Below are 245,646 nucleotides of genomic sequence, written 5' to 3'. Positions count from 1 at the left end.
GGCCCAGGATGACTGTGGTGTGGGAGGCGGTAGCCCAGATCAAGCTCCCGGCTTGAGGGCTGAGGGGGCAGATGCAGTGAGCGCGGGTGGCTCTGTGCTGGGCATCAGCTGTCCCTGTGGCTTCGTGTCGCCGACGGTCCCCAGAAGGCTCCAGGGGGTGAGACACGGGGAACCCGTTTCCGGGCCTGCTCCTGCCAGACGCGGACATTGGACTTGCTCTGGCCTGTGCAACCGGACGGGGCAGACGGGATGCAGGCCACTCCTGGGTCAGGCCATTGAAATGTGGGTGTGGGACCCTCCACGCAGGCCCCGGAGCCGATGGCAGAAGGATGTGTAGGGCGAGGAAGGAACAGAGTTCGCCACTTGTGAGCCACTGATGTTCTGGGCTTGACACCAGCGGGTTGTGCTGATAGAGCAATTTGACAGGTAAGCAAGCAGCCCCGAGGCACGAGGCCACCTGCTCAAGGTCAAGCTGCCTGGAGGTGGGGGAGCCAGGGTGGGACGCAGCCCCCCCCCCCCCCCGTGGGCTCCTTTCTATCCCCAGGGAAAACCGATTTTTCAAAAGACAATTCTGTCAACTGGTCCTGTCCAGCCACATCCTAAGCCTTTCTCCAAGCTCGGTCAAGACCTCCGGGCTCCCGGGCAGCTGCCCTGGTCTCACTGGGGCTCCTCCTCCCTCTTCTGCTCCTTGCAAACCCGGTCTCCAAACAAGGGCCCGGTCATCCTATCAGACGCCGTTTGAAGCCCATCGTGGGTTCCCCAGGGCCCAAGGACAAGGTCAGGGTGCCACGGGCCTCTGGTGACTTTGGCTTCTCCAAATGGCTTCTCCATTTGGGCCACTCCCTTAGCCACACCAGCTCCTCTCTGAACACAGTGACTCCTACTGCCGGCCTTTGCAAAGGCTGTTCCCGCCACCTGGAACACTTTTCCCTGTTTAGCCTGGCTCACTCCCACGAGGGGGACTCCTGAGCCCAGAGCTGGAACCCAGGAACTCACAGCGTGTGCACGTGAGTGTGTGCGTGTATGTGTGTGCATGTGAGAGCCCCACCTTCACTCTTACCCCTGCCCTCCTGTACCGGCCGTGTTGTATTTCCTGTTCACTGCCCTCCCCTACTGGAACAAAAGCTCCTTCCAGACGGGGTTGGCCTTGCTACTGTGTGTCCTTAGAGTCTCGCCCTGTGTCTGGGGCGAAGGAGGCATTTAGTCGACAGTCACCGACTGAGTGGAGGGATGAACGGACGCTCTCATCGGTTGACACTCAGAGTGGCCACAAATTTGTGAAGATGTATTTGAATTTCTCTGCCCCTCCCAGCTGGGACACAGACCGAGCTGCCCCTCTCCTGGGACCCACGCCCGGGCCAGGACCCACCCACTCTGGACAAGCCGCCGCCCTTCAGAAAGTAACACCTTTTGTGAACTCATCCATCCCAGGTCTGCGCTCTAGGTCTGGGTTCTCCGAGGTTCACATAGACTCTCTTGCCCTCTTCCAGCAGTCAAGCCTGGAGCCAGTAAGGATGTGCCCCACTCAGGTTGTGGGTGGTAAAGACCTTGGGCTTAGGAGCCGAAGAGACCTCCCTTCCAGTCACTCCTGCTAGCGGTGTGACCTTGGACAAGTCACTGGACAACTTGCGGGAGACCTCAAGCATCTCTTCTGTAAATGGGTATAAAACAGCACCTTCTTCCAGGGCCGGTCAGGAGGATTTGGGGAGCTGACACGTAGACCCTAGGGTTACTACTGTTACGGCCTCAGCCTCTCAGCCCTGCCCTTTGGACCTGCGCCCCCAGGTGGGGACTGTTGACCTCAAAAGATTGACAGGGTGAATCCTCCTGGGAGCCGAGACAGGCCGGGAGGACCTTGGGCCTCTCGACAGTGACAACAGTGCCACTCAGGTCAAGGCTGTGTGGCCCTCAGGAAGTCCCGCAGAGGCAGGTTCTCCCGCAATAAGATCTGGAGGACTTTTCACTCTGACAGGTGCCCAGTTGGGGCCAGTGGAGGTGGGGACACGGTGTTATCAGGGTGCACGCAGGGGTAACTCTGGCCACCGCTGGAGCAGAGGGACAGGCAGGCCTTGCCCCGTGCTCTGATGGGAAGCTCAGGCGGGCGCTAGGCCATTAAGGAAGACAAGTTAAGGGCTAGTGGAGTTGGCCACTGGTAATGGGCAGGGGGCAGAGGACGGGCAGCCTGGGCAAAGGCTCAGAGGAAGGAAAAGATGTGGAGTGTTTGTGTGCAGGGGAGGCTGGTGGCTGGTTCCGAGGGGCTGGCCGGGGCGGGGGGGATGGGTGACATGGGGCTGGACAGGTGGACACGGCAGTCCCCCAGGAGCAAGCCTGGGCTTGGGGACGTGGTGGAGGGTGAGCCAGGGAAGGAGGGAGGAGGTCACTTTTGTGCCCCTGTCTGGCCCAGGGGGTGGTGGGTTCTCCTGGCCACAGCTACTCCCCACCTCCAGGCACGCCGGAGGGACTGCCCTTTAAACAGCTCCGGGTTGCTCAGGAGATGGAGGCTGGTGAGGACAGGAAAATCCCATGGGGGTGGGTCCCCATGCTGTGTGCCACAGCCGCCACGGACCTGATGCTCTGGTGCCTCAGTTGACCCCCTGGGTGCCCACACGACGGGGTTAGTCTTCTTCCCCGGGTGTGCTGTGAGGGGGTTTGGATCTGGGCGAACTGCAGAGGATCCTGGCCATAGGGGTGGGACTGTGGGGTCACCCTGCACATGACATCATGTCACAGAGACACTTCCCAGCCAGAGGGCTGGGGTCGCTGGGCCTGGCCCCGGCTGTGGCTGTCACAGGCAGCAGCTGCCCTGCAGCCTGGGAGCGGCCAGGGCCGGCGGAGACCTTGTGAAGGCAGGTCTGGCGGCTGCACAAATGGGGAGTGGGCTGTGGACCCGGCTGCCCCTGTGGCTGGGTCCCCAGCAGGCCGCGTGGCCTGGGCAGCCCGAGGCGCTGGCTGCCACCCCGGGCCATCTGCTGGAATTTCAAAGGCAAATGTTCTGAGAAATAATGGGGCTTAATAAGCCAGGCCGATCGATCGTCCATGGAAGGGAAAGGAGAAGGAGAGGGAGAGAAGGAACAGCAGGGAGAGCGGGAGCGGGGGGCGGGACTGACCCCGAGAGCCAGCGAGCGAGACCTAAGAGACCCAGGACGTCACAGAGAGCGAGAGAGACTCCTGTGCAGAGAGACACAGAGGAATACACAGAAAGAGGAAAGGAGAGAGGCAGGCACCGAGACAGGTAATGACACGGCTGAACGACACAGAGGGAGACCCACCAGAGGGAGAAGGAGACACAGGGTCCGCTGCCTCCCCCACCCCCCGCCCGACCGCATGCGCAGAAACAGAGATAGAGACAGCGGCGGCAGGGGGGGGAGCGGAGACACCCAGAAGATGGACACAGGGATGTAAGAGGCCCGGAGGAGGGCTGGGGGGGTCGGAGCTGCCTGAGGGCTTCGGCCCAGCCAGGGGGGTCTTGTCCTTGAACCTCATGCCCTCGGGCAGGGGAACGTGTGGTCACCCACCTCCCGCTAGTGCTCAGGCCACCGAATGGCGAGCCTGGCCCGCAGCAGCCTGGCCCGCAGCAGCGCCTACAGTCATAGCGACGGGGAGGGGCCCGAGTGACAGGCCTGCCACCTGGACCTGTGCCACCACCCCCACCTCGGGCAAGACACCACAACTCTGGCTTCAGTCCCAACATCTGCAAAGTGGCAGGGGTGGGCACCGATTCCTGCCTCCCACGGTGATCGTGAGGGTTGAATGAGCAGCCTCTAGTTCAGCAGCAGCTACCCTTTCTGGAAACTTCCAACGTGCCAGGTGCATGTGGGGACCTAACAACCACCAGTGGGTCGGGCACAGAAATGGCCATTTGCAGGTGAGAACACAGGTGGACCCCAGGGTGACCTGCCCAAGGTCCTGTAACTTCCTCCAAGGAAGAAGCAGGCAGCCCCGGGGGCCCATTCCCAGGTGAAGGTCGGGCTAGGGGCTCAGGTAGGGCAGATGCCCACCTCTGGGGCAGAGAGCCCGTCACTCGCCCACCCGCTCCCTCCCTGCCTCATTCACTTCTGGAACATGTGAGAGTTGCCCGGCTGTACTGGATTATGGATAAGGAAACATCTACAAACTAGTCGGCAGCCCGCAGAAGCGTCTTGCGAGAGTTCTCAGAGAGAGAGAACATGAGAGTTCTCAGCTCCCACAGACTGCTGGGCGGCGGGCCTCCTTCTCCAAGCCCAGAGACCACCGCGGCCTCTCCTCGGCACACGTTCCCCTGGCTGATGGGTCCCACAAGGGGTGCCGGCCGAGGGGCGCCTGGAGGCCCGGGGTGTCCGTTCCCCTGGAGGGGCCCTGTCTGGTGTGGCTGGATCACACCGTGCCGAGACAAGCACCGGGCTGTTTGCCACTCCAGCCACCATCGGGTGACATTTCCTGGAGGCTCACCCCACGCCAGGCACAGGCACTGCCTCCTTTCAGCTCTGCTACCCCAGCTCTGCCACTTTGCAGATGTTGGGACTGAAGCCTGTAGTTTTTGTCTTTTTTTTTTTTTTTTTTAAGATTTTATTTATTTATTTGAGAGAGAGAGAGAGAGAGAGAGAGCACAGGCAAGCAGTGGGAGCAGTAGGGGGAGAAGGAGAAGCAGGCTCCCCGCTGAACAGGGAGTCCAATGTGGGGCTCAATCCCAGCACCCTAGGATCATGACCTAAGTTAAAGGCAAACGCTCAAGCAACTGAGCCACCCAGGCACCCCAAGGGGAGAAAATGTGTTTTAATGGCTTCTTTTCTGTTTGTTGGTTTAAGTAGGCTCCACACCCAGTGCGGAGTCCAGCGCAGGACTCGATCTCATGACGCCAAGATCAAGACCTGAGCTGAGATCAAGAGTCAGATGCCTCACCGACTGAGCCACTCCCATGCCCCTTAATGGCTTCATTTTAACAGCCGGAGGTGTCAGATCTGAAATCCTCCTGTGCTCTCGGCCACCTGCCCATCAGGCCAGGACACCTCACCCAGTTCCAGCTCCCATTCCTGTGTCCTCAGTCATGGCCCGGCATAGGTGTGGCCACTCCGGGCACATCTCCAGAGCTTGGTGCCAGGGTCCTGCCTCTGCATTGAGCCGAAGGTCTTCTCCACCTATGTCTACAGGTTGTCACCGTGCCTCTGTCTAAGCCGGGACTCCACTCGCCTGCCCTTTCTCTGCAGAGCCCTGGACTCTTAATGGCACCGCCCTCCTGTCCCAGGGGCAGCGTCCGTACTGCCGGGGGCCCCTCAGCTCTAGAACTTTCCTGCATGGCCCCTGGGGCTCAAGAGAGCAGAGGTTTCGCTTAGGCAAAACCGTCCCTCATCTGATCCTCCTGTTCTACCTTACGTGTCCTGGAGTCCGCTCCCGTAGGTGGCTGTTGCTGGACCTTGGATGTCCATCAGGGAGTCTGAAAAATCTAGACTCCTGGGTCTCACACAGCAGATTCCAAAAGTGCCACCAGCCTGGACATCCCTGTAGCATGTGTTCAGCGTGGTAAAATACATATTACACAAAATTTACCGTTTTAATCATGGTCAGTTTCGATGGAAATAAATACAGCCACAGTGTCGTACAAGCAGTCCCACTACCTCAGTTCCAGAACTTTCCTCCACTCCAAGTGGAAACCCTACACGCATTAGGCAGTCAGCCGCCATTCTCTCCTGCCCTCCCCCGGCCCCTGCAAACCGCTCGGCTGCTTTCTGTCTCTACGGATTTGCCTAATCTGAATATTTCATACAAATGGAATCATTCTGTATGTGGGCTTCTGCAACTGGTTTCTTTTATTTACCATAATGTCCTCGAGGTCCATCCATGTAGCAGGTGTCAAAGCCGCCTTCCTTCGGGCAGCGCCGTATTTCTCCGTGGACCTATCGCGTCTCGTTCACCCGTTCACCTGCTGATGGACACGGGCATCGCTTCTATCGGTCTATTGTGAATAACACGGCGACCCAACCGGGTGTACAAATAGCTCTTTGAGACCCCGCTCAAAATTATTTTGGGGTCCCGCGAGAACTCTACGTTTAATTTAGGGGGGAGCCTCCGTGCTGTTTCCCACAGTGGCTGTGCCATATGGCACGCCCACCGACAGGGGTCAAGGGCTCCACTATCTCCCCGTCTTGCGATCATCATTTTGTCTTGTTTTTAAAAGACAGCACCATCCTCACGGTGTGCGGCAGTACGCCCCGGGTTTGATTTTCATTTCCCTAATGGGGGCCGCCCATTTCCTTCCCTTGCCTACCTGCTCTGGCTGGCACGGTGGATGCTCCTGGTGGGTTTTCGGATTTTCTCGGGGCTCCGACGGGCCGCCCGTGGGGTAGCTCCTGGCTTGCCGCGGTCAGTGCTTCCGCACCTCGTTTCATTCCATTCTCACGATCGCGATTTATTTACTGGAGAGACAGAGAGGCAGAAGCAGACCCCCCACTGAGCAGGGAGGCCCGTGCAGGGCTCGATCCCACGACGCTGATCTGAATGGCCCGAGCTGAAGGCAGCCGCGTGACCGACTGAGCCACCCAGGCACCCTCTCATGATAGTGTCCTGAGGCCCTGTTTGCATGTTTGCTTTATAGACAGCAGATGCCCGGAGAAGTGTTCTCCAAGAGGCAGGGAGCCCGCGGGGCCCCAGGTAGGGTAACGGGACCTCATGCACTGTTTGTGGCTGATTGGAGCCAAGGTGCGCAGGTCGGTGAGTGTTTGAAAGGCCCCCACCCTGGCCAGGTGTGCCTGATTGCAAAGTCCTCCCCTCCTCCCTCCCAGGCACAGGCTCCCGGGGTGGGGGTGGGGCGGGGGTTGGCAAACTATGGCCCACAGGCCAAATCCAGAACTAAGGGTGGGGTGTTCCCATGTTTCAAGGATTGAAAAAAGAAATCCGAGGTGAATATACAAACCCTGAAACATTTACTGTCAGGCCCTTCACAGGAAGAGATTGCTGACCCCAGCTTTGCCCTGACATACATGGCTGGGGCCCTCGGGTCCTGGGGAGGCCGGAGTGCCCTGGGGAGAGGGGGATGGGCCTCCCGGCAGTGGCTTGTCGAAACCCAGGTGTGGGCGGAGGGCCAAGGGGTAGCAGCACAGCCAGGCTCCCCTGGGCCGCAGCAGCCCGGGCCCTGTCCCTGGTGCCAGCCATCAGCTCTGGGCAGCTCAGCCCTCCCCCATCCCAGGAGGAGGTGAAAAATGTGACACCGCAAAGTGGGACATTAAAGTTTAACGGGGGCGATGCATATTTAATGGGGCTTAACAAAGCATCCTTAAAGACATCCCAGACAGCCCCCCGGGGGCGGGGGCAGCCTGCTCGCTCCCTCATCTGTCTGTGGTGCTGTCCCTGGGACAAGCCGGCCTTCTGCGCTCCTGCCAGAGCCAAGTGCGGGCCTGTGCGGTGGGCTCGCCGGGGTGGGCTCGCCGGGAGCGGCCCTCTCATTGTTAACAGTAGGAAGGTGTCTGAGGAGCCGCGTGAGCAGGGACGCCGCTCAGGCTGCCGGGCCCCATTCCAAGAAGCACCCCTACCTACGTCCCTCATTAGGGGCCACTGCTGGAGCTGGGAGGTCATCCCTAGGAGGGGGCACAGGGTTGGTCCCCCAGAGGCTTCGGTGTAAGAGGGGCCCCAGTCGCGGACTCTGATGTCCCTGCCTGAGAACCAGAGATCGCAGATTCTCAGATTCATGGTGTCTCGGAAGGGCCGCCCCAGACCCTCTTGCTTTTTGACCAAGTCAGAGCACAGAACTCACTTTGCCCCCCGCATCCATATGACTTTGGGGTCACAGCCTCCTCTCAGAGCCACCTGAAAATTCTTGGGGGTCTCTGGGGGCCTCTCACAAAGAGCCCCCCAGCCCTTCCTGATGGCCTGTCTTCCCAGTCACGCGACAGGCACCCTGCCCAGGATGGTGGCCTGGAAGGGTCAGGCTGAGTCCCTGAGACGCCCCGCCGCGTTCAGCCGCATCTCCTTCAGGGAACCCGCACCCTCCGTGCCCTGCCGCGGAGAGGCCCCCGCCGTCCAGGGCTCTGGCAGCCCACAGCTGGGCCTCCGACACCTTGACCTCCCCTGTGGCGTGTTTCAAGAGCTGCCCCCGGCCCCGTATGTCCAGCAGGGAGCTTGGGATCTACACCCGCAAGACGGGTCCCGGCCCCGGGGTCCCCCGTTGACGTGATGGGGCCCCGTCACGGAATGGCCTGGACCCGATACCAGTGGGGCTGGGAGCGGGAGCACTGTTGACACCCGCCTCTCCTTCGCCCGTTGCTGGCGCTGCCCCTCCTCCTGGCCCCCTCTCCCCCTGCCCAGCCTGGTTCAAGCGGCCCCTGGTCAGCCCCCCGCTGTCTCCTGTCTCCATGGGGGTGAACTTCCACCGGATCGCATCCAGCCCCTGTTTAGAGCTGTGGGTCTCCTGGGGCGCCGGGGTGGCGCCGCCGGCCGAGCGTCTGACTCTTCACCTCGGCTCAGGTCATGATCTCAGGGTCTTGAGATCGAGCCCCACATCAGGCTCTGCGCTCAGCCCAGAGTCCTCTTCAGCTCCTCTCCCCCTCCTCGGCCCCGCCCGACCAGCTCCTGCGTGCTCTCTCGCTCTCGCTTTAAAATAAAGAAAGATATAAAATCTTAAAAACAAACAAACAAACACCAAAAACCTACGAGAGTCCCTGTTCTCTCTCCACCAGGGGAGTGAGGGGGAGTGTCTCCGCCATGGGAGTGTGTCCCATGCAGGGGACAGACGGTCTTGTCTCCAACTGCCCCCCTACACACACCCCTTCCTGCTCATCCCTTCCCCCTCTCCTCGCCTCCCCCCTTCAGAGCTGCCCATCATCCTCTGGTGCCTGTGTCTTCACCCTGCTCGCCTGTCACAGGACCCTGTCCCTCTGTCTTGTCACCTGTCACACCGGCTACCCTCCCCCTCCCCTCTGCTCCTTGTCACTTCTTCAGGGGACCCTTCCTGACCAAGTCAGACCCCAGAGGGAGCTCCTGCTCAGCCTGGGGTTACCGTCCCTTAGGGTGCACAGCATCAAGGCCACCTGGCACCTCCCCAAACGTGAGCCCAAATGACCCATCTGGCACCCAAGGGCACTGGCTTTGCTATAAAACTCCCCACACCACCCCGACCCTGGGTTCAGGTGGGGGCACCCCAGCCTGCCCTTTACTCAACTCTTACTTGTTGAGCCGCTGCTCGGGGCCAGGCCTGGTCCCCTGGGCCCTAAAGTGGCACTTTGGAGGGGGTAGCCTAAGTGTCCCGAGGTCCGCCCACAGAGGGGCCCTTCCTTAGAGCAGACATGCCCCACCCGTCCTCTTCCAGTGGCCTCCGCAAGCTGACTTCGGGGCCACTCATAGACCTGAGCAGGCCTGCCGGCCAGGGGCACAGGGGATCAGATCCACCTGGAATCGGGGAGCTCAGCTCCTTGAATCAGAATCAGTGATTTTTCTGTGCTAAAGTTTGGGTGCTCTGACAGAGCACGCGCCCAGGCCGGGGTGAAAGACAGGGTCACGAATGCAGGAATCTGCAGAACGACTTTGGTGGGGGTGGGGGAGGCTGGAGAGGCCGTAGGAGGCCAGGGGGAGGCCAGGGGGAGCCAGGGGCCCTTAAGCACCCCACCCCACCCCAGAATAGCCCTGATGTGAGACGGGGGGCTTCTGTGAAAGAGCTCGGGCAAGCCGCGAGTTGTAGCTAAAGCAGAAGAGCACCCCTCGTTTGCAGACTCTGCAAGTGCGGCTGGGTGGGGGTTGGGGGCTGCCTCCGGGTCACTCACGGCTGAGTCCCAGGCTAGCAGGGCCCAGCTGTGGGGACGGGAGTGAGCTGGAAAAGGCAGAGGGGGGCCCAGCGACATCTGGAGTGGTGGGTCACGTCTCTGCGTTCTTGCGCAAGAGGAAGCAGGTGTCCTGGCAGCTTCTCGATGTCTCTCCGGCCCCCTCGGTGTTCTACCCCCTACCAGACGCCCCACACCCACCCTCCAAGATGGCACGAACGAATCAGCCGTCCTCACATTTGGGAAGCAGTTTCAAATTCTTTTGCCGTGACTGATTTCTCTTTTTTAGAAAAAAAAAAAAAATTCTCTTAAACATCCTGGGATGCCCACGGTTTCATGATCCGAAGATTCTCTGGTTTGCGGACTCTGTGGTTGGAAGATTCTGGGAGTTGGAGAGTCCCATTTGGCATCTAGGGGGCGGGCAGCTGACTGGTCCGAGGCCCCCCAACACGGGCGGCAGATCCCTCCCTGGCCTCCGTTCTTTCTGGCCTTTGTCCTTCTAACCAGTCACGTCGGCTAAGGGATGAGTCCACGGCCAGTGCCCAGCTGCTGACCTCTGGACAGAGGTGTTCAAAGACCCTCACCTCCTCTCTCTCCATCAAGGGCACAGGAAGCCTGTCCTTCTGGGCCACCCTGCTGGGGGGCAGGGTCCTTGTGTTGGACTGTCGGACCACACGGGCACAGCTCCCTCCTGGTTTTCTTCTTGGGGTCTGAGGGCCCCTTATCCCCCTACACGCCTGGGTGGGCAGTCCAGGTGCTGGCCAGGAAGGGACCCCGGGTCCCACCCCACCCAGCTGACTTTCCACCGGCCTCCTCACCACGTCCGCCTGTCCCATCTGTTACCCCTTTGCCAAGGGACTTCGTAACCCCTGTCTTCCTTGACCTTCACGGTGCCCTGGGAGGCAGACTCGATTAGCAGATGGGGACACTGAGGCCAGGGACGGGGTGTGACTCGACCGAGTTCACATTCACAGGGCATGACGGAAGAGGCGACTGGCTGACCACACCGGGGACCCAGGGAACCTGACTCAGCCCTGGCTCTACCCCTTGCCCACACTGGTCACAGTGGGCACCCCAACACCCATGAGGGCACTTCCTGGAGTGTAACCTCAGGGGAGTGTCTCGGCCTCTGTGAGCCTTTGTTGGGGCACGCACAGGCTGGGAGGAAATTCTGGTCCAAAGGAGGGCAGGAGAGAGAGAGCTTGGGCTAGACAGGAATTGTGGGGGTCCAGAACCTTGGGATCAAGGCAGGAGACCACCGCAGCCGCCCCTTGCCCAGGATGGACTGTCCTAGTACATCCTATTGGACTAAAGTCCCGCGGCCGACAGCCCGAAGCCCCCGTCCTGCGGGTCTCCGACAAGGACCCGCAGAGCTGAAGGGCCTTCCTAGGCTTTACATCGCTGAATTGCCAAACCGCAGCCGGCCGTCCCACAGGAGCCCGGCACCCTAGGGCTTTGCCTGGCTGCTCGGAGGAGGAGGCCACGCACCGGCCCCCCTGCCCCCCGTCACTGTCACCATGGCGGCAAGGCCTCTTGGCAGCGGGGACACCCAGGCTGGGCTGCAGCCCCCATCACAGCACCCAAGCTGTTGATGATGGGGGAAATTTTTAAAAAAACAACAAAAAACCAGATGCTCCTTTGAACATTTCTGGCATTCCCAAGGCTAGGAGTTGCTTCCCAAATGCCACTAACTTCCTCTCCCATGATGCCTGCTGTCTCTGCTCTGAGCGCCACCCCCCCCCCCCCGGCCGGCATCAGGATGACAGGAGGGCCTGCGCCCCCTCCCCCTTCCTCCCTGCCTCGCCTCCCCTCCTTCTTCTCCAGCCCCTGAGCCTTCCATCTCCCTGCCTGCGCCCCCACCCCACTGCCGGCCTCCCCCGGGAGCCACATTTCTGGCCTCTCCATCTGGCCCTGTGCCCAGCCCGACACGGATGGCCCCTCACCTGCCCCCTCCCCGACTCCGGAGAGGCCATGGCCTTTGCCACCCCCAGGGGCCTCCTGCAGAGGAAATGGAGCCCTAGCTGTGCTCCAGAGAGGAGAGACGTGATTCCTCACAGGGGCTCTGCTGTCGTCCTCCCTCCGGGGCTCCGCAGAGCAGCGGGGAAGGGGCTGGACCTCTCAGGGGCTTCAGGTGGCTGGCCACCTGCCTGCTAGCAGGACGGGCCAAGACCCAGGCCCCGGGCCTTTCCTGGACACCTGCCCCAGGGTCTGGTCAGGGAAAGAATCCAGGAAGTCGGCGTCGGGGGTGGGGGCGGGGGGCTTTGCTGGGCGTCCTGGGTCCCCTTTGGGCCTTGGCTCCCTAGCTGGACATGGAGGGGATTTAGGCCGAATGGCCTCTCCTGGCCCTTCCGACTCTGATATCGTAGGATTCTAGAACGACCGCCCCACTTCCACCAGCCCATCTCCACCACTAAGGGAAAATAAAAGGGAAAAAATAACACCCACCCCATCTAATCCTTTCCCGGCTTATACCACGCAGCTCAGCTCTCTTGCGGGTCCTCTGGGGGATGATGGAAATCTGAATTTAAATAGAGTTATGTCAAAAGAACATTACGCGGCACGGTCCCAGCAGGGAGAAGGCCTGCCGCGTCGCAGAGGCAGGCCTGCGGTCGGCACGTTCACAAGGGAGGCCAGCACCTTCGGACAATTACAATCAGGAGGCTTGATTAGCCCTCCTCCCCGCCTCCCCTTCCCATGCATCTCCTTAATAGCTAGCTGCCTTCTCTCGGGGCGCCGGGGCCGGCCGCGGGGGACCAGCCGGGTGTGGATAATCTGCCGGTAGCACCATGATGCCATCCACGACTAATGGGGACTCCGAACCAGCTTTCCGGGTGGCTCGCTTTCTCCTCCTGGCTGGGGGCAGCCACCAGCCCGGGCCGGGATTAGAGCATGGCTGTCGGCTCTGAGCTGCTGGCTCAGGCGTGCGGCTCTGGGCGGAACGGAGCTGGGGCCGTCTCCCTTGCACAGTCCTGAGCCCATCTCCCCGGGGCCCCCACACTCCCTGCTCTTTCCCATTGCCTGGGTGCCTTGGAGGGAACTCTGCCTTGCCGACCGCCAGGCACGGAGCAGGGACTCGGGGCAGGGCCCTCCTTCCCCTGCTCCCCAAAGCTAGGGTTTAGGTAACACTCAGCAAGGTCCGCTGTGGGAGGTGGGCAGGCCCAGCAGCACGGGCTTGTCTCAGAGGGGGCCCTTGCTGGCCCTCAAACACACTCTTGTGCCCAGAGCCTCACAGTCTTGCCTGGAAATTTCTGCTGCCTTGGAACATTCTGGGTGAGCTCAGATCATGCCACCCCCAGTTCTCCTCTTCCGGCCATGTGCCAGCTCTTCTGCGTGGGGCCCCACGATCCCATTTGGTACCTCTGAGTAAATTTTTAAAAGGTGCCTTTCTCAGACCCTGCAACCTTTCTCAGCCTTGTGCAGGGCACAGCCTGGACAACTATCCCAGGCGACCCTGCCTCATTTCTCTGCCTGAACTCTTAGAGCAAAAACTCCTTTTGCGTTAACTGCAAGTCAGCTGGATACCCCAGGTGCACCAGCCTTGCTGGGCTACAAACAAAGCCGGGCTGGGTCTCGGTTTGGGCTCGGCTGGCCCGCCCCCCACGTCCAGGAGCGGCTGCTTTACAAGGAGCTGTTCTACAACTTGGAGTCAGCCCAGGCGGTCTAGGAGTCTTGTTGGCTTGTTTCCTCGCTCCTTCCTTCCGTCTTTCATCCTAACCAAGCCCCTACTCTGTGACAGGAGCAGCCGCAGTTCCTCTAGTAAGAGCTTCCTCCCCTGTCCTTTCTGGAAGAATGCTGCCCTCACCTCTGCAGGCTCTCAGGAGGTCAGGCGGCGGGTCAGGTGCAGCAGACTCGGGCAGCTGGGGGCTAGGCAGAGGGAGGCCAAGCCCGATGCTTTCCAACGATGCTGGGCTCCAGACAGTGTGGGAAAAAAGGCGAGAGATTCCAAAAGCAAGGCCAGAGCGGGGCCACAGGGATGAGGAGTCTTAAAGATGGTCCTGCCCTCCGACCCCATAATTCTGTTCCTGGGAATCCACCCTAAGGAAGTAATTAGCGAGGCCCAGGGCAAGGGAGGGCGAGGTGTGGGGTTCGCAGCAACTAGAACATAGAAATAAATGTCTAAAGATAAGGGGGAGGGACCTCCAAACACCACGACTTCCCACCCCGACTCTGGAGTCTGAAGACCCAGCTGTCAATCTCCAGTCTACCGCTGTAGGACTGGCCCGTGCCTCAGCTTCCTCTTCCGTAAATGGGGAGAGCAATAGGGCTTCACTGCTGGTCCCTATAAGGGTTAGGTGCCTTAGCACATGCAGCACGCCGAGTTCTGTGCCCGGCGCACAGACCAGCCTCCGTAGGTATTAGCTAAGATCATCATTAATAGGCTAACTATCAGGGTGAGCTTTGAATTTTCAAGAAATGGGAAATTTTCACTATCAGGTTAAGAAATGTGTGTATAAAACCTCTGTCTGGTACAGCATGGCTTTAGCCTGAAGAAGCCCTTCTCTGGGTCAAGGGCAAGACCTGGTCACTGGGGCACAGACACCATTGTTGTAGCCGCCAGCAGCCCACCTGCCGTGGCCAGTGCCGGGGGCATCAAAGCAGGAGGGGCTACAAACCTAATGGGTCACATGGGAATTTGCAGAGTGGTCTCGAGAATGGATGGGACCTGCAGGCACAGGGTCTGGCCCCGAGCAGTGGCTCCCTGAGAAGCAGAGAGGGGCTTCTCAGGATCCCAGCCAGCGCCGCGAGGGGCGAGGGAGGGCGAGACGGGGAAGGAAGGCAGCCGGCAGGGGTGAGGGAGCAGCGACACTTATCCTCCATCCTTCCAGCTCCCAGCCCCCTGGCCGAGGGATGCCCCCAGGGAAGAGGCTGCGGTTACAGGTCTGGCGCATTCTGGAACGGTGAGTGCTGAGTGCCCCTGAGCGTAGGGATCCTGATATTTTCCCATCTTGAGCCCAAGGGCCTGCCCACAAAACACCGCCAAGCCCCTTTCCCTGCCCGTGTTGCATATTTGTACATTCAAACGGGTCCCCCCAACTCTGCTGTCCCATATGGGTCTGCTTCTTTCTGCCACTAACAGCCCCCTCTGAGCTGCCTCCACCCCTCACCAGAGGTGAGAACAAGCAAGGTCCCCCGGGTCCCTGCCCACCCCCCCCAGACCCCCTCGGAGCCTGTCCTTGACACGGCAGCTAAAATGCACTCGTGAAAACATTGTGCTCCCACCTCACCATTAGTGTAAAACCCAAACTCATTCTCTGCCCTGTATCATCCCTCCCTCCCCTCTCTGACCTCACCTCGGCCCTCCTTGTTCACTGTGCTTCTACCACAAGGCCCGTTGTCATGGCTTACCATGCCAGTCTGTTTCCTACCTCAGGACCTTTGCATCTGCTGGCCCATCGCCCTGGAGAGCTCTCCCTCCCAGCCTTCTATGATAGGTTCCTTCAAACACCAGCTCCTCCCAGTCTTCTCACCCTCCACCAGCCCCTCTGTAGGACAGCCCCCTGTTTTGAAACTATCTCTGAAATTTGGGACGAAGTTTTCCCAGGAGGCGTCCCGGCGGAGTGCTACCCGAGGTCTGTCTGCCGGCTGGGCCCTCTCTCCCCAGCCTCCCCTGCCCTCCAGCCAAGACCTGAAGCATGAGAGGGGGGCACCTGGAGCCACACATGCCAGGGCCTTGGGCTCCAGGAAACCCGGGACCCAGGGCGCAGCACAGAGCCAGGGCACACCCCCCCGGGACCCAGAGGACGGAACCCACCTGGTTGCCAAGTTAGGTGATGCGGAAGCCAGGAGGGTGACAGGGAGATGCCTCCCCATGGATGGGTGACCACGGGCCTGTTCTCATGGAGTCCGGGCTGTGCCTTCATTCTCTCTGCACGCTGCCAGCCGGCCTTGGCCACGGCACAGCCACGTTGAAATAAATTTGGCTATGTTTTTTCCTAAGGGCCCCATCCCTTTGCTCCTGGGTGGCGGCGGGGGCCAGGCCATGCAGTTGGACCAGGGGTGGGGGGAGCTAGAGCAGTGATTGACACGCTGACACAAACACGAGGACGAGGTTTGACCAAGATGCCAGTGTCCTCAGCGACGCAAATGACAGCCCAGCTGCTCTCCTGCCACTGCCTGAAGACGGGCCCAATGGGGATGGGGGACACCCGTCTGGGGCAGAGCCGCGCCTGCAGACCAAATGCTATGCATGTCCCGAGGGCCCATGAACTTGGGCGGTGGGGTCAGGAGCTAGGGGGAGGGCGGGGGGCTGCAGTCAGTGTTTGTTGAATGACCCAGTTAGCGAAGGAAGGGTGGGAGTGATTGAGAGACGGGGTTCCGCAGACATAGTAGAGCCACCGTGATGCACCGAGGATCTCAGACAAGCCGTGGGAGAAAAGCAGGTGAGATACGTGGCACCCGTGCCCCGGGCACTGCTCGTGGGGTGTCACCTTGGAAAGCTGTTTCTTTTCAAGTTCACCTTTCTCCTGATCTATCATCCCGCCGTTCTGTTCCTGGGTATACGCCCAAGGAGCGTGTGCTCATGGGTACCAGGACATGCGTCCCAACGGGCATAGCCACCCTGTTCTTAACAGCCTCATGTGGACACAGCCTGAATGTGCGGCCACCTTTACGCGGACGGCGGCCGAGCCATAAAGGGAACACCACTGGCAACAGAAAGGAGCACGTCGCTGGTAGACGTGGCAGCCCGGATGCTTCCGTCTGAGAAGTCAGACCCAAGAGAGTCCATACCACATGAGTCCGTGACATAAAGTTTCAGAAAAGACAAAACGAAGATCTGGCCATAGAAATCAAAACTGGGGGACGCCTGGGTGGCTCAGCTGGTTAAGCCGCTGCCTTTGGCTCAGGTCATGATCCCGGAGTCCTGGGATCGAGTCCCACATCGGGCTCCTTGCTTGGCGGGGAGCCTGCTTCTCCCTCTGCCTCTGCCTGCCACTCTGTCTGCCTGTGCTTTCTCTCGCTTCTCTCTCTATGACAAATAAATAAATAAAATCTTTAAAAAAAAAAAAAAGAGAAATCAGAACTGGGTGGGACGGGGGGGGGGTGGTGGAGGGGAGAGGGGTGGCATTTGTGACTGGGAAAGGGGCATGCGGAACTTTGCAGAACAATAAACGTGACCGGCACAGTAGTCCAAACCAAACCTTACCCTTACGATCTGTGTGTTTTAGTATATGGATATTAGACTTTATTTTATTTTTATTATTGAGAGAGAAAGAGCGTGTGGCGGAGGGGGAGCTGCAGAGGGAGAGGAAGAGAGAGAATCTCAAACAGGATCCACGCCCAGCACGGAGCCCAACACGGGGCCTGATGTCACGACCCTGAGATCGTGACCTGAGCTGAAACCAAGAGTCGGATGCTTAGCCCACTGCGCCAACCAGGCACCCCTAGACTTCATTTATTTAAAGTTAAGAAAAGAAAAACAGGCACCAGAGAAGAGACGTTTGTGGTCAGTGATACAGTAGACTAGACACAGACCACCAAAAGCCTACAAACGCCAAGTATGATGTAACAAACATCCTGTCCAGTGTTTAGCGAAAACGCGAATGAGAGACATGAACAGAGACCAGAAACAGCAGGAGGCAGGGCCCCCGCGTGGAGATGCCCATCCGATAGGGAAAGAGTTTCTGCTCCAGGTAAACACCTGCAGGCCTGTTCTCGTGAAAATTTGGTTTGAATTTATTCTATGCGCAAGATGAGCACTGAAAATGGCCCTCAGTTCGGGGTGTCTTCAGACGCCTCCCTGAACCAAAAGCAAACCCAGGGTAGATGAACTCACAGCCCAGGACACACCAGATTCCCGCCAATAAAGTTCTGACAAAGATAGCACGCACAATCCAAAATTACAAAACACACTGGGAAACACGCCACCATGAGTGAGTTGGAAGAAATAAAGGCCTATAATTACCCTGGGGTTAGCACTCTAGGGACCTTGGTGTATACAGTACCTTACAGCGTGTATGGTCCAGAAAAGAGGTTTGGGGTGCCAATGTGGCTCAGTTGTTAAACATCTGCCTTCGGCTCAGGTCATGATCCCAGGATCCTCAGATCGAGGCCCACATCGGGCTCTCTGCTTGGCGAGGAGCCTGCTTCCCCCCCTCCCTCTGCTCAGCTCCACCTCAAGTTGTGATGTTCACGAAATGCCTAACCTTGAGCAACATCTTTGACCTTCATGTACACCAGTTGTTTCTTTTATCTGTGAAATGGGGAAAATAAATCACAGCAGCTGCCTCTTAGGTTCCAGGGAGATCTCCTGGTGGAAATCCCGGCGGCCGGCACGGCACCGGGCTTTCGGTAACATGGTAGCTGTTGAGAGTGCTCTAGAACGAAAATTGAAATGACTCAAGCTCAGGTCACTCGCTGGGCGGATTTTCTACTTGGGCTGAATTCTGGACCTCCTGCCCTCCCCTCCTGTAGCTGGACCCTTCATTCTGTCTGGTGCTGACCTTGGCGTGGGGTGGGGTTCTCCCCTTCCATTTTTTGAAGCACCAAAGACAGAAGGCATCCTTCTACAGCACATTCCTGAAAACCACTCTCTGCGAGCGCACACACCCCTGCACCAGCTCTGAGGGTCCCAGGCCAGTCTACCCCCCACCCCTGGGCCCCGCATGGCCTCTCTTCCCTCTTCCTCTCCGGCTGCCTTTGCTGAAACCATGCTTCTCCGAGGTTTCTGGCTTCCCTCCGGTGTCCCGCCCTCCCCTCCTGGGCCAGCCTTAAGCCTCAGCTTTTCACACCTAAATGGTCTATCAGGATTTTCTGCTGCATAGAAAACTAGACCTCTGCTTCTAGCTTTTCAAATAACATTGTCCTTGACGGCTCTGCGTTTATTGAGGATGGACTATGTGTCAGAGGGTCTCGGGGAAGGGCTGGAGGCACCGAGACAAACAGGCAGGTGCCCTCTTGCCCATAATGACGGAACTGCTCTCGAACTCCAGTCCTAGCCCCGGAGGACCTGGCCTCGGCTCACTTGTCTCTGGTTACACCTGCCCGACGGACCTCAGGACACGCCACACGGCACCCCCGTGGACTCGGGGCACAGCCCCACCGCCCCTGCACGGCACATCAACACTCACACACTCACACACACACGTCCGCTCCATGCTAATTTTCGCCTTTGATGGCGGCCTCTAGACTGTCATCACCACTCAGTGTTGACAAAGCAAAATAAAAAATAAAAAGAAAGAAAGAAATCCACCCTGTCACTTGGGCTCCCCCCATCCTCCAACCCACCCCCCCGCCAGCCTTGGCAGCCCCCACCCCCGCCCCCGTCTTTGTATTATAGGTTTATGTCAAGGTATGTTGGATTCTAAATTAAATGTCAGCCCACTGTACATTTCTGGCTCCAGCCGCAGAAAATGAGGAGCCGGCGCTGGAGACCATCCAGTTGTTCAGCTCCCCGTGCCTAACCGTGAGGGGTGACAAGCCCATTGAATCACTGCACAGTAGCTTTCCATGCCACAGGAAGCCAAGATAAATTTATTTTTAATGATAAATGTGACTGTCAGAGTTAAGTTGAAACAGCTTTACAGCAAGAGCCCAGTGCCCTTGGCAGTGCGGGGCAGAGGCTGCCTGGATGAGGGCCAGGGGTCCCGAACTCCTGGCCGGGTGGACCCCCAGGCCCCACGAGCCAAGCACCGTTGACATTCGGCCCACGTTTGCGGAGCCGCTGCCGAGACATCGCTGCATGTCTCGGGACAGCTCTAGATGACGAAGAGGACAAGAGCCAGTGTCAGAGAGAGGGGTGGCCGTGTAGAGACCTGAGTTCCAGTTCTGGCCCCAACCCTTGCTGAGGGATCTCGACTAAGGGACTTAACCTCTCTGACCTTCAGTTGCCTCATCTATAAAATGGGAATGCAAACTGGTCCCACCTAGAGGATTCGGGTGAGGATTACATGATATAAAATATATCCCTAATGAATGTATTTGGCCTATGGAAAATGCGGAATGGCAAGCTGCTCATTATACCAGTTTATGTAACGTTCCCGACTCAGTTTTCCCATCCATGAAATGGGGATTACGGTAGCTCCCACTTAGGAGGGAGAGTGCAGGGTGCTTAGTAGGGACCTGAGGGTGGGGGAGGTGCTTAACAGATTGTAGCCCTTGAACAACCAGAACCCTGAATGCTGTCATCCGATGCCCCTGGCCATCTCTTCTTTCCTTCATTGCTTCTCTTCTCCAACCCTCCAGTGCCAGCGTGACTCACTGCCCTGCACCACTTCCTGCTAACAGAGGTGTCCTGCATCAGGAGGACCCCCACGACCATGCCCTCCATCAGACTATGGTGGGCACCTCCATCAGACTATGGTGGGCACCAGCTGTCCCTGGCCTGCTAAGGGTCTACAATTGACATTTTGGCCCCAAACGACAAGCAGGACGGATCAGTCTTTTTGGAATTTGCACTGAAATCCCAGACAGTTTTTTCTGTTGGTGGGACCAACATCGTGTCTAGGCAGACACGGGCAGGGAAAGTAGGGACGTGTGGAATTGGCGAGCCAGAGGGAGGAGGGTGAGTGGATGCCCAGGGACTGTGCTGGGGTGCCAGGACAGCCTCAGGCCTATGCCATGCAACCTGGGGTCCTGAGTCCTGGTTCCCCCAGGTCCTGGCTGGTCCCCAGATAGCCTGGATCCTGCCCTGGCCAGTTGAGTACACCTGGGCTCCTCCTGAGCTCTGGGGACGCTAGCTCTGTCACAAGGGAAAGGAGAGAGGACTGTTCCCTCTGTGAGGTCAGCTTTGATTTTTCTTACACAGATCACGAGGTCAGCGAGCTGAGGGTGGTCGTCCCCTCTCCCTGACACTCCACCCCAAGCGGGTCAGGTGAATACGGTGTGTAAAGCACTGAGAAAAGGCCTGCAGGCTCATTGCCAGAGCCGCACCAGGACTGATTCTTGTCTTGGGGTGCCGAGGGGTGACAGGTGGAGATCCTCCTTGGCACAGGTACTCACTGCACGCCCTCAAGGGCGGAGAAAGTGCGGGGTCTGCCCCGGAGCAGGTGAGACACCCCGCAGCAAGCAGTGCCTGGAGGAGCCGCTAGGTGGCCCCCGCTTACCTGTCCAACCGTCCTTAGGCAGGCCTGGGCGCAGAGCCCCCGGCCGCAGCCTCCTGCTTGCACCTGCCCACGCGGCCAACCCGCCCTCACTCTCCACGCCCTGCCTTTGCTGTAACGCCTTCTCGCCCAGCGGCCAGACATCCCGCCTTCAAGGCCTGGCTCACGCCCCTGCTTCTTCAGGATGCTTCCCCTGCCCATTCAGAGCACATGCCCCGAACCTCTGTTCTCCACCCTCGGCATCACCGCGCCCTCAGATTCTCAGTTCAGGGCTCCGCCCCAGGGTGAGCTTCTGTCTTTTCAGAGACACATCTGGAGTTCACATCCTCTCCCCGTATCAGAGTCACAGACTTGCAGTCCCTTGCCTATAAAGACTTGCAGACTTGCCAGTAAATGTCACACTTTCCCATCATGAAGGGGGAGGTCCTGATTTCTTCAGTGAGGAAACTGAGGCTAGAGGAGACAGGAAATCTGCCCAAGGTCATAGCAGGAGAGTTTGAAATGTGCTCAAGTTCTTCAATGCACCGTCTCTCAGAGCGCCACAAGAGCTCTTCCGAAGAGGGTGCTGTTAACCTGTTGGCACACATGGGGAAACTAAGGCTCAGAGAGGAGCAATAGCTTGCCCCAGGCCTCACAGCCAGGGCCCTGTGCTTTCCGCCACAACCCTCTGCCCAAGCCAGATGCCCCACCTTCCCACCCCAGGTTACCTGCCAATCCCTGGAACCCTTAGGAAAGGGGCCCGGGGGAAAGGGTGCCATCCTGAAAGAGCCTGGACTCCACGCTGGTCCCCCGCCTCTCAGCCAGTGCTGTGGGATCCTGTCCAGCAACCTAGACAGCCTCCCTCTGGGATGCAGACGGAGTGGGTCTGCAGGTTGGGCAGCCCTTAAAAGAAGAGGAAGGTAGGGACAAACAGCTGGCCTGTTGTGAACCCAGCTGCGGGTGGGTGAGTGACAGCTGCTCAGATGGCTCAGGGCATGGGGTCTCCCGGCTTTCCCCGCTCAGGGCGCCGCGACCTCGCAGGCTGGGCTGGGCCCCCACCTCCGGGCCGCCTGCGTCGCTTGTCTGGGGCTTGGAGAGGGGCCGGGAGAGGGACGAAGATGGGGCGACAGACTGGCAGCCGGTGGGGAAGAGACGAAGATGGTGCCAGGGAACAGCGTGGCGGGCCAAGGCTCCCCAGGAGCCGGAAAACAGCTTTGGGGAGAAGCGGGGGGCGGGAATGGGGGTGTCTATTCTGAAGCTGGGGGGAGCAGAAGGGATAGGAGAAAGGGGTGGGGGAGGGGCAGTCGTCCGGGCTCCTGCGGCGGCCTGGAGAGGGGGCGGCCCGCCGAGAACGCGGCGTCGGGCCGTGTGGGCGCCTCCCGGTCAGAAGCCACAATAGCAGCTCGTTAACGGCGCAGATTAAGGACTTTGTCGATTACCTCCGAAGGCTGCGCCGGGCGGATTAAATGCTTTTAAAAGTGCTGCTGGTGGGAGGGGGCCACTAAGAAGCCCCCTCCCGGCACAGATCCCTCCCCTCCCGGGCAGAGGAGGCGGGGGCTGAGACGGTGCGGGGCGCGCCTGGGGAACGCGGGCGGTCGGCCGCGAGCGCGGGCAGAGCGCGGAGCCGCTCGTACTTGGGACCGCGGCGCCGGTGGCTGTCGCGGTGGCGGCGGGGACCCCTGGACCGCCTGCACAGCGAGGCGTCCGGCCAGCTGTTGGCCCGCGAGCGCCAGGATCCAGGGTCGCGGACTCCGGCCGGGCCGGGTCGGGGTCGGGATCCGGAGGGGAAGGTCCCAGCAGCTCGAGACTCCAGAACGGACGCACTTGCCCCGGAGCCCGGACCGAGGCCTCAGAGACTCGGGGGGGCGCACTCCGGCGGGCCCGCACCCCCTGCCCCGCCCCGGTCTCGGGGTGAGCCCTGCGCCCCAAGGAAGCGGGAGGAGCGCGGCGCGGCTGCCGGGAGGCGCCCGACGGCCCGGCCCGGCAGGGGCACCCCTGGGCCCGCCCGGCGCCGCGCCCCCCGCGCACGGTGAGTTGGGACGCGTCCGGCCCGGGAGGAAGTTTGCGAGGCGGCTTCGCTCGGGTTTCCCTGGCCCCCCCGGGAGCCGGCAGGAGGCGGGCTGCCCGCGGCGTTTTGCCACCTCCCGGCTGGCCCCCGGGGCCTGGGGCGGGTTCTGCCCCTTTATCTGGGGTTTCTTGGAGGTGGAGTTGAACTATGGTTGGCCGCGGTGTATGCGTGTATGTGTGTATGAGAGAGAGAGAGAGAGGCCGGGGGGAGCAATAAAAGGCAAAGAGAGTCCGAGACAAAAAAGACACGGAGATTGAGAAGCGAGGAGGGAGGAGGGAGGAGGGAGAGGAGCGCGCAGGGGGAGGCGCGGGAGCGGGGACGGCGCGCAGCGCGAGCGGCGGGCGGGCTGGCGGGCTGGCTGCTCTCGCGCTCCCGCTCCCGCTCTCACCCGCGCACACCCGCGCACCCCGTCCTCACCCGCGCATCCCCGGACACGCACGCCCGCCGGCCCGGGCCAGCCGGCGCGGGGCCTCCAGGCGGGGATCTGGAGGGCGGAACGCGCCCCGCGCCCGAGCCCGCGCCCACCCCGGCGTCTTTGCGCTCCGCAGCGGCGCGCCCGGCCGGGCGCCCCCGCCAGTCCTGCCGGAAGATGGTCAACGACCGGTGGAAGACCATGGGCGGCGCTTCCCAACTTGAGGACCGGCCGCGCGACAAGCCGCAGGTACGCGCGGGTCCGGGGCGTGGGGACACGGAGCCCGCGCGGTTGGCGAGGTGGTGGCCGCTCCGGCCGGCGGGGTGGGCGCCCAGCTGAAGGCTGGAGTTTGGGGTGCACCCCGCGAGGCGAGGGAGGCCTGGGGCGAGGCGGCGCCCTCCTCTCCTCCTCCTCCAGAAGAGGCTTGAACTTGGGGTTCGGGGTGCGGATGGGGCAGCACCCCTGCAGGACGCGGGCGCTGTGGCAGAGGGCCCTCTTGTGCCTCCAACAGCCTCCCCGTGCCCGCCTGAGCAGAGGGAGTAGGGGACCTCTCGTTCACAGGCTGACCAGCCCTTTAGCAAACTGTGGGTGCACACGAATCACACCCCTCTCTGAGTGTCTGTCTCCTCACCTCTACAATGGGCACCTTAATCCTTTGCTAGGGGTCCACTGTGGGCACCACCCTGTGCCAGGTGGCTGGTAGGGTAACCCCAGCTTTTGGACCAGGGTGCCCATCCCCTGCATCTCCCATCAATGCTCACACTTTAAACAGCCACCCCTCCCGCTCTACAGTAAAGGATCAATACATTTTTGTCTCATGCGAGAAGCCCTGGGTATGATGATTCTCCAGCTTTAAGACAAGAAAAGCAGGTCTCAGAGAGGGTGGCTCCTGCCAGAGGCCACGAGGCTCTGCTGGGATTTGAACCTGGGTCTGTGGTGCTGGGTATGTTCATTCCACCCTTCCCGCTGCCTCTTCTGGGGCAGTGGAGTGGGCGGGCTTGGAGGGTGCCCAGGGCGGTGCACTGGAAAGGGAAGTGGTGAGGGCAGAGCTCCTGGGCCGGTCAGAGAGGGGCTGGAGATGCGAAGTGGAGTGGAGGGACAGCCCTGGGGCTGCCCCAGGCCGCGCTGCCAAGGGACTGGGGCAGGCAGGCAAGACGAGGAGGCCCGCTCACCACGGAGAGCAAATAATGGGACTGCCCGTTTTAAATTTCAAATTTCTCCCAGACAGATGTCATTGGGGAAAGAGCTGTTTGTGTTTGCAGTGACAGGAGGGGGGGTGGCAGGGATGCGCCTTGATGGGCCCTCGCTCTACAGGGCTGCCACTCTCATTCTGTCTGGAGGGACAGTGCCGCGGTGTGGGGGCCCAGCCCTCTACAGGGTGCAAAGCTCCTTCCCAAGTATCAGCAGAACCTCCCTTCCTGCAGCAGCCTGGGGGCTCGGCAGGGATGCACAGTCCCACATCCCAGGGTGATGGGACTCAGAGAGGTTGAGGCATGTGCTCAGAGTCACACAGCGTGTTGCAGGCGAGTAAGGATTCGAACTCAGGTCTGAGCCCAGCAGCTCCCAGCGCCTCCCAGGTGGTCTGTTCCTTTGTTTTCCCTTTTTACCCTCTTAGCACTGTACCCATTCTCCTTTCCCACTAGCCCCCTTCCCGGGACTGACTGCTTGTCATTTGTCAAGCCCCAGGCCTACTACACTAGGCTGCCCCTTTCCAGACCTTTGCAGTGTCATCTTGTTGGCTCTACCAACATCCCCAATGTGTGTACACACACGCGTGTGCACACACACACACACATTCTTTTGCTTTGGCTCAGGGAAGTCCTACATGTACTTCAAAACCTATTCAGATGCCGCTTCCTCCAGGAAGTCTTCCCTGATGTTCCCTGGCTATGTATCAAAGTCCTGGTAGCATTTAGCCTGTGCTGCCCAACTACTGCCTTGTTCCCCTGTCCCAGGTCCCTCCCCTACCCGGAGCCCCCTTTGGACACATGCTTCTTCTGGACTCCCATCTCTAGTTCCTCCCCCAGAGGCCCAGGCTCCTTCCTGCCCTTCCACGCAGCTCGGGGTGGGAGCTTAGGGCTATGTGCTGAATTGAACTCATGAAGCCTCAGCCAGGCGCTGTGGGTGAGGAGCCAGCCAGTGCTGCTGTGTCTCAGGGGGAGGTGGCTTCTGGGGGATCTATTTGAATTGTGGCTTCAGGGCCTCCCTCTGTTGCTGCCTGGGGACACGTATTCCAGCTGCCACCAGCCAGAGCCCAGCTGTCTGCCCCCTTGGCATCAGAGGCAGCTAAGGGCTTGTGGCCCTAGGGGCTCAGGGCCAATATCTAACACCACCTCCCCTTCACACTCCTTTGGTGACCCAGCATGTAGATAGGCTGTCCCCTGCGTCCCCCTCAGGCTCATTGGAAGCTTCAATAAGAGGCAAGGCCTTTCCTGTGCTCAGTGTAGAAGGAGAGAGCCTTGCTGTTCTGGGTCCCTCTAGACTTCCTCCCTTAGGTCTGGCCTTCTCTCCTCCCTCGTTCCTAGTTTTGCCTTGGCATCCGCATGCTGTGTGACTCTGGGGACGTTACTCCCCCTCTCTGGGTCTAGGCTTTTCCACCTGCAAAATGAGAACAGCGGTTCCTGCTTCCTCCTGGATTCACAAGGGCTCCTCGGAGGGTCAAGTGAGGAGGGCAGGCCTTACTGCAGCCTGTTCCCTTCTGCAGGCTGTCAGTGTCCCGAACTTCCCTCTGCCCATCAGGGAGAGTGACCTGACCACCCAGTTCCCACCAGAAGGGCCTCCTTTGGGAGAACAGAGGCCCTTTGCCATACTTGGAGCAGCAGCCGGGCTCATCTCTCTCTCTAGGCCTCTCATTTCTTAGCTGTAACTGCCCTGGGAGGTTGGCAGTGGGGATCATCAACCCATTTGACAGATGAGGAAACTGAGCGTAAAGGAGCTAGAGCCAGGACCTGAACCCCGGGCCTCCCAGGTGTTGGAGGAGCCTTGGCGGGCAGAGGAAGGCAGGAGCGGCTGGCTGTCCTTCCCTCGTTCGGTCTGCTCAGCTGTGTGATGTAATTCCAGGGGGAGAGTCCTGGTGGGCAGGCCTCGGCGTTCCCCGGGACCCTCACGGCTCCTGCTGCCCATGAAGTGTCCCATGTTGCTGTTTCTGGGGACCATCTCAGGCCGCTCTGCCCTTGACCCCTCCGCACTCAGCTCCTCTCTCTCTGGGTGACCTTGGACAAGCTCCCTACTCCCCTCTCTGCCTGCAGAACGAAGGTGCTCTCTCACCCCTGGGGCAGGAGATGATGGTGGAAAAGTTGCCAGAGTTTGGAGTCGCTCAGATGAAAAGATCTAGAAATAGACATGATTCTTCTCTCCTGGAGTGTAGGGGCAGAAAGTCACCCTGTAACCGGCTCCTCCTGGGCGGGGGCTCGTTCCTGAGTCACGGCACCCCCCAGGGAGGTCAACCTTGGCAATCCCAAGCAGTGCCTCTTGGTCCTTTCGAAGCTTCTAGAAACGTTGCAGAAGGAAAACGAAATCCTCATTGGGAAGTTCTTCCCGACGTCTAACCTAAACCCCGCTGCATTGCATTCACCCGGGGACTGTTTTCAGAGTCACCGCCTCAGCTGGGATGCACAGCTGGGAACCTGGGAGCAGGGAGCTCGGAGTCTCATGAGGGGGACAAAGAAACCCACAAGTCAGGTAGTATTTAGCGTCTGTCCTCTTGCTCCCTGGGGTTCCGGTGGAGGTCACCGGGTTGGGGGGGGGCTGGGAAAGAAGGAGAGGAGAAGAGGCCCCCAGGGACGACTGGCCAAGGACTCCCTTCTGTCACTTTTCTGTGCCCTCCTCCTGGCCTGGCCCTGCCCCACGGAGCTCGCTATCCAGTCTGGCGGGGTGGCTGGGACATACGGCAGGGTGGGAGTGTGGAGGGACGACTTCCCGGAGGAGGTGAGGTTGAAGCTGGACGGTATTTGCCAGATCCGTCCGGGAGGGAGACCGAAGTGTGCTGGGGGACAGGGAAGGAGCCAGGCAGGTGGGAAGAACAGGGTGGGGTTTGGGGGGTGGAGCCTGCAGGGGCCCCCACCTGAGGGGCCCAGTGGGACCTGCTCTGGAGGGCAGGAGGCCTCCGTCGCTCTAGAGGGGTCTCAGCGGGGCCTTCGGGAGGGGTCCTTTGCGGCTTCATGGGGCATGAGTTGGTGGGGCTGGGAGGTGGCCAGGAGGCCGGTGGGGAGACCGTCACAGTAATTTAGAGGCAGGCGAGGGGGCTTAGACCAGGGCAGGCCTGGGGGCACGGGGACAGAGCCGGGAGGCTGGCTGGGTGTCGGTGGGGGGGAAGGGGGGGAGCTCAGCAACGCTCCGGCTTTTGGGGGGGTGGTGGTGTTGGTGTCGTCCCCAGGTGGGACTCTCCGGGGGGCTCGGGTCAGGGGATGGACAGAACCTGGTGTGGTGCTGGCGGGCTGGGGGGACATCCAGGAGGCCAGGAGCTGGGGGGGGGCCGGGAGAAAGACCCTCCCAAGAAACATGGAGACCCGCCCCCCCAAAATAGACCCAGAGCTGCGTGCTTCCTGATGAGTGCCAGAGCGTGGGGAGCTTGGAGCCCCCAGGTGGACTTGGGCAGCTCTCCAGGTCCTGTCCCTTTGTCCCCTTCAGCCACTCCCCCAGGACCTTCCCTGTGGCCCGAGGCTTCAATGCCCCTCAGCGTGGGATGCCCTGGAGAGAGCCTAGCAGGACAGGGTGTTCTCCTCGGCGCTCATAGAACAAGCTAGTAGGTCCTCTTCCTGTCTTTGGGACCCCAGAATTTTGAGCCGAACAACCAGCCCCTCACTTTAGGAGATCTCTGGGACCCCCCACCCTGAGTCCGGCCAGAACCAGGAGCTCCGAGTTAGCCAGTGGGAGGGGGAGATGTGGGCTTTAGGGTGGAGGTGGGGAGGTCGCCCCCAGGGGCCCCGGGCCGCCCCCTGCAGCTCCGTGCCTGAGAGCCCCTCCCTGCCGCGCCCCTGCCCATACATCACCCACCCCTGGTCTTCCCAGCCCACAGCCTCACCAGGCTGTTCTGTCATGATGAACGGCCTCCCTGCCTCCGGATGGGGTGCTCCTACGAGACGGGGGGCGGGGGGGACTCGGAGCCGCTTGCGTTTGGATCTGACTTTGCCTGGCCTCCCCCTAGAGGGACGCTTTCTTCTTCCTGCTGTGCTATAAGGAGTAGAATCCCGTCCGCCCCAGGCTACTGCCCCCCAGGCTCGCCTAGCAGACAAGGAAGGAGCAGGCCAGGCTGGCCTGTTTGGCTAACAAAGCATCAATGTGGTGCGTCCCTCCCTCCTGAGTGCTCCTGTCCCCCGCAGGACCCCAGGGGTTCTTCTGAGGCTGGGGACACAGAGAGGCAGCCTGGAAAGCCCCCCCTCCCCCTTCCCTGGGGCATCTTTGTGGCTTCCTCCCTCCTGCGTCTCCGGGCACGAGCCCCCCCTCTGGTCCTCCCCTGGTCTGGGCTTCCTGAGAAGCCACCAGCCCTGGGCCAGCACTGGGGGGGGGTCACACAGGGGATGAGGGCACGTCCCTCTAGCTGGGGGTTCACACAAGCAGTTAAGGGCAGAGTGGACCTCGAACCTGGGGCTCCTAGCTCCACGCGTGCCCACTGCCTGGGACAGCTTCCCAGAGTCCCCACTCCTTGCCCCGCGCTCTTTTGTGGCGTCCTGCGGACCCCAGGGCGTGCGCCCTGCTCGGCCAGGGCCGGCCCGGGGCTCATTAATGAGCTCCAGCCCCGCGGCATGGTTGGGGCTGCTCGACCCCCAGAGGCCACCCCTTATTATCTCAGGCAGATTCCTTTGCCAGACACGTAAACAGCGGCCTGTAAAAGTAAGCAGGACTTCATGCTTAAGGTGATCTCAGAAGACTAATTCTCCTCTGCTGAGTGGCCTGTTTCCATCCAACTCCATCATCCCCAGCCCCTCAGGGGACCCCCTGCAGCTTTCTCAAGCCTCTCCCTCCCGGCCACCCTCTCTGCCTTACCTCCAGGGACCTGGAGCTTGGGTGGAAGCAGGCGCCCGAGAGGGTGAGGGTCCTGGGGACGCGGGGGGACGGGGCTGGCCGCTCTGGCTTGCCAGCTGGGGACTTTAATGTTCTTCGGTTGGAGGACGGCGCTCAGAGCTGCTCGGGGCAAGGTGTCTCCCGACGGGCTCCGGGAGGGGCCTGACAGGGACTTACTTGCTGACACAGAGCTTTGTCTCGCAAGCCCCACTCACGCTCCAGACAGAGGGAAGAACGTGGTGGGAGGCAAGCAGATTCCGGCCACCCGCCCCGGCTGGCCCTCCCGTGTGCCTCCCGTGTGACCTTGGGAAGAGGTCTCCGGCTCTCCGAGCTTCAGTTTTCCCATCTGCCAAGTGAATCTAACTGGAGCCAGGGGTCGTTCAGAGGTTTCAGGGTTGGGGACAAGGAATGGCGGCGATAATCTGGAAGTTTCTGACCTGCAGGTGACTGGGGAATTGGGGCAGACCTGGAGGCTGCCTTCATTCTGGGCGAGGCCATCAGAGGGGGTGCGGGGTTAGAGGTGGCCTTGCGTCGGGGGTCCAGGGCTCAGCGCGGAGGTCATGAGTCTTTGCCCTGCTGCACACGGTTGTCGGAAGAGCTTTGCCCTGCCCCTCCGTGTGAGCGCAGTCACCGGGACGTGACCCGGTCCATCTGCTTTCCTTCCATCCATCCAACAAGCAGCTGCTCCGTGCCAGGCAAGCGGCCCTGCCCTTGGGGGCTCCCGTGGCCCAGGGTAAGTCTCCCGGGCCTGGGGCTTGCCAACTGAGCCGTCCTTGTGTGCACACATTTCAGAGGTTCCCAAAGCGATCCACGCCCCACACAGGCGGAGAATCGCCATCCAGGGGACATGGGCTCCCCCAGGGCAGGGCTAGGACAACTGCCACCCCAATCCTCAGGGACTGGCCTGGAGCCAGGCTCCAGGGGACATCCAGTGAACGTGGAATGGGTGTCTGAGCAAGTAGGCGAATGAAGTCAAAGAGAATGACGGTCTTGTGTCTGGATGAGTGCCACCACGGGGGAGGAGGGAGCGAGGGGTAGGAGCCTCTCCATAACTAGCTTGGGGCGGGGAGGGCTGGGGAGACAGTCTTGGAAGGCTTCCTGGAAGAGGTGGCATCTAGCTGGGCCCTGAAGGAAGAGAGGGAATTAGGAAGGGGAGCAGGGACAGCAGATGCCTCGGGCTCAGGGAGCAGCCGGTGCGGAGCTGATGTGGGGAGCTCACGTGTCCAGGTCTGGCAGGAGCAAACCTTGGAGATGTGTGGAGCCTGGGATGGATGGGCCGCCTGGGGAGGGTGTGGAGAGAGGAGGGCGAAGCGCTGAGTCCTGGGGCATCATCCCTGCAGGGCCCGGCTAAGGACGTCTCTCCCTCATCTCGCCAGCAGCACGGCCCCCTTCCTGGAGGAGGGGGGCTTCTGTCCTGCAACTCGGCCCCGGCCCCACCTTCCTCTGATGCCAATTAGGAGACTCAGGACTTACTTGTAGAATCTGAATTTGTGCAGAACAGGCTGCTTGCTCGATGGTGCTTTCTCGTAGTAAGCGGCGTTGTGTAAGAGGATACACTATTCCATGTGTCGCTGGGAAAGCAGGGGTTGATTTCAGCTGTAGGAGCCCCCACCGTCGGAGACGGTACAATGTGGAAATATGGGAAGGTGCCTCCCAGCATCGCTGACATACAGAAGTAACACTTTGGGTGGAAAACAAAGAACAAACACCTCCGGGTGCTCTGTGCGCATCGATCACCGTAGTAAAAGCTGCTAATGTTTACCGCACACGCACAGCGGGCCAGGCGCGGCTCCAAATGCGTCCTGTACCGACTCCCGCCAAGACGCATCTCCAGTTCCTAAAGTTGTAAATGTGGGGGAAAGCCAGCTGGAGAAGGGGCTTGGCCCCGAGAGGAGGCAGGGGGCTGGGGGTCGAGTCGGAGCTCATGTCTCGTCTGCTATGCGACTCTGGGCAAGCCCTGGGCTCTCCTGGGCCTCCTGTCCTCCACGTGGCACCCGCTCTGTGGCCGCGCTGCGGGCTCCCTCAGGGCTGTGAACAATCTGGTACAGCGAGCACGGGGTGCGCCTCCTTTAAGGATAAGCTGCCCCACCCCTGGTTCTAGCGGATAGACCCCAAGGAACTCAGTTTTTACCTCCCCCCCTTTTCTTGCTCTGGGGGGCACAGCTGCCCGGCGGCCCAGCCCCCACCTCCTTCAAGGGAGGGAGGCACCTTTTTCCAGGGTGCCTGGCATTAGCCTGCTCCGCGGAGAGGGGAGGAAAGAGGAGAGGAGGGGCGGGGCGGCCCCCTGTGCCCCGGGGACTCATGCCTGGCAGCCTCGCAGGCCTGCCCAGGCTTCGGGACTTGGGCTCTGGGTGCTGCAGGTGGAAAACTTAGTGACGGGCGCTCATTCTGCTATGACAGTGTGACAATTCTGAGCGTGGTTGCTGTCACCGTTACAGCTCTCTCTTCCTGAGTCTGCGCGGCGGGCACCCACGTGTGGGGCAGGGCGCGCCGTTATCGCCTCCATTTTACAGGTGAGAACACCGAGGCTCAGTGAGGTGAGGTCCCTCACCCAAGGTCACCCCCACCCTTGGAAGTGGCAGCGCAGGGGCCCGAGGCTGTGGGAGCCCTCACCTGCAGCCGTGACCCACCCAGGAGGGCTGCATGGGGGAGGTGTGCCTGCCTCGTGCAGGCCACGTGGATCAGGGCAGGGGCAGTGAGGGGAGGGCGGCCGGCCCTCCAAAGGTCTCTCTGCCTTTCTGCCTCAGTTTCTCTTTTCGTCCTCTCCATCTCCAGCTGCCTGCATCTCTCACTCCCTTGCACTTGCTGTATCATTGGTCCTGGGCTCTCTGACTCCCCTCTGGGCTTCTGTCTCTTATCTCTGCTTCTCTGTAGGACTCCCTTGCCCTTGTCCCCATGAAGAGGGCCCTCTGAGTCTCGCCCAGGCCTCCCAAAGGCCAGAGGCCCCGTCCTGAGGCTGCCTGGACCCTCCTCCCCAGGCAGAGCTAGAAGCCCCTTTCCGCCCCTGATGCCGCCCCTTCTCTCTCCTGTCCGTCTGTCTGTCTGTCTCTGTGTCTGTGTGTGCGGGGCCTGCCCACAGTGGCCCAGCTGCGGCTACGTGCTGTGCACGGTGCTGCTCTCCCTGGCGGTGCTGCTGGCCGTGGCCGTCACCGGCGCTGTGCTCTTCCTGAACCACACCCACGCGCCAGGCACGGCACCCCCGCCCGTCGTCAGCACCGGGCCGGCAGGTGCCAACAGTGCCCTGGTCACCGTGGAGAGGGCCGATAGCTCGCGTCTCAGCATCCTCATCGACCCGCGCTGCCCCGACCTCACCGACGGCTTCACCCGCCTGGAGGGCGCCCAGGCGTCCGTGCTGCAGGCGCTGGCCGAGCACCGGGCGGAGCCGAAGCTGGCCGGCGAGCAGGAGCGGGAGCTGCTGGACACCCTGGCGGACCAGCTGCCCCGGCTGCTGGCCCGGGCCTCAGAGCTGCAGGCGGAGTGCACCGGGCTGCGGAAGGGCCTCGGCACCCTGGGCCAGGGGCTCAGCGCCCTGCAGAGCGAGCAGGGCCGCCTCATCCAGGTGAGGGGCTGGGGCTGCGCCTGGGGTCTTGGTGGGGGCTGGGGTTGCCACCAGCGGGTCCGGCCCGGTGCTGGGCGCCTGATGGCCACGGCGTCTCTTAGTCCCCAAGGGTCCTAGGACCGGGGAATGTTGCTCTTCCCATCTACCTTTGAGCAAGTGAGCCTCAGAGAAGCGAGTCTCATCCAAGGCCACCCAGAAAGGGATACCATTTCCTGCCCACTATCCTGGGGATCCTGGGTATTTGTGGGACACCGCATGGCACCCCACAGTCAGGCCAAGTCCAGGGCTCCAGAGGCTTCCCAGATGCATCTGTACAGGTGAGGCCAGACCTGGCCTCCATCAGTGGTGACTTGAGGTTCACGGTCACGCGGCAGGTCAGGGGCAGACCCTCTCCCCAGCTGTGCCACATGTCCAGAAAGAGCCGTACCCCTTCCCAGCTCTCTCCCCCTTTCTCTGCCATTTGGTGCTCCCAGCTTTCTAGGGAAGGACAAACCAGCTGAGAGAGCTCAACCAGATCCTTAGGCCGCCCCAAAACACCTCTGCCCCAACTCCCCTGATCCTCTTCCCTCCCCGGAGCCAAGGCAGGTCCTAGCAAGCACCTGGTAGATCTGGGAAGAGTTTGCAATGTTAGCCCCTCCTGGAGCACCAGCAAGAACCCCCGCCCCCAACACATGATCAGGGATTTGGTTTTTCACCATTTTCCAGAAGAGACAACTGAGACCCAGAAAGAGACAATGGCCAAGAGACAGGGTCCAGTGGCCTCTGACATCTGGCCTTCCAGCGCCCTGCCCAGCCTCTGGCTTCGTACCCTGTCTTCCCAGTGACTCAGGTCCTTGGGGACACCCTGCCCTTGATTCCAGCTCCTTCCGGACACTGGTGATGACCAGGCACTCGGTCACCCAGCAGCTCATGAGCAGTGGGTCTTTTCCCTCCTCGGAAGGCTGCAGCTGGAGAAATTATAGCCCTCGTCCTCCTGTCTGGGTGACTGATCCCGGGGAGGGGTGGTCAACCACTCCCTCTATCAGCAGGGCTTGGGGACACCTCCAGATTCTCTGGGTGACCTGCGCCCCCCCCCCCCGTCCTGCTCTCCACATGGTTCAGCCCCTGGCCATCCAGGCCCTTAGTGCAGGGGTGGGGATTCGCAGGGAGAGACCTCAGGGTCTCCCACCTACCCACCTACGCAGAGGCCTAGAGCTATTCCTACAAGACTGATAGCTTTTGGGGGATCCGGTAGTGCCTTGGCTCCCCTAATGTATTTACTTCTCAAAAGAATGTTTAATTTGACTCATTTCCCACAGACTCAGGGCGATTTCAGAGACCACATGTCTTGCAGAGCTAATGGCCCTGTGGCTCCTGGTTCCTCCAAGCTCCGCAGACCCCTAGGTGATCAGCCCAGACTGGGTTTCCCAAAGCACTGCCCACAGGCACCCTCTGTCAGAAGTGCCAGAGCTGCTTGCTAAAAGGCATCTCCCTGACCCTCATGGCAAACCTCTGGGCCCCGCAGCAAACAGGCCTTGGGGCGGCTCTTGTGAGCACAGATGTCTCTGGCCCCTGGCCCGGGAGCAGTGGAAGGGAGCGGTTCTGCCTTTGGGGCTCAGGAGCTGGGGTCCAGTCCAGCCTCCAGCAGGTAGCTGCTGTGGGACTTGGGCCCATCAGTCGCCCTCCCTGGGCTCAGTCTCCTCACCTGCAAAATGGGGACCGCGTAGTCCATACCCACGAGGGTGTGGGAGCTCCTGGCTGGGCTGGGCTCAGCTGGCATCCGGCACACACAGAGATGGGCCTTCCTTTCGTTATGATGGAAATAAAATCATTTGTAAACTAAAGTTTTGGCCAGTGGGGAGCCACCACGGAAAAATCTCTTTTGCAGGAGGGAGTAATGATAGGAACCCTTGGGGGTTATTAGGTGTGTAGCACCCACCCCAGGAGGTGCCCATTCTACGGAGGGGCAGACGGAGGCTCGGAGTGGCCGAGTGCCCTGCGGAAGCCCAGGACCCCGAGCAAGAAACAGAAGCAGCCTGGACTTCACGGCCGCTAACGGCTGCCAGTCCTCTTTAACGCGCGCGCAGCTCGGCGAGCGGGGACTGACTCTCCCTATTAATTCGGAGCATGTTTATGTGTACATTTCAACTTTAATCATTTGCTGGTTTAAACTGAGGTCTCCCCTGCCCGCCAGCAAGAGCGGGCTGTGCCTGGGTTTCTCGAGTGTGTCTGCCTGTGGCAGAAGGATGGGCCGTACCCTGGAGACGTAGCCAACGAGCCTGGTGATCTCTGCCGCCCACACCCAGCAGGTGCCTGCTGCCCTCTGCCCCCACTCTGGGGGCTGCCTGCACCCATGTGGTCCACGGGGCTCCCCCGAGGGGGCCTGTCTAGGGGACGCTGCTGTGATGGCCCAGGGAGGGGTCCACCGCCTTGCCCCCGTGGCCCCTCTGCCCACCCCTGTGCCCTCCCCCACCCACCGCCCTGGGCCTCAGCCCTCCCTGCAGAGGCAAAGCTGACAGGGAAACTAAAGGCTTTTGCAGGGCCCTTGCTTCTGGACAAGCCAAGAATCATATTTTGTAAGCTGCTGGCACTGTGTATTTCTATTTTCCTTCCTCGAACGAGCTATTATCTGGCAAGTGACAGGTTTGGGGTGTGAAGCCCCAGCAGGTTCCGCGTTCCCCCCCCCCCCCGCCTCCCCCCTCATGGTCCCGCAGCCTCCCAGATTGAGGGGTGGGGGAGGTGACCCCAAACCATTCAGGCAGCAGGCACAGCCCAGAGGCCCCTCAGGATGGGGGGAGGCGGACAGTGCGACGCTGGCTACGAACCCCCAGACCCAGCCGAGTGGTCGGAATGACACAGGGAACCCGGACTGAGCCCTCGTGCTCTGAACATGTGCTCCCGTGAACGCCCCCCACCCCCCTTCAGAGACAGGTGCCGTTACGCTGGTTCAGAAAGGGGGTTCCGTGACTCCTCCAGGGTCACTGGCCCCGTGAATGGAGGAGGGGCGGAGTCAAAACCCAGAACTGACACCAGAGTTTGGGGCCAGACCACTGCCCCCCACTTGTACTGCCCCCACCCCCAGGTTCCTTTCCTGCTAGTCAGCCCTGGGGAAGCAGCCCGAGGTCGTTCTCCCTTAGGGATTTCTCCTTCTGGGCCTCAGTTTTCTCATCTGTACCAAGGGGACAGCGAGCCAAGCCCTCCCTCCCGGCAATACGGTGGGGGAGAGGTGAGGTGGTGGACATCGGAGCCGTGGCTCATGAATGTGGAGTGGGGATGGGGGCTAAGTGGGGGGAGGGGTATCCCAGGGCCCCCAGTTTGCACGCAGCACTGCCACCCCTGCCTTCGCAGCCTCACTGGACATCAGGAGAGACTGTTGCGGGTGAGGGTGTTTTGTAATCTGCAAGGTGCCTTTTGCATCCGAGTAACAATGTGGGCCAAGTCCTTTGTGCCCTCCTGGGGTCCCCACCCTGTCACTGGGCTCCGTGGCGGTTGCGACAGGGAGCCCTGGCAGCCCAGCCTTGAGGCTTGGTGACATCACTCACCGCCCCCCCGACGTGTACCTGGTAAATGGGCAGGTTGGGATTGAACCCAGCTTTGCCCGGTGCCGCCTCCCCCTGCACGGTAGAACTTTCTCTAGTCCTCTCACCTGGGCTGGGGCACAGAGACGGAGGAGGACGGGGCCCGGGTGCGGCAGGACACAGCTCTCTGCTGGAGCCTCCGTCTCCCCTCCCACACGAGCCCCGGTCCTCTGAACACACAGACACTGAGCTCCTCAGATCGGGCCCCAGCGGGGCGCACAGGAGGGGTCGGCCATACCGGCAGGGGCTGGCTGGCGGGAGTCCCTGCCCCTTCCACTCACCCCTGTGCCCCACAGCTTCTCTCCGAGAGTCAAGGCCACATGGCTCACCTGGTGAACTCGGTCAGCGATGTCCTAGATGGCCTGCAGAGGGACCCAGGGGTGGGCCGGCCCCGCATCAAAGCTGACCTCCAGAGGCCACCTGCCAGGGGATTGTGGCCCCGCGGCTGCCCCAACGGTGAGTGCGGTGCGGGAGGCTGCCTTTCTTGGGTGACCTGGGTGCCCAGCTGTGTACCCCCATCGCCCCTTGCCCACACACTGCTGCTGTTCACTGAAAGCTTCCTGCTGCCGGGCAGCCCCGAGCACCCAACCTGCACCCTTCTGTTGAGTCCTTTCCCAGCCCCTTGTGCCCATCTTCCAGATGGGGACAGCAAGGCCTTCAGAGAGGCGGCGCGGCTCACTCACCCAGGGTCTGCCCCCAAGGCTGGTCCCTTGGAGCCCATGGGACACTGCAGGGCAGACCGACAAGCCAGGGAGACCCAGGGACAGAGGCGGACGGGTGGGGACACAGGTGCCCTGCGCAGCCCTGACAGCAGGCCCTGTCTCAGGGTCTCCGCCCCGTGACTGTCTGGACGTGCTCCTGAGCGGGCAGCAGGAGGATGGCATTTACTCGGTCTTCCCCACACACTACCCAGCCGGCTTCCAGGTCTACTGTGACATGCGCACCGACGGCGGCGGCTGGACGGTGAGTGTCCCCGGGGGGCACAGTCCGCTTCCTCTGGGCCCTGCAGAGGTCCAGGTGGGCTGGGCTGACCCACAGGGTGGCGTCCGCGAACTGGGGTGCTCTGAGCAGCCCCTCACCCAGCCTTCTGCCTCTGGCCAGGCTTGCCGCTGGCCCCCACAAGCCTGCCCCTCATCTCACCCCCAAGAACCCCACACCTCCAGAAAGCGGCACAGGGCAGGCAGAGGCTGTGGGTGGAAACCTGGGCCCCCATGGGAGCAGATGTTAGACCCCGTCTCCTGCCCATGGAGCCCCCTCCTGCTCCCCGAGCCTCGAGTCTCCGGGAACACAGGGGTTCCCCTTGAGCACTGAGCAAGTCGGGGATGGGCTTTGGCATGGAACGCGGCACCAGGAGCCTCTTGCTGTCCAGAGCTCAAGGGCCAGCTTGTGTAGACGCTGTCCTTCAGGTTGTCCGATATATGGCACGTGTGCAGGCGATCAAAGGAGGAAAGGAGGGGAGGCACCTACGGGGACCAGAGATCCCAGGGGCTTCCCGGCAAGGAGCTGGTGTGACTTACTGCCTGGGTGGGAAGTAGGGACAACGAAATGTCCCCACGGCCATGGGAGGGTGGGGTGGGGTGGCCGTGGGTGACCCTGATATCTCCCCTGAGCTAGGAGAAGGGGGTGGAGCAACGGGGAGTCTCTGGGTCTGCTAGTGGGGAAGCCCCTTCTGGGAGTGGGGTCTGCGTGCGTCGCCTCCCACAGCCTCTGGGGCGACTGCTGGCTTCTGCCTTCGTGCGAATGCCGGAGCCACCGGCCAAGGGAAACGCATGGGCCTGGCAGCATTTTAGTAACATGCGTGAACGCCGAAATGGGAATTTCATAAAATGTTTGTGCATTCTTCAAATATTATCACAAAGATATTTTTAAATATTTTTTTCTTTTGCTTTTTAAAAAAACTTTAAAAACGTTCCCGACCATTCTTGGCTCACAAGCCATTTAAAAAACAGGCAGTGGGCAGGAGTCCTTCTGTGGGCTGTGGTTTGCTGACCACCATTCTAGAGCTGGGAGATGAAGTGAGCTTGCTGTCCCTCCCTCTCGAATCAGTGGCCTTCCAACCCTCACCTGAAGCTCAGCCCTGGAGCCAGGCTTCAGCAGGGCTGCCACTGGCTCTTGAGTGACTTCGTGTGAATTAAAAATGCCTGTCCTTTCCTTTTGGCCTCCCTGGGACACTGGGCTTGGTGAGGAGAATAAATGTGGGCCAGGTGCCCTGGAGCAGTGAACAACCTGTACCACTGTCCCTGGACATCTGCCTCCACCCTGAAAGCTGCTCAGCCTCCCCAAGTTGGCCATGGTTGGGATGCCCAGTGACATGGAAAGCGGGGCTCGTACAACCGACACTTTAAGGGTTCCTGGCTTCACATTTGGTTTCATAAATGGGCAAACAATCTTGAGCACCTACTGTGTCCCAGGGATGCACAGAGATGGGGAAGTCCCTACTGCAGTCCTCCTGGAGAACTTGGAGTCTGTGAGGGTTTTGGGTGGAAGAGGTCACGGTAAGCAGAGGTAGGGGAGGCTCTGTGCCAGCTTCCTGCACAAGGGGGGCTTTGCAGATACGCTGTAAGAAGTGGGTGAGAGCAGTAAGGGGGCAGGACAGAGAAGGTACCCCAGGCAGAGGGACCAACCTAACCAGGGTCTGGGATGCAGGAAGCACGTAGGCTCTTCAGGGAACGGAGCGACCTGGGGTGGATGGCGCGTGAAGAAGTGAGACCAGAGACCAGCGTCAGTGTCCCAGGCTGTGGGGTTGTGGTGGGCACTGGGGAGCTACTGAGGGTGCCGGAGAGAGGAAGATGGCTTAAGGAGGCTTCAGGATCTGTAACCTAACCGTGCATCCTAGAGCAGAGCTGGGAGAGGGGAGAGGAGGAGGCCGCTGGCTCACGCTGCGGACAGGCCTGTGATCGAGGTTTTGCCAATGCAGTGGGGAGCTTGGGCTCCAATATCCACAGACAGATGTCGGGGTAGCTCCCAGTCCTGCTGTTTGCTCTTGGGGAAGTTACTTAATTCCTCTGAGCCTCAGTTTCCTCAGCTGTAAATGGGGATACCCACTTGCCTCACTGTGAGATTTTAACTGCAAGCAACAGAAAGTCTCTGATTTAAGCAGAAAAGGAAACGTCCTGGAGGGAGGCTGGGAGGCCCGAGAAACCAACTCAGGGCCATGCCGCCAGGAACGGAGCCCCCCAGATCTGGCCACGGGTGACGAGGTGGGAACCCCACTGCCCCCGGGCTGCTGGCGTTAGGGCCCCCGGGGCACAGCTACCCCTGGGCACAGGCACCCCCAAGATGGGTGCTGGCCCGGGGTGCAGTCTGAGGTTGTTTGAAAGAGATCCCTGTGTCCTCGCCTCTGCTTCCCCAGCCGTTGGGCCAGGGGCTATGCTGATGGGTGGGGCCTGGGCCACAGGCCTGTGACCCTCCCCAAATCTCAGAAGATGGGGAAAGACAGTCAGGTTGACCAAGGCTTCCGGCAAATGCTTGTGGGGCATTTGGCACAGGCCCATGGGTGGCACGATCACTATTTAGGATGATGGGCCACACCATGTGCAAGGCCCCGGCCGTCCAACGGGACCAGGACGTGCTTGACCCCTTTTGCTGAGCTTTTTGCCAGGAGGTCACTGACCATCGTGCAGGGGACAGTCATGGGGGCCTGAAGCAGGGTATCGGGTCGGCTGGAGCCTAGGCAGCCCCCCAGGTCTCTGCCCTTGGCACTTGGGGCATGAGGAGAGGTTGGCATTATCCTTCCATTTCTCACCAAGGAGCGTGGTAACGATTTCTGGTGCGCCCATGGCCAGGCAGAGGGCAGAGGGAAGCTTCTCCGGGGGAAGGCGTGGTGGGATATGGAGGTGTGGGCAGCCAGCATCGGTTTTGAGAGGGGTCGGCCTCCTGAGCGGGGGTGGGGGGGTGGGGGCAGAGACAGGGGAGGCCAGAGTGAGGCAGGTGGGCCGTGGGGGGGTGGCGAGTGCATTTGTAGGGCAGAGTCGGCAGCTGAGAATCCCCCAAAGGCCCAGGGACAGACAAACGTGCAGACATGTCTTCAAGCTCCAGAGGAGAGCACTTAAGTGTACTGCGTCCGGTCTGGGGCCCAAAAGCTCTTTTGTTTTCCTAACTCAGAACATCTGAGTTATGGCGTCTGCCTCTGGGAGCCCCTCAGCAGGCAGAGCTGCACCTACGTAGGAGCCAAAGCCCAGAAATCAGAGTTAAGGGTTAGGACAGGCTTAATGAAAGACCCAGGTGCAAGCCCAGGCTTCGCATCTCCCAAGCCCGTCTCCCCGGAAGTGGATGAGGATCTGGGCCGGGAGGCGGGTAATACGCAGGGCCCGGGCTTCAGGGCCCATTACCGGGGAGCCGATGAGGAACAGCGGACCCCCTACCCCACCTGCCCTCCTGCTCAGACACCTGGATCAGGGGCCGTGGAAGGAAGGCCGCTCTTGGCTGAGAAGTGTTTGCGAGGCCGATAGACGTTAATATCCATTTGGGCTTCCGTCAAAAGCAATCTTTGCCCAGATACCTCTGGGCATCTGTCAGGATCACCTCCCTGCCACACGGAATCTCTCGGAAACTCAATCGTTGTTTGGGAAGGAGCCCGCGGCTGCCTCTCCGAACCCTGGTACCATCCATCCTCGTTAGACCCCGTGTCTGAGCTGCCAGGCCCCGCGTGCCGACGCCGGATGGCTCTCCCTGGCGGCCAGGGCATCTGGGGCTGGACGCGGCAGCCAGGGCCTGCTTCCCGGTGAGGCCGGACCGGGCAAGGCTGGGCACCTGCAGGTGCTTCACGGCTTAAAGACCACAGGCCCTCGCGCGTGTCTGTGCAGCCGGCCGTCACACGGGGACCCTGAACCCTTCAACCACCGAGTGCCAACCGCAGGCTGGGGGGGCCAAGAGCAAAGCTCCCGGCCTGGTGGGGAGCTGGTGGATGAGCTTACCTGTGTGAGGGCTGTAGGGCTGGGGTGGGGGCGGCGGACCCCAGAGGAGAGCCCCTAACCCAGCCTGGGGCGGCGCAGGGAAGATTCTAGAGATTCTGGACAGGGAGGTCCTGGCCCCGGGGGGCGGGGCGAGACCAGGTTCCAGGCAAAGGGAACAGCCGGGCAGAGGTCTGTGGGGACGGGGTAGCGCTGGGTCTGGGCCCGTGTGGGCTCTGTCCGCTGGTGTTCGGAGCTCGAGGGGGCAGGGGCCGGAGGAGGGAGGCGGCCAGGGGCTGGGTCGTGTGCGGCTGCGGGCACGTTCCGAGGGCTGACCGGGCTTCCCCAGGTGGGGAGTGGCCCAGAGACTCGGGGCCAAGGGCACGGCGGCTGTGGGGGAGTAGTTTGGGGCGTGTGAATTCTGTGGGCCCTGGACTGTGGCTGTGGTGAGCAGGAACTGCCGGGTGGGAAAGAGGCCACGTGTGGTTCCTTGGGTGGGGAGGCCCCCGAGGCCGGTGGGCACACACACAAGGTGGCCTTTTGGCTGATGTGGCCACCGGCCTCGGCTGCATCGCGACCTTCTCTCCACAGGCCCCAAAGCCCACAGCGATCCGGGCCACACGGGGTCGCGCCGATTGTCAGGGTCACTCCTGAACTTGACACGGGCACTCACCCCGGCCCCAGAAAAGGAGGAGGGAGGCAGGAAGGAAGGACCCCGTCCTGCCGACCTGTGACTCGGGGTGAGGGGCCTCCTTTGGGAAGCCTCTGCCCACCGGGGCCCGGCCACCAGGGGCCTTCTCGGTACAGGTGTGACCAAGCGGTTTCCTGTCCAGCTGCTGCCCCTCGTCACACACGTGACCACCGACACTTAGCAAGGACAGTTCACCTCACTGAGCCCCGTTCATGTGGGGGGAGAGTCAGAAGCCTCCGCGGGCTCTTCCCCGGTGAGCGGGGCGCAGGGGAGCCGGCGTCCAGGCTGAGCCTCGGGACTCCCGCGAACAGAGGAACCCGGTTCCCTCCTGCAGGATCCTCACAGGCCCGGTGTTTAAAGGCAAGTCTCGTCAAAACAGAAGCAGATTTCCTCATTCGGAAGGCGATGCGTGGGATGGAGCTGGCTGTTTCCGGCTCACCTCACCTCCCAGCGGGCCGCGTGAGGCTGGAAGGTCACATCCCCTCTTGGGGCGCCCCCTTCCGCATTCAGCCTCCAATGTGGCCCTTGTGGCTTGTGCGGACGCCTTGCAGGGGATGGTGTGGGTTTCACGTGGTCAGAGGAGGGTTCTGCTGGGCTTCTGCAGACGGCCACCCCCCGCCCCAACTTCTCTGCCTCTCTGCCCCGAGGCACAGCCTTGCCCCCCGCCGACATCTGCTCACAGCACTTCTGTCACCAGGCCTGATTGCTGGTCCCCTCCCTCGCCTTTGCATAATTACCTCTGGGGTCACGGAAATCAGGTCCAGGTCAGCATCTCAGCGGCAGGAACCCGCCGTGGGATCGATCTGGCTCTGCGCCCCCACTGGGATTCACGGCGCCCGTCGCCTGCTCCCAGCACCGCGAGCGGAGCGGCCCACGCCCCGTTCTGCACGGTGGCCGCACGCTCTGCCAGGCGCGTTACTGTCGCGAGGTCAGCGGCTCAGATATGCTGCTAATTGGCTTCGCTGTGAGAGAAACGGTCCCTCCCCGCCTGGCTCCCCAGGCAAGGAGGAGAATCCCTCCCTCACTTGCAAAACATCAAAGGAGCCACCGCCAGCCTGGCGGTGGGATCAGGCTCTGGGAGAGATGAAAAGCTTCCCGGGCCGCCCAGCCGGGGAGGCTGGACAGCCGGGCGGTGGGTGGGACCCTCGTCCCTACACGGGCTAAAGCTTCAGCCTGTCCTTGCTGCCGACATCAGCGGGCCATGGTGTCCCCAAGCCGCGGCGCGGCTCGGCACCGGCTCCCCGCTGCCCTGGGGGGTCTTTGGGGCTATATGCCCTCATGCATGAGCAAGACGACAGCCCCACGTCCCCTCGACCGGTGTGCTCGGAGAGAGCTTGCCTCCGCCCAGAGCAGTTTGGATTTTGTAAACTTTTAACGTAAAACAGGGCAGCACGCGCGGGACTCGCCGGGGAGCTCAGCATCTGATAAATGGCAGCTCCGAGCACCGTTTGCCAGGAGCCGGCAGGCACCGACTGCCAAGCCGGGAAGCATGGCGGGGCGCCAAGCCCGGGGGTACCATTTTCAGTCAAAAACAAGGAGGAGGACCGCTTCCTTCTGGGCTTGGCAGCTGGCTCTGAAGGGGAGGGAGGGGCCGTTGGTTAGACCTACTGTGTGCGCCCTGTTGACGCTGCTTCTTCACGGCGCGTTTTCCCTGCAGCCCGGCAGGGGTGGCGAGGGGACTGCTGCTGGCTCCTCTTTACAGAGAGGGAAACTGAGGCTTGGAAGGGGGGCTGTGACTCGTCTGAGGTCACACGGCCCGCGAGAGGCAGAGCTGAGATTCGAAATCCGGGGCCTTCTGCACCTGTGCTCCTGCCAGCAAGCCCGGGGAGCACCCTGGGGGCATGGCCCAGAGGTGCCCAGAAAGGATTCGAGGAACCACGGCCGCCTGGGAAAGTGGGCAGAGCCTCCGCAGCGGCCGCCTTTGAAGGACTACATGGCCCGTCCAAGTTCTTTGTTCCTTAGAAACAAGAATCCGCCTCGGCCTCAACGCCCTGCCCCTGCCCGGCCCAGACTCGCCTGCCCAGGAGGTCTGGGGGCTGGTGGACCCCGAAGCTGCACAACCCACTAGATCTGCCTGGCAAGGGATTTCGTCAGCAGCTTCACCCGAGTATTGGGAAGGTCCCAGATGCTGCCTCCTGGGGGCTCTTGAAGAGGCAGAGACACTCCCTTCCCATCTCATAGGGTTTGGACCCACCCAGCGAGCGCCCATCTCTTGGCCTCTCTGACCACCTGCCAAGGCCCTGCTCAATAAGCAGTTCAGTTGATTGTCTCCTACTCCAGGCAGCCCCCCTGGAGCCCACCCCAGCAGAGGCCCCAACCCCCTCTGAGCTCCCAGCAAATGTACCAACAATTGTCACCATGTTGGACTAATGTGCATCCCCTCAGCGCTGGTAACCATGACCGAGTCTTTGTGGGTCGGAGCTCGTATGACCCGTTTGATAGTAAGAGAACAGGCATAGGCACAGAAGGAGCAGGCCACGTTAGGAGCTGCCCAGCCCTGTGACTGCTGGCTTCTGTGTCCTCCTCTCCCGAGGCTGTGAGCTTTCTGAGGGCCTGAGTCAGCCTGGGAGCCCAGGCTTGGCACACAGGGCCTGGAGCAGCAAGCTTTTCGTTCTGCAGAAGAGAGAAGCCCAGACTTAGGAGGACACGTGGCCTGTTGCTGGAAATCCCCATGAGACTTGGTCTCCCAGGGGCCACCCAAGGGCACTTCCTGGGGCTGGCCCAGCTCAGCTGCGCTGAGGGCCGAGTGGGCTTACAGGCCTGGGGATGCAAGGCACACCCCCTCAGCACTGAGGGTGTCCCCGCTCTGCAGTGGTCACCCCACCTCGAGCACTTGGCCTGCTCATTCGCCAAACGGGAGCACAGAGCCCTCTGGGCTGGGGAGACCACGGAGCCAGGCCGGGGCGTCCACGATGTGCCTCTGGCTCTTAGCCCCACGGCAGACAAGGAGCCAGTCCAACAGGGCCCATCCGAGGAGGGGGTCCCGGCAGAGACGTGACCCAGAGACGTGGAGCACAAGACGGGCCCCTGGAGCCCGGCGGACAAACGCGGGACCATCGGCCACTCTGCTCCCCCACCCCCCGGCTTGCCACCGCCCAAAATGCTGCCGCTCCTTCCTTTGGAACCGCCCGGCACCATCTGCGGGACCATGTGGGCCCAGCCCTCCCTTGGCAGAGCCCCCAAGCAGTACTTGGAAGACACGCCGGGCGACAGGCACTGGCTTTTGAGAAGCCGCATCAAGAAAACACGCTCTGTCTGTCTTCCTACGTGCCACCTGCTCGAGCGGCCGGCCGGTGGCTGGCATCCTGCCTCGGTCACTTGGCTGCTGAAACCCAAGGGAGACGCCCGGGAGCCGGACCCGTGAAGATTTGAGCCTCCAAAGGCATTCTTTTGTTTCCCTACCTCTTTCTGCCCACCCCCCTGATTTTTCTGGCCTAAGTGGGATTCATGTTCTTTTGGGACAGGTGGCCGGGAAGTGGCTCCCTCCGTCCTGTGCTCGCTCCCTCTTCCGCCTTCCTGTCTGGCTGACCCTTGCTCTGTAATTGAAGGCCTTCTGCTTGGTGACATCCGTCCAGCCAGCGTCCCGGAGGTCCAGCTGTGGCCCAGCCTGGGCCTCTGAGTCAGAGAGAGCCGACTCCTGCAAACATTGGAGAACTGGCAGCCGGTCTGTGGCTTCGAGGGCTCTTGGACACCGTGGGCCACACTGAGCAGGGACTGGCTTGTGGGCGGGCCCGGGTGCCTTGCCCGAGATCCCGGCCAGGCCGGCTCCCGCTGTCACTCAGCCCAGGAGGCAGGAAGGCCCACGTCGAGGGCCGGCAGCATCCAGAGAGCCATATCTCAAAGGGCAAGTGTCAGTGCAGGAAGATTTGTCTCCAATACGAACATCTGTGAGTGTGTGTGCCATGATGTCACCTGCCTCTCCCGGGGTCCTGGGCATCAAGTCTAAGTGCCGCTTCTGCAAAGCGTCTTCATGGAGGTATCTGGGCCATTCCCGGGGTGGCTCACGGGTCACGGGTGAACACGCTCACGTGGGCGCACAGTCGTGGTGGCTTCTCAGCGGGTGTAGACTCAAATCATCTCATTGGGAGCGTCTCCCCTCGTGGTTGCTTGAGGGGTACTGTCCCTGGGGCGAGAGAGAGGCGGGGGGGGGCGCCCGGGTAGCCCCTAAATCCTGAGCTCTCACCCGCTGATCACGCACCCAGGCTGAGCCCCAGTCGGGCCCCGGCCTGTACCTGGCAGGGGAGAGAGGGGCGGACAGAAGTCAGAGGTCGACTTAAAAGCCCTGGCGGGGGGACAAGGAGGCACCTCCTGGGGCTGGTCAGTGGCAAATGAGAATGACGTTGAGGGGGGACATTGGCTGCTGGTGTCCAGCCTGGCCTTCGGCTGCGGGCGTGAGGGGTGGGTCCGACCCCCCCATGCTCACTGCCCCCCCGACTTCCGGCTGGTGTCCAAGCTTCTGTCTACTCTGAGGATGAGGGGGTGGAGAACAGGGTTGGGGTATGGATTCCGTGAGTAAGAACGTGAGAGGGACTCAGTGAGAGGGCCTCGGCCCCGGCATCAGCCATGGCCAGCTGTGCGCGGCAGCCCACCTTGAGCACTCGGTCCGTCTGTCTCATCTTCCAGGGCTTACACCCTGCCTGTGCCCAAAGCCCAGCAGACCACCCCCCTAACAGCAGTGACAGGAAAAATACGACGGTGGGGATAACAGGACCAGGGTCCTGCCATTTATCCTTCCCTGGGGCCCTGGGGGGACAGGCCTGGCTTGTTAGCGAGTGAGGACCAACGAGGCCCAGAGGGGAGGAGTGATGTCCCCAGGCCACACGGCCACACTTGTGGTCAGGACCCTGCCCCCCTCCAGGCCCACCCTGGGCTCCCCTCCCGCAGCCGGCCGTGCCGGTCATATCCACTGTCCCCCCGTCGTAGAGCGGTCCTGCTTCCCATCTGGTTGGGGTGGGGGGGTCCCCTGTGTCCCTCTGCCCTAAGGGAGAGGATCTCTGGCGCATCTGAATGGATGATGGAGGCACCCGGTGGGCTCCCAGGCGGCTCAGGGTGGATGTGCGTAAGGCCCGAGTCTGGAAGGAAGAGCAGGGTGTTCCTGGGACGGGGGCTGACAGGGAGGGGTGGAGGGGAGACCCCCGGCCTGGCCTGGGGCTCGGTGCTGTCGTTCTCCTGCAGCCGGCACGCGCTGAGCACCAGCTGTGTGCCTGGCCCTGAGTGTCTTCTCCGTGGACCGCCAGGGCCCACAGGGGAGGTGCCGCTGTGACCCCCCAAGGACAGAGAGGTGGACCAGTGGCCGGCGCTCTAAGCGGCAGGGCCCAGGTCCTGACTGTCGCCCCCCCACCCTCCCCGGCCCCCCCGCCTCTCTCCCCCTCCGGCAGAAACAGGCTCCTGCCGCCTGCTGCCTTCTCGAGACTTCTCCCGGGAGCGCCTGCGCTTCTGCCAGGATTAAGCCTTTCAAAGGGCACGTGCTCAGGGTCCCAATCGGGCCGTCAATACCTCGGCCCAGCACCTCTCAGATCTCTCGGAGCCCGATCGAACTTCCTTCCCCAGCCAGTCCCTTCGGAGCACTTGCACCCATCGGGGACTGGCCAGGTCTGCGACGTGGGACAGGAGGGACGGGAGGCCGGCCACTCCCTGACGTCACAGCTGAGCAAAGGCTGTGACCGAGATCGGGGTCCCCGGGGACCCGTGCTGAGCAGGAGGACGGTTCCGGGCGACTGAAATCAGGCTGCTTCGTCAGGAAAGCGGCAGCTCGCAGCCCGATCTCTACCGCCTGGCTCGTGGGCACAGATGGAGGGGGCCGGGTGGGGGCGCCGGTGCTGCCGCGGCACATGAGCGAGGAAAAGGCTTGTTACACAGAACGAGCTGGAACGGGGCAGCCGGGAACAGGACTGTCAGCGGATCCTGTAAACACTCGCGGCAGCTCGGGCCTGGCCCAGCGTGGCACTTATTTCAAAGCAATTTAACCGATGGGATTCCTGACTCCCAACTCGCGGATGTTATTAACATGAGTTACAGACGCAGCGCGGCTGCTCGTTGGTCCGGAGTCAGATCCCTGCGGGCTGTGGACTCCCGTGCCCACCCCCGGAAGCGGCTGGGGCTCCGGTCCCCCAGGCCCCCACTGGTCCCCCCCCCCCCCCCCCGCCGGGGCCGCTTCTCTGGGGAGGCCGTGCGTGACTCCACCAGCCTTGTTTCGGGAGATGGAGCTCCGGAGGCCGGGCCTGGGCGCGCGTTGTGTTTTCGGTTCTTCAAAACTCGAGAATGGATTTTTGCCCAGTTTTGTTTCGACCTGGGAAGAGGTATTAGGGCCCTTCCCCACCCTTCTTATTTGGCCTGTAGGGAAAGTGAGGCCGAAGCCGGGGTTGGGACCAGTCCCAGGTCCCACCGTGAGGCAGCCGAGGTGAGCCTAGAAGCTGCGTTTACTCCAGCCCCGTCCACCGTGATTCCTTCCTGGGGGGACGTTTTGGGGAGGTCTGGGGGCATTTAGTCAGTCCTGCCTGGGGCCATCGTGAGGTCCTTGAGTCCCTGCTCTGCTCCAGGCCCCACGACCGCCCCAAGCAGGCAGGCGGCCGAAAGGAGCGAGTGGAGCAGGGGACACGTGTTGGGGTTGGGGTCCCGGGAGGGCAGACACCAGCTCTCCGTCCTTCGCAGGTGTTCCAGCGCCGGGAGGACGGCTCCGTGAACTTCTTCCGAGGCTGGGAAGCGTACCGGGACGGCTTCGGCAAGCTCACGGGGGAGCACTGGCTAGGTGAGAGCCGGGACACCAGCAGGGCAGGCTGCTGTGTGTCCGTGCACCGCAGCCCGCGGGAACGCGCCCTCCCCACCTGGTCTGGGTTTTTTTAGTCTGTCTATAGCATTCACCGTCTTAAAGCACAATTCAGGGGTTTGTAGTACATTCACAGAGTTGGGTGACCCTCGCCCTTACCTAATTCCAGAACATCTCCACCCCTAAAAGAAGCCCTGTGCCCCCATTGGCAGTCACCCCATTGATATTTTTAATACGTTAAAATCGGGGCATCTGGCTGGCTCAGTCGGAGCAGCGTGGGTCTCTTGATCTCGGGGTCCTGAGTTCGAGCCTCAGCTTGGGTGTAGAGAGGATGTAAATAAATACACTTTATGAAATAAAGTAAAACCCACAGCCTTGGACCCACCCCACGTTAATGGGCTCATCCACCCCACAGCACAGGGCCCCACTTTGACGTCCCCGCAGCCGGGTATCTGGGAGCGCTCCCCCGCAGGGCTGAGGCAGGAGGTAGAGGAGGTGGGAACGAAGGTGTGAGGCCTGTGGTTGGTGGGGAGCCCCGTCTGGAGGGCTGGGCTCCCAGGTGGGGGTCAGGAAGGTCCTAGGCCTGTAGGAGTTTCAGGGGAATTTCTGGGGGAAAGACGGGGTCAGTCCCAGGGGTGGGACCAGGCCCGTGACCACTTGCCCCCCTGGCCAGAGGTACCTGGGTGGTGATCTACAGTGTCATTGGCCTAATGTCCTTCTCCCCGAGGGACCCACGAGGGCAGGACCCTCTCTGTCCTGGCCACCCCCCTGCCCTGCCCGCCAGTGTCCCGTTACCAGGCAGGGACCAGCTACAGAACTTTATTACCTCGAGTCTCTATTTAGCGGGCACCTCCTGTATGCCAAGCCCATTCTGTAGACTTCGACCCTGACACCTCGCACCTACCCTAAGACGGTGGATGGGCCTGCATTGTCCTCCCCTTTTATGGGGGAGCAAAGCGAGACCCGGAACGAGAGGTGTGTATGTGAGTCTTGGGATGGAGGGAACCTGAGCAGGATTCAGAAGCTTTAAACTACACCCTGAACTGCACCAGTGAGAGCAGGGGCAGGGGAGGGGCTGCGGGACAGGACCTTCTGGGTGGGAAGACCCCTCCCCTGCCGCCCACCTGGGTGGGTGTGTCAGATGGGGAGAGGGTGGCCCGGTGGGGGCCCTGTTTCCGCATCACCACCCACCTCCTTGGACCAGTGTTGGTGACTCCGCCACTCACCGCATCTTAATTGAAATCTATCAGCGGCCACGGAAGGTGCGGGAGGAAGCATTTAAGCGGGGCCTTGATTAGCTCCCGGCAGACGGGGAGCCCTGAGGAGAATGTCAACTCAAGCCTCAACTCCCCTGGCCCTTCCCTCCCTCTGCCTTTCCATGCTCCCCTCTCACCTTCCCACCTAGTGTTTTGTCTTTTCCTATTGAGTTATGGGAGCTCTTTATATATTAAGGTTATTGATTCTTTGTCAGGTGCCCATGATATGTATTTACTTCTGGTCACCTGTCTTTCAGTCTCTCTCTCTTTTTTTTTTTTTGTAAAAGTATTGCTTATTTCCTAGACATTTAAAATTTGATGTAGCCGAGGCTTGCCGGTCTTTTCCTTCATGTCCTCTGGGTTTTAGGCCCTGCTTTTCCCTCCCAGTTTTACAAAGATGTCTCCTTTTTATTTTTTTAATGTTTTTGAGTGTTTGTGTTAGGTTCAGATCTTTAATCCATCTGGGAGTTTGTCGGGGGGGAGGGGGAGAGGTCTGGGGGTCTAAGTATTTTTCCTCTCCATTTTAACCCACCAGTTCCCTCTCCCTCTAGCTCTGATGGGGGTGGGGTCCGATCTCAGCTCAGCATCCAGGAGCCCAGCAAAGCAGGGGGGTTGGAGAGACGCAAGAAGTGAAGAGAGAGGGAGAGCAGGAGGTGGCCTTTGTGGGAAGAAGGGTGAAGACAGCAGAGGACCCTCGGGGCTCCACCCTGCCCCTCCTTCAGGGCACCCTGCTAGGGGCCCCTCCTGGGCACGGGGAGGAGCACGGCTTGGCCCGGAGGAACGGCGTGCTAATGGTGGGCCTTTGGGCACCAGCAACCACTCAGTGGGGGAAAGGAATCTGGAATCTTCAAGTGTTCCTGCTGGGCTGGTGTCCCTCTTGCCCTCTCCCTGGATCGGATTGTTTGTCTTGGACGAGAACTGAGTAAGAGCAAGGAGTCCAGGCAGGTCTGCCTGGGTTGAAATCCCAGCTCTGCCACTCCCCAGCTGTGTGACCCGGGCCTGTCCCTTAACCTCCCTGTGCCCCAGGCTCAGCCGTCAGGCAGCGACAACAGGGCCCCTGCCTCGCTGATCCCAACAGCAGCAGCAAACACCTGGATAATGTGTGCAGTGGGCCAGGCCCTGTTCTAAGAGCTGTACAGGGATTCTTTAATTAAATTGGACTCATTCTAATTCCACTGGATTCATTACGCCGCGTGAAGCGCTCGGAATGGTGGCTGGCATTTGCGAGGGCCGTCCAGCGGGTGGGCAGTTGTCATCACTGTCCCCGGCCTGCCCTTTACAGCATGTGGAGCCCTCGTGGCCCCTCACCTCGGCCCCGGAAGGCCGGGGGCACAGGTGCCCAAGCTGGGGTGCACGCTGGTGCCCCCCGAGGGGGAGCCCAAGGATGAGCAGAGAGAGGCAGGGGGATGAGACCCTTCTGCTCTCAAATCCCGGTCCTGGGAAAGTAGGACGGGGCGGGGGTTGGGGATGCTGCCTGGAGAGCCGGGGTGGGGTCTGCCTCGGACAAGGCCATTCACTGCTCAGGGTGGCTCTCCTTCGCGCTGGCCCTGGACCGTGGGCCTGAGGCTTCCCTCTGGCCTGGATGGGGAAGGGGCCACACGGTCTTCTCGCCCCCTTAGCTTGCACTATTATACCCTGACCCTCCTGCGGGGTGTCTGGAGCTCAGGAGGGAGAGGCTGATGAAATGTCACTAGATGCTGATAACTTGTAATTTTAATTAAACGCCCTCTTAATCAAGAGGTAATCAAAGTGGCAGGGAAGCACCTTGAACGTGAGTGTGTGAGGGAGGGAGAGAGGGCGAGGGACGCTGGGGCGCGGGGGCCAGGCCCTGGAGCCAGCAGGGGACTCAGACCCCGCCTTCCGCTGCTCAGCCGCTAAGCCAGCATTTGTTGAGTGCCTACTGTGTACCGAGCCGCACTCCGATGCTGGGAGTTAGTCGTGAGCTTCCACGCTGTGTATGGGGCGGGGGGAGCAGACAAGGAAACAGGCAGTGGGGACACAGAATGAGAAACACGAGAGGGGGAGCTCCCGGCGGGCAGAGGTCCTCAATCCAGGCAGGAGGCCAGGCAGCCTTCCTGAGCTGAGTCCTGAACACGAACAAAACCCAACCGGGATGAGTAGGGAAAAGTGTCCTGGGCAGAGGGAACAGCATGTGCAAAGACTCAGAGGCCAGGTTCAGGGCAGTGCATACAAGCACCAGATCCCTTCCGGCTGGAGCCCAGAGCGGGAGTGAGGGTAAGAGGTGCTGTCACCCTCAACCCAGATTTTCCAGGTTCCTTCGGACTCCTGCCGTCTTTCTACTAACCTTCCACTCAAACATTTGGAAATGACTTAAAGCAAACAGAGAAACGGTGAGTCCTCAGTTTCTTGCCAAACACAGGCCGGCCGGAGGAGAGACACAGCCCGGGGCTGACGGCGCAAACCTTCCTGTCGCCAGCCGCGTGAACTGGGCTCTTGGGTCTCCTCAGTTCCCTCTGTGGGGGTCCCCTTGTAAGCCCCCCGACTTCAGCCATTTTCCCCTCACTCTAGGGCTCAGGAGGATCCACGCCCTGACCACGCAGGCCACGTACGAGCTCCACGTGGACCTGGAGGACTTCGACAACGGCACAGCCTATGCCCGCTATGGGAGCTTTGCTGTGGGCTTGTTCTCCGTGGACCCCGAGGAAGACGGGTACCCGCTCACCGTGGCCGACTACTCGGGCACGGCAGGTAGGATCCCAGGCCACAGGGGTCTGGCACTTCTGGCTTCCTCCTTCAAGTCCCGCCTGGCCCTCACCCCAACAGCATGAAACGGCAGGACCCGAGTCGTTCACCCATTCTGCAGATGAGCAAAGTGAGCCCCGAGCCGGGAATCAGGGTGCCAGGGGCTTGGGTTCTGCTGGACCTGTCAAGTGGGGTGGCCGCACCCCTCTGGGCTGGGTTTCTCTTCTCAAGGGGAGGCATGGCCAGGACAGGGAGTGTATGAAAGGCGGGGAGGGGGAACAGAGACCGCCAGGACCCAGGGATAGACCGTGGACCCTCAAGGTGGCCCTATGTGGACCCGCGAGCCACACAGACACCATGGGTGTGTCGGGACAGACGTGCGTGCACATGCCCGGGTGAGGGTCTGCATGTCTGGGAGTCCCCGGGACACACGCCTGCACGTATGCGCCTCCACGCAGGGGACTCCCTCCTGAAACACGGCGGCATGAGGTTCACCACCAAGGACCGCGACAGCGACCACTCGGAGAACAACTGCGCCGCCTTCTACCGCGGCGCCTGGTGGTACCGCAACTGCCACACGTCCAACCTCAACGGGCAGTACCTGCGCGGCGCACACGCCTCCTACGCCGACGGCATCGAGTGGTCCTCCTGGACGGGCTGGCAGTACTCGCTCAAGTTCTCGGAGATGAAGATCCGGCCGGTCCGTGAGGACCGCTAGATGGGCGCGGCGCCCGCCCTCCACCCGCGCCACCCCTGCCCACTCGCCCCTCATCCCCCACCCAACCCTACCCTGCGCCACTCCCCACCCCTCACCCCTCCCCATCCCCTGCCCGACCCTACCCTACCTCTCCTCTGACCTGCTGTGTCACATTGGAGGGGCTGCACCTTACCTTTGCCCTGTCCCCGCCCCCCAGCTGACCTCTGCTGACCTGGGGCAGGGCCCACTTAACAGCCCCAAATCTTGCCTGCCCAGACTTTGGCTCCTGGGGTAAGAGTCTTGATTTCCCTCGGCCAGCAGTCCTCCGGGCACTCCGGCCGGCCCCTCTGCTTGGCTGGTCCAAACCCCTGGTGCTTGGGGGGCACAGAGAAGGGGCAGGTGGCACCCCTGCAGCCCTTTTAGTGGACAGAGGGACTGTTTGGATCTTTCTGAGTCAGGTCCGAGGCCGGCCTTCTCTGCCCTCCCGGCCCTCCAGGCTTCCCTCCTTCAGTTCCATGGTGCCCGGGGTTCCCACCTCTCCCCAAGGCCCGTGGGGAGTGGTGGCGGCGAGGGCTGCCCGGGGTGTGGGGCTGGCCGCCGTAGCCCACCATTCCAGGCCAGGCTGGGGCACAGCTGTCTGTGGGGACTCCTAGCCCCAGGGGGCCAGGGCCAGTTCCCCGGGGCTCCCCCCAGCCTTCTACCCGCAGGCCTGGGAGGTCCTCAGTCCCTTGGGCTGCTGTGTCCAGCCTCCTGCCCTCCTGGGCAGCCGGAGCCCCACCCCACCCTGTCCTCTTGCCTGTGGGACGCTGGGGCAGGTCCTGCTCCCTCCCGGCCTGGCCCGTCAGGACCTCTCTATTTCCTGGGCTGCCGTGGGGCTTGAATCACCCCCCCCACACACACACACTCCCCAATTTCCAGGGTCTTAGGGTCTCCTGGCATCAGGCCTGCAAGGTGGAGGCTGGACCAGGAGGGGGGTCTGGGAGCGCTTTCCGGGTCCGCCCGGAGACTGCTGTCTCAGTGGGGAGGCCGCCCCCTACTGGGGACTATGGGTGCTGCCGTCTCAGGTCGGGGAAAGGGAGGGACTCACTGGGCAAACAGGGGGACTGGACACACGCTTCCGTCGAATCTTCCCAATGTCCTATCATCCCCCGCAACATTGCACCTACCCAACTGCGGGTCCTGAGGTCAGCAGCCAAAAAGAGCAGCCCTAACCCCCCTCCTGGATAGTGCCGGGCCCCTGATGCCCTCGCCATCAGAACCAAGCACGGGGCTGTTCTTCCAAGCTCCCACCTGGGGGGATTTGATGGGCCGCTTCGAGGTTCTGGGATGGGGTGGGCCGCACCAGGGACCCCCCTCAGGCAGGAGGGCGGGCTGTTTCCTTGTAGGACGCCTGGAGTCAGGTGAACACGGGCAAATAGGGAAGCACGGGGGCTCCTTTCTCCCCCTCCCACCAGAGTTTGTGCTGCAGGAATCACGAGTCAGAGTCAGCCAGGGGCAGCAGGAGGGGTCGGAGTGTGGCTGACCCGCTGTGCCAGCCGGCCCGTCCCCTGGAGCTCCGCCTGGTCATGGCATTCAGCCAAGATTCGCTGGACATCTGCTGTGGGCCAAGGCCTGCCCAGGTGCCGGACGGCACCGAGTCCCTGCCCTGTAGGCGCCGTACTTGAAACAGATGCGGCCAAGAGACAGGCGGCGCAGCCCAGTGTGACCCGTGCTGGGGGAGGAGCCCAGCTGCAGGGGTGGCCGGGGCAGTGTGGAGGGCTCCATATGACATGAAGGGAAGGGCCCCTGCCAGCCCCCTTCTCCGTCCTCTAGAAGGGGAGCCAGCCCACCCAAGCTGCTGGGGGCCCCCAGCCATAGTGCAGAGGCCGGGTGGGACCCCAACTCCTCATCCCAGGGGAGCCCCCTTCTCCCCCATCAGCCCCAGGCTAGAGCCCGCTTCCGCTGCCAGCCTCACGGTGCCAGCCACTGTTTGGAAAGTGTCAGGCGTTTTCTGATCTGTCATCAAACAAACTCCTGGTGAGCGTGATGTAAATGGATTCACAGATGTGCGTGTGCGCCAGGAAGCTCGGGGCGCTCCTGCCAGGGCTTGGCTGCACAACAGACGTGCCGGGGCTTGGGCCGGGCGGGAGGGAGGCCGAGGGTGGCTTCCAGGAGCATCCGCCGACATGCAGACACCTGTTCCTTCCTACCCGAAAGCCCCAGCCCCACGCCCAGCCCAGCAGTGGCACCGTCATGGGACCTGGGCCAGATCCAGTGCTGGCTGCTTGGGCATAGAGCCCTCTGGTGGGGACAGCCAAGGCCGGCACACCCCACTTCCTAAAGGGCACAGATAGCCCCGCGCACATGTTCCCTCGGGGCTTGGTGAGCAAGGCAGGCTCTGGGCTCCAGGAGCCCCCGCTCTGATGTCCCCGGGAATGGCTGCCTCGTGAGCGGCAGCGACCACAGGAAGAGGGGCTGTGAGGACAGCAAGTAGCATAAGGCAGCTCCACCAAGGCCAGACGGACGACGAATGTGTGAGAGGGGCCCGAGCTGATGGCTTGGCGGTGGGGGCCTGTGGCCCCACTATCCCATGTGAACTGACTGAAGTCCCTGTCCCTTTCCTTTGTCCTCTGATGAGGAGAGCGAGCCAAGCAGAAGAGGGGGTCTTTACACAGGACCCCGGGACAGTGCATGTGGCCCCACGAAGCTTCTGAAGGTTCCTTTCCGCCAGCACAAGCAGGTCCTGCGGAACCGGCCAGTGACCGCACTCGCTCTGTGGCCCCCACACTTCGGACACGAAGCTTGCTGGGTCTGGAGGACGGATGGCTCCTGGGCCTCCACCCTGATGGCCTCAGCACCAGCCACCAGGAGACCAGGACGGCGCTAAGAGCAGCTCCCAGACTGCATCCCCCCCACCCGCCCCGCAGCCACATGTGAATTGGTTTCATAAATATTTGTCTTGGGGCAGAAGTCATGTCGCAGGCCTGTCTCTTCCTTGTCCCCCTGCGCCCACTGTTAGCCACCCTCGTTCACACCGGCCTCTGACCGGCCTGGCTGGGCCCTGAGCCCTGTCACCCAGGAGTCGGAGGATACTTCAACAGGGACTGCCAGGCGACACCGGGAGGGCAGGGAGGCTGTGTCTGCAGGCATGGGGGTGCCGGGGGGCCTGAGCTAGGCCTGTGGTCAGTCACACATCTCTGTCCTGTGCAGGTGGCGACACATGCTCGACCTCAGCCAAAGGACATGAGGCTTTGGTCCCAGGGGCCGTGCCTCCTCAGGGCCGGTGTCTCCACCTGCTTGCAGGGAGAGAGCTGTTCCCAAGCCCCCAGGGGCCAAGCGGCTGACGGGACCATGGCTGGGGCTGGCCGTGGTGGGACCGTGTGGAGACAGAGCCAGTGGGGACCGGCCTCTGGCTGTGTAGATGGGCAGGCCTGACAGTCCACACAAAGCTGGCTGGGGGGGCGGGGGCTCAGAGTGGCTGTGGGGCCAGCACGGTTCGGGACAGAAGCTGGTCTGGGCAGTGTCCTGTGTGCTCCTGTCCCTAATAAAATCTCGTGGTGACTCGGCTGGGGCCTCCGCCTCTGACCTCTCTCGGTGCCCCACATCCAGCGCAGGTGGGCTCCGCGACGGCCTCCCGCACCATTTCCCAGGACTGCCTTGCTGCTCCCGTCTTGATTTCTATCGCAGAAACAGTGTTTCCCGGAGAACTCCGTGCCCTGCAGAGGCTGCGGTAGGTCCTTCGCAGCAGCATCGGCACAGCCGGTCAGCGGCTGGGGAGGTGAGGCCTGGCCCGGCCCCTAGCTGCACCCAGTGGGGACATCCCTCCTCAACCAGGATCTCTCCTGGGGCTGGAGTCCTGAGGAGCTGAGACTTTATTAAAAACAGCCCCTGGGGTGCCTGGGTGGCTCAGTGGGTTAAAGCCTCTGCCTTCGGCTCAGGTCATGATCCCGGGGTCCTGGGATCGAGCCCCGCATCGAGCTCTCTGCTCGGCAGGGAGCCTGCTTCCCCCTCTCTCTGCCTGCCTCTCTGCCTACTTGTGATCTCTGTCAAATAAATAAATTAAAAAACAAACAAAAAACAACAGCCCCCAATGGCTATTCATTCACAAAACCACTGAGAAGCTTGACAAAACCACCCCTGGGTTTATTTCACCAAAGCCCCCATCAGAGGGCCAGTGGGGGGCCCCTGGGGTACGGCTGTGCCAGAGTCCCCCTCAGGCCCACCGAGGAGGCAGCTGGAGGGTGTCTGCGCTCCCAGCCATGCGGTAGACAGAGGGTTCTGTCCCAGCGGCTGGAAGTTTCCAGACTGTTCACAGAGCACGACGCCCTGCCCCAGTGTTCCTGGCTGACAGGCATGAGGTCCTGCCAGCTCCCTGGCAGGTCCGTGGGACGTCACTGCAGTGATGGTGGCCACCACGGGCCACACCTGCTCCAGGGGTCCAGCCAGGCCCCTCAGACACCAAACCTGCCGGGGGACCCTCAGGGGGAAGCTGCTCTGCTTCAGCTCATGGGACCAGTTGGAAAGATTCCGTGAACTCAGCCCCACAGGTTTTCACAGCTGACGAGGGTGGTTGTGTTTCAGCCATAAACAGCACGTCCTATGGCATGGGAAGAGGCTGCCTGAGGCTTTGGGGGTGGCGGGGGGGGGTTCAGCTGGCAGCTCGGGGAGTCTGGCAGGGAACAACAGACCCTGGGCCCACGCATATGAAGAGGGCACTGCCTGGGCTCTCTGGAACACCGGGAGCAGCCAGCACTGGTGGAGTGAGTACTGCACTGGACCCAGCTTTTACCCAGTAGCTCGCAGCACCCGCTGTGATGTGGGCACCCCTGCCATCCCCAGGCCTGTGGAGAAACGGAGGCTCTAGAGTGACTGGCCCCAAGACCGCTGGTGTGTAACCAGAGATGGTACCCAGTTCTGGGTCCTCACGTGTGGTTAAAAGGTAGTAGGAGAGGAGGGGGGGGTCCAAGAGCCCCGTGAGGGGCGTGGGCTTTCCACAGCCGCGCTGTGTCACCCCAACAGGTTCCACTCTTGCAAAGTCACAGCCCCACACAGAGAAGCAAGGGCGGTGGGGGCTGCTAGTCTGGTTGGACATCCTGGGACTCCGCCCTGACGTTTAGGGCAGTTTCCCAGGGAATCTCTCTCTGGTGTCGGAAAGCAGGACCTTGCGGCAACCCCCACCCCATTTATTCTGCCCCTGAGAAAAGCCTCTGCTGTGGGAAGCGGAGCCCTCTCACCGGCACGACCTGAGCCGTCCATGACCTTCCCACAGCCCAGAGCCCGCCCAGCCACTGCTCTAGGGGCCCAGACTTGTCCCCTCTCCCACTTCTAGTTCCCTAGAGGGAGCCCAGGAAGTACACTTAAAAACGATCTTTCGGGGGTGCCTGGGTGACTCAGTCGGTTGAGCGTCCGTCTCTTGGTTTCGGCTCAGGTCATGATCCAGGGTCCTGGGATCGAGCCCCCGAGCTGGGTGTGGTGTCCGCTTGAGATTCTCTCTCTGTCCCCCACCCCTTACGCACCTGCTCTAAATAAATAAATAAATAAATAACTCTTAAAACAAACCAACCAACAATCTTTTGGGCCAGCTGTTCTGGGGACACCTGGCGAGGCCCAGGAGTTGGGAAGTTTGGCACCAAATCCAACATCAGACTTGACTCCGGGCACTGCTGCCTGAGGACAGGATGGCTCGGGGCTGAGGAATCTGTGGGCTACTCGCCCCCAACCTTGCCCCCACGCCCAGCCCAGGCTCCAACACTCGGGACTTTCTGTGGCCTCCAGTTCTGAACGGGCCCTGGGGCAGTGGTAGTTCTCACAGCAGAACCTCGGAGCTCGGTGTGTCAAACCCCCAAGTGGAGCTTCTCTCCCGGGGGGGTCTGGGGTGGCCCTCAGGGCTTGACCCCACGCCTGCCCTTCCCACTCGCCACAGCTGTCCCCAAGAAATTTCACAGAGCACAGCTCAGGAACCAGAACCTCTCATTTGACACCCAAGGGGACTGAGGCACATCCCATCACCCAGAGTCACCCCAGACCTGCACTGGCTGGGAGATAAAGTGACCCCGCGCCCCCCGTCTCACACACACACACACACACACACCAGCCCCTCAGAGGCACCCCTGCCCTGGGGATGGAGGCGGCTCTGCACCTACTCTGGTCGGCACAGGGGTGCCCCTTCCCCCCACACCTGCCTGGGGAGAGGGGACAGGTCCAAAGCTGAGCCATGTTCCTGCTGCAGATGGGCCTGGAGAGGGTTCAGGATGGGGGCTGGGCCTGCTCCTGCACAGCCAAGGGCTCTGACCCACTGGGCCCCAGTCCTGCCCCTCCCCCTGCAGGGGGATAGCCTCTCGCCCTTCTCGGGTCTACGGGGGAGAAGTAGTGCCCATGAGACCATCTCCATTCGCATGTGATGGTGGGGTGACTCTCTGCACCCCCAGCACTGCACAGGCCGAGGTGATAGTCCGCTGGGCGAGGGCCCCCCGGGACTAGGGGAACCCTCTATGCTTCGTCCCCAGCCTCACCTGGCACCTGCACCCCTCACTGCCCTGCTCGCTCTCAGGAGAGGGGAAATCGAGGCCAAGCGAGTAGTAGAGTCTGGGGGCCTGGCTGGGCTGGTCTCCCCGTGGGTGCCCATCCCAGGCACAGGCAGTGGGGTGGGAGGACAGGACGGGGAGGGGCTCCTGGGGCTGCTGCCGGACCAGCCAGGGCGCTGGGACCCAGGCAGATGCGTCCCCCTGCGATGGGCGCCTGCCTCCTACCTCCGCCCGGGCTGGGAGCGTACTCCGCAGGGCACTCACCCCTACTGGGCACCTCGCCCTGGCTCAGCCATGCAGATCCTCGTACCGAGAGCAGACCCCGGGGTCGCTCCATGAGGCAGGCAGAGTAACCATGGGGTGAGCACCTGAGATCACTGCGGGCAGGCCGTGCAGGTGGCACCGCGTGACGCTCCCCACTGCGGCGGAAGTTGTCCTGGGGAGAAATGCCCGGGGCGTGATGGATGCTGGCGGCCTCCATCGTGGCTCCAGCTGTGGGAAGAGCCGGAGCCATGACCATGACAGTCCTCCCCCAACCCTTGCCAAATCCCACTCTGGGTGGACAGCTTCCTCTCCACCGCCCGTCCCCACGGCACAAAGCCCTCGCAACATTAGTTCCGAAAGCGAGGCGCGGTCACCCACCCAGCGGAGGGTCAGCGAGTTTTGGAAACATTTTGCAGGTGTGTCCTTCCTTTCCCAAAGGGGTGTCAGGCACCCGGGCAGGCACTGGGGTTGCGGTGGGAAAGCCCAGCCTTCCCTTCGAAGGAACACATCGACTGTGGTCCAGGGGGCGTGGGCTTGAGAGGGGATCGGCCGGGCCAGGGGCTCCGAACCCCTCCCATGTCCATGAGTGGGGCAGCAGGGTGAAGCCGCCGTCCTGCTGCCCCCCTCAGCCCCCGGCCAGGCTCCAGAGCTGGCGAAACACGGCGCCTGACACAACTTCCCGCAGAGCGGAGTGAGGGAGTGAGAGGCAGCTGCCGGCTGCCCAGGTGTCTGACTTCCCGAGCCCACGGGAACGGCTGTGCTGGCGGGGCAGGGCTGGGTGAGCCGTGGACACGGCCCCCACTTCTCCAAAGAGTGAGGCTGACTCGAGAAAGGCAGCGCTGCTAGGACTGGGGGGGTCGTGCCATGCACAACTCTTCCAAAGGACTTAAGGGTCTGTGCCCGCGATTTAATGATGCTACCCGCTCTCCTCCAAGTGAGGCGGCCTCTGGGTAAAGGGCAGCCCCCTCTGCTCCACTCATCAGACCACATCCTGTCTGTGTTGGGTCTTTTATCAACACAGTCCGCACCGCCCCGTCCTTCACCACCGGCGTCCCCAATGGAATCCCAGGGTCAGGAATGTGCAGCAATCAGAGGGCAGCGGCAATCCACCCAGGGCCCTATATAAAGCCGGGAGAAGCCAGGAACCACACCGCCCAGCCAAGACACCTCCCAGAGGACCCTGCCCAGCAGCCTTCCCGGGGAGCAGGTGCGCAGCACGGTGAGTCCAGCCGCTCCATCCCCAGCAGGAACCCTCGAGGGTTCCGCCCTGGTCTTCCCTTGTGTGCCTCTCCTGCCATGTCCTGAATGCTGGGGCCTGACCTGCCAACTTATGCTGGGGTCCAATTTTTGGTGGTGAGTGTCCCAAGCTTCCCCCATGTTCTTGAAGGGTCCATGAACCCCCAAAAGGGGACAGGAGCCACTTCCTCTACGCGTCAGTACACCTTTTCTCATGCCCCAGAGGCCATCCGCAGGTGGAGTCGCCCACCAGGTGGAAAGTGCCCCGTTTCCCCCGGGCCCTGATGGAGTCTTCCCCGCCTTGGGCCAGACTTGGCTCCAGCCCCGGGGGATGAGGTGATGGAAGTTAGGAGGCTGGATTTAGGTAGGGAGGAGGGCGGCTTTTATGATTTTTTTAAAGCCTTCTGGCTGGGTTCACTTTGAAATGTCTTCAAGGGAGCCATTTCTGGAAAGAGCTCTGGGGATCCCAGGCTTCTTCTCCAGAACCAGCTTTCTTTCAGGCTCAGAGCTGCTCCTCAGAACAGCCGGCTCCGACTCACCGTGGTCATTACCAAAAAGGCTTCCTTTCAGAGGGAATGAGCAGTTTTTGTCAAAGCCGGGGCATTTGGGGAAGCTCTATTTCTGTTCCGAATCCCCCCGGACCGCCATCTGTGGGGTAGCGGAGCGATTCTGAGTCACTTAGACCCGGGCATATACCCCAGCTGTCTCTTGTAACGCTCGCTGTGAGACGCTGGGCAAGTCCCCTGTTCGCGGACGGCCTCCCCCGCAGAAGAGGGGAAGACCGCCCTGCACCAGGGCTGTGAGGACAGTGCGGGAGGGGGCCAGGAAGCTCTGCCCACGGGCCTGGCACACCAAGATGCTGTCTGGCCGTTAGAATCCCGAATCTCAGGCCTCCATTGCCCGCTGTGTGGCCCAGGCACCACCTCTTAGCCTTCCTGACAGTCTTCATGCCTGAAGACCTGGGATGAACAGGGCCTAAAAACAAAGCTTATTGTAAAGAGGACTCGCAGCCGCGCACATAGACGGAGCTCGTAGGGAACCTCGGCAGCCCCGCCACGTCCACATGCTCGTTCCCCAGTGGGTGTCTGAGTTAGGCCTGGATGCAACTCCTTTCCATGTTAGAGGGACACGAGCGGAGTGTCCCGGCAGCACAGTTTAGCCAGACCCATTTATGATCAAGTTGGAAACCAAGATTGATGCTATGAATTTTCTGCCCTGTGGCTCTGAAACGATATGGCCCAAGAGTCAACAGTTAAAAAAAGAGAACGAGCTGCAATCTGCATGGCATGGCCCTCGGGGGCCGCCGGCGCACGGTGCACGGCCGTCCGCCGTCCCAGCAGCGGGGGTATTTGAATGCTAAGCTGCCAAGGCCCTCAGATGCAGGGACTGCAGGAGAGGAGAATCAGCCTAATTGGTGCAATCACTCCTGAGCCTGCTAAGAAAATAAAGGCCTGACCCCCAGCATAGTGACACTTCCTCAAGCTGCTTGCTCTGCGGAGCTACCAGCCTTTGATGGCTGCCCAGGCCCCGGGAAACACTGTTGACAAGTTGTCACGCAAGGCCCACGCGTGCAGCCGGTAACTTCCTCTCTTCTTCCTCCGGCCCAGATGATAAGCCCGCGCGCCCTGCCGTGCCTCCTCCTCCTGCCGCTGGGTGCCTGCCTTCCTCTCTTGGACAGAGAAGAGCCCGCTGCCACCGTGGGAGGTGTCAGAGGCGGAATGAGCTGGGCCGACCTGCCCGGGGGACACCGCATGCTCCCCCCACGGGGCTCCCCTGGCTGGCCGGGGGCCCCACAGCCACACGGCCTGCTGGTCACGGCCAAGGAGCTGCAGGTGTCGGGCCAACGGCGCCCTGGCTTCACGTTCCGGTTCGGGAGGCAGGATCATGGCAGCAAGGCTACTGGCTTCCTCCCCGCAGACGGCGAGAAGGCCAGCGGCCCTTTAGGGACCCTGGCCGAGGAGCTCAGCAGTTACAGCAGGAAAAAAGGCGGCTTCAGCTTCCGCTTCGGCCGGCGGTGAGGGGGCCGGGGCGTCCGTGGACCCTCCCGGCTACCACTCCCCCTCCTGTCTTCTCCTTGAGCCCGAAAGATCAGGATACTAAGAAGGCAAGGGGATGCCTGTCATGAGTTCTTAGCAGTAGGATCACTTAGTGGGCACCGAGGAAAAGACCGGATGGGATCCAAAAGGAGGTGGCCCACAGCAAGCTGCACCCCTGGGAAGAAGGAAGCGAGGCCCTGGGGTAGCCGTCCCCGCCCCCTTCCCAGGGCCGTGAATGTGGACAGGCAGGGCCAGCGGTGTGGGCTCCAGGCTGAAGGCAGGGGCTGCTGATGGCAGTGGGTAATCCAAGTTTTGACAGCCTCCACGGGGACGCCTGCCGCTGACATCCACAGTGCAACTCGGAGTGAACGCGTCCCACCGGGTAGAGAGGATGGTTCTGAAAGTTAAAGGAAAAAAAAAAATCTTGTTCCCCATCCCGTTGACACAAGATCCCTCTGGCAAGAAAACCCCACCGCGGTGTCCAGATGTCATTCGGAACCGGCTGCCCGTTCCCTTCTGGTAACTGTCCTCGGTGGCGCCGTGTGTGCGGAGCCTGCAGTCTAGCGGGAGACGAGCAAGGAAGGGATTCATTTTGCTGGAGCAAGGTTGCCTTTCAAATGTTCGGAATATGAATGTGTTGTGTGTATCTTTTGAAATAAAAGTTGTAACTGCAAAACCACAATGGAAGGCCCACCTGGCTCTTGCCTACAGGTCCTCTGGGCCCCAGCAGTTCTGTTTTCCTGAGCTGCCACTGCCTCCGCTCCGGGGAGATGGAGCTCGTGCTGCCTGTATCCACACCTGTCCCGGCAGCCCCTTAATTGGCAGTTGGTAAAGTACCCACGGTGAAGGGTAGAGGGAGACACAATGCGGGGTGCATTTTCCTCCTGCACTCGATGGCTCCTTCCCTGGTTTTCTGAAAGCAAAGAGCATTCTGAAAACAACTTCCCTACCCCAGGGGAGGCCAGCGCTCAGCCTGGAGTGGCTGCAAGCCCGGGGCAAGGAAGAGCATCTCTTTCGGGCGCTGCTCTGCCGTGTCCCACATCCCGCCCCGTGTCGGCTACGGCGGCCGGATGCTGCTCACTCCCAGGCTGGCTCCCACCGCTGAGATGAGAACCTGGATTGATGTTACTATAGCAACGTCTCCCCTCCTTCCTTCAAGCTGCTGCTTGGCCCTGTTCACAATTGAATAATTTTCCATTGAGCTGTCACAATTAATTGGTGGATTTTTATTAGCCTTTTAGAACCACACTGGGTTGGGCCCAGCTTGGCACCTTGGAGCATTTCACAGTGTTTTCCATTCTATTAGTGACTTACCTTCCCCGGTAGCAGCTCTCAATCCCCGGCAGCCAGAAAGCCACTTTATTAAGGGGTGACAGATCGGAGCTACAAAAGAGCCAAGCTGACTGGGAGTGCGGAAATTGGGTGGTAGAACGGGCCGGGAAGACAGGAATCAGAACATCACCTCATGTTAAAGCGGGCTGCCTTCTCCAGGAGCTCCTCACTGCTTCTGCCCCACGCCTGGGCACACGGGCCCCACCGGGAGAGGGGCCAGACAGCGACCCCGAGCCCGGGAGGCATGTCATCATACTCTTTGGCCTCCATCTCCGTCCAGGGAAGGGATGGGCCAGGACGCCTCCTGCTATTGTGACAGTCTGATGGGGACAGAACACATCCCGGGGTCTTCGTCTGTTGATAAAAGAGGCAGACACTCAGCCCTGAAGCCACAGAGGGCAAACCTCAAGAAAATGAGTCCCAGCGTGTCCATAAAGGGCAGCTCCAGCTGTGAAGAAAGTGGCCAAGTGAAGGAAGTGCGATCCTAGCCCAGGCTCTCACCCGGCTGTGCTCACCTCCACTTTGTTGGGAGGGGGGCCGGGCATTGGGGGTGGGGACCGCAAGCTCGATCACTCCGCCCTCTGCTCATTCATATAGAGAGAAGCCAGAGAACGGGCTCGTGGAAAGACCAGGCGAGACAGGACACACCAAAGGCCAAGGGCAGAGGGACGCTCTGCAGCAGGGTCCCCGGGTGAGCCTCACCTGCCCATTTCTCCTCTTAGAACAAAAGGAGCCGCCTCTGTGGTCACCGATTACAAGAACTTGGAGGTCACCGAGGCTGAGATGCTCCCGCACGTGTTTACACACACTTTGGGGACATACTGGCTAGTTTCTAATTTTGTAGGATGAGATTAACCTCAGAGAAATCAGAGATAAAGGAGGGGGTTGGGCCTTCAGGAGAGTGGCTATCCTGTCATTAGACTTTCATCATTCAGCAGCAATCAACGACTAAGTTATTCCTTCCAGTTGCTTGTACATTCGAGCTCAATAACCCTGAAAATCCAAACGATCGAACTGTTAAGGGCATTGCTCTGTTAAGTCCTTCCTGCTGTACCTGGCTACCTCGCCTCTTTAACCCTCCCTCGACCCCAGCGAGGCTTGCTCGAGGTTTGGGGGCCTGTCATGCCATCCCCGCACCCTCCTTGGTGGGTAAGATCACCTTCTAGATTAGGGAAGGTGAGTCTCCTCGGAAAACCTTGACTTGGCCAGCACAGATTAAGCTCCCCTGGGCAGTCTGGGTTCACCCCACCTGGCGTGGCAATGCTGTCTCCCCCAGTCCAGGCGCCGGAGAGCTGTCTGCACCCTTTCACTGTTGACACAAGACACACACAAAAGCCTTCCTCTTGGGGTGCAGATCTAAAAGCTATTTAGCTATTAAACTGCCGGGGGAATGTTTTTGCTTGAATTTTCCCATGTGTTTGAAATATTCCTAAAAACGTGTAAGAAAGAAAGAGGCTCATGGGGCAGCAAGTCACCCAGCAGCTGTCCTAGTAAACAAGCCACCAGCTCGTCCCTTGTCCCGGGGCTGGAGACACTGGATGACCGAGTCCACTCAAGACCCCAACCCAGAAAAGATGCTGTCACCCTCCAAGCAGGGGGCTGGGGTCCCGCCCAAGAGGGTGGGACAGTCACAACGGTTGCTCAGTCTTGTCCCACCGGGTGCCTCTTGTGCCAAGAACATTTAAAAATCGATCCCTCAATCTGGGATCTCTTGCAGCAAATCCTGACACCGGCGAAGCTGGGCTGTCTCTAAGTCTTGACTTCTTCTACTCCATGATAGAGGGAGGAGCCGGACTCTGGAGCAAGCTCTGCTGGTCATGCTGGGGCCATCTGCACTGCCGACAAGTTGGTCCGGCACAGCCGGTGTATGGTGGCACGTGTGACCTCGGGCAAGCTGCCTCACATCTCTGAGTCTCAGCTTCCTGGCATGTTAAATGAGGACAGGGACAGAACCTCCCTCATTAAAGAAACAGAGGGTTTCAGGTGGTCACACAAAGCACATCTGTAGTGCACAGCTTCTGCATACGAGCTGTAATTTTAAGAAAACGCTCACTGAGGGGTGCCTGGATGGCTCTGTCGGTTAAGCATCTGCCTTCGGCTCAGGTCATGATCTTGGGGTCCCGGAGTCAAGTCCTGCGTCAGGCTCTGTGCACAGCAGGGAGTCTGCTTCTCCTTTTGTCCCTCCCTCTCCTTGCTCATGCTCTCGCTCGCTCTCTAACGAATACAAGCAAACACCTCTCATTGAAATCTGACACACATGGAGAATGTGCTCCAGTTCTGAGTGTCCAGTTCAGTAAACTGTCCCCAAGTGATACACCCGTCAGTCAGTGTGACCGAGACTAGGAAACGGAGCACCATCTGCTCCCCCGAGCTCCCCTGCGCCCCAACCAGGCATGACCCTACGTCCTGACTTCCAACACCAAACCACAGACCAGTGTGCTGCTTTAAATAGATGGAAGCTTCTGGCAGCACTACCAACTGTCTGGCTGCTCCTGCTCATGTTGCACTGGCGAGGCTTATGGACACCGGGCTGTGACGAGTTCGTCTGTCTCCACTGCTCGCCCTACCCCACCCTAGAGGCACCCGCCACGCGGCGCTCCTCCCGGCTGTTTGCGCTCCGCGCTCTGTTGGTGCTTGCTCACTCCCATTCGGACATTTCGGCTTGTGTTTCATTCTGACGACAGTGACAGCAGCTGCTAGCCCAGATGGCAGGCCTGACCCCGCTCCCCGGCTCTGGACCTCGAGGGCAGGCCTCACAAGGCTCGGAAGGCCACGTACGCACCTCTGTGCTCTCTCCTGGGGCCGCAGCCAGGTGCGCCAAGTTCTCCAGGGCTTCTGTGGCCTACCCAAGTGACGAACCGCTGTTCCAGAACAGCCAGACCCAAGAAAGTTTCAGAAGCATGGGCGGCACACGCAAAATTCCTAACTGAGAGAAGACGCGTATTTCCCATGGGCACAGCTGCCACGGTGACTGGCACATGACACCATGCCCAAGCCATGACAACCCGTAACCTCACGGCTGGGTGTCAAGAAAATGGGGTAACACGCTCTGCCCAGGAGGTGCCGTGAAGTCTCCGGGACCGGCCTATGTCTGGCATGGAGGGAGCAGCCATCGGTGGTGGCTGTCATCGTAGTCACTCTGCGTCTTCTTTCCAACTCAAGAGTTGTCCCTTGAGGTGACGCCCCTGACCCGGTTACCAGGGAGAAGGCCTTGCAGCCCCTCGGCGCGCGTGCTCCGCGAGGTCCCAGCACCCAGCCCGGGCTGCGACCTCACCTCCCCTGCCTCACGGGCTGCGCCGCCGCGCTGAGCTCCCACTGAGCGGTGCTCCTCACCATGCTTTGCTGAGCAGATCTGGATCCTCTGACAAGTCTGCCGCCTAATAAGTATCATTATCACACAGCGCGACTTACTTCCCTGACTTCCACTTTCCAAGCTGTCAGCTGGCGCTAAATGCAGGCCCCGATGGGGAAATGGCCTCACGGGCCCCCCTCAGTCCCCTCGGTGGGGGGCTGGGAGAGGACACGGCCCGCCGGGTGGCATTTCCATCACCCTGAGGCCAGCATCCCCGCCCCTCCTCCTGTACACAGAGAAATAAGACCCGGGGAGCGTGGACCACAGCGAGCAAGGGGTGCTGCGGGGCCGGGGTGGGGGGTGGGGAGTGGGGAGCGCAGGGGCGGGCTCGCAGGCGGAGGAGGAAAGCACACCTGTGGAGGGACTAAGGCTTCCGGCCCAGCGGAGTCCGGGATGCCGCCTCCCCACTTCAGTGATGCTGTGACAGCCTGACAGCGGGCACAGCCCTTGGACTCTTCCTTTCCCACATCAGTCAGATGTGCCCCCCCCCCCCCCCCCCCGGTGGCAGAGCCCACTCCCAGGGCTGCCGGCAGAATCGGTGTCAAGGGCACAAGAAGGGCCTGAGACCAGGACCAGGAGACTGCTCTCGGGAGGCGGAGGAAGATGCGAGATTCGTGCTGCGGCCCCGCCGCCCAGCCTCCGGTCCCCCTGCAGGGAAACAGGGACCCCCGCCCCCCCCCCCACACCACGGCTCAGAACAACAAGGAGAAAGTACAGACCAGAGCAATCTGCCCGAGTTCTAATGTTGTAAACATTTATTTAAAAAATACTACAGAAAGATGTGGATTCAAAAACCACAGAATCATATACAGAAACAAAATGTACGCGACAAAAAAAAAAAAAAAAAAGACAACTAGAAGCATTTGAGAAGAGAGAATAGTGGAAAACTATTTACATGTCATTTATAAAAGAGTGTAATATCAACGTATAAATGTAAAATATAGTGGCAAATCATGTGAACAAAGAGGCCAGTACCTCATGGAAACACGCAGTTGAGGGAACCCGGGGGGTCCGTTCTGCTTTGTCCGAAAGGCCGCTGGTGGTGTTCGAGCGCCTCCCCCAGTGTGTGCAACACGGGAGGCTGGGGGGGCGAAGAGGTGACGCGCTGTGAGGACAGCGGAAGTTGATCCAAACGAAACAGTCTCTACCAGGGAAATAAAATACAAGTCTAGGTGAGGAGCATAAAAATGGGGCCCGTGTGCGGTCACAGTGCGAGGAGGTGCGCACCCCTGGGGGTGCGAGGTGGTTCCTCCTGGGCCTGCTGAGAGGCCCAGGCAGGTGCCTGCCCACTCTTCAGTAGCTGCTCCAGGTCAAGCTCAAGACGGCCCGGGCTTTTGCCCCACGAGCCTGGTCCGGGGCCGCCTGGGGAGAGTAGACAAAGGCCTGTTCTTCGAGACACATTCTGGGGCTTCATTTGTTTGCGGTCTTCATCCCTGATAACCCCAGCAGAAATGGGGGGCTACGTGTTGCTCATGGCGATTCAACGGGACGTCTGCCCCTTCGTGCACGGCCAAAAGGGGCTTTTGGCTCCACAGTCTTTTCCTCCCAGGTGCTGGTGGCCGACGGCAGGTCCTGCTGTACCACAGGGGGCTGGGCTGAGGGTGGAGCCACAAAATCCTTCCAGAACTCCAGACAACTAAGGACTGGCTTGTCGCACAGGAAAAGAGCTCTGCATGCATCTACTCTGTCTCAGAGGAGTAGAAGGGAGCAGGACGACACTGGTCAGAAATCAAGACCCAGTGCTGCTTCTGGGCACCTGGAAACCTGAAAGGAAGGTGTCCTGGGCCCAAAGCAGCCCTCCCTAGGCCCAGCCCCAGGCCACCTGGGCACCAGCTGTTTACCCCGATGGCCATCCGTCCTGCCTCCCGTACGCTGGTACTCTGGACTGAGACCCTGCTACTAAGACTCAAGCTTTCCGTCCTGGGTGAGCAGTGCCTGTCACAAGACAGCCAGGCACCGAGAATGGATGTCAAGGACGGTCTCCCGCACCATGGGCCCCTCCCTCAGCTTCCCCACCTGTCCCGGGACCCAAAGGCCGGTTGGTTAGCACCCTGTTTTACGCCGCCCCCCCCCAAATCAAGAGGTGACCTTCACACGAGGAGACGTGAGGGCCCCAGCGCCTGGCAGCAGCGGAGGACAGAGTGACCAGCCAGCAGCACTTTCCAGGATGGAGTTCTGGAAACGCGTCTTCAGGGCAGGAGGCACAGTAAGAGGCATGCATAGGCTCCCTCCACGGGGTAAGTGGAGGGGACAGTTCCTAGGCCTTGGTGACAAGATTCCTGTTCAGGGTACTCGTTCTTGGGGTAAATGGAGGAGAAGGCAGAGCCAGAGGAGAAAAAAAGAAATACTCATCTGCTTTCCCACCTGGCCCAAAGAGCTCAGTTTAAGTCCACAGAGCAGGAACTCCACAGATAGAACTCGGCACAGAGGAGGCTGAGGAGCCCGGGCGGGGGAGGGGGAAAGTGCAGGAGGACAGCTGGCGCAAAACATAGGTAGTAGGGCTGTGTTCCACTGTGACCTTTGGCTCCGTCCAGCACGGCACTCCTGGGCCAACGTCCCAACTCACGGGTCTCGTGTCAGCCACCATGGCAGGCGTGGGGAAGCCCTTAGGCACGGCCGGTGGCTCCGGGTGCCCTGACGCCTGGCTCCTGCTACCTCTGTACGATGTCACTGATCTCTTTCACGGAGCTGAGGAGTTTGCTGAAGTCCTGAGTGGCCGCCGGGCCGCTGCCTGCTGTCGCCGGGCAGATCTGAAGCTCCCGGAGATTATTCTCCAGTTTGTTGATGGCCTCACGGAAGGCAAACTTGTTCCTCATTTGCTGGATGGAATCCACATAGCTCACGCAAAACGTGTAGAGGTTCTTGCCGGCTTCGAGCACGGCGCTATGGCTGGCCATCTGCTCAGAGTTCTTGGAGATGGCCAGGCACAGAGCCTCCGTGCCGTCCAGGACCACGCCCTTGGTGATGGTGCCACTGGCGATCCGCTCTGGAGGCTGGCGGGTTTTCCGAAGAGACACACGGGTCGATATGAGCGGGATGAAGGCAGTGGAGGCTGGCTGGTCTCCGGCCAGGGCAGAAGATGCTGATGGCGAGGCGGAGGGGGCGGGAGCTGGGCTGGCTGGGGTCCCTGCCGGCTTGCTGGACGACTGTGGCTTTGGCATGGACGGAAGCCCAGGCTTTTTGACGCCTTCTCCCAGTGGCCCGGGCTTGACGGTGTCACTGTTCACAGCATCCACAGCCATGGCCGCGGCTTTGGCTTTCCCACCAGCGCCGGCCTCCCCCGTTGCTTCCTGGCTCTGGCTCTGAGAGGGCTTCCCGGCTTTCCCAGCGGAGGCCGGTGGCGGGGGCGGCGGGACGGGCTTGAGCTTGGACAGCTTCCCCTTGTCTCTCCCTGGGGACTCGGAAGAGGGCTTGTGCCTCCTCGCTCTGGGCTCCTCAGTGGGGGCTTTGCCGGCCCCCCCAGATGCTCCTGGCCCTGCTCGGCTGGTGGCAGGCACCGGCTCAGCTGCGACAACGGTCCCCAAGGCACCGGACTTCCCGACCTCGTCCTTGTGAGGAAGGCCAGAGGAAGGGGCCCCCGCGACCTGCCTGCGGAGGAGTTTTGGAGTCAAACTGGGCGGGCTGGAGCCCGGGCTGGCCTCCCCGGCGTCTCGGAAGACCTCATCCGCTGCGTCCTCGGTCTTCTTCACCAGCCTGGGTGGGGGAGTCACCGTGCCTCTGGTCACCTGGTCAGACCTGTTCTCACTTGCCCGCTTCCGAGGCAGAGCTGGCTTCTCGCTTTTGTGCCCTCCAAATGTGGACGAGTCGAACTGCCTCCCCGTGGACTGCAGATCGCGTGGCAGTGTGACAGACCTCCACTCTGTGTCCTTGGCCCCGTGGGGCACGCAGGAGGCAGAGCAGGACCTGAGGAAGCGCTTGCTGGCGCTGCTGCCGCTCTCCTCCTCGCTGGCTGCCAGGCGGCCGCTCGTCAGTGTACTGGACTTTTTCCACAGGTGGGGAGACCGGAAGCCTGCACCTCCTGACTCCCGGAAGGCTCCGTTGGGGACGCCAGCCCTGCTGCTGGGTTTTGGGGACTTGGCTGGCTCGGCGGCGTCCGAGGGTGTGAGGACTGGCGCCCCATTGCTGGTTTCTCGGCCCTCTTCCTCGCTGGGCGCCTTGCGCTCGGGCTGGCCGTCCATCTCCCGGAAGGAGCTGCTGCGTTTCGGGGGGGTTGGGGCTGTTTTCTTCTTCTTCTTGATCAAGGCACTGAACAAGTTGGTCTTTTTGTCTTTGGGGAGAAGGCGCTCATCTTCATTGAGGCCACCATCCTGGGGACCTCGTTCTTTTCGAGGGAGCAGTGGAGACACAGGAGGCTCGTGGTCCAGAGGCTCTGAAACACAGCGGGGAGAGTTTGAATGCCTCCAGACCAGAGGCTTCTTTGTCGAGGGGAACCTGGTGCTGGACCCTGTTCTCTACAGAGCAGCCGCCAAGGATCTGGGCTCTGGTAGGCCTGCACGTGAGCGCCGGCTCTGCCATTCCCCAGCCTTGGCCCGGGCCAGGGACACGTCTGCGTGTACCCTCAGCTCTCTCACATATGAAATGGAGAACAGAACGCACCCGCAGTGTCGCGGAGCGAACGTAACTCAGTGAGCGTAAAGCGTTCATCCCAGCTACTGGCATGCAGCCTCTCACTGACTGCTGTCACCACTGTTAATGTCTTCAGGAAAAGCGTCTCTTTTCCCTAAGGACAGCAGCACAGAAAACTGGGCCCCTCATCCCTGCCCCGGGGCTTCCTTGACAGCATAGAGTCCCCCAGTACCATTCCCTAGCACATAAAAACCGTGACAGGGCTGAGCAAAGGGTCAAGCCCCGGGCCTCTCGGACCTGCCATTTGAGGTCCTAGGAGGTGAGGTCCGAAGGGAAGGGGCCGTGCACCACGGTGACAATGGGCTACTATGCTTGGCGAAGAAGAAGGAGTGACCTTTACACATTTTAAAATGGGCATTCTTTATACGTGAATAACAGCTCCCAAGAAATCTTTCTGGTGTTGCCAAGCTCCCGGCTGGTGAATGACAGACTTCTCCCTCTGAGGGCAGCTGGGAGGAGCAGCTTTGTGTCAGTGCCCAGAGCAGCACAGAGGACGTCTACAACTGGAGCAGAGGTACAAGGGGGCGCCTGTCAGAACACCAGGGGGCACGCAGGACACCTGACTCAGAGGACGCTGCGGACCTCCAAAACTTTAATCCAGCGGAAGAAGTTGAAGAACGTGAAATCCTAATGAATTATGCACCGCTCTAGTTCAATGCTGAACAGCTAATTGACACTCTCGGCTCACCACGAGATTACATATCAAAACACCCCTCAGATGAATACTGATGGGCATAAATGAACATGATTGCTTATCACTGGGCTTTTAATAAGCCTGAAGTTCCCACAGCGGCCTCTCCCCATCCCCACTGCTCAGCTACCTGAAATCCTGACAACTAACAGAAGGACACAGGCCCGAGCTTCTGGAGAGTCTATAGGCCACAGACTTCAAAAGTGGGTGAGCAAGACAATCGGGGGTGTGGAAAGAAAACTCTGTAATTTGGATTTTTTAACATAAACCTTCTAAGTGTACATTTCTGCTGTATTTTATAAAATACATGTCTGGGCATAGTACGCGTACACACCTAGACTCATGTGTGACCTTTTTTTTTTTTTTTTTTAACTAATATGGGTACACGAGAAGAAGTATTTGGGAATCGTGCTATGGCTAAACATCTCGTTGTTCTGGCTTTGTCCTGCCCCTCCCCACTCACTCATCAGTGGACCATGAGAGCTTCCCCCAGGAGCCTCCACAAACCCGGCTTCCGGGATTCTGCTGGGAGAGCAGCAGCTGCTGCACCAGAGCAGCCGAACTCAAAGGACAGCAGGGCGCGGGCGGCTGCGGGAGCACTGGTTGGTGCCGGCGGGGGTTACTTCTCCCGACACCCGGAGACTCCTGGGTACCGCTGCCACCTCCCACAAGCAGCTAGGGAACGGGGGCCGCCAGTCTTTTCTCAGAGACCATGTGTGGACACTGGCGCTGCGCTGCGGGTGTCCCCTGGCTCCGTCAGTTCTAGGGAGCTTTCATTCCACACTTCGCAACGAGCTGCTCTTCGTTTGGTTCAATATTTATTATTGTTCCGGCGCCCGCAAGAGCAACCACCAATGCCGTGAATAATACATGAAAAGGCGGGTTTGTTCTCAGTCGGCTTCATAAGCACCTGTGCCCACCTGACCAGAGTAACTGCTGAAGCCGACGGTTCCTAAGGACTCCCAGAAGGAGGGGCACGACGCTGTGTGGAGAGGAGAGCCTTCCACTTTTCAAAGCTGGATCACTAACGAGGAATTTGCCTGCCCTTCTGTGCAGGCTCCCTTACTGCTTCCCATCTGCCTGTACTGGCCCTGAGGCGGTGGACGCCCCTGGGTGTCTGCTGGGGGCAGGGGACGTACCGGTCTCTCCCGGGCCCTTGGAGTGGGGCGTCTCAGGCACCTCAGTGGGGTCTTTGTGTTCCGCAGCTCTCCTGGAGGTTCTGGTCTTGGTGGGCAGCTCCGGGGCCTGCAGCAAAGTACTCGCAACCCCTCGCACACCTTTCTTCCCCAGTTCCTTTTCCACTTCTATGAACAAAACCCAAACCAAAAATCAGCAGCCATCAGTAATGGTGTCAGTAACAAAACCCAAACCAAAAATCAGCAGCCATCAGCAATGGTGTCAGTTTGGTATGCTGGTGTTTTCCGTCTTTTTCTCCCCCTCGGGTAAGAGAGCTCATTCATGCAGTTACAGAAGAGATACAGATGCTGAGAAAATCACCCTCGGTACTTCTCAGAGTCCGGCATGGCTGCAAGACAGCTCCACGCCCAACACCTCTGCCCAGCCCTCTGGTCTCAGAGAACTCGCTGTCCCCTTCCATTCCAACCTCTCACCCCACTGCAGGCACCCCCAGGAATGGGCACTTTACCATCTGATATGCTGGATTCCTGGAACATCGTCTCAAAGGCTTGGTGGATTTCAGCAAAGGAAGGCCGGTCGGAGGGATTCCACTGCCAACCTGGACAGACGAAAAACAGTCAGACCATGCATGAGGCCCTGCTAATAAGCGGGGGTCTAGCAGTTCTTAAGGAAAGTCTGGTAATGAAAGAAGCACCCCAGGGATGCCCGGGTGGCTCAGATACGGGTCTGCCTTTGGCTCAGGTCATGATCTCAGGGTCCCGGGATTGAGCCCCACGGCAGGCTCTCTGCTCAGCAGGGAGTCTGCTTCTCCTTCTCCCTCTGCCCCTCCCACTCGTGCTCTCTCAAATCTTAAAAAAAAAAACCCGAAAAACACAAAAAAACCTCCAATCCTGCTAACCATGTTTTGCTGTGACAAGTTAAAGTGACAAATGTCACTGTGTCCTATTACAGACGTTAAGAATTCAAAAAGACTTTAGATATTGGCAGGAATATGGATTGTAAAGCCCCAGAGAGATGTGACAGCAAGAACTACATTTATAAGTCTTTTCCCCAGCCCCACTCTAACAAGTGCAGAGAATCACTAAGTCAAACAGCTTGCTTTCTAGTTCACCCTTACTTCTGGGTTATCAAAGTCTGAACTCCTTATCAGTAAAGAAATGTTAATTAAGACAAGATTAACACAGGATTTTTTTTTTTTTTTTTAAAGTAGGCTCCACGCCCAGTGTGGAACCCAATGTGAGACTTAAACTCAGGACCCTGACATCACGACCTGAGCTGAGATCAAGAGTTGGATGCTTAACCACCTGAGCCACTCAGGTGCCCCAAGATTAATGTGAGGATTAGGGACTGATAAAGCCCCATGTTGGTGAGAACAGTTACTCTCCTACACTTCTGGTGGGAGAAGTGGTACCTTTTTTTGGGGGGGGGGGGTACCTTCCATGGAAAACAATTTGGTAAAACCTATCAAAATTTAAAATGCAAATAGCCCTCTGAACCAATGGTTTAACTTTGGTTTTATTTGCTTTATTTTAGAAATACCAGCATAATGCACAGAGGTATACATATAAGGGGGTTCATCCTTGCTTTCCTAGTAATGGCAAAAGCCAAACAAATATGTGAAACAACCAAATGTCTACCAAAATGGTTTTAGATGAATGAATAAGTCATTTAATGGGAAGCTAAATAACTATATAAAAATAAGGGGTGGGGAGAGGGAGAGATACCTTTGAAATGCGGACTAAAAGATAATGCCTGTCATACAGCTACGTGCAAAAAAAAGTTGAGGGAATGATCTTATATAAATATATACATAATAAAACCAACTAGCTAGACGTCAGCGGAGCATGTGCCTACTACAGCAGGATATTCGAAGGCAGGGCCCAGGAATTTGTATTTATTAATAAGAAATCCAAGCTTGGAAGCCATCAATCCCATTTTTGCATTAAAAAGAAACCAAAACCCCCCTCCCACGTAATCGCTACGTGTAAACAGTGGGTACAGAAGCGCGGAGGACAGTCTGGGTGAGTGTGGACCTAACCGCCACACTGGCTGCTTCTGGAGAAAGTGGATCGAGAGAGGCAGGGAAGGAAGGGGAGCACTCGCACGGGGCGCACACACTCTCGCGCGGCCCCTCGCACGGAGCCCACACGGCGCCCACACGGCCCCCACACGGCCCCCACACGGCCCTCTGGCACCACTGGGCAAGGCTCACACGCTCGCATGAGTCCGTGGACCTTCTCCGGGCAGCCTTCCGGGCGCTCCATGCGGTAGTCCTTCTCCAGCAGCTCATACACCTGGGACAGGTCAATTCCTGGGTAAGGTGACATGCCGTAGGTGGCAATTTCCCAAAGTAATACTCCAAAAGCTACGAGAAAAAAGAAAGACAGAGCTTGTTGAAGGTGTATGAAATGGAACTCTCCTGCACTTAAAACTGGCTAAACCTAGGTAGCGCACATGAGAATTCCGCCCTCAGAAGCAGCCCAGGGACATCCTGCCAGGCTCTTAATGACCAACAGCCCAGAACAGAAGGAGACGTTCAGTTAACACCCTCCCCACTCCACAACGAGCTGAATGGGGGGAAGAAACTGGGTTGATCAGCCCCGCCAGTGTCTCTGATGTAATGAGACCACCGTGCTGGGATTTACGGTGGAGGACCCCGACGGCTGGAAGTCAAGAGGCTATTTCTACTCCTAGCTCTGAGATCGGCTAGCTAAGTGTCTAAGACAAGCCTCCTCTCCTCTCTCGTGTACAGTATCCTCTCCAAGGCCCCTTCTAACTCCAAACAGTTCATAAAAATCATGTAAAACTGGGGCGCCTGGGTGGCTCAGTGGGTTGAGCCGCTGCCTTCAGCTCGGGTCATGATCTGAGGGTCCTGGGATCGAGTCCCGCATCGGGCTCTCTGCTCGGCGGGGAGCCTGCTTCCCTCTCTCTCTCTCTGCCTGCCTCTCCATCTACTTGTGATTTCTCTCTGTCAAATAAATAAATAAAATCTTTAAAAAAAAAAAAATCATGTAAAACTGGGACACCTGGGGGGCTTAGGTGGTTAAACATAGGACTCTTGACTTCAGTCCAGATTAGGATCGCAGGGTCATGAGATCGAGCCCTGTGTGGGCCTCCATGCTCAGTATGTAGTCTGCGTGGGATTCTCTCCCTCTTGCCCCTTCCCCCACTGGTGCACAGGACTCCTTGGAGAAATGGGTGATTCAGGTCCAGGACATGGAATGGACCGGGAATATCTTTTTGGCCCCAGCCGGACACTGTTAATGACTACAAGGGTTTTGTCAAAAGGACCAGGAGCAATCTGCAGTTTCCACTGGCCATATAAGAGACAAAGTATCAAGAAGAAAAAGAACTGCAGTGGGTTAAAACATAGTCAACCATGTCACATCTATATTTTATATACACCTATATCATAATAGTGTCACAAAAGAAAAACCCCCCAAATCTACTTGGTCATCACTGGAAGGCATTAAAACACCAACTCGTCTGTGTGAACACGGGTGAACAACAGCAAGGAAGCCAACAACGATGCTGCTTTTTCTAAACGAACTGTACCCCCGAGTAACCAAACAGCAGAGGAGGGTTTCTTCTTACAGAAGCGCCGAGCTAACGGGTGAATGAGGAGTGGCAGAATTAGAGCAGCACCACTCCGCAACCCCTAACAGATCAGCAGATCTAGGCACTGGGTATCAGGAGCTGTAAAATCACACGGGAGGGATAATGGAGCCCAGCACTGGCTTGATTAAACAGCACACGATGGCGCATGACGCTGTCCTGCTGAAAAGAAGTCAGACCCGAGGATGACCCGGTGGACCAGCCACAGCTGCGCACATACCAGGAGTGCGGAAGACAGAGGAACACACTGAATTACAGCGCGGGGTGCGGTGTGGGAGACGTGGAAGGACCCAGGAGGTGGTTTCTTTAACAAACAGACAGCAAAGGCCGTGGCAAGACGGGGTGGGAGCTTAGACCGGACAGCACAGAGGGCGTACCGCCCGCCTGCCTGGTGTGAACAGTGCTCAGATCTCAGCTCAAGCAGCCGGGAGAAGTAGGACTTTTACGGCTCAGCTGGAAATGCAAACGCTGACTGCATCGTGATACTCAGGAATTACTGTCAATACGGGGAGGAGGGGCACCGTGGCTACAAGAATAAAGAGCCATCTTTGAGAGACTCCTACTGAAATATTTATGAACAAAATCATACGCTATCTGGGATCTGCTTCAAAACCGTTGGGGCGGGGGCGGGGTCAAGGCTGCAGGAGAACCACGACTGACGGCCAGGAAGGGGGGGGATGTGTGCACGGGGCCCACGGTGCAACTCCGCCTCCTTCAGTGGATGCTTACGACCTGCCACAATAGGAAGTTCTTGAACAAAACATCTAAGTACTGGCAGGTGAAGCTTCCAAGGGCAATAATCTATTTAAAGCCCAAACCAAACGACACGGCCTTCCCTGCTCAGAGGACCCTGTGTGCCTGCAGGGCTGGCTAACTGCCCCTGCAAACCCAAGGAGCACGCTTCGGATGAAGGCGGTGAGTTAGTGGGCGAGAAAAAAAGTTAAGCTGAATTATTTTGGAAGAAAACACTGGCTTTTACTTCACCTTGGAGAGAAAACAGGAGTAAAGACTATCGAGTGAGAAAAAAATAAAAAATTCAGGAATAAAGGAAAAGAAGTGAAGGAGCAAGAAAGAGGCAGAGAAAAGGCAAGAGGAGTGAGGACAAGAGGAGACGGAGCCCGCCCCGGCAGGGAGGTCGACTGCGAGCAGCAGCAGCCCTTACCCCAGACGTCGGACTTGATGGAGAACTTGTTGTAGGCCAGGCTTTCTGGCGCTGTCCACTTGATCGGGAACTTGGCCCCGGCATGGGCGGTATAGGTATCCCCGGTCATTAACCTGCTCAGGCCGAAGTCAGCCACCTTCACCAAGTGGTTCTCCCCTACCAGGCAGTTTCGGGCAGCAAGATCTCTGGGGAAAGAAAGCGTTTATCCGGGAGTGTGGCCAGCTTTCCCGGCCTCACCAACCCATCACCAGTGATCAAAGGCATGCTCCTGACGGCAGGGTCCAGTCCCCTGGGGAACACGTGTGAGCACCCCACCGGGAGCACGGCTCATCCCTCACATCCGCCTGAGCTCCCACCAAGGTGAGAGGTGCAAGTTCATTACCCTGGGCCACCGTTACCCTCATCCTCAAATGAAGCTGATCACGGCAGCGCCTACTTCTTAGGGCTGTGGTGAGTGGTTGTGAGTTAATATGTAAAGTGCCCTGGGCCCATCCAGACTTGATAAAGGACAAAATAAAATAAAGCCCACAATTTGTGGAGCCCTAAGAAATAACATGGAGGACATGGGGAGATGAAGAGGAGAAGGGAGTTGAGGGAAACTGGAAGGGGAGGTGAACCATGAGAGACTATGGACTCTGAAAAACAATCTGAGGGTTTTGAAGGGGAGGGGTAAGCCTGGTGGTGGGTATTAGGGAGGGCACGTATTGCATGGAGCACTGGGTGTGGTGCATAAACAATGAATTCTCATACACTGAAAAGAAATTTAAAAAATTAAAAATTAAAAAAAAAAAGCCCACAGCATTTCCTCCCAAATTGTGTTTCACACTCTCCTATTTCCTCCTGATGCTTATCCGGACGTATCCTACAAATTCTCTCCCGTATAATCAGCTTCTTCTCGCCTCCTGATTGTCCCAGGGAGGTGGGAGTCTGGTATCTGGTCCGTGGATGCTAACCATGAAATCACAAGGCAAAACGGCACGGAGGAATGAGAAGAGGCAGCACCTTCAGGCGATGTCTGCCTAAGATAGCCCGATCACCAGCAATCAGAGGGAAATTAAATGCAGAAGACTTGTGCCTAATAGGATTTTGGTAAAGCATTTTAAGTTCATGAAATGAAAAAGGAGCGGACCTAGCCATGCAAAGCAAACCAGAAGTCAAGAAATCTCAATTTGCAGCCTCAGAGGGTTCACCTTCTTGAGTGACAGGAGCACGTGAATCAGGCTCTCGCGCAGCCCCGGAACGCTGTCTTACAAGAAGCGGCCGGCCTTTCACACGTGCTGCTCTTATTCCCCACTACGGAATCTCATGTACGGGCTCCACAGTTGAGGTAATTGGGTAGGAAAGTTCACAGCGGTGGCGTGGAGAACATCGTGTATAAAAGTCACCAGCAAAGCCCGTCAGGCCCTGTCCTGCTCAGGCCGTCATTCTGCTAGGAAGCCATCTCCACCAGCAAGGAATGCGAACACCAAGATAATTGTGGCACGCTTGAAGGTCAAAACACTCCAGGATTCAAAACAGCAAAGCCGCTTAATTTAGAACTACACATACACAGCTCTGACAATCATGGAAACACCCCTGAGCCGGAGGACAGCAAGTTAAGTGGAGAATGAAATGATAATAAAGAGAAAGGAGAGAAACCGCGAAACACAAAGAGCCCGTGCGCCGGCTGTGACCGCGAGCCCGTGTGGGAGCCACGCCGGCCCCCCCGCCGACCCCGGGGGAGGAGGGCATCTCTGACGAGCGCCCACCGCACTCCGCTTCCCGGGGCCTGCTGATTATCAGGAAGGATGCCTGTGATGAACTTCATTTAGCATTCCACGTCGTCCAAAACGGTGCTGCGGGAAATAGTTCTTAGTGCGGGGATCCACTGCTCAGCGGGCCCAGGGTCCAGGCCTGCTGAGTTGGGTCCTGGACACGTGCGTGAAGCTGGCGAGGCTAGGAACCCAGCGCCTGCCTGTGGTCCACGGCCCACTGTGTCGCCTGCACTAAGGTGAGAGGCTGAGCCCAAAGACCTCGTAAGCCGGAGCTCTCTGTAAAAGGTGGCCGGCCCCATGGCCACTCCGTGGCTCTGCGGGGAGGGCTGCCCCGCCAGGCGCCTACCTGTGGATAAAGTTCTTCTTCTCCAGGTACTCCATGGCTGACGAGATCTGGGTGGCCATGTAGAGCAGCACCACGGCATTCACCTCCTGCCGGTTACACTCCCTCAGGTAATCCAGCAGGTTCCCGTAGGTCATGAACTCAGTGATTATGTAGAATGGGGGCTCCCGGGTACAGACCCCTGCCAACAAGAGAAACATCGAGGGCTTTGGTGTGCTGCTCCGTGGCCGAGTACACCAACCCCGGAAAGGACCACGCAACAGAAAAGGACTACTGAAATGGGTTCTGTCTCTGCCCCTAAATCTGGACCCAACCTCTGCCACAGTTGCAAGCACTCGTGGCTTGTGCTCACGTTCCTATGGGAGGGACGCGGCCGCGCTCTTCTCTTCCTCTGGGGCCCCTGACCTCCAACAGAAGAGGCTGCCAATAAGCTCAGAGGCAAAGGTCGGGCACACGCCAAACAGCTACAGCACTGTCAGTTCACCCCCACCACGGGCATGTCTGCTTACAGAGTAACTGCAGTGAAACGACTGGAAATTCTGGTCTCTGAAGCCATTGGAGATTTGCATACGTCTGCTTTTAGGTATCGAATTAAAGTAGTAACGTTGCCCCCTTAAGAAAAAAAACAGGGGGCACCTGCATGGCTCAGGTCACGATCTCAGGGTCCTGAGATCGAGCCCCTCACTGGGCCCCATGCTGGGTGTGGAACCCTCCCTCTCCCCTGCCACGCCGTCCCACAACGGCCTCCTTTTTGCCACGGGCTGCGTGCTGGCAGAGGACAGATGCCGCAGCAGAAATCCTCGCGCTGCCGGCCGCTCACCTCCTTCGCGGCACCTGCGGCACCCGGGGGGTTCAGCGAAGAGGCCCTCTCGCCAGAGCCCCGTGCACTCACCGAGCAACTGCACCAGATTGGGGTGCTTGATCTCTTTCATCACTGCAGCTTCTTTCAAGAACTCCTCTACCTCCATGGTGTCCTCCTGTGGGAAAAAAGGGGGGGAAGCTGTCTCAGCAAGGACAGTGTTGAAGCGGGAAGCTACAGCTTGAATGGTCAGTACAATCCGGAGCTTCGGCCGCCACCACCCTGACCCACCAACGCCAACGGCCACCGGGCGCGCAGACGGCTCTCCCTTCGGTGCTGACCTTGTGACTTCTTGCCCAGGCCAATAAACAGATGCTGGCCACTGGCTTCTAGGGGCTGCAATGGAGAGGCTGGTTCTACTTCCCTAACGAATAACTGGTTTCCAAGCAGTCCTAAGACACTTCACATTAACAAAAAAACCCCGATGACACAAAAAGATACTGTCCAACCAAAGAAGACCCGCACGTCAAAACATGACAGAGGACACTGCACGGCACAGGATTCTGAGCACGTGGCGGCCCGGGGACCTTGATGAAGCCATCGCCACCACCCACGAGGCAGATTTCCTCAGGTTCTGAAATAAACCTCCACAGCCCCCGATGATGGCTTCATGAGATCAGGTTCTAGCAAGTTCACCGGATCGAAATGCCATGCGGAGACAGAGGTATCCGCAAATGCCCAGATCATACCGGAGGCCCTGTCCGCACTTCCTCAGGTGCTCTGGGTCGGGCTCAACTCTGGAGGGCTGCGTGCCCTGCCCCGCACACACCCTGCCCCGCACACACCCTGCCCAGCACACGGCGTTGGCCCTACCATGCAGGAGCCTTCTGCGGCCTGCGTCAGGTGAACCTCTTCTGACTTAAAGAACCGATGCCCTCTGGCCACCACAGCGACAAGCAGGTGGGGGCAAATGACCTGGTGTGTCTGTTGCGAGACACAGTCTAGCAGGAGAAGCAGGGCGCCTCCCTCCAAGTTTCAACATGGAGTCTATGTCTGTCTGGAGAGGAAGGCTCCATGGTGGATGGGAAGTGATCTGGAAAACTAGACTCGCCTGAGAGGAACCCCCTTTTTTTAAAGAGATTTATTTGAGAGTAAGTGAGCGAGAACGCATGTACACACACACGCGCACACACACACGTACACAGGGAGGGGCAGATGGAGAGAGAAACCTTAGCAGACTCTCTGCTGAGTGCAGAGCCCACGTGGGGCTCGATCCTGTGACCCTGGGAACATGACCCGAGCTGGAAAAAAGCCGGCAACTTAACCAACTGAGCCACCCAGGTGCCCCTTTATCCACCGTACTTTCAATGTGGCACCTTACACATTGTACCTGTGCCTTGGGAGACCATGAGCTCACGCCCTCACCGCAGCATCACCGTGGCTGCGCCATTCCTGCCGCCCCCGCACGTGCAAAGACTTGCAGAGCACAGGCCATCCTCTGCCTAGCGTGTCCTGGCTGCGGTCACTCATGGTTAAAGCCCAGGCATGACCACTGAGGACACAGGTCAGCCCATTACCACTCAGCTTAGGGTTCCAGGAGGGTGAGACTCAGAAACAATTTATCGCTCCTTAACAACGGTCAGCTACTCTAATGTCAATAAACCACTGCTGTAGTCTCCGCATCAAGCTCTACGGGGGACAAGAACTCGTCCCTGCCACGGCCCCATTGGCTGTTCAATTCTTCCGAGTCCTCTCTGCTCCTTAACATGCTCTGCAGGCTGTGCCGTTGGTGCGTGGAAGGCTCTGATCCGCCGGGTGACACGCTAATGCCGAGGCTGGAGAGCACACGCCTGCCGGAGTCGGAGAGCCGATGCTGCTCACGTGAGGACCCGGGGCTTTAAGAACCTTGCCTGGCCAGCAACACCTTCAAAACACAGCTGTCAAATAAAGCTTTCTAGACAAGTGGAGTTTTCCTTTTAAAGTGCCACATAATAAACCACCCACAGTGAAATCATTTCACACGTGCCCTTATAGCTACGGACTCTTTTCAGAAAGAACCATGTCTGGTCTGGATCTTGAGAGGCGTGGACATGCAGAAGGAACAAGAGGGCTTTCAAAGGCACCGCGTCCTCTTTTTGTCTGTCTTGCTCTCCCCTCATTCATACACACGCACGTACATGTGTGGTATAAATAATTCCTTGTTTTTTTCTTACAGGACAATTGGCGTGAACGTGTCTCCCCCTGCTGGAATCAGGCCTGGTTCAATTTATATAACAGACACTACCAGCAGCCTCAGACTTCTGTAGCTGTATTAAACTGGAAACAACGGGCGCCTGGGTGGCTCAGTGGGTTAAGCCACTGCCTTCGGCTCAGGTCATGATCTCAGGGTCCTGGGATCGAGTCCCACATCGGGCTCTCTGCTCAGCAGGGAGCCTGCTTCCCTCTCTCTCTCTGCCTGCCTCTCCATCTACTTGTGATTTCTCTCTGTCAAATAAATAAATAAAATCTTTAAAAAAAAAAATAAATAAATAAACTGGAAACAACACCGCCCCCCCCCCCCGTGCTATCCTGTTCTATTCCTTGACTTAAATTTAAAAATCTTCCATCTTTTTTTTGGAAAGGTCTTCCATTTACAGAGTAAAATAAAATGAACTCTGATCAATGAGGGCAAAGCAACAGCGAGTAAAGACTGAGTTCCGGCCTTGTCTATTGGGAGGGCAATGGGCCAGCCAAGCTCTCCTCACGGGGACTGACCGGCCTGGCCCAGATGCACACCAGGGCCTGGCCGGTACAGGTGGTGGTTAAGAGGGTGGCTTCTGAGTTACACAGACCAAGCCCTGCCATGGCGTGGCCATGCTTAGTCACTCACAAGCCAGGTAAGGGAGGTTTCTCGGCATGTCCCCTTCCAGTCCACAAACAGGGAGAAAAGCTGCACCCGCCTCGTGGGCAGGACTCGGCAAGCGGGACCCACTACTGTAATGAAGACAGTCATCTCTGTCCCTGCGATCAGGCTAAATACAGTGCTTATATGAGAGACAGGCTGGGTCTTTAGTTAACACTGCTTTTTGGTTTGTGTCTCACAGACACACATTCTCTGGACCCAAGATGTCACGGGTGTTTTCCATCCAGCTTCAGCCTTTCTGCTCACTGGCCTCCCCACCAGCAGAGGCATTTCACAGCATTAACCAAGAACAGCGTTCGTGTCACTGGTGCTACACAGCCCTGCGTGCCCTTCATGGCTCCCCGAGTCCCAGCAGGGACCACAGTCCTGGAGCAGGGTCCACAGAGAGCTCAGTTTCCACACCTGCCCCTGGTTCTCAACCAAATGTGAGGTGAGCAAGGTCACCACCACAGTGAAGGGCCATCCCACAGCCCGCAGAGATGGGGCTGCAGAGATGGGGTGGAGCTCCTGAGCCAGGCCGAGGAAGGGGGTTCACCAACCAGGTGCATAAGAAACCACCTCCCACAGAACCCCCGAATGCTGGTCCTCACACACACAGGTGTACCTAGCTCACAGCCAGAACAAGCGAGCAACATGGTGACAGTGCGTTCTGAGATGTGCCGCCTCTCTCCCTGTGCACAGCCCCCTCGGGGAGCCAGAGAGCCAGAGCACGTGACTGTCCAGTGCTGCCGTGGAGCCCTTCCTTCTCTGCTCGTTTCTGGAGCTCTCTAACAGGACCAGCTTCCTGGGGGAAATACAGCAAACAAAAGCCAAACCCAAACAGGCCGTGTAGGCAAGGGCAGGGTCACCAGTGCCGGTCGAGTGCAAACTGGTACCTGCTCCTCGATCTAGCGTACCCTGGGGAGCTGACCACTAGGACAGTCCCCACATATCCAGCAAGAAGAATCCCCGTGGCACGGTCTGTAATAGCAAAGGGTGGGGAAGAACACCAACGCGCGCGGAAGGCTGGTTTATGTTAGACACATCCATGCACGAACAAGAGCGCCTTACGCATACTGACGAGGAACGACTGCACGTATGCGGGCACCAGAAGGCACGGGGCCGTGTCGACAGCATGCTGCCACATGGTTCAGAAAGATACCCCCCACAGACTTTTCTGGAAAGTCACACAAATCAAGGCAGAAGACACTATGTGCGTATATTAACCTATTTGAAAAAGAGGTAAAGAACCAAGTACAACTTTAAGTCTTAACATTTTTCAACAATGTCACTTCCCACGACTTTAATGGTAAATCTGTCAGTAGCTTAAGAGTCAATCCTAATGCCACTAGATCAACAGTAGTCTTCCCCAAATTCTATGACTTCCAGAACCGTTTCATGGGGGGGAAAGGGACTTATAAACAGACTTTTGGAATACAGCTCATCTGAAATGTGGGGCTTTCTTTACTGGACAGCTGGTTCTCTTAGGCACGTCCTGCCTGTGATACCTATAATACACAGGTAAAGGTAAGCCTAGGACCTGTTGAATTATGTCAGAACTCAAACCAGCAGTTCCCTTCAGGAGGCTTTTGGTTTAATTCCAGTTTCCCACCCATAGAGGGCAGCCTTGTTCACTCCTGTTTCCCAGTCTCTTCTGGTCTCGGGCCCAGGCGGTACAGGACCCAGTGCAGCCTGGTGGATCACTATGGAGCCCGGGTTAAAGCACAGTTTTGCTGCCTCCTGGGCCGCCTCAAGACGGGTCAGCAACACAAAATAGGTGGCAGAGGGGGAAGGAGACAACGGAGACTCAGGTGCCCAGCTGGGTCCTGGAGAGAAGGGAAGATCCAGCTGCAGCCGAAGGGCAAGTGAGTGTGGGCAGGGAAGGGGATCTCTAGGACTCGGAACTGTGGTTTGTGTGTTTTTCATGGTGTGTGAGGAATAAGCAGCAGAGTGACAATTAAGGAAAGAGGAAAGGAGCTGGGCTTGGAGGCAGGATGCCTGGGTCAGTTCCCCTGCCTCCCTCCAGTGCAGTTTCCTCAAGCCTGAAGCAGTGACCACAGGAGGACCCTTCCCTTATGGTGGTTGAAAGGATTAAAGGAGAGGCTACAGATGGAGTGTCCCACCCTTCCGGGCACATAGCAAGAGCTCAATAAGGATGAGCCATTACTGTCATTGAGAACCCAAAGTTCTCAACGTCTCCAGTGGAAACAAATGCCCCGAACAGTGACACTGACCTCATCCGACAAGTGGGAAACCTACCGTGACACTGACCTCATCCGAAAAGTGGGAAACCTACCGTGACACTGATCTCATCTGACAAGTGGGAAACCTACCGTAGAGATGTGCTTTGTGCAGGGGAGGCGAAAAAAGGGGTAATTTATTTAGCATTTGCTTCGTACGGTATGTTGGGTTGACAAACATCTCTAGAATATGATGCATTTCCTTTTTCCTAATTAGCTATCAGCAGAGGTGACGACTCCCAGAAATCCATGCAATTAGATTCTGTAATTTTTCCCCCCAACTGTGGGACCATAAAGTTAATAAAGCTCTTGGGGAAAACCATTAAAAGTATAATAAAAGTTTAATAATACAACATTAGAGAAATATATTCTAACATGCACACAACTTCCAAATAATTGGGATTCACTGGTATAAGAAAGCCACCACTGCCAGTGACCTCCAGGAGGGGTCCCTCCTCTGGAATGGCCATCTTCAGTTGCTCAGGAAACAATACCACAGTATCCACTGCTGGGCTGTGTTTCCCCCACATTTCAAGCTGTGCAAACTCTCACTCTTTCTAAAGCTTTCAGACACACCTTCCCTGGATGGAAACCTAGTGTATTTTGTGCTTCTGTTCTTTCTTGTTTCATTTTTGCAAATACTGACAAATGTGTGGGTATTGCCTGGGCCTTTAACAGTTTCTCAAGCTGGTCAAGACCCAGAGCCGGGGCTGCTCTTCAGTCCAGTGCCAAAGTGATGCTGGAGCATGAGCACATGCCTTTCTCCCCAGCCTCACCTGGTCTGGTGGAGGTGGGACAACGGCTGTTTCGTGTTTTCTATGGCTCGCCAACGTAGCCACCTTTGTGAAGTGCAAATCCAATCATCTGTGCACCCAGTGCACCCCACTGTCTCCCGGATAAAATCCCAGTTCCTCAGGCAGTTCAAACCCTCTGTGACTGCACAGGCTCTTCACCCTCCGCCTCTGTCCAGGCCTCCGTTCCCCCGGCCAACTCCTGTTCCTCCCCTATGGCACCAACTTATGGTCTCCTTCGTGCTCTCTCCCTGACAAGTAGAGCTCACCAGTAACTCCCCCCGCCAAAACCTTATTCCCAGGCGGTGTGACAGCACCCCGCTCCTGCCTCTAACCTGGCACCTACCACACCACACCGCGGTTCCTGTCATAGTGCCCATTTCTCCTCCTAGCTACACTGTTCCACTACCTCGACTAGCCTGAAGGAAAGAAGTCTATTTTCACAATCTCAGGGTTAAGCCCAAGGTCAGGCAAACAGAAGGAAGGGACTCGATAAATGCTTATTGTGTTTTTAAAAAATCATGCCTGGAAAGTATCCAGGAGTCCTCAAGGTGATCCCAAACCATGTTACCCCCACTCCGCAACCTACAAGTGTCGGTCCTGCCCAAAGGACTGATCTAAGGGGACACAATCAATAAGAGTGCCAGGAAGCAAGCCACCCTTGGTTTCTAGAACTAAAGAACACAATCCTTTCTCTGAAGAGTCACTTTACGTCAACCAGAACCCGTAATTTCCACTTTACTGTGCCTCTGAGTAAAGGCAGCAGGGAAATAACAGAAGCCCTAAAAGGTGATCCGGCTCCAGGGGTCTCCAAGTGTGCAGCCCGCAGACCCCACAGAAGTGTGTGCGCTTGGATCCCTTCCTCCCAGTCATGGATGTTTCCATTCTTTTTCTTGTCCAGTGGCTACAGGACTGCCTCCTCTCTCAATCCCTGTGCACGTTGTCAGTGTAATTGTTCCTTTAAAGCAAGTGAAAATAGCGTAGGTCAACACTAGGGGATGCTCTGGCCACGGGTAAAAGCTCAGCTCACATGTGGAAGGCAAAGACAGTCGCAAGCAAAACCTGTGCTTGAGCCTCAAGATTTTAAAGGACATCAAATCCGCCAGAAAACTACAAACCCCACGCTTGAGCGGAAAGGGCGAAAAGTCCTAGTTAACAAGAATGACCCTCTGGTACCTGAGTCAGTAGGGAGCCCTGACGCTTCCTTCAGGCCTTTCTACACCTCCATTTCCAGAGGCCTGCACTCACACCACACAGAACTGAAACCTGCTAGAACACCCAATGCTCCTGCCGACAAAAATCCACAGAACAGTCAAATGCGTTGTGGTTAAATCCCCTTCTTTCAAAACTTAGTTTTTTTTCCTCCTTTTAACTCTCATAGGAAGTGATCCAAATGCCACACAGAGAGAACGGAAACCCACGGCTTTAAAAGAATCTTGCCATATAATGAAAACACTTCTCCAAATGACTCATCTTTTTACACCAAAAACCACAGCCCTTCTTGGCTCTCACTGTATGGAGGCACACGGATGAAGTCGGGGAGAGGGGCTGAACCCGTCTGAAGAAAGGCCCACAGAGGCACTTCCTGGGCACTGGTTACCCCCCTCAGACCTGAGCACAGGGGCAGGCCACCGAGAGAGCCGCAAGCAGGCAAGGGTGGGCTGGATCTAGCCGCGGCAGGCCCAGGCCTACCTTCAAGGTCTTCACGGCCACCGTCAGGCTGTATTTCTTCCACACGCCTTCGTACACCTCCCCGTACTGGCCTCCACCCAGCTTGTGCTTCATGGTGATGTCCGTGCGCTCCATCTCCCACTTGTCGTAGTTGGGGGACACGCCGTAGATGGTGGGCTTATTGCGCTTGGGGGCCGGGTAATGGAGAGTGGTGATGAGCCCGTCGGCCACAGTCGAGTGATGATGAACCAACTCAGCCAAAGCGTTGAAGCGGCTCTCTGAGGAGACGTAGAGCTGAGGGAAACAGGACAGCTTTCAGCCCGCAGAGTGCACACAAACCCGAACAACTCTGATAAACCAGCTCTGCTGAGCCTGTCAGTGCACAGCAACCCCTCAGACAGACAGCTCTCCACGCAGGACGCAGTGTGCAGAAAACCACCCAGGTTGTGTTTCTCTACACATGCTGTAATTTACTTGCTAAAGCAGAAGGTGTAACAAAATGCCTCAGGGCCTTTGCATCTGCTGCTCCCTCTGCCTGAAATCCTCCAGCCACCTAATCACCACATTCCTGGTTCTCTCTTACCATCCTGAGCCTGGCATAAATGTCAGTGTCACTGCAGTCCCCTGACCTGGTCATCACCTAGCACTAGTCATCATATCGCCTCTCTTACTTCTCTGCATTGTACTTATCCTGCTTATTTGGTCGATTACTTACTGTCAACACCTCCTAGAATGTCAGCTTCATGAGAGCAGAGCCCTAAGTTGTTTTAATAAGAATAAGAAATACATAGCACGTGATATGTACTCAATAAACAGTCGGTGACTAAATTAGTGAAGAACACAACTTAGTACCTATTTGCTGATTAAAAAAGAAAGCAAATTTTTAAAAAATCATTATGCTTATTACCTAAAACCTCTAATTATTATTTATAATTATATAATTATCCAGAACTACATAGTCATCAGAGATGGAAATCACTAAACAAAACATAAATCTTCTTCTCATTCTCACATCCTCAATTTGGGCTAAAAAGCTTCGGCAGCCCAGACTCGGCGACCCCAGCCGGATGCCCCTGTGGGATGCCCTGTCTGTCAGCACGCTGCAGGGATGAGTGTGGGGGGCGGGGGACTGGAGGGCCACACTAGGGCCGCACAGCCTCCTCTACTGTGGGGGAGGCAGGAAAGGGGCTTTCAGACACCAGCGCAAGCGAGCCTCCCTCTGAGATCTACAGTGGGCGTGATCCCATGCACAGAGCTCATGCACCTGTCATTCTCATTGGATGCACCAGGGAAGGAGGGAGGGACAGGAGCAGGCTGACAGGCAGACAGAAAGCAAGTGTGGATGGGGACAGCTATTTTTTTTCTTTTTTGGTTTGTTTCAGTGAGGTGGTGCTTCCTTTGCAAAAAAACAATTCCACATTAAAATCTAAACAGGACATCAGGCTCCAGGGGGACAGCAAGTAACCAAACCTACTAACTCAAGAAGGGCAGCCAGCGACTGCGGAAGGTGGGGGGCGACATTAAAAATGACAGCTCCACGAATAATACATTGTATGTTAATAAAAAAATTTTTTAAAAAAATGATGACTCCAGGGACTCAGTGGGTCACGCCTCTGCCTTTATGCTCAGGTCATTATCTCAGGGTCCTAGGACCGAGCCCTGCATTGGGCTCTCTGCTCAGCGGGGAGCCTGCCTCCCCACTTCCCCGCCCCCCGACCCTGCCTGCCTTTCTACCTACTTGTGATGTGTCAAATAAATAAATAAAATCTTAAAAAAAATAAATGACGACTTGGGCGCCTGGGTGGCTCAGTCATTAAGTGTCTGCCTTTGGTCAGATCATGATCCCAGCATCCCGGAACCAAGCCCCGACTGGGTTCCTGCTGGGTGGGAAGCCTGCTTCTCCTTCTCCCACTCCCTCTGCTTGTGTTTCCTCTCTCTCTGTGTTTCTCTCTGTCAAATAAATGCACAAAATCCTTAAAAAAAAAAAAAAGTTAAAAATCACAACTTGCCCTGACTACTGAGATAGAGGAGGAACTGGGTTTGGAATAGCGGTGATGTGTGGGGCAGGAGGGAGAAAAAGGAACAGGATCAGTTGTACTAGAGCTGTAGCTACAGTATCTCCATTACTGAAAAACAGAAAAAGGAAGAAAAAGCCTGAGAAACATGGCACGGTTGGTTATGGAAGGCTCCATCAATTCCTGTATGTTTGTAATAATAGATAATTAAAATATTTTAAAAGAAGAAAATATTAACAAATACATGAGTCGATCCCATTTATAACCCTCAAGAAAGTAAACAGAATTCTTTCTTCCTTTTTTAATTTTTTGCTTGGGGAGATAACATAAACAGATTTTTAAAACTCAGGCAAGGGAAGAGCAAACTCTGACTTAGAGTTTTGTAATTTACAATCTTTTTTTTCCTTTAAATTATTTATTTGAGAGAGCACATGCGTGCACACGAGCACGGGGAGTGGCCGAGGGAGAGGGGAAAGCAGGACCCTGAGATCATGACTTGAGCTCAAGGCAGACGCTTAACCAACTGAGCCACCCAGGTGCCCCTGTAATTTACAATCTTCTGGTTGCAATCCTACTAAAATAAAATTCTGAGCAACCCAAGAATTGTCCAGAAGGATCCCGCAGCTCTGGGGACGTGTCCCTCTGCAAGATGGTGCCCTTCAGTGGCAGGACCTTCCAGAGTGAGCGGAGGGCCCACTCGGAGGCCTCACTCACACCTCGGAGCACCTTAGTCTAAGTGACCTGCTCTAGGACAGCTGATCAGTTTCACTTACGGCCCAGAAGAGCGCAGAGAGGTGCTGGGGGAGGCGGGGAGCAGAAGTCAGTGCCACTAAGCCTGCGCTTTGCCTGATGTCCATACACTGATGTATAGGGCACTCCTGTAGGTGGGCATTGCTGACACAAGTGCAGTTCACGGAGAAGACCAAGTAGGATGTGGGGACAGCCCCTGATCCCACCCCTCTTTGGAAAAGTCTGTCAGTCATCCAGTGACTTCACTGTGGATGCCAAGTGTTCCATGCCCTCTTCTTTTGGGGGGAGTTCAGCTGCCACTGTTTTTGCTGCCATGAAGCGCAGAGAAGAGCGTGGAGCCTCTCCCAAAAGGCACTCCCTGGGATTAGAGCACCCCTTGCCCCTCGGACATCACTGGCGCAGTGTGGGGCTCCTGGGGCTGGTCACCGGGAGCAAGGCTCATTACCTACTTCTCCCCGTCAGCGTGAAAGGAGTGCTCCCCAACCCGAGGACCAAGCTCCTTCCGTCACACATAATAATGACGGCTCCGCCTGGCCCTAGTGTATGCAGAACTTGTTCTTGGTCTCGTCCGACTCCCGCACGGGCTCTCCTGTTAAGAGGTTTCAGAGTTGTGGGAGGTTTCACTGAGCAGACCTACTTTATCCTTCTCAATAATTAGATTTATAGACCCCGTGACTTAGTTTATCTTTCAACATAAAATTTACATTCCAACACTTGTTAAATATTAAAACTCCTCTCCCTTCTCAATGCACCGCACGGCCACCTTCTAACAGTCAGGTCTGCTGGCTTCCTTCTGATTAGTTCTGAGTTTTGAGCATTTTGCTAGTGAACTGGGGAATCCGCATCAGGAATTCCTGGCATGTTCCGAGAATAAAGTATAAATTAGCGTTATGAACGGCATGTCATTGTGCGCACCTGGTTATATAGACACTCTGGGTGCTCAGCCAGGACTGGGTCATGCAGGAACCCTAAAGATAGGACTTATTGAAGAAACGCACCAGAAACAGTGTTCTTCTTGACAGCCAGACTTACCAGCTTATCAGTGCTTGGGAATGGTGCCCCTTTTAGCTGCCTCAGACCACCCTGGATGTACTACTGGTTACAGGCTGCTGGGCCAGGAAGCAACATTATTACCCTGACAGTGTAGGCGCAGTGCAGGAGGGCAGGGCTTAATAATGAATAATTAAGCAGTACTTAATAATGCTCAAAGTCTCCTCGACAAGGGAAGGTCAGCCATGTTTCAGCAGACTTTTCACTGGGACGCCTGTACCTGCCAAGCCACTGTCAGGGTGGGTAATTTTTAAAAATTCAAGAGGTTATACAGTTGGCCTATCCTGCCACTTCTGCTAAAGCTGAAGCCCAAATTCCTCTCCTGTCAACCCGACCCTGTCACTTCAGCAGACCGTGAAAATGAATGTCACCCGGGAACCTCTTTGAAGAAAAGCAAAGACTCTATCACGGGGTATAAGGAACTGTGGAACTTGACAGTGGCCTCCCACAAAAGTAAATAAAGTGTAGACACAAATAACCAGAAGAACTAAAAATGATTCAGGCAGCGGATGGTGGAGGAAAATCAGCCTTTAATTCCACTGCGCTGGCAGGAGACAGTGAACTCAGAGAGCACGGAGAATGACAATCACATCCCAGGGGATGGGGAGGTTTTCCAGACTGTGGAGACTCCTCAGAGCAGCAACGGCTCAGTTTGGTATGGCCCCTGTGACAGTCCAGCTCGAAGCTCCCGGAGCCCTGGGCCGACTGAGTGGCCGCAATGGCTGCAGAAGCTCAGGGGCACAACAGAAGTACATCAGGGCCGGGAGGGTGGAGGCAAAAAGAAATCTTTCGGGGCCTTAGAGAAGAATCTTCTAAATTCAGTTGTTTTCTAAAGATTAGCTATTTAAAAAATAAGCATTAAGCTTATGCAACCCCAGCCTGTCCCTCCTACCAACCTTAAGTTTTCCCCTTAGAAATCCAAAAAGGATTGCATCAAGGCTCTGCTATGCAAGCCTTTCTCAGCGCCGAGCCACACTGTCTCATGCGTTGCTGTAGTACCTCCCCCAATACCTCGGATACTGCTCCGCTCATTCCAGGAATACGATCCCACCCAGCACAGCCCCTCGAGTGCAGCCCTCACAGAGAGGCGCCTCTGCAGATGGCCGGAACTGATAACCCCGCGGGCTGAGGCGTCTCCAGGTGCTCGGACAGCTGACGGGCGAGTCTGCCAGGGTGGGTGGGTGAGGAGGAGGCAGCAGGCCTAGGACACTTGGATGAGTTGCCCAGTGGTGGATACTGCCTGATTAAATGAGCTCCCTGTGCTCCCCTGGCACATACCAGCTTTTCTCGAATTCTGTGAATCATGCATCCCACATGCAGGCCTTGCTCTCTCCCTCTGAGCGCTATTCTGGACCGACCCCCGGCTAATGAGTTGTCAAACTAGATCATGCCTGCCTGAATCTGTTCCTAGGATGCTGGTTAAACAACTCCAGGGAAAAGAAACCATTACCCTGTTCAGTACAAACCTCAACTGATTACCGCGAGGCGGCATGGTTTGCCTTGGATAAACAGCACAGATGGGAAGCAAGCTGTCAGCTCCAGGAAATCACCTCCCTCATGGGCGGTGTGCTCTGGTGTTCTAATTCACGAGAGAGGAACCCTTGTGGGCTGAAGGCAAGGTTTCAAAGGGCCCCCCACCTGGAGTATGTCCTGCAGAATGGAATGACCTAGCTCCACATCTGGGAGAAGAATGAGGACCCGAAAGGCAAGGTGGTAAGGCTGATCTCTAGTCACACATCAGCAAGTGGCCATGCTGGGTACAAAGACCTCTGCCATCATGGAAAGCACTAGATATCAGCAATAAGGGCTTTGGCCAGAAGACTTTGAGACATGCGGAAAAACAAGAGAAGAACATTAAAAAGAGAGAGATATGTGCATTTGTGTGGTACAAATGAATGTTTGAGGATAGCCATAAAAATATTAAGAGGACTGCAAGGAGGGGAACTAGCTCTATCACACATTAAAACATATACAACTGTAACAAGTAAAAGTCTAATATTGGAAGAGAACAGAGGGTACATCAACAGATCTCAGTGTATAAGTAAATTTGGTGTATTTAGATCTGCACGAAAATGTAATTTAGCAAATGGCACGGGGATCCCTCAAAACACGAAGCATGTACATTAAACATAATGAGACCATCTTTACCAATCAGTGACAGATGTTTCCACAAGCCTGACAGCACTGTTGAGGTGGAGGGAAGATGCACTCCTGTTTCTCCTGGAAGCTCCGTTTCTCACCAGCAACAGGGTGAGTAAACACATCTGCACAATTTCTACAGAAGGTAATCTGACGACATCTACACAAATTCTAAATGCACAAAACCTCCCGTCAGTTCTAGCACCTTATCTTGCATACACTGACACTGTACACAAAGGGTGTACAACACGTTCCCAGTGCAGGTCATGACCCACACATGTACATGACCCGCCCTATGCCAATTTGGTATATTTCAAATACAGAGGAAAAGATAAATTTAGTAAATGGCACAGAGACCCCTCAAAACATGACACATGTACATTCAACATGATGGAAATTTGTACACATATACATATGTCTCTGAAATATGTACATGTACGTGTGTCTAGAGACTTAAACTTAGTGGATTCTGACCACAACTTTTTTAAAAAACGAGACAGAACAGGGGCGCCTGGGTGGCTCAGTGGGTTAAGCCGCTGCCTTCGGCTCGGGTCATGATCTCAGGGTCCTGGGATCGAGTCCCGCATCGGGCTCTCTGCTCGGCAGGGAGCCTGCTTCCTCCTCCTCTCTCTCTCTGCCTGCCTCTCTGCCTACTTGTGATCTCTGTCAAATAAATAAATAAAATCTTTAAAAAAAAAAAAACAAAACAAAAACGAGACAGAACAGAAGGGAATACGAAATATCAGAGTGCATTACATACAGTGAGGGTGAGGAAGGCTTCCAGAACCTTTTGTTACTAGTTTGAGTACTAGGTGCTGATGTAAATGCTTTTATACAGCGTGCCAAGATATTTTTTTTAATGGTTTGAAAGCCACCTCAGAGCAGTGTTATTTGTAACAGCAAAAGACTGGAAAGAACCTAAAAGTCGACCCGTAGGGCACTGCTTCAATAAAGGATAGTCCATCCACACAAGCAGTCATTAATAAGAATGAGGCAGCTCTACACGTGCTACTGTAAAGCGATCTTCAGTGAATGTTGGTGGGAAAAGTAAGATCCAAACAGTGTGAAGTCTGCATCATTTGTGTTTTTTAAAAAAATGTAAGTACAGGGATGCCCAGGTGGCTCCGTCGGTTAAGCATCTTGGACCCGCTGGGTTGTGGGATGGAGTCCTGCATCGGGCTCCTTGCTCAGTGGGGAGCCTGCTTCTTCCTCTGCCTGCAGCCCTTCCTGCTTATACATTCTCTTGCTCTGACAAGTAAATAAATAAAATCTTAAAAAAAAAAAAATAATATATATATATATAAAAGCATATACATACAGTGGGGTACTCTGAAAGAAACTGGTTACAGGGGTTGCCTCTGGGAAGGGGAGTGGAATTAGGAGACAGATTCTCACTGTAATCTATTTCGTCTTTTTTTTTTAACCATGTGCACACATTACATATTAATTAAAAAAACACATCCACCATCTCGACGTTGCCCAGTAACCCACCCGTCTGCACCCCGGATGACGGCACGGTACCTCAGGGAGGACAGCGGGTCCAAGCCGCACTCCCCAGTCGCACTTGAGGTGATTCTGGGCAAAATACCTCCTCCCATTTAAGTCCCCAACTCCTTAATGCAAAAACGCAGATAACAGTGACCTCCACCCTGAGGACCGAAGTGAGGTTTAAATGAGCGGATGCCTAAAAAATGTGCCCGTCACCAGGAGGAACCTGAAAAATGTGTCCATCACTAGGAAGAACCTGAAAAATGTTAAACCCTCCTTTTCCTTCATGGACTCTTGAGCATTGTTCATATAAAGGTCACAATAAAACTGTATATTCGGGGTGCCTGGGTGCCTCAGTCGTTAAGTGTCTGCCTTTAGCTCAGGTCATGATCCCAGGGTCCTGGGATCGAGCCTCCCATCAGGCTTCCTGCTCGGCGGGAAGCCTGCTTCTCCCTCTCCCTCTCCCTCTGTCAAATAAATAAATAAAATCTTTAAAAATAAAAAATTTAAAAATTTAGAAAACTGTACATTCAACGCATCTACAAAACTACGGTTTGGGTTTGGAAATCTACAACGGGTACAATGGGACCTCGTTCGTGATTAACAACTCTGTGTGTGTGTGTGTGTAATCGCGCGCAGGTACACACAGATTTACGGGAAGAACGGCAGGTACCATGCTTATTTGGGAAGTGCTATTAAGGTGGGTCTTTTACTTTAAAAATATCCATTTATTAACCCACTGAGCCACCCAGGCGCCCCTTAAAATATCCATTTATTATTGCAATTTTTTTATTATTGCATAGAAGATGAATTACGAGCACAATAAGTGATTTTTTAAAAGGAAGAATCCTAATTTAAGAAGTATGTCCCAAACCTAGCAGGAATTCCTATCTTACAAAACAGCTAGCAACAAAACTCCAGCAGGACAGGCAGAGAGCCACACCAGGCCCCTGGACTTGTAACATCACGTGACTGGTCCTCAACGAGTGTCTTTCCTAGGCTAACAGAGCGATGCCTGCGGCATCTACCTGAAGATGCTGCCTTCACGCATCTTCCCGTTTGGGATTTGTGTTAGCTTCTCAACCGCAGCATCAGGAGCCCTGGGTCCTCCTGGCCAAAGCTGAACACCCGCAGTCCAGCAGCTCCCCCGGCTTAGGCCCCGTACCTTGCCATCGGAAGCAGTGTTGATTCTGTAGTGGTACACCCTCCCTTCGTATCTCAGCGAGATGGACCTCTGGCCAGGACTGCTCTCGCTCTCCCGGACCAAGAAGCTGCCGTTGATCCCGCTGCTCAGCAGGTACTCAGCTGCGTTGCGGGACACGGGCCCGTGGTACCAGGAATGTTTCTCCAGACTGTTGACTGGTGTGATGTAGTTGCTTGGGACCCACCCTTGGCCATTTTTGGTTTGGGCTTCACACCACTCCCCATTGTGATTGTAGCCTAAAACCCGGAGCTTCTCACCTTAGAAGAAGAGAATCAAATCAGACATCAGCTTTATAAAAGCTGGCTTCGTTCATTCCCATTTATTCATACAGGATTACCAAAAATCTCCAAATCCCTAAATTCCTACTTCTCTTTAACAAATCCACATAAACAAATGCATTTATAAGTGTACAGAAGAGTACACTTTATAGATGAAGCTTCCTGTTGGCACTGAATAAAAAACACAGAGCCTCAGTTTTCATAAATCTATTAGGTTTAGTCAAGTGTTCTGTTCCTAGCATAATGAAATTTCTTAGGGAAAAAAGTACTTTTTCTTAAAAAAGAAAGAAAAAAGAAGGCATTTTCAGTGCTCGGTCCAGGCATTCTTTTCACTATGATGCTCTGTTTTTCTAAGACTATTGTACAGGGACTCTTCTTTTTAAGGAAAAGCGGCTCTCTTATAAAGATGCTAGGTGTTTCTTTTCTTTTCTTTTCTTTGATGTCTCTGCATTCTGATCTTTAAAGCTACTCTTTCGCTAGGCAAAGGGGTAGCTAGTCAAGCCACAGTTTCCTCTGATTTCTGTCTCTTGCAAGCACCAGCAGTGGTCCATAGCCCTTTTACCTTTAGTTATACTTAGGGTGTTGTCCCCACTGGCCACAAAATCATACAGTGCAACGAAAAGGTTTGGGTCATTTTCACTGGGGCCAGCAAGAAGGTTTTCCTTGGAGTTCCAACGAGCTGCTTCGCTGAGACCTTGGGGCTCAAAGTCAGATGCTACTGGCCTCTGAAGGGCTTCTGGAAGACAAAGGGGAAACAGAAGAAACAGGAAGAATTGGGGGGAAAAGTTAGTTTTATTCTGAGAAACAAAAAAAGTCTGTTTCCATCATTATACATTTCTAATCTATTTCATTTCTCAACATCTACGTGTAATAATAAGAAAGGCGGAAAAGTAAAAATGGACTCTTCCTTTCCCAAATCTTCTGAAAAATATTATTTTCATTCCAAGGTGGGAATCACTGTTCCCAAATAGGTTCAGCTTGTTAAATTCATTAATTCAAAATGAACTCAGTTAAAATTGGAAATAGTCTGTCCTCATACGTCTTTGCCACTGCTTCCATGTAACACAAGTTTCTTTAAAAACATTTAAAAACATGTCAAAGTTAATATGTGCACATAATTTAAAAAACCAAATAAGACGGAAAGGCTTATAATGAAGGACAAACACCTTCTACGCCCATCTCCCCTACACCCAGAGGCCAACAGCTGTGCTGTCCCGCGCCAGCCAGCCTCTCTACCAGTTACCTTCGTATTTTCACTAACAGACTTGCATAGACTTTATTTCTTGTTCTTCAGCTATAGACAGTGTCTCTCAGCGGTTTCCTTCCCAAGGTTAGAGTAGTCTCATCCTACCCTTCCTTCCAGCTCGCTCTCCACTCTCAAAAACGACCTTTGTTACATGTCTTTTACTTTGTGAAAACTAGTAAGTTCCTCCCACTCTGTAATAACAAAGTCCTTCATGTTTCGCATATAGGTAAGTGGTAAAAGCTGAACACCAATCAACATTTCTTGTATTAAGAACATGTGGCTAATGTTCACTACTGGGTCAAACAGTTCATTATCTTTTCCTGAAGTTTCTTCTTCCTTTTTTTTCTTGAACTACGCTCAACCTTACTAGAATTTCTGTGATATACACGTGAGCTTTTTTTAGCCAGCAAATGTAATCCAAGTAGGCTTTTTAAAAAAAGATTTTATTTATTTATCTGAGCCAGAGAGAGCGAGTGAGGAGGTGCACAAGAGCAGAGTGGGGGAAAGAAGGAGAGGGACAAGCAGACTCGATGCTGAGCACGACCCAGGATCATGACCTGAGCCACAATCAAGAGTGGGCCACTCAACCGAATGAGTCACCCAGTTGCCCTTAGACAGAGTCTTAGAAAGTGATAAGTAGGTCTTTATAGTCACAGGATATTATGGGTTGAAATCTAAATACTCATTTAAGGAAACTACAATAAGCAATCAAACTTTATTTATAAAAGGAGGAAAGGGGGAAATTCTAATCTTCCCAAATGATAAGAAACTTATTGAGGGGTGCCTGGGTGACTCAGTTGAGTGTCCAACTCGGTTACAGCCCAGGTCATGATCTCAGGGTGTGGGATCAAGGCCCGCATTAGACTGCGCACAGCAGACTCTCCCTCTCCTGTTGCCCCTCCCCCGCTGCACTCAATCTTTCTAAAATGAATGAATCTTAAAAAAAAAAAAGAAAAATTTAAAAATTACTTAAATGTTCCCTCTTTATGGATTTAGAGAACTCCCAAACATCTTTTCTTGGGCAATGACACCTGTCTCAGGGATGGGCCTGATTCTGCAGTATTCACTTCTCAAAAAAACAAAAACAAAAACAAAAAACAAATAAACCAAACCACTGGAGACACCTAAGACATCTGAGGAATGAGGCTAACCTCCAGAAACACACCTAGAGAACTTACAGAAATCGGCATTCTTTAAAATATCTCTTTGGGGGGCACCTGGGTGGCTCAGTGGGTTAGGCCTCTGCCTTGGGCTCAGGTCATGACCCCAGGGTCCTGGGATCGAGCCCCACATCGGGCTCTCTGCTCTGCAGGGAGCCTGCTTCCTCCTTTCTCTCTGCCTGCCTCTCTGCCTACTTATGATCTCTGTCAGATAAATAAAGAAAAAATCTAAAAAAAAAAAAAAATCTCTTTGGAATAAACTAATACAACATAACTAATGAGGGTCCTTTTTTTTTTTAAGATTTTTTTAAATTTATTTTTTAAAAGATTTTATCTATTTATTTGAGAGACTGACAGTGAGAGAGAGCATGAGAGGGGAGAAAGTCAGAGGGAGAAGCAGATTCCTCACAGAGCTGGGAGACCTATGCAGGACTTGATCTGGGATTAAGTTCCGAACCGAACATAGTTGCCCAATGAACTGAGCCACCCAGGCACTCTTTAAAGATTTTTAAGAAAATTTATTTGAGATAGAACTTGGATTTTTAAGCTCTGTGACCCCACCACAGTCCCTTCCAAATATTCACAGCTGGCTCACTCACACCTGGTCCCGCAGCAATGTTAAAATCACCTGTCTAAGGCATCCATCTGAATATGAACCTTAACCTGGGGGGTGGGGGCACGTGTGGAGCAGAGGCAGAGGGGGAAAGGCAGTCTCCTCACTGAGCAGGGAGCCCAATGGGGGGGTTCTATCCCAGGACCCTGAGATCATGACCGGAGCCGAAGGCAGACGCTTAACCAACTGAGCCACCCAGGCGCCCTAACAAGGGTCTTTCAATTCTAGCTTTCATACTACTGACTGAAGTAAACCTTCAGGAATTGTTTTTGCTAAAAGAGTAAATCCCAAATTACGTCATGACTATGTCTGGTAATCTCACTGTATGAATCATAAGGGCAAAGCGAAATTCAAGGGAGAGGACCTGTAACACTGCCACTTCCTAGAGTGTGAGCCTTCGTGATGGCTTAGGGCTCGCTCTTCCGAGTATCTTACATGGGATCTAAAAACACACCTAGCACCATCATGATCAGGGACTGATCAGTTAACTAAGTAAAGCCAGTTAAGGCAGAGAACTATTTTTTTTTTTTTTAATATAAAAAAAAAAAAAAGTGTGATCTACCATCCCCACCTGAATGGGTGTTGGTTGCTGGCCCTGACTGCAGGGATGAGGCCTGCCCTTTCAGGGGTGGGTGTGTGTTGAGTGTCAGAGCTTGTCCCCACCACTGGCTTCCAGCTTTGGTTTCCTGCAGGCCAAGCAAGGGAAGACTTGGATTTTTAAGCTCTGTGACCCCACCACAGTCCCTTCCAAATATTCACAGCTGGCTCACTCACACCTGGTCCTGCAGCAATGTTAAAATCACCTGTCTAAGGCATCCATCTGAATATGATAGAAACCGTCCTCTTTTTACGCCTGCATTTCACTGGTTTCATACTAAGTAAATAAAACAACAAGTGTTACTGAAGATCCGGAGAGAAATGTAACTGGCCCTGGGAGTGGCTGCAGCAGTGAGTGCCAGAGGATGGTGGTGGGCCCTGGGCACCGGAGAGGCAGGTTTTACAGGAAGCGGAGCTCACTGGTGGGTCAAGTCTTCTACTGCCATTATATTAAGTAACACCATTAGACTGAGGATTCTTAACATAAAAGAACTCTTGCATATCAACACAAAAAGACAAATCCCTCCACTATGGAAAAAGGAACCAAAACCATGAATAAGCAATTCACAGAAAATTTAAATTATCCCCAAACTTAGAAAGCATGTTAGCCCTGGCTAGTAATCAAAGAAATGCAAATTCTTCATCAAATTGGCAGGTACATTTTCTTGAGGCTATGTCAGTGTAAGACTTCAGTGAAACGTAACTTTCTCTGGCAGTGGTTCCCGGAGAAATCTCCACAACACTTTAGGAGGGCAACCGGAAATACAAACTGAATCTTTAGTTAATTCCACAACCTTTTATCACCTGTAGGAATTATCCTGAGATCTATATCTACTATTTACACTGATTTTTAAATAGCACAGAATTAGAAAAGTACAAAATATCAACAGAAGGTAAGTCAGCTTGTGGTCCATCCATAATACAAAATATATTCATAAGCCATTCAAAATATTTTTCTAAAGATTTCATTTATTGGGGCGCCTGGGTGGCTCAGTGGGTTAAAGCCTCTGCCTTCGGCTCAGGTCGTGATCCCAGGATCCTGGGATCGAGCCCTGCATCGGGCTCTCTGCTCATTTATTTATTTGAAAGAGAGAGAAAGAGATCACAAGTAGGCAGGCAGGCAGAGAAAGGGAAGCAGGTTCCCCACTGAGCAGAGAGCCCAACATGGGGCTTGATCCCAGATCCCTGAGCCAAAGGCTGAACCCTACCCACTGAGCCACCCAGGCGCCCTCATTCAAAATATTTTTAGAAACGACAGCTATTGGCTTGGGAATATACACATAATAATGCATTGTTTAAGTGCTCATATTACAACCTGTTATATACAGTATGATCCCAATTTTGTAAAAAAAAAAAAAAAAAAAAAAAAAAGCCCCTCAAAACAAAAAACTGAGGGGTACCTGGGTGGCTCAGTAGGTTAAGCCTCTGCCTTCGGCTCAGGTCATGATCTCAGGGTCCTGGGATCGAGCCCCACATGGGGCTCTCTGCTCGGCGGGAAGCCTACCCCCCACCCTACCCCACCCCCCACTCTCTGCCTGCCTCTCTGCCTACTTGTGATCTCTGCCTGTCAAACAAATAAAATCTTAAAAACAAAACAAACTGAAAACAGTACAGAAGGAACTGCACCAAAATGTGAACAGTACTTATTAACATGGGGTGGTAGGACCATAAACATGAAAAAACCTCCTTTATTCTCTTCTATATTCTGGCCTACTTCTCACAATATATGGGGACTGTTTTTATAATTCAGAAAACAATTACAAAAATAGAGAAACTGCCGTCACAAATAGGAACCGGCGGACACTTCCCTAGTTGAGAGTCTAATGTGAAAAAGAAGCCTGGGGGAGTAGGAGCCTCGAGCTGTCCTGAAAAAACATTTGCGCGCTTCCCTCTGGAGTCCCGACCTCGTGGCCATGAGCACACAACTCTGGCAGACCCGGCCCACACAGGAAATTAAACCAAAGTCATGAATACAGAAATGCTTTTCTTCTCCAGTGCCATTTGACCTCTTCTATCAAACATTCTGCAGCATCTGGATTTGATCAAAGTTACATAATCAGGGGAAGTGGCCTGGAAAACACCTGGACTAGGCAGAAGGCCGATCCTGGCCCAGGGGTGCCTGCGGATTTGAAGTCTGGGACGAGGAGGGACTGTCCCTAACATGGAGACCGCTGCTGGGAATTTCATGAGAGGGGATGAGCCCTTTGTCAGGAAGGAAAGGGCCTCCCACTGCTTTTTTGATTCAACAGGACGTCAGGAAATCCAAGGCAGTCTCTCGATTTTCCTCTCCAGTTCTTGCTCCATTCCACAAATTAATGGCCAAAGCCCAAAGGGAAGTATTGCTCATGCATACCTCTGGATCGAGACGCTGAAGTGTGGCCACAGCCCAACACCAAAACCTTCCAGTCAAGTCCCAGTCCAGGCTGATGTCAAAATTGACTCACAATGTATAAATGCCAAGTTCCTTGCTTCATTTCATATTGAACTACGCTCGTCAACCTTAAAAATGATCACAGCTTACAAGGCCAACACTGCAGAATGTTCTTCAGCCTTCCGGCTTCATGAGGGGACTTTCTGCCAGGCCTGAGGTCAGGAAGTTAGACCCCTGAAGAAGGCCCGAGGCTTCATTCAAAAGAGAGGCCCCGAACAGCTCCCCTCTTCTGTGCCTTCCAGTGGATCTTTTGGTTACTGTTAAGTCTTGGGAGAGAAATTTCAGCATCTGCTATTATTCTTCCTTTTTTTAGTGAACATTTTCTGCCTCATCCTTTCTGAGTCATACTTTAAGTCTTACTTAAGATTTGTATTTTCGAAAGTGCCTCTTGCCCCTTTTAAGACCCCTTTGTTATTATTTTACCATACCGTTCATCAGAAGGCTTCCATTCACCCATAAAACTCAGGCAAAGTTATTATTAATTAGCCAGTTGAGTACCAAGGATGGGGATAGCTTTAACACACACACACACACACACACACACACACAGCCTCCAGGGACGCCTGGGTGGCTCAGTCTGTTAAGCACCTGGCTTAGGCTCAGTCAGGATCTCAGGATGGAGCCCCTCTTCAGCCTCATGTTGGGAATCTCTGCTCAGTAGGGAGTTTGCTTCTCCCTCTCAAATAAATAAATAAAATCTAAAAAAATTAAATTAAATTTAAAAGCCTCCAAAAAGCTATGGCTTGGGGCGCCTGGGTGGCTCAGTGGGTTAAGCCGCTGCCTTTGGCTGAGGTCATGATCCCAAGGTCCTGGGATCGAGCCCCGCATGGGGCTCTCTGCTCAGCCGGGAACCTGCTTCCTTCTCTCTCTCTCTGCCTGCTTGTAATCTCTCTCTGTCAAATAAATAAATAAATCTTTAAAAAAAAAAAAAAAAAAAAAGCTACGGCTTTAACCAGGAGAATATCAAACTGTTTAAAAATCCAATAAAAATAATGCCACCAAATTCAGTGGGCCCATGTGTGTCGAACCTACTTCAATGGTACTCTAAAATGGCCTGGGTCTTTAAGGTACAATTTAAAGACAGTTTTACATGAAAGTAATCCTTTCTTAATTTAAAGTTGTGTGTCACTGATCAGAAATGTTCACGAAAGATTCTCTGACATGGCCTGTCTGATCTAGACTTCCAGGGGCTACCCCTGAGCCCCTTCCGTGGGCCAACAGAAAGAGAGTTATAACATCAGTGAACTGCCGGGCCCTGTGGCCACTTCATAGTCCCGAGGGGAGGGGAGATTTCACCTCCGGGAAAAACAGCCCTGGGAAGCTTCCCCCCTTCGGCAGGTGCTCCTGCCCCCATGCCCTCCGAGGACAGAGCAGCCCACACTGTATGGCTGGGACGGCCCTTCCCGGTCAGGGAGGGGGGAGGGCAGGGCGCGTTGGGAATGATAAATATTCCCCTCACTTTAGCTAGATTTCAATTACTTAACCCTTGTTGCTTTATTCTTATTTCCTTTGTGGGCCTTTCACTATTACCCTCCAGTTCCAGGCATCTCTGTAATTCAGAAATCTATAAAACAGATCCCTCAAAACAGAGGGAAGGCTTCATGTTTTATTTCAGACTCGGTTCCAACGGATGAGATCATGCTCAGACTATTCTCAAGTCAGTACACAACAGTCTCACACAACTTCTTATAAGATGAGCTTAGAGGAAAAGTATTATTTCCCACAATCTGAACTCGGTGAAAATCATTTTATCTACATTCTACATGGTCCTTTATTTAATAATTTACACCCTCACCCAGAGCGGTTAAAATTGTTTAAGAAACGAGCCTAGCTGAATACAGCCTTGGCCTTAACCTCACACTCAACAAATTTCGCCAGCACCTCAAACGCTGTGTTACCTGCTGGGGAGCAGGGGTAGGCGAGGTGGTACTGATGCCAAGGATCACCACATGGCCTCTGCTCCTTGTGGGAAGAACACAGCTAAGGAAAACGAACATGGCCTCGACAGTGGAAGTCAAACAGAAGACAGGCGCTGCCCTGTGGATTAATTTATAGGAACACAGACACTGAGGGTGAGGAGCTGTGAAGGGACCAGCTCACTGGCATCAGGAAGGATGTGGATCCTGAACAAGATCCTTAGCAAGGACAGCAGGACTGTGACAGGCATCCAAGGCCAGCTGGCATACTGAGGCTACTAAGGGAGGGGTCTTCATCTGTGCTGGGCTGTGGCCCCTCTGGTGAGGTCTGGTATGCCTGAGAAGTCTGCAAATGCCCAGAATATAGAGGACTGCAAAGGAGAACAACTGGACTGAACTAGTCCTCAAAATCTTTCCAAAAAATTATTTGTGACACACCACTTCCTTATTAATGCATTAAATATATGGTTCTTTAAAAAAAAAAAAAAGATTTTATTTATTTGGCAGAGAGAGACACACAGTGAGAGAGGGAACACAAGCAGGGGGAGTGGGAGAGGGAGAAGCAGGCTTCCCGCCGAGCAGGGAGCCCGATGCGAGGCTCTATCCCAGGACCCTAGGATCATGACCTGCACTGAAGGCAGATGCTTAATGACTGAGCCACCCAGGTGCCCTAAATATATGCTTCTGTATTAACACATTAAATAACAAGAACCAGGGGTAACTACTGTCATTTCAAAGTAGTGATATGTGTAAGCAAGAATCACAACTGTTAGATGACATAGAAATATCTGAGTTCTACCAGTGACAAAGTCACAAGTACCTCTAATATGACTGAGCTTTGTTGCCTACATTTTTAAAAAAATGAAACGCTAATTTTCCGTTAGAGGTCGGTGAAATAAAGTTCTAGTATTTCCCCATCCAAGGACACGGAGCCCCTGTATTCTATCCCAAACCCCAAGAGCCTTTCAGGTTCACAACTCCTACACTACAGATGTGGTTCAGTAGAAACCCCAGTGATCTGACAGGGAGAGGGGCCTAGAAAAGAGGCTGCTATAAATCAGTGAGAAGTACGAATTATGCAGCTTTCTTTTTAAATAAATGCAGTTTTATCACACTTCCCACTAATGGGCATTATAAGCAGTAAGTTAAATAGGTTTCCAGAGAAACCCCCTTTATAAAATTGAAGAGTAAAAAGTAAAGTTATTTAAATTAGCCCAAGGTTTAACTATTTCCCCTGGAATCTGTTTACATTATAATGTCCCAAGCCAGTCAGGTTTAGAAAACAGAATTCTCCATGCTAACCTCTGTCTCTATCAGCAGTCCAAGTACTAAGCCTTTCTGAAGGTACACAGTCCATTCCTTCTATCAAAAAGTAAAAAACTAAAAAAAAAAAATTCTCTATCACTTTCTAAGACTCTGTTCAAAGAAGCCTACAGTTCCTGGAGATGGAGCACAACAGAGACCCCAATGAAAGAACACCCCACCATCCTCAAAGCACTCTGAACATGATGGTCACCCCTCCCGACCCGACCCCCACCTCGTCCCAGCTAAGGTTACGCCCACACTGTGGCCACTTTTCCTGCGAAATCTCCCTGGGCAGTCCCATCCTATCGCTGCCCACCACACCCCCGGCTGGTCTCCCCTCTTCAACCCTGCCCTGCTCCATTCCCCCTCCACACCGCTACCAGAGGGGTCTTTCTAAAGCGCAGGCCTGACCAAGCAGCTCTCCGGTTAAAATCCCACAGGGATGGCGGCTGGCAGAAGCAGAAGAGGAAGCCCAGGACGGCTCTGCCTGTCACTGGGTGGCCACTACTGGCCAACAGGGTCGCCTGTGGCAATACAAGAAGAGAGAGGTCAGGTGCCTTGCAGGGTCTCTGGCGGTCTGCAGAGAACACGGAAGACACGGCTCCTGGCAGGTAACAGGCTCTCCAAAGATGGCTGGGGTTCTCCTTCCTCCCACTGCTGCACAAGCCTGAGCTCCTGAGTGGGCACAGAAAGCCCTTCCCACTTCCTACCGCCTCGCCCCGGGGGGATAAGTGCCACCCACCTCATGGGTGAGGAATCTGTACGCCTGGGCTCCAGGGCAGACAAGCATTGTTTAAACCTTGGTCCACCAGGTCTTGGAGTCATTACATCAGCAGCCTCCGGGTCCCCGCTGCACCACAGGGCAACAATGGCATCTACCTAGCCGGGCTGTCAGGAGGACTCCATGCACATTGGATGCACAAAATTTCTGCACCAATGTCAAGTGTGGTACCTGATCGCAGGGCCCTGCACTGCGGGGCAGGTACTCCCTCATTTATTACTGTCCCCACAAAACTGTGGACTCTGGGCCAGAGCCCGGCTTTCCTACCACAGTCTTCACCGCCTGCCTCGTGCAAGGCAGCGTGCACGGCACTGGTGGGTGTTTCTTCCAGGCAGCCGCTGTGTAGGACAGGCGGTACTTGTGTTTAGCAACAAGGTAAAAAATTAAGTCATGAAGGAAGAGTGCACCTCAACGATCTGTTCACCTGCAGCCAGAACGGCAGAAAGACAGAAGGATGCAAACTAAAGGCGCATCACCAGGGAAGCTTTTGTGAAGCTCTGGGAAATGCAGCGATTTTTTAAAATGGATTGTAAACCATTGTTAAGATCCTAAAACGAGGTGCAACATAAAAGTCCATTTCTCTGCGCTTTCAAAAGAAACAGAATTTGTTATAGTCCCGGCACAGGCAGACAGCACCTCCACGCACGTTCTGTCTGTGAGGGAGGAACGGTTCCCCGAGTCCCTGTACTGGCCCAGATTCAAACTGTCTGCAGTGAGCCCGCTAACCGTACAAGCATTTTTATTCTGTCACAGGCCATTTGCAGCAGACTGAAAGCCTCCGCCTCTGCCTGCCAGGCCTGGGATGGTTTGCAAGCATTCATTTCACATTTCCTGTCCTCCCTGAAAGGGTCATCAAGGACTCCTGGATCATTTTAGACCAGACTCACTGAAGAAAAAGGGCCACCCGACGGCAGGTAATATCCCCAGAAGGTCTTGTTAGCCATTATTATTCCTATTGCTAATCTCAGTGATAGAATGTGATCAAAAAAAGGTATGCGTTCCAAAAATCAATGACTAATTCTATCCATGGCCCACTTTTAAAATCAATTTTAAGATGTATGGTGTACAGTGCTGTTAATGACATTTGAGGACTGGTAAGATTGATAAGAATTAGGTCTTTAAAGAGAATTTAAGAGCAAAGAGTTTCAAGTTTATGTAACCAAGTGTGAAAGAAGAGTGGATGGTACGGATTGGTGGCTTCCCGAGGGCCAGGACTGTGCCAAGCACCGTGTCTGCACTGAACCCCAGGAGCCTACTAAGCAGGCGCTCTCATGACCGCTGGAGAGGCCAGGCGGCGGGAGCGGAGGTGAGGCTACTCCTCCCACCTCTCCCTCAGCTCCCCGTGCCCCAGCCCGGCCACCAGTCTGCATGGCTCCCACTCAGTCTCTCATTCTACTTTCGGTCTCAGAATCTGGCTTTCTTCCTTGCTCCCCTCGGGGTCTCTCCCTCTGCTGACCTCTGGTCATCCTCCCTCAGGCCCCTGTCCCCCCCAGCCTTTCTCATCTGGGTTCACTCCTTCTGGTCTCAGCCTTTCTCTGCCTCCCTCTCCTCCGTAATCCCCAAATGTCTCCCAGTCTCATTCATCGGACTTCCCTGTCACCACCACCCGATACAGACAGCAGAATCAAGTACGTATGGTGTGGGTTAAGAAAGGAGGATCTGAAAGCCAACTTCAGAGAATAACAACTCTCATCTCAAGGGCAAAGTTAGCCTCTCAAATGTCAGTAATTAGCTTTGGAACTGTAACTTCACTAGGCAAGAAAACAAGATCGACCATAGTGTGCTTTGTGTTTTTTTGTTTTGTTTTGTTTTAACAAATGTAACTTTGAGCCCCAGTGACTATGAGAAGTGACTTAATCTGCCCTCTCTGGGGCTTGAACTCAAGACGTTCAGATCGAGAGTGACTCTGTCAGTTGCACTGAGGGCAATTTAAGATTGAGCACAATTTGGTCATTGTTCCAGCTGAGTATGGGTACAAGGAGCTTAATGGGCTATCTGCTTTTCTTACAGACTTAGAATTTTCCATTTAAAAAAGTAAAAAAAAAAAAAAAAAAAGAAAGAAAGATTTATTTTATCAATCTTTTAGTGTTTAATTATGATCCACTATTACACAGGAAAAGCTAAATTCTTCCAATAACCCATTTCATCTTTAGTTTTTGTTGTATATATTTTTTATTTCATCTTTTCTAGTTTTATAGAGATACGACTGGCATAAAACAATGTATAAATTTCAGGTGTACAACATAATAATTTGATACAGGTCAATAATGTGAAATGATCAGTCACCATAGTAAGTGAACATCCATCACCACAAGGCTGCAAATCTTCCCTATGAGGACAACTTTGAAGATCTCATCTCTTAGCAACTTTCAAATCTACAATACAGTACTATCAACTAGTCATCATGTTGTACAATGTTGTCATATATTTTCAAGCTTATCTGTGGACAATTTTCCCTGTTTCTACTGTAGATCAGTGATTACAATAGCAAAATTATGATGATTTTAGAACAAAGTAACGAGTAGTATGAGATGTTCAGTTTTCACTATTTGGAGCTGCAAAAATACTGCCTCTGGAGGGAGTAAGATGCCAATCTTGAACCAATGGGATTTCTTCTTCCACAATTAAAACATTCGCCATGGGCATAAGAAAGGATCAGAGAGGGAGGCATGCCTTGCTGGCTCAGTCAGAAGAGCATATGTGACTCTTGATCTCACCGTTGTGAGTTCAAGCTCCATGTTGGGTGTAGACATGATGTAAATAAATAAAACCAAAACGGGGTGGGGGGCAGGATTAGAGAAAGGGAAGGTATCTTTCCTTAAAACCAATGACAGGAAGTATTAATTCTATGCACCAAAGCAAACTTGAAACAAATGGTTTTATTAACAAGAAAAACCATGGGCAAGGTTCAGCTTATTTCTATCATGACTTCAAGCAATGGAGAAACAGGCAAAGCCACATTTTAGCTAAATATTTGTTTAAAATAACAGTTAATGTGCTATAATATCTTGCTCTTTGCGAGGCTCTATATTGAACAATTTAAACAAAATCTCTCGTGCAAATCTCCCAACTCAACAACACAGGGACTCCCGCGAGTTGAATTTGAGAGATGAGAACACCGAGGCTCCGAAAGCGGCGTGCCCTAGACCAGCAGGCACGGCCGGCTGGCAACCAGGCCCAGGCTGCCGGCTCTGCGGCCACGTGCCCCACATGAGACCAGGACTTCCACAATGCCCTTACCATAGAACAACCTGGACTCAGGGACATCTCAAAGAAACTGCATGTCAGTATAAATACAAATAGTTAGCATTTTATTGGTTTCAAAAGCTTACTGGAATCTTCTCCCAGATCCTCAAAACAATCCTCTAAGGTGGGCTGGACGGAGGATGTTCGGTCTTTCTGTGTTAGAGGTAAGTAAGGAAGCAGAAAAGCTGAGAGTTCAGACAAAAATCGGGATCTCCCAACTCTGGATTCACAAGCAGTCCCAGCCAGAGTGAACTGGGGCTTTTCTCCTCTTCTCTAGAAACCTCGCAGCGCTGGTGGGAGAGCAAAGTGAGGATGTGTGTGAAGTGCTCAGGGCCGCGGCCCAGCACATCAGAAGCGCCCAAAAGTGTGAATGTACCCTCCAACAGAGGGCTGGCTGGCGCTCTATTAGGCTCCTAAAAAAGCCTCACATTTTCTTTGTTACTAAACAAGGGAAGCCTGTGATGACCTCAGGAGAGAGTATTTAGAAAAAGAGCATGAGCTTCTCTGAAGCAGAAGTTCTGAACAGTTTATCTGTGTGGCTGGCACCACATAAAGCATTCGCCAGAAAGTTAACTGCTGAAAAGAAGCATTTAAAAGCAGGCCCTTAAAATAAATTTACAAAGTTCAAAAAGAGTTCATTTCACAAGACATTAAATTTCGATTCCAAACATTACAGAACTAGCATATCCATGTACAAAAGTCATGCACAACGTACACAAATACAAACACGAACAAAGAAAACTGGGAAAAAAGCAGATTCAAATGGCTGGTGTTCGTGTTTTCTTCCACATATCTATGGGAAAGAAATAACCAGAAAATTCAGTGTTTGAAGTAGACCTAAGGTTGTAAAATTAAATGTGGTCATGGTGAAAGATGCCGCTATAAACATACCTTTTCAGAGGTGGAACACAAAACTCAAATGCTATATAAATACTTATTATATGCATAGGCTATTCCCAGAAGGATACACGAGAAACTGAGTGATTGTCTCTGGATATATGGAAACTGGATAGGAGACACAATTACTTTTCACAAAATACCCTTTTAGAATTTATCATGTACAGCTATTTCAAAATACATTTAAAATTTTTATTTCTATTGGTAAAGATAATCATTTTTAGCAATATTAATTTTCTAGGAAAGAAAGAATAACCTATTTCAGGCATTCGAGTGTTTCTTAAAGACACTATTTTAACATCCATGGAGAGTGCCAAAGGTCACAGTCACAGTTAGTAAAGCACAGAAGAGCTAAAACTGGGCTTTTTGGAGTCAGACAGAATGGGTTCAAATCCCGACACCACCACTTGCTAGCTCTGGGACCTCAGGCAAGTTTCCTAATCTGGTAAATTAGATTCTTTCTTCATCTATAAAGAAGAAATAACCACAAGGCCATCATGAGAAATAAGCACACTAAATCCAAGACAGAATGCCTAAACACAGATTGGCATACAATAAGCATTTAATTGTTTCTTTGACAGCCAGGCCTGGGTAGCAAGTAGATGAGTGATCCAAGTTGCGTTTAGGGCTGAACCCTCTTTGACATAATGGAAAACTTGACCATATTCAATTCGCTGTGACCTGAGCTGCCTGAGCCCTGAGTGGGTGTCAATAAACACTGATTGATTGATTTAGGATGTCAGTAAAAACGGAAAGGCTGGATTACTTATCCAGATGTTGGCAATTGTTCTTCCCGAGAGACTAACAGCACGTCCAGTCTTCAAGAAACCATCACTGAGGTTAAATTCTCTCCACTTAAAAAACAGTAATTCCATTGACTTTCTCCAATTAAATATACCAGCAAAGTAAGGGAAACTCAGTAAGGAGGGAGAATTCCCACAGTGATTCCTTCCTAGATGCCACCTTAACCCAAGGCAGTCTGTGGTTTTTCTGAGACTTGGGAGGCTGCATTATTTCAAGACAGGACGGCATAAGACATTTAGGATTAGATAACCCTCCCCAAACCCCAATAATTACAACAGCCAGGTACACACTAAATCTCCAGTTAACCCCCAAACACAAAACAGTATCACAGCTCTGCTGTGACCTAAACTTTCCTCCAGCTCTGCAACTACAAAAGTCCGTTCTTCTACTCCCCGACAGGCGGTCCATCTGCAAAATGGAGATGATAATGCCTAACACTAACTCGATACAGATGTAAATGAGAATGTGTTCAGAATTTTGAGCAACTTGGAAAATAAGTGACGGATTACTGAAGATGATTTTGGCTGCCTCGGATGCCAACTTTTAGGGACAAATAAACCATCTCCTCCCTCCAAATGCTGGATTTTGTGAGCCTGCTCCAAAGCTCCAAATCCCAAACAGGGAAGGGGACGGATGGGTGTGTACACATACTGTGCAGCAAGGGCAAAGAGGTTTCACCTACCTCAACCGTGCTTAAGGTTTAAGTTGCTTATGTGATTCCAGGCAGGCCCTCAAGTCAGGGGGGAAAAAAAAAGGTGCCCAGTGAGGGTTGTCGGGTATATATATTAGGAAAAAAAGTTGTAAAAGGGAGGTTCGACCATTTATAAGGCCTTCCTTTATTTCTCTTTCATTTTAAAAAGTAAAACATTACAACTTCATGGCACTATAGCAAAAATTCTACTTGTTCTAAAATGAGTTTTACGTTTCTATTCCTATTTTAAGTCCTAAGTGAAAAGGACAGAAAAAGGACAGCAAGATTATATCTGGGATGATCAGTCCCTAAGTCAGATCGATTTCGTCCACTGGAAGCAACAAAATGAAAACAACCGAGCACCATCCGCACTTCATTCCCCCCCACCCGTTGTAAGGGGTACAGAGAAGGGAAGTCAACAGGAAAGAAGAACACAGGGGTGAGAGAAGCCAAGTAGAATGCAAAGAAGGCAAAAGTAAGTTGCCTGGCTCTGCGCTTCACGGAGGGAACCTAACATGAGCTTCCCCTCCCCCGCCAAGGACTCTGGACTCATTCACAACGCCTTCCTAAAATCTGCAATTTCGCTTCCTCCCCGCCAACCCGAAAAGGGAGAATTCCTAAGACCTCTTCGTGGTCTGCAGATAACACTGGGTTGGGGTTGTGAGCGTGGGGTGTGGGGTAGAAAGATCGCTTGAAATTTTGTATCCATAAATGGTAGAGCCGTGTTCCTTTGTACACGATCCTTAATGAAAATCACATGTTTCACAAACACGGGTAGACCTTTTTTGACACATAATTCCCAATTAACGGTAGAAATTCCACAGCGAGGGCTCACAAGGCCGTTCGGGCCTCTAGAGTTCGCTTTCTCCAACTTTCTCGGGGAGAGCCGCGCGGCTGGCGGCCCGGCGACGTCGCCATCCCGGTCCCGGCGCGGGCTCTCCCGGGGTTAGGGCGCGAGGACGGGAGCCCCGCGCCCTCCCGCTCGGCCCGCAGCGCCCAGGCGCGGTCGCAGGAAAGAGAGAAAGAGCGAGAGAGGGAGGGAGAGAAAGGGAAAGGGAAGGGAGGGCCGAGGAGGGAGAGGAGGGAGCGCGCGCGGGCGGGTGCGGCCCGGGAGGGCCCGGCCGGTGCCCCGCGGCCGCCCTGACCCGCTCGGCGCCGGCCGGCGCTTACCTTCCAGGTAACAGCTGGAGGACGACGAGAGACCCTTCTTGGATTTGCAGCCCACCAACTTCAAGCAGATCTCCAACATTTTCGCGTGCCGGCGGCCTAGCGGCCGGCCCCGCCCGGCTCGCTGCGCCGCGCGCTCAGGCCCGGCGCGCCCGGCTGGCCCCGCGCGCCCTCCCGCGCCCCGGCGGCCCCGCCACGCCGCCTCGCCAACGCCCCGCGCGCCCGCCCATGGCCGCGGCGGCTGCGTCTCGGTCTCCGCTCCGGACGCTCCCGTTAACAAAGGGCCCGGAGTCCGGCCCGCGAGGCCCGCCCCCGCCGCTGCCGCCGCCGCCTTAACCCTCTCCGCGCCGCGCCGGCCAGGCGGCCGCCCCGCTCTTCCCGGCGATCGCAGGCCCACCCCGGCCCTGGCCCTCTGCGGGGTTCCCAAACCAACCCGGGGCCGGCTTCTAAGTCAATAGGGGGGCTGTTTTGAGGTGCAGCGTCTAGTGGTTCTCAACGTGGCTAAGTCCTAACGACCCAAGAAAGACCCGGGCTACTGGGGCTGCCAGGAGCGCAGGCCTGCTCAGCACCACCTTTGGAACCTCGAGTATCCCTCTGGCGAGATGCCCCCAACCTGCACTGCTTACAGTGGAACAACGCTGGTGCGCAGGGGCTCTGGTAAGCCCTGCGTCCCCAAAATTTTGGTGAATAATGCAAATTCCTTTGCAGTTAACAATACTGGTTTCATTTAAGTTCACTGAGTTTACAATGATTAAGGCTAACTCAGTGGTGGTGTAAAAGAATGAATAATCAGAGAGCTAGAACCCACATGACAACCCCCGAAGGTATGCAAGACCTTTGTCAAATCATACATTCATACAAGGAGGTGGCTGGAAACGGAAGAAGTTCAGTTCAAATTCAAACATAATTTCTGATTATAAGTAAAGGCAATCCAGCTTTCCCAGCAAGTACCCGTCAGAGGCAGGGCCCACTTCCCTGCTTTGCCTCATTTTCTTCACGAGGAAACTTTCGTCCTTGTTTGGTAAATGCCATGGGTACTATTATTTAAAACCCATTTCATTGCTGTATAGGGCTGAAATCTTTAGAACTCTGGTTAGGACTGACAATTTACATTATTATATATAAAATTACAATAATCACAATAGTGTATTACTTGGCATAAAGCCAGAAATCTAGATCGGTGGGAAATAACAGGGAACCCAATCACACCAAATCATTTAATAAAAATCAGATATATTTCAGTAACAATAAGAAAAGGAATTTATTTAATAAATATTTATTTAACAAAGAGTGTCAGATAACCACAGCAGAAAAATTACTGTAGCTCACATCTTAGAACACACTTATAACGAGAGAGAATAGGTACTGAGACCTTACTGTGTGTCAGACACTTATGAGAAACCTGTTCCATTCACTGCAACACCGCATTTGCACAATGATCCTGCGAGGAAAAGAGAATCAGTATCCCAATTCTTCAGGTTAAAACCTGACAGAGAAGTCACGCGACCTGCCCAAGGCACCTTAGTTGGAAACCAACCCTGCTTTGCCCAGTTCCAAGGATCAGGCTCCTGACCAGTGCATGACACAGCCTCTCCCATCAATAGTAAGTTCCAAGTAGATTAAAACCTTGGATTTCTGGGGATGCCCGGGTGGCTCAGTTGTTAAGCGTCTGCCTTCAGCTCAGGTCATGATCCCAGGGTCCTGTGATGGAGCCCTGCATCAGGCTCCCTGCTTCTCCCACTCCCCCTGCTTGTGTTCCCTCTCTTGCTGTCTCTGTCTCTCTGTCAAATAAATAAATAAAATCTTTATAAATAAATAAATAAAACCTTGGATTTCCGTATCTTCAGTTAAATAGCTAACATCGTGTATTTCAGAGGAAGGGCTGGTTAAGAGACCCTGTCTGCGAGTGGTCACCCCCGGAAGGCAAAGCTGGACTCGTGTGTATACCTCCCAGCCTGTCCTATAACAACAGAAATCTGGGTACCTTGGAGTGGCTAAGTAACAAGATCTTCATATAGGTCTGCCAAATACAGCACATAAAAATTCACAATTGGACTGGATGGGACCAGTGTACATCACAGGGGCTCTCAGCCACGGCATCCTCAGCTCTTCGAGGGTGTCCTACCAAATTCTGATCAATGTACAAAATGTGTCTGTCCTGCAGCTGAGTGGCCCTAGGTCTGGCTAGGGCTGTGGTACCAGCTCAGGGCTCATGAGCCCCTAAGAACGTGCGGTCCAGGAAGTAGGGACGCAGTGCGGTCCAGGAAGTAGGGACGCAGTTCCCACCACGTGGAGACACAAAGTGACAAGTGCACCAACTTTGGATGCTGTCTAGGTTCTGGGAGGCATTGTCGTTCTGCTAGAGAGCCCACAGGTAGAGACTGCTGACTTGTTTAGTGTTGTCTTAAAAACTTTCAAACTCCATGTATAAAGCCAAAAATAAAATTCAAAGGGTGCCACCAGTACAAACTGAAAAATACAGTATATCTGTTTTAGTGCCATTCTGGAAAGTTCAAGGGCTTTGGACCAAGCTACAATAAAGTCCATCATTGATACAGCAATACAGATGTAAAGAACTATATCTAAATTGGCAGTTTAATGCTAAGAATTATATACTAATAGGGATTTTTCTGGTTCTAACCATATTCTTGAATACTATCAGTTAATACAGGCCCAGATATTTGTTTGCATGTCTTGTATTCTATTGGATGTAAGTTTATTTTAAAAAGCTAATGACTATTACTAATATTCTCTTCTTGAGTCTACAATGACTTTATCCTCTTAAGTCCTCTTAAAATGAGTAATGCTTATAAACTGTGTCCAAATCTTTTAAATTTTAGTTATAAAACCATGCATCAACAGGCCTGGCAAAACATGGAATTAGCAACAACAAATACTGAAAATTTTGCCAAACTGTACAGTACCATATCAAACTGTTCTTTCCAGATCCAGCTTTTGATGGTTTTGAAACTCATTTGCAAGATACAAAAAGCACTGTTACAAGTAAATAAAGGAGAGCCTCCATCTTTTTGCTAGAATGAAAAAAGGCCCAAGAAAGCTGCCCCTTAAGCAACCTTAAACCCATAGGCATTAACTTAAACAAGCAAAGAAATGAAAAAGACTGTGAACTAACTTGTTTGTTCTGTTGCATTCAGTTTGGGAAAGAAGCAGGTGTTTAATATGCGCCTGATATGTGCCAGGCACAAGGTCACAACAATTCCATTTCACGGGTACGAAAACTTGAGAGGGCGGGGAGAGAGTTCTAAGTTCACACAGCCTGAAAGCAGTATGGTCCAAAGCCCCTGACCTTTCCAAAATGGCACATAATTTTCAATTTAAGTGGAAAGATACTATGAGCAAAGCTAGAGGATGAAATAAAAATCATTAACTGTTGGGAAAAATGTTTTAAGAGAAAACAATTCAGAGAATTAGAACTATTTAAAAAAATATTTTAAAATGTATTCAAAAAGAATGAATTTAGGGCCTTAATTAAAGTATGTGATCTGAGCCATAGTTCTGAAAGTATAGTTCATGGACTTTTTAGAAAAATTTTATCTACTTGTTTGAGGGGAGGGGGGCGAGAGAGCAAGCGCACACGCGAGAGAGCAAGGGGCAGAGGGAGAGAGAGAACTCCAAGCAGAGCGCGGAGCCAGAGGTGAGGCTGGACCTCCCAGGTGCGCCTGTGGATAACCTATTTGGAATCACCTGGGACACTCTCTTAAAAGGCACACTCGTGGGGGTGCCTGGGTGGCTTAGTCAGTTAAGTGTCTGACTCTTGGTTTCAGCTCAGTCATGATTTCAGGGTCACGGAATTGAGCCCCCGCTTCATGCTCCCCACTGGGCTGGAGCCTGCTTGGGATTCTCTCCCTCTCCCTTCCACTCTGCCCCTCCCCGAGCGCACACAGGCATGAGCGCCCGCTCTCTCTCTCTCTCTCCCTCTCAAATAAATAAATACATAAATCTTTACCCAGAAATAAATAAATAAAATAAAATGCAGACTCCTGGTTTCTACTCTAGCCTTTAGAATCAGAATACACGGAATGGGCTCCATCTTAACAAGTTCCCCAGAGGATCTGTGTGTATACCTAAGGTTGAAAACCACACGTTTTGGGGGCGCCTGGGTGGCTCAGTGGATTAAGCCGCTGCCTTCGGCTCAGGTCATGATCTCAGGGTCCTGGGATCGGGTCCCGCATCGAGCTCTCTGCTCGGCAGGGAGCCTGCTTCCCTCTCTCTCTCTCTGGCTGCCTCTCTGTCTACTTGTGATTTCTCTCTGTCAAATAAATAAATCTTAAAAAAAAAAAAAAAAGAAAACCACACGTTTTTGAGAAGCGTTGCTTCTTATTTTCACCAGGAATAGGACAAACAGGAATGGGTATTTCTAAAATTTTTTCCCTTTAAAGGCAATTTTTTCTTTATATCTTTTTAAAGATTTTATTTATTTGAGAGAGAGAGTGAGCAAGCACGAGCAGGGAAAGGGCAGAGGGAGAGGGTGAAGCAGACTCCCCACAGAGCAGGGAGCCGCACAATGGGCTCGATCCCAGGACCCTGGGATCCTGACCTAAACTGAAAGCTTAACTGAGCCACCCAGGTGTGCCCCTAAAGGCAGTATGTTTAATTCTAGAACAAATTACCAAAAGAGGATGCTTCTCTTATGATTTTAGGCTAAAGGCAATTTTTTTTTAAAGTTTGGAGTTCAGTCCTATTTAAAAGGGGGAGCTGAAGTGGGTTAAGGGAGAGAGGCAGGAAGCCTGCCACGTGGCCTGGTTTGGGACCCCCCCAGGACCAAATGATCCCAAATGTGACTGACCCCTCCACTATTTCCACCCCAGCCAATAACTCTGGGGTGGAGGGTGTGGAGAGCAAACATCTTGAGGCACGTACACGCTGTTTCACGTGCACCTGCCAAAAACCCCACTTGCTCTGACTCTGCAAACACTCTCCAGTGACAGCCCACTGGCTTCTCTGGCTCTGCGTGTCCAGCGTGTGTCCAAATGAAGGGAAGGAGGCTCAGAACAGCCTATCAGTCACATCCATTCTGGCCACTGTATAAGGACACTCATGTATCTCTTTGTCTCGTAACTTTTCGGGAAGATTGAACGACCTGGGGGTTGAGTGTCACAAAGGCCTGCTGACTCTGGACTGGGGAGGCCCCGCCGCGGAGGCTGGGTGAGCTATGTCTCGCAGCCTGGCTCTCAACAGCACCTCTGCCACCCGCTGCGGTGGCCTGGGCAAGTGACTTCACCTCCCAGAGCCTCCGCTGTCTCAGCTGTCACACTGGGGGGAGGCACTCTCTCACAGGGTTATGAAGATTAGGAACAACACATGGAAGGGGCTCCACAAACAGTAGCTATGGTTATTTCCAAAAGAGCCCTCTTACCAGGTCAGATGATGACCTGGGTTCCTGCCTAAGTCTTACTGGGACTAAGTCAAGAGCTAAAATTAACAAATGTGATATGTGAAAATGATTCCAGAAAGCACAGTCTGAGGGAGTGAAAGCAGTCTGGAGGTTTTCCAAGGGACAAGGAATCCATTTATTTTATTAGGGGAAAGAAACCCTAGCTATGGAGTAGGTCTAGCAACGACGATCGCAATGTCACGGAGTCCCACCTTTCGTCGGGCAGCCGGGGACTGCAACCACAGCTTGGTGGCAAATCACAGATTCCACACCCCACATCTTTAATGGGGGCCTGTTTCAGGCCCAGGACCTGACAAGCTAGCAGCACAGAGGACTGTCTTTCAGGTAACACTGACTGTTTTGTTAGTTCCCTTGGTACTTCCAGAGACACAGTTCTCAGCTGGAGGCCAAACCTGAACTGTCTTCCAGTAAAACTACTTTCTAGAAAAATCTCATTATCGTAAGACTCCACTACATGTTTATAATTAACAAGTCAAATGTAACTATTAAACTAACTTTTCTCTAAGAGGAAGCTGATTTATTATTGGTATGCCCATTTTGTTCTTTATTAATTTTAATTTTTGTCTTATACCAAGGTTAAAAATCAAATAGTACTCGAGTTGTGTAATAAACACAGCAGTCCCTGACGCCATTCCCGAGCCTCCAGCTCGAGGCAGGCAGCCTCCTTCAGATTTCTAATTAATATTCTCATGTTGTTGTTTCTGGATTCGTCAGCTTTCCACATTATGTATTAACTTATTACAATAGTATCCCAACATCCCTAAACAGTAAAATCATAATTTTGGGTTAAGTCAATGGTCAGTGTTTACATTGCTGTGATTATGTAAATATTGTTCACTGTTCTGTCAATAATATACTATGCATCTTTCCTTTATTTATCTTGGAGATACTAATTGCCTTGATTTTTTTCATTTGGTTAATCTTCTACACATCTATTATTATTACCCCCCAAATATTTCAAAGATCCATCAAACACCTAGTAGTATTTTTTCCAAATACTAAAACACTTAAAATATTCCCAGTTCTATTTATTTTTATTTTTTAAAACATTTTATTTATTCATTTATTTGGGAGAGAGAGTGTGTGTGCAAGGGGGGGAGAAGGAGAGGAAGAGGGACAAGCAGACTATGTGCTAAGCATGGAGCCCAATGTGGGGTTCGATCCTATGACCCCGACATCATGACCTGAACTGAAACCAAGAGTCATATGCTCCACCAGCTGAGCCACCCAGGTGCCCCCTCAGTTCTATTTACTGACTTCCATCCTCGTTTTGCTGGAATACATTGTCCAGTGGCTTCCTGAAAAAAAGAGGGGAGGGAGGGTACGTTCCAGAAGATGCCTTTCTTTTATCCTACTCTGACAGTTTGGGTGGGTATATAGAATTCTAGGTTAAAATTAATTTTTCCCAGTTAATTTTGAAGATGTTTTTTCACTAGCTTCTATTTTCTAGTATTGTTTAGAAATGCAATTCCACTCTGATTCTTGATCCTTTATATATGAAGCTCTTTTTCTCTTTGGAAGCTTTGGAGTATCTTCTAATACCCTTGGTGTTCTGAAATTTCACAATGACACAGCTGGGAATGAGTCTTTTATCATGTTGGCACTCAGGCGCTAAAACAATTCAAAGATTTAAGTCATTTAGCTCTGGAGAACACTCTGAGGTTTTCCCTGATGCTATCTCCTCAGTTTTCCTCTTATTTTCTTTTGGCTCTCTCCTTCCAGAATTCCTATCGGATGGATACTGAAGCCCTGGGACTGAGCTTCCAATTTTCTTATCCAATCTCTCTCACTGTCCACGTCTTTTCTTTATGTACTGCTTCCTGCAATAAGGTGTATTCTGAGTCTTCTGCTGAATTTTAAAATTTGGCTATAGTGTTCTCAATATTAAAGAGCTCATTATTATTCTGATGTTCTTGTTATTCTATTATTGTGATTATTTTTATTAACACTTGCTTGATGTTTGCAATATGTGTCTATGAGCACAGCAAAGGCTAATTCTTCTGGACTTTTCTTCTGTTTTCTGTATTGTTTTTATTTCAACCTTTTATCTGCTAGAGACTCTTCTCTAATATTTAGAGAAATCTCCTTGTCCATTCATCATAAATAAATGAGGGACTACATGGAGAGGCACAACAACTGGTGGACTTCAGTCAGGAAAGGCGGTGAGCTCACTTTTCCATCAAGAGAATCCCCAAATGTTGGTCTCTGTAGGGCTTTTTCTAGGGCCATTCACTTTTGTTTGTTTGTTTTTCCCAGAAAAGAAATTTTGCATCTCCTCTGTTAGGGCCCTGGCTGACAATTATTAGAAGAGTGTGGAGAATCTCACTATTCAGTAGGCAGTCTTTAAAAAAAAATCTGCTCAGGGCACCTGGCTGGCTCAGTAGGTAGAGCACACTTGACTCTTGATCTTGGGGTGAGTTCAAGCCCTCTGCTGAGTGCAGAGCTTACTTTAAAACAAAACAACTCAGGGCGCCTGGGTGGCTCAGTTGGTTAATGTCTGCCTTTGGCTCAGGTCGAACCCCCCCCCCTCATCAGGCTTCCAGCTCAGCAAGGACTCTATTTCTTTCTCTCCCTCGGAGTCTGCTTCTCCTTCTCTCCCTCTGACTCCTCCTACCGTTCATTCTCTCTCTGTCAAATAAACAAATAAAATCTTAAAAGAAAAAAACTCTTCTTTTGCTCATTCCACTGCTTTCAGCCCCTCGGCTTCTTTGTATCCATGGTGGGGGGAACACCCCTGAGTGGAGCCTCCACAGACCACTTACTTTGTCACTGTGCCCCTTCCAGCCTGGACCAGGAGGGAAGGGGAGGTGCTCATCTGCTGGACGGAGTTGGGGAGCAGCGTGAACCTAAACACTCCTTTTGCCGGCTTTCAATCGACCCCCTCGATTCAGTTACAGGCCTCACCACCCCCTGCTTCTGTAGTACTAACGCCTCTAACGTCCCTTTTCTTCTCAGGACCTTACAAGCACACACTAGCTCACGTCTAGTGTCTCCCTCAGAAGAGGTTAGGCTTCAACTTGCTTTTGACTGCCTTCCATTTTCAAAGATGTGTTCACCTTTCTTATCCTCTTATCCTTTTGCCTTTATGAATTTTCACTTAGGAAAAAATATCTTTATTATCATTTCAGTACCGCTTTGGGAGCAAATGGAGATAAAAAGAGGTCTTCCATGTTTAATCATCTTTCATCAGAATCTATTTCGCCTGTTTTAGAGACGAGACAACTGAGGCACCGACAGATTAAATAACTTGCACGGGGTCTCAGAGCAAGGTATGGCAGAGCCAGGAAAAGAACCCGGATCTCCAAACTCCCTTGTTAGATTTTTTTCCATTACATCACCCCCGCTAGGTAGGTACCCATAATCAAGAACTGACAGACCAGTTTCAGGACACCAGGCTGCAAAACTATTTTAAAATTTGTGGCACACTATAGGTCTCAAATCATAATACTGCTGCTGGTGAAGATACAACCAAATCCTGAATTCTTAAACCCAGTTAAGTTAGAAACAGATATACAATTAAACAAAAAATAGTTTGGGATAATTCATATTAAACACTAAATGCTTGAATTCAACTCAAAGAAGTTTCAAACATTTTTGTGAATTGTCTCTGTCCCTTTACTTTGGTTAACTTACAAAAGGAATGCCAAAGAATTTTATTTTAAATCCGTAAAACTCTTGTTTGTTTGCCTTTAACCTTAATATTGAATAAAGATTATAATATCTATAAAACAAATAAAACAATAGCAATGTTGCAACAATGAAAATGCTTCAGACTATCATCTGGAGAGTAAGGTACCCTGAAGGGCACTTAGGCAGAAACATTGATAAAGGAGCAAATAAGGAACAAAAACACCCAGCACTGGTTATTTATAAGCAAGACAGCTTTTACTTCCAGATGCTGCTTTTGGCTTTGATAGCTTTGCTCACTTTGACCTGGGAAACCAGTGGTTAATTTCCCCCTCTCTTTCTCTAAGACTGAAAGAATCTGGCCAGCAGTGAGCAGGCCTGGGAGATCACGTTACTTGGGGGTGGGGGAGGCAGGCAGCTGGAGGGAGTGTAGAGAGAAAGGCCAGTAGGGAAGGAAAACACGTCGTCTGAACCTCCCCACAGGGCAAGGCCCTGCAGGGATCAGGAGGTTTGCAGAAGGGCCGGTGTTTATCCAGGTTATCTCTGGGGTAGCTGACATGGGCTATGCAAGTATGGGCTCCTTCAGCATTAAGACCCTCTCAGCAGCCTAGAGCTGCGCCTGGGAAAGGCGAATTTCTCGATAATTGTTAGTGAGGATGAAAAACTGGAAATGAAACACTGGAGGAGTTTTATGTTTGTTTCTTCAAAACATTCAGCAGCAATTTGTTTTGTTGTCAAGGTTTTTGAACGCACATAAAGGACTAATGGGTCCAGAAGCTTTCCCCCCACACTTGTTAGAAATCACTGTTGTCCTTCGAAGAAGCAATGGCATCTCCAAATGAAATGGTACTGCTTCTTCCTCCTACAGCGTCAGATTCCGTGTATGAATCCAAAGCTACATATTAACCAGAGAAGAACAGCTACAGATAACACTGGAGAAATGACTCGACTCGTTAAGTGGCCCTGTGGTGATGTCAGGAGGAAAGAGTCACTTGAAAAAGAAAATGACAAAGAGTTCTGCTTCCAAAGTCCATAAACCGCCTGTCTGCCACCCTATTGACCAGCCGGTGCACAAGCTCTACATTCAATAAAGCAACTCCAAAATCGGATTTAACCACTAAGTTAATTTTCACAGTTTCTAAGCAATAATAATTCATCTTTTTTACTCTTTCAGCAGGAAGAGCATTCTGATGCTATTATAAAACAATAGTAAAAGTTAACTCCTGAAATAAGGTTTAGGCCAATAACTATACATATCAGCTAGACTTTCTCTGAGGAAAAACGAATGGGAATCCCACACAGACTAGTTACAGGAAGCCCCAGGCCAACAATGGTCCCTAACTTCTGTTCTCCTCTCTTTCCCTCTCCCCTTAAGTTTTAGACCTTAACCTTAGTTGTAGATGGACACATGGCTCCATAGTAAAGACTACATTTCCTAGTCTCTCTTGTACCTCAGCATTACCATGTCACTAAGTTTTAACCAAAGGTACGTGAGCAGAAATAATACACGCCTCTTTCTCTCTTTCTTTTTTTTCTTTAATTTATTTATTTGGCAGACAGAGATCACAAGTTGGCAGAGAGGCAGGCAGAGAGGAGGAGGAAGCAGGCTCCCCACTAAGCAGAGAGCCCGATGAGGAGCTCGCTCCCAGGACCCTGAGATCATGACCCGAGCCGAAGGCAGAGGCTTAACCCACTGAGTCACCCAGGTGCCCCTACATGCCTCTTTCTTAAAAGGAATGGGCAGCCCCCTTTCTACCAATCCCTGCACAAGAACAGGACAGCTGGCGTGGCCATTTGGAACTGAGGGAGAATCCACATTTTAAAGAGTAACAAGATGAAGGTATCTGACCCATATAGCCGGACTAGTAGTAGTAGTAGACCAGTAGCCAGGGCTGCTGCCAGCCTGCTGCAGCGGACGGAGATAAACACCAGCTTTGCCTAAAGCTGCCGGCATTCCGCATCTGTTAGAACAGCCACCTAGTCTTTGTCGTAATATTAAAATACCAGTTTTAACTCATAGAGATTAAGCATTTCTAAATCAATTATTTCTTTTCTTTATCTATCAAAAACTGTTAACTGGAAAGCAAGCATTAGAAACAGTCTCACAACCTTCAGAAAACGAGAACGTGTCTTACTTAAATAATCGACATAAAACACACAGCTCCATGTCCAACTCGTAATAAGCACTCAAATATCACATGTTAATTATTAGTACAGTTAGCGGCCCCCCACCCTTCCATAATCTCTGGTAAGGAAGATTAAAAAACTCCTCCGTTCTACCATATAGCTAATAAAGACCTTGTATCCAGAATACAGAGACTCTATCACTCAATAATAAGACAGTGTACCAACCAAATAAAAAAGAGGTAAAGGATTTTTAATTGATGTCAAGGAAGAAGAAATACAAATGGCCAATAAGCACATAAAAAGAAGCTCGGAATTGGGGCACCTGGGTGGCTCAATGGGTTAATAAGCCTCTGCCTTCGGCTGAGGTCGTGATCTCCAGGTCCTGGGATCGAGCTCCGCATCAGGCTCTCTGCTTGATGGGGAGTCTGCTCATCCCTCTCTCTCTCTGCCTGCCTCTCTGCCTACTTGTGATCTCTGTGTGTCAAATAAATAAATAAAATCTTAAAAAAAAAAAACGATGCTTGGTATCCCTGGTTCATTCAAGAAATGGAAATTAAAACCACAAAGAGGTACACTAAAATCAGACAGACAAAACCAAGTATTGGTGAGGATGTGGAGAAACCAGAGCCCTTGTACACTGTGGGTGGGAATGTAGAACCAAGGGCTGCTCTAGGGAAGAGCTTGGCAGTTTCTTAAGAAGTTCAACACAAACTTACAAGACCCAGCAGTTCTACTCCTAAGAATCTCCCCCAGAGAACTGAAGACACATATACACACAAAAACCTGTCCCTGAGTGTTCACAGCATCATTAGTCTTCATGGCCGAGAACTGGAAACCACGCAAATGTCCTTCAGTTGGTGGATGGATGAACAAAATGTGTGTCCAAAGACTAGAGGAATACGCAACAGTAAAAAGGAATGATGTGCTGTTACGTGTTGCAATATACTGCCTCAAAAACGTGCTGTGAAGTGGAAGAACCCCACCACAAAGACCATATAGCACATGATCCCATTTATAGGACATGTGCATATAGGACAATCTATGGAGATGGAGAGTCTTCGGCTCAGGTCATGATCTCAGGGTCCTCGAATTGAGCCCCGCATCGGGCTCTCTGCTCGGCGGGGAGCCTGCTTCCCTCTCTCTCTCTGCCTTCTTCTCTGCTTGCCTCTCTGCGTACTTGTGATCTCTCTGTCAAATAAATGAATAAAATCTTAAAAAAAAAAAAAAAAAAAAAAGAATATGGACAATGAGCTCTGGCTGCCTGGGATCAATTCCTAGTTTAACACCTCCAGAGCAAGCAAACCAGAAAGCCTTATTTAAAAAAAAAAAAAAAAAGGGGGCGCCTGGGTGGCTCAGTGGGTTAAAGCCTCTGCCTTCAGCTCAGGTCATGATCCCAGGGTCCTGGGATCGAGCCCCGCATCAGGCTCTCTGCTCAGCAGGGAGCCTGCTTCCCTTCCTCTCTCTCTGCCTGCTTCTCGGCCTACTTGTGATCTCTGTCCATCGAATAAATAAATAAAACCTTAAAAAAAAAAAAAAAAAAAAAAAAAAAAAAAACGAGTCCAGAGACCTGGTATTCAACTTCCTGCCAGTGAGCTGTATAAAGACAAGAAGAGTGGGGCTTATCAGTCTCTTGTACATGATCTCCTAAGAACTGAAGGTACCACTTAATTCCTCAGCTTCCCACTATATAGGTGACAAAACTGTCTTTAACTTTGTTCTATAGTTACACATCATGAAGAGAATGCTAGCTCTTAACTCTATCTAGAATTCGCATATCTGATTCCCAGTTCTCAAAAAGTCCCAGAGAGGAAATTCGACAATATTCAGTATCTATCGAAATTGCAAATATATTTATCAGCAATTCTATTTTGGGGATTTAACTCTACAGACTTACCTACACATACATACACAACTGAGAACGAGTTCACGCACACAAACACATCTTCACTGAAGCAAATGTCTATCACTAAGTTAAATAAACTCTAATCTTCATCTTCAAAATAGGGTACATTTGCATCTGGACAGGAGTACATGAAGCTGTCCAAGAAGCATGACAGTATTTTTAAAAGGGATCAAATTTCAGATCCTCGATTTCATATATAACCTATTCCTAAAACTGATCAGCCCGAGAACTCCTCTGCCAGTTCTCCTTCCTAATGCTGCTTTCACAATTACTCCTTCCTTCCTTATAATGAAGAAGAACACCTCTCTTAAGTCTCCATAGGTTTAAAAATTCCTGGTCACAAACTATGGGACAACCTGAAAATACATGACTTTACAGGGGAAGTTTTCTTTCAAAGCAAAGCAAAGCAAAGCAAAGGGAGCATCATTAAGAGATAGAACATTAAACATTCTGCAGATGTTTACTGAGTATCTACCAAGAGCTAGGTATTGTCCTAAGCTCTAGGGTTACAATGGGTAAAACACAGGAAAAAAAAAAATCCCTCCCTCCAGCAGTTCATATTCTAGTAGGGGTAGACAGACAGCAAAATCAATTAGTAAATTACAAAATATGTAAGAAGGTAAAACTGCTTGGGAGAAAAAGCACGTGAGTAGGACAGGGATGCTGAGGTCAGGGAGTGGAGACTGAACTGTAACTTATTTTTATTTTTTAATTTTTTTTGAAAGGTTTTATTTATTCATTTAATAGAGAGAGACGGTGAAACAGAACACAAGCAGGGGGAGTGGGAGAGAGAGAAGCAGGCTTCCCATTGAGCAAGGAGCATGATGCAGGGCTCAATCCCAGGACCCTGGGATCATGACCTGAGCTGAAGGCAGATCTTAGTGACTGAGCCACCCAGGCACCCCTACTTTGTAATTTTAAATAAAGTGATCAGAAAAAACACTGCTGAAAATTAAAAAAAAAAAAAAAAATTGAGCAAAGACCCAGAAGACGGAGAGTAAACTATGGGATTCAGTTGGTTAAGTTCTGTCTTTGGCTCAGGTCATGATCTTGGGGTCCTGGGATTGAGCCTTGGATTGGGCTCCTTGCTCAGTGGGGAACCTGCTTCTCCCTCTCCCTCTGCCACACCCCCTGCGGGTATGCTCTCAATCAATCAATCAATAGATGTTGCTCCATTGTCGCCTGGCTTACACTGTTTCCAACAACAACCTGCAGACATTAATCCTCAGTCTAATGTACACAATGTATACTCTGGCTGCTTTTAACAGTTTTCTCTATCACAAGATTTTTTTTTTTTAAGATTTTATTTATTTATTTGACAGACAGAGAGAGCTCACAAGTGGGCAGAGAGAGAGGGAGAAGCAGGCTCCCCACTGAGCAGAGAGCTCAACGTGGGGCTCGATCCCAGGACCCTGAGACTATGACCTGAGCCGAAGGCAGAGGCTTAACCCACTGAGCCACCCAGGCACCCCTATCACGAGTTTTAAGCAACCTATGATGCCATTTTTCTTCATGTTTCTTGTGGTTAGAGTTCCCTGAGATTCTTGGATCTGCGGATTTATTGATTTCCTCACTCCGGCGATTTGCCAGACGTGTTTCTTCTATTATTCCTTCGGTTCCTCACACTTCTCCTTCAGGTGCTCTAATCACATACACTTGGCCACCTGATACTGCCCCACACTTTACTGGTGCTCTGTTAATTTATTTTTTTCAGTTCTTTTTTTTTCTTTCTGGGTTTACACTGCTGTCTTCAAAGTCAATCATCTTTATTTCTACCATATTTATACTGACATCAATTTCATCCAGTGTAGCCTTCATCTCAGCCACTGGTTTTCCTCTCTGGAAGTTCATCCTCCATGTCTCTATTTAGTACAGTCATTCATTCTGCTAGCTTCTTAAACATATGAAATACAATTGTAATTATTATTTAATGTCCATATTTACTAATTTCATCTTTTATGTCATTTCTGGTCAGTTACTGGTTGTACTTCCCACTTCTTCACATACCTAGTCATTTTTTATTGGATGGTACATGTGAATTTTACCATGCTGCATCCTAGATATTTTTGTATTGCTAAAAATAGTCTTTATTTTGTTCTAAGATAGTTTGGAGAGTGTGATCCTTTTGGGTCTTGCTCTTCAATGCTGTTAGATGAGACCAGAGAAGCATTCATTCTACACTTAATGGAGACCAGAGAATTGTGATGGCCAATTTTATGTGTCAACTTGACTAGGCTACAGGGCACCCAGATATTTGGTCAAGCATCATTCTGAGTGTTTCTGTAAGGGTGTTTTTGGATAAGAATGTTCTCCCTAATGCGGGTGGGCACTGTCCAATCAGATGAAGGCCTGACCATGAAAAGAAAAGGGATGATCCTATCCCAAGTAAGAATTCCTTCTGCCAGACAGCCTTTAAACTGGAAAGCTAGCTTTTGTGTAAGAATGGGATTAAAAATATATGTTTATATTTGTACAAAGAAATAACAGAAAAAGGGATGCCTGGGTGGCTCAGTCTGTTAAGCATCTGCTTTCAGCTCAAGTCATAAACCCCAGGGTCCTGGACTCAAGTGCCACATCGGGCTCCTTGCTCAGGGGGAGCCTGCTTCTCCCTTTGCCTGCTTGCCTCTCTGCCTACTGCTCCCCCTGCGTGTGCTCTCTCTGACAAATAAATAAATTTTTAAAAATCTTAAAAAAAAAAAAAAAAGAAAGAAAGAAAGAATGGAAAAAGATACAAGAAACTACTTACAGTGTTAATTTGGAAGAAATGAGCATGGGATAACCAAGTAGAAAAGTTCATGGACCAGAGTAAAACTTCTCAACCTACTAATTTTCATATATATATATATTACTTTTTAAACTAGCAAATACATTATTTTATTTTTTAAACAGTCATGATAGAAAAGAGGTCTGGCCTGGCTAATATCCTGCAAAGAGCTGGAATCTAAAATGGGGTTCTTTGGAATTCAAGCCTTATTACTGCAACTATTTTATGGTCATCAAAACACTTTGGATTGATTCCAGGGCAGATTTATCCCACCAGGAAGACAATTTAAGAAGTATTTTGCTAAAAAAAAAAAAAAAAAAAAAAAAAAGCTAAGCTGTGAGCTCCTTGTGGGCTAAAACTATGTCTTATGTCTGATCCATCTTTGTACACCTAGGGCCAAGTCCTGTATACAGCCATTCAATATGGACTGGTTGGGTTGGCTGAACTAATAACTTAATTCTACCGTCAAGCAAATGTTGTTATAGGGAAGTTCCATAAGCCCATTCTCTAAGGATACTAACAGACAGCTGTTGTTGAAGGGTCACTGGGACTCCACTCCACTTTGACCAGATTCTGGCGATACCAGACATATATAAGTACCAGCCTCACTGACCTCATTCTTGTGAGGTCTTCTTAGTCTGGCCTTCTGAGCCAAACACCTGCTCTCTTCATATTTTCATCTATATACATTTCTAAACTGCAGTTGTCACTTTGAAAATTTTGTTATGAAGGGGCACCTGGCTGGCTCAGTCAGTTAATCATTTGCCTTGGGCTCAGGTGGTGACCCTGGGATCAAGCCCTGAGCTGGGAGCCTGGTTCTCCCTCTCCCTCTGTCCCCACTCCTGCTTGCCTCTCTCTCTCTCTAGTGCTCTCTAATAAATAAAATCTTTTTAAAAAGGAAATTTTGTTATGAAAAAGACTGTTCATCTAAGAGACATCATAAATTCAGAACAAAAAGGGAAGGAACCTCATGATGAGGTTGCTTGTCTAAATTCACAACCCCAAGATCAAGAGCTTGCCTGTCTAAAAGGGATACCACTTTGGGACGCCTGGGTGGCTCAGTTGGTTAAGTGTCTGTCTTTGGCTCAGGTCATGATCCCAGGGTCCTGGTATGGAGACCCGCATTGGGCTCCTTGTTCAGTGTTGAGCCTGCTTCTCCCTCTGCCTATTGCTTCACCTGCTTGTGTGTGTGTGTATGCTTTCTCTCTTAAAAAAAAAAAAAAAAAATCTTAAAAATTATAATACAAATAAAAAATAAAAGACATATCACTTTGTTTACAAAGGAGACCATCCTTTTCCCCCCTTATTTACTCATAAATCCTGGCTTTTTAAAGACATGGCTTAATAGGACTGTCAAGGACCTGAATTACTATGTGATGCAGATATAATGACTTAGTTCTTGGTGGGTTTGAGTGGGCCTGTCAGATTTTCCTGCGTCTAAGTCCCTTCCCTTCCTTATAGGAGAAGATAACCAGTCATTTGTGCCTGCGTGAACCAGCTTCCTCTCACTTCTTCCTTCCTTCCCCACTTTTCCTCTTTCCTTGGGAAAGTTTGAAGATCAATTAGTCTTAAATTATTATTCTGTCATCATGTGCATTCCCAAGAAATACCTAGTAGAGATAAACAGTCCAGAATTTCCATAAGAAAGCAAAAAAAAAATTAAACTATTGGTGCTTCTACTTTTCCCTTGTTGAACTAAATCAAAAGAAAAAGTTTGAATGTGAGTTTGGGTAACAGTCTTGGTTCCTATACTTAGAGCTTGGTATATCCAAGAGTCGTAAAAATCTTTTTGGATATATGACCATAATAGCTCTATTTATATTGAAACTTTATGTTATATTCCCGACAACTAGTTGATTCTTTGGACTATAAGTAAGAGTTAAGTTTAAATTAGCTTAAAAATAACTTCATGCTTCCTTCCATGATTTTATTATGATATAAAAATGTTACTGCAATAATTAACGCAAGACTTAGGTTTAATTTCTCATGATTTAAACCTTCGAAATTAATAATAGTAGTTCTAAGGGTTCAGTAAGATCTCACTATTCCCACAAATTGTTTAAAATTACAAAACCACAGAACTGTATTTAAGTAAAAGAACTTATATTTTAAAAATTATTTAATCTCATAAATTCTTTTTTTTTAAGATTTTATTTATTTGACAGACAGAGATCACAAGTAGGCAGAGAGGCAGGCAGAGAGAGAGGGGGAAGCAGGCTCCTTGCTGAGTAGAGAGCCCGATGTGATGTGGGGCTCCATCCCAGGACCCTGGGAACATGACCTGAGCCGAAGGCAGAGGCTTTAACCCACTGAGCCACCCAGGCACCCCTAATCTCATAAATTCTTATGTTACAAATTATAAATATCTGATGCACTGATCTAAATTTTAATTTGCAAATATTTAGGTCAATTAAAGATCTCTTAAAATAATAAACTGAGTTAACTAATAATCCTTGGAAACATGGATAATTTCTAATTAAAGGAAAAGATCCAAACACTGGGTACCACATACAGTTTTAAATTACCTTTCCTCCTTATTTTTTTTAAGATTTTATTTTTAAGTAATCTCTACATGCAAGATGGGGCTTGAATTCACAATCCCAAGATCAAGAGTCATCTGTGCCCCCAACAGAGCCAGTCGGTGGCCCTTCTCACCCCCCGCCTTTTTTTTTTAAGAGGGAGAGAGACAAGGGTGGGGATGTGGGGGAGAGGGACAAAGGGAGAAGGAGAGAAAGAATCTTAAGCAGGCTCCATGCCCAGTGCGGAGCCCAATGAGGGGCTTGATCCCACAACCCCAAGATCATGACTTGAGCTGAAATGAAAGCACCAGTTGGGTGCTTAACTGACTGAGCCACCCAGCCGCCCCCTCCTCCTTACTTTTATATATAAAATATCTGCAGATTAACTGGATGTGTAAATTTCTCTAAATGATGCTAGATCCATACTTACTTTGCCATCTTAAAATTTGTTAAAGTGACATAAAATGTATGCTTGTGGAAAAAAATTGCTAGGCAGTTCCTCATTTCCTGTCTTCCAGCTTTCTCTTCAGTCTAAAAACTTTTAACTTTAAAGTTGGCACTTAATATAAATGGTAACAAAGAAACAAGAATATGTGTGTAATATAATAAATGTTTATCTAATTTTTTAATTAAGGGAAATGTTAGTTTATTAAGATGGTAAATCAATAAAATCTATACATTATTTTATTTAATGTGCTAATACAATTAATTATATTTTACTCTTATCATCTTTCACAGAATTATCTACTTCTAAATATCTAAATATATACCTAAGAAAGTACATTAATTAAATCAAAAGTTAATAAATGATAAGAGATAACAAAAGAGAAATCTGAGGGTAAACTATTAGTGAGAAATATAAAGGGTCTGAGGAAAACAAACTCTGCCTATAGATGGTGAACTTAAAGGAAATAATGAGTTGTATTTAAAAATCATGGCAATGTCGGGGCACCTGGGTGACTCAGTGGGTTAAGCCTCTGCCTTCGGCTCAGGTTATGATCTCGGGGTCCTGGGATCGAGCCCCGCATCGGGCTCTCTGCTTGGCAGGGAGCCTGCTTCCTCCTCTCTCTCTGCCTGCCTCTCTGCCTACTTGTGATTCTCTCTGTCAAATAAATAAATAAAACCTTTAAAAAAATAAATAAAATTTTAAAATTTGAAAAAAAAATCATGGCAATGTTGGCTCAATGTTAACAGATTTATTCATAAAAGAAAAGCACTTATAAATCTCTTATTGTAAATACTTAGATGGATAACAGGCAAAAAAGAAAATGCAAATTTGGGTTATCTTTCTGTAAAGTGACCAAGTTATTCCACAGCCAGATAAAAGATTCCTTTCCTTTTTATCATCAAAATATTGTGTTGACTATCTGAAATTTCTGACACACTCAGGAATCATTTTGAAAAAAAGTCCTTTTAAAAGTTCCTGTAATCATTTTATTTACCGTTGTGTGTTTCCAAAATGTTGCCTTTAGCAATTTCTTGTTTTGGGATACTATGAGTCATATATACAGAGAGAGTAGGAACATGCATTAAAAAACTCACAGCATTTTTGACTGGGTAAATCAGAAAAGTGAACCCAGAAAACGGAATACTAAACAGAGTGCGTAATCCTAGGAGAGAGAGAGAGATGGGGTGATCTCCAAGCTCCCTACATATATATTTCTGACCGAACTTTGAACTACTCACACTCATGCATGGCCTGGACCCAAAACAGCTCAGCTAAAGACCAAACATCTAAGACATGGGAGCTGCCCTCTGAGAAACAAGTTTGTAGTTCAAACTCAGCCAAGAAAATTACCTAATAAAAAAAAGAAACGACGATTATTAGAGAGAAATAACAAAATCTAGGATTTCTACAAGTTGACATTCATAATATCCAGGATACAATTCAAAATTACTCAACATACAAAGACTCAAGAAAACAGAACACATTTTAGTTCAACCCCAAGCCTACCTTGTTGATGAACCAACAACAGATAAATCTGTGTTTATCTGGAATAAACACAGATTTTTTTAAAAGCTATTATAAAGAATTCAGTGAAGTACAATAAAACATGTTTTTAATGAATCAAGCTCAGTGAGGAAATAAAAAATCTGGATAGAGAAACCAAATACAAATTCTAGAACTGAAGAAATACAATTGCTGGAATAAAAAAAATCCACTGGATGACTTAACAGCTGTATGTGAATTTCAAGAAAGATGAACAGAAATTATCCAAGGTGAGGGTGCCAAGCTGGCTCTGTCAGTACATGAAACTCTTGATCTCGGGGTTGTGAATTTGGGCCCCACGTTGAGTATAGAGATTACTTAAAAATAAAATCTTTACTTAAAAAAAGAAAGAAAGAAAGAAAGAAATTATCCAAGGTGGAAAACAGAAAAGATTGGGGGGAAGAAAGAACAGAGACCTGGAAACTTGTCAGAGGACATCAAATGGTCTACCATGTGTAAGTGGGATACCAGAAGGATAGAAGATAGAGAATGGGGTAGGGAAAAAACCTGAAGAAATAAAGGCCCCAAACTGCATAAATGTGATGAATTACAGAAATCTGAAGATGCAAGATACTAAATGAACACCAAGGAGAAACAAAGTGGCCAGAAAGTCACTTAAATAAAACACTTGAAACCAAAAATAAAGAGCAAAAATGCATGAAGCCAAACTGACACAATTAAGGGAAGAAAGATAATTCTACATTAGCAATTGGAGATTTTAATACCTCGACTAATGGAACTAGACAAAAAACAAAAACAAAAAACAAAAAAAACCCCAAAACCAAACCAAAACAAACACACATAGAATATATGAATCACTTTGACTTAATAACCAAGAAAAAAGGATATACATTCTTTTCAAGGGGTATTTTATATGGCATATTTACTAAGACAGATCTATCTTGATAAACAGAACAAGATTAATACATACATATTTTTAAAAACTTTTATTTATTTATTTGAGAGAGCGGGAGCAGAGGGAGCATGAGCAGGGGGAGGGAGAGGAAGAAGCAGGCTCCCCTGTTGAGGAAGGAGCCGATGCAGGGCTCGATCCCAAGACCCTGGGCTCATGACCTGAGCTGAAGGCAGATGTTCAAGCAACTGAGCCACCCAGGTGCGCCAAGATCAATATATATATAAAGATTAAAATTACATAGGGCATGTTCTTTGACTACAATGTAATTAAACTAGAAATCAGTATCATCAAGATAACCAAAACCCCCCAGTATTTGGAAGTTAAACAACATGCTTCTAAATAATCATTGGTTCAAAGAAGGAACCACAAGAAAAATTAGAAAATATTTTGAACTGAATAATAATGAAAATACAACTTATCAAAACTTATGAGACACAGGAAAAAGCAGTGTTTAGAGGGAAATTTATAGCTTTAAGTATCTATACATACATAAATAGCTATATATACGACAACCTATGAAATGAACAAACCCCTTGAAAGATGCATATTACCAAAACTACTAAGAACAAGACTTAAACAGCCCAATATCTACGAAAGAGAACATATTCTTAAAAACCTCCCCACAAAGAAATCTCCAGGCCCAGGTGGTTTCACTGGTAACTGAAACATTTTAGAAAGAAATAATATCAAGGGGCGCCTGGATGGCTCAGTCATTAGGCATCTGCCTTTGGCTCAGGTTGTGATCCTGAGGTCCTGGGATCTAGCCCCATGTCCAGCTCCCTGTTCAGTGTGAGGTCTGCTTCTCCCTCTCCGACTCCCCTGCTTGTGTTCCCTCTCTCCCTGTTTCTTTCTCTCTCTCTCTCTCTGTAAAATAAATAAATAAAAATCCTAAAAACAAATAAAAAAGAAAGAATACCAATCTTTCAGAAAATTGTAGAGGAATCACCTCCAAACTCATTTCATGAAGTTAGTATTATCCTGATGCCAAACCAGACGAAGATGTAACAAGAAAAATGAACTACAGACCAATATCCCTCATAAACATAGGTGTGAAAATTCTGAACAGAATGTTATATAGTAAATCTAATAATACACAAAAATATGTATCAAGTGGTGTTTATCTTGTGAATGCAAAGTTGGTTTAACATATGAAAAATCAATGTAATTTATCATATTAGAAGAATAAGCAGAAAATCATATGATCATTTAAGTAGATGCAGAAAAAGCCTCTGACCAAATTTGTTACCACTTTCATGATGAAAACTATCAGTCTGACTCTTGATTTCAGCTCAGGTCATGACTTCAGGGTCATGAGATCACACCCTGCACTGGGCTCCATGCTCAGCAGGGAGTCTCCCTGCGATTCTCTCTCTACCTCTCCCTGTACCCCTTTTGCACACACATATGCGCACTCTCTCCCTGAAATAAATCAAACTTTAAAAAAGAAGAGAAAAAAGAAACTACAGAGGCCAGAGGGAATGGAGCAATTTTCACGTGCTGAAAGAAGAAAACAGGCAACCCAGAATCCTATATCCATCAAAAGTATCCTTAAGGAATAAAAAGAAAACCGAAATATTATCAGATGAAGGAAACCAAGAGACACAGTGGACAACAGACCTACACCGTAAGTACATCTAGGGGCACCTCGGTGGCTCAGTCGGTTAAGTGTCTGCCTTTGGCTTAGATCATGATCCCAAGGTCCTGGAATCAACCCCACATCAGGTTCCCTGCTTAGCAAGGGGTCTATTTCTCCCTCTCCCTCTGCCTCTCCACCTACTCGTGCATGCTCTCTCTCTCTCTTCAAATAAATAAAAAAAAATTTAAAGATTTTATTTATTTATTTGTCAGAGACAGAGAATGAGAGCTCACAACCAGGGGGAGCAGCAGGCAGAAGGAGAAGCAGGCTCCCTGCCAAGCAAGGAGCTCAAGGTGGGACTGGGTCCCAGGACTCTAGGATCATGACCTGAGGCAAAGGCAGCTGCTTAACTGACTGAGCCACCAAGGCATTCCTAAAATTTGTTTAAAAAAGAAATGAAGGCTATGTGCACACAGTGATGAGGACAGAAATGTTCATGGCCGCACTACACCTAACAGTCTCCAAACTACAAGCAACATGTTAGTCACTGGTAAACTGGTAAGCAAATTGTGCTTTATCCACACCGTGAACATTACTTAGCAAAGAAATAGAAGAAAATATTAGTACATATGACAACATGATTGAATCTTGGAAAGATTATGCTAAGTAGACACAAAAGTCTATGGCTTCCATATGATTCGATATATATGAGTTTCTTGAAAAGGTGAAACTACAGAGACAGAAGGCCTATGGGTGGTTGTCTGGAGTAAGTGGTTGAAAGGAATCAACTGGAAAAGGGCACAAGAAAACCTTCAGTGATGAGGAAACGATTCTATAATCTCAACTATAATGAAGGTTACATGATTACATACCAAAATTAATCAAAATGCACACTTAAAAATAGGCAGATTTTATTACATATAATACCTTAATTTTAAAATAATTACTTTTTTTAAAAATCACCCAACCCAAGCCCTAATATTCCATAAACATCCTCTCCTGGCTCTGTCAAGTTAGTGTCCAGTGTTCTCCACTACATGCTTTCCTTCCTTGACAAGTTGTTGGACATGGACCACATTAAGAAAATAAACTGCCAAACCAATCCTCCCTATGTACATTTCCCCATGCCTAACCTGCTCAAGATGATGCACTGTAGCCTTCCCAATAATTCTCTCCCCAACCCTTCCGTGGTCAACCTCCACGTACTTTGCAAAAGCAAACCTTATGCTCACTTACCCCAGACCGCACTATGGAGCACTGCTTATGGGTACGGACACCTCTGGAGGACAAACACAGCCATGAATACTGGCAACAGTGAAACCTTCCTTCCTCGCAGCACCTTAAGCCCACGGTTTTATGACTCTCCAGTTTTATCTGTATTTCTATTAACAGTGAAGCATGGGGTTCAAAGAGGGGTCCTTGGGGTCACTCTGAATTCATGTATATCACAGACTGGAGTGTAAAGACAATTTCTCACCCCCTTTATAATCTTAAAAAGCTCATTGCTCCTGTGCGAAGATGCCTGGAGAACAAAATCAAGCAAGAGTTAGTAGGGAACACTGAAGGGACAGGTGCTTTCTTTCATCCAGATAACGAGCCATGGCAAAGTGCTGTGGAATGTCCAAGAAACAGAAAAAGAATGCTGGCCAATAGCAATCAATCTCATAGCACGCCTCCTGCATACTTTCACTGTTCTCAGTAGTGAGGAACTTGGCAAACACTCCCATTTGCCAGAGGATTCTTAGATATTGGAAATCCGTATTTATTTTTTACCTGGGCATAAGTCTCCCTCTCCTTGTTACTTATCTACATTTTCTGATGATTGGAATAATATACTTAGCAGTTTTAAATTAACTTAATAGGAAAATGTTACAGATTCCATTGCAAGCAATGACTTAGTAACAGTCATTTACCTTTTGTAAGCCCAGCACTTAACATTGGGTTCAATGTCTTCTCTGCCTTTTCTAAATGATGCCTACAAAGGAAATTAAATTGTACTCTCAGAAGCAGAACATCCACTATGATATACAGATGTAGGATAAAATGTTTTCAAAACTGCAACCTAGAAAGAGATTCCTTAAAATATTCAAGAACCCAGGAGAAAAAGGTCTGGTAAGATATTCAGAAAAGAGCAGTGGTTACTCGTGAAGGGACGATCAAGAGAAAAAGACGTTTACTTATTTTAAAATAAAGAGAAAATCCTACCTTTGTAATAAAACCAACTACAACCAAAAGGTATTCATCAGAATAAGAATTAAAAACTAATCATTTGGGTGCCTGGGTGGCTCAGTGGGTTAAAGCCTCTGCCTTCGGCTCAGGTTCTGATCCCAGGGTCCTGGGATTGAGCCCCACATCGGGCTCTGTGCTCGGTTGGGAGCCTGCTTCCCCCTCTCTCTCTGCCTGCCTCCCTGCCTACTTGTGATCTCTGTCTGCCAAATAAAATCTTTAAAAAAAAAAAAAAAAAAGCTAATCATTTGTTTACTGGAAGCTATATTAGTTTTGTCCTGCTAAAGAAATTAAAATCAAACATGGGGGGAAAAGGAACAGGCACTAATCTCCTGATGCAGTGTCTGGGCTTGAGAACAGGCCCCTGGTTCCTGGCAACAGACATCTGCACCTGGAATCACAAACACATCAGTTCTGGGAGCGGAAGAATATCCTGTGTTCTTTTATTGCCAAAATATTCCTATATGGAAAATGCCTGGAATAACTGTCGAAGGCTAACAATAAAGAACCGGGCAACCAAGAGTTAAATGTTAACCAGCCTGTTGTTGAACATTTTGTATGCAGTCACCACCTAGTACTTAATAAATATGGACTTTACGTATGTAAAGCACTGAGATCAGTGCCTGATACAGTTAAGACTAAAGCAAGTTTGCTATTATCATCACTATACTGCACTCTAAGTGAAAAGTGTCTCTCTGATTCATCCATTCATTGAGTTTCTACTAAACACTTACTATGTGCACAGTAATCTGATGTGTGCTACGACTTTGATAAAGCATAACATGGGCAAGGTCTCTATGCTTAGGGAGCTTGCAGTCCAGGAGGGGAAGGGCACTGAACACAGTTTCACATTAATTAATGTATAACTATAAACTGAGATACATTCTCCAAAGAAAAAATCCTATAGGAGAATATAACAAAAATGAATGTTTATATATAAAAAGTTCCTAATAAGCAGGGGTGCCTGGGTGGCTCAGTCGGTTAAGCTTCTGCCTTCGGCCCAGGTCGTGAGCTCATCAGGGAGATATTTCATTTATAGCTGATACTTAACAAGCAGCATGTTTTATAAATTCCTATTTCTATTTTTTTTTAAAGATTATTTATTTATTTGACAGAGATCACAAGTAGGCAGAGAGGCAGGCACCCATAAATTCCTATTTTTAAAAGGTTCCTTCATTAAAAATCTTTTTAATAACATAATACAGGGGCACCTGGGTGGCTCAGTGGGTTAAGCTTCTGCCTTCGGCCCAGGTCATGAGCTCAGGGTCTTAGGATCCAGCCCCGCGCTGGGCTCTCTGCTCCGCGGGGAGCCTGCTTCCTCCTTTCTCTCCCTCTGTCTGCCTCTCTGCCTACCTGTGATCTCTGTCTGTCAAATAAATAAATAAAATCTTTTAAAAAAGTAAATAAAAAATACAAATAAATAAATAAATCTTTAAAAAAAAGAAATTTATATCCTACTTAAAAATACACTGATTACTTAATATACTGATTAATTAGTCCAGGTCTGGCTTCTTGTTAAGAATTTTTCATGCTTACAAAGTGAAAAACACTTATTCCCTAATTTATCTGGTCTTGTAAGTTGAGATTTCTAGACATCAGAGTCCCTTAAAGGAGAATATACTTAAACCACAAAGGAATCTGGTCAGTTTTACAAAATGAAGAAGGTACCGGATTTAATCCCAAAGCTACTGAATACAGTAATCAATGCAGCATGTCTGAACACAACTCTATCTTAAGTGCAGTAACTTTAAGCAGAATGTTCTAATCTGTCATGCTCTTGCACTTATGATATCGTTGAGAAAACATTTTTAAAAATAAGAGCAAAGGAACAGCTACAAGGAACAGACTATTCTGAAACCATTTCCAGGAACAGGGTTTGTTTAAACAAAACGTATTAAGTGAAACCAGCTGCATTAAGGGTCGATGCCATCTGAAGGGGAATTCTAGAACCATCTACTACATAGCATCAGGGTCATTATTCCTTCCTGTTGCTACAAATGAAATATCTGGTGGCCAACTAGCTCTAGGGTGGCCTGGCAAAGAGCAGGTCGTCACTGAACAAAAGGCCCAGGCCGTGCAGGTGGGTGCTCACAGAAACCCTGGGTCCCACTCGCTGGCACACAGCTATCTGCTTCCACACCACTCATGGGACACAGTACTGAGGAAATGGGAAGGCAGCCCCTGTTCTGGGGGTGCCAGCAGAGAAGGGCCTACTGTCAGGGGGAATCGGCATGTTCTGCTAGAGGGTCAGTTGATGCTTTCCCACAACCTGACAACTACAACAACAAAAATTCCACTAATTAAGTATAGGTTCTGGGAAGCTCTAAAATGCACGTTTTCCTACCTGAAAACCAAACCAGATCTCAAGGAAAATGGAGCCTGAATAATAATAGCCAAGGTTTCAGGACTTGAAATCATCTTCCTTAGCTCATAACGAAAAGCATAAGAAAGAGCTTGCTCCTTTGAAGACTTTCTAGTGGCAACAAAGCAGAGAACCCTCCCAGAAGTCATGTGACCCAGCAAGCAAGGATCACCAGTTTGGTTTCCCAATGCACCACCAGCACAGCCAGTAGGACTGTAATCAAAACAATGCAGTTGAGAAACGTGGCCCTTAATCATTTTATTTTGGAAACCAATTAGGGGATGATGAAGGAAGAAAAAACAGTGATTCATTTGTTTTGATGAAATCTGGCCTTCAAGAGACAGAACAGGCCAGGAAATAGGCATATTTGTATGGTCTAAGGTATCTTAAACTTGGCCTTTAAAAAAAAGTTTTTTCACAAGTTTAATAAATGAACAAAATAAATCAGGTAGTTCATCTATGGCATATTCTGCTAACTTTATGGATGTAAGCTCACAGGTTAAAAACAAAAAGGTCGGGGTGCCTGGGTGGCTCAGTGAGTTAAAGTTTCTTCCTTTCGGCTCAGGTCATGATTTCTGGGTCCTGGGATCAAGCCCGGCATCGGGGAAGGGAGCCTGCTTCTCCCTCCTCCCCTCTCTCTGCCTGCCTCTCTGCCTACTTGTAATCTCTGTATGTCAAATAAATAATCTTTATATAAAAAAAAAAAAGCCTATATATATGACCTAAGGGCAGTCACAAACTTTGCAGTCTGAAGCACTTCACTTAAATCAACAACACAGCCGCATTCCATGACCTCCCATGTCATCTGTAGGCTAATGGTATAGTTTGAAACTGCCCTCATTCACTGAGCTCATCTGCCTCTTTAAAAAGCAGGCAACGCTTACTACTAAAATCCAAGCCAAAGTATGCCTTCACAGCACAGCTTGTATGGACTTGAGCTGTTTCTCAGAATAGTCGGAAACTTCTAGAGTGAGTGGAGAGGGTAATATCAACAATGTCTTGAAAAGTAGAAAAGAACCTTCCAATGACAGAAATCCTGATGAGCATCGAAACCGCTAGTTAGAAATTCATGATTATCTGGGCCCAGGTTAGGCGTCACAATAATTATGGCGAAGAAAGGGGGTAGAGGCCGAGTAACTGGAGGAGTTAAGGAAACACACAATAAAAGAAATCTGTGAAAAATGCTTTTGAAGAAACTCATCAGTATGGACAGGGACACTAAAAACAAGCAAATTTCATGTGATTCTTGGTGGCTGATTAAAAAGTGGTGTTCCTTATGTCAGTTACAACTAAAAAACAGTGCTGTTCCTTAGCACCCTTTGGAAGCCATTACCACGGAGAGGAAAGATGGTATTAGTGGAGAGCATAAGACAAGTAAGCAGAGAGAAGCCATGAGGTCTAATTCCAGGGCCCTGCCACCTCCCACCTTCAGATCAGAGGCAAGTCACTCAGCCCCTCCATGTCCTACAGCCTATCCACACACCTGGACAGTACCTGCCATCTCAGAGGATATCAAAGGAGATGCTGTGACAGCACCATGGTTGCTGAGGACAACCATGTAAGCAGAAGGTACAATATTATTTGAACTATCTGATAAAATATCCTACTCAACATTGCTCACACACCTTAAACCCTCCCCGAGCTGAGTACTCCATGTGCCATCCTGCGCCGCCACATGAGAAACCAGCTTTTTTTTTTTTTTTAGATTTTATTTATTTATTTGATAGAGATTACAAGTAGTCAGAGAGGCAGGCAGAGAGAGAGAGAGAGAGAGGAGGAAGCAGGCTCCCCGGTGAGCAGAGAGCCTGATGCGGGGCTTTATCCCAGGTCCCTGCGACCATGACCTGAGCCGAAGGCAGAGGCTTTAACCCACTGAGCCGCCCAGGCACCCCAAGAAACTGTATTTCCCGGGGCGGCTGTTTGTTACAGAGAACGAGGGAAAACTGGAGGACAGGGAAGATGAAGAAACTCTTGGGAGAACCAACAGGGGCAGGAAGGAGCTGATGCAAAGTGGAAAGGAAAAAAGAGAGAGAGAGAGAATTAAGAGAACAAGCAGAGAAATGGAAGTTGTCACATCCCAGGCAAGGGGGAGAGGCTTCTGGTACTTTGGCCTTAAGCTACCACGTGGCCTCCAGAAAGTCAGAAACCGAAGTTCTCAGCCTGAGCAACCAACTCAGTCTCAGCAGAAAGGAACAATGACGCTTTAGCAATGGAGAACTTAGAACAAATTCCCGGAGGCCATGAAGACTCAGCTTCAGTAGGGCTTATCTCAGAAGAGAACCCTCAGGCACCCTCTATTTACTTCCTAAATAGAAATGCTGTTCTGTTTTCAACCTTTTTACACCCATTCTATCTGGCTCAAAGATGATCTGGGCTGAAGTCCAAGCTCAATCCTGAACCAACTGGGATCTTCAGGCAAGTTAACCTACCTCTCTGGGTCTATTCAATGTCCTCATAAATTTTAAACCTTTCTTTGGGTGACATTCCTTCTTGAAATACAAACTTTTTTTTTTTTTAAGGTTTATTTATTTATTTGACAGAGAGGCACAGTGAGAGAGGGAACACAAGCAGGGCGAGTGGGAGAGGGAGAAGCAGGCTTCCCACCAAGCAGGGAGCCCGATGCGGGACTCTATCCCAGTACCCTGGGATCATGACCTGAGCTAAGGGCAGAGGCTTAAATGACTGAGCCACCCAGGTGCCCTTGATATATATCCCTGAGAAAGCTCCTTAGTGATGGGTTCTCAGTGGCAAATTCCTTTTGTTTTTATTTATCTGAAAGTGTCTTTTTTTTTTCAAGATTTTATTTATTTGACAGAGGGAGAGAGAGAGAACAAGGAGGGGGAAGCAGCAGGGTGAGAGAGAGAAGCAGACTCCCCACTGAGCAGAGAGCCTGATGTAGGTAGGGCTCAAGCTCAGGACCCTGGATCATGACCTGAGCAGAAAGGAGATGCTTAATTGACTGAGCCCCCAGGCGCCTCATGAAAATCTCTTTACTCTTAAGAGACAGTTTCATAACTATGTAATTCTGGGTTCTTTTCTCTGCCTACTCCAGAAATAATATTATAGTGCTGAAGGACCTTTATTCTTGCTCTAAAAAGCCAGCTGTCACTCCAAATGTTGTACCTTTACCAGCAATCTTTTCTCTCTAGTTATTTTTATTAAGAATCTTTTCTGTCTTTGATTTTCTATACACTCACAATTTCTTTGCTTTCCTTTTTAATTGCTTTGGAATTTGATGGGCTTCTAGAACCTGAGAATTTTTGTCTCTCTACCACCCTTAAAACCTGGGTCAAGAGGCCTCTGTCCGATTCCACAGTTTAAAAGACTCCAGCTCTCCCCACAGGCTACGGGGTCAAAAGTCTCGGGAATGTGTCCACCCAGAGCTGACTACCAAAATTCTAGGACCCTGGAATTCCCTACCTTATCACCTCCAAGCCCAGACTCAGGACCTGCCTGGTTCTCTTCCCCATTCTATTCTGAAAGCAGAATGTACCTGGTGGCATGTTTGGGAGAGGTGTCAACAGAGGTTAGATATGCAGGTGGAAATATCTATGCACGTTCGCATGATACCCCTCATAGTACAAAATAAAGCTGGGGGAAGAAGGGGAGAGGGCTGGGCTACAGGCCAGGGTCTGGCTCAGTCCATGCTGCTACACACCTGTGCTAATCTCTGTGGAGTTCAAGAACTATAAAGTTAAACCTGGCTTTCTTGGTTATTATGAAAGCATATTTGTCAAGGCAGATATAGAGAACATATTTAACAGTTTGTTACACTGGTAACTCTTTGTACATACCTAGACATTTGGTTTCTAGGCCTCCTATATATACTGCAGCAATAACCCCCACAGATGGAAGGGGGAGGCACGATGCTAATCCATTATTAAAATTCTCACCCATTACCTCTTTCCGGGCTGCTCTCTGCCATTTCCCATAGCAACTTCTTCTGGAACTCCAATTAAACACAAGTTGGAACTGCTCACTATATACTCTCTCCTGTAACCTCTCATATTTCCCATCTCTTTGTCTCCCCATGCTACAGCTTATGTTACATCTTTAGATTTGTCTTCCAGTTCACTAATTCTCTCTTCAGCTCTAGCTATTCTGGTATTCAACCCTTCCTTAAATGTTTTACTTCAATAATTATGCTTTTATTTCTGGACATTACATTTTGTGTTTTAAAGTAAGTTTGCTTAAGCTTTTCTTTTTTTAATTCAGACTTTTCTTTGTCCTGTGTTGATTTTTTTTTTAAAGATTTTATTTATTTATTTGACAGAGAGAAATCACAAGCAGCAGAGAGGCAGGCAGAGAGAGAGAGAGGAGGAAGCAGGCTCCCCGCTGAGCAGAGAGCCCGATGCGGGACTCGATCCCAGGACCCTGAGATCATGACCTGAGCCGAAGGCAGCGGCTTAACCCACTGAGCCACCCAGGCGCCCCCTGTGTTGATATTTTTAAAATTTAAATTCAATTAATTAGCATAGTGTATTAGTAGTTTCAGAGGTAGAGTTCAGTGATTTATCAGCTGTATATAACACAGTGCTCATTATATCATGTGCTATCCTTAATGTCCATCACCGTGCTTAGTTGTTTTTAATGGTATCTTTTTCTTTACTCATATTTTCAATTCCTTCTTTCATTTGCTCAAAGTATTAAATGAGTTTATTTTATATTCTATATCCAATACTTCTAATATCTGAAATCTTCAAAAGTCAGGGTTTACTATTATTTCTACTGACTCTTGCTCATGATATCTTGTTTCTGCTGTGTGTGTGTGTGTGTGTGTGTGTGTGTGTGTCCATGCGCCTGTCTGTCTATCTGCTTTTTTGGTGTGTTCATATTGGTTAAAATGATCTATGGAACTCTCTGAATCCAGAGAAGACTTCAATTTTCTTTTGTCAAGTGCCAGGGTGACTAAAAACCTTTCCACTTTAAATCAAGATTTCCAACTTGCCTTTACCGGAGGTCAAACAAATAGTATAAAATCAGTTTCCCAACCCATGTGGGAGCTGGTCAGTAGCCACAAGTTCTTATGTCACTTGTTTTTTCTTTGCCTTCACCCAAAACCACGGATAAAACAATTTTCCTTCCTGCTAGTCACCAATCCACCTCTGCTCTGAGAGTGTTACCCCTCTGAAGTCTTGGCTTTACAAGAAATGGTCTTGGATTGCTGACCCTTTTTTCTACCGTAAGAGGAGGCTAAGGCTTGTCACAGGTATGCTCTTGCCCTCCCTCACCCCCAACAAGGCTCTAGGTCATTAGGATCTATACATCCAAGCTATCATCAATGGAAGGTTTTACAGGGAGTGGATTATTTACATGGCCACAGAATGTTTTCCCCCCACAGGTTGCTTTTGTGTTGCCAGAGGACAACTAGCAACTATCCAATGAAGGAACCAGACCATACCTTGACTAGATAATCAAAATTAATATCACTAATTTCAGACAGAAGGACACTGTGTGTACCTGAATGTAATACCATGAGAAAGACACAACATTACTTCCATAGATTTCTAACCAGGAGTGTGTAACTTGAACCTAACAGTAAGGAAACACCAAACAAACCGAAATTGAAAAACATTCTATAAAATAACTGGCCTATATTCTTTACAAATGTCAATGTTAAGCCAGACAGAAATATTAAAGAACTGTTCCAGATTACAGGAGATTAAGGAACATAACAAATTAATGCAATCCATGACCCTGGACTGAATCCTAAATTCATGGGGGGTGGGGAGGATGCTACAAAGGTCATTATTCAGACAACCAAGAAAACTGGAATATGGACTACAGATTAAATAAGAATATTAGGTGGTTCAGTTGGTTAAGTGGCCGGCTCTTGATTTTGGCTCTTGATCTCAGGGCCCTGGGATCAAGTCCTGCGTCAGGCTCCACAATCAGTGGGGGGTCTGTTTCAAGATTCTCTCTCTCTCTCCTTCTGCCCCTCCCCCCAACACACATTCTCTCTAAAATAAAGAACATTGTTATTTAACTTAAATTTCCTAAAATTGATCATTATACTCTAGCTAACTAAATAAGAGAATATCCTTGTTCTAAGTAAACACACCTGAAGCACTAAGGGAAAAAGGGACAAATGTTACAACCTAATCTCAGCTGACTCAGAATAATGAACTTTACATCCGTACACAATTCAGAGAGTGAGAGAAAGAGAAAAGCAGAGACAAAGAGATGGAGGGAGGGAGGGAGGGAACAGGAGAGGGGAGAGTGATAAAGCAAATGTCATATGGCAAAATGTTAAAAATTGATAAACCCAAAGGGCAGGTGGGAATTCTCTATACTAGTCTTGTAAATTTTCTGTAAGCTTTGACATTAATACAAAGTGGAAAAAAAGGGGGTGGTCAAACTTGAGCCAACGGGAGACACGGAAAACAGAAGAGACCCATACACAGTACTCGCATTAGCAAACTATACTGATCTGTGAGGCACCTAAAACTCTATTTTACCCATATACTCCTGCTAAGGGACTAGCAAAGAAACAGCAGAATTCCATTTCTGCTGGAGACACAGAAAGCCATAGAGAACACCACTCCCTCCTTACAACAAAAAAACTAGATAATCTATAAAATCATAATTTTCCTCGAGCTAGTCGGAGAGCCAAGGTCACAAGGTAACCAGCTGAACTGAATTCTAAAGAGTCACGAGTCCCTCCGAGGAGAGACAGACACATAAATTGTGTGACCTTTCCCAAAGCACAAGAGGAAAAGGTAGCTGCCATAAAGTTAGGGAAGAGGAGAACAGCTTAAATTATACTGAATTCTTATAAAGCCAAGTGTGGCCTAATGTAATATATCAAACCCCTGGGATTTCCAAACACAAGGGCAATCCAAACTCATTTGCAAGCTCTGTTCCATCGGGGCCTCTACCAAATGCTCTTGAGAAAGACTGGGAACGGAGCAGGAGATTGGAGAAAACACCCCTCGGTACTAGACAGGGATAAAATCTTGCCCATTTCTTAGACGCTTCTCTCATCCAATGTAGACGCCCTAGTCTATAGAGGGAAGGCAGGGACCTCCCCCGCCAACCCCCGCCAGCCCCTGGGATCTACTGCTTCTGGAGGTGGGGGAGAGGTAGAGCTTCATGGGCTGGATCCTGCATTAACACAAAGCAGAAGTCTGCTACCACTGGGGAGGAGGGCACATGGAAAGTTCTATCCCACCCAAGATCCTCCCTGGCCACATACACACAGACACTAGAAGGTAAAGTCTGGGTGCCACAGAGGACAAAAGTGCTAGAATGCTTAGAAAGCCCCACCTCCAGAGGCAGCTGGTGGCTCCATCAGTTAAATATCTGCTTTCAGCTCAGGTCATGATCTCAGGGTCCTGGGATTGAGCCCTACATTAAGCCCCACATTGGGCTCCCTCCTCAGCGGGGAGTCTGCTTGCCCCTCTCCCTCTGCTTGCCAGAGGGAGTGATCCAGCCTCTTCACGTCCTCAGTTGCTGTGTGGTAAGAAAGGAACTCAAGTTCTTTTTCACCTTATGGAGCGGGAATATACAGGAGGGCAGACAAGGACAGCCCCTGGACATGATGGAGACAGAAGAATAAAACACAAGGTCCTGATCATACTCCAGCAAACATCCACACAATGGTCCCAGGGACAAGACCCAACCAGATCAATAAAGCATGGCCAAGGGGCCCCCCCTCACCACCACAGATCTCTTCATCCCCAGATGTCATTTTTTAATGGGGATGAGCAAGGGATGGTAGGAAATGTAAGACTCTTCTAAGAATTTACCCAAAAGATAATGTTTAATCTATAAAGAACTTATCAAACGCTACATCCAAAGAACAAATAATCCAATCAAGAAATGGGCAGAGAATATGAACAGACATTTCTGCAAAGAAGACACCCAGATGGCCAACAGACACATGAAAAAGCGCTCCATAACACTCGGCATCAGGGAAATATAAATCAAAACCACAGTGAGATACCACCTCATGCCAGTCAGAATGGCTAAAATTAAGTCAGGAAACGACAGATGTTGGCAAGGATGCAGAGAAAGGGGAACCCTCCCACACTGTTGGTGGGAATGCAAGTTGGTGCAGCCACTCTGGAAAACACCATGGAGGTTCCTCAAAAAGTTGAAAATTGAGCTGCCCTATGACCCAGCAATCACACTACTGGGTGTTTACCCCAAAGATATAAACGTAGTGATACAAAGGGGCACGTGCACCTGAATGTTTATAGCAGCAATGTGCACAATAGCCACACTATGGAAAGAACCTAGATGTCCACCAACAGATGAATGGATAAAGAAGATGTGGTATATATGTACAATGGAATACTATGCAGCCATCAAAAGAAATGAAATCTTGCCATTTGCGACGACGTGGATGGAACTAGAAGGTATTATGCTGAGTGAAATAAGTCAACCAGAGAAAGACAATTATCACATGATCTCCCTGATATGAGGAAGTTGAGAGGCAAAGTAGGGGGTTTGGAGGGTAGGGAAGGAAGAAAATAAAACAAGATGGGATCGGGAGGGAGACAAACCCTAAAAAGACTCTCAACCTCACAAAACAAACTGAGGGTTGCTCAGGGGAGAGGGGTAGGGAGAGGGTGGTTGGGTTATGGACATTGGGGAGGCTATGTCCTATGGTGAATGCTGTGAAGTGTGTAAACCTGGCGATTCACAGACCTGTACCCCTGGGCTAATAATAGATTATATGTTAATAAAAAAGAATAAAGAAAAAAGAATCCCCCCCAAAAAAAGAATTAAAGCAGCTCTGAAAAAATATAGAAGAAACTGGCAGGTAAGACGTTTAACTGAATGTCTTGTTTTGCTGATTTAATTTTCTACTGTTCATATGTGTACTTTAAACATACATGTCAGGGATGCCTGGGTGGCTCAGTTGGTTGAGTGCCTGCCTTCGGCTCAGACCGTGATCCCGGTGTCCTGGAATCGAGTCCCGCATCTGGCTCCTTGCTCAGCGGGGAGCCTGCTTCTCCCTCTGCCTCTGCCTGCCATTCTGTCTGCCTATGCTCACTTGCACTCACTCGCTCTCTCACTCTCTCTCTGACAAATAAATAAATAAAATCTTAAACATACATGTCAAACATCCATACTGTTCATCTAAATTCTCTCCTTACAAGACAACCTTATCATTCTCAACTGGAGGAAAGAACTTAAATTCCTACCTAGACACTTTGTAGTTCCAGCCAATACTTCCGATTCACAGTCACTGAAATTTAGATGTAACTTCCTACTCTAGCCCTTTGCATTTCAGGGTGTTTATTTTCGATCCTCCCTCCCCGTTTTCTTATCAGAGCTCAGGGAAGGGATGCAATCGCTAAAGTCGGTGTGATGACTGCCAGGCTCACTGTTCCTCACGGGGGACGTGACCACCACCTACAGCAGGTCTTGGGAGTTCACACAAAGGAGGCCAGAAAGAGGCACGGTCAAGTTCATATTCCATGTGAGAGTGCCTCATGGGTGGTCATTTTTAACTTCACAGGAGTCTTCACATCCATCACCATTTTTTAAAAATTTATTTATTTGAGAGAGAGAGAGAGAAAGTGCGAGCTAGCACAAGCCAGGGATTGGGGGGGGGGAGGCAGAGGGAGAGGGAGGAGCAGGCTTCTTGCTAAGCAGGGAGCCCAACTCAGGGCTCGACCCCAGGACCCCAAGATCCCACAACTTGAGCTGAAGGCAGACACTTAACTAACTGAGCCACCGAGGTATCCCTCCATCAGGCATTCCTTAGACCATCTGGTTCATCTGAAATTCTTTGAGTGGTTCATCAATAAAGTTATTGAGGGGGGCGCCTGGGGGGCTCAGTGAGTTAGGCGTCCAACTCTTGGTTTCACCTCAGGTCATGATCTGAGGGTCTTGAGATCAAGCGCCGCCCTGGCCCCGCACTGGGCATGGAGCCTGCTTCAGATTCTCCCTCTCGCTCTCCCTCTTCCCCCGCTCGTGCCTGCATGCATTCGCTCTCCCCCTGTCTCTCAAATAAATAAATGTATCTTTTAAAACATTTTTTAAAATGTTACAGAGATGTGGAGTTTTCAAAATGTTTTTCTTTTTTTATTTTTGAGAGAGAGTGGGCACAAGCAGGGGGAGGGGCAGAGGGAGGGAAAGAAAGTCCCAAGCTGACTCCCTGCTCAACACAGAGCGCCAAGTGCGGCTCCATCTCATGACCCAAGACCATGACCTGAGCTGAAATCAAGAGTCAGAGGCTCAGCGGACTGAGGCACCCTGGCACTCAAGATGTGGGAAATTTTGAATATATAGTGCACGTTGAATAACATGTTCGGATTAATGCTGATTTTCTTTGTGTGGCAATGGTGCTGTGGTGTCATAAGAGAATGGCCTTGTTTGTGGCTATCACAGCCAGTTTCTAGGTGGTTTGGTAAAAAGAAGAAGTGGCCGTACGTAAAGAGAAATGTGGAGAGGGTGTAGCAAGTGTTAAGAGTTGATGAACCTGTATGAGGAATATATTGCAGGTTCTTTGCACTGTTCTTTCAAGTTTGTATAGGTTTGGAAATTTTCATAATAAAAAAATAAGAAAATAAAATAATAACAAGTGCTTTTAACAAGTACAATCAATCCTTCTCCACGTCCTCCGGGAAGGAAATTCCACAATTTCCCACGAAGCCAGTACAGCTGTAGCATCTTAACGAGGCGTTCGCGACCACGAGCGCAGCCAGCAATGCCACCAAGGTCCGTGGGCAGGGGCTGCATCGAGAGCGTCACACGTTCCTTCTCAACCTCTCAGCGACCCTGGGAGAGGGGGTGTGTTACCACCATTCGTATCTCACAGAAGTCAGAGCCAAAGCTTTAGAGGGGTAACCCAGTCACAGTGGGATCCTCCTCGAGTTAGGGTAGATCCAGAATTTAAACCTGGGTAACTAACTCTGGAGCCCACATTCTTTATAAACTACAAATCTCTCCAAATTTGGGTCAGGACTCACTCCTGGTCATAAAAACTATTAGTAAATCACAGCCTGCATTTTTTAAAGCAATTAAATAAAATAGAAAATATCATTATGATCCATAATAAAGATATTTATTAATTCATGGACTTTCTTCTCACACACACACCCAGTCCTAGCAGAGTACGTATTCCTCACGCAAGTCACATGTTTGGAAGCCACTGAGTTATTCTATATTACCTCCCCCACCTCTTTCATTTCCTGCCCAGAAGCCTTGCTGTTCAGGAGACTAGAGAGAAAAAGCAATACAGATTTAGATGGTTAAGGGAAACATTCCACTGGGAATTCTCTAATCTCGAAATAAGCCAAAATAATATACTTTTAGTACACACTAATAGATAATAGTGCAGCTAGCAAATTTGCTAATATAAAAGACATTTTCAAGTAGGAATCTGGATAATCCTCTTGATGTTTGTTACAGTAAGATGTTATCTGCAATTCTATTAAAAGACAGCAACTTAAAATTCAGGCTGAAATAGTAGACGTAAATATGGTCGGTGGTTAAAATTAAATGAAAGATTCTTCTCTGGTGATTCTTCTCCACTAAAAATCCCAACGCATGTCAACACGACCGAAGGTCAAGAATGCCCAGGAGAACTCTACTGACATTCCCCGAGAAGTCCAAAAGCAGCTGGGGGAGAATGGGGTGTGTAGACGGCAAGTGAATGGTGGAGAATTATTTCAACAGGGTCCCCGCAAACCGAGCGCCCAACTACACAGTCCTGCTTTTAAAGGTCAAGTGGGAGAAGTAAAGGAAAACAATCATGCTACATGTGTTTAAGGTCCACCATTAAAGGAGGGTTTTCTGTGAATTAACCTTACCATTACCAAATGAAGTCATAGGAAGAAAGTACTCTGTCTTTAAATCCAGAGCTATTTTTCATTCCAAGTTTCTGTTTGAGGCCCTTACTGCTCCCTTGGGACTGCGTTGACTCACTGCATCTCAGGATGACGCAAGCGAGCTTCTCTGCACAACTTCAAAACAGACTGTGAATATACCCCGGCAAAGGCTGCCTTTGGAGCCATCAGCTGGATCAGGCGCTTCCAGAACTGCCAGGGCCAGGCAGGTGATGGGCGTGTTCTTCTCCTCATCGTCAATTTCATCATCGTCTGATCACTCTTTTCTTTTCTTTTTTTTTTTCCCCTAAAGATTTTATTTATTTATTTGACAGACAGAGATCACAAGTAGGCAGAGAGGCAGGCAGAGAGAGAGAGGAGGAAGCAGGCACCCTGCGGAGCAGAGAGCCCGATGCAGGGCTTGATTCCAGGACCCTGGGATCATGACCTGAGCCGAAGGCAGAGGCTTAGCCCACTGAGCCACCCAGGCGCCCTGATCACTCTTTTCAACCAGCAAAACAGCTTGACCATTTATTTCTCTTTTCTTAACTTGTCCATCCAATTTGGAACCTCATCTCTACCTTCCCTGTCCACCCTACATCCAGTCTACTTTCTGGGACTTACCTGGTCACATGGTAAGAGAAGAATGGAAAGAAGAGGTCAAGCCAGGTTTCTCCAGTGCTGGGTACTGCACATATCTGGCGTTGCCTCCTCTAGTCTTTTTATCTACTAAAAAGGAACTCCTCATAGAAAGGGGGAAGCAACTTCAATTATCCACACTCTCCTACCCATTTTTAGAAATAGTGAGAGCGGACCATAACTCAGTATTTCTTCCAGACCTAAGAGAGATGACACTGCATGGCTCACCTAGGCTCCTGAATCAGTCCCCGTATGTACCCACCAAAGATGGTGAGCCTGATGGCAGAAGCAGACCCTTCAGGTTGAACAGCATCAGCCCATAGCATGCACCAGGCTTGCCGCAGGCACTGGACACAGAACAGACGGAACAAGACAGTCACAGCCCTTCCCTGCACGGAGCTTACAGTCCAACGAAGGAGGGAGGCTTTGAATAATTGTCATCCCAGTGGGATTCACTGTAAGCATGCCAAGTGCCACCAAGGACTCATACAGGCAGACTGAGACAGGAAGGCTCTCTGAAAGTGAGGTGTGACATGGGACTAGAGGCTGAGTGGTGTTACTTACCAAGAGGAGAGTGTGAGATACGGAAGAAAAACCTGAGGCAAGGAAAGAGCTGATACAAGTACCATTAGGAGGTGAGCAGAATCTAAAACCGAAGCTGCGATGGGTTTCATGTGGGTTTCATGTGCCAGATTCTGACAGCTGTAAGATCACCACAAATATGACAGGGGCGAACAGACCACATCTACATGGCCTATAAGCAGAAAACCTCACTGTTACCTGGTTCACCACGTTTCCAAAAGGCCCTGCAGCTTCCTTCCTAAAACAGACAACCAAAAACCAGAGGACGAGCCAATGTAAAATGTGTTTGCTTTTATTAAAAGTAGCTTACATTTGGGGCTGATCGTTTTCACACAATGTTCTTTTTGAGAACACTCAAATTATAAAAGGCCTCCGTGGGCCAGAAAACAGAGAGGGCTCTATTAATACAACAGCTGAGCAGCTGTAAATAATGAAACCTCTAGTAATCAAACTAAATGTCGAGATTTGCCAGTAGTATCTCTCAAGATCAAATACAACTTTACCGTAGTTCTAATTTATCCTTACCAAGATATCAGCCATCTAAGAGCAGCAAACACTGTTTTAAACCCAAAGTAACTCCCCACAGAACAGATTACTCACACAGTGAATATACTGTTCTTCTTGTAGTGGCTACGTTCGCTAACGGCATTCCACTAACTCATGCACCACCTCAAACCATTCCACTAACTCATGCACCGCCTCAAACCATTTCTCTCTATACGTTTATAAGCCCCCCCCCCCCACCAAGCATAAAGGACTGAACAGATTAAGATCCTTTCGTGATTTACTCTTGGCCACTAAAGTCTTTGATATATCTTGAGATTTTACAGACTTCGTTTCAGAGATGGATTTGAACTACAATATGCTATAAATCAGCAAGTTCTAACATAAAGTAAAAAAAAAAAGAAGTGGCAGAGGACCGCAAAGAGACCAAGAAGGACAGTTTTCATAGTGAACGACTTTGCCATCACGAATAATGACTTACTAAATGTCCTGCTGCTTGTCTAATATCTCTCTCTTTCTCCCTCTGTTGATCTTTGTCGCCATAAATACCATTTGAGTCATCTTAACAAAGTGCACACACATCTCCGGTCACAGAGGCTGTTTCTGCCACTCCGCCATTCTAGAGGGACTTCCACTCACCTGGCAGCTCTCAGGCCATTATCACATCACACAGGGAGCTGATTTATGAACAAGTAATTAGAAATCAGTTCTTAGATTTCTTAAAAAAAAAAAAAAAATCACAGTTGCCATCAATATATGGTAATATTTAAATCTCACTTACTCATAATTCTTAATTAACTAGAGGGTTAATTCTTTCTTCCTTATTTACCAATTTTCTTTTTAAGGAGAAAATGACAAGTTTTCAAAATACAGGGAACTTTAAAAAAATTTTATATAAGCTTTTGATAATACCCTAACTGTTAATATATATTTGGCTTAATGACCTATGTTTTCCCTATTTGCAATAATCTATAATCATCAAAGGTATTAAAATAATAACTGGGTTTCTGGGGCAAACTTATGGACTGAGCACATGTGCATACCCCTGCTCCTGCCAGCGACCCCTTGAAATTACAGTAAAGGAATTAAAAAAAAAAAAAAGTCTAATCCCTCAACAATGAAGAGAACAGAAAGGAGGTCATCATCATAAAAGTAATTTCAATGAATTTTGGAAATCTGAAAGTGGATAGGTACACATTGCCTGGCAAAGGAGAGGAGAAGAAGTCACAGCCAGGGAGAGTTTTGAAGGGGTAGAGGATAGAGGGATAGGGGAGCCCACCGACCAGGAAGAACCCCAAACATGAAGATGGCAAGGAGAAAGGAATGGGGAGTTAGGGAGAGGGTGCAAACTGAGGTTTCCAAGTCTGTCTGTGAAGTGTCAGACAGCCAAAACACACACCTGACCCACCTCTCCACACCCAGACAGCTACCTCCCCACAAGGATGCATTCTCTCTAAAGAATAAGATCTTGAAAGAACTAATGCATCGTTCATGCCCCAATGATTTTCCTCATTAATCCAGAAATGTAATTAGCCAATCTACAATCACTAGTTGTATTACAATTCTAGCTGTACTAGTTGTACCATTCCTAGTCCCACTTTAAATATAAATGGACAAATAGGATCACCAGACTTTGAGGGAAGCCCTAGAGCACCACAGAAAAAGGCCAAGAAAACAGATGAACCTGAAGGAAAAAGATAATTCAGGAAACTGGAGAAATGTTTTAAAAACACCAGCACACATTCCCCCCTCCCCCGCCACCCTGCAACACACACAACTCTTCTCTAACTCATACCCTCAGAGAGACATAAAAATTATACGCTCAGACATCAAGTATGTGATGCTATGAAAAAGATTTTTAAAATAAGAGAGAGCTGGGGCACCTGGATGGCTCAGTCGCTGGGCAACTGCCTTCGGATCAGGTCATAATCCCAGGGTCCTGGGATCGAGGCCCACATCGGGCTCTCTGCTTGGCAGGATGCCTGCTTCTCCCTCTCCCGCTCCCCCTGCTTGTGGTCCCTCTCTTGCTCTGTCTTTCTCTGTCAAATGAATAGATAAAATCTTTTTTTAAAAAATGAGAGAGCTCTGGTAGTTAAATATAGGGCTACCAAAATAAAGAAATTTCAAAATGAATGAAAAATCATCAGGGAAATCTCCTACAACCTGGAAAAAAAGACAAAAGATCCAAGAGTACACATATTAAATTAGTATGAACACAGAGCCCCTTCTAAGCAACATGACCCTGTTCGTTGCTTCTTGAGCAGCAGGCACTATCCATGCAAACTCTGCCCGTCCCTCCAGGGCTTTCTCCTTCATACCTGCCTGGCCAATGTGCAGCCTCTGAAAACTTTAAGAAATCAGTTACCATACTTCTAGACTTAGGTTAACCTAAAGCTTACTTAATTCAGTTTCAAAGAGGACACCTAGACCAGACTGTCAGTGACAAACAGGACTCTCAAGTTGTAACTCCTTTATCTCAGACTCACTTCATCATTGCTGAGCTAGCTTTCTGTGCACCCCAAGGAGATCCTCTCTCGCACTGCAGACATCATTCCTTTTCAAGTCATTTTCTGTTTGTTTTGTTTTTTGAAGATTTTATTTATTTGAGAGGGAGAAAGAGAGCGCCAGTGCCAGAGCAGGCGGATGGAGAGGAAGACACCCCACTGAGCAAGAAGCTGAAGGCTCAATCCCAGGACCCTGGGATTGTGACCTGAGCCAAAGGCAGACACTTAACCCACTGAGCCACCCAGGCGCCCGTTTGTTTCTTTTTAAGTTTAAAAGTTCCTTTGCGAGAGTCTGTTGGAGGTAAAACTTAGTTTTTGTTTGTCTGAAAATGTCACTGTTTTCATTTACCCTCATGTACCATTTTATTTACCCTCATTACTAAGGTACATTTTAGAAGAGCTTAATGTTCTAGGCTGGCAACACTTTCTCTCAGCACTTTTACGACACCATTCCAATGCCTTCTGGTTGCCAGCTGATGTAGACAAGTCCCCCTTCAGCCGAACAGTGCTCCTCAGAAGATAACGTGTTTCTCTCTGTTTGCTCTTTAGGCCCTCTTTTTGTCTTTGGTGTCTATTATACTCCACATTTTCTGGATAAAGTGTTTTGTTTTTGTTTCTGTTTTTTTTTTTTTTTTTTTTTTAATTCTACTTGGGATTTGCTCTGATTCATAAGCCTAAAGATTCATGGTTTTCAGTATTTTTGGAAATTTTTGGTATTATTTCCTCAAATACTGCCTCTCCCTGGTTATCTCTATTATCTTCTTCTGCCTCTCCACATAAGCTAACATGTTACATCCTCTCACTCTGTTCTGTTTCTTTAAATTTGATTTTCATCTCTTTCTGAGCTGCAATCCGTGTAACTTCTTCAGCTTTATCCTCCAATTTACTAAATCTCTCTTCAGCTGTATCTAACCTGTTTAACCCATCCATTCAGGTTTGAATTTCACTGATGATATATTTCAGTTCTTTTAAAATTCTTCCTGGTTCTTTCTCCATAGGACTTTAGTTTTTACTTTTTTTCCATTTCACACTTTATTTCCTTAAATATTTTATTTTTATTTATTTATTTTTTTTAAAAGATTTTATTTATTTGACAGACAGAGATCACAAGTAGGCAGAGAGGCAGGCAGATAGAGAGTGAGAGAAGGAAGCAGGCTCCCTGCTGAGCAGAGAGCCCGACGTGGGACTCGATCCCAGGACCCTGAGATCATGACCTGAGCCAAAGGCAGAGGCTTTAACCCACTGAGCCACCCAGGCGCCCTCCTTAAATATTTTAAATCATTATTTTATATTCCAAAACTGATCCTTTTAAAATCTGAAATTCTATGCTAGCTCCACTGTTCTTTTCTTTTGTTCTCTTCTTAGTCATGGTTGTTTGTCCAAGTCTCACAGATACCTACTGTATAATGCAGCCATTCCCTTCCTGGTTAGTTCCCCAAAAGAAATGATAGCATATGTTCACACAAAGACTCGTTCACAGATGTTGAGAAGCTTAATCTGTAATAGCCCCAAAATGGAAACAACACAAATGCCCATCAATAGGTGAATATATAAACAAATTATAGTATATCGAGACAACTGAATAGGATGTATCAATAAAAAATAAAACACTGATATACATAACACAGATGACTCTCAAAATAATTATGTCAGACAAAAAAAAGTATGTAGCATATAACTATATTTTCTAGAATTTTAAATGAATAAAGATTAACTTATGTTGACAAAGAACAGGCAAATGGCTGACTGGGGATGGAATAGGAAAGGATTTTAGAGGGTCATTCAGAAACTTTTAAGGATGACTGATATTTTCTTCAGACTTAATTGTGGTGAGGATTTCAGGGGTATATATATGTGTGTGTGTGTGAAAATTGATCAAATTATATACTTTAAATATGTGCAGTTTATTGTCTGTCAATTACATATCAATAAAACAATCTGGGGGGAAGACAGCCTCTTGGTTCCTAGAATTAGCAGACGGGAAGACAGCTGTAGCTGAAGGCTGCCCATCTTACTTTCAGCTCTTCCTTTACTGCTTAGGCCGCCCCTCCCTTCTTTCAAGTTCAGCTCTTCGTTAATAAGATGTCTGTTCCATTTTAGACATCATGTCTAGGTGGATTTTCAGGATAGCTCGTCTGTCATTTCACTTGCAGAAGTCTCCCCCATACCCATGTTTGAGGGTGATGCTAAGTGTCCCTGAAGTTCCATCGAGCCGTCCTCCTCCTGCAAACCCTTCAACAGAGACACCCCTCCAGCAAGCATACGGAGCTGGGTCACAGTCTAATCCCTCTGGACTTCATATTTTCCTTTTCTCAGGCTTTCTCAGAACACTCCCTCTGCCCACAATCTGTGTGTCCTTCATGTACCCTCAAAGGGTATATACTTGGGGTGGAGTTATAGCTGGGGAGGGGTGAAATTCTACCTCATTACAGGCCTCTTCATACACCCAGACACTCTCTCTTCTCATCTTCTCCTGCTGAATACAGCTCTCCTATTTCTTCCTGACCAGCCACCCTAGTGAGGCGCAGTCTCTCCTCTGAGCCCCTGTAATTCTTCTTACATACTTTATTAATGTGAACAAAATAATGCTTAGCATTTGGATTAAATGAGTGTTTCATCTTATCTATTTGATTCCTGAAAATCAGGGCCATCTGAATCTCCCATGGTGCTAGCACAGTTCCTTGTGCCTGTGTGGACCACAGTAAACGTCCGGTGCATGAACCAGTGAACACACGCAGGAGGGAAAATTCTTCAAGGAAGTCAGTGCAATGGGGGCGATCTCCTCTCCCTCCCAAAGGCACATGAGGGCCAACCAGCCGGAGATTCTGGTGTAAATAACCTAAACCCAGCCAGTGACAGCAATGACGCTCAGAAGTATCCATTGCAGATCTATAAGGCAGACATACTTTGCTTTAAGAGAATCACAACTAAAATGTTAAAACTGTACTCCCTGCAGTAATTACCAGGTAAACATTTTTTACATGCCAACTTCTGAAGGAGAAATACTTATGATGTTTTATTTATAGACGTATTCCTTTTCCCGTTAAGCACACAAGCTTCTGAGTGAAGGTATCTGAAAGTTTTTTAGAGTACAGTACCAATTAATGTACAATAAGTGTCACAGTGTTTAAGAAAGAACAAATGTTCCCACATTCTCACATCTTTATAACTTATTGGGCCAATGAAATGACAGGACTCTATTTCCCAGTTCGTCCCCCAAAACTCAAAGCACAAACGTACAGAACAAAATTGGCACTTCAGCTGCCTCTACTCAAATCCATGCCTAAAACTCAGTGTTGACCCATAACTTTTCGTTTCATTTTGTTTTGTTTCGTTTTTTTAAGGGAATGCCACCCTGTGGTGAACGGTTTTAGTACACTTTCAACACGGCCACCAACAGAACTATGTTCTACTTAAAAACAAGGGAAAGAAACAAATTACCCAGGCCCAATACAAAATAGAGCCACATTTTATAGGAGATTTTTACAACAGATTACTTTCGCAATGAGCAAACTTTAGAGTTAAAATATTAGAGTTCAGATACCATCTGTTCTCTTCAGCAGGATTCAAATTATAATCCATCCTCGTTTCCTGCTAGTGAGACTCAGAAAGAGGCAATCACCCAAGGTTCCAAAGCCTTTAACAAGGGCAGAGGGGAGGCAGAGAAGTGGCATTGCAGGGGTCTACTACCCTGGTCGCCCACCCATCCGTACTGGCCCACAGCACCTCTCTTGTACAAGAAATGAAAATGATCTCCTAACTTTAAATTCGTTATGTCTTTCACGAACACATACATATAGCACTTACCACGGGCCTGCTACTGTTCGAAGCATCAGTATTTGTAAAGCAATATGTAGTACAGTGGCAGACACACAGTAAGCACTCTATGTGACCCATAACATTCAAAATAACCAAATAATTTATATTTTAGACAGCTCTTCTCATATGAGGATTTTGGAAAAAAAAACAAAACAGCCTATATTATAAATCTCAATAATCTTATAGGGTTAAGGGGAAAAAAAGAGGCAAAACTGGTAGAAATGAAAACAACAGCAAAGCCAGAGGTCTGTCTGTGTTCTAAAAGCCTGGAGCACTATTCGGCGGGTGACTAGATAAACAAACTGTGGTATATCCATACAAGGGGATACTGCTCAGGGACAGAAAGGGAGGAACTACCCATAGTGAGCCAAGAACTGGGATGGCTCTCAATGTGCCATGCTAAGTGAAAGAAGCCAGACTCCAGAGACCATAGATTGTGTGATTCCATTCATACACATTCTGGGAAAAGCAAAACTGTCAAGACTGAAAACAGCTCAGTGGTTGCCAGGAGCTGGGCTGGGGGAAGGGATGACGGCAAAGGGGCGGCACAGGAGAATCCGGAGGTGACGACACTGCTCTCTCCCTTAAATGTGACGGTCATTGTACAACTGGATGCACCTGTCGAAGTTCACACAAGTGTATGCTAACGAGAGTTTTATACTCTATAGAAATTATACCCCAATAAACTTGACTAAAAATATAGTAATAAAAAAATACAATAAAAGTCCAGAGCCATGTTTGGCCTTCCAAATTAAAGATCTGTTATGTTTTCAGAAGCTAAAGAAGTCCCACTCAAAGTTAAAAACTGATTCTCCTTTTTCTCTACAACCAATCTACTCAACTTAGATGTCCGGCCTTTATCATAACTGCCCTTTATAATATTTACAATTCACCGAGTGCTGGCTGTGTAACAAGCACTATTCTGTCATTTTGAGTTTAGTATTTAATTTTCTACCTCAATTATAGGTATATGGAAAATAAAGAGTGGAGAATGCCCCCTCACCTCTCCACACCATACTCCCCTGTCCATTCCCTACCCAGAGATAACTACTATCAACAAATCATCTTCTCCATGCCTACAGACCCACAATTTTCTCTTGATATTTTGAACAGGCTCCATATCAATCCACGTAAAGCTACCTCAATCTCAACAGCTACACAGTGCTATACCACACCATGGCCATCATATATTTTGCCATTCCCAGAGGCCCTCTGAGCGCAGTGGGCAGCGCGTCAGTCTCATATTTTCCCATTCCCTCTTAACAGGAATCCCTCTTAGCTATTCCCAATGCCAATGCCAATCTAATTCCTATCCCTCTTAGGCTATTTCCAATTGTTGTTGTGTTTTTTTTGAGATTTTATTTATTTATTTATTTGACAGAGATCACAAGTAGGCAGGGAGGCAGGCAGAGAGAGAGGGGGAAGCAGGCTCCCTGCCGAGCAGAGAGCGTGATATGGGGCACGATCCCAGGCCTGGGATCACGACCTGAGCCGAAAGCAGAGGCTTTGACCCACTGAGCCCCACAGGTGCCCTATTTCCAACTGTTCTAAGTCAGGTTCCTCACAGACATTCTAACTGAATTCTCCCGATGACCCTATAGGGTGGGCCTATTACAGATTTAGTCCCTTAAGGCTTGAAAAGCTGCACTCATTCCTTTCTTCAACAAACACGACTCCGAGCCAGGAACACAACGCCCACGGTCAGATGGTCTCGGCTGTCCTGTAACTCACTAACTTTCTTCTCTGTTCCCTGTGAGGAGCAACAACCCCCCTGACCAGTGCAAGTCAGGCCTGACACACGGACGGCTCTCTCAGACCAGGTGGGGCACGCTGGTCACAGGGTGAAAGCTACCTGCTCCTGTTGCTTGGTGCTGCCTCTCCTCCATCCCCAGTAGACTGAGGACACACAGCAACAGTCATCACTGGCTCTATCCTAGGGAGGCTCTGCTCTCGCCAACGGGAAGTCCTCTACAACTCCCCAATGCTGCTAAATGCCCATTCACACCAAGCTTCCCCCTGGCGTGTGTACATACTCTGCACAGTGCCAATTACTTTACACGCCCACAAATGTAGCAACCAAGTAAATCCTGTCACCAACCAATCTTTCTATTGAGAAGGACAAAGAAAAAGAAGAGGCTGCGAGCTCTAACACTTGCAGGGGCCGAAAGCTGTCCCTGGGAATGGAGTGCATAGGAAGCCTCTCCCATATTAAGAAATACGGCTTTAAAAGAGCAGCAGACTGTCAGCTCTGGCAGAGGTGCCATGGGAAAATGCAGAGTTTGGGGAAGTAAAATCTCCTCGTAAGAAAAATTATTATGGAAATTTCAAACTATAGCTCAAAGTAGACAGAATGGTTTAAGAACCCCCATGCACCCCCATCTACTCACGTATGGCCCCACCTGGCAGCAACAAGTCCCGACCCACAGCTGACTGGCTTCCATTCATTGACACCCCCCATTCCTCCTGCTCAGGTTGTTTTAAAGCAAATATCTGATATTATATGATTTCATTCATAAATATTTTCATATGTCTCTAAAAAGCAAAGACTGATTTCTTTAAAAGTTTTATTTATTTATTTGAGAGAGAGAGAGAGAGAGCATGCACATGCATGAGTGAGGGAAGGGGTAGAGAGAGAGGGAGAGAAAGAATCCCAAGCAGACTCTGTGCTGAGAGCAGAGCCTACCACAGAGCTCGAGGCAAGGGTTCAATCCCACCATCCAGAGACCATGACCTGGAGACCACGACCTGAGCAGAAATCAAGAGTCTGATGCTTAACCGACTGAGTCACCCAGCCACCCCAAAGACTGATATTTAAATATAATGGTTCTTCTGGCTATCATCCCTAAAAATTAACAATAAATTTTTAATATCTTCCACCAGAGTTCAAATTTCCCCATTCAGCTCACAAATGGGTTCTCCCCAATTTATGCCCAACGTGGGGCTTGAACTCACAATCCCAAGGTCAAGAGTCACATGCTCCACTGACTGAGCTAGCCAGGTGCCCCAGACCCCCCCCCCGCCCCAGTTTTATAGTTTGCTTGAATTCAGTTCTTAATAAGCTCCATGTGTTGCAATTATATCTCCTTTACTCTACAGATTCCACTCAAGATTTTTTTTCTTTCAACGTTTCAAAGATGAAACGTTTAATTAATGACCTAATTAAAATAGGTAATTTGTTCTGTGGAGTTCTCCTTAGTCTGAATTTTGATGACAGAGTTTAACATGTTAAGAGGTGTATTTTAATGTGTTTTTCTGTGTGAAAACTTTCTTTACTCAAATGCAAGTAGCTATTTCTGTTTAAAGGATATGCCCTATTTCTCCGGGTGCATGTGCGTGTATTTGTGCCTGCACTTTTTTTTTTTTTTTAGATATTTATTTATTTTAGAGAGAGAGAGAACGCAAGCAGAAGGAGTGGCAGGCAGAGGGAGAGGAAGAAGCAGGCTTTCTGCCAAGCAGGGACTCTGGGATCATGACCTGAGCTGAAGGCAGACACTTAACTGACTGAGCCACCCAGGCACCCCATGCACGCACTTTCTTTCAAAGGGCTGTGCTATGGCTGGTTTGAGGAATCAAATGTTTTTCTTTCTCATACAACCTGCAGCTCTTCCAGAACTAAAACTTGGCATTCCCATAGGAAGCCAGACTCTCCAGGGCATTCTGAGGCCAGGTGAGCCTCTAGAAGAATGAGATCGCTACGGGATGCTTCTAGTAGGAGCGCAAACAACTATACCAATAAATAAACGAGGGGATTTCAAATGGCGCGTGCGTTGAGAAGTTGAGAGGAAGGACAGCTGGTCCTGGCATGGGTGGCCCGGACTGGGTCGGCAGGAAGCCTTTCCCAGCAGGTGCCACATTAGCCGGGCTGCAAAGGATCCAAAAAAGTCAGGCACCAGCAGATCTGGTGTAAGAGCACCCCTGTGGGGGGGAAGGACAGAGCCTGGGGCAGGCACTCACAGGGAAAAGGACCCTTCTAAACAAAGCGGGTGAAAGGAAGGGAAATCCAAGACCCAAGCCCAGACGGGCCCAGAGGCTGTGGAGACGCATACCCTGCAGGGGACAGAAAACCGGGCAGTGGAAAAATGTGATGTAAATGTCTCAGGAAAGGTCTCTGATGGCAGGAGAACAGACACAGATGGGGAATAAGACCAGGTCAGGAGACTGGGAAATCTCTCAGTAGAGAGCCAGCAGCGGTGCCGGGCCAGGGTGGTGTGATTTCCTTGGGGATTCATTCTGGAGCGTTTGCTGCCACGCTGGATGTGGGCAGCAGGGGTAAGGGAGGAGTCAAGGACGAAACGTGGTGGTGGTGGCCCAGGGCACCTGGGGAGGTGATACCTTGGCCACAGATCATGGTGTCCTAAGTCACCAAAAAGAAGAAAAAAAAAAAAAAAGGACAGGGGGAGATTAAAAGGTACAAACTCCCAGCTGTAAAATAAGGAAGATTCGAGTTTGCAATATACAGCCTAGGCGATGACATGTAATGCTGTAACATTACACATGACAGTAACACCGTAATGATACCGCGGCGACTCTGCATAGCGACGGACGGCAGCCGGACCGACGGCAGCGATCACGTCATAATGTGGGTAATCACTGCGTCACCGTGCTGTCCGCCAGAAACTAGCACTGTGACAAGCCACACTTCAAATAAAAGTTTTTAAAAAGGACTGGAATGCGAAGACCAGGTCTGGTGAGAACCTTCTTAACTTGAAAGAAGTCCCTGAAAACACCTGTGCTGCTCCTCGGCCATCTTCACAATCACAGGGCACACTCTGCTCCGCGCCCTGACGAACCGCATCCAGCACTGCCGCCCGGGCTGTGCGCGCCCATGCGGCTCTCCAATTTCCGGTCAGAGCCAGCTTTGGAAGGGGCCTCCACTCACTGCAGGTTTTCCGTTCTTTGCTCAAGGACCGACTCAGAAGTTTGTCCGTGACCGTCGTTCCTCCCCCTGAGCCAACAGGGAGGCGTCTGTCCTGCACAGCCAGACCTACTTTCCACGCTGTGGTCATGTGGGTTGCTCTGTTATTCAGCATGACCATGAGCTAGCTGGAGGGGGCATCCAGGGAAGGCCAAGTGTGCTTGGTATGTGACTCTGGAATGTCCCAAACCACATTCTTCTGAGTGCACCAGCGCACGCCACGGCCCCAGGGCCCTCACAATGGCAAGCTCCCGGGCAACAGTCTCTCCCGGCCCCTGAGAAACTTGTGGGTGAGGACCTGCGCGCCCACCTGACCTCCCTTCTGCCAAATACAATCTGCAGAATTCACCCAATTCTTTGCTTTATCTTCTGTCTCCTCAGAGAAGCACTTGAAAGGAGCCCAAACCCAGTATTTGTGACAGTTTCCTTACCTAATTCTGCTGGCGAACCACCAAGCCTACACGTACGACCGATTCATTTGGTCAGTGCCAGGATTGGGAAAACCTGCCAGGCTGTTATGCCCGTCAGTGCCAGGATTGGGAAAACCTGCCAGGCTGTTATGCCCCATTAGATTTATGCAATTTTCCAAAACTTTCTGCATTCATTAAAGCATTAGAACTGTGGCATAAAGAAGAAAGCAAAAGGCTCCTGGGGTGCTTAGGAGAGATTAGAAGCACAGGGGCTAGCGGGTCAAATATGGCTCTCTGCCACCCAATGGCTTGGACTCCTCCCTTATCAGAAGAGAAATAAATACTCATCTGTTATTGTCAGCAGACAGGTAAACTGATCTACCAGATACACCTTCCAGAGAGACGTTCACAATAAGTACCAAAGCTTTTAAAAGTATCTATTCTTCAGACGCAGAAATCCCACTTTCAGAAATTTATCCGGAGGAAATAAGAAGAACGTACAAAAATGAGTCATGAAAATTCTGGGGAGAAAAACTGTCAACATAAGTACTCAACAGCAGAGGATCAGGGGACTAAATCACGGCATGCCCGCATGTATCCTACGTATCTGCTTTCATCCTCCTGTATGCGCATACTACTCCCTCCTCCCATGAGAACTCCGCAGAGTAGGTGAGGAGCACGCAGGTATCCCCAGGCTGCTATAGCACTATCTGGTGTGTTCCACATCAAAGCCTCTCCTTGCGCCTCCAACACCACCACCCCCAGAAGTGGATAAGGGCTTTTTCTCACCTAAATAAATAAATAAATAAATAATTTTAAAAATGGATAAATCATGTGAACACATAAATGGTTGCATATAATTTCAGGAAGGCCTATAAAGTACAAAGAGAAGCATATCGTTCATATTTAAGAATAAAAAATCACCTCGGCAAAAATTCTGAATATGGGTAAATCTGGCCTAAAGGAGAAGAGGTGGGGGAACTTTAGTCTTTGGAATGGCTGGTTAATGAGGCAGGCGCTGAACATTCCACCAACTCTACCTGTATCCTCTGAAGCAATCAACTCAATCCAAACCCAAGGTATCAAGAAAACAAAACACAGTATCTTGCCCTTATGTATAATAAACACAAGGAAATAACGTGTCACGAGCAACAGGAAATCTGTACAGAGATTTTGGATGCATCCATCAGAACAAGAATCTGATCCTGTGAAATAAGCTAAGTACACTGTTGAAACAAGAAGGCACAGTCCCCCTAAGGAAGAGGGGACCTTCAACTCAGCCAGTGAAAAGGTCAGCTACAGAGTTTGGTCTGACCTGGAAGACCCAGATGTATGTTTCACTCCAGGAGGCAATAAAATAAAACAACTTGAAGAACTCTAGGGAAACGCGTGGTAAACAAAAACCTTACTTTGCAGGGTAGATAGACTCCAGAAAGCCTGGCTTGCAGGCTCCTCCTATTTTGTGCGGGTTTCTAGGTAAGCTCAGAGATCTACATTCCTAGAGAAGAAAAGCTCCCTAAAAGGCGCAGCGACGCCACATGCTGGCCTCTGCCCCGTGTGCAGCCACTCTCCCCGCTCCACTCAGCATCTTCGGGTGTGGAATGTTCTTCTGTCTCCAAAACCTGGTCCGGGGACAGTCTCCGCTTAAATGTGTCCTTCTCAGAGAAGGCTTTCCCTGTCCTCGCCCCGCCCCCACATGCTAGATTTGTCTTCCCCTTGCGCCGGCAGAAGAGGGCCCTGCAGTGGCAGTGACAAGACACAACCACCGCTCAGAATTCAAGCGCTGACTCTGTGCCAGGACTTCTCTTCATTCACTTCCAGCGTGTTACTGCATTGAATCCTCACTATTCAAACCACGGATGCAGGTGCACTGTGATGCTCAGTTTACAGCCAGTGTCGTAGCCAGCCTCCCAGACAGTCCCCAGTGACTCCTACCTCACATGCTTCGTCCCCTCCCTCACTCAATAGGACGGACCTGTGTAACTAATAGGATACTGCAGAAATGACAGTGGGACTTCTGTAACTACGTGGTAAAAGACACTGTGAGCAGGCCGCCATAGAAGCAGATCCTCCAGCCCCAGTCAAGCTGTCGGATGACAGAGTCCCAGCTGACATGGTAGTCCAAGCAGAGGCCACAGGCCAGAACCTCCCAGCTAATCCACTTCGGAACTCCTGCCCCTGAGACACTGTCGGGTAACACAGATATGTTGTTTTAAGTCACCCCATTTTGGGGTGGTTTGTCATACAGAAATAGATAACCAGTACTAATGGGAAAACAGGTTCAGAATGTAACCGGCTCACAGGTAGACAACTTGTAAGCGGTCCAACCAAATGTTTCAAGTCTTGCTAGTCTGACCCCAAAGCCTGCATTCTTGACCGACACCATGCAGCCTCCTCCACAAAAGGAAGAATACTTCAACAGACTTCACAGAGGTGAGAGCCATAACTGTCTTTTTGAATGCTGTAACCTTACCAAACACCAGAATAATACACCTAGCATATCACCAATATTTTGTTAAAAGAATAAACAAATGGAGTGACTGAAATGAAAAGAATCACAGAAATGGAAAGGCAATGGGGATGACAGGTGACACGTTCCATTCTATATCTTGCTAAATTAAAAAAATTTTTTACAATATACATGTATTATGTGCTTCACCTCACCTGAATTCCATTTGAACTGGGACCTGAAAGAAAAGAAAGCCAGTCATCCAAATGTCCCAGGCAGAGGAACTAGAACCTAGTGCAAAGGCCCTGTGGTTGAAACAGATCTGTCATGTTTAAGCAGAACATGGGCCTACGTGGCCGCGAGGGGGATGCCGGGACACAGGCCAGATCTCAGTCTGGCTTTCAGCTGAAGTGAAATGAGAAGCTACTAGAGGGTTTTAGCAGAGGAGCAATATGATCTCATTTGCATTCCTGAAAGATTATTCAGGTTTATGTACGAAAAATAAGTTGTAAAACAGAGAGACTGAAAGCAAGAGCATCGGTAAGAATGCGATTGCACAACTCTGGACAGAGGGATGGATTCGATGAGCCCGTTCCCGTAAAGCGCGTATTAGCACAATGCCCAGCACACTGTGAGCACCGAACGCCTGCATCTCTTTGCGAGTGCTCAGTCTGAAAATCACTCTACACACACGCAATCACTATAAACTAGGAAGTGCACACACATGCCAACAACACGTTATTTAAAATTGCCATGTTCTATATTCAATGGTATGAAAAAATGCTTACAATACACTGGAAAGGTTTTTTATAAAGCAAACGAACAAAAACTGCATGCATTTTGGGACCCTCCTATGTAAGAGGGGTGTGGCTATAGGTCGAGAAATACATCTGGAAAGGTTTCCACAAAATAAACAGTGGTTATCTCCAGTGGTGGGATTACGGGTGGGTTTTGCTTTCTTTGTTAGCCCTTTCTACACTTCTGAATTTTTAAAATAATGAGCATTTCTTTTATAGAGATAAACAAAATCATTTTTGTTTGTAAAAAGAACAAAACAAACACAAAACCATAAAAACCTTAACTCGTCCATATTAAAAAAAAAAAAAAGAAAGGAAAAGAAAAAAAAATTGAAGGACTGGCTGGACAGTCCACTAAATGAAGATCTGAGCCATTTCAGAGGACAGACCGTGCGAACTGGGGAAGTCTGATGACACCGCAGCAGCAAAATGGCAACACCGGTGAGGCGGCGCGAAGAGATGCTACTCTCCATGCTTGACCAAGGTGAACGGCTCCTTAGCTGTTAATGTCCAACAGTGACTTTTAAAAAAATAAAAGGGAGAGTTGATTAAAACAAAATATCCCACCATTTCTTGCTTTTGTCTTCCTGGTCCTAATAATGCATCAAAACAAAGACCTTTCCCTCCAAACGGAAACGGAGAAGGCTGTGAAGGGCTTCAAGGCCGGGAAGGGCGGCAGGTGGAAAAAAGGGAGAAGCCACTTTTCCCTCCAGAAGCCAACATGAATCAGATGTGCACCATATGTCAAAGACCAAATAGTCACAAGAAAGAGGAAAAAATTAATTTAGCCACCAAAAAATTTAGAAGTGTGATTTCCTTCCTTAAAAAAATAGAGAACCTGTAAAAGACAGCATCCTAAGGCTTAAGCATTTTAAACCTTAGCATCCTAAGGTTTAATATTTTCAGGTCTTCTTACCAGGATAAGTTATGCAGCCAGTTGGAAAAGATCAGAATATTTCCTGCTTTCAAGAACCCCTGACATTTGGGAGACTTGGAAGGGTCTATGCTAAGAGAACAGAAAGAAATCCAGGAACAACAGACCTCTTGTTACCAGCCGGTAGCTTCTACTACCAACCCAAGAGGAACAGGAATCCTAATTGATAACAGTGTTCCAGCTCTTCCCAGTGTAAGTCCCCCCACTGAGGACTGACTTTAAGGAGGGGGAAGAGACCAAACACAGCTACTGTTGTTTATCCTTGATACAGCAGAATGACCTCCCACAGCACCAGGGTCTGCAGGCCAGAGAATGGCAAAGTTAACCCCACTTGGTCCAGGATCCAAGCATAAAGTAACCGCATTTCAACCCAGTTATGGCAACGAAAAAAGCAACCGCAACGGGGCTTGGAGGTGAGCCTTCCGAGTCTGTGACAGGAGCTGGGCCTACCCCCTCACCCCGCTGGCTCCACCACTGAGACGAACCCTAAGGGGCTTCAACCGGGGAGAGTTCCAGACGTGTAATGTGCGCTCAACACTTACTCCAACCATGGTGAGAGCCTGGGAAAACTCAGCCCCAGCTCCATGTGAACCTACAACCTGTTGCCCCCAGGCCTCCACCGCCCTGGGGAACCTCTGGAAGGCATTATCAGGCCTCCCTCAACTGCCATAGATGAGACAGTGTCCCCTCTTAGTAACTCTTGAAATGCAATGAGATAGGTGAGATCTAGGCTTTAAAAAAAATAACTAGATCTGATAGCCAGTGAACACACAGTCTGAGCTCCAGCCCAGATCTGTCTGACTCCTGGGCCCAAACTCTCAGCCACTGTGCAAGCGGGACAGAAATACCGCGTCAAGTAGCCAGCACAGCGCATGGCTCAGGCAAGCACCCAACTGAAGTTGGCCAATCGTCTAAGTAATAGTAACGACATCCCTGAAGGAAGGTATAAGGGGCCCATTTCACAGGTAGGGGACCTGAGGTAAAACTCCCAGGGGGAAAAGAGACAGTGCTTGGGGTTCCCCAGAGGCACCACGGCTTCTCAGCTTTCTTAAAATCCTCACCGAACTTCTCTAGTTTTTAAATATCAACTTTAGATTCTCAACAGGAAAATGGGACCTACAAACTTCTCACCATCTGGCCTTCTCCTGCAGGAGTCGACGAGCCCTTCCCAAGTGGGCTGATCTCAGAGCCTGCCTTAGAACAACCTGTTCTCACTGAGCTCTGAACATGTGTTCTAGCTGGCCTGACTTTCTTCATTTACAAAGCAAGCTTCTGAAAAAGCCCCAAGTGGCCCTTTTTGAAACTGAGCCCCCCTTTCCATTCAGCTTTCGGTGGGCTGCCCTGGGACAGGACTGTATCACGAGGGTGGCGGACAGCACCGAGGGGAGCCCAGCTCTGCCCAGGCCCAAAGCCTGGGGGGATTCCAAATGCCCAAATTCCACAACCATGAGCGCAAGGCAAGAAAGAGATTTGTTTTCATTTCATTTTAACATTTAAACATTTTAAAACACTTAAAGCATTTTAAAAATATTTAAAACACCCCTAGACACACACACCTCAAAACCACCTTATGGTGCAGTCAAAGGGGCCTTAGATCCGCTCTCGCACATTAGAGCGTGGAAGCCGAAGCTGACACTGCAAAGGCCCCAGGGGGTGGGGTGGGGGGCAGGCCCCACGCATACAGAAGTTTCTTTTACTTCTGGAAGATAATTAGGCGAGTAGCAACAACAGAAACACCAGAAACAGTCCCTTCCGCTGAGCTCCCGCAAGCCCTAAGTTCTTCTCAAAGCAAAACGCTCTGGGGTTGCCCTAGACACGGTCCAGATAATCCCAAAGGTGAACAGAACATAGAGTAAAATGTATGTCAACGGCTTGAAAGGGAAAATTTCTTACAGCAATGCCGAAATATAGCTGAAAAAGGCACCAAAACTTTGTTGTGTTTCAAGATGTAAAATGTTTCAAGTTGGGAAGAAGTAAGTGACCCACGGAATTTGCCAATTCGAAATCTGAAGATTGCTGTACTCGTGAGTGGGAGATGTGAGGAAAAGTCCTATCTGTCATTTGACCAAATAATGAAAATATCCACCCAAACGCAGAAAAGCCCAAGAAGCGGCTCTCTCCAGAAGAAATGAATGGGAGAGCTTCAGTGCTAAGCTGGTTTGTCAAAAGTCAAGGAGAGGGATGCCTGGGTGGCTCAGTTGGTTCAGAAGCTGCCTTCGGCTCAAGTCATGATCCCAGCGTCCTGGGATCGAGTCCCACATCGGGCTCCTTGCTCCGCAGGGAGCCTGCTTCTCCCTCTGACTCTGCCTGCCTCTCTGTCTGCCTGTGCTTGCTCTCGCTTGCTCTCTCTCTGACAAATAAATAAATAAAAATCTAAAAAAAAAAAAAAAAGTCAAGGAGAAAAGGATGTGAACAAACACCCCCCCCCCCGCAGTCTGCTGCTTTCCTAAATGAGGATAAATGTGAAGCAGGCTACGGCAGGAACAACATATACTTGTGGATCTTTGCATTCAGAATCCCACTCCTCTTTATAAGAAAAGTCGTTGCTGCCCCTTTTCTCACAGAGAAGTGATTCCTTTGAAAACCCACACAACTTACAGAATGGGAGACAACGATGCTTACGAGTTGTTTTTTAATAAATGAGAAATGTAATCAGCTCTTTTCTGCTTTGACAAAAACTTGCCCTGATACTAAAGACTATTCTTTCTGTACAATGAAGCTCCTGAAAGGCGCAGGTCCAGGGAAGTGTCCTCGTCGTCCTCTGTCACCAGCCTGGCAGCCAGAGCAGACTGCACAGACGGCAGGTCACAGAGCAGACCCTGGGAGCCCGGGCAGGCAAGCCCGGGTCGCTCTTGCGGCTGTTCCCGCACACACCACTTATTCCACAAGCCCCACAAGCCTGGGAAAAGGAGCTTCGGGGCCAGAAGCAACATCTTAAGAAAACAGACCTTTGGTTTTTCCAAGTCGGAAAAAAGGGAGGACTGGTCCAGAGGGTCTCCTTACTGACCCACTATTACAGCTAACGCACCAAACGCACCTGCCGAGGGAGCGGGGAGACCATGTGAAAGGATGCGTCATCCTCAACCCACAGGAAGCAAGTCCTACCAGGCAGTTGTTCTAATCATTACTGTTGATTCTCTCCAGAGACCCACAGTGCCGAGCCACGGTGAGAACCACAAATGACTTATAAGTAAGTGACGAGTGAATGACACACAGGGACAAACCACTGTGGTGAAGAGCGGATGGAGACTGTTAGCCCAATCACATTACTGAAGCATGTCCAGAACCAAAAGCCTCATGTTCTTCTGTTTAAGTAAGAACTAAAAGGAACCACCCATTTCTGGGACTGTCACTCCTATTTCTGGCCACCAGACTGAAGTCCATGGGATCACCTTTGTCTCTTCACCCTTCTACCTACCTGACCAGTCCAGTCAGCCCCACGACCACGACGGCTCTCAGTGTCAGCCCCCTCTCTTCAGGCTCTCCTGACCTCCTATTTATGTGTCCTCCTTTCCATGCTCAAGCTAAACTCAGGTTTCAGATTAATTTTCTAAATCACGGCTATGACCTTTTAACAAGTTCCTTCAACAAATATTTATTGAACAACTACTATGTGCCAAGCATTACTCTAAGTACTGGAGATACTTTCATGGTGCTAATATCCTACTGGGAACTATCTGTAATTCTGACTGCCCACCAAATATTTCCAAAATCTTTGGCTTAGCACTCAAGGTCACCTCTGAAGTTACATAACTTGCCTGCCTTAATCCACATACTCCCCTGAATATTCCAGCCAAACTACTCCTAATACACTCTGCCCTTCCCCGCCAGATGATACCCTCCCTCTCCGACTAGAAAAGTCTCCCTGGGATCACCAAAGTGCGTTTACTAAACATACTCAGAGAGGAAAATGCCCGAGAGTGTTCCCAGAGTCCCACAATGTTTGAATAGTCCTGATCTCTTCTTACCTCCTCTTGCATATCCCCAGGGATATGCTGCCTACCAAGGCACCCATCCTAATGCTTGACTGCTCTCACTGTTTGGAAGCTCTCTCCACAATGAGCCCGAACACCCCTCATTTTGTGACTACTATCCACTACTCCTAACTCTGCCTTCCAAAGCAGCACAAGGTGAAACCCACTTCCTTTTACATGATGGTCCTTTAGATATTTTCAGGCGACTAACATGTCTTCCCAGAGTCTCCTCTCCTCCAAGCTAAAAAACTGCTTTACTTTACTTTTACTTGCCCAATTCCTTTAACCATTCAGTTTTCATTCGTTCATTTAATAAACATTTACTGAACACCTTCTATGGGACAAGCACTACAAACTAATCTCTGCTCTGAAGATGTGTAAGGGGGAGTGACAGAGAAGCAACAATCGAACGGTGTGAGAAATCCCACCGGGCTACACAGGATGCAGTGGGCACAAAGGAAACGATACCTAAGTATACTGAGACACCAGAGAGAGGAGTCACCAGGTGGGACCCTCAACAGAGGCAGTAACACGCTGTAATTTTGGGGTTGGCCACCTTCTTCCGAGTGAACAAATGAATGCAAGAATGCATGAATGCACCTACCAGTTACTGGCTGTTACTCAGGGCTGGGCAATATACTAGGCACTATGACACAGGCTTCGATACCACACCCTCACAACAGCCGTAGGAGAGAGGTCCTAATATCCCCATTTTCCCCCATTGATTTATGAGAGAGAGAGAGAGAAAGCATGAGCAAGACGGACAATGGGAGAGGGACAGAGAATCTCAAGCAGACTCTGAGCTGAGCGTGGCCCCTGACATGGTATTCAATCTTGCCACCCTGAGATCACAACCTGAGCCAAAGAGTCAGGTGCTTAACTGAATATGTCACCCAGGTGCCCCCTAATATCCCTATTTTGAGGAGAAGGAAATTAAGACTTAGAGAAGAGAAATGACAGGTGCACACCAATTGAGGTCTCATACCAGGTAAGTAGCAGAGACGGGATTCAAACTTAGGTTGCCTGATTTCAGTATCTGCTTGCTTAATCACTGCCTGGCCTACAGGAGCTTACCCTTTGTTCGGCCGTCATCGTCTTTGAGAATCTCATGAAAGCCTAGGCTCCAAGCAATGAAAAATGTTCTTATGCACATTCACAAGAGTACACATAAAATCCCAGGGGTCAGAGACTTCATAATTCTATGCACACATCTTAATACTCAGGGTGGGAACCTGGGGCCAGTAGAGTGAACTGATGCTCCGGACCCACTTCTTTCTCCCCCTCACGTTCCGTCACATAGCAGCGCAGAGGCTGGAGAGCTAAAAACAACGTGTCTCTCTCACTTCTCTGTAGCTAGGGCTGGAGTATGATTTCTGTTTCACCAATCAGATAACCATCACAGGAGATCCGGAGAGCAGATGCAGGGCCAAGCACACTCCTGCCGCTTCCACTGATGCTGGGGCAAGCCCAGCTCTGGAAGCATTTGGTTTTCTGGGGAGGAACTGGGGGTCCCACGTCCAGGCATTAGCTTCACAGGTGTGGAGCTGATCTGCTCTGGAGCCAGAGGCATAATGTCCTTGATTGTAGGGGTGGTTCTGGAGCTGGCAGCTCTCCAAGGACCAAAGAGGCTATAGCTGCCTCAGTGGCCCATTCTGTGCATTCTGTGACTTTACCAAGCTCAACCTACAACCTGCTTTTTCAGCTTTCCCAATAATTCTTTTAGATATAAATACCTTGTAATAGAGCCCTCCCCCAATAAAATGAGCTATTGTGGGTTCTCGTCTCTGTAACTGAATCCAGACCCGGAGGAAAATCCCTGTTCTAGATTTTTTAATAAGTAGCTGTTGTACTGCATTACAAATCCCAAGATATAGGTTCTGGTCTCCACCTTCAACTTTATTAATGTTTCCAAAAAAAAAAAAAAAAAGCCCACGATCCACCATCAAGCTGTAATTTAAGACTAAAGGGTTCCCAAACTCAAAGCTCCAAAGTTAACTAATTTGGGGAAGAACTGGCTGTCCCTTTGGGGGCTCAAGGGGCAGTTGTACGTAACGGGTTAGAGACACAGTATTGAATATTAGACAGCTGCTCTTCCAGGTGTCTATCTCCGGCTGACGTTACTATTGCTCACGAACAACTGGAAACCCTTCCCTTTCCTGAACAAACAGAAGAGATTTCATAGGCCTCTAGCCATGAGGTGAGACCTTGTATAGATCGCCTCTGGTTACACCCCAGAGGTGTAACCAGAGGCGATCACGTACCCCTTCTGGCCGGAGAACTCACAGTTCTTGTTGCTCACTTGCATTATCTCAATATCCAGGATGCTGCACTTTCTAGTTATAAAGGCACAAGACGCTGGGGCCACAACCGTCTGGGTCCCCCACAAAGTATGTGGGGCAAAGCAACGCTCAACCAAACTCACAAGAGATAACCCTCCTGGGTTAAGCAACTGGGATCTGAAAATCATGTTTATTACCATCGCAAAGCCTAGCTTTGCCAGCCTAACCCACCACTCTGAGAAACTTCCAAAGCCCTGCACAAGCAGATGTGCAGACAGATGTTCACTGCACCACTTTTGTCATTGTGGAAAAGGTGGAAACAACCTTATTGGCATAAATGGGAGAAGGGATAAACTATGCCATAATCCTATTACAGAATACTATACAGCAGGTAAAATGAGGACCTAGATCTACATGCATCAACACAGATAAATCTTAAGTACAATGTAGAATTAAAAAAATCAAGTTTCAAACGAATGTGTACAGAATGACACCACATATATATTCTTAAACATTATGTGACTGGGTTTTGCATGTTTCTAAACATATTTCATCAAAGGATAAAACCTCTTTCCTAGTCTAAGACATTCCCACCAATCACCCCAGTCCCACTAACAGAGTAGCTTAAAGAGGTACACGTTATGGGCAGAAGTTTTTCCCTTCTTTAATCTACCCCTACCCTTCAACTGCCAAAACCCAGAAGAAATTAAGTTGAAAAGTCAGTAACGAAAAGCCTGTGCTTGCCAAACTGTAAGTATTCGATTTTACTTGGCAATGTTTTCTTAAGCAAGTGAAAAAATTCCCCACAAGCTTTAGCATTCAAAGAGAGATCTGGTATCTCCAATTAGGAAGACAAGTGAATGATTTCATGAAATCATAATGATAATCATGTACATTTATGAAGAATTTTACAGTTTCCTATGCTCGTTCACAGATCAGCTTATTGCGGTCTCCCACCATCCTGGGAAGGACCAGAGCATACCATCGGCGCCATCTAAGAGATGGAGAAACCAGGGCTCAGGTCTATCCTGTCAGCTAAGTGCCTGCTCCAAGATCACATGGCTGGAAGTATCAGCACCAGAGCTAGAAACAAATATTTATGGCCAGCAAATGTTGGATCAAGTCGACAAGCTCAAAGCTCATACTGCTAACAGCAACTTCGCACACCAGAACTAAAGCCCTACCATCTTCGGAGGGGGTGGACTCTCATAGGTGAGCAAGGAAATGCCATGCAATCCTGTTTTCTGAGCCACGACTATTTTAAATCATGGGCTTATTAATTTCCAGAGACTGAGACTAGGTACTATTTATTTATATTTAACTGCAAATGTCCTATTTTTTTACAGGAAAGGGATCATTTTATTTTTTTTATTGCTTTTTATTCCAGTGTAGTTAACATACAGTTTCGTACTAGTTTCAGGTGTACAATGTAGTGATTCAGCACTGCCATACCTCACCCAATACCCAAATATCGTAGTAAAAGCAGCAAAATTAGAATAACCAAACACTCCGGGGTGCCTGGGTGGCTCTGCTAGTTAAGTGTCTGGCTCTTCATCTGGACTCAGGTCTCAATCTCAGGGTCCTGAGTTCAAAATAATAAAATAAAAACTAACAAATAATACTCTAAAAAGATGTCATGTATTTTGCATCAGTTCGTTTTATTCTATTCTGTCATGCCTTTCTGAACTGAGGTTTTAATTTCTTTTTGAAGATTTTATTTATCTGACAGAGAGAGACAGCAAGAGAAGGAACACAAGCAGAGGGAGTGGCAGAAGGAGAAGCAGGTTTCCCACTGAACAGGGAGCCCAAGACTGGGCTCGATCTCAGAACTGAGATCACGACCCGAGCTGAAGGCAGACGCCCAACGACTGAGCCACCCAGGCACCCCTGAACTGAGGCTTTTAATTCTCAGATAATGGACACCAGCATTCATTTACTCCCCCTCCTAACTCTGTAAGAACTCATGCAATAGAAGCTATGGTGTTGTGTTGGACTTAGTCAAGGACCAAAAGAGAATTTAGTGCAACTTATTATTACAAACCATAGCTTCGAAAGAAAGTGAATGGTTAGTGTTTGAACTCTAGTCTAGAAGATGGTCATGTCCCGAAGAGTGGTGTCCATCCAGGCGGGATCAGTGTGAATTGCCGCCAGACGGCAGCAGAAAGACAAGCCAGCATCGCGCCTGGGGTCATGGTGGTGAGGTGGCTGGTTAAAGATTGGTCATTTAAAAAGAACAATTTGGCAGAGAATCAGCATGATTTCGATTTTTTTATTATTCATTATAGTCACCTCCTAAATTAGAATCAAGCACATGATCAGCTCAGACAAAACTTTGTAAGAAAATTTAATGGGCGGAGCAACTGAAAGGAAACAGATCTGTACTGTGACCCCGCGCTCTCCTGCAGACTCGCTGCTCAGCAAGCTTCTGCAGCAAAGACAGTGATGTTAGCTATTTCTTCTTCATACTTATTAAGGCAGTAAAAAGGGAAAATTAAAAAGTATGCAGTTTTCACATGAAAAGATGCTCAACATCATTAGCTATCAGGGAAATGTAAATTAAAACCATAGTGAGTACCCTCCAGAATGGCTACCAAGCTCTAGCGAGGAAGCCAGGAATTCCAGCATGTGAGAGTGCTGAAGAGATATAAAATAAGAGGTACTCTGTGGAAGAGTTTGGCAGTTTCTAATAAAATTAAATATACACTAATCATATGACCCAGTAACACCCACGTGTAGGTCTTCACGGGAGAGTGGTAGGCTGAGAAAAAGGCCCCGGAAGAGACACACACAGCCTACTCCTGGGAACCTGTTTAACTTTCCATGGCCAAAAAAAAGAGTCTCTGAAGATGGGTTAAGTTAAGGATCTTGGGATGGGGGGGATTATCCTGATGGGTCCTAAATGTGATCACAAGCATCCTTCTAAAGGGGGGGCAAGGGAGATCTGACTGTAAAACAGGAGGAGAGTAACAATGGAGGTGAGGGCCTGGAAGAATGTGAAGGGGGCCACCGTCCAAGGAATGCTAGTGGCCTCCAGAAGCTGGAGGAAGGGGCTCTTCCCTGGGGCTGCTAGAGCTAATGAGATCCTACTGATACCATGACTTCCTCCAAGTGATACCAATTTCAGATTTCTGGCTTCCAGAACAGTGGAAAAGAAATCTCTGCTATTTTAAGTACCCCAGTGTGTGGTAATTTGTTACAGCAGCCCTAAAAACTAATATGTTAAGTACACTGAAAATGCATGTGCCTACAAAAACCATACACAAAGTTTTTAACAACTCTATTCATTGTCATCAATAACTGGAAACAACCCAATGTCCCTCAACAGATGACTGAATGCACAAATTACGGTATATCCAAACCCACACGATGGACTACTACTCAGCAATGAGTATCTGGGAAACAGAAGCAAAAATGAATTACTGGGATTCCATCAAGATAAAAAGCTTCTGCACAGTGAAGGAAACAATCAACAAAAGCAAAAAGCAGCCTATGGAATGGGAGAATATATTTCTAAATGACATATCTGATAAAGAGTTAGTGTCTAAATTCTACAAAGAATTTATCAAATAGCCCAGTTAAAAAATGGGCAGAAGACATGAACAGACATTTTTCCAATGAAGAAATCAGATGGCTAACAGACGCGTGAAAAGATGCTCAAAATCACTCACTGTCAGGGAAATACAAATCAAAAGCACAAGGAGAGATACCATGTCACACCTGACATAATGGCTAAAATCAACAACATAGGAAACAACAGGTGTCGGTGAGGATGCAGAGAAAGGGGAACCCTCTAGCACTGTTGGTGGGAATGTAAATTGGTGCAGCCATTCTGGAAAACAGTATGGAGGTTCCTCAAGAAGTTAAAAATAGAGCTACCCTACCATCCAGCAATTGCACTTCTGGGTGTTTACCCAAAGGATACAAAACTACAGATTCATAGGGTGCCTGGGTGGCTCAGTGGGTTAGGCCTCTGCCTTCGGCTTGGGTCATGGTCTCAGGGACCTGGGATTGAGCCCTGCATCAGGCTCTTTGCTGCAGGGAGGCTGCTTCCCCTCGACTCTCTCTGCCTGCCTCTCTGCTTACTTGTGATCTCTGTCAAGTGAATAGATAGAACCTTTGGAAAAAAAAATACAGATTCAAAGGGATACATGCACCCCGATGTTTGTAAGCATTATCAACAACAGCCAAACTATGGAAAGAGCTCAAATATCCATTGACTGATGAATGGATAAAGAAGATATTGGGGGGGGGGGTCTCTTTATACACACACACACACACACACACACACACACACACACACAATGGAATATTACCCAGCCATCAGTATATTATGCTAAGCAAAATTACTCAAGAGAAAGACAAATACCATATGATCTCACTCATGTGGAATTTAAGAGACAAAATGGATGAACATATGGGAGGGGGGAAAAGAGAGAGGGAGGGAAACAAATCATGATTCTTAACTGCAGAGAACAAACTAGTGTTGACGGAAGGAGGTGGTGGGGGATGGGCTAATGGGTGCTGGGCGTTAAGGAGGACACTTGCTATACGAGCACTGCGTGTTGTAAGGGATGAATCACTGAATTCTACTCCAGAAACCAATACTGCACTGTATGTGAACTAACTAAAATTTAAATAATAAATAAATAAATAAGAGTATTAAACCTTTAACTCCAAAAAAGAAAGAAAAGGAACAAGCTATTGTTATATGCAACACCTGGATGGATTTCAGGTGTTAGGTGTTAGGCTCAGTGAAAGAAGCCAGTCTTAAAAAGTTATACTGGGGACGCCTGGGTGGCTCAGTTGGTTAAGCAGCTGCCTTCAGCTCAGGTCATGATCCCAGGGTCCTAGGATGGAGTCCCACATCAGGCTCCTTGCTCCGCAGGGAGCCTGCTTCTCCCTCTGACTCTGCCTGCCTCTCTGTCTGCCTGTGCTCGCTCTCGTTCGCTCTCTCTCTGACAAATAAATAAATAAAATCTTAAAAAAAAAAAAGTTATATACTGGATGGCTCCATTTATAGGACATACTCAGGAAGACAAAACACAATGACAAGAGCAGGTCAGAGCTTGCCCTGGGGTGAGCATGGGGGGCACACAGAGCATAAGATTCATTTTAAACTCCTATGTGTTCTTTCATTTTTTTTTAAAAGATTTTATTTATTTATTTGACAGAGATCACAAGTAGGCAGAGAAGCAGGCAGAGAGAGAGAGGAGGGGAAGCAGGGTCCCTGCTGAGCAGAGAGCCCGATGCAGGGCTCGATTCCAGGACCCTGGGATCATGACCTGCGTCGAAGGCAGAGGCTTTAACCCACTGAGCCACTTAACCCAGGCGCCCCAATGAGTTCTTTTAAATTGGCAGATTCCAGAAACTCATGGACAGAATTACCCACCACAACAACATAAAGAAAAAATGCAAATACTATGGATCAAGGAATTTCTCAGGTTTTAGTCCATACAATAAATCCTTCTGAGCAGGGGAAAGGGGAAATTGTTTGTTTTACTGTGTAATTCTAGGTTGGGGGACAGCCACACACACTTCCAAACCTCAGAAATTAACCTCTAGCAAACTAACCACATGTATTACAGACCAAACAGTTTCACCAACCCAGCTCCCATCTAGGTTCACAAATAAAGCCCACGTAGACTCTGAGAAAAAAGCCAAAAGAATGAAGTGTGCTTAACAAGCAGCAGCAGATTTAAGGATTAGGTAACTTGGTCCTGGAGAAATCACAAGTCAAAGGAGTGAAGAGTAGCGATCTGGTAGAGGATGCTGCCTCTCCCAGCGAGAACGGACAGAAGGCCTAGGCACCAAGGAGAATCTCCGAGAAAACCACCGGAGTGCTGATTTCATGTGGCAGGGCTAGAAAGCTCCCCACAGCTCACATCTTCCAGCCACGATAAAAAGTACTTTTAAAAAAATGCTTACAGGTGGCCGGGGTTTGGGAGCGGGTGTCCGGGGCTCCAGCCCTTGGCTGTGTGTTAGGGAGAAGCCGGCGGCCGAAGCTGCACGTTCCCGCGCCGGTTCCCAGGGTGGGGAAGACCCACGCCTGACGTCGGAGCGGAGGCCGCTGCAGATGTGCAGCTTGGGGGTCTCTCAGGCCTCGCTGACTGGGCCTTTTCCTTGATATTGTAGTATGAGAAAGCCCTATCTCTTTCCTTTTAAATTTAAAGCACCAAGAACTATTAAAACTACATTTCTAACAAATGCAAAATGTGAAGGGAAGAAAACAATGACAGGAAAGAGTAAGTCTTTCGGATAGGATGTGGGATGTGGGTTTGGGTCCCTGCTAAGTTTTAGCTGCATCTAAATTGTATCTCTGTAGTAGAATGGTAGCTGGGTAGCGGTCAAGTGTAGAAGTGTTACACTTCACATGTTTTGTCTCTCAAAATACTCTTCAAAGGATCTCTAAAATTATTTTATTTTTTGATCCTTCAGCTAATACATTTTTTAAGATGTTGGTAGTTAACATGCCCAGCTCTCTAATATGAACTGATATTTTAATTTTTTACTGTGCCAAAACTATGTCACTAGAATTGTCTAATTTTACTTAACCATTAACATTCACCCAGGGTCCCAATACATGTAGTAAATAAAAAGGCATTTTGAAAATTAATAAAAATTAATCTTAAGTTTTGTTTCATGCTTCACTAAAAAAAAACTTTTTTAAAAATTTTAAAATGCTCACAGTTCAAAGAGGGGTTTTTTCTAGAATTTTCTTAAAAAACACACACACAAAAGGGGTGCTTGGGTGGCTCAGTGGGTTAGGCCTTCTGCCTTCGGCTCAAGTCATGATCTCAGGGTCCTGGGATTGAGCCCCAAGTCGGGCTCTCTCCTCAGCAGGGAGCCTGCTTCCTCCTCTCTCTCTCTGCCTACTTGGGGTCTCCCTCTATCAAATAAACAAATAAAATGTAAATAAATAAATAAAATTTTTTAAAAATTAAGAAACACACAAAAACCCCCATTTCTTTATTTAGGGCACCTGGCTGACTCGGTCAGTTAAGCAGCCCCTTTCGGCTCTGTCATGGTCCCAGGGACCTCGGACTGGGCCCCATATCCAACTGGCTCCCTGCTAGATGGGCACCCTGATTCTCCCTCTCCCTCTGCGGCTCCCCCTGCTTGTGCTCTTGCTCTCTCTGTGCCAAATAAATAAATAAAACATTTTTAAAAAGAAAGAAAGAGAAAAGATTTATTTACTTACTTATTTTAGAGAGAGAGCAAACATGCAGGGGAGGGACAAAGAGAGAGGGAGAGAATCTCAAGCAGTCTCCCCAATGAGCGCAGAGCCCGACGTGGGGCTCGATCACATCACTCCTGAGCCGAAGTCAAGATTCAGCCGCTTAAACAACTGAGCCACCCAGGCAACCCCTAGAATTTTCCTGAAGCACTGTGGTCTGGTATGATTAAATATAAGCCGCAAGTTTCAGAGATAATCCTTAATAACCAACACGGTACAACCTTGTCGAAGGCGAACTATTCATCACAATGTTATTACCACTAGAATTTCTTTCTTTTTTTTTAAAGATTTTATTTATTTATTTGACAGAGATCACAAGTAGGCAGAGAGGCAGACAGAGAGGAAGGGAAGCAGGCTCCCTGCTGAGCAGAGAGCCTGATGTGGGGGCTCGATCCCAGGACCCTGGGATCATGACCTGAGCCGAAGGCAGAGGCTTTAACCCACTGAGCCACCCAGGCGCCCCTAGAATTTATTTCTTAATCGTCCTCTGTTTAGTCCTTTTAGGTCTGCTCCTTATTAGTGAAAGACATATTATTTTAGAATTATAAATAATAAATAGCAATAATTATTATGTATTAGGGCCTAATCAAGGGCCACGCACTATTAGACATTTTTAACTTATTATCCTATGTCATTCTCTCATCAGTTGTAAATCAAGAACTATGACTCCCACTTTGCAAATCAAAAACCAGAGACCTCTGTTAAGACTTGCTATAGTCCCAGAACCTCGCAACGCAGAGACTAATATCTACGACTAACATCTACCAAGCACATGTTAGTATCTACGCTCCCACTGCTAGCAAGCGGTAGTCTGGGACCTGCATTCAGATAAAACCCGTCTCCCTATCTAAGAGACAGGCACACAAGCAGGAAATGATCAAAGTACAACAAAACTCCCATATATCCCACAGTCTGTATTTTCATTTCTGGGAAGGTCTGGCTTAATTTACATGCCACACTGTCAAGGCTTACTTTTCCAGCCCACTGTATTTATTTACCCGATCTTCAATTTGCTGAGAGTATTAACAAATTCTACTCTTCTAAACACAGAAATTTAGCCACAACCAAACAAGCAGGAATTTGATAATCAGACAACTGTGGAATTTCATGAGATCAAAAATGACAAACTTCCACGCTGACCAACATTTCCCCACGTGCACGGCGAAGACCGAGAAGTGAGATGGGTTATCAAAACAATCTGGGCTGAAATACGGGGGGAAAGAGTAAGAACCCTAGTGTGAAAGTCATCTCCCCTCGTTCCAGGCACTGTCATCTCCTATCAAAAGCCAGACAATGTGGGCAGGAAGGAGGGAGAAACAAGGAGGTCCCAAGGGCTTTGCTATTATTATTTGTGTGAGGGTTTTTCCTTCTACAGAAAACTATAAATCAAAACAGCTGGGCGCTCCACTCAGCAGACCTGCAGAAAACTGGCTGCCTGTGCGACACTGAAGAGGAAGGGAGAGTACCCTTCTCACCTCCCTACCTTTACTCCCGGCCACTTCGTCTCCAGAGAAGCAAACAGCTGAGGAGCATTCCACTCCACAATGTCAAACACAACTCTGGCAAATATATCTATCGATTTAGATACAGATACGGATATATAGCTATATAAATACATGTATGATACTTTTGCTCAGAAAATTTTTAGGGAGAAGGGTACAAGACTGTTTACAAAAACAGAGGTTGCTGTTCTCTGTAATGGGAACCACCAGAGGGTTCTAGGCTACATAACCCCAAACTCAACTGCATTTTAGATGAAGGGCGCTGGCATTATCTGGTGACTTTTAAAAATAATATGTCAAGGGCTCTGCACAGCACTCAGCATAGAGAAAGCACGCAAGCGGCAGCCATAAAAGGTAAGGAATATACGACAATACTTGGTATCTAAGACGGTTATTTATACGCAATCCACCATCTGTGAATCAAGGAACAGCTTCCAGTTTTTCTAATGCTCTTCAGAGGAGATGGAAGTGTTTTTGTTGAAAATTCCAGCCAGTGGAGAAGAAGTTTGAAACGTACTCGTCACTGCTTCTCAGAAGTACTTCAGGAGAGCGTGTGCTGCGCTGGGTGAGTAACCCCAAAGCCACGTGTGCACCCCATCTGCGCACTGCTGAGCACACGTCCTGCAGCGTGTAAGCGAAGTGGTAAAAAGTACCAGTTCTCGTCGCAAATGGCCATCCTGTGAGTTTAGACAAAACCAGGCACAGCCGGCCACCATACAGGACACATGTCCTCGCTAGGCCTGGGGAGGAGCCCCACGCCATAACGGAGGATGAAGACCCGAGGGCAAATGGCTGTACCCCCTATCTGCACAACGGCTGTGAGAAAGGCATGGGCCTCCTGCCACACATGGTCTAGGCTAGACCGGCGGCCCCCACGGCACCGACTATGCACCGGGGAGGAGCCGCGGCCCTACCAGTCCCAACCAACACCCCCCGCCCCGTCTCCGAGGCTCTCATCCTGTGTCCTTTTCACCAGGTTTCTCGTCCTCTGCTCTTGCTGCCCCGTACTTGATTACAAGCACGGGAGGACAGGCGAGGTCTTGTGCTCTTCTGCATGACCCACACGTCTCGGCCCAAACTTGCACCCTAGTAGGTGACTGTCCTTTCTACTCTTCCTCCTACCACCAGACTGCCATGTCTTCTGTGGGGGCCAGGCCGCCCCCTCGACCCGCACTCACACGTACAAGAACAGCCACTCAGGGAGCGCGGGGGCTCCTGCTGATGCACGGGGAAGGAGCCAGCCTCTGGGTCCTTTCCAGCCCGAGCGGCTGCAAGGACACAGCTCTGAGCCTGGGTATTTGTGTGCATCCATTATGAAAATCAGTATCAAAAACATATCCCACAAAATGGTGAAAAAATAAACATTTTATTGAAGTAAATTCTAACTCAAAACACCCCCTCATTTCAGGGCTGTGAACATTTTCAAAAGGATTAGTTCATCTTCAAAAAGTAATGTTTTGGGGAGAAAAAATACTCAAGCTCTCAGGAAGTACCTGACTTCAGTGGAGTGGCCGGCTCCTTATGGCTGCGGTCATGATCACAGGATCTTGGGATCAAGCCCCGACTCGGGCTCCCCACTCAGTGGGAGTCTGCTTGGGGATTTTCTCTCTCTCTCCCTCTGCCCCTCACCAACTCACGAGTACATTCTCTCTCTCAAATAAATAAATCTAAAAATTTTTTAAATAAAATCTTTTTTCTTAAGATTTTATCTATTTTTTTGAGAGGGAGAGAAAGGCGGCACGAGCAGGAGCAGAGGAAGAGGGAGAAAAGGCAGACTCCCTACTGAGCAGGGAGCCCAATGCGGGGCTCGAGACCAGAACCCTGAGATCACAATCTGAGCTGAAGGCAGACGCTTAACCAACTGAGTCACCCAGATGCCCATAAATAAAATACGTTTAAAAAAAATCCAAACATCTCAACAACAACAAAAAACAAAACAACAACAAAAAAGTATTTGATTTCAACTCCAGTTCTATAACAAACCAGCAATATCATTCTAAAAACACTTCATTACTATCCTGAACCACAGTTTTCTCTACTGAGCAACAGGAATAATGCCTGCGCTACCTGCATGGAGAACCAAGAAACAAGAGCTTTAAAAATACTCCAATCTTTCACTTGCACCAGAGACAGACGCTCAGGATGCTACAGAATCACCAATAAAACCAGGAACTATTATATGATATTGCAGAAGTAGAAAGTACAGAAATTTGTGGTGAATCCATGTATCACCAGGGCAAATGCCAGAATTGTTCATTTTGACTGAACTCTTGTAACTGGATCGGCTGCCTTTCTTTCATAGAAGTGCAAGTGACAGGAACAAAATCCACTGAGTGAAGGTTCCAGTTAGTGGTTTAGGAGTTCCTGAAAATGCAACTGTATAATCGAGATTTAGTTAGTGGCCACAAGCAGCCCTTGACATACAAAGATAAGAACTGAGATGAGAGATGCAGGCCAGGGGTCTGCTCACCTTGTAACAACTATCATCAAGTTGAACAAGCACCCTGCTGCCCTGGCCCATTCGTCAGACCCACCCCCACACTGCTGGTCCAAAGGCAGCTACCATTTTCCCAAGCAGATGGCCAACGGTGGCCCTTAGGACTGTAAACTGGACACAAAGAGCCTTCTGCCGGCCGGCTATCTTGCCGCCTTGTTCCAGGGTAGTTGGCTGTATACACCAGCTTGACAGTGCATAATACAGAGTAGGCACTGAGATAATCAATGATATTCGATCCCATACTTACTGAGCATCTAGTCTGTACAAAATATAATGCTTGGTCCGGTGAAGATTATGAATATGGTCTCTACCAGCAAAAACCAAGTACTAGGTGTCAAAGAAAAGTAGAATTAAAAAAAAAAAAACACACAAGAAAGGTGAATCTGAAATAAGCAGATATTTTGAAATTTTCAACAGTTTATAGGAATCACTCAGCCTTTAGGATTAACAAGAAAAAAGTATCCTGAAGTGGTTTGCTTTCATCAGTAAGAATTCTTTATATTCCATTATTTATTCCTAGGATCAAAGTAATCTATAGATTTAGTGTAATCCTAGCAGAAAATCCCCACTGGTATTTTTGCTTTGGTAGAATATTGATAAAACTGATTCTAAAATGTATTTGTAGGTGGCTCAGTCATTAAATGTCTGCCTTTGGCTCAGGTCATGATCCCAGGGTCCTGGGATGGAGCCCGGGGTCTGGCTCCCTGCTCGGCGGGAAGTCTGCTTCTCTCTCTCTCTCTCCTACTCCACCTGCTTGCATTCCCTCTTTCGCTCTCTGTCAAATAAAAAGAAAAAAATCTTAAAAAAAAAAAATGTGTTTGTAAATACAAAGGAGAAAGAAAAGCCAAGACAATCTTGAAGAACAAAACTGGAGGTTTTACTCCGCGAGATATTAAGACTTATTTTAAAGCTACAGTATTTAAGATAGTATGACCCTGGTGCAAGGACAGACAAACAGAACAAATGAACAGAGTTAAGGAGTTCCCAAACAAACCCACACATATATCGATACCTGATTTATACAGCAGCAAACGTGCTCTTCGATTAAAGAACAGGTCAATATGAAAAAAATAAAAGTAAACCATCATCCCAGAACAAGAAAGTCAATTCCAAGTGCAATGTAGATTCGTGTATGAAACATAATAAAATAAAATTTCCTCATGAAACCTTAACTATGTTAAGCACCCTGGAATTAAAATAAAAACTTAATTAAAAAAAAAAAAAAGAACTTTCTCATGACCTTAGGGGAGACAAAGAGTTCTTACATTGGACATAAAAAAGCACCAGCCTTAAAGAAAAAAAACTGTTAAGCTGAACTACATTAAAATTAAAAACTTTGGGCGCCTGGGTGGCTCAGCAGGTTAAAGCCTCTGCCTTCAGCTCAGGTCATGATCCCAGGATCCTGGGATCGAGCCCAGCATCGGGCTCTCTGCTCGGCGGAGAGCCTGCTTCCCTTCCTCCCTCTCTGCCTGCCTCTCTGCCTACTTGTGATCTCTGTCTGTCAAATAAACAAAATCTTTAGAAAAAATTTAAAACTTTGATTCCTCAGAGTTACCATTAAGAGTGAAAAGGCAAGGGGAGCCCAGGTGGCTCAATCGGCTAAGCATCTGCCTCCCAAGAGGGTCATGATCCTGGGGTCCTGGGACAGACCCCCATGTTGGGTTCCCTGCTCACCAGAGAGACTGCTTGCTTCTCCCTCCGCCTGCTGCTTCCCCTGCTTGTGCTCTGTCAAATGAATAAAATCTTAGAAAAGAGTGAAAGGACAAGCCACAGAGTGTGAGAAGATATTAGTAATAAAAACATCCAACAAAAGACCTGTACTCAGAATATACAAATAACTCCTGCAAATCAGTAAGAAACATAAATAGAAAAAGGGACAAAAGAGGTGAACTGACAGGTCAGACACACATACATACACACCAATACGTACACACAATACATAAGTACGACATCAAAATGGCTAATTAGCATATGAAAAGGTGCTTAATTTCGGTGAGTCATCCAAGAAGCTACTGAATCAAAATCACAAGGAGACAGCACTGCACAACCACACAAAGAGCTCGCATTTAAAACACTGACAAGATCAAAGTCTGTAAAGAACAGAAAGCAACTGGAACTCTCCTATCAGACAGCCTCTGCCCTAAGCAAAATACTCAAGACAGCTGTTTCCAGGTGTTCAACAACAGGTTCAGCAGGACTGTAAGCCCTGAGAAGAGAACACACAGGGTGAGCAGCCTGCACCACCTCCGACTTCCTGACTTCCTGCCTCCCGGCCTCGGCCTCGGCCTTGGGGCACCTTCTCACTGTGGAGTGGGGAGTTGGAGCCCAAATCAAAGCAGGAGCACTCTCCTGGAGCTGAGGAAGCAGACTGCGCCAGGGATCCAAGGCTGCAGGCTGTGGAGGCAGCTGGAATGCGGGGGCAGAATATCTGAGAGGAGGCGTTGCAGGGGGTGCAGAAGAGAAGGGAAGTACTCTGTGGTACTCTGGGCAGACACGTGCAAGGTGAGATTCTGGAAGGCCCAACAAACAGCGGTGACCGGAGGGTTAATCTCTCAGGGTGCCTGACACTCAAACACTGGCCAATCCCCTGTGGAAGAGACCTGCTGCCTCCACTCTTTAGCGCACAGGCCAGAAAGGTCAAGCATTAAGTCTGAAGAGCGCCCTCTACAGTAAGGGCCAGACATTCGGACTAGGTATAAATCCGAAACAGACTCGCTCAAACAAAGCATAAAACCACGCCTGACAAGGTCTAAAGAACAGGCCAGGAACTGTCTGTGAGAAAGAATCGAAAGCCTCTCGAAAGAAAGATAGACAGAAAGACGGGAAGACAAGAAGGAAGAAAGAAAGAAAGGAAGAAAGAAAGAAAGATAGATAGATAGGGCACCTGGGTGGCTCAGTGGGTTGAAGCCTCTGCCTTCAGCTTAGGTCATGATCTCAGGGTCCTAGGATCGGGCCTCGAATAGGGCTCTCTGCTTACCAGGGAGCCTGCTTCCTCCTCTCTCTCTGCCTGCCTCTCTGCCTACTCGTGATCTCTGTAAATAAACAAATAAAATCCTAAAAAAAAAAAAGAAAGTAAGAAAGAAATGAAAATTTCTCCAAGTAAGACAAGATCCAGAATCCCTACGGTGTGACATCCACATATCTGACACACAATAAAAAATTATTCAACATGCCAAGAAACATGAAAATGTTGATCTGCAATGTAGAGGAAAAAGCAATCCATAAAAACTGACCCCAAAATCACCCAGATATTCAAATTAGCAGTCAAGTTCTTCATTATAAATACTTTTAAGAATTTGGAAACAGGGGTGCCTGGGTGGCTTGGTCGGTCGGTTAAGCGTCTCCTTCAGCTCAGGTATGACGCCGGGGTTCTGGGATGGAGCCCCACAGCAGGTTCCCCGCTCAGTGGGGAGCCTGCTTCTCCCTCTCCTCCCTGCTTATGCTCCTCTCGCTATCTCTGTCTCTCTCTCTCTCTCAAGTAAGCACTCTTCAAAAAAAAAAAAGGAAAAGAAAAGAAATTGGAGGCAAAGATGGGCCTGATAAGTGAGAAGATGGCGAATCTCAGTAAAAAATGTGAACTATCAAAAAGAACCACATGGAAATTCTAAAACTGAAACTAGCACACCTACAATGAGAATCGCAGAGACTGACAACCGCAGAGGGGTTAGCAGCCTTGAAGAGAGATCAACAGAAAGTACCCAAACTAAACAACAGAAAGAAAAAAACCACAGTGTTGCTGACCCAAAAGAGCTTCCAAATACAAGACACAAACTGACCACATGTTTGCAGTTACGTTCCCGTCCGTCCTAAGTACCACTCACTCCTGCCTCATCCTTTGCTTCATCAGTCCTGCTAGAAGGCCGCCTATTTTACAGACGCTTTCCCGCGTGACTTTTTGGTTTTATTGATATTTTCATTTCTTAATTTCTTTTGTCACCGTCACGACTCTCTTACATCTGTGTGCTGTGGACTACTTTGTCTTTCCAGCCTCTTGAGTTAAATGCTTAGGCCTTCCTCCCAGTCTTTGTTTCCTAATAATTGCTTTTAAGGCTAAAAAAACCTGATAGAATTAAAGGGGGGAACCCATCATCATAGCTGCTGATTTTTAACACCCGCCTCTCAGTGAAAAGAGAACCCAAAGACACTCAGGAAAGGTACAGATAAAATCGGCAGACAAGGGGCGCCTGGGTGGCTCACCGGCTTACACCTCTGCCTTTGGCTCATGCAGGATCTCAGGGTCCTGGGATTGAGCCCCACATCAGGCTCTCTGCTCGGCAGGGAGCCTGCTTCCCCTCTCTCTCTGCCTGTCTCTCTGCCTACTTGAGATCTCTCTCAAATAAGTAAATAAAATCTTAAAAAAAAAAAAAATCGGCCAACGAAAAATAAGTAAGGATGTGGAAGATTTTCAACACTGTCAACCAACTTGATCTAATTCACATTCACAGAAAATTACAACTGCAGAATATATACTCTTTTCAAGTACAAATGGAACATTCCATAAGACAGGTCATATGCGGGGCCAGAAAATTAGTCTCAGTAAATGTCAAAAGACTAAGATTTACAGAAGACCTTCTCTAACCACAGTGGCATTAAGTTAGAAATCGGGAAGATATTTATTTAGACTCCCCAAATTTGGGTACAGCACATTAGGAACGTCTGGCTGGCTCAATTGGTAGAACATGTGATTCTTGATCTTAGGGTCATAAATTCAAGCTCCATGTCAGGCATGGATAAAAAGCAATAGTAATAGGGACACCTGGGTGGCTCAGTGGGTTAAGCCTCTGCCTTTGGCTCAGGTCATGATCCCAGGGTCCTGGGATCGAGTCCCGCATCGGGCTCTCTGCTCAGGAGGGGTCCTGTTTCCTTCTCTCTCTCTCTCTGCCTGCCTCCCTGCCTACTTGTGATCTCTCTCTCTCTGTCAAGTAAATAAAATCTTTTAAAAAAAATAGTAATAATATTAAAAAGCACATCAGAATTTATGTTCAAGTGAGAGGTGGGACCCAGGCAGAGTTCTGAAAGGCAGGCAGGTTGTGAACACAGAGAAGAGTCAGGGCACAATCACCAAAAAGGCGAAGAAGTGGGGAATGTCGGAATACGCATTAAAGGAAGCCTTCAGGGAGTGCTTTCTTTTACTGAAGCTTATCTTCTAAGCAGCAAATTTAACCTTTTCCCCCTAGACTAAGATAATGTGCCTGATATACTCCTCTGGGTATAATTCTCAGCTCAAGCATGTTAACTCATCTCTATTCCCCCATGCAAAAAAATGCGTTATTTGCGACACGCGTCACAACACACCACTGTCTATCACATGGAGATGTGACGCATAAGTGAAATCCTTAGCCAATGGAAAATGATTTCATGTTTTCTTCAATCTTTATTATTTTCTTTGACAGAATGCTTCATTAAGGTAAAAATTCTTTGGATTAAATCATTTTGATCCTCCTCCTTTATCCCATAACTGAAATTCCTGTTTTCTTCGATATTTATAAGTGTATTTTTTTTTTTTAAAGATTGTATTTATTTGACAGAGAGAGAGTTCACAAGTAGGCAGAGAGGCAGGCAGAGAAAGAGGGGGAAGCAGGCTCCCCGCTGAGCAGAGAGCCTGATGTAGGGCTGGATCCCAGGACCCTGAGATCATGACCTGAGCTGAAGGCAGAGGCTTATTAACCCACTGAGCCACCCAGGCGCCCCTATTAGCATATTTCTTAAAATGGGTAATAAAGTTTCATGAAAAGAAGGCCATAAAAAATGTATTCACCTATGAGAAATAACAGGGTGTCTTAAAAAAAGGTACATATATACAATTCTGCATTTTCACAGTTCAGAACTCAATACCTAACAATAAGTACATAAATATAATCTTTCCAAACAACTTCTTTTTAAAAATCTGACTGATCTAACTTCAGTACCTGTAAGACTCCACAGCTGCACTGTCTCCCACCTGCTTATGTATATGGATATTTAGTATAATTTAACAGTGATGGGAGTAAGTGTTGATCTGTCAAATTCCTATCCTATTACCTTCAATAAAGCTTTATTTAGAGGATTTATTTTATAATGTATTTGAGACAGAGAGTACAAACATGAGCAGGAGGGGCAGAGGGAGAGGGACAGAGAGAACCCCAAGCCGACTCCAGGTTGGGCGCAGGGCCTGACAGCGGGCTGGATCTCACAACCCTGAGATCACAACCTGAGCCGAAACCAAGACTCAAAGACAACCAACTGCACCACACAGGTGCCCCTATCTTCAATAAAGTGTTTGTTCATTTGTTTTTTGAGATTTATAACATAGTTTTAAAATGATAGTAAACAATTTCTTAAAACCAGTTTTCAGGTAAGCTCATAAATAAAACAACATGACATAACCAAATAAAGTAAAACCCTGAAGGACATATATGTACTAGCTTAAAATTGGAAAATCCAGAAATAATTTATTTTAAAAAATCTTCAATTTTTAAAGCATTACCTAGAAACGCATAAAAAAACTTTTTATTTTTAAATTTTATTTAATTTTTTTTTTTTAAGTGAACTCTACCCCCAACGTGGGGCTCGAACTCACAACCCCAAGACCAAGAGTCACACACACTACCAACTGAGCCAGCCAGGTATGCCTACAAAACTTTGTAAATTGAAATAGTTATTTTATATTTAAAACAGTAACTACCAAGAAGAATAGGAAAAGTTGTGTGCATTTTTTTTTTTTGTTAAATCTGCAACTTTTAGATTTAGGGAAAAAAAGTCCTCATAGAAAACAGGATTCAAAACTTAAAAAGGAGTTAAAATCATTCTCAGGCAAAATGTGAATGCCGCCATCCCCCGAAAGGACTCAAATTAATCCTACAGAAAAATGTAAGGTCTTAATTCATAAACCACTGAATGTCACCTTATGTATTTGAAAGGTTCTTACTTGGAGATTTCTCCCTTGGGCTTGTCACCCTTTTCACAGCTTTAAATACCACCTATAACCTGACGATTCCCAAGTTCCCTTCCAGCCTGGACGGCTTCCCTGAATTCACACGGGCAGACTCGAATGCCCGTGCGACCCGTCTGCCTACATACATGCCTACCACCAGGCATCGGATGTAGCACGCCCCAAAAGTAGCTCCTGATCTCCAATCCCCACAGCGCACCTCCACAAAACCACTTTTCTAGTCTACATTTCAGTAAAAGACTCCATTTTGCCAAAAACCTTGGAGTCACCCTTGACCTCTTTGCCATCAGGCTCACCCCGCCTCCTGTCTCATCCAACAGCAAATCCGCCAGCTGGGCCTGCTGGAATTCACAGAACCCGAAGCCTTCCCCACCACCGCCATCCCAGTGCAAGCCACGACCACTCTCATCCAGGCGAGAGGGCCCCCCCCCCCCCCCCCCCGTCCGTGGAAGCCCTGCGTCCTCTCTACGCCCCTTCAGAATGCAGCAGCCAGGGACATTTTAATAAAATGTAAGTCAGGGCGTGGTACTCCTTCCCAAACCACATGAGTCAAAGTCAAAATCTTCAAATGGTCAACAAGGCAACACTCTTCTCCAGTCATTCTCTCCCCACCTCCATTTTACCTCCGGCCACTCTGGGCTTCTCCTACAACACGCTACATAAGCTCTGCCTGGGGGGCTTCTGCACCCGGATTCCCTCTCCCTGAAATGGTTTTACCCCGTTATTTCCAAGGCTCGTTCCCTCCCCCTCCTCCCAAGGCCACTTTCTTAGGGGGGCCTCCCTAACTAAACTCACAGCGCCCAACATTCCTTAGCCCTTTTTCTATGTCGTTTCTCTCCCCCGGCCCCGCTACCATCTAACACTTCACATTTCACCTACCTCGCTTATTAACGAACGGTCTGTCTCCTCCCGCTAGAATGTAAATTCCAAGAGGGCAGGGATGTTTTTTGTTTGCTAATGCATCACCAATGACTAAAACATTACCTGATCCATAGTCCGAGCTCAATAAACATTTGTTCAAGAAAGAATCCCTAAGGAAAAGAGGCTTACTAGCAGAGAATGCTTTTGTTCCTCTTTTACCAACTTTCCTGAAAGTGAATTTTCTTTAGTCGAGCCACTGAAATTTGAAAGGACTATATGATGCATGAAATAATATCACGGCTTCCTTTATTTTCTCCCTGTACACACGACTAGCCCTTCTGACCCTGAACGACCCTGGCAAAAAACTGCCACCTGCCCTGTGCTTCCAGATTCACCACTGACACCCTCATCCGTTAGAATTCTGGGCTTCCGGATTCGCATCTGAGCCAACACTCACATGTGTTATAACTGCAAAAATTTTTAATCCAACCTATATGAACATTAACCAACTCTTAGAAAGATCACCCTAGAAAGATCAACAATTTGTAAGACAAAGTAAGACTGTGTTCCCCTAGAAAAGGAACGTCGGAGTCCAAGGAACTGATTTTGTCTTCAGTAAAACGTGTCTCAGGCAAACTCTCAGAAAAAGCTGCTGCAAGAAAGTGACTATTTGGTTGGGAGGCCATCAATTGGGTTCTTATATCTCTGTATTTTTTGGATTATAAGACAACACAAATTTGTCAGAGAAAGAAATCACAAATGCAAAGCAAAAAGTACAAGTTTTCTCCCACTCCGCCGAAATCCCAATTCCCGCACCATGCAGACCCATCTCCGAGTTGCTTTTTTCCACTTGCCCACTACTGGATGCCGTTCAGGGTTAGTGCTGTGGGGTACCCCGGCGATGAACAGCTTGTGTGCCTTTCTGACAGACCCCCTGTCGCGGCAGTTCTCAAACTGTTTTATCTTAGGACCTCTTCACACTCTTGAGGATTATGGAGGACCCCCAATGAGCTCTTAGTTCTACAGGCAGTCTCACCAATGTTAACCGTATTAGAAATTCAAACTGAAAAACTTTTAATTATTTATTAATTTAAAAACATTTTTTATTATTAGAAAAGAACTGTTTTCCACCAAAAAAGTAACCTTTTTAGAGAACTGTAGATTTTCTTCTTTGAAGCTACACCAAAGACACCTTAAATGGTAGTTTCTTAAAGGTTAGTTGTGATGTAGAATCTAAAACTGTAGGAGGGAACTTTGTTATTGTTAATAACAATAACTTTGTTAATTGTTATATTAAAATCCACGGGTGCATCTTGCACCTGTGTGTGATTTTATAATATCACATATTGATCAATAGAAAATACTGGCTCACTGAATTATGTAGATTTTCTGAATAGATATTTCATTATATCAATATTTCGTTTTATCAAAACATCACATTTGTAAAGGATCACCACCAATCTCTACATCACAATAGCAGATACAAGTTTTCCAAAATCCTAATCTTCATTGAAAAGCTAAAATTTTATCACTGGCCACATATACTACCAGTTGTTTTCCTTGAAAGACTCCTTTATACTCTTTTTAGCCTGAATAACCATTGTTTTGTTGGTGTTAGTTCAAGTAAAAATAGTAGTTCCATGAAAAAAGCAGCTAGTACAGCTTGCAACTCCAACAACTGCCCATCTGCTTTTCTTGGAGATAACCACTAGCTCCTAGAGCACAGTGAAGTGCTTTACATGTACTTCTGAAGTCAACCTTCAGAGCACTAAAAAAAAAAAAAAAACCATGTATACAGGGGTCAATGGTTCATAAAATTAATCTTTCCTACTGCTTCATCAAGGATATTCCTATGTGAAAAATGAAATCTTTATGTATTTATTTAAGGGTATGTGGCACAATTTATTCATAATGAGTACAAAGAACACAATGGCTACTAGTACAGTGAGGTGTAGTGTTACCGCTACGGACCCTGCATGACTTCTGCACCATTCAGGCAAAGAGTGCGAATAACATCAAAGTACTACATTAATATGAAAACGGTTTGAACCTCTCAACCCTCTCTGAAAGGGCATCAGGACACCTAGGAGACTATACCGTTCTGTATGAGAAGAGCTTCCTGGAAGTGAGATTACTGGGTTACTGGTATATGCATTTTAAATTCTGGTAAGTTTGGCCAAAGCTCTCCAAAGAGTCTGTAGCAATTTTCATTCTCTAAGGCTGCACGATCATCGCTAGTTAAAAACAAAAATAATTCACTTTATATATCCTGAATTAGGAAATTACACCGTAATGTAACAAATTCCTATATTTGCCTGTCTAAAACCAGGGCTAAAATGTAACTAATATTTCAAGGAAAAATATAATGCGAGTAATCAAATCATTTAGATGAGGTGTTTTTCTGTAAGAAAGTAAACCTTCACAGTCAAGTAAGTGCGAGTTCATGCAACAGAGACCTTTGTTTATTGTGGTCACCCACTGTCAAAAGGCACTCTTCATGATGGAATTTCAAAGTATGAGCCACCTGCACTCCTCTCACGTTTGCTTATAGGGCGGGTGCGATCGATATTTCAATACGAAGTGCACAGTCTGAAAAATGTCAAGCTACCACAGTACAAACAGGCCCCTAATTAATTGGCTCACAGCTGGCCCCTGATCGGAGCATCAGTCTCAGCTGACCCTTTGCTTTAAAACTACACACAGAATTACGGGAAGTGAGGATGGCATCGCACACACGGTCTGCAACCAAATGCCACCTGTGTTCACAAAAACGTCGAGGACCACCTTTCTTGCCTCCAATGTCATCCAGAACAGGGAGAGGAGGATAAAAGCTCCACCCATCCCTGGGGAAAGGATTACTCCAGCACCAGGTACCACAACCAGAAGGTGGGTATCCTCAATTCACAAGGGCCGCTGCTTCCCTACTCAGTCTTCCCCACGTAGCTCCGGAAGTGGGTATTTTCAAGTCCTACTTACGACTGGAAAGGTCAAGGATATTAGTGTCAGCTGGGATCTGTGGTTCTTAACCTTTTGGGGAACACAAGCCACTCTAAGCATGTGACGAAAGCTCTCTGTGGATGAAGCATTAAAGGATCCCTGCACCGTGGGTAGAGCCCAAGCCTTGGGTTCCGAGCAGGATCGTGGACTCTGATCCCGAGAAAGCACTGAAGTCCAATCTCCTCAGGAAACTGGAAGAGTAAAATGGCTTATCTAAGGTCAACAGTGAGTTAGAAGGGGAATTAGGCAAGGAATAAGCAACCCGAAGAGATTTTGAATAAAGCCGTCCAGAGATCCTAGGTAACTTCTTATACAAAGAAAGTTCCACCACAAACCAAGAGAAAACTACAGTAACGCAAGTTTTAAGTACAGCTGGACACAAGCGCTGCTGCCCACAAGTCCCTTATGCGTTCCTAGGCTGAAGACGCGAGGAAACGACCAGAAAGCCTGAAAAGCACTCACCATGTTCCACAAAAACATTGCAGTGCGGGCCCCCATGTCTCGATGACTCCTTCTTCCCTGCTCCTTTGATAAAGTGCAGGGCAGGCAAACTTGGCCTTCTCTGGTCCCCAACAACTTTTCCAGGCTGCTGCCCCATAAAGTAATGATAGGCACCCCTTTCCAGAAGAGGGTTCGAGATCGTCCAGAATGGTCAGCGGGCTTAGGAGGAAACAGTATGTTTAGGATTTCACATTCACGGAATCTCCACCAGTCGGGAATTGAGGTCAATCGCAAAAAGACATCTTCCCTAAGGAAAGGAAGCAGAGTTTCAGGTTGACATATGTAAACAGGAGTTCCGATTACTTCTGCAGTTGATCCGTTCGAAGTAATGTCATTGCAGTGCTACTCAAAAGTTGCTCGAGTTTAAGTGTCTTTTACTGGCTGAGTAAGCTTCTGTCTTTTCAAGAAGAAAAACAAACATTCACAGGGATGCTGTAAAAGGGTCAAGTCACACTAAAGTCATTTCGATTCCCACAACACGAAGGAAATGTTGATCGCCTCTGGATGCTTCTCCAGAACTTTTCCTGTGGAAGTCACCCACCCCCTATCTTGGTTTCTTCATCTTCCGACAAATTTCCTGCCCAGCTAGCTGCCGCTCTTGCTTCTCTGCCGTGCGCTCCGGAAAAGGACACGGGTCACCCAGACTTCAGCGAGAGCTTGCCCTCGACTCGGACGAGAAGGAATGCATGGCCAGCAACTTTTAAGTCCGCTTTTTAAAAGGCCTGTGAAACCAGTCCAGACTTTTCCTCTGCATTAAAGTTTTTGTTTGGGCTGAGACTAAGGGGACCGTAGGTGACATTGGAAGAAGTCAGGGCATTGGAGGCTCCCGGGAGCAACCTGGGGGCAAGGGGAGGCCACCTGACAGCAGGGAAGGGATATGAATGGGGGGTGGGGGGAGCTCCGTGGCCAAACGAGGGGCCGCGAGACGGAGCAAAGGGAGGCTGGGGGGGTAAAGGGGAGGCTGCCAGGGCGGGGCACGGGCGGCTTACTCGGGGGCGTCGCTCCTTCCACGCCTCAGGAAACCGGGTGTCCCAGGTCTGGGGGAAACAGAGACCACCCCCAGTGTCCCAGAGTCGGGGCAGGGCTGTACAGGACGAAGGACCCTCGCGGCCCCGAAGGCGGGAGACGGGCGGAGGGGGGAGGAGGCCCGGCCGCCTCAGCTGCCCCGAGCCCGGGGGTCTCTGCCCGAGACACCCCCTCCCCCGGCTCCGGACGTTGCTACAGCCGCCGCCGCCAGGCAGTCACATTCCCGGAACTCCGCCGCGGGACCCCGCCTCCCCCTGCAGGTGGGGGCCGTGGACAACGGAGGGGCTCCTCAGCCGCAGGACCCAGGAACCGGCTCCGGCTCCAGCGCTGCTCAGGGACGGCCACCGACCCCCGCGGCCGCCATGATGGATTAGAAGCCGCTCCACAACGAGGCCAGGCCCCGCCCCTGACCCCGCCCCCGGCGAAGTCCGGCGCGCACCTCGCGAGGACCCGGGCCCTCCCGGGACCGCTCTCGGGGATGCCGCCGCGCCTTCTGCCTCTGGTCTCCCCACCCGCCAGAACTTGGCACCGCACGACCTTTTAAATGTGGTTTTTCCGAGCGCAAGGTGAGTGGTAAGGAAGCCCCGCCTCCCCTGTACGGCCATTGGCCTCTGAGAATCCGGGTCAGGTCTCTCTCCTGCGTCCCATTGGCCAGTGAGGGCAGTGAGGCCGGAGTTCCCAGCCAACCGCATTCGGCGCAAGCCGCAGGGTGTGCCGGGAGTTGTAGTCCCCCGGCGCCCGCCCCTGCACGCGCGCCCTCGAGATTTCTTGCCCTCTGCTCCCGGCTCCTGAGCTTCGGTCCCGCCCTCCAGGGAGCCGGTGGACTCTCGCCGGCCTCGCGTAGGACTGGCCAATGTCTCTCCTGCGCGGGGAGCGACACCGGCGAGGAGCCAAAGCAAGGGGAAAACTGCGGATCGGATTGTCTCGGAACTGGAGTTGGATTACTTCCTTAAGCCTCCTTAGGGAAGAAAATTTGGCTCGTTCCTGGAAACCAAGGTATTGGGTGCCTTATCCTCCTTCCCCAAATTTTCACCTTTTCCTCAAGAAGCGTGAATATTAGAACTAGCGAAAAATAAATGACTGGGAAGCATCCGACATATTGCTCTCGAATTCATTGTTTCTCTGGGTTATCCCGAGGCTCACTCATTAAAGAAACAGCGTGTGTAAAGCACCTCTCGCAGGCAAAGCCTGGCGCAGGCATAGATGTCTGCCTAGAAAGAGCCTTTAAGATGAAACGACCTCATTTCACAGATACACATGTATGCGCGTGAGAACACCCTCTTAGGCGAGAAAATGCAGATTGCTGGGTTAGCGGGCCTAACCAATGATCCAGACAACGGCAAATACACACTTGAGATCTGCAAAAAGCACGCAGGCCCCTTTATTCCCTATTACACAGTTAAAGGTTCAGAGACGTGACTTACTCAAGGTCACTTGCCTAGTTAGCATGTGACCAAATCACCGTTTGAGCCCGGATCGACTTTGCTGCAAAGCCCATGCTTTTCCCACTGCACTGTGCAACTGTTGGCCACGTTGGACAACTGATTTTTCATAAGTTGCTATTCAGGGAAAACTACAGTCACATTATAGGTGTTGTAACCCAGTTACTATATTGTTACATATTTTATGAGTATTTCCGCTGGGTAGGGAAATGGTAGTCATTTTGTAGATAGCAGCTTTGAAAATGGTCATGGGACACACTGAATGTGACACGTTTGAGAACTTGTTCCCAAATTTAGAACTCAAACTTACAAATTCAAGTGTGAGTTGGTTTAGCTTTGCCCTCTGGTGAAAGAACCTGGCCGGCGAACTTAGTCCTGACTTGATATAAATGCTACTTCATTCTTCAAGCATCGGACACCCTGGTTCCCTTTGCTCAGCCGTGATCTTGTCCTGATTTTTCTTCTTAGAGCTGTTGTTGCATTTCTATTCATGCTCTAATCATTTCCCGGCCATCATCCATCGAGAACCAGTCTCAATGTTGGAAATAGAATTTCTGGACCCACGTTCTTTCACCATCGGTCCAACCCATTCTGTAAAGGGTTGCTTTATACCTAATGCTTACGTCTATTCCTGACTCATAGTCAAGCTCAGTAGGAGCTTAACCAAGTCACTTTCTTTATACCGCTTTGTTTCTTTCATTTCTAAGTGGAGGTCCTATCTGCTCACTATCAAATGAGATCTTGTTTTATCTTCTCCAGCTGAGATGATGCTTTAGGGGACAACGGAGAGGCCACCTGGACCTGATCTAAAGGTGTATCCCCAATCTCCACTTTCCATTCACCAATGTCTGATTGGTGAATCCCAAGCCTAGATTGCAGTATTTTCTAGAGATGCACTATACCCTTTAACTTCCTGCATAGCACTGTAGAATGACACTTGAGGACTTAAAAAACTAAAATGCAGAGCCCAGCAAATGCCAGATATCAACGTAGCTAGATGTTGAATAAAACCCTTTAAGTTCACGTATTCTCAGTTCTGTCTAATTTTGTCCTCAGTTTTATAAAGCAAAGCAATCACAAGTTGCTACTTGGATTCAGTACCAGTGTAAAAATTTCCCCTTACTCCTTTTTGAAACGCCCACTGGAATTAACACTCGGCAAGCACGCCCCCTAGTGGGCCACGAAGAATAGATCATCCCCAAGAGGTGCTTTCAGACCATTCTTGGTATCATCATTCCCATTGGCAGGTAAATTGCCATTCCGGATATACTGAATGAACAGCACGGGCTGGCAGCTTGGGAGACCAGACCAAGAGAGAACAAACTTTCAGAGAGCTCACAAATGATCCCAGTCAAAACTAAACCAAATCAGAGACTTCCCACCCTCTCCTTCCCTGCTCTTAAGAGGTATACAGCCCAGCATGTGCTCTCAAAAATACGCCAAGGGAGCCAATCTACAGTTGCACCGCAGCCTATGGAATATTCAGTTGTCTAAAATGATAGCTCTCGAGTGATGTTATAAGGACAAGAAATATACCAGTAATAAAGAGCCGAGCTGTATTTCAAAAGTGTCAAATGCAGGGTTCAAAGTTGCAACCACTGAAACTATGCTAGGCTTACTCTTCACTGGATGACCCAGAGGGCAGTTTAAAGTCCTCTGTCAGGTTTTATACCTGCTATACCCCCAAGTATTACACAGGGCATGGGGACAGAAACAGTGATGTTAATACCACATTTATAAATATAGAAAAAATATTCACATATTGTGAAATAAGACAGCACTTCATAGCCTGCCTTTAAAAAAATGTTTTCCCAAACCTGAGAGTACCGTTTCTAGTCATTAGGAAAGCCAATGCATGGGAATCCTAGCATTCCTCAGTGAGAACGTCAACCTCCTGTTTTTAACCCTGAATTATTCCAAAGTTAATGCATTACTACTTCAATCACACGAGGAAGACAGCTTTTCTATTCCCATCTGCATTTCTCTTCCTGTTTTCCTGTTCCTCAGAGCACCCTGAACACTCACTCTATTACTGATAATTCAGCTTCTGACAAATCACCCCTTAGAAGCGGGACAGATTACAGCAGCCTGATGGATGTATACTCGCATGTATCACTAGAAGCAACATTCTAAGCAAGCAAAGGCTGCTTGGTTGACTTTATTCTTCCATGTGACCGCTGGGTTAATGTTATTAACTATACAGACACCTGGGTGGCTCCGTCGGTTAAGCTCCGGCTCTGGGTTTCAGCTCAGATCCCAGTCTCCCGGTCAGGAGACAGAGCCCTGCGTTGGCTCTACCGTGGGCGTGGAGCCTGCTGAAGATCCCTGCTCCAGCACAAGCATGTGCGCTTACTCGCACGCGTGTGCTCTCTCTCGAAAAAAAAAAAAAGTTACTACTATATTCTTCAGTGTCCTACTTGCGCCGCAGGAGTGGGAACAGAGGCCAAAACAGTTTGCGGGTCAGGGAGGCTGTGTTTTTTATAAGGACCATTTCATGGGGGCACTGTGGCTTGTGATGGTGATTCACCAACTGATGGTGAATAGAAGAAAAAGATTCTCCATATTATTCCAGAATGGGAGTCCACTTGGCTGAAACACTGTGTGCTTGTAAAGGCTTGAAGCTTAAAAAAAAAAAAAAGATAATAATAATTAAAAAAATAAAAAAAATAAAGGCCTGCAAGTACCCGTACTGCCCGACTCTGCAGGCAACCCAAGGGGCCAGCAGCACTTCCCTAGGCTCTGCCCTAGATCAGGAGAAAGCAAGTCTTTGGGGCTGGACGTAGCCTGATGTAGGTCAGGTGGTGAGTGTCACAGTTCTCCGCGGAGCCACACAGGGACCACAAATCGGATTCTTCACTTTCAAGAACTGCTCGGGTCAGGTGCACACCATCCTGTCCTTCAGATGTCTCTCCTCACCCCTCCTGTTCTAAAAGCCTCTGGCGCGTTTCCATAACTACTTCCTCCATTATTTCTGGCTTTAAGAGGTCTTTGATCTAAAGAAGAAAAGAAAAAAAAAAAGAAGAAAAGAAAAAGGTGTATCTGTTCAGAAAAGAAACCGACCATAAGCAGACATCCAAACGCAGAAACCAAGCATGGTTACTATAAGCCTTCCATATTCCTTTCAATTTTTAAAAATTTATTCTTATTTATTAATTTATTTTTAAAGATTTTATTTATTAGGGGCGCCTGGGTGGCTCAGTCATTAAGCATCTGCCTTCAGCTCAGGTCATGATCCCAGGGTCCTGGGACTGAGCCCCACATGGGGCTCCATGCTGGGCAGGAAGCCTGCTTCTCCCTCTCCTGCTTCTCCTGCTGGTTCCCTCTCTCGCTGCATCTCTGTCAAATAAATAACTAAAATCTTAAAAAAAAAAAATGAAGATTTTACTTATTTGACAGAGAGAGAGTGAGCGAGCATGCATACAAGCAAGGGGACCAGCAGGCAGAGGTAGAGGGAGAAGCAGGCTCCCCACTGAGCAGGGAGCCCGATGCAGGGCTCGGTCTCCATGACCCGAGCCGAAGGCAGATGCTTAACTGACTGACCCACCCAGGTGCCCCTAAGATTCGTTTATTTTAAAGAGTGAGAGAGAACACATGATCAGGAGAAAGGGCAGAGAGAGGGAGGGAGAGAGAATCCCAAGCAGACTGTACTGAGTGCGGAGCCCGACGTGGGGCTCAATCCCATGACCCCGAGATCACAACCTGAGCCGAAATCAAGACTGGCAGCTCAACCAACTGAGCCATGCAGGCACCTCTTCCTTTACTGGAGGCTAAGTATCGCAAGATATGTTCTGCTAGAAGCAGCTTAATGAACCACCAAGATTCGGTTCTTGGGATTCGCTAAAAAGATAAAGCTAAAATTTGGGATGGGAGATGAAGTCCAGAGAACTGCTGTCCTAAGGTAGTCCTCCCAGCACCTCCATCCCCCCCGTAAACCCTTGCACTGACACGAGACACCGAGGCTATCCCAAGTATCTTGGGGAAAGATCTACCGACACTAGACAGGGCCGTAGGCAGATCTGTTTCCACCCCCGCACATGGTGAAGGTACTCGGAGACACACTTGCGATCCCTCAGGAGACGCTGGAGCAGTGGGCACTCGTCCTACAGACAGACGAGGAAGAGGGGAGGCACGGCTGGAGCGAGTACCTGGTGCGGAAGGGACGCCTCGTAGCAGTACAAGATGCTGGTGTCATACAGCATCACCCTCTGGGTGACCAGCAAGACGATGCAGTTCCGGAGCCGGGAGATCACCTCTCGGTCGGCGAGGGAGACGGGCTACCCGCGGAGACAGAGGGAAACAGAGAACCAAGGTCAGCGAACAGTCATGGCAAAGCACAGAAATCACTTGTAACTTCGACCTATGACTCCGAGACTCCAAAACAATCAACCGCTGACTGCAAGGGACGGCAGAAAGGAGGGTGCTTCAGCTGCGGGGACCCGCAACGTGCCATCCCGGTGACCAGAGAGCACCCCAGTTCCACTTCATCACAAGGAGAAGGCAAAACAATGTTCGTAAAGACGCCTCAGTGGAGACTCAAACTCCCTCAGTCTGCAGCAATCACACGGTTTAAAACCAGGCAGCTCCTAGGGCACCTGGGGGCGGATCGGTCGGTTAGGTGTCCGACTTGGGTTTCGGCCCACGTCATAATCTCGGGGCTGTGAGATGGAGCCCCAAGCTGGGCTCTGCCTCTCCCTCTCTCTCTCTCCCCCTCCCGCCCCTGCTTGTGTGCGCTAGCAAATAAATAAATTAAACTTTAAAAAATAAAAAAAAATTTTAAATGGTAAGAGCCAGCTCCACCCGGCCCAGAAGTACAGCGGAGACCGAGCGCCACTCGCCGCAACAGCAGCAACGGTGTTTACTCACCTCCAGGTCGGCAGCAAAGCCCCCTGCGCCCTCTTCTTTGTGCTCCGGCGTTGGGTAGATCCAGATGAAGCCATTGTTCCCCAGAATCACGGAGGCCCCACAGGGCAAGTCATGGAAATGAGTCTTCTGCCGCTTGACCAGGGAGGGGGAAACCTGGACCAACACCCCCTGGCCGAGCTAAAGAAACACAGCATGAACGAAGTCACTGGAGAGTCACGAGTAAAGGGCGTTAAAAGCAGACCCAACAGAATACCCATCCTTGCTCTGGCGGAGTCATGGCCACGCCCGTTAACAACTGCAGTCACCTGTGCATACACACAGGGTAACTACGCCCCGAGGACATTTGTGGATGCAGAGGCTGACACGCCCCAGGAGCAGGTGACTCTCCATACCCCTCTCATCCTCCTGCCATTCTTATCATGATATCTGAATCTGGGGCTGGTGCGCTGGCAGTCAGACAAGCTGGGCCGAGTGAGGACATGCGCCTGAGCCTCTTGTGGGCCGGTGCATTCTGTTCCACCTGGATCCCAGCCACCCACCTCGCCCGGGGGATGTACGCTGCTGGGCAAGGGGAGCGGCTGAGGGCTGGGTGCAAATCCATCCCTGGTGGGGAGAAGGGCAACACCGAGTCCCCATCCCGCGGAGGGAGGGTCTGCAGTAGCCAGGCCCCAGAAGGCATGAGCACGGCTGACCAGAGCCGCTCCACAAGGGAAGAGGCTTCCGTGCCACTCAGAAAACAGTTTCCCCTAGCCAAAAGACTGGTAAGTCATAATCTGTTGTAGAAAGTAAGTATGCTGGTGTGGGGCACTGGGGCGGCTCAGTCGGTTAGGCCCCTGGCTCTTGGTTTTGGCTCAGGTTGTGAGCTTGGGTTTGCGAGATGGAGCCCCATGTGGGCACCCCGCTCAGCAGGGAGTCCGCTTCTCTCCCTCAACCCCTCCCCTTGCTCACGTGTGCTCTCTCTTGCTCAAATAAAGTGACTCTTTAGAAGAGAAAAAAAGTATGCTATCGTTAAAACAGTAAGAGCCTCAATAATAGAACTTCATACAAAAAAACCAGTGACCATTCATTTAAAGGCCCAAGTGGCGAACCAATCTTTCCTAGTAAAGACACCCACTTTATTTGACTGGGCATTTGTCTCGAGCCAAGGCCATCGGGTTTCAATATGACCTCCCTTTGCTCCTGGCCCTAGCACAAGGCCGTGGCCCCCCAGAGCGAGCTGAGCCAGCGGGGCCATAGGGCCGCAGGGCATGGGAGCTCTTCTGCCACACCAGTCTCCTCAGTAGTAAGAGAACCGGAGCTGTCGTCCATGACCGTGCCACTAAGCCATGACCGTGTGAACCTGCCGCTTTGCAGGACGCCAGCCTGTCATGCTTAACTTCCAGGGCTCTTTAGGGCTGAATTCCAGAGAGCACTGGGGATTTCAGAAATGGACTGAGGGCTCAGTCAGTATCCAGGAACAGCAAGAGACCACCTTACTTTGCCGTACTTCAGACTCCTCGTGTGCAGCGACACCGCTCCATCTGAGAACACCGCCTGCACCTCCGCCTGGCCAGAGCGCTAAAGGAGCAAACCCTCTCTTGGCACCTGCCTTCCCCGGGGCCCCGCTCCCGCCTCTCCAGCCTCTCCTCCCATCCCCAGTGGTCCCACCTGCAGCCTTAGACCCCGAGGACACCACCGCAACCTAACCTCTCCCCACTGGTTCTCACGAATCTCTTGATGTGAACAACACCTTTTCTACTCCCTGCACAAAAGCTAGCCTGGTTATGAAAATCTGAGTCTAGCTTGAAGCACGGGCCACCATAAGGGATAAACCCGATGAAATGACCAAGGCAGCAGGCCTGAACAGGAGCTGGGGGGTTCGGTTGGGTTAAGGAGGGGGAGGAAGGCTGCAGCAGCGCCCCTGACACTTGATCTAGGATCCAGATCCCCGCCAGGACTACGTGTCCCAGGCGGAGGCATCTGATCGAAGCCCCATTTCCCAGCTCCGTATAAAGCACAGAGATGCTATTATCCAAGGTGCAGGATACACTGATGAGATCCCCTTCCTGCAAGAAACCTCTCATGGCCAGCTCATCTTCTGCAGATCTTCTTCTCTGAAATACACAAAGCGATGACGTGACTTAAGTCAGATCCTGCAGAAAGATCTCTGGAACCAGCCACAGTATTCCGACACTAGAGTAGGTAAGCAGGAACACCAGAGGCCTTCCCACAGCTCCCCCCCTCCCTCCTCTCTCTGGACAGTATTCTAACTCCTTACGTGCTGAAACCCCTCCCAATCGTGCCCAGCCTCCCTTTCTCCACTCACTGTCCACGGCAGCTCTCCAGGCAGCCACAGAGCCAGATTACCGGCGGCCTGACTCTATCTTTACTCACACATTTCCCGTGATCTGGAACGCCCTGTGAAATTCCACCCATTCTTCAGGGATCCACTCTAACGCCCCTTTCCTACAAGCATCTCCCGGCGAAATCACTCCTCTTTCTGTACAGTCACACGCTTGCTCATTCTCCGACTGCCAGGGACTCAGATCAGTTATCTCCCTTCCCCTGCTAATCTGTACGCTCCGTCAGGAACTCAGTCGGGCCTCCTTTATCTCGCATTCTCTGGAGAACTGAGCACTGAGCCTCTCTGTACAGGCATGCTGAACTGACGATAAACCAAGGCATTTTACAGAAGGCCGCCCCTTAGGCCCTGCAGTTGTCTGGGATGACCAAATGCCATTCAACTGACAAAAAGCTAACCTAAACACAACTTTTCAAGGGACACCTTCCCTGTGCAAAACAGATACACCCAGACAAGGAAGATGAGCACCAGGCAACTGAGAGCTTCTCTTCCAACTCTCTTTTGGGGTCACTCCCCTCCGCCGTTCCAGATCCTACCACATACCAACTGCCGCTTATGTGGGGAGGCCTGGGCTAAGTGAAAAGCCCATGTGTACATCTAGGCAGCAAACCTCACTACAGACAGACAAGGGTAAAAAAAAAAGGCAACCTCGGCACCAAGCAGAGTTCTCTAGTGGAGCAGTGGACCCCAGAGCCTTCTCTAGCATACTCTACAGTACTGGCCTGCAGACCCTCACCAGCTCTCCTCCAGGAAGGTTCATGGATGACAGAAGCAAGACTGAATCCAACCTTGAGTTGGTCTCCACCTTCCACCTCTTCTGTTGAACCTACAGAGAAATTCTACAGTTGGACACAGACTCCAGGGGCAAGAGCTCACATCATCAGCAACCCATAACCCCCAATACAACAAGCCAACTGTCTCTATCAAAGGGCACAAAGGCGCGCCTGGATGGCTCAGTTAGTTAAGCATCTGCCTTCAGCTCAGGTCATGATCCCAGGGTCCTGGGATAGAGCCCCATGGGGCTCTGTGCTCAGCAGGGAGTGTGCTTCTCCCTCTCCTTCTGCCCCTCCCCCACCCTACTTGTGCACTCTCAAATAAAAAAAATAAAATCTTTTAAAGGGGGGGGGCCCATAAGAGTCAAATATAATGAATGCCCCACTTGCATAACTACAGATAGAATGACTATCCCATTCATTCAATCACCAGCTTGCTTCTACTTTGTAAATACCAACTTGATATCGACTTTACCTCTGTGATTCTCCCCACCACAATGTCTCCTACTTCACCATTATATCTGGAAGATAAAACAGGTCATCCATCAGTGAACAGACCTTATCACAAGACTAAGCACCACTGGAGATTTCAGTTCCACAGGATTAGGGCCTGGATTAGGCACCATGCTGAAGTCCGGCAAACTCCCCTAACTATGCTGTTCTGACTGATTTCCAGAAACTGGTAACTTGAAACACTCCTACATGTATAAAGTCTCCATTAACTATTCTTGGACATTTATTCCCAGTAGTTCGTTAAGCCTGAAATTCCTATTTTGTTAATTACATGACACTGTTAAGCACGGAATATTTCCTGGTGGGCTCTGGAACACAGATGGCTTCTTCATCAGCAAAGGAAGAGGAGGAGGAGACTGAGACAGGACCTCACCCAAACCAGTCACTCACAGTCTCCTCCACCCACAGGTGCTCAACTCCAGCCCCAGTGCTAGTCCTTATCCCAGTTCTAATGAAGACATGTTCCACGCTGAAGGCTCCAGCCGCGGACCTCTACTCTGTCGGCCCTCACTCTCCTCTTGCTGAGCTCATCCAACCTAATGATTTTAAAGACCAGTGACTATGCCATTCCCCCGAGTTCTAGACTCTGGTCAGCTGTTGCCCAGCATCTCTATTTACATGACTAATAGGTAGTTCCAAATGTCACCAACCTAAAGCGAAGCTTTCCAATAGCTCCCTCCCCAGCCCCCATCACAAACTGGTCCTCTCCCAGCCGGCAGGGCTCAGTAAACAGCAACACCATTCCTCCAGCTGCTCAAGCCAGAAGTCCCGGGAGGCCTTGGAAGAACACTAGATTTCTCGCTCACTCCAGGACAAGACCAGCAGCTGATCCTACTGGCTCTACCTTTGAAATATACAGAAATAAAAAGCATCCAAGGGGCGCCTGGGTGGCTCAGTGGTTAAGCCTCTGCCTTCGGCTCGGGTCATGGTCTCGGGGTCCTGGGATCGAGCCCCGCATCGGGCTCTGTGCTCAGCGGGGAGCCTGCTTCCTCCTCTCTCTCTCTGCCTGCCTCTCTGCCTGCTTGTGACCTCTCTGTCAAATAAATAAATAAAATCTTAAAAAAAAAAAAAAAAGGCATCCAAATTGGGAAACGAAGAAGTGAAAGCTATCTCCATTCACAGACAAGGTCCTATATATGGAAAATCGCAAAGAATACAAAATCCAACACCCTTGTGTGAAAAGCAAAACAAAAAAACCAAAAAACTTAGAACACAGAATGTATGCAGAATCAGCCATTACTCCCCACTTCTACTGCTCGTCCCAGCCACCATGACTTCAGATAACGGAAACCGTCCGTTAATCATCTCCCTAAGGCTGCCCCCCTTCCCCTTCAATCTCTCCCAGCAGCCAGAGTGATTTTATTAAGACAGAAGTCACACCATGTCCCTCTTCTGCTCCACCCCTTCCCGGGGCATCCTAGACTACATTAAAGTGGAAGACACAACGCTATCCAGGCAGGCTGCTCCTCCACTCCCCCTTGCTCACTCTGTTCCAGCCCCATCGGCTTCCTTTCCGCTAACCTTTATTGAGCGCTTCTAGGCAGTGGGCCCTGTGCTGAGTACTTTCCATCCCGTTTCCATGAATTCTCACGAAAATCCTACAAGATGGATCATGCTTTCGTACTCATTTTGCAGGGAAGGTAACCAAGGTGTGAAGAGGTTGAGTAGTGCGAGGAAGCTTTAGTAGCCCACACTTGCCTGTAGTCACCTATACCCCTTCTATTGTCATGTTCAAAACCGCAGACCTACTGGATGATAAAGCTGGTGCGGGTCGGGGGTGCGGTGGGGAATGTTCCTGGCCGTATAACATGAATGACCACAAGAAAGAATACACACCTTTTGTTCTCACCTGGTTTTCAAAGCTTTCACACAGATCAACTTGTTTACCCTCTCCACGGAGCCGGCCACGGATGCAATGAGCTTCTCTTCCCCCATGTAAGTTCCATGGCCCCTGTTTTGAGAGTAGGGTACAAGGGATACAAGAGTGACTCTTGAGATGACCTCTCCCCTCAAGAACCATGTACTCCTGGGGTGCCTGGGTGGCTCAGTAGTTAAGCATCTGCCTTCAGCTTAGGTCATGATGCCAGGGTCCCAGGGCATCCGGCTCTCTGCCCAGCGGGGAGCCTGCTTCCCCCTCTCCAACTCCCTCTGCTTGTGTTCCCTCTCACTGTGTCTCTCTCTCTGTCAAATAAAGTCTTAGAACACACACACACACACACACACACACACACACACACACACCATGTATTCCTAACAGGCTCCTCCTGCTTTAAAGTCTGGCTTCTTTCTGTGCCCTGAACACTGTTTAAGAGAGCTGCAGAGACATCTGCCCTTGTCTTACTCAAGTCTACTCAAATGTCACGTTCTCCACCGGGTGTACCTTGATTACCCCATTTAAAATGGTCGCCCACCTGCTGCAACCACCCCCACCATATTCCCAACCCCATTCCACTTAACCTGCTTAACTTTGCATTTTCCGCACCGAATTTATCACCAAACATACCAACTTGCTTGTTGTGCTTATTGTTTATTATCTGTCTCTCTCTGGTGATATGCAAACCCCGTGACATACATTTCCCTACTTTGACCGCAGTTGTACTTCAACCACCCATAACACAAATACATGCTGAATTCATGAAGGACTGACACTTAAGACTCCTTAGGATCCAATAACCTCAAACTAAGAAGTTAAAGAGCAATATTATAAGTGCTGTACCCCCCAACCACCAAAAGGCTGAAATACCACTAGTGTTTATCTATGATAGTTATGTAATGGTGAGTTTTGCTTCTTTTCTTCTTCTTCTTCTTCTTTTTTTTTTTAAGAGAAAGAAAGAAGAGGGGGAGAGGCAGAGAGGGAGGGAGAAAATCCCAAGGAGGCTCCAAGCCAAGCGTGAAGCCTGCAGGGTGAGGTTTGCAAGGGCTGGATCTCAGAACCCTGAGATCACACCTGAGCTAAAAATCAGGAGTCAGACGCTTAACAGAGTGAGCCACTCAGGCGCCCCGTTTGTTTTCTTAATTATTTCCTCATTTAATTCTCGCTTCCCTACCAAAGAGTTACTGTTATTATCACGATCTTACAGATAAGGAAACTGACCTCAGAGAGGAAATACAACTTGTAATCTGTGATGGCACAGGGCTGAAATCCCAACTCTCTGGCTCAAGAGCCTACTCTCTTAACTGCACATAAGTGTACTGCCTTCAGATTCAAAATGTGGACTTGGGTGCGTGTAGCACAAGCTACTGTATATGCCCTGAGCCCAAACAATTACTGATTTCAAAACCGAGCATCTGGCTAAGAGATGTCGCCTAGAGAAGAGGCCGAGTCAGGAATGCCCACTGTCCCCTCATCTGAAAACTAGAAGAGGCCCCTGATCCTAACCCTCCCCAGTTTTGCAGGTCTCCAACGAAGGGGAGGAAGGCTCAGAGATCAGGGCCTCGGGCAGAGAACCCAGGAGTCTTTGACACCGGAGGTTAGGAGAGAGGGATTTCCAAGGACCGAGGCAAACGCAGACGGGGCCAAAGTGCATTGAGTGAAAAGCCGGAGGACTCGGAAACAAGGGAGCTCAGATGATCAGCTGTGCCCTGCGTCCGCCGGTACTTGGATGCAAGGGAACAGAGGCCACGTGCAGACAGCCCAGCAGGCGCCCTTAGGGATCCCGCGTCCCCAAGTCCCCACGTACCGCATGAATCCCGTGTCCGTGGTGATTGTGTCCCCCGGAACCACCAGATGTTTTTTAGTATCGCGGCCCACGCTCTCGCTAAGAGGCTTCCGAGCCACGGGAAGCCTCATCTCCATCGCCATCTTGGCGCCAAAGAAAAGCGCAAGCGCAGTCCGGCCGGGAACCGCGACTTCCGTCTTTGCAGTTCCCAGCCGTCGCACAGAGGGGCGGGGCAAGGCGGGCCTCAGAGCACCGCCAATGGGAACTCACAGTCTGGCGGCCATGTTGACTATTGGCAACCATTTGGCTAACACGAAGGGAGTGAGGAAGCCTAGTTACCATTTTTACTATTGGCAAGGCTGCACCTGTGGAATTATGAAATCTCAGGTTGCCTGGCGTTTGATTTAGTAATCATCAGCCCATGTATGGTTTGTCAGAGTTAGAGATCATTGAGAATTGGGCCTGTGAGTCTCCTTCCAACTCTAAGTTGCTAAAATGTGATTCTTTGGTAGGGGGGATCTACAGAAAATACAGTTGGAAAGAAAAAAGAGGCCCTATTCATACTGTTCGTAGTAGCCCCAGTATTCTACTTTACTGCTCCTCGTGAGTGCTGGTTCGGCACCAAACAGCCACCTCTACCCCCAGACAGTGTTCCAGATGCTGATTCTGTTCTTTCTTAACAACTTCTTCTGAATGAGCTGATTCACTCTAACTTAAAAAGAAAACTCCCTAAGAAAATATGCAAACCTTGCAAAGCAGCCCTGTTTTGTAGGGAGAGTAGGTGCACACCTAATACAAAGATACGGGCTTATATTTACTCGTACAATAAATTGAGCCCTCTCTGTGTGCCAGGAGCTGTTCTAAGGATTCAATAGTGGGCAGACAGATGTATATGTGGCTATAATCTCTGTGTCCAGTTTATTTTTTAAGACTTTATTTATTTATCTGAGAGAGAGCCAAAGTGAGTGAGATCACAGAGGGAGAGGGAGAAGCAGACACGTCCCTGAGCCGAGAGCCTGATGTGGGTCTCAATCTCAGGACCCCAAGATCATGACCCAAGCTGAAGGCCGATGCTTAACTGACTAAGCCACCCAGGCACTCCCTCTGTATCCTACTTAATAGCAGCACTTCCCTCCTCCCTGACTCCCACTACCCTCTCCCTCCTCCTTGCCCTACGTGATTTATAGACTCCACAACAAACCGCATTTCAGCCTCAGGGAACTGGAGCTGATGATTATGCACAGGGACCCTAAAGAGGATTAAATAACCTGTATCAGCCTCACGCACTGTACTCAGTAAATCAGGTCCACCGCCTCCCAAAGATCCATCAGACCAGCTTGTTAAACCTCCGAAAGGACATTTCTTTCTAAGCAAAGCTCACAACTACATCTGTCAAGAAAGCCAATCCTGCAAGGCAGCCAACAGTATAAATTCCAGGGCTCCGTGGGACGTCCACAGGTCAGACACTTCCCCTCCTGCCTGGAAGAAGAAGATAGAGCTAGGAAAGTGTGAGAAGGGTCCATCTGCTGAGTCTGGCCTCCGCCATAAGAGGGCAGTGGTGTTCTATGAGCCCGGGTAGCCCAGTCCGCTAGGGAGCTAGGCCTGGGAGTGCCCCTAGACCAAGAGTAGGGTACTCTGGACATCATCCACTTTCATCCCAGGAGGGATGGACATAACCTCCGCCCCTCCCATTCTCACAGGGCCTGTCCAGGGCCTGTCACAGCATTGGGATTATGACTACTTAGTATATTGGAGGATTCTGTGTCTGTTGAGAGACTGCTTCCTGGTTCACAGACAACTCACTTCTCACTGTTTCCGCGTATGGCCCAGAAGGGGTGAGAGGAGTCTCTGGGGTGTCTCTTCTAAGGCACCCTGGTGAGCTCATCGCCTCCCAAAGGATCCACCTCCTCATGCCATTAACTTGGGGGTTAGGATTTCAACACATGGATTTAGGAGAGACATATCCACTGCAGATACTTTTTTAAAAAGGCAGAAACTAAGGGCCAAAAAGGACTAACATGCACAGAGTGGTTGGTGGCAGGGCCAGGGTTCCTTCCTACTGCACCTGCTTTGCCCCAAAGCCTGCACCATCTACCAAACACTTCTCGGGGGTCTTGTCCTTTGCTGGATGCTTTATAGACGCATGCTACTTATTCCTCACACTTGACCCATCTTGGAGGTAGGAATTGCTATTCCTGATGGTCCTTGGGGTCTCTGAGTCCCACAAGAGACTTGCAGTTGGGACTGGCACCCGAGACTCCAGACTCCTCACCAGTGATCCTCTCTGCAAAGAGAGGACACGCGGACACCTGGGCACTCGGAAACAGAGTGCACATCCCAGAGGGGCTTATTAGGAATATGGATTCCTTGGGGCACCTGGGTGGCTCAGTTGGTTAAGCGTCTGCCTTCGGCTCAGGTCATGATCCCAGGGTCCTGGGATGGAGCCCCACATTGGGCTCCCCGCTCTGTGGAAAGCCTGCTCCTGCCACTCCCCCTGCTTGTGCTCTCTCTTTGTGTCAAATAGGTAAGTAAAATCTTAAAAAACAACAACAAAAAAAAAGGGCTATGGATTCCTGAGCCCCAACTTGGGCACTGAGGTACTACAAAGGTGGGGTCTTGGAAATCTGTGAGTGTGTGTTTAACTCCCTCAATGATCTGAATGGCCTACCTGGTCTAACATTCATCAGTTCCCTCCACATCCACCTACCTCCCATCTGTGCACTTTCCTCGGGCCCCTCAGTCATCTCTTACCTGGGCACCACCTCTAGGCTGGTCTCCTGGGTTCTACATTTGCCCTCCTACTGTCCAATCCCCAAACAGCAGCCAGAGTGAGCTTTTAAAAACACATCAGGTTAAACCATTTTCCTGCTTAGAACGCTTCTGGCAGCTTCCGTTTACACCAAGAATAAAATCCAAACTCCTCTTCGTGGGACCTGTCTCTGAGCGCGCCCCCCTCCTCACCCGACCCCTTACTCCCTCCACCGCAGTCAGATGTGCGGGTCTCACCTGCCTTCGTTCCGCACACACCGCTCTGGTCACCAACCCAAGATCGGTGCACTTGGGATGCTCCTGGCACGGAATTCTCTTCCCGTGGGTCTTGGTGGGGCTGGCTGCTGTTTCTCAGGCCTCAGCTCAGCTCTCACCTCCTCACAGAAACCTTCCCTGACCACCTTCTCTGGAATAATCCTTGGTCCCTTTTTTATCACTCGATTCCGTCTCCTTTCTTGTCACTGAATGTTCGTGTTGGTTTATTGCAGACTTCCTCCACCAGAACGGGGGTCCTCCAAGAACCAGGGGTTTTATGTCTTGTTCATTGTGTATCAGTGCTCGGAACTGAGGCCCCTTCCTGGGTTAGCCATTCCCTACCAACCTATCCAGAGCCCACACCCTCAACCACCTCCTTTGGGGTGGGGGGCTGCAGGGTCGTTCTGGGCCACTCTCCACCTGCCCTAATCCCACCTGGGCCAGGTACCAGACACATGGGGGCAGGCTCCTGGAGCACTTGTCTTTGAAGCCCTGGGCCGACATGCAAGATGTCTGATTTGGCCAAGGCAGCCACGTTGCGGGAAGCATTTGGCATGGGTGCTAATCAGCTCCCCATCTGGAACTTTCCCCACCAGCCACAGACATACATCCCAGCAGGCCAGCTCTGAGGCGGGAAGGAAGCTGAAAGTTTGGGGTATCTGTTCCTCTATTTCAAGAGATCCAAGAATAATGGATATGGCAAAGGATAGGGGAACAGAGGTTGGACAGCTGCTTCAGATGCCCTCTAGGGGAATGCCCAGTGGGGTGGGTGGTAGAAGCTGCAGCGCTTCTCACCCACCAAAGGCACCCCTGTCTTAACAACGGCTTCTGCTTGTTGAACTTAACGTTGTGCCAGTCATGACGCCATATGCTTTATTCGTTGATATGTTAGCCCACTTACTCCTCACAACATTCTTTTCCATTTGAGAAAACTGAGGCACAGAGAGGCGAACTGCCTTGCCTCCGGTCACACAGCCAGGAAAGGGCAGCAGAGCAGGGTTTCAAAGCAGGAACTCCTGGCAGGAGTAAGATGACAAAAAGATGCAGTAAGATGACAAAAAGAAAGAAAAGGCCATCGTGATTGGAAAGCAAGAAGTAAAACTGTCTCAATTCGGAGACAACATGATCGTGTACACAGAAGTCCTGAGGAATCTACAAAAAAGCTTCTAGAATGAGTAAGCGAGTTTTGCAAGGCTGAAGAATACAAGGCCAGTATACGGGCTGGTCCGCACTGGATCCCTGTGGAATATGCCCAAAGCACTTTGGACCGACTCTGTGGGCCGACTGGGATGTGGTTGGCCTACTGGTTGGTCATGAGCAGGGCTCCTAGGGTCGGCGGCCACCGCGAGAACTGCTCTACCACTGCCCACAGGTGACGTGGGCAAATGATTTACTCTCTAGCTCAGTTTTCTTCTACTTCAAATGGATATTAATAGTGCGTCAGGGAGGAAAAAAGAGCATCAGCCTCACAGGTTCGTGGGGAGGATTCCCAGAACAAATGCATTTAAATCCCTAAGTCCAGAAACTGCCAGTGGTGTTCACGTGTCTTTGTGGGGAGGAGAGGGGTGTGCAGAGGGGCTTGAGGCATCTGCTGGGAATGCAAGCACGGTAAGAGCTGAGGCCTTCGGAATCAGGCTTCTCACCAGCGTGCAATTCTTCAGGACCCCCATTCCACACTGCTCATCCTTGGATCTCTCGCCAGCCCATTTCCAGAGGTCCGTAGCCCAACTGCCTGCAATTGCAGCCTGCTGCCACCAGGCGGGTTCTGGAGCCCGGGCTGTGGATCCTGGGCTGCCCAGCAGGGACTTTTCAGAATGGAATTACCCAGGGAGAGCCATGGAGATTTTTGGTCAAGGGCCCTACTGCCCTCTCTGAAGTCTGACTACTGAAGGAAGCCATCATTACTCTCTGGGAGGCATGGAAGATGGGTGGGAAGGGTGTTTAACTCCATTGGTCAGCATACAGTGGAAAGGAGATTCAAGATTTATTTATGGAAACAAGAGGCCTCTGTGGGGCCAACAGTGGGTGGAAGGTAATACCGGGGCCACTGGAGGCATCAGAAGCCTAGCGGTGAGGTTTCAAAGGAGAGGCCAGGTTGGCGACCAGGGGAGGAGGACTACCAAGGGTGACTTTCCTCGTTGACCCTAGGGAGGAAACCCCAGATGGGCCTTGTAAATGGACACACCAAGTGTACATCTCTCCCCGTGCTTCCATCTGCCCGGGTACAAGACCAGCCTCCCAAAGTATGGGGGTCTTTGGGAGTACCTGAAGCTCCAAATGGGGATGGCCTGCCTGTAAGTGTGAGTTCAAGTGTCTTCCTGTATGTGTGTGTGTACTCGTCGGCACATGGCAACTGAGGATGCACAGACAGTGCCTGTGGGATGCCAGTGGATTGGACGGGTGACCCTCCAACTAGCAGGTGTTGGAATACAGGTACGAACACACACCTCCTCCTGGCCAGGAGGTCCTGGATAGGAGAGCCAGGGCCTGGCCCTGCACTGATGGCCTTCCTGGTCTTTTGACTTCCTCAAGGAGGGTCTGGAAATGGGTACCCCGAGCATTTGGAAATTCTAGGCATCGGGAGGGCACTTGCTGGCCATCTTGGTCCACCCCCACGGGCTACTTGAAAACTCTTAAGTTGTCCATGAAAAGAAAAAAAAAAAAGGTAGGTAATGATTTTAGGGAAGTAACAAAGTGGGGCGCCAATATTTGAGAGTCAGCTGGAAGCACGAAGATTACACCCAGCCCCGTCAGAGATTTCTGGTTGCTTTGAACTGTGGCGATCTCTTTGGGAGCTGACACCCCAGGTGTGCCAGAGAATTTTCCTTGGGGAGGGCACAAGAGTGACTTTCAAAAGCAGTGGAACAACTCTTCCCATCCCCTCTCCAGTTTCTAGGCACTTTCCACATTTCCTCTTCATGCAGATATGCAGATACATGTGTCGACCCCTTCGGAGGCTAAGTGATAAATGTTCCAAGTAATTTTTATTTTAGAATACAAGAGAGGTACAAATGTATTTACAGTTGTACATATACAATCAAATAATATATATCACAGTTTCGTAAATATCATTTTAGATAAATATTTACAAAGTTAAAGTGACCATTTTCTGGAAGTAGAACACAGTTTCTTGAAAACTCTATACATTTTATACTTTTCTTTATTATTATAGTTTTTTTATTTTACAAAACGCCCTACGGGAGTTCTGGTACACGACTGCAAGGTGGGACAGGAGACACCAGAGGGCGCCCACGGCCAGAGTTTGGGGAGACTCGGGAGGAGGCAAGGGAGGGTGTGGGTTGGCGGGGCGGACACCCCCCACCGCCCCCACCACCAGGATCGCGCACTGCCTGGGAAGTGCTTTCTCCGCGGAGAAGCCGGTCTTGCCCTCTTCCCCCAGGAGTGTGGCCAGGAGGGGAAGGGACGCTTCTCCTCCCTGAGCAAGAAGTCAGAGATGAAGGGGAGGAGACATGGCTCCAACTATCTCATTTTTTACGGATGGGGAAGGGGGAAACTGAGGCCGCAAGAGGGCCTTCCCCGGGTACCCCAGTGGATTTCCGTCTGCACTCGCGCTCGGCCTGCCCGGGACACTGCACCCTGCTCGTGCCTCGTCCCTCCCCAGGAGCCGGCTTTGGGGGTAAGGTGGCCAGAAGGAGAAAAGGGCCCGCCTGCCAGGGAAGAGCAGGTCTCGGGTCTCTTCTGGCTGCCCCAGAGCCCCGCCAGCCCCCAGCTCTCAAGATCGTGTCGGTGACTCGCGACACCGCGGGGCACCAGTCCCAAGAGGCAGCCGGAGGGGCCGTGCGCGCACCGGCCCGCTGCCCGCCTCCCGCCCCCAGGCTCCCCGCCCCCGCTGAAGCCCTACCACCCCCGAGGGATGCCAGCCCGGGAAGCCGGCTGGACAGGTGTGCCAGAGCGCCCCCGACGCCGGGCGTGGGGACCCTCGAGGAGGAGACGGCCGAGCAGCCGCCCCAGCCGGGTGGCCCGCAAAAGGGACCCTGCCCCTCCGTGTCCTCACCTGCGAGACGGAGCGCAGACTGTGTGCCTAGGGGCTCACTTGTTGGGACGCACCTACAGCGCCGGGCGCCGGGCCCTCTGCGGCCGGGGTGGGGGTGTCAAGAGAGGAGAGAACAGCCCCGGCCCGCGCCCCGCGAGCTGGAGGCGGGAGGCGGGGCGCGCGTGCGCGAGGAGGCGGGGCGCGCGTGCGCGGCGCTCACAGCACCATGGCCGGCAGGTGGTGCGCGGCCGCGGCGGCGGCGGCGGCGGCGGCGGCGAGCGCGGGCGCGTGCGCGTGCGGCGCGGGCAGGGCGGGCGAGTGCGGCTGCAGCGCGGCGCTGGGCGGCCGGTGGCGCGCGCTCTTCTGGTGGGCGCGCAGGCCGGCCAGCTGCGAGTAGGCGCTCTGGCACACCTGGCACTTGTAGGGGCGCTCGCCCGTGTGCAGGCGCACGTGGTTGCGCAGCGTGGACGACTGGCTGAAGCGGCGGTTGCAGAAGCGGCACACGAAGGGCTTGTCCAGCGTGTGGATGCGCATGTGCGAGCGCAGGTTGCTGCGCGAGTTGAAGCCGCGGTGGCAGATGACGCAGCGCATGCGGCCCGCGGTGCCCGCCGCCGAGTCCGCCGGGTGGAAGTCCTCTGGCCGCGCGGGCAGGGGGCGGGGCGGGGGGGGAGGAGAGAGCAGCCTCGTTACGACCCCGCGCCGCCCGGCCCCCGGCTCCCGCGCCCCACCCCCAGGCGCGCGCTCCTCCCGGCGCCCGGCCGGTCCCGCCCCGACCGCCTGGGATGCGCGGGTCTGAGCAGGTCCAAGAGGAGTTGGACTCCAGACCGTGCTGTGTGACCTCGGGGGCTGAGTGACTTCGCCCCCGAACCTCAACGTCCTCATCTGTAAAATGGGTACCGACTACAACCTCGCGGGGCTATGCACAACTTCCCGAGATGATCATAAAAACCTGCATTTGACCTCCCTTAGCCTGTATACGGGAGGAGCCTCACTCAAAGTAGCCATCTGTAAATGGCAGGCTTCCATAGAAAGCCTCCCCCCCCCTCAAAATAAACCCTTTCATTTATTCATCCCACAAATATGTACTGACTGCCTACTATGTACCAGGGAACTGCGCCTCACCTTTCTCATTGCTGAGATGGAGGTAATGGTAATGGTAACATCCCCCCATAAGCCCGCTGTGAGCATCAGAGAAATTACTGTTCGTAAAACATTAGCTCATAAATAGTAGTTCATGAGCCTCGGGTTCTCCCTCTAACCAGAGTTCACAACGGTTTTATGAGGACCCAAGTGGGGTGATACCTGTAAAAGGTTCAGCTCAATACTTGGTATGAAATAGGTCTTGGGCAAACGGTGTCTATCGTGATGACCAGTGTCCCCCACAACACACACACAGGCACACTGTACCCCACCTTCATTCAACAGATTAATACCAAGCGCCTCCACCAGGCCCTGCACCAGGGACAGAGGGAAATGTACATTGTCAGAGCTGGAAGGGGATTTAAAGATCATCTCAGTTTGGGACCAACATCTTGCCTTTACAGATGGAGAAACTGAGACACAGAGCCCTTCCCAGGATCGTACAGCAGAACGGGAACTCAATCTAGGCTCCCACCACGGGGCCCTTACTCCTTCTGCCTCTCGGGTATCCTGCCCACCCAACCTGCCCCCAGATTATTTTGTCCAGAAAACAGTGCCATTTGTGTCCAGACTGTGGTGGTAGCTCTGGGGGGTGTTGGCCTGCTTCAGCCAGTAGCCTCACGGGCCTGATACTGCTGGAGATTGAACCCGGGTCCCTGGACACCAGGAGCGTGCACAAACAGGTGCACGTACTCACTCACTCTCTCACTCTGGGTTCCACGGGTCCCTTGTCATTGTGGCCTCACAGAGGCTACCTACCATGCTTGTTCTTTTTCTGCTCCTCCTCCAGCCCGGGCACACCAGGGATCCCCAGAAAGGTGTTGTGTGAGTTTCCATACCACACCAGCAGCTCCTGGTCAGGCGGGATCATCTACGGAGAAGAAAGGCAGATAAGATCAGGGAGGCAGCAGCCCCAGAGTGAGAGTCACGGTCTCACACGTGCCCCTGCAGCCGGGGGGTGGGGGGGTGGGGGGGCAGCTGTCCTGCACCTGCCATGGAGACGTAGATCCAGTCTTGGCTCCAAGAAAGCCACACGGGCCATCGCTAGCAAGCTGCTGGAACACAGAAGGCCCAGGGATGCGCAGCCCCTGCCCCCTCCCTACTTCCCCCTCCCAGCTCAGGCCTGGCCGGTTCTGTCCTAGCTGCTGCAGCCGCCCAGCCGCATAAGAGTTCCAAAGTGACAGCAGCAGAATGCAAGGCTTGTAGCAAGGTGAGGTACTGGAAGAAGGAAAGCTAGAAAACGTTTCCTTTCTTACTGAGGGGAACCAGCGTCAGCCAACCCTCTGGTCGGCAGGACTGAACCAGATGTTCCCAAGGAGTGTGGGCTGCAGGGCACCCCACGGTACTTAGTTACATCCTGTCTGATAATGTTCTGGAAACATCTCTCACACAAAACGCCCACAAGGCAGCAGCACGCCCCGTGTACCTCTCTCCGGATCACAAGCTCTGTGTGACTCCGTGCACACGGCAAATGCTAAAAAAGAACCACTGGGGTGGAGGAACCCCCCCCCCCCCGACCTCAGGAAACACTGAGGCACACAGCCTGGAACAAAATCCATTCCTGCAGGACGGAACTCGACAGATGGTGACAGTTCTCTGCTAATCCCAGGGAGGACCTGCACCAGGGAAATGGGAAGGCCCCTGGGAGGAAGGGGTTTGCAGTGACAGTCCCGGGAGGCTGTGGAAGGCCTGCTCCTGGGGAGGCACGGACCATAAATCCCTCACTCCAGGATGTCCCCAGGGGCCCATAGGCCTGTGGTGAAAGCCAGTTAGCCCTCCCAAGTGGGGAACCTTCAGGCCCCAGCCAGCTAAGACAAATGAGAGAGATGGGGCGTCTGGGCTGGCTCAGTCCGTGGAGCGGGCGACTTTTGATCTCGGGGTTGTGAGTTCAAGCCCCACACTGGGTGTAGAGAAGACTTAAAAATAAAATCTTTAAGAAAAGAAAAGACTGTTGAAAGAGCCACCACCCTCCCAAGCCTGCACCCCATAGACCTCAATTTGCCACCTATCCTGGGGGTCACTCTGGGAGCTTCCCAGGGAAATCTGGCCACACCCAGGCAGCAACTGGTTTGCTTTCCTCCTGGGTCCTCAGCCGCCTCAAAGGAGTTAAAGCGCCAAAGATTCCATCTAGGGGTATCTGAAATCACACAAGAATGGGACCCCCTCTTTTGGGTTCCCTGCTTACAGAGAAGGCCCACGCCTTCCATCTGACTCTGGCCTGCCACATGCAACACCCTTCTGTACCACAGCTTCTTTCCTCTGGTCAGAGGCAGGAAGACCCTCAGACCACCAGCCAGCTCTGCTCGACGCTGAAAGGAGAGGGGCAGGAGAGGAGGGGTGGAGGAAGAAAAGTGTGAGGGGGTCTGGTCACGGCCATCCTCCTGAGGCTCAGCCTGGGGCCACACGTCAAGCCCTCGGGGTCAGTGAGTGACCGGAAGCCAGGCAGAAAGTGCCAAACTGGCTCGGAGGTACAGGGTCCAAATGTGGACGAGTCACGTACAGTCCCTGAACCCGAGGAGAATTCGGTGGCCCCTCAAAGAGAGCACACAGGTTAGAGTCTGGCACCATATGGCCAAAGTCCTCGAGGCCATTCACGGTCATGGCCGTTGTCCTGGGGGTCAGCGGGGCAGAGCTGGAGGCCCTGCTGGAAAGGGGACGGAGATGACAGAGGTTTCGTGAGTCCCCCAGAAAAGAGGAGGAAGGAAGGGAAACACTTAAGATCAGTTTGTTGCGAAGGAAACTGCTCCCTGTGGGAGGGTGCCGATGGAGCCTGGGCCCCCGGGCCCCCGGGTGACCTTAGGCCAGCACTCACCCCTCTCAGCTTGTGTCCTCAAGTGAGGAGTTGGGGGAACGCGATCCCTGAGGTCCCCCAACTCTGAGACTCTGATTGTAAGTCACCTCGGACACTGTGCGGGCCCCTGGCTTCGATGTTCACAATCAGGGTTCTTTGAAAGCACCCAGCCCCCCCATCAGACCTGTCTGAAGAGGAGACAGCACTGGCAGAGGTCACACACGTCAGGGTCCACCTGGGCTCCTCACCTGCTGTGCAAGTTGCCTTCCGGTGCTAGGCCTCTGTTTCTGGGACTATAAAAGAGGGACAGTGCCCCTGCTCAGCCTCACGGGGTCAGGGCTCAGCGGAGCCGTGTGCAGAAAACTTTGCAGGGTGGATGGACACAGGAGCGCGTGTTTTAATTTTCCCTGAGCTCGCCAGCATCTCAGGAAAGTCCCCCAGTGCTCCCCACAGAGCCTGCAGTGTGGCTTGGGGCCACCGGCACAGTGAAAACAAAACCCAGGGCGACCGGTGGCTTTGCCGTGAGGGACCAGCAACATCACAGGCGAGGCTCCAGTGCCACTGCTTCCTGCTTTGCTGGGGCGCGGGGTGGGGGGCACCCCCAGGGAGAGCACAGATGTGCAGAGCAGGCTCTGCACGCCCCCAGCGGATATGGCCCTGAGGTGCACCTCCAGACTCTCAGCCCAGGAATCAAATATCCACATCAACACCAGCCTTCTTATTGTAATGGACAATAACAATTGTTATTAAATGTAAATTGGGGGCACCCGGGTGGCTCCCCAACCCACTTGGCCATCCCAAGTCAGACGCTTTACAGACTGACTTTGGCTCAGGTCATGATCTCAGGGGTTCCGGGATCAAGCCCCGTGTGGGGCTCCGTGCTCAGCAGGGAATCGGCTTCTCCCTCTCCCTCTCCCCACCCTGCCACTCCCATGCATGCTCTCTCTCTCAAATAAATAAATAAAATCTTTTTAAAAATTAAAAAAATATATAAAATAAATACCACAACAGCCTCTGCCTTCGGCTCAGGTCATGATCTCAGGGTCCTGGAATCGAGCCCCGCAACGGGCTCCCTGTTCAGCAGGAAGCCTGCTTCTCCCTCTCCCGCTCCCCCTGCTTGTGGTCCCTCTCTAGCTCTGTCTCTCTCTCTGTCATATAAATAAATTAAAAAAATCTTAAAAAAAAACAAAAACAAAAAACAGCAGTGATGTGTGAGAAGCCAAGAACTCTGGGTTTGCACAAATTCCGATTATTATTTAAAATCATTGTTTGGAATATGATTTTCTAAATGAGCGCTTCGATACTGACTTTTAACATTGAGTGCAGCATTTACTTACTAACACATTTTTTGCATGGACTAAAATTAATCTTCCGAGTTCATTTCAGAAATCAGAGCAACGATGCAGACACATTGACAAACCCATGTAAACAGGTGAGGGGTCGGGGGAGGCGAAAAGGGACTCTCTCTCCCACCCTGGACGCCCAGCCACGGTGGCCAGTTTTCTGAGCTTCTTTCCCCAGAAGGGTTTGTCATTTTGAGTCTATTCAGAAATGCTGATTTAAGGTTGGTGGGGAGCAGCACGACAGGCAGAGTGGCTTCTACTTTTTCATATGAGAGATATCTGATTTTTTAAAAAATAATGAGCACACAGTACTTTTTATACTATCTCTATGTTAAAGAAAGCAAATCCGGGGCGCCTGGGTGGCTCAGTCGGTTAAGCATCCGTCTCTAGATTTCAGCTCTGGTCTTGATCTCAGGGTAGGGTGAGTTCAAGCCCTGCGCTGGCTCCACTTAAAAAAAAAATCTATTAAGAGGAATCTACTGGAATTGAGAATGGCACAAATATCGAGAAACCACCAGCACTGGGGAAGGTCGGAGGTGGAGTCTGTTGGCCCTTCAGAGCTCTGAGCCCCTTTGAACTCAGCGACAGCCCCTGCCCTGGGCGCCCAGTCCCTACTTGCTCATTGGTACCCCCCATGGGATAACCAGGAGGAGCCTCAGGACCAGCAGACTCTGGGAGATGCTGGCACTATTGTCTGCAGGTTCCCAGGGTCCCGGCAGCTGAGCCACTACGCGCAAAGAACAGCTACTGTCCCCCTCCTGATGCTACTGCTTCTTTGGCGCCAGCTGTAACTGACAGGACCCTGCCGGGACTGTCCTTTGAGGCCCGGAGAACCAGAATCACAAAGGTGTCCTCTTCGAGACAGCAGGGACTGATGCAGGACACACAGTAAACCAAATAATTCCCCCAGGAAACGGAATCCCGTATCATAAAATCCACATCCCCGAGGTTCTGGGTGAGTATCGGGACCGGAGTCTTCCCTCGACAAATCATGTAATCTCTCAGTTCCCGCTTCTGAACCTTCCCCACCAGCCCAGCCATTCTGTCCTGCCCCCTTTCTGAATTTTTATTATAAATGGAAACCGATCTGGTTTGGGTTTGTTTTCTTGATCTAAATGTATGTCACACTATTGAACACACTCCCAGGAGTCTTGGACACCTTCCCTTCCCCCGCGGGCGGTGCAGAAACCCTAGTCCAGAAGGATCTCTGTGTCATCTGGACGAATATCAATTTCCATTGTACCACAGATGTCCTGACACACCAATTAATAGAGTTCCAGCAAATACGTATTGATCGGGGAGGCCCCACGGCTTGGTGACCAAGAGCTCTGCTCCGGGATTCAAATCACAGCTCACTAATGCCCTGTGATCTCCTTGAACCTCAGTTTTGCCATCATTAAAATGGGGAGAGTAATAGTATCTTCACAGAGTGGAGAGGACTCGAGTTTTAAAAACTTGCTAAGACTTTAGCATGATACCAGCAGGGGATAAATGCTCCGTGTATTATCAATGATGCTTATTATTAATAATCAGGGTACCCCAACTGCGTCTGCCCCCGAGCAACGTCAAAAGGAAAATGGTGCCAGGAAAAGCAAACATGGTACTCAGGGAGCTGCCATATAAAATGTTTGGGCGTTTGAAAGGAAAAGGAAAGCTTCGGGCACAGTAAGCTGCCAAGACACTGGGAGGGGAAAGACTGGGAATTATCTTCCCAGCTCCAGAGTCCAAAGCTCTCATAACTTAATTACTAAATCCTTTCCTTGCACGGAGTTTTGGCATCAAAGGGTCTTGCTTCCTGGGGTAGCTGGTTTTGTTTCTTTGGGAGAACAGGGGTCTGTGTGTCCCACCCCCTTTCGACCCAGTCCCCATCCCCTGCAGAAAGACTTACTCATTCGACACCAAATGATCACTTGCTATGCGCTGGGTGCTTTGTAGAGAGGCCATTTTAGGCCTTTCTACAAAGGCCTACCTCACACTATAGTAACTTCTTCTGTGGTTGAATCTATGGGTAAAATGCCCCAGGAACAGCGTGCCGTAGATCCGGCCAGATGCCAGTCCCGCCTGGGGGTTCTCCACTGACTGGCTGGCCTTCCAACCCTGTCTGCATTTGGAGGGCTACTATTTTGTATCGGTGGAAAATTGGAGAGCAGCGACAGTGCATCCTGCTTACCAAATAAAGATGGGCCTTCCCATGGTGGGGGTGAGTCACGGGAGACTTGTAGGGGTAGATAAATGGCAGTTCTAAGTGACAGAAAGACTAAGAAAACGGGTCGTAGCCAAGGCCCATCTCCTCGAATAACTCGCACGAGCACACAAAACAAACAGCCCATGTATCCTGGAGACTTTAGGGAGTGGCCTGGAGGAAGAGCAATTTCTTCTGCTGGAGCCTAGAAGGGCCAGCGAGCCCTGGTCTCTGCCCAGCGCACGGTGGGTGGTCACACTGGCCCAGACGCACCCCTGGTCTGGTAAGTGGAATCTGACATGGCCACACGATGATCTGAGAAAAACTGCCACCCCGGGAAAAGTGTCCAGCTTTGCTGATGAAAAGCGAAATGACCGTAACGTGATATTTTCTGTTTCCTTGTCCCTCACTCAAGCAGTCCCTGCTTCACAGGCTTGCTTACCTCTGGGGCAAAGCATTGACTGGAAATTCAGGGTATCTCGCTCGTGTTATCCTGCATGAATCGATTTCTTTTTCCTGATTCTCTTTTATCAACTTAAATCCCAATAAAACGTAAATGACTCTAGGGTTGCCTGGGTCCTTTGGCCCCAAACCACACGAGCATTCCCACGATCTCTCATGTGCATGCGTGTGCATCTGTCCCTGTGTACGTGTGCGTGCACTTGTGTTAGAGAGGAGGAATGGAACGACTGTGTGTCTCCCATCTCCTCTGTATCAGGACGGCAGGGAAGCAGGGAGGATGCGTGTTTGAGGCTGGGAAGACGGGGCTGGGGAGGATCCTGGAGTTACTCTGTGCTCCAGTGAGATTCAGCCACACCTGAGGCCGATTCCTTGTTCCCACGGGGTGGCGGCTCAGCCAGATGGTCACAGGAGCCACCTTTGGCCTAGGTGCCTGGGCCATTCGGTCCTACCGTCACACAGCCCCAAGCTATTCCGCGTCCCCTGAATGCCAGTCCAGAAACGGGGCACCTTTCTTTACCCTCCACTTCCTGGTGCTCCCAGAGTCTACCCCTCAGCTGGGACCCCCCTCCCAGGCCACACCAGCACCCAGGCAAAGACCATTCTGTTGTCATCCCTGGGAGATTTCCTGGAGCCTGGTTTTTGAGGGACAACTGGACCCCAGTTCCAGAAGCTGCTAGGCCCCAGTGCCCCCCAGGCCTTAGAAAGATTTGAGGCTCTGAGTCCCAGGGAGAAAAATGGACCAGAGGGAAGTCATTCTCTGTCCCTGGGAGACTTGCTTCAGACCTCTCCAAAATTCAACCAAGGCTAGCCCCACTCCCAAGGGAGGACACTGCCTCTCTCCATTAGTGTTCTCCACCAGCGGAGTGGAAGCAGGAGGTCCAGACAAGTTGGGGCTGGGGGAGGGGGAGAACATCCCATCCACACCCCCACACTGCACTCACCCCCAGTCTGCCATGGGGAAGGAGGACAGATGTCCCGCTCCTGGGCCAGACGCTGAGCATCCTGCCAAGAGACCCTGTCTGGAGGGTGCCGACAGCCTGGCCCACCATGGCTACCACCACTTGTCTTGCCTCAGCCCCTCTCTGTAGCCCAGGAGCTTTTCTGCCTCTGTCCAAGGTTTCCCTACTGGGAACACCTCCTCTTCCATCCTCCTGAACCTTCCCATGACCTGGGCATGGTTTAGCTACTCTCAACCACGGGATATGATATTTATCTGCAGCTACCTTTCCCTTTCCCTCGCCTCGAAGCAGTTCGATCCAGCACAGGCATTAGCACCAACATCTCCCCCAATGCCTGGTAAGAGCTCCCGAGTCCCCCTGCCACCAAGTGAACCCCAGCCTCCTTGTCGGCAAACTGTGGATCATCGCAGAACCCTCCCTCGTGGATTAAATACACAAAGATTATAAGGGATAAGGCATCCACAGAATCTAGGAGACACCTCACACAGCGCGTGATCTACGTGTCACAGCCGAGACTTGGAGTCGTGATCCGCTTCAACGTCCCATGCGTGCAGAACAAGGAACAGCATGCAGCGAAAATGCTGCGGACACGATGACCTCTCTCGCCTTCAAATGCTTTCCCCATGTCTTGCTCTCTGTATCTCTTGGCTTCTGAACCTCAGGACACCCTAAGCAGCTATCTGGGGACCTCAGAGCAGAGGGACTCATGACATTCACAATGGCCTAAAGTCAAGAGTTCCATACTTGCTGACTTGCAGTGCAGAAAACCTGCCAGGATGTTCCTGCTCCCAGAGACCATGATGCCTGGGCAGGGCCAGCGGGGGCCGGCATCGGTGCTCCTCCATTCCCCCCCTCCCATCAGAACCCGGACACGGCTGCCTGCACCCCTTCTCCCAGCTGCCCCCTGGCTTCGTACACAGCAGCGCATGCACTCACCTCGATAGCCTTGTAGAAGATACTGGTGCCGATCTGGACGACCTCCAGGTTCTGCTCCTGTTCGTTCCGCGCACACTTGATGTAGGTCATCCAACTCCGGTGGTCCTCCTGGCTGGCATCAATGAAGTAGCGCACTGTGCCGTCCTCATTGAACACCTGCGCGCAGGTAAATTAGGGACAGTGAGGCAGGCTGAGCCACCTGTGTCCGGGCCAGGCCCGTGCTGCTGGCATATCAGCCTATGCTCCCTCTATCCCCACAACAGCCCCAGGAAGGGCTCTATAATCGTCTCAGCTTTCCTGCTGAGAAGGGGGGTGGTGGCTCTGGGCTCAGAGCTGGAGGCCAGGCAGCTAGAAGTGACCAACAGGGTGTCAGTCTCCAGGGCCCCAAGGGCTCCCGCAGCCACGTTCTGCCCATCTCCGGAAGGAAAGGGTCTCCAAGGGATCACTGATTCGACAAAGTGCCATCCAGCTAATTCCCTGGGGATGCAGATGTGCTCCCCAAAGCAGCAGCAAGCACAGACCAGGAATCAGAGGGGGACCCAGGAGCCTGGAGAGGGAAGGCTGGCTCACTGTGGCACCCTGGTCTGGCCCAAGCCCCCTTGTGGGAGCTACCAAGAGTACTCAGAGATCAGACTAGAACCCAACTTCCTAACCTAGCAACAAATGGAGACGAAAACTACTGGCCCAGGTCTCCAGGGAGGGAGGAGGTGAGGTCAGGACAGGTGTCTGGACCATTGCCGTATTCTCTTCCTCCTGAGCTGTCACCAGGGGCAAGATTTGTGACACTGGGCTTCTCTCCAGGGACTGTCAGGTGGGGGCTTGGGGGGAACCCATGGAGGGAAGGGAAATGAGATTAGGGAGAGGGTGCGCCTGCCAGCCTGGCCCCTGAGTGGTGAGAGCCCCAGGGGGGAGGAAATGCTTTGGGAATGGCTTTGTCCTCAGGGTGTCCTAAGGATGGCCGTCCTGACATCTGGCACTGTCGAAGGAGAGGAGGGTCAGAAGCCGGGGTGGAAGCTTCTCTGAGCTTCAGTTTCCCTCTGGAGAATGGGAATAATAATTCACAGGTGCTGAGATCATTTGGTGGCATGCGGGTCACTGACTCAGAAAGTTGACTCAACACCAATTTGTCCCCCGATGATTTCCAGTTGTCACTATTCTGCCTGGGCTGAGAAGCCCATTCCTAGGAAGCAGGGGCCCCTCCATTCTCCATGCTGGCCACCCTCACCCCCAGCTCAGAGGGGGCTTTCCTTGCAACTTCCTCCGGAGGAAAAGAATGCAGGTCCTGGGAGGTCTCTTTGGTTTCCGTGCTGTCCGCAACTGCACTGCAGGCTAGGGGCATGGCTTCCTGGGGCCTCAGCGCCCTCCTCTGAAGTAGGGCCAACAACAGTCCCAAGGGTTGGCCAGAGGAAAGAGTATCAGAATTTCCAAACAAAGGCCTTAGCTGTCTTAGCTGGGTTGGGGATGTAGCTCCAGGCACAGGGCGGCAGGCAGCACAGGCAACCAAGCACCCCAAGATCCCAGCAGGGGCGACAGGGACAGAGTGGCGGATACCTACCTCCCACATCAGGTTGTTGTTCTTGCAGATGTCCACGTGCTCCGGGGCGATGATGCGGCCGGTGAAGGGGCCCATCTCCGTGCCCGCCTTGATCCACGTCTTGGAGAAGATGCCGAGGCCCTCGCCGGGGATGGAACTCTGCGCGATGATCACCTCCGCCGGCAGCACCAGGCTGGACAGCTTCTGCACCTCTGTGACCGCCACCGGGGGCAGGGGGACCGGGTAAGAGCCTGAGGCAGGGGATGGTCGGCCCTACCCGCCAGAGACTCAGGGCGGTCCCATCCGGCCAGACCCACCTCAGGCCCGCCCTGGAGTGACTCGGGAGAAGTCACTGGGGTGTGTGTTTGTGTGCGGTGGAAGGGGGAGGCGACGGCGGGGTTGGGGGGTGCTCAGCGCAAGAGTCGCCTCCGTTTGCAACCCGGGAACGTCTGTGCCCTCCGAAGCAAGAGGTGCTTTGGGGCTCATTTCTAGGAGCTTTTATTGTTTTTATTTATTTATTTACTTATTTGGGCTCTCCACTAATTCTCAAAGCATCCACAACCTCCCTGACCCCCACCCTGTAAGATTTAAGAACGACTGTGCCCACCGCAGCGGGCGGCGGCTTTACAAATGGGTAAACGGAGGCCAGCTTCCAGGAGGCGGTGATCATCCAGCCTGGGATCGCCCTTCCGCGGGACAATCCGCGCTCACTGCGCCTCCCTGCTCAGAACACGGGGCGCTGTCGAAGGGCCCCGGATGCTGCCAGGAGCTCTCTTTTCTGGGGTGCGGGAGGCCCTGCGCGTGGGGCCGGCTGGCGACTGCGCTGGGAAGAGACCTCAGGCTGCGGGAGGGGGAGGGGGGGGGCGCGGAAGCTCAAAAGGAACACCGGCTTCGGCGGGCCGCCTCGGGGCGCTCTCTGGATGACCCCGGGCCCACCTCGGTCCTCCTCGCCGCCCAGGAATCCAGGTGCCCTAAAGGGTGGCGCCGGACCCCCGCCAGCCCTGAGTTGCCCTCTGGGCGGGAAAGAGCCCGGCGGCCCCCAGCCCCCTCCCCACCCCCTGCCCCTGCCGGGCCTGGCAGCCGGAGTGGGGGCGGCGAGGCGCACAGGGACGGCCTCCGTGTCTTACAAGGTTCCCCTCTAAGCTACCTGGGAAAATAGCCGGCGAGCGGGCCGGCTGAAAGCGGGGGGGTTAAACGGTGTCCATTGCGGCGCGGCCGGCAATTTGTCACGCTGTTAAAGTGATAGCATTCATTCGGCTCCATTCGAAAGAAATTGCTAATTCTAAATTCATTAGCCCTGGAAGAATGCTGTAGCAGTAAATTGTAGCTCAATGCGGAGAGGACTTGTTTAAAAGGGGCCGAGGAATTCCCCTTACAAAAAGGGGGGATTAGATGGTTGACATAGCGTGAATGGAAGTGGAATTAGTCTGCACGGTGAATTAAGAGAGGAACAGAAATCGTCACCGGGGAAGAGAGGGCGACGCGCAGAGATGCCAGCGCCGGGCAAAGATATTGTTTGCAGGTTGATGAATGAGGAATAAGAACTTGAGACATCTTAAAGAAAAGAAACTTTTCTGGCTCTCTCTTTCTCTCCCTCGCTCCCTCCGCGGCTTTCTCTGCCGGCCCGCCCGCCCTCCGCCCCCTCCCCAGCCCCCCTGCCTTTTAAAGTTCTCGGTTGAAGTGGGAACTTTCTCGGGTCAAGCCCAAGTTAACTAAATGAATTTTAAACCCCTTCTTTTTGAGTCAACTGCTATTACACGCCTAGTAAGGCTTTAAATGCCGGGAACCCGCCGGCTCAAAGGGGTGAGGGGCGGGCCGGGGGGCGCCGGGGGCCGCAGGGCCGGGGCAGCCTGGACGCGGCGATCCCTTCTCTGAGCCGCCGGGGGCGCGGAGCGGCTTCCTGCCCCGCCCGGGCTTTGGCTGCTCGCGCCCGGGTTCGGCTCCCGGGAAACTGAGGCCCACCAAACAGCCGCGACGCCCCGTGTCCCTGCCGTGCCCCGTGCGTCGCCAGGACGGGAACCCTGCGCCGCCTGGAGGTTGGGGGAGGGGGGGCGACCGGCCTCGACGGCGCGACTCACCGCCGGAGAAGGACTGCGCCAGGACCTCGGCGGTGAAGGCTGTCTTGGGGCTGGCGTGGTGGCTCTTGTCCTCGAAGAGCTGCTCGCCCAGCACGTTGCGCCAGCGGCCGTACAGGAAACTGTGCAGGATGTCGGAGGTGATGACCTCGGCCAGTGCCAGCCCCGGCGCCTTCAGCCCGGTCTTGAGCACCAGGGCCTCAGCCGGGAGCACGGAGCCCATCATGGGCGATCCGGGGCTCGCCGGCGCCGGGGACGGACGGCCGGGCGGACACGGGGATGCCGCGGGCGAGAGGGGAGCGCAGGAACGAGAGAGGAGGGCTGTGACGGAGGAGGAGGAAGAGGAGCAGGGGGAGGACGAGAACGAGGAGCGGGGGGGTGGGGGGAGGACGCAGGAGGGAGCGGGAGGCGAGGCGGGCTGGGAAGAAAGTGAACCAGGGGGAGCCAGGCGGAGAGGGAGAGAGAGATGGAGAAATCAGCAGAGGTGGCAGAGGCGGCGCGGAGGGCTGGAGACACAGGGGTGGAGGCGGAGGCGGGTGCGGGGGGTGCAGGGCGGGTGGGAGGCGGGCGGCTGCAGAGAAACGGCGGCGAGGGGTTCCGGGACGCGCGCTCGCCTCTCGCACACCCGGCCCGGACGGTCTTCGCCTTGGCAAAAGCTCAGCGCCTTTATAGGAGCCGCAGTGACCCTCCTAATTGGTTATTAATGACCCCCTGACGTCGGACAGACTTGTTGTACCCGGCCGGGCTCGAGGAGCCCTCGTCGCCAGAGCTCAAGGGGCGGGGGCGCGCGGGCGGCTTGGAATTGTCCCTTTTCGCTCCTCCCGCCCCTCCCTGGCCCTTCCTCTCCGCCCCCCCTCCTCTTCCTCCTCCTCTCCCCGTGGGAAGCGCCGGGCTGGGAGGGAGGCTCAGCCCCCGGCGAGGAGAGGAGGGGACGGAGCAGGGGAGGGGGCGTGGGGAGGCTCGCTCGGACTCCAGGGACCCGACTGGGCAGGAGGGACGCCTGGCCTTGGGCCCTGCCGGCCCGGAGCTCACCCACCAGCCCAGGGCGGATCTGCACTCCTCATCCCGGCTGGCGGCATTCACCTCCCCTAGGCCCCCTGGCCCTCCTGGCCAGCCGGGTTCTCCGGAGCGCCTAGCAGAGCTCCAGAACGCGGGCTGCGCTGCTCTCCTGATGCAGACGGCGCTTGCCAGAGTCGGCTGCTTCGCTACAACCGGGCCGCTAAACTGCGGGGTTCACAGCTGGCAGCCCAGTGTGAAACTCTTCCCCCACGGCAAGGGCTGCAAGGAGGGGCTGTAGCGCTGGTTGGGGCTGAGCCCTGCCCTAGGCGGTGTCGTGGGCAACGGGCTCGACTCTGGCGGGCTAGGGACCGAAATCCGCACAGGCCGTGGGTTGCCCAGAATAGGTTTTTCTGATTGATATGGGAGGGGGGTGGAAAAGGGTTCCCGGCCAGTTCTGAGTGGGAGCAGCCTTGCTTCAAAGCCAAGGATCTCCGAAACTGCAGGTGGTGCCGGCGGGCCTTGAAGCTCCGGCCTCCCAGCGCCTTCGCTCAGCTGCGACCTCAGGGAGACCTCTGCATTCTGCAGTCCTTCTTTCTTGCCTCCTAGTCCTTCTTTCTCTTCTGGCCTCCCCCTTCTCTCCCTTCCTCCCAACTGCCCCCTCCCCCATTCCACCAGGATGCTTTCTGCACACAGGTTCCAAGGCACCCAGGGCGCCAGCGCCGTGTTTCTCCATCTCTTTCCCGTGACAAGGAGCTGCTGAGCCCGGCGCCTAGGAGGGAAGACCAACGCTTCCTGAAGCCTTTGCTGACTTCTTGGGTTAGCCTCAAGCTGCCGACTCCAGCCCTAGACCCTGGAGGGGCATCGTGGAGACACCTCATCCTCCCTGCAATGTCAGATTCGGCTAGCAGAGCCCAGTTTTCTGGACCCTCGGGGCAGGGGTTGGGCTTACGGGTTAGCTGGAGGAATCAGACTCTCTCCGCTTTCTCCGCAGCATGGGGCCTTGGGCAGATGGACAGGGGCCTGGCCTTCCCATAAGGAGTCACTGTTCTCACACCCCTTGGCAAAGAACTCCTTCTGCGGGGCGGTGGGGGGGGGGCTGTCTTGGCTTTTGCTAAGCCATCCTCACACCTGGCCACTACGGACCCCTGGCCTTGCGGGCCCAGTGCCAGCCAGTGGTCTCTGCTGTGCCAGTGTCCGCATCCGGACATAAAGTAAGGAAGGCGGCAATCGCCGGCCTTCAGACACAGAGCCCTGGTGTGCCTGGAGGTGATGCCCAGAGGAGGCTGCTCTGGGCACAAGGCATGACCGTCGGGCTTGGCGCCAGCAGAGGGCAGCCCTGCAGAGGAGCCTGTGCAGCTTGCGGGTTAGGGTCCCGGAACCTCAGATCCCTTCCAGATGCCACCAGCGAGTCACCACGAGCTCAGGTTTGAGCGGAGGGCTCTGCCAGAGGGGGGCCGAGGGAGTCCGAGTCTGGGTGCCTCACCCATGCCTGGACCTTGGTTTCTACAAAGACTTGGTGGAAGGGAAAATGCACCAAGGCAAAGGAGACTCCATGGGGTGCACCGCCCAGAGCTTGGAGCTCAGTTCTCAGGGCTGGCAGCCGTCCTCGCCGCCTCCGGGAGATCAAAGGAGGAGGAGGACTGCTGAGCGTCCCTGGGGCCGCTCTTCTCTCTGAGCCGCGGTGTCCCCGTCTGCACAACAGTTTAGGTGGGACTTTGTGAACTGAGATTGCTTCCCACCTTGTCCCGTTTGGGGTCAGGTCACTTTACTCTGAAAGCGGGGAGGATTTTGTCAATTGCGGGGGCCACACCCCAGAGAAAAGCCCTCAGGTCTGTGCATACTTCCAACCATGGGCACAGCTTTTGGGACCTGCACCCCAGCTCGGGGTCAGAAGGTGAAGGACCGAGGGTTCCAACGGCGACTAGGGAGCCCTACTCCTTCCCCCCCCCCACCCGAACTCCTACGCAGCGATGCTGCGGGCACAACGAAAGCGCGTCTGGGGACAGCCTTCCAGCTCCCGCGCCCGCCGGCACGGTGCGTCTCCACTGTGCGCTCAAATCCTGTGCTTCTGATCGAGCCGCAGACCCACCTGGACTGCGCCCCAGGGAAAGGGGAGCTATAGGGAGCGCCCCAGTCTCAGGGCCCATTGGAATTGGGGAGCAAGCCCGGTGCGCCGAGATTGCGAAGGAAGATACTGCACGCTCCCGAGTTTCTTCGTGGCTGAACTGGGTGGTTTTCCGCGGGGCCCAGCCGAGGAGTGTGCCCGCGCCGTAGCCACCTAGCCTACCCCAGCCCGGCCGGAGCTCGCAGGCGCCGCCCTAGTCGCGCCCGCGGGCCGCCGTTCCGAGATCTCTTTAATATTCATGGGCGTTAATAGAGAGGCCCCCAGTATATCGGTCCATTGTGGGCCGCTCGTAGGGCTTGAATAGGCCCCGGCCCTCTTTCTTCCGCGCAGCTTCCCGAGGGGCCGGGCCAGGAGTGAATGGCCCCGCTTCCCGCCCCGCGCCCCCTCCCCCTTGCGGGAAGAACATCTTTATCCCCGCCGCCGCCGCCGCCGCTGCCGCCCCGGCCCCCATTCACGCGGCCCCAGCTCCGGGCGGAACGAATCAATCGGCCGCGGCTCTTCGGAGGTCATCCCCGTGGCCCGGGCTCCTCCTTCTCCCGGAGCCCACGGGAGTGGAGAGAGGGAGTCGGCCGCAGGCCGAGGGACCCACGGACTGAGGGACACTTGGGGAGGGGCGGCCGGTCCCGGGCAGGTGAAGCGGGACTCAGGGTCCCACGGCCGCCCGACGCTGGCCGATTTCTACCTGTTGCCCCGCACGGAGCGGAGCGCGGAGAGAACGGGGGCCACGGAGCCAGCTCCTCCCGAGGCACCGGCGCGCGCCCCCCGGGGCCGGCGGCAGCACCCTCGAGCCCCAGGATCCGGGGTGGGGAGCGGCCCGGGGCTCCCCAGGCCCGGCGGCCCGGCCCGCAGAGCACTTTCGTTCTCGCCTCTGCGCCCGGGCTCAGCTCGGGGACGCCCGGTTGCAGACAGCGCGCCTCAGCGGGGCGTTCCGAGGGGAAGCCGGGCTCCCGGCTCCCGCGCCCTCACTCGGCTCCCCCGACTCGGGTGGAGGGGGGCGCGAGCCGGTCAGGCGGGGCCGAGCGCCCGGGTACCCGCCCCTCCCGCCCCGCCGGCCCTCGGAGCAGCAGAAAGGAGCCCATTGTCCGCCGGGAAATACATTTTTGGGGGCCGAGTGAAAGCCCGTCTTTCTTTTGAACTTTAGAAGAAAGTCTTCTGCCCTCGCCCCTCGGAGGGAGAGATTTGTCTCCCCTCCCGGGGGCCCCGCGCGCCTCCTCCTCCCGAAACATCTGCCGGGGGAAAATCCACCCTGGAGGGCAGATCGCGCTCGCTCTAAGCCCCGCGAACTCATTAAAAAGATATTAGCGGCGGGGGCAGGTCCCGCGCAGGTATCGATCGGCCAGAACGAGCCGAGGAAGAAAAGGCGAAGAATGCGGTCGCGCGGCGCCCCTACCCCCTACCCGGCTCCCCCGGCCCCCCGCGCCCTAGCCCCGCGGCGGCAGTGGGGCCCCCGCGCGGGCCGCAGCGGCCCGCAGCCTCCCGCGGCGGCTCGCCCCCTCCCCCCGGGCTCCCCCTTCCTCCCCTCGCCCGGCTCCTCCCGCGGCTCCCCTCCTCGGCTCGCCACCGCCGGCCCGCGCTCCCCCGCGCGCGTCGCCCGCCTTCCCCCGAGCGCTCCCCTCTCTCGGCCGCGCTCCGGGCCCCTCGTCGTTGATCTCACACCTTCTCCGCTTCCTCCTCCCATTTCTCTCCAGTGCAGAGTCTCAGTCTTTCGGGTCCCAGTCCCGCCGTGGCCCAGGAAATCTGCTTCCTCTCGTGGGCCCGCGTGTCCCCCGGCCCCGTTCCCACGGGAGGATTCAGGGCTCCAGGGCGCTCCCGCCGGCGCCTACTAAGGCCCGACGGGCTGCTAAGACTACGGTTTCGTTAGACGTGACTCGGGCCAGGCCTGCCCGGGGGCTGCCACGCGGTGTGGCGACCGCAGCGCCTTGAAGAGGGACAGAGCCCCAGCCCCACCCCAATCTCGTTAGCCTCCCCGGCCCGGGAGAGACAAAGGCGCGCCCCTGGACCCAGGTGACTGGCACGCAGGTCTCTCTGGGCGCTGAGGGCGGGGACCACCCCCTCCTTCCGGGCGCCTCCTGGGCACCACTCAACGCCCAGGCCTGGGCCCCCAGCCCCGCGGGTGCCAGTGCCCAAGTCCGAGTGATGAGTGGTGGGTGTGGCGGGACCAAAGGCAGGAACAGTTGGGGTGAGGGGAGAGCTCTGCCCAGCAGGAGACAGACAGGGCTCATGGGAGCAGTGAGGGGCTGAGATGGAGGGAGACTGAGGCAGAGAGAGGCCAAGATGGAAGGATCCAGATGACAAAGCCTGGTTGGCGGAGACACAGGGATATGTAGCGATGAGAGAAAGCAGAGCAGGAATTCAAAGTGCTTGAGGCTTTCCGAGACTTCTGAGAGCTAGAGAGGTGGCCTGGAAGCAGGAAGGGGGAGGACAGGGGCACCGGGGACAGACTTGGGGTGGTGGTGTTTGGGCAAAGCAGGCGGTCAGGACGAGGAGAGCGGGAGGCAGGCCGGGCACACCCCTCCCTCCCGGCTGTCTCCAGGCCCTCCGCCACAGCCCCTCAACTCTCCCCAGTTTCCTGCCCTTGGGAGACCTGGGGCAGCCAGAAATGCCCAGATCCCCCTGACCCCCTTCCTTCTCCAGCTGCCTTGCCCCCCAGGCACCCACCCTGCCCAGCCTTCCTCCGCGTCTCTACTGCCTGCCTCCCAGTCCCTGCACCTGCTAGCGCTCTGCCTGGGACGCCCCCGGAGTGGGGGGGCCTGGGGCAGACAGGCCCCCGTGCTGGTGCCCCTCACATCCTGCGGGGTGCCACCCACACCCTATGTGGCCCTCACAGAGATCCCAAAGGCCCTGGTCATTCCTTTGTCCAACAAAGCCTTACTGAGTGTCCACTGTGTGCCAGGCTCTACGCAAGACCCTGGGGCACCCGGCTGACCCGCACAGACCCTGCCCTCGCTTTCTCAGAGCAGCTTCCAAGAGTGCTGGTGGTGGGGTGCACCCTGGTGGGATTAGAGGTGGTGGCAGCCTGTTTGGGGCCTGTCTGGTAGCTCCGATGCTTCTGCTCAAGCTGATCTCATCTGCAAAATGGGAACAAGAACCCTGCCTTGTCTCACAAAGCCTGATGTGCCCTGGTGGGTGAGCTCACACTTAAGAGATGCCTGTGGTTGTCATTCCTACGACTGTCCCCCCTCCAAAAACCTGATGTGGATCCTCCGGGCCCATCAGGAGATGCTCCAGACCCTGGACCCCTGAGGATATGAGTCCAATCCTGGCTCCGGCAGGTGCTGGCAAGCTCCCCTCCTTGAACCTCAGTTTCTTCATCTGCAAAATGGGGATCATAATAGTCCTGTGGAAGAAAAGACATCATGCATGAAAAGCTCATAGGATAGAACATGTGCTTCCTCTCTGGAAAATATTAGCAACTTCACCACATTTAAAAAGTAACACGGGCCATGCTTGAAAATTGGGGAACTATGAAACTCCAGGTGGGCACAAAATGTGGTCCCTGGGACACCGAGAAATGAGACCAGATGCATTTATCTACGCCCACCTCCACACCTGCCCCCTCCAACACTCCGAATTTACCCACCCCCACCTCTCCCTTCCTCTCTGTCCAGGGTCTGACTTGGGGCAAATTTGGGAGGATAAACTTATTTGAAGACCAGTTAAATAAGTTGTAGTTACAATGAAAGGGAAATTTACTCTTTCCGACGTCCAGTAAGTCACAAATTGTATTTACTCTGGAAGCTTCTGGACCCTCTGGACTCTCAGATCAAAATGTGTCTATTCTAATTATGGAAGTAATTATGCAAATGTTAAAAGCACACTTAACAATGTGCCAGGCTGGACCGGGAGTTTGAGGCATTGAACAAGGCGGGTTGTGTCTTGTAACATCAGCCCAGCCCCGGCAGCCGCTGGTCCCTGAGGACTTTGATTAAAGGTGAATGAATTAGTTCAGGGGCGCCTGGGTGGCTCAGTTCGTTAAGCAGCAGTCTTCCGCTCAGGTCATGATCCCTGGGTCCTGAGATTGAGTCCCACATCCTGCGAGTGGGTTTTCCCGAGTGAGCGGGCCGCTCCACAGAGCACAGGCCACACTTCAAGATGTTGGCCAGGGTCGTGGAATTCAAGCCTTAGATCCTTGTTCTCTAGCTGGTTGGAATGTCTCTTGCTCCCACTTCTGTGCCAATTCCATGTCTCCCACCATGAATTGTGAAAATCACTCTTACACCCCCAGATGAGGGGCTTCAAATTTTCAAATGCATGCTAAGTAGTAAAATGCTTTCTTCAGATAAATGCTTATGAAGAAGTCTGACTTATTGATCGATTGATTGATTTGACAGAGAGAGCACAAACAGGGGGAATAGCAGGAAGAGGGAGAGGCAGGCTCCCACTGAGCAAGGAGCCCAACGTGGGGCTGGATCCCAGGACCCTGAGATCATGACCAGAGCCGAAGGCAGACGCTTAACCGACTGAGCCACCCAGGCTCCCCTGAAGGAATCTAATTTAGAAAATAGATACAGGACTTCATGTTGAGAACTTGGAAATCATCATTCTGGTCCTTACAACAAGAAAAAGCTGATGTTCTGGAAATCAGCAATTTTTTAAAAAAGATTTTATTCATTTATTTGACAGAGATCACAAGTAGTCAGAGAGAGAGAGAAGAGGAAACAGGCTTCCGGCTAAGCAGAGAGCCTGATGCGGGGCTTGATCCCAGGACCCTGGGATCACGACCTGAGCTGAAGGCAGAGTCTTTAACCCACTGAGCCACCCAGGTGCCCCCAAATCAACGATTTTTTTAAGGAACTACCGAGAACTGAGGTTGCAAGGTAAAGGGTCACCTTGAGGGTGGATGGGGGGGTGGGGACGGGGGGCCTGGAGGACCCCAGGGAGGACCTGTGTACCTGGAGCAGGACTGCTGAGGCCACAAACTTGTAGGAACACTTCATGGCAATTTTGACAAATTGTTGGAGGCTGAGTGTGGAATAGTATCCCAATGAGAAACTCCTGTAGTCTCCAGTCTTGGGGGGAGGCACACTTGCATGGTGTTCTTTTTGTTGTTATTTTTTGTTTTTTTTTTTTCTGTTTGTTTTTTTGTTGGTTTGTGGTTTGTTTGTTTTTCTGTTTTTTGGTTTTTTTTGTTTTGTTTTGTTTTCCCTCCAGGAACTCCATCGGGTTCTCCAGGAGAAGATCTGAGAAGACTTGCTAGTGTCCCTGGCATAAACAAGGAGGGGAGAGACAGCCTGGTGAAATTCACCCACAGCCGTATCCCAAAATTGGGGAAGGGCACTCTCCTCTCCCTCCAGCCCCTTGCAGACTTCCTGTCTCATGTGAGGGAAAAACAAATGAATACACAAAGTTAGTAGGACACGGGGCTTCCAAGAGTTTGCTTGGAACTCCTACAGCCTGAGAAGACTGTGGTAGGCAGGTGGGGGAAGCTCTTTCACTGGAGAAACAGCCCTAAGAGCCAGACCCACTAAGAGACTGACATAGAATTGGTGACTACAGCATGCTCCCCACGTCCTGCCCCTCCCCCACACATCAGCAGAGCTCCGAATACCAGTGGTGGTTCCAGCAGATACAGGAGCAAGATTCCATCTGAGAGGTTGGAGACAGGGAAACCCCAAGTCCAGAGAGGAGTTGAGAAAAGACACGGGAGAATTTAAGGTCATGGACACTCGTAACTACAGTGAATATTACACAGCCTCACTCCCAGGGGAACATAGGACCCTCTCACCCTAAAAGCCTATTTATTTACCCCAGTTCCTGTGCTCTGATACAGCATGTTTGGCTTTCAACAAAAAATTATAAAGCATGACAAAAGGCAAGAAAAAACGCAGTCTGGAGAGACAGAACAAGGATCAGAACCAAACTCAAATATGACACCAGTACCAGAATGATCAGAGAAGGAATTTATAATAACTATGATTAATATGTTGAGGGGTCTAAGAGAAAAAGTGGGCAACTGGGGTGCTTGGGTGGCTCAGTCTGCTAAGTGTCCAACTATTGATTTCAGCTCAGGTCATGATCTCAGGGTTTAGAGATCGAGTCCCGTCTCGGGTTCCACACTGGGTGTGGAGCCTGCTTAAGATTCTCTCTCTCTTCCTCTGCCCTTCCCCCTACACTCAAGCACTCTTTCTCAAAGAAAAAGTAAAAGTGGGCAACATGCGAGAACAGATGGGCGATGGAAACAGAGAGATAGGAACTCTAAGAATTGAAAGGGAATGCTGGAAATTAAAAGCAGGGTAACAGAAATGAAGACAGCCTTTGGTGGAGTCCTCAGTAAGCTGGATGGGGCTGGGGAAGGAGTCAGTGAACGTGAAGATGTGTTGATGAAAACATTACCAAACTGAAGTGCAAAGAGAAAGAAGAATGAAAGAAACG

At 51.5% G+C, this 245,646-nt stretch overlaps 5 protein-coding genes across 9 annotated transcripts; 1 reads left to right on the top strand and 4 right to left on the bottom strand.

Annotated features, from left to right (window-relative positions):
• The first annotated feature begins 22,334 nt into the window (after positions 1-22,334).
• On the top strand, positions 22,335-54,444 carry FIBCD1 (fibrinogen C domain containing 1). Of its 3 annotated transcripts, XM_082696506.1 has the most exons (9): positions 22,335-22,769; positions 23,357-23,469; positions 31,662-31,736; positions 32,303-32,782; positions 36,636-36,795; positions 37,166-37,302; positions 48,574-48,670; positions 52,474-52,653; positions 53,106-54,444. In XM_082696506.1, the coding sequence occupies exons 2-9, from the start codon at positions 23,398-23,400 to the stop codon at positions 53,363-53,365; spliced, it is 1,461 nt and encodes a 486-aa protein (XP_082552632.1). In that variant the 5' UTR covers positions 22,335-22,769; positions 23,357-23,397; the 3' UTR covers positions 53,366-54,444. The 3 variants fall into 3 exon arrangements, with proteins under 3 accessions (XP_082552632.1, XP_082552631.1, XP_082552633.1); XM_082696505.1 differs by lacking the exon at positions 22,335-22,769 and having other exon boundaries at positions 23,157-23,469; XM_082696507.1 differs by lacking the exons at positions 22,335-22,769; positions 31,662-31,736 and having other exon boundaries at positions 23,157-23,469.
• A 6,659-nt stretch (positions 54,445-61,103) lies between these two features.
• Positions 61,104-202,664, bottom strand: ABL1 (ABL proto-oncogene 1, non-receptor tyrosine kinase). 3 transcript variants are annotated; one of them, XR_014302054.1, is made up of 13 exons: positions 201,055-201,900; positions 99,264-99,437; positions 98,385-98,680; positions 89,799-90,071; positions 82,288-82,372; positions 81,399-81,576; positions 79,299-79,483; positions 76,734-76,886; positions 75,030-75,119; positions 74,524-74,688; positions 64,846-65,069; positions 63,627-63,780; positions 61,104-63,580 (listed from the first exon to the last, which is right to left on the bottom strand). XR_014302054.1 is itself a non-coding variant. In XM_082695979.1 (11 exons), exons 1-11 carry the CDS (start codon positions 201,188-201,190, stop codon positions 70,719-70,721), a joined length of 3,453 nt encoding a protein of 1,150 aa, XP_082552105.1. In that variant the 5' UTR covers positions 201,191-202,664; the 3' UTR covers positions 68,800-70,718. The 3 variants fall into 3 exon arrangements, 2 of the variants coding, with proteins under 2 accessions (XP_082552105.1, XP_082552106.1); XM_082695979.1 differs by lacking the exons at positions 61,104-63,580; positions 63,627-63,780; positions 64,846-65,069 and adding an exon at positions 68,800-72,436 and having other exon boundaries at positions 201,055-202,664; XM_082695980.1 differs by lacking the exons at positions 61,104-63,580; positions 63,627-63,780; positions 64,846-65,069; positions 201,055-201,900 and adding exons at positions 68,800-72,436; positions 115,559-115,802.
• Positions 201,794-201,892, bottom strand: LOC309846672 (uncharacterized protein; the record flags this gene model as incomplete). Its single annotated transcript, XM_082696050.1, has 1 exon — positions 201,794-201,892. The coding sequence occupies one exon, from the start codon at positions 201,890-201,892 to the stop codon at positions 201,794-201,796; it is 99 nt and encodes a 32-aa protein (XP_082552176.1).
• Positions 202,665-205,704: 3,040 nt separating the features above from the next.
• EXOSC2 (exosome component 2) lies at positions 205,705-215,921 on the bottom strand. Its single transcript, XM_082696039.1, has 9 exons — positions 215,732-215,921; positions 213,901-214,002; positions 212,014-212,059; positions 211,502-211,591; positions 210,452-210,517; positions 209,901-209,969; positions 208,425-208,601; positions 207,707-207,835; positions 205,705-206,554 (listed from the first exon to the last, which is right to left on the bottom strand). The coding sequence occupies exons 1-9, from the start codon at positions 215,851-215,853 to the stop codon at positions 206,474-206,476; spliced, it is 882 nt and encodes a 293-aa protein (XP_082552165.1). The 5' UTR covers positions 215,854-215,921; the 3' UTR covers positions 205,705-206,473.
• A 5,778-nt stretch (positions 215,922-221,699) lies between these two features.
• On the bottom strand, positions 221,700-236,376 carry PRDM12 (PR/SET domain 12; the record flags this gene model as incomplete). Its single annotated transcript, XM_082696038.1, has 5 exons — positions 221,700-223,363; positions 224,628-224,739; positions 232,542-232,697; positions 234,097-234,287; positions 236,154-236,376. The coding sequence occupies 5 exons, from the start codon at positions 236,374-236,376 to the stop codon at positions 222,945-222,947; spliced, it is 1,101 nt and encodes a 366-aa protein (XP_082552164.1). The 3' UTR covers positions 221,700-222,944.
• Between the last annotated feature and the right edge of the window lie 9,270 nt (positions 236,377-245,646).

The sequence above is a fragment of the Mustela nivalis genome (genome assembly GCF_964662115.1).
Source record: "Mustela nivalis genome assembly, chromosome: 13".
Lineage (NCBI taxonomy): Eukaryota > Metazoa > Chordata > Mammalia > Carnivora > Mustelidae > Mustela > Mustela nivalis.
This window is presented reverse-complemented; position numbering and strand designations above follow the sequence as displayed.

Bases quoted from the DNA above. Each gene is read 5' to 3' on its own strand.
- ABL1 (XM_082695979.1), bottom strand. From the start codon at position 201,190: ATGGGGCAGCAGCCTGGAAAAGTTGTTGGGGACCAGAGAAGGCCAAGT. The intron at 81,577-82,287 runs GTGAGTGCACGG...TCTTGTTGGCAG, and splicing joins CAATCTGGTGCAGTTGCTCG to GGGTCTGTACCCGGGAGCCC. The intron at 76,887-79,298 runs GTAAGGGCTGCT...TTTTTCTCGTAG, and splicing joins CATCAAGTCCGACGTCTGGG to CTTTTGGAGTATTACTTTGG.
- EXOSC2 (XM_082696039.1), bottom strand. From the start codon at position 215,853: ATGGCGATGGAGATGAGGCTTCCCGTGGCTCGGAAGCCTCTTAGCGAG. The intron at 211,592-212,013 runs GTAAAGTCGATA...ATTTCTCTGTAG, and splicing joins TGGTGGGGAGAATCACAGAG to GTTCAACAGAAGAGGTGGAA. The intron at 208,602-209,900 runs GTAAGGTGGTCT...GTGTTTCTTTAG, and splicing joins GGAGTCTGAAGTACGGCAAA to CTCGGCCAGGGGGTGTTGGT.
- FIBCD1 (XM_082696506.1), top strand. From the start codon at position 23,398: ATGGTCAACGACCGGTGGAAGACCATGGGCGGCGCTTCCCAACTTGAG. The intron at 23,470-31,661 runs GTACGCGCGGGT...TCACCGTTACAG, and splicing joins GGCCGCGCGACAAGCCGCAG to CTCTCTCTTCCTGAGTCTGC. The intron at 52,654-53,105 runs GTAGGATCCCAG...GCCTCCACGCAG, and splicing joins CGACTACTCGGGCACGGCAG to GGGACTCCCTCCTGAAACAC.